At 38.7% G+C, this 288358-nt stretch overlaps 3 protein-coding genes, 1 long non-coding RNA gene and 1 pseudogene across 15 annotated transcripts; 1 reads left to right on the plus strand and 4 right to left on the minus strand.

The window, feature by feature from the left end:
* Positions 1-10261: 10261 nt before the first annotated feature.
* On the minus strand, positions 10262-132140 carry TTC39B (tetratricopeptide repeat domain 39B). 5 transcript variants are annotated; one of them, XM_019739166.3, is made up of 20 exons: positions 131742-132140; positions 103176-103210; positions 74150-74245; positions 61590-61700; positions 59202-59333; positions 58142-58218; positions 52800-52867; positions 49810-49874; positions 41047-41152; positions 39630-39695; positions 36973-37081; positions 36333-36400; positions 36183-36242; positions 34598-34759; positions 33874-33965; positions 31309-31435; positions 28270-28378; positions 16491-16608; positions 14098-14214; positions 10262-10689 (listed from the first exon to the last, which is right to left on the minus strand). In XM_019739166.3, the coding sequence occupies exons 1-20, from the start codon at positions 132123-132125 to the stop codon at positions 10599-10601; spliced, it is 2193 nt and encodes a 730-aa protein (XP_019594725.3). In that variant the 5' UTR covers positions 132126-132140; the 3' UTR covers positions 10262-10598. The 5 variants fall into 5 exon arrangements, with proteins under 5 accessions (XP_019594725.3, XP_019594729.3, XP_019594727.3 ...); XM_019739170.3 differs by lacking the exon at positions 103176-103210 and having other exon boundaries at positions 131742-131880; XM_019739168.3 differs by lacking the exons at positions 103176-103210; positions 131742-132140 and adding an exon at positions 86422-86535.
* Positions 132141-189576: 57436 nt separating this feature from the next.
* On the minus strand, positions 189577-190822 carry LOC109451170 (actin, cytoplasmic 1 pseudogene; annotated as a pseudogene).
* A 357-nt stretch (positions 190823-191179) lies between these two features.
* Positions 191180-209468, minus strand: LOC141571114 (uncharacterized). The gene is made up of 3 exons (XR_012495708.2): positions 209352-209468; positions 192790-192834; positions 191180-191303 (listed from the first exon to the last, which is right to left on the minus strand). It is a non-coding gene; the product is annotated as an uncharacterized LOC141571114 (long non-coding RNA).
* A 368-nt stretch (positions 209469-209836) lies between these two features.
* SNAPC3 (small nuclear RNA activating complex polypeptide 3) lies at positions 209837-232285 on the plus strand. 3 transcript variants are annotated; one of them, XR_016019347.1, is made up of 10 exons: positions 209840-210195; positions 210927-211004; positions 216432-216516; positions 220988-221092; positions 223822-223971; positions 225482-225564; positions 226849-227013; positions 229051-229158; positions 230322-230940; positions 231752-232285. XR_016019347.1 is itself a non-coding variant. In XM_088793195.1 (9 exons), exons 1-9 carry the CDS (start codon positions 209879-209881, stop codon positions 230467-230469), a joined length of 1239 nt encoding a protein of 412 aa, XP_088649321.1. In that variant the 5' UTR covers positions 209840-209878; the 3' UTR covers positions 230470-231001. The 3 variants fall into 3 exon arrangements, 2 of the variants coding, with proteins under 2 accessions (XP_074186463.1, XP_088649321.1); XM_088793195.1 differs by lacking the exon at positions 231752-232285 and having other exon boundaries at positions 230322-231001; XM_074330362.2 differs by lacking the exons at positions 223822-223971; positions 231752-232285 and having other exon boundaries at positions 209837-210195; positions 230322-231001.
* PSIP1 (PC4 and SRSF1 interacting protein 1) lies at positions 230821-268658 on the minus strand. 6 transcript variants are annotated; one of them, XM_074330357.2, is made up of 17 exons: positions 268456-268614; positions 267707-267916; positions 264488-264564; positions 254307-254445; positions 252027-252131; positions 251038-251100; positions 248253-248306; positions 246512-246608; positions 245162-245237; positions 242428-242653; positions 241447-241565; positions 238687-238742; positions 238029-238099; positions 237721-237822; positions 237390-237603; positions 236108-236213; positions 230821-230959 (listed from the first exon to the last, which is right to left on the minus strand). In XM_074330357.2, exons 2-17 carry the CDS (start codon positions 267776-267778, stop codon positions 230836-230838), a joined length of 1701 nt encoding a protein of 566 aa, XP_074186458.1. In that variant the 5' UTR covers positions 267779-267916; positions 268456-268614; the 3' UTR covers positions 230821-230835. The 6 variants fall into 6 exon arrangements, with proteins under 6 accessions (XP_074186458.1, XP_019594698.1, XP_074186460.1 ...); XM_074330359.2 differs by lacking the exon at positions 230821-230959 and adding an exon at positions 235146-235353; XM_019739139.3 differs by lacking the exons at positions 230821-230959; positions 248253-248306 and adding an exon at positions 232286-235353 and having other exon boundaries at positions 268456-268658.
* Positions 268659-288358: the final 19700 nt, after the last annotated feature.

Consider the following 288358-nt stretch of genomic DNA (forward strand, 5'->3'; position numbering starts at 1 on the left):
CCTCCCCAAGGAACAGCTACTGCCAGAGATAAAAGCAGCTGGAGAGTCAGGGATTGCTCACCACACTCATGGGAAGACCAACAAAAGGCAAGAAGGATAGCTGGTAGCTGGTTGGCTGCTCAAGTCTGTCTGGAGACAGAAATTGCTGGTCTTGGTATAAGAGACTTTTTCCTTTGGATTAAGCTTTATAGACCCTTCCTTCAGAGGGCAGAAGACAGCTCCAATAAATCAAGACACCAACTTTATACTGAAACAGGTGAGAAAGGAAAAGATGAAGTCAAACCTACATGCTTCCTAAAATTTTGGAAGACTTCCAATAATCACTTTTAGGGGAAATGAAAATTGAGCATCAAATAGCAATCAAAAAATAATTATGGAGGATATGAGGAAAGAAATTTCATCCAGAAGACAAAACAGTTGTTGAGTTTATGTTTCCATGTGGCTTAGACGTTGAATAAGTAGGAGAGAACAAAATGGACTCTACGTCTGGGAGATTCTATTGATCTGGCATTCACTTACTGCTTGATAACAAATGGCAGACACAGGGTTTTAACATCAATTATTGGGGATGTGTGCTCCCTTGCTCCCCATATTCTACACAACAACATCACCCAACAATGAGCATCCAGTGATGGATTTTGCTAATCAAAATCTTAGACACTATTTTTTGATGTGTTTGAGTAAACTACATTTAGGGACATAGAACTCATCTAGAAAGATGAGGAGGGCATCCTGGAAACACAGAGAGGTATACCAATCTGAAAAACCATCCCTCCACATGGCCCTTACCATCTCATTTTCTGCTTAAACAACAATAATATAGCCTTATATAGTAATATAGTAATAAGATAGCCTTGGTGCCTCCTCACCACTGCACTCTACCCCACAAAAAAAAAAAAAAAAGAGAAAGAAAGAAAAGATTTGTAGAATTTAATATGTGGAAGGCGAGAACCACTACACTAAACCATACTCTGGCCAGTACTCCATATACGGATTGCTAAATGTCTGAGGGATAGATTCTGGTCCTGAAAATGAATGAAACTAGATGCCAAAAAGAGCATCACATCAGTAACCATCTTTATTTTATAGGTGAGCTGAAACTTCCCAGAAGTTTCCAAATGTAAGGCTCCTTTCCAAGAGCCAGTTTCATTGACAGAGAACATCATGCAGCGATTTTTAAAAGAAGCATTTATCTTTCTGCCAGCTTGTCGGTAAGTCACATTTTGGTGTCAAACTTTGCCTGATTTGGCTGTAGGAGAATTACCTGGTTGAGAAAGGGTGGAGAAGGAATGAGGTTTAGTAATAGGTTCTTACTAAAGTTTTGCATAAATTTCTGACAAAGATTAGCATAAAAGAATGCCCCAAGGCACTGGAATGTCAGAATATACATATTTTCTACTAGATTAACAAGCACCATAAATACTTACATGGCCTGCTGATAGATGTAACTTGTAAGAGGATTATAAGAAAAGTGGAAGATGGCGCTGGACAAATACTAAATAAAGGGAGATTTCCTAAATAATTATGTTGTCATTTTTTTTAAATCTACTTCCCTTGAATAAAGGAATCCATGTCTTTTCAGAGAAGCCATTTTATGGACAAAAGGAAGTGTTTAGCGCTGTCCCTACATTGGTTCCATTATCATCCTTCTTATCTCCTTGTTCACACAGAGTTTGCCAAATAGATATTTTGCCAAAATAAGATATCTTTATCTGATAATGGACAGGAACTCAGGAAATAGTTGGTGTCTCAGGACGTTACAAGATCATAGACTTCTAATCTGGGTTTTAGAAGCTTTAGTGTAATAAACAACTCAGACACAGGGCAAAAAAAATAAAAAGGGAAAACATTTCCTCTTTTAATAAAGAAAAACATAGTCTCCAAAATATTATTAAAATGATTTTGCTCTGTTCAAAACTATTAGTGGTTACTAACATAAACCATTAAGTGAAGAAAAAAGAAAAAGAAAATGGGAACTTTCATGGCTAGAATGAGCTCTTTTTATTTTCTATTTCATATTCGGGTAGGAACAATTCTTGGAAATGATCACAAATGCAATAATTAGTGGCTTAATTATAAATAGATTTGCAGTAGTCCTTTTCATGTTATTTTGGGCACGCTGGCTGTAGCAGTGGCATGCAGTAATGTTGATATAACTGGTTTCTCAGAAAAAAAAAGATTTGTGACAATTTGCTGTATTCTGCTCCAGAGAAAATCTGAGCCTTTCAAAGTGGGGCTAAAAATGCACACAGATCTTCCCCCTCACAGCTGCTTCTTGTTTAACATCGTCAAATTTTCTTAATTAAAATTTCAGATTTTATGTTTGGCTTTTTCTTTCCCCTATAAAGCTCAAATGACACTTTGCTTCTTTTAGATATATGAAAGTCTACAAAAAGCCAGATAAAGGCCCTAATTATTTTACCGGAAGAGCTCCTTTTTAAGTTTAATATTATTCACCTATATCCCACATTCCTGCCCATGGTTCTACAAGACACACTCTCTCCTTTATCTGTTTAATATAGTTCTCCTCAGGTTTTTATTTTTACACTTGCTCAAGTTGATTTCTTTACTTTGAACCCAAAGAGTTGTAAGTAATGTGTTCACAAATCCACCAAGCTGCTCGTGCCAAAAACCAAGACAAACATGAAAGCATAGGATTCACTGGGGAAACCATGGTGGCTCCAGCCCTGATAGGGATGTGGTAGAGACAAGCTATTGACCACACCCATTTTCTCTTCTTCCTGAGCCTACAGCTAGACTACCGTGTTTCCCCGAAAATAAGAACCCAGCCAGACAATCAGCTCTAATGCGTCTTTTGGAGCAAAAATTAATATAAGACCGGGCCTTATTTTACCATAAGATCGGGTCTTAATATAACATAATATAACATAACATTACATAATACAATATAATATAATGTAATGTAATGTAATGTAATGTAATATAAAATATAATACCGGGTGTTATATTAATTTTTGCTCCAAAAGACACATTAGAGCTGATTGCCCAGCTACGTCTTATTTTCGGGGAAACACATACATTTCTCTGCCTCTTTTGTCATTAGGCTGAACAAGTTGACTTGAGTGCTAGCCAACAGAATGTGAACAAATTATAGGCCCCAGCTCCCTCACACAACCCTCGTTTTTTTCCCCTTCAGCAACTCAATGCAGAAGAGCAGAGTGACTTTAGTAGCCATGCATTGAAGATGGCATACTGCGAGAACCTGGGTTACTGAAACACAACATGAAAAGCCATCCACAGGCAGGAACCTGGTTTGTGACAGATGTTAGTGTGCCCTAACTCATATTAGGGAGGAGTAGGAAAAAGTCTTTTACGCTTTGTGGGTTTTGCATACCTCCTCCTTAAAGCTGAATAAGGTCACGGAATTGTCCCCAATTTACTGAGGCAAAGTTCAGAGAAATTGCTGGAGGGGGTGGATTGCATGCCACTACCCAGCCCAGCTCAGCCTAAAATAGACCTTTTGATTTCCAGCGACCAATTTTTTTTCCCACTGTGTTACACTGAATGCTAAAGATTCCTCCTTAAACTAAACCTAGTAGCAGCTAATCCAAATCTATTTGGATTATAAAAAGCTATTAGATCATAAAAAAAACGAACAAGGCGGCACTCCTGCCTCAAGAAAACTGTACCATCCCATTTATCTCTTCATGCCCGGTGCTCAGCCAAGAACGTGGCACAAAGAAGGGCCTTCACGCGTGCCTGTAAAGGTTTGTAAAAAAGAAAAAGCCTTACCAGACAAAAATTCAGGTGTACATTACACTGCAATTAAAGATTAACAAAATAGATGCTGTGTACATCTTTCACATGTAGACCAAACAGAATAAGACTGTAATTCCATCAAGTGTAATTTATTTAAATTACAATTCAAGTGCACATTGTAGGTAAACCAGTCGTAGCAATATGAAAATATAGAATTCTGAGAACATCTGGCAACTTAAACATGCATCTAATAATGCAGAGTATTCTATAAAACTAAAGAATAAAAAATAAAACATTGACTTTCAAGTTGGGATGATTTGTTTGCACTTGAAAATACAATTTCTAAGATGACATCTGTTTTCAAAATGGCTTAACGTTAAAAATAGGCTACAGGAACTGTTCTCTTCAGATGAAAATTTAGATCTCATATCAGCATTAGCTTACAAATCATAGATGATAAGAATCTTAACACAAAATCAGCAAGCAAATACTCATTGGGAACACAGTTTTTATATTAAAAATATGAGTTCACAGTTTTCTTCTTCCTTCCTGACTTATACTGATAAAATGCTTTTATAGCAACAATCTATTTCACTTTCTGGTACCAGATCCAATGCCATCAGCAGATGGATGCTACTGACACATTTATCTTACATAGAACTCACACATCTTCAATTTCTAAAAATGTTTTGCTCTGTAAAACTGTGACCACTGGGAATGGGAAATATAGAAGACTAAGTTCAAATGTAATGAGTGAGACAAAATGCTGACAATTTTTACTAATAAAACACTGAATTACAAAGTATATACAGGTAGCTTTGATAATTCAACAGGAAACCATACACTGATTTACGAAACACTATGGCCTTTAACTATTTTTAATTCAAAGAAAAATGAAAAATACACATTATCAAAGAATTTCAAAATTCCCCTACATGACAAGGTAACATAAGGATTTTTAGGTGATCGGATCACAAGACAGGTTTATTTTGTTTGTGTATTTTAAGGCAAAGCAAAACGTCCCAAGTGAAGTACCTACAAAATAAATTTGATTTGGAAATAAATTTCAGTAATAAAATAACACTCTCACTTATTAAATATATATATTTGCCTTTACATATGATTTAGCAACTTGCATCAAAAAATTCAAGAGTTCGGTGAACATTTGCAAATAAAACATTTTAAAACACTAGTATACAAATGAGTCATCTGGTATTCATTCAGGTGTTTGGATGTCAATAGTCAGCAAAGGGGGAAAAATAAATAATTAACTACTCAGAAAATTTTCCTCTTAACATTTCATTAAAATGCAAAATATTGTTGAGAATCAAGTAATTTTTCTGGACGGCATGTAGCAGTGAAACACATGTGTCCTCCTTCTGGACATATTATTAAACAGAACCCAACAGTACTGCTTCCCCTTAAGCCATTAATTCGATAACCTAAGATTTATAATGTTTACTATAATCTCTCTTTTAATGTAAATTATTTTCTTAAAAAACAAATCATTGTACAGAAAGCCAATTGTCTACTATGAAGAATAAAATCACTTCAGGAAAAAGTGAATTAATGAAAAGTGTTTAAACTCATTTACTATGCCCCAAATTGCCACCTGAACCCTTGGCTCCAATGAAGATAAAAATAAATTAAAATGTCTGCATGATTTCCAAAGTAGGGAGGGTCATCACTTCTAATTGAGGAAGACCTTCCAGCATTTCAAAATAATAGAATTCCTTTAAAACTGAAATGATATACCAGTTCTGTTACACTGAGACCAACTTTTTTTCCTAAGTCGTACCAAACAGACTACCAATAATTAAAACCAATTTACCAGAAAATACTAAGTAGCTATAAAACAAAAGCTCCCACGGGGTATGCCAGCATCCCGTATATTCATCATTTAAGTTATAGGTTTCTAAGAACTACTGGATTAACATACAGGGTATATTGTATATTAATATGCAAGTTTTACCTAATGAAGCTTGCTATTAAAGTATCTTGCGTTTTCCTATTAAATATCCAATCTGTAGGCAGACTGAATTATAAGTAAGGTGGCTGCTTTGATTGTTCCATGCAAACTCACATCACAGTATTACTGTGCTGCCACATTTGTAAACTGGACAGAATGGGGGTTGGACTTCCTCCAAAGCTAGATCCACATGTCCCTTTGGGTGGATTAGGCCAAGAACTGCTCGGTCTTTTCAATCCACTAAATCGTCCTTGCACCATTTCTTTCTGTAGTTATGACGTTATAAACAGACTGGAATGGACTTTAGCACCATCCAGGTCAGACAGCAACTGCTCAACACCGAACATAATCTCCTTCATGGTAACTTCTGATGTGTCCTTTTCATTACATTTCAAGTTCAACATTCTGAAGTAACTAAATCTAAGAAGATGTATAAAAGACAAAAAGTACCACAATGAGAAGCAATCTGATATATAAAGAAAAAAAATATGTAAATAATTGGTCTGGGGAAGGAGAAACAATCTGGAAAAAATCCTGTACTCCTGAAAGAACAGTATAAAGCATTGTCTATTTAATGTTTTGGAAGCTGTTTCCTAGCTATGTATCTGATCAACAAATGTCTAAAGAGATTAAAATGTCAGTTATATGTATGCATTTCACTTATTAAATATGTATGCATTTCACACATTAAAAATATTAATAATAGGTAGCAAAGGCATAAAATACGTAAGCTTAAACTATCTGCCAAATTATCCTGTAAGTGGGTAACTAGTGTCTAAAAATCTTTAAATAGTAATACTGGCCTAGCTGGGTCAATGTTGAAACATTAACAATATAAAGGGATTGAAAGGTCAGGGGATTGGTTGTTTCAGAATAATGTTAATCTTAGAAAATATTATTTTAATCGTAAAATTACTAACATCTCAAAGGTGAGAGTTACTTCCTCTACAACTCTAACAGTTTGTACTGTTGCATCTGGAAAAAAAGCAAGCAAGCAATATCTTTAAAGTCTGATTAAAATAGTAATCTTAAAAATGAAATTCTCTTAGTTTAGTATAGAAGGAGCTCTGGGGAGTGGATAAGGAATAGTGTTCAAATGTGCCAATGACCTTGCTCATCTGCAAAACAAACCTGAAGAAATGCAAGTTTATGGACACTTAAATGGAAAAAGCAAACCCCACCAATATATACTTGAACCACAACTGACAATGCAACCGCGGTGATTGGGTGATCACAGTAGTCAGTAGGTAAAAGCCAGAACTCCAGCACAATATTAGTCCTTTAAGTAGAATGGCGGCATGTGTAAATGGGTGCTTCCTGACACTTAGCATTATTCCAACACGTGCCCCTAGCTATGTTCAAGTGCACAATAGACATAGGTGGCCAGTGGCTACCATCCTAGACAGAGAAGGACTGAAGGAGACACAATACTGGTTAGAGATTAGGAAGGATGAGGTAATTTCACAAGATCCGTTCCAGGCGCTATGAGACCCAAAATCTTAGGGCACCAACACAATCACTGGAGTCTTCATTAATTCATTTTAGCCAAACATATTTGAATTTACAATTTACAAATATGGAGAGAATAACTAGGAACAAATAAAAATATGGAAAAAAGCCAATGAAGAATTAATGAGTTAATTCCAGAAATTTTTTCCAGTTGGTCAGAGACCGTTTCTTAATTATTATTTTTAATGTCCAAAGAAAGAAAAACATCTATTTGAAAACATCAACAGATTCTCTTTAAGTGAATGAGAACCGAAATCAGAGTATTAATGGCAGGGCTATCAGTGCCTACCACAAAGTAACTACCTCTAAAAGTAGCTTCAAAAGAGAAAGGGGCATTTTTCACCTGTACATACATCTCACTGAGTTGAAGCCCTGATCAGACTCAAAGTTAAACCATTAGCTTCCAGGCCAGGTAAGAATGACAATCACATAGCTCTGTTAAACTACAACTTTGCAAAAGAGATGGTTACGCTGTCAAGATTGTTTCAATGATTTAAAATCTTTGACGTTGATTATCTGAAATTCACCTCCGATAGCTTGGACCCACTTGCAGAAGAAAGAGAGAATCAATAGACTCCCTTTCCCCATGTAACTTGGGACCTTCTTGTATCCAGGAGAAGCATGGAAACATTAAAATACATGTCCATATAAGAACTGATGTAGTTAATCTTCCATTAATTGTCAAACAGAAATCATGCCTTCCCTGTCACCCGTCCTACAAAAGCATAACCTCTACTTGAGTCTTAAATTTACACAGCACCAGTCAGAACTCTGGTTCTCTCTTTTCCTTTCTTTTTTTTTTGTAAAGCAATTATACCAAAAACTACACAAATTGCACAAACTGTCAGACACATTGGCAGCCCAACCCTCCACATATGCCCCTCAAAACATTAGATACAACATTGTCACTTCAGTATCATTCTTCACAGAACACCCTGAATCACAAAATAACTCCCAAAACGCAATATGAACTGATGTCACAAGAAACTGGTGCCACCAACAGTGTCTTGAACATGGCAGGAAACAGATTAATATGTAGCATGAGTGATATGACAGCACTTAAAAGTCCACTGGATAGATTACCCACATTACCAGGTAACTACAAAAAGAATAGAAAGTAATAATAAAAACAAAACAAGAAAAAAGGAAATTCTAACTAAACAGGAATAACTTTTATATTTGTTTGCAATATAGTTAAAATAAAATAAAAAATAACCACTATTAGTTTAATTGTTTTCATTTTATACCAGATAGAAATTTTTTTTACCAACTTTTGCTCTGACTTACAGCTTCTCACAAAAACATTGTAGGTGCTTATACTTTTAAAAAAATAATGTCCTCAAAGCTCCTCTAAGGAATTTATAAATGTGTTTCCAAATTATACAAAAAATAATTATTAAACGTATTTTCCACTACTACCTTGTAATGACCGTTTATTTTCTCCTTTGTCTGGACGTACAGTCAAGTTATATAACTCGTATTAATAGCACAGATTAAGGTGGTGTTCTGACTCGAATTGTATTAATCACCTTTCATTGGAAATACATCCTCAGTATTAATCAAGAATTAATACCTTAAAGGAAATAAGATCCGAGACCTGCTGGGTACAGGCTCATGGAGCAGGGAAGAACTAGCAAGGAGCAAATTCATAATCTAAGCGACTATCAGTGCCAAACACATGAATAAATTTAAAGGTGTTTGAACTTCCAAGCTTTTCTCATCTTACATCAGAGACCACAGATTCAGCCAATCTTTTTGTGTTGATACTGTAATCCGTGTATAAAAACCATGAATGTTACAACTGATATTCACATAGCCTTCCAGCTTACAAAAAGCTACGCATGTGATTATGCCCTAATTGAGCCCTCACCGGCACCAAGGTCTATGGTACTATCCCTATTGGGGAAACTGAGTCCCAGAAAGGGTGAATGACTTGCTCCATATCGAGGAACTAACAGAGATGGGCTCCTGACCCCCAGTCTGGGGCTCTTTCTGTTAAATGGCAGAGGCTTCCATGACAAGCTTTTCTTCAAAATAGAAACAGATATAGGACGAAACCCTGATTCATTGATTCACAAATTGTTTTTCCTCTCTCTGGTCCTCAGCTACAAAACATACATTTTGGGGGGAAAGGGGGAGGGGAGACAGTGATGATTGCAAAATGGAAACACACTCTAAGTGGGAATCATTCGGATTATACATTTTAACAGTTGTTTGGTGAAAATAAATACGCAAAACACAGACTAACAGTTATAAAACAGAAAGAGACCTTGACAGTCATCTGTTGTTTTTCCATTTCACAGATAAGAAAAATACGAGGATACAGCAAGCACGGGGTCTCCCTTGAGGTCACTCGGTAACTGCTCACCAGTAGCAGGGCCAGGACCAACCACACAGAGTCGGGCTCTCTTCCCCTCAGTGCCCTGATTGTGTTTCCAGATTAAAGGACTAAACACAGTCCAGATATTTACAAGGAACCATCACAGTGCTACAGAGGTTATAAAATTAGACCTTACCAACATCAAGAGTGTAAAAATTATTGATATTTTACATATCATTTAAAGCAGCAGGATATGTTGCTTCCTATAAGAAAAATAATCAACATAAGATATTTTAAGCTTTCATCGCTAAGGTTGCGGATAATTTCTAAAATATAACTTTTTATTCCCGTTAGATATAGAGTTGTGTGTTTTTTAAATTTTGTTATTTAAATAGACTTAAGTACATTCAAAAACAGGGTAGTCTCTCAAAAATGTCACAACCTTTAACATACATGAAGAATTAAAAAAAACAAACGAACAGTATTTCACCATCTTTGATAGACGCAGGTCTTTACAACCTATTAACTACATTACCCCATCCCCGTTTGTACCCACTGCCTGTCTTCAGGAGTCTTCAGAGGGTTAGAAAGCTATTTTGAAAGTAGGCCATTTTATTTTCCCCTCTGAAATGTAAATACGAGGCGACAAAATATCTGAGGTTTAACTGACCAACAAATCTAAGAATGGCTCAACTTGTAAACCATTTGCTACTTAAACAATATTAACTTCCATATTAAAAAAATAAATAATCTAATTAGACTTTATTGTACCTGTGAGTCCTCTAAAAGGCTTCTTCACTCTCCAATTCAAATCTAGTATGAAATTTTTTTTGGAGAGGCAAAATAGAAGAATTTTCTAGATAGTATTGAACATTATTCCATAGCAGTGGGGTTGGGCGGAGAGAGAGAAATTTACATAGAACAACACAGAACAAAACCACACAGATGATAGAAAATATTGACAACAAAATTGACTTCTTGTCGCTCATTCACAAGATCACTTTTCCACTTTAATACAAGGTCTAATCTATAGCAGATGCCGGTGTTAATGGAGAGGAAATTCCACTCCTCATGTTCTGATCAATCTGAGGAAGGTTTTTTCCAGAGGTGAAGAGCTGCCTGAATTCTGAAGTGCAGTCTAGACTCCATGGAGTAGTCTTTGTAGTTGTTTCTAAAGACAATAACGAGACAATTGTAACGTCAAAATTCCTTTGTACACCAGAGCACCACCACCATCCCCCTTCCTCTCATCCTCATTCCTCATTTGCTTTCAAACCTGAACATGCATAACAGTGGGTCTTGTTAAAATGTAGATTCTGGTCCTGTGAGGAGAGGATGGCAATATTCTTTATTTCTAGGAGCTTCCTGGTGGTGACCTAAAAGTCATACTTTGAGGAGCAAGGTTCTACTTAATTACCCAGCCGCTCACAAACACTGAAAAGTTATGAGGAGGGCTTAACAAATTTTGTGTATTACTCTTAAATAGTTGGTCTCCTTCTTCTAATCTGGATGTTTTAAGGCAGCCTTGTATAAACAGGGCGGACATAATCAATCACACCCCCCACCACCACCAAAATTGTCTTGAAATTCCCATGAAACAACCGCAACAAAAGAGCAGGATTACTTGGTGACACCAAAATTACCAACTCCAATTCTCATAGGAAAATATCAATGGTTTGGCCAATAATTATTGTGTGACAATGTCAGTGGGGGGTCATAGAAATCCACAGATTATTTAAAAACTTTACTTAGATCATTCATGTTGACTTCTCTTTGCTAGAATTGTTAAGAATCAGTAAAATGGAATGGCTTCGACTTTGGGCTCCAGCTTTCATACATTGCCTTGGCCCATGGGTGAGCTGTAACGTCTTTCTTTGCAGTGGAACTCATTTCTTTCTATAGCCCTTCATTTTATATAGGTCTAAGTGCTATTTACCGGTAACCTTGAAAAAAGGTTATAATTCATAATAAGGGCTCTTATTCATAAGCTAAATCAACATCTAGAGTTTACCAAAGGATGTCCTAGAGTATTTTCCTAAATGTCTGGTCACTAATTCTGGCAACTTTACAAAGCTCCTAATAGATAAGGAAAACTGCAGACAATTGTCAGTCTTGAAATTATCAGGAAGTCTGTTGATGTTGTCATCATCGGTACTGGCTTGAGTTAGTGGTGACTTTTGATCACTGCTGGTCTTGTTTTTTACTAGTAAATTATCAGTCTCTTATTTTCATCATTACAAAGTTGTGTTATTATGCTTAGGTAACACTAAATATGTCCAAATAATAAATACTTGGAACAATAGTATTTATAGTCCCTAATTTTCCATTAGCTGCATTTGATGATACATCCATGTCAGTTGAAATATGAGTCATTACCACTCTCAACAAGTTAACTTTAAAAGTGTCTTGCTCTTATATCTCCCATGAGGAGGAGGAAGAGGCAGAGAGGGAGAAGGAAAAGGAGGAGGAAGAGAAGGAGAAAAAGGCTCTCTTGGCTCCACGTCTCTGAAGCTTCTGCCCCATTACTATGTTTTATTCACAGCAAAACATCCAGAAAGAGTTGCTTAAAGTAGCTGACTCTACTTTCTCACCTCACCTGTCAAAGTCCCCAATGATCTTCACGCTGCCAAGTTCATTTCCTAGCCTCACCTTGCTCGACCTGTCAGCAGCTGTCTTTACACCTGACGACTCTCTTCTTTTTTTTTTTTTTTTTTAAAGATTTTATTGGGGAAGGGGAACAGGGCTTTATTGGGCAACAATGGTCAAATTGTTGTCCTTTCAATCTTAGTTGTGGAGGGTTCTGTTCAGCTTCAAGTTGTTGTTCTTTCAGTCTTAGTTGTGGAGAGCGCAGCTCAGCTCCAAGTCCAGTTGCTGTTGCTAGTTGCAGGGGGCACAGCCCACCATCCCTTGCGGGAGTCAAACCGGCAACCTTGTGGTTGAGAAGACACGCTCCAACCAACTGAGCCATCCGGGAGCTCAGCGGCAGCTCAGCTCAAGGTGCCGTGTTCAATCTTAGTTGCAGGGGGCAGAGCCCACCATCCCTTGCGGGACTCGAGGAATTGAACTGGCAACCTTGTGGTTGAGAGCCCACTGGCCCATGTGGGAATCGAACCGGCAGCCTTCGGAGTTAGGAGCACGGAGCTCTAACCGCCTGAGCCACCGGGCCGGCCCCGACTCTCTTCTTTTTGAAACACTCTGTTCACTTGGCTTTCCTGGATATCTTCCTCACTCACTGGCCACTTCTTCTTAATCTTATTGCTTCATCTCTACAAGGATGGGCTCTAGGCTGGATCTCTTTCTTTAGCTATGTAAGTCTCCCAAAACTACCTCCTCAAGTGTCATGGCTTTAAATATCCCTGTCTCTGTGCTGGTGACTTTGCAATCTCTACGTTTGGCCCTTACTTTTCCACTGAACTCCATGCTTCTACAGTAGACTGCCACCTCACTGTCTCCATGTGGAAACCTAAGAGGCATCTCAAGATATCATAGTGTAAACAGAAGTATGTTCTTTTCTCTCCCCATCATTAGCAACCTAGTAACCCAACCCCCTAAATACAGAGGTTATGTAGCTGTGGGTTCAGCCAGGAGTGTTCTGCTGACTGATCTCAGGACTGGCTTTAATTATACAAATCTCAACTACAACATCACCTCCTCAAGGAAGCCTTCCAGAATTAGCCCAATCGAAAGTATCAGCCTGGTACTCTGTATCATACTATAAATCTCAACAAAGCACATGCCACTGCTGTTCCTCCTACTTGTTTGTTTATTTAACATCCCCCTCCAAGTAAGAGAGCAGAAACACTGCCTGTTTACGTACAGCTGTCTGTCTGGAGCATTTACCAGTGCCGGGCACATAAGGGTGCTCAGTGAACACTTGCTAAATTTGAGTAAATGAACAAACCAATGGACCACTAAGCTACGTATGGCCTAGAGCTAAAATGGCATTCTTTGTCCACTGCAAAAAGTCTTCAAGGCAAACAGACCACAGGGCTTTTGCCTCCACTGAGTGAGCCATGATCACAAGTCTGAGAGTCACTGTCTGGCAGAAATGACAAAGTGCTTTGAATTTGCCACAGCAGACAGAAAGTAGAGTCAGGGGAGGATTCAAAGGGCTTCTTCAAACAGTGGGTCTTCGAGGAAATGAGAAATTTGGCTGACTACACCAAGAGTCAGCAAATTATGATCACTATCTGGACACATCCATTTATTTACCTGTTGTCTTCTATGGCTGCTTTTGACACAACTGAGTAGTTGCAATGGAGACCTTATAAAACCAAAAATACTTACCATCTGGCCCTGCACAGAAAAAGTTTGGTGACTTGATAGAGAACAGGTTAGGTTAGATATCTGTCACACAAAAGCCCACAATCACAACATCCGTAAATAGTCACAGGGCCAGGCGTTCAGAAGCAAAAGCCATGAGCACAAACTAAGCCTAAGTTAGCAAGGGTAACATGATTACTAACTTGAATGACTGTTTTAACTTGTAGGTGTATGTACAGTATTACTGCTGTTGTTATCACGGTATTGACATTCCGCACTCCATAGCAACCAGGGAAAAGCTGTCATTGTCACTTACCTGGCAGTTTCAAGGGTCTTTAGGGCCTTGTCAATCTCCCCTTGGCTTTTGTACAAAAATGCCAACTCAAACAGAGTAAATGGCACTAGGTAGTGGTCAAACTTCAGTAGCTTTTCACTAAAAGAGGGAATGAAAAGCAATTAAGTTTCTTCACAGAACAAGAAATGTATCATTCTGTTTCAACATACATATTCTGCCCATTCCTCAGAAAACAGGCACAGCACTAAAGCCCATTATCAGAGAAAAGCTGTCCTTATCCAGTCAAAGCACCGAACTACGGCAATAAATAGCATGCTTTTAATATGTTTATCTCCTATCTTACTCCTTAACCTCAGTCCAGCACTGAGGATTGTTTATAGCCCCATAGGTAGACGAGTACATGCAGATCTTCAAAGATTAACTCTGGAAAGGACAAGATCATCCTTCCGAGCATGAATGTGTTCAGGAAAGGACTCCATTTAGGAATAAGGATGCTGTGTTATTTTTGCTAAGCTTCACTTTGCTTGGTATTGTTAAGTCTTATAACACTAAAAAATGTCAATAAAGAAGTCAATACTTTTGTTTTCAGCAATATTATGAAAACTCTCTGATGACAAAACATCTCAAAGCACTGAAAAATTAGGAATAACACACTTTCAAAGGCATAGCTCAACTCACAGGAACATAAGAAAAATTCTCCAACTGAAAACAAAACAAAACCAGAGCTCTGAGTGTGTGGATGCCAAAACACTCCTGGGGTCTGCTTCGGTCTGAACCGACCAGGGCTTGTGTCTCAATGTCCATGCAGGAGATGAGGCTTTGGGCCCGTACGGGACAGGGAGCCAGGCCTGGGACCGCTATGTAAGCTGGACCCTTGAACAGCTCCTCCCTCAGAGAAAGGGCAGATTATAAAAAACTCAATCACTGGTAGCCTGTGCTCTAGGTGGGAAGTAAAAGCACCTTTCTTGGGACATTAATAACTAATAGTCTGCCCTCACATTCATCTGCAATTCAAATTTCATTGCCCCAAGGATCCAAGAACCTCCAAGCAATGCAATGAACAAAACTGTGGGCCTGGACTGCAAAAGTTTTTGGAGCATGTGGGAGAAAGAAAAGCTAAGTGACTTGAGAGAGACTCTTCCTCAATCCTAGCCTCACAGGAGTCTCAAGATAAAGTGCCAATGGAGAAAAACTCGCAATCCAAAATTATAAAACACATGTGCAAACAATTCACTATTGTTAAACCACAACAAACAGCACAAATGGGTAATACTTTTAATCATCCTTTTCATCCTTATAAAAACAACAGTAAAATAGAACTCCATGGCTACTTCTTTAACATGCTTACTAAGAACAGTATACTACTTATTTGAGAGATAGACATGGTCTCCTTCTGATAAAAACACCAGTCCTCCTAAATACTCATAAAATATTGTCACAAAGAAGAGGATGAATGGCCATGGATGGGAAGACACGTGATATGGAACAGAGGACATCAACTGGCAGTCTGTGGCTGTGATCTATTCGGCTCACAGTGTTTTCAAAAAATGTCAGCCAATATTTAAAAATCAGGTTTTACATAAAATCCATATTCCAGGCTTGTCATGAAAAATTGCAGGGATGATTGTTACTGGGCCTACACTGTACAGAACAATCGTCAGTTAGCACTTAGGAGTGGCTGCACTGTCTAGAGAGAACACATATGCTCCTAGGTTTGCAGGGCCCACCAATCCCTATTCCGGCCATCACTCAGGAAGGCTGCTTGTCTGGCAGCTGTAGGTATCTGCATTTATGACTCCAGATATAGAGAACAAAACCAGGCATCAGAACCTTGACTCAACTCTCTGTTTAGTAAAGGAGCAGAACATCACCATCATCGGTGCTATTAATATTAGAGGAAAAAAACCCACAAAACTCATGTATATACAGAAGAAATGCCCTTTCCAAAGGAGAAGCAGTTATAGCATTCATCACATGTCTTTCTTCCCCGCCAAATTACTATCTCAGTGATGGCAAGTCTCCTTACTCAACTCTGAATCCCTAGGCTCCAGGACAGTCTCTGGCACACAGGGTGTGCTCAAATATCTATGGAATAAATAAATGGGAAAGCAAAGGCAGGAATCAAAAAAGTATCAGAGGTTCCATACATCGCTGCCAGAGTTTAGACAGACACCTGTTAGCTTGGCTGTAAGTTTAGTTTTTGTGGGTCACCTTTAAACACCAAGTGGAAATGCACAAAGTCACATTCCACTTACATTATAATTTTCTTCTCGAAGAACGGAGAAAACACTACTGGATTCTCTCTCTGGTAACACCAAGGAAAAGGTTAGCAGCAAGAGATAAAAGCACTACTTTTTCAGTTATTCCCCAGAAGCCACAATTTCACTCAGGTTGGTTTCCTTGTTTGTTTTTACCTTTGGATAACATGACTGAAACACAATTCCGCTTGCAAGGGCCGCTGTAAGTTTTTCAGGCAGCATCCTTTGAGCAGCTTCACTAAGCACTCGTCATCTACTGAGTAGTCACTGAAGTCTTAAAGCAAAACAAACAAAAATCACGCACAAAAAGAAAAACACTTTTAAAGCTAAGAAAAATATTTTTAGCACTTGCTATGCCCCACTGAACAAAACACAATGAAAAAATATTTTTAATTAAAAGAATACTGAATGTACTACATTAGGTTAGTACACCATTTTATTAAGGAGTTCACTCCGCCCACTTAACATTTTTTTTTCAGGTGCTCATATACTGAATTATGTGTCCTTAGATATAACAGCAGAAAATCTGAACTCTAAATAAAGAGCTTTATTAATGCTGTACAAGGTAAAGCCATGAGGAGCAAGAAGGCTGCCTCCTCCTGTGGTTCTGGCTTCTAATTGTGTTGGCTTCGTGCAGATGAGGATAACACTTCCATATGGAGAAGCAGATGGCTTCTACCCATTAAAAATTCAGGATGCAGAATACCCTCTCCAGATCATTATGTTCATAACTTATCAATCCTCCAAGGCTACGTTTTTTTGAGGGGATATTATGTCATATAATTAGACAAAATTGTTCTGAAGTACATACCAGTTACCTAAAATCCTCACCCACTACTAACTACTCGAGGCTAATGTAAAGGTTTTTCTTTCACCACTTTGCCTTCTACAGCCCAAGGCTGTAGAATATTAAACAGAAGGAACCATATTATGTGTGACATCGACCTGACAAAGGTAGCCATTTCACATCTACCACTTTTGAAATCGGGGGTTTTTGCAAGTTAGGTGCAACTAAGTAGTCATTCCAAGGCAGACTGATAATTTATACATTTCAGGCTGTGACAACACGGTGGTGGGGCCGGGGGAGGCAGTAAACCAAACTAATGAGGCCCTGGGAGCCCCTCATATTGGAATCCTCCTGCTTTCAGAACAAACCTGAGAAATTACCATTAACACATGCTGGTTTTCAGTTAATGTCTATGGGAGGTTAACGATGCCTCTTAACCAACTAGAAGGAAGTCACTTTACTTCGAGGTGCTGAAAACAGCTGATACTCACCTTTCGCTTCCAAGATCTCATAGGTCATTCACCAAGAAAATCACAGATATCAATGCCACATTACCTTTCCTATTACTTAAGGTAACACACACACACACACATTCATGCTTCTAATCATGGATGCTGACTGAAATATACATTTAAGAAGCATTATCTTTCCAGGCCTAAAACCAAACCCTTAGGGTCCATGCTAGATGCTAATTTTAGTATCATTTTTGTGCATTTTATTGAGTTCTGTGTAGCTTTTCTAACAGTTCGTATTACCACAAAATTCTGGCGCTCACTGAACGACGATTTTGCTTAGGAAAAGACATAACAGGATAGGAAGCTAAAGTACCAGTAACGCCACAACACACTTAGCTTTCATTTAGATCAGGGGTGTCCAAACTGCGGCCCACGGGCCAACTGCGGCCCACAATCCATTTTTAATTGGCCCGCAGCAAATTCCAAAAATATATTTAGTTTACATAAATAAACCAGGTGAGGCAATACGTACTTCACCTCGAATGAGTGGCCCGGCAGTTTGTGTATTTTACTGCATGTGGCCCTTGGTAAAAAACGTTGAAAAAAGTTTGGACACCCCTGATTTAGATCATGGGTTAGGGATATAGAAAATGGTTCGAAAACACAAAAGTCCTCCAAAAACCTAAGAAAGCAAACCATCATTTTCTCAGACCATGGAGCACTATTTGTCAGATGACTATTTTCTCTTAAAATATGAATGTTTATGATTCTTCAGCTTATGGGTGAGTTCATGGATGAACATTTCAACAGTTTCCATTGTACATTCCAAGAAAATTACATGATAATGCTGCCAAAGCACATTTCCATCACAAAAGATCTGCACTTAATAATAAAACAAAGTGTAGGCTGAGGGGGAAAAAAAGTTTGAGGCCCAAACTTCAAAAATATCTATATTAAACTTTTTAGAAGCGAGTTGAAATGTACCAAAGGAAAAAATTGAAAATAGATTTAGGAAGTGAAAAGCCATAAAGCAAATGACTTTCTCTTTTAAGGAACTCTGTGTTTTCTATACAATTTCACCAAGCAAATTAAAATCACAATGAATAGTCAAAGAAAAGCTATTGTACTAACTTCTGGCTATATGTTGAATATGATTAGATTTCAAATGAAACACTAATGGAATAAATAGCAAATGCTGACTCCAGGCATGTTATTCTAAATATTTTTCTCTCTTTAAACAGTATTCCTCCCTTTGTACCCATGACCAGCCTTTCAGAATTCTGGCATTGTCAGAGTAGAAAGCCAATTGTACCCTCTACCATCTTTGACTTTTGAGATACTTGCCAAAGGTAGAAGCAAAAACACATTCAATTCCTAATAATGAAGTGGAGGAGGGATAGGGTGGAGATGAAGTCACCTCGGGTTTACAATTTTACTCTATTTTCCAAATTTGGAATTTTTCCTCTGACTCTGAAGAAGAATAGGAACTCAATTACTCAAAGATCATAACAGTAGTGGGGGGAGGGGGGGTGTTGGGGGGAGCTCATGTCAGGAAATCTTCCTGCATAAAACAATGGACCTGGAAGAGATCATCATAAATTTCATGCGTAACACCTGGCAAAATCGATCTTCAGAAAAGAAACCATATATATATATTTTAACCTGGGGGAAGACATATAAAACAGAAATTTATGAAATATGATGTGTCTGCCTGAGCTTCCCCCAGGCCTGCTTAAATATCTCTTAAGCCTATCATCTCAATATGTCTTTAAAAGAGGAAGGAATGGATAGACACGTTGTCTTGGTTTTCTAAATCCCTACTGCATTTTACATGCGGAGTTTGATACATATATTATTCCTTTAATTTTTTTCCCCCACCAATGGAGGGGCAATATAAACTTAAGGGTAGGGATGAAGAGCCTCCTTAAGTAGAGAAAACCCAGTGGTCCCTTAGGACTTCTTAATATGCAAATGCCCTGCTCTCTAGTGGTACATATTAGTCTATACTAAAAAGATGGACATTCAAACATCAGAATTTACTCTACTGAACCCAAACTCATCTTTGTAGCAAAACAGATGAAGCAAACTGGCCTATTTTCTGGGAGAAAAAAGTACCCTACAAATGCTTTCATTTAATAAAAGGTTTTCCTTTACCTCCCAGTTTTCAAAAATCCACTTATTTAAAAATATTCATTTTCCATTTAGTTTGTGGATGGTGGGATTTAATCATACGTAAGTCCCTTAATAGCAGGAACAAATACTTTCTCTGACTACCATAATTCTATATCTAGCAAGGAAAGAATGTTCAAATGAACAAACTGATGAAAAGTGGCCAAATTAGTCGAACAAAAATGAATACTAATAAAATTGTTCAAACACATTTTACAGAAGTACATTTTGTGATATCTCGTTTTTAAGGTGAATTTTCATACAGTTTCACTTCATCTAAATTTGAAATGATGTGACTTATGTTGATTTTTCACTCAAAAACAAATTGAAATATTTTTCCTTTTTGAAATTATTTCACATTAAAAATAGTAAAGATCACCTCACCCATTAGGATCACTACTACCAAAACAAAAACAAAACAAAACAAAAAATAATAATAAGTGTTGACAAGAATGTAGAGAAATTGGAACTCTTGTACACTGTTGGTGGGAATGTAAAATGGCACAGGGTCTATAGAAAACAGTATGGTCATTCCTCAACAAATTAAAAATAGAAATGGCATATGACCCAGTAATTACACTTCTGGGCATATATCTAAAAGAAACGAAAGCAGGGTCTCAAAAAATTATTTGCATACCCATGTTCATAGAAGTATTATTCACAATAGCCAAAAGGTGGAAGCAATCCAAATGTGCATCGATGGATAAATACATAAACAAAATGTATCATATAATGTAATGGAAAATTATGCAGCTTTAAAAAGGAAAAGAGATTCCGATATGCTACAATATGGATGTAGGGGATTATGCTAAGTGAAATAATCCAGTCACAAAGAGACAAATATTATATAGTTCCACTTACATGAAGTTTCTATAGTCAAATTCATAGAAACGAAGTAGAATGGTGGTTGCCATAGCCGGGGGTAGGGGAAAATGGGGAGCTATTGTTTAATGGATATGAAAAAGTTCTGGAGACGGGTTGCACAACCATGTGAATATACTTAACATTACTGAACTGTATAGTTAAAAATAATTAACATGGTAAATTTCATGTACATTTTACTACCAAAAAAGTGAAAACTTAAAAAGATACAATTATAAAAAAATAGTAAGGAAGCTTATCACAACTCTATGCTAATAGAAACTATATAGAAAATATGTTGGAACGTCTAGAACAACACACAAAGTCTGAAATGTCCATAAAGTGAGTCTGTCGTCTGTACTTATATATACGCTCCTTTGGTTGTGTGTAAAATAGAAAAAACTCTGAACTCCTCTTTTTGATCCCAATTTCATGAGGCTTCTCATCCACTTGTTTCCCAGGGGCCCAGAAATCAAAGGGAATTATCAGTCTGTGAAGATGAATACCTCAATATTTGGCTTCTCTACCTAAGCTCCAGCTCATTAGGGGTTGAAGTGTTGTTAACTTTTCTCTAAAGGGGAAGAGAAAAAGAAGACAAAGGGAACCAGGGTCCTTTTATAAAAATGCTGCCTTTAATATGAGAAGGTGACAGTACAGTAGTCCCCTCTTATCTGTGGAGCATATGCTCCAAGAGACTTCAGTGGATGCCTGAAACAGCAGATAGTACCAAGCCCTATACACACTATGTTTTTTCCTATACATATATACCTGTGGTAAAATTTAATTTATAAATTAGGTACAGTAAGAGATTAACAATAACTAATAGACTTGAACAATTAGAAAACTATATTGTAATAAAAGTTATGTGAATGTGTGTGTGTGTCTCTCTCTCTAAGTATCTGATTGTACTGTACTCACCCTTCTTCTTGTGATGATGTGAGATGATACAATGCCTGCATGATGAGATAAAATGAGGTGGATACACTGGACAAAGGAATAATTCATGTCCTGGGCCAGACAGAGCAGGACAGTGCGAGATTTCATCACACTACTCAGAACAGCACACAACTTAAAACTTACGAATTCTTTATTTCTGGAATTTTCCATTTAATATTTTCGGACTGTGGCTAACCACGGGTCACTGAACCCGCAGAAAGCAAAACCATAGATGAGGGGGAATGAAGTTACTCAATAGATGAGCTTTGTGGGTGACTGTTTTGCAATAGTAGAGCAGAATATTCCACTTACCTGGTCTCCCTGTGTCCACTGGTTTGTATTTGAAAGATGGCTAATGGGGGGGGGAGGCTTTGTGGCCTCAGAACAGCATTGCTCCTTGTTCTATTGGATTCTTTAACTATCTACCCATTGACCTTGTTAGCAGATAAGCCCACTGTATCAGCTTTCATTCTTTAATATTTCTTTTCCTGGCTGACAGGAATCTAAAGCTAGAATTATTTTAAATATGGAGAGCAGCCTAAATGCACAACAATATTGAAAGAGTGGATTAAATCATGATATATTAGATCCATGGAGTGCTATGAAGATTTTGAAATTAATGTAAGGGTTATTTAGCAACAATTTTAGAAGTTTATGGTAAAAATAGAACCACCATACAATTGCATCAAAAAAACTTAGGAATAAATTTAACCAAGGAAGTAAAAGACCTATGCTCAGAAAATTATAAGACATTGAAGAGCGATATTAAAGAAGATACTAATAAATGGAAACCTATACCATACTCATGGATAGAAAGAATATAGTTAAAATGTCCATACTACCCAAAGCAATATATAGATTCAACACAATCCCTATCAAAGTACCAATGACATTTTTCACAGAACAAGAACAAATAATCCTAAAATGTATATGGAACCAAAAAAGACCCCGAATAGCCACGGCAATCTTGAAAAATAAGAACAAAGTGAGAGGTATCACGATACCTGATATCAAATTACACTACAAGACCATAGTAACCAAAACAGCATGGTACTGGCATAAAAACAGACACATAGATCAATGGAACAGAATAGGGAGCCTGAAAAAAATCCATGTCTGTATGGTCCTTTAATCTACGATAATGGAAGCAAGAATTTACATTGGAGTAAAGACAGTCTATTCAATAAATAGTGCTGGGAAAACTGGACGGATACATGCAAAAAAAAAAAAAAAAAAAAAAAGAAATTGGACTACCTTCTAAAACACCATCTACAAAAATAGTTTCAAAATGGATTAAAGACTTAAATGTAAGACCCAAAACCATAAAACTCCTAGAAGAAAATATAGGAAGTAAACTCGCAGACATTACCCTTAGTAATATTTTTCCTGATATGCCTCCTAGAACAACGGGGAAAAAAAGAAAAAATAAATGGGACTATATCAAACTAAAAAGTTTTTCACAATAAAGGAAACCATCAACAAAATGAAAAGACAGCCTACTGAATGGGAGAAGATACTTGCCAATGATACATCTGATAAGGGGTTAATATCCAAAATTTATTTAAAAAAAAAAAACTCATATAACTCAACACCAAAAAACCAAACAGCCCAATTAAAAAATGGGCAGAGGACATGAAGAGACATTTTTCTAAAGAGGTCATACAGATGGCAAACAGACATATGTAAAGATTCTCAATGTCACTAATCATCAGAGAAATCCAAATAAAAACCACGAGATACCACCTCACTCCTGTCAGAATGGCTATCATCAATAAATCAACAAATAACAAGTGTTAGTGAGGATGCAGAGAAAAGGGAACCCTTGCGCACTGCTGGTGGGATTGCAAGTTGGTGTAGTCACTATGGAAAACAGTATAGAGGTTCCTCAAAAAATTAAAAATAGAACTACCTTATGACTCAGCAATTCCAGTCCTGGGTAATTAGACAAAGAAATCCAAACACTAATTCGAAAAAATTTATGCACCCCTATGTTTATTGCAACACTATACACAATAGCCAAGGCATGGAAACAACCGAAATGCCCATCGGTAGACGACTGGATTAAGAAACTGTGGTTCATTTACATAATGGAGTATTACTCGGCCATGAAGAAGAATGAAATCTTACCATTTGCAATGATATGGATGGACCTAGAGAACATTATGCTACGTGAAGTAAGTCAGACGGAGAAAGACAAATACCATATGATCTCACTTATATGTGGAATCTAAAGAATAGAACAAATGAACAAACTAATCAGAAACAGTCTCAGAGATATAGAGGAAAAACTGAGGGTTGCTAGATGGGAGGGGGGTGGGGATAAGGGTGGGCATGAGGGAGAAGGGGAGGGAATTAGAAAGCACAATGGGTAACCACAAGAATGCCATGGGGATGCGAAAGACAGTTTGGGAAATATAATCAATAATGTTGTAAAGATTTTATAGGGTATCCGATGGACACTTGTCTTATTAGGGAGACCACTTCAGGGATGCTGTAGGTGTCTGACCACTGCAGTGTACACCTGAAGCTGAAGCTGAATAATAATGAATGTCAACTATAATTTTATATACATATACACGTAGTCACAGGATGTGGAGTACAGCATAAGGAATAGAGTCAGTGGAACTGTAACACCTATATACGATGTCAGAGGGGTAGTAGATTGGGGGTGGGGGGTTATCACCTTGTGAGGGGTATAAATGTCTAACTATTATATTGTTTTGTACACCTGAAACTAATAATAAAAAGAAAGCAATTGTGATACATTTATACAACGGAGTATTACTCTGCCACAAAAAAGAATGCAATCTTACCATTTGCAACAACATGGATGGACCTAGAGGATATCATGCTAAGTGAAATAAGTCAGCCTGAGAAAGACAAATACCATATATGTCACTTATATGTGGAATCTAAAGAATGGAATAAATGAGCAAACAAAAGAGAAATAGTCTCAGAGATACAAAGAAAAAACCGATGGTTGCTAGAAGGGAGGGGCATTGGGACATGGGGGAGAACTCAAAGGGATTAGAAAACACAAATTGGTAATCACAAAACAGTCATGGGGATGTGAAATGCAGTATGGGGAATATACTCAATAATGTTATAAAGATTATGCAGGGTGTCAGATGGGTACTGGACTTATCGGGGGGATCACTTCATAGGTTATATACTAATAAATGCATAACCACTGCGTTGCACACCTGAAACTAATATAAAATAACACTGAATGGCAACTATAATTAAGTATATATTTATATAGTCACGAGATGTAAAGTACAGCATAGGTAATATAGTCAACGGTATTGTAATAGCTACATATGATGTCAGAAGGGTAGTAGATTTGGGAGGGGTTATCGCTTTGGGAGGGGTGTAAATGTCTAATCATTATGTTGTTTTGTACACCTGAAACTAATAAAAAAAAATAGAAATACCATATGATCTAGCAATTCCATTCAGGTATCTATCCAAAGAAAAGGAAAACACTAAATCCAAAAGATATATGCATCTCATGTTTATCACAGCATTATTTACAATAGCCAAGATATGGAAATAACCTAAGTGTCTATCAATGGATAAATAAAGATAATCAGGGCTGGCCTGGTGGCTCAGGCAGTTAGAGCTCCATGCTCCTAACTCCAAAGCCTGCTGGTTCGATTCCCACATGGGTCAGTGGGCTCTCAACCACAAGTTTGCCAGTTCGATTCCTCGACTCCCACAAGGGATGGTGGGCAGTGCCCCCTGCAACTAGCAAAGGCAACTAGACCTGGAGCTGAGCTGCGCCCTCCACAACTAAGACTGAAAGGACAACTTGAAGCTGAACGGCACCGTCCACAACTAAGATTGAAAGGACAACAACTTGACTTGGGAAAAAAGTCCTGGAAGTACACACTGTTCCCCAATAAAGTCCTGTTCCCCTTCCCCAATAAAATCTTCAAAAAGAAATAGATAATCACACACGCACGTGCGCTCACACACACGAATATTATTCAGCCATAAAAAAGAATTAAATCTTGCCATTTACAAAAGCATGGATGGACCTTGATGGTATTATGCCAAGTGAAATAAATCAGATAAAGACAAACATGGTATGATCTCACTTACATGGAGAATCTTAAAAGAAAAAAAAACAACCCACGCTCATTACATACAGAGAACAGATTGGTGGTTGCCGGCGACAGGGGGTCATGGGTGGGCAAATGGTGAAGGGGGTCAAAAAGTACAAACTTCCAGTTATAAAATAAATAAGTCACAGAGACGTAATATATAGCATAGTGACTATAGTTAATAATACTGTATTGTGTATTTGAAAGCTGCTACCATGTTTCCACGAAAATAAGACCTAGACGGACAATGAGCTCTAATGCGTCTTTTGGAGCAAAAATTAATAGAAGACCCGGTCTTATAGTATATGATATTATATAAGACCCAGTCTTATATTACAGCAAAACAAGACTGGATCTTCCATTAATTTTTGCTCCAAAAGATGCATTAGACCTGATTGCCTGGCTAGGTCTTATTTTCAGGGAAACACGGTAAGCGAGTACCATATTTTGCCATGTATAATGTGCTCTTGTGTATAATGCGCACCAACATTTTTGGCCCAAACTTTCAGGGAAAAATTCTTTTGTTTTAATTTTGTAATTCAAATTTGTATTTATTTACATTTAGGTACTTGTTTTTTATATTATAAAGGAATTTTAGCATTTATTTTTTAACCTATTATGATAGAAGAAATTTTACGTAACAAATAATTACAAAACACAAGAACAGATACAAGGTACAAGAAATGTTATGTACCGGTAACAAATTTACGATATATATGCATCACGAAAGGCTAAGAACTCTTCATTATTGAAAGTTCGTTATAAGTTCAGCAAAATCTGTTATCGTATTCCAGGGTATTATTTTGCATACAGATATCGTCATTGATGTCTAGAGTTACACTTTTAACTCATAAGCATAAATAAAAGAATTATAAACATTTATATAGATATGGAATTAGTACTACCCATGTATAATGCTCATTCTTATTTTTCCCTTACAAATTTGGGCAATAAAGTGAGCATTATATACAGCAAAATGCGGCAGATCTTAAAAGTACTCATCAGAAGAAAAAAATTGTGTAACTATGTATGGTGACAGATGTTAACTAGATTTATTGTGGTAATCATTTTGCAATGTATACAAATATTGCACCATTATGTTGTACACCTGAAACTAATATAATGTTTTTTTATGTCAATTACACCTCGATTTTTAAGAAAAGTGTATGATATATTCAGCAAAGAAAAACTAGGCTAGTGTATGCCCAGGTACACTGATAATAACTATAAAAATTAGTTGGAATAGGATGAAATACACAAAAATTATAAGTTAATTGTGTTGCAGGAAAAATATGGGTGACTTTTTTCACCTATCTATCAACTGTAATTATGTGTTTAATTTTTTTAAATTGTAAAGAGTAATGTCATTAAGCATTTCAGCTCCATACTGTAGCTCCAAATACAAACCTGATCCAAATGAGGTCCTCGTCCCCGAAGCCATATTCACTAATGTAATCCCCATGGGGGGTGGAGGGGGGAGTAGGCAAGTATATTGAGTATGGAGGCAGTGCTCCATCACTGCCCATCTTTTTCCAGCTAAGAAAAATGAGTTAACTGTTATATTTTCCCTGACTCTGAATTTCTATACCCTTTACCCTGTTTGTCACCATAGAAGTTTTCATTTAACTTCTGTGGTTAGAACATTCCAGAGAATAAGACCATTACCTTGGGATGTTACCCAAATGATTTGGGTGTTGATAAGAAACGGCAAAGGTTACCATTCATGGCATGGCTTATCAAAGGAGAAAGCCTCTATTAAACATAGAGAATTAGAAAATGTCAGAACAAGGAAACGTTGGATATCACCTGGCGCAACACCACTCTTGTTTTAAAAGAAACCAAGGCTCGGAGTGATGAGGTCTGTTTCCCAGAGTCTCGCAGCTGGGGAGTTGGGACTATAAGCCTTGTACTAACAGGCCAGCTGCTTCCAGGGAATGGAGCGTCCAGTAAGCTGGAGAGGGGCCTCTAGTACAACCAAAAATAATGAGTGAAAAATTAAATTGTGATAAGATTAAACTAGAAAACAATTCTGTGTGTCTACAAAAACATATTCATTAGAGAGCAAAAGGAGGCATGGAAAGCGTCACAAACTAAAACCAGAAGTGCATGCTTTCCTTGTGCTGATCTAACTCGACTGCCTTCTTCCTTTCATCCTTTTGGTAACAGATTTATTAAGGTCTCATTCACACAGCATACCATTCACTTATCTAAAGTGGACAATTCGCTGGCTTGAGTATATTACAGAGTTGTACAACCATCGCCACAATCGATCTTAGAACATTTTCATCACCCCAAAAAAGAAATGCCATACCCTTGAGCTATCACCCTCACCTCCGTTTTCCCATCCCTCGGCAACCACTAATCTACTTTCTGTCTCTACAGATCATAACATGTAGTCTTTTGCAACTGGCTTCTTTCACTTAGGCTAATGTCCCCAAGGTTCATCCATGTTTGACACATGCATCATCCCTCCCTTCAGCTTGACTGCATCACCCAGACACCTGCAGCCCAAGCTCTTTTGTCCTTGTGACGCACACAGATTAACATGGGCAGATGTGCATGGGGTAGGGCAAGAGAGTGGTAATGGTAAAGATTTCAAGGCTTTTACTTTTCATACTTACTTTCATTTTGTAAAGTTGCCTCAGCCTTTTCAACAGTTAACAACAGATTTTCAGAAAGGTCCTTTCTTTTGCACAGTACTGGAAAACCATTCCAGATGTACATCATTTCCTAACAAGGAAGAATGAAAAACCATTTACAATTATGTGTGGTTACTCGATATCCTTTATGAAAACAAGGCAACAAAACTACGTATGTATGTTTTGCTTTGGTTGCTGGGGATCGCAGGACAACATTTAGGGATCATTTCCTTAGCTTTCCTCACTTGAAGTTTCTTGATTTTATTATATGCTTTTTGCCTTTTATACTGTGAAGTAATTTAATACATACAGTATAGCATATTTTTACTGAAAAATTAATTTACTCATTCATTTAACAAATATTTATTAAGTACCTACTGGTATTTAATCCTTTTAGAAGATAATAAATTACAGACACAGAAATAAATATAATATTTTAAACTGATAGTATAAACAATTCTATCTAATACAAATTTTTGTTGTTACTTTTAAGTAAAGGGAAATATTTTAAAATATCTGTCAATCATTTACATAGATTGCTTCCAAGAACATCACTGGAAATGAATACAGGAAATATTTTACCGGGCTCAGATTCTTTTATAGCATTAAAACATGTGACAGTCCAGTAATGCAATCCAATATGCAGAAAATGCATTCATTTAAAGGTCTTATGGTTGAATGAAAGCACCTGAAAAGGGAAACTAATGCTTTCTCATTGCAAATTACATTTAATAGGCTAAGGGATGAGTGGGATTTTTTGGACCAAAAGCAAATGTGCTTTTGCTAAAAAATATTTTTCTCATCTTCCTGGTAGCGCAGTTCATATTTTGAATGGAATGAAATAAGCGGGGTGATTAGTACCTTCTTGGAAATATATTTGAAAATATGATAAAGATATTGTTTGAACAGCTTCTTACAGGGAAGCAGGGGAAATGAAGAAAATGCATTTGAGTAGAGTGGCAACAAAGTCATCTTTACTTTATGGCACTGAAAAAACTAAGGTCAACACATGCTAACTTTTATTTTACATCTAACAGTTTCTTGTTGCAGATAGGTCAATTCATTACTAACAGCTCGATTCATTACATTAATGGAATATTTATGTTAATTGACGATGATCGCTTTTAAAATTTTGCATTTATTGATGAAATATTTCATCAGAAAAAGCCAAGCTCCTATCTGAGATTTTCTGAAACACAGGATTTTGGTTAAATTCCTAGTTACCACAAATTCAAGCCAATTCTACACCCTAAGATATGGAGAAATAAGTACAGTAAGTTAACGTTCTGTAAGACCCTTAATAATCAAAGCAGGATATTAGCTAGCATCTAAGTTCAATAGCAGAAAAAGAACTATGGTGCTCTGGAAGATTTTCAGGAAAGTTCTGCAGCACAGAAAGAAAACATCTCCAAGCACAAATCACTGACAGAAATGAATCAGGAATGGAGCTAAAACCTGTAACTGGTAAAACAGCAGCAGGCTCCCACGTTACCTGGGAAAGAGGGATATTTGGTCATTTTTGTGATTTGCACGCTGCTCTTGTTTTTATCGGTGCTCATATTACAGCATGGTAATATTTTGTCTCTCACAGGCACAAAATAACCTGTTCTGAGGGTAGTGTTCCCTGACACTGTTTATCTGAAGTGGGGAACATCTGGATCTCAGTACTAGCTGCAGGCCCGGCTCCTATCTGTCACCTGTGTTCTGTGGGCTGCAGTTTTCTTTCTCACAGCATATATAAAGAGTTCCTATCATTCGATGATCAAACAATAAACATCCTAATGAAAAATTAGAGAAGTCTATGAAGAATTCATACAAAAAAGAAATAAAAAGGAATAAGCACATAAAAAGATGCTCAACTGCACCAACAGGAAAATGCAAATTAAAACAGTAAAACACTGTTGGTAGAAATTTAAATTGGTACAGCCTTTTTGGAGGGCAGCTTGGCAATGTCAAAATATTAAATGTATATACCCTACAACCAGGACTTACAGTGCTTTCCCAGAGAATTATATGCCCATATACAAAAAGAGAAATATAAAAGAATATGTATGCAGTGTAGCATGTTTGAAATAGGAAAATTAGAAACAACTGAGTGACTTTCAAAGGGGAATAACTGAATATGAATAAACTCTCTGAATAAACTGAATAACTGAATAAATGTTTTGTTAAAATTTTTTCATGAAACCCTAGAGGAAAACTGAAGATGTTAGCTTGCACTAAACGGCTTTTCGTGCTACGTGACTACTTACGCAGAGCTAACGCCTCAAAGGGCCACAGTAATTTGATATATTCAGTACTTTTAAGAAGAGTCTTCGTTAAGAAAATTTAAGTTGAAATTACACTTTTTAGGAAGTCTAGCCTACATGGCCTAACGATTAATAATGTGACACCAACATTGCGCTGTCAATGTGGCAGCCAGCAGCCACTTAGGGCTTTTGAGCACAGGAAATGTGGCTAGTCCAAACGGAGATGTACTCTAAGCAAAATACACACCAGACTTCAAAGAATTAGTACCATATAAAAGCATGTAATATACCTCATGTAATTTTTATTGATTAAAAGTTCAAACAACAACATTCTGCATAAAATCTGTTAAACAAAATATATTCTTAAAATTATTTGCAGGTTTCCTCTCCCTTTTTAATTTTTACCTTTTCATTTTTAATGTGGCTGCTAGAATAGATAAACTTACATATGAGGTTTACATTATAATTCAACTCAATTTCAACCAAGTCAACTCACCTCTCTTTGCCTAAATTTCCTTTTCTGTAAAACGGGACTACAAAGAGAAACTACCCTCATAGAGTTACCATAGGAATTAAATGACATATATTTTTAAAACAGCCTTTATCATAGTGCCTAGTAACAATTTATTTACGAATGTTCACCTTACACAAACACTTACAATGGTTTTCAATTGAGCTAAACTTCACAACAAAAGTTAGGCATGCTCCCTGCTGCTATGAATAGACAATTTATTTCTAGAACGCAAACAGTAAGAAAAATAAAGGCAGGTACCAGAGCAGGCAAGACGAGCTTCACAGGGGCAGGCAATGAGGGGGAGTAACGTCGAGACTTCCTCACAGCAAACTTCTCAGTAGGAATAGATTTCCCGGCAATTCTCTGCTTCAAACCCTCCACCTGTCTGTGAAGAGCCCCACCCCAGCGAAAGGTCATTAGAACACAGGCAGTATTTGTACCTGTGGGTTTCCCATGCCAGCAGCATCAGTCCCACCAGGAAACCTGTTCGAATACAAATGTTCAGGCTCCACTCCAAACCTAAGGAATCAGCAATTCTAGGGCTGGACCCAGCACTCTGGATTTTAATGAGTGCCATGAGGTGATTCTGAAGCATGCTCAAGTTTCAGAACTTCTTTGGTTGACACATATGTCCTTCTAGTTAACTTAGCACATATCTTGATCTAACACAGGAAATCTAGATATAAAACTGGCAATTTTGGTAAGTAAAAAGGAAAGAGTCCAAAGTATTTACTTACCTTGTAGATACTCAGAGGTAAGAGAATATACTGGTATATTCCCTATCCCTATTGCCAAGTGTGACACAGATCTATAAAATAATGTGGCTCAAAAGATAGCTGTCAATTAATATGAAACTTGAGAAAATGTTTCCATAAGCATACTACGAGATTTTGAAAATAATCAGCTAAGGACAGGCGCCATGTTTACACGCTTTCTCTCAAAATTCTAAGAAATTCCAATTATGAAATTCACAAGCACATAAAATGAGAGTAGGATGGGGAGACTACATGTTCCTAGAGCACTTTCTTGTACGTAAATTTGTAAATGCATCAAATGCGTTGCAGAGAAAGAATTCAGGAAAAGATCCAATTTCATCATGGAAAGAAAGATGAAATGAGAAAAAATGTTGCAATATGAGGACAAGATTGTATTAGGTTATTTCTGGGCACAATTTGGGGATACGGGTTTTAAACCAGAATGCCCAGGCCTCGATGTTCATTAACATCAGTGGAAGCAGCAGTGGAAACGTGAGGTGGAGGCTGGGGGAAGGGTCAGAACACGCACACTGGACATGAAGTCTCATAGTTTAATGGTCACAGAATACGTATGAAGAAAACATTCATTTTAGGGACTCGCCTGTCATCCCTACAAATTAGATGCTATCGATCATACAGCAGACCTCAAGCTTTCTCCTGAAAATCAGATTGGTCACATTTCGAAGAAATTGTTTTGATATGGAAATAAGTTATTCTCAAGTGGAGGAAATAGGAAGGAGATTTAAAAGATTTCAATGTATCTTAATATTCCATGATATTCCATAAGTTGTTGTTTATGTGAGATGGAAAAATGCATTTTACCAGTAAGAAGTAGCATTTATGATACCATGGCTTCTACTAATGTTGACTCTGCAGTTAGTAACCATGCTCCTGTTTTAAAAGACCTTTTTAAAAAGAGATGAAAAGATCGTCCTGGTCATGCCTTCAAATTTGTTCTGATAAGTATGAGGGTTCAGCTAAGATACTATCTCTCATAATGTGGCCATATGATTTAATATTCCATTTAAGTGGTTCTGTCATCAATTATGTTTGAAGAATGCCGGTTGCTTCTCCATGCCTTAACTCTCTCATCTCCAGTAGTCGTCTCTTCCTTTCTACCACAACCACCTGCCCCTTTATCACCTGTAATTGTTCTACCTCAAAGCACAAATTCAAGCACACCACCCTTTGAACAAGTGAACCAAGTGAAGGTGGATATAGGGGTCTGGAGCTCAGTCACGAGGTCTGAACTAGAGATTTAAATTTGGTTTGGATGAGATTCCCTAAGGTGGAGGCTCTAAGACTGACCTTTGAAATAAAAAAGCATGGATATTTAATAACTGGCTAAAGTACGGTGAACCTACAAAGACACTAAGACAGAGTGATGAGAGAAGTATGAGGAAAAAAAATCAGTCATGTATTGTAATTTTGCATTTATTTTTGTGATTATTTCATTGATAGCTAGTTCCATTATAAACTGCACAAGGACAGGAGCCATGCCTATTTATGCAGCACCTAACACAGTACCCTTCACACAGTAGGTGCTCAACAAAAAAGTTACAGATGGATGGATGGACGGACAGAAGGACGGATGGATGGATAGATGGATGGATAGTGGTCTAAGCAAGGTTAAACAGATTACTTCACAGCAGAGCTTCTCAGAATCTTTGACACAATAATGAAAACGATGGCTATATTATCTATGTTTTTTAAGTTTACCTGATTACAAAATACCTTTGATTCACAGCAACAGTTAACATCTTTTGCTAACAATACCGTTTTAGGAAACGTGTTTCAAATGCAGTAGCAAAGCGCCAATAACAAAACAAAAATAATGTGTTGTCAACATTCCCAGGCACACCAGTATATCTGCAAAATCCTGCTAAGAGGATGACATTTTGGCTCTTAGCTAACTGTATTTTTCTAAGAGTTTCTGTATCAAATGAGTAACTAAATTAAAGAAATATGAAAGTGAAGCATGGAAGAGCACTAAGGGAAAAAGAAAGATATATTTGTGCACTCCTCTATACATTCAGGGTCTTGGTTATCGAAACAGTGTATTGCTTACCTGAATAAAGCTACCACATTCTCTTTAGTTGCCGCTACATCCTCCTCTGGAAGCATACTCAAAATTGCAGCTTTTAGGAACACGTATGTTGCCTGAGGAAATGAAGAAAAGCATGTTCTAGTTACAGAACATCCCTAGGTGCATGACATTTCTACCTTGCAATCAGAAATGACCTACAAACCTTCCAAATATGGTATTTAAGAAGTGTCAAAGAAATAAATGGAAATGAAATTTTATATTGCCTGTTGCAAATGAGATGAACACTTTTCACCTAATTTTGACCATTTTCCTATTGTACATCTATAGCATTCATGGGTGAGAACATGGACAAAATGGACAAGAGATCATCGTCTCATTCCTCCCAACTTCTCACAAACAACCAGAATTAATGTGGATTATCATAAAAAAACTGTCATAAGGGCATTGGAAGGTCTACAAAAAATTATCAAAACTATTGCTATTTAATAACTTTTAATACATAAGTGCAGTTCCTCTTCAGAGGTAAAGCCTCTATTGAAAAGGACTCTGGATGGTTTTTAAAGCATGTCGTGCTCAGGACAGTGGTTATAAACAACAGGTACTAAATGCACATTTCCTCTTTGATGGATCTCTAAGTTGAGAAAACGGTGTCCATACTATACTATTAAATGAACAGTCCTTAATGCAAGTCATCCTGTACACTTATTAGCAAACAGATGACATTAATAAAAGCACCGTACTTTACCTTGGACCATTTACTCTCTTTGCAAAGCAGATCTGAGTAGTAATATGCCTTCATCCAGTTTTGTTGGAATACATGAATCCACATCAGCTCCCAATAACAGAGATGGTGAAACTGTTTCCATTCTTCTTGAACTGAAATGCATTTTCGAAATATCTCTTGTGCCTATAAGTCAATTGCATAAAGCTGATCATCCAGATATTACACAAGGAGATAATAACCTAATGGAAAAATACATAAAACACTTTGTACAAAAAGAACAAATCACTGTTAAACCATTCAGTACGACAATATGTTCCTTTCCTTATATGCAATGATGCAGTTAAGTTCTGCCTCTTGACTGTGAGGGGGTCATGAAACTTTATAAAGTGGGAATAGGGAAGTTCCTTCCTAAATAACATATAAAACGTAGAAGTCCTTTATGAAAACACCAAAAATAAAAGTCAGAACTTCCACAGGGAAAAATGCACCTTAAACAAAATCAAAGGCAATGGATAGACTGGGAGAAGGTATCACCATATACGTAACTACCAACGGGTTAACCCTCATCATACAATAATTTTATAAAATCCTTAAGAATAAGACAAACAACTCAATAGGAAAACTATCAAAGATATGAATAGGCAAATCAGAGGAAAAGATACACAACTAACAAATACACATATGAAGAAATTTGTAAACTGAAAAATATAAATTTTAAAATTAGGTTATCATATTTTGGCCATGAAATTCGCAAAAACAAAACAGATGGGTAATGTCCAAAGTTGGCAAAGAACACTGGAAACAAGTATTCTCTATCTTTACAGAGTTTAAATGGAAAAGTCTTAAGTTAGGTCAGTTTGGCTGAATGTATCAAAATACAAACATCTTTGACCTAGAAATCCTAATGATCAGAATCTGTCTTATATAACTACCTCTATTCACAGAAATATACATGTAATGATGTTTACAATAGCACTGTGTACAGTAGTCAAATATCTATCAATAGTGGACTGCGTTAATAAGTATAATACAGCCATCCCATGGAATGAAATCTAGCCATCAAAAAAAAATGAGGGAGATTTAAATACACTGACCTGGAAAGAAATCCAAGATGTATTGTACGTAGAAAAAAAGAAAATTAAAGAAAAATACATTTATCTTTGACCTCACTTATATAGAAGAAAATTGTGAGTATATTTACATAAAAGGTTCTTCATCTTGTTCTTTAAGGGAATTAGTGAATAATTTCCTTTGATGAGGAGCACACATGTAGTACAATGGAGTTGTATCTTATACAAGGGCTAGATTCCAAAGTCAATATGTAATACTGAAATTGGTAATAGTTGAGTTTTTTGGAAAATCCCTTAAATTGTCCACCTGTACTTTGTATATTCCACCCTGAACTGCCTCTTCATGTATCTATAATCAGTAATCTACTACATATAATAAAATGCACACACAAAATTAAATTTTGACTTTTTAATTATATAGCTTTTCCTTTGTTTATGTCTAGTGCACATAGCCACATTCATGCATGTTGAATGAGTATGTGATGCAACTCCACCACACAGACAACTCCCCAAATGACTCCCTCCAAATAAGTTACCTTTTCCACATTTCCTTTCAGGAGTTCTATTCGAGCATGGTAAAAGAGCATGAGTGAGCCCTGTGGAGAAAAGGAGAAGACAGACTGTTCAGTGCTCAACCCTGGTTGACGGATTATGGTTGAACCATATACTTGAAATTTTTGGCGTACATTTGGAAATTGCTGGAGGAAGGGTGCAAGGAGACCCTCTGCTTCCACAACATTCACCTCTCCTGTACCTAGAAATTGAACAGGAAAAGCCTCAGTCTTCATAAAACATGGTAGATACTGATAATTAATTCTCTAAACTTCATTAAAATATAGCAAAGCTCTCTTCACGGGAAAGAAGAAAACTGTTATTTTGTCATTTTTACAGCTGAAAAATAAAAATAGGACAAGTCTCATCTATGACTTTAGTTTAAGAAAGCTCTAGGACAGACTAATTCTTAAGAATGGAGGTAGTTGTCTTAGATTCTTAATTGGAATTTCTGGTTTTAATAGCAATATTAACTTATTTTAGCCCAAAATTTAATTTAAAAAGAAACCTAATATGAAGATGCTAAAATAGATCACTATCAACCAGTTTTATAGAATTCCTTTAGCTGAGAACAGATTTAAAAATTCAATGAAAGAAACCCTCCACCCCCTCTGCCAAATGTCACTATGACAAATGTCACTATTTTCCATCTTTACTCAAAAACAAACAAATAAATAAATAAATATAGACTATTTTTACTGGTTTTTCTAAATTTGTACTTACTCAAATAAGACAATCAACTGTCAATGACATAAAATGTAATACAGTCCTTACCAAGTATTAGGGAGATATAAGTATGAAAAGCTAGTATAGTTAAGCAGCATAGTGGAGACCTCATACTTCTTCCAGATGCACCTTCCCGTAACTGAAGGAGGCCCAATTCCTATGGCAAATAAGTGCATTTTAGAATGAGAAGAGCATGATTAAAAAATTATATTTAACTTTATAATTAAAATGGCAAAGGTTAAAGACAGAGAGAAACCTAAAAGCAGCAAGAGAAAGGCAACTAAAACTGCTAAGGGAGCTCCCATAAGACTGTTAGCTGATTTCTCAACAGAAGCTTTGCAGGCCAGAAGGTATTGGCATGAAATATTCAACATGTTGAAAAGTAAGGGCCTACTACCAAGGGTACTCTACCCAGCAAAGCTATTACTTAAAATTGAGGCACAGATAGAGTTTCCCAGGCAAGAAAAAGCTAACAGAGTTCATCACCACCAAACCACTATTACACAGAATGTTGGAGAGACATCTTTAAGATGGAAAAAAAAAAGTTCAAAAATATGAATAATAAAATGGCAGTAGCTACATATCTATCAACAACTACTTTTAATATAAATGAATTAAACGCTCCAATCAAAAGACATACAAAGGCTGAATGGCTAAGAAAACAAAACACTTACATATGTTGCCTACATGAGACTCACTTCAGATTGAAAGACACACACAGATGGAAAGTAAAGGGTTAGAAAAAGATATTTCATGAAAATGGAAATGGAAGAAAACAAAAAAAGCTGAGGTAGCAATACTTAGAGCAGACAAAATAGACTTTAAAACAAAGGCTATGACAAGAGACAAAGAAGGACCCAGTAATCCCACTTCTGGGTATTTATCCGAAGCGACCCAAAATGGTACTTCGAGGGGACATGTGCATCCATATGTTCATTACAGCATTGTTTACAATGGCCAAGATGTGGAGGCAATCTGGGTGTCCATCGATGAGAGAATGAATAAAGAATACGTGGTACATATATACCGTGGACTATTGCTCAGCCATGAAAGGGAATGGGTTCTTGCCATCTGCGGTGGCATGGATGGACTAAAGGGTATTGTGTTGAGTGGCGTATACCAGACAGAGAAAGACAGATGCAACGTGATTTCGCTTACATGGGGAATCTGAAGAACAAAATAAACAAAACAGAAACAAACTCATAGATACAGAGAACATATTGATGGTTGCCAGATGGGATGGGAGTTGGTGGTGAGTTAAAAAGGAGAAGGGATTAAGAAGTACAAATTGGTTGTTACAAAGTAGCCATAGGAATGTAGGGTATAGCACGAGGAAAATAGTCAATAATACTGTAATAACTATGGATGATGTCAGATGGGTACTAGATTTGTTGGGGTGATAGATGGGAGGGGGGTGCGGAATAGGGTGAAAAGGTGAAGGGATTAAGAAGTACAAATTGGTAGTTACAAAACAGTCATGGGGGTGTAAAGTAAAGAATAGGGAATATAGTCAATAATATGGTAATAACTATGTATAGTGCCAGATGAGTACTAGACTAGTCAGGGGAATCACTTCTTAAATTATATAAATGTCTAACCACTAGGCTACACACTTGAAGTGAATGTCAAATAATACTGAATGTCAACTGTAATTGAAAAATCAAAAAGGGGGGAAGGGAAGGGGAATAAGAGGTCCAAATTTACAGGTATAAAACAAATAAGGCATGGGGACGTAATGTACAGCATAGGGAATCCAGTCAATAATATTGTGATAGCGTGGTACGGTATCATATGGTTGCCGGACTTATCATGGTGATCACTTCTTTAGGTATATAAATGTTGAACAACTATGGTGTATACCAGAAACTAACATAATATTATATGTTAGCTACATTTTTAATAAAAATCTTTAAAATATAAGTCATATTCAGACACTTTAAAATGCTAGTTCAGGGGCAGCAAGATGGCTCAGTTGGTTAGAGCTCGAGGTCTGAACAACAGGGTTGCCGGTTCGATTCCCACATGGGCCAGTGAGCTGCTCCCTCCACAACTAGATTGAAGACAACAAGCTGCCACTGAGCTTCCGGAGGGGCAGCCGGATGGCTTAGTTGGTTAGAGCACGAGCTCTCAACAACAAGGTTGCGAATTCAATTCCCACATGGGATGGTGGGCTGCGCCCCCTGCAACTAGAGACTGAAACAGCGACTGGACTTGTTGCTGAGCTGCGCCCTCCACAACTAAATCGAAGGACAACAACTTGGAGATGATGGGCCCTGGAGAAACACACTGTTCCCCAATAAAAAAATAAAAAATAAAAATACTGCAATGATGCTTGATCCAAGCGAATCATAAAATGAGACTTGGAAATCTAGCCTAATTTCCTGGTTTTACAGAAGACTCTGGGATTGCAAAAATGTAAAGGAAGCAAATTTGAACCACGCAGGAGTACAAAAGGTCCAGCAAGCAGCAATATTTGTAAAATACAAATTTTAATCCCAGATTAGGTAACAGAGACAAAAAATTAAAACGTTCAAAAAAAAACACTATCTCAACTCCTGAAAAATATGATCATGGACCTATGGCTCATTATTGTGCTGCAAACAAATTGCCAATAACTGTCATGAGAACATGTTGCATTACTCTTATATTAAAAAAAATAATGTTTTATTTTCACTGTCAAAATTAAGATAAAATAAAATGTGTACCCTATTTCCAGAGAATCCTATAAATTCTAGCAGTCTGATAATCCGTGCTGGTAAAAGGGACAGCATCTGTAAGAAAAGAAGTATAAGTGTACTTATGTGTTAGTGTATCTAACTGTAGATAAATATTTAAACTCCAAACAACTTAAAGTTTTAATGATTCAGTAACATGAAAAATTAGAACCAAGTTTTAGTCACTAGACATGTCTCTCAATCATCACATACTATAATCATTATTTGTAAATTAATTTAATTAACTAAGACAGTGAACCTTAAAAAAGTAAAAAACAAACAAAAAAAACCCACAACAAAACAAAAAAACTAGCCTTTTCAGGATACTCTAAAGGATACTTGCTCCTTTCATGTGGAGTGATGAAGTGATGCGAAGGCAATCCCTCAGTGCCCACCTTTCCAAACAAGGTTTCTTTTAGCATCCTTTTCCAGAAAGCAGAAGTCTGTTGTATTCTGTAGGGTATGCAGCCATCACCGAGAAGTGGACAGGTGCAGCACTACAGCCCTTTTCTGGGACAACCCTGAAGAGTTGTGGTGAAGGGAAATCCTCCCAGTGCAGAACTTCAAGCAGTGAACAAGGTTGTTCACTTGGCTTGGAAGGAGAAATGGCCATATGTGTGATTATACACTGATCTGTGGGCTGCAGCCAATGGTTAGGTCGGATGGTCAGGGACATAGAAAAGAACATGATGGAAAATTGATGACAAAAAGGTCTGTGGAAGAGGTATGTGGATAGACCTCTCAGAATGGGCAAAAACCATGAAGATATGTGTCCCATGTGAATGTTCACTAAATGGTGACCTCAGCAGAGGAGAATTTTCTTAATCAAGTGGATAGGGTGTCCCATCCTGCGGTCTCTTTCCTCTGTCACCTCTGTCATCGACCAATGGGCTCATGAATAAAATGGCCATGGTGGCATATACACTCATAAACAGCATTCCCTTTACCATTTTATTTTCTCACCAATTCCAGTCAAACCTTAATAAAATTCCAAAATCTCTAATATATCACAATTTGACAGATATCTACTCAAACTCTACATCTCCCCCAAAACATCAATATTATTCTTCCAAGTTATAGTGCTCCCTCACCTCTTTTCAATTCCAAAGCCACCAATGCTGTAGCAACAATATTTCTGAGGTGGAAATGGAACAGGACTCCAAGCTCCTTATCACTGAAAAACGTTACTAGACTGCTACATGCTTTCCTCAGTGCACAATCCAACACTACTCTAAACATGTGCAGGACTTTACAACACATACTGACCAAAGCCCCACACAAGAAAACTGATCCCACTATGTTACTTATCAACTAAACCCAGGGTGAGGTTCAAATGCAGTTCAGAAGGCACCAAAAACCTATGGTTCTTTTACAAAAGATTCTGGCTGCTTTATAATTATGTACTTACCAAATTAAAGGCCCCTATTCCAAGTTTGACACCCCCTTCAAACTCATAGAAGAACTGTTGCTCGATTTTGTTCTTCTGAATTACATGCAGGATAGAAAGACATTCTCTAGATTGAAGAAAAAAGTTATAGCGTAAGTTTACTAGGACTCTGAAAGTCATCAAGTCAAATTTCACACTCACACATTATAAAATAATTATGTCATTATTCCCAAAATACTAGGGAATATTTAAGTGGATGATGCTGTGCCAAGTTTTACTTTTAAGGCTCTTGGGTAATAAACATTGAAAAGAATGACACACCCATTTCTACACTGTTTATCAGGACCAATCTTCCTGGGTTCAAAGAAAGAGAGGATGTAAACCCCAGCAACCACAACTTAGGAGCCATAGAACCACAGGACTGTGGTCTCAGCTTCCCTGCAACATGTTAGAGGGGACCTCCAAGCAGTGTTCTCTTCCTCAGCTGCTACACACACGCCAGTCACCCTACTTTCCACCAAGCAACTAAAATACTACTGACAAAAATATTTAAATTTCAGTGTGATCACCATGGTCTCAAATAGAGCAAATAAATTAAAGCTTGTCATTAGGAAAGATTGCAAGATGAAAGCAGATTTCATCACAGTGGCCCCCTTTGTCCTCTTATGTTTTCCTGTTCCACACAAGCAAAACTTTCTGATTTCTCACTTTCATTTCTTTTCTATGAATGTCTCCCTTTCCCGTCACATCTTCAATGCAAATTAAATCAGAGAAATGCAAACTAACAAAATGACAGATATAAAAATTGGTAATAACCAGGAATTGCTTATTAAATTGACAAATATATTTTAAAGGTATTAAGAAATAACCAGATGTTATGTATCACTTGCTGTGATTTAATTATAAGCCATATATCTTCATTTATGACATATTCTAGCCAAATGCATTTAACCTGAATCTAGTAATTCTGCAGATCTAACTTACAGTTTACAGGAAATATAAGGGGCTAGAGAAATACTATGGACTGCATTATGTCCCCCCCAAATTCATATGTTGATGCTCTAACCACCCAGGGTGACTGTATTTGGAGATTGGGATTGTAGGAGGTAATTCAGAGTAAATGAGGTCACAGGGTGGCGTCTTAACACGTTGCGTATGGCGGGGTTTAAATCCCTCGTGAAGATTCTCGTGATCCGTACGCAACGTGTTAATCAGTAAAATTCAGTGGCCTTACAAGAAGAGGAAGAAAACGAGATAACTCTCTCTCTGTCATGTGAGGACAAGTGAGAAGGTGGCTGTCAGCAAGCCAAGAAGAGAGTCCTCACCCAGAAACTGATTGTGCTGGAACCCTGAACTTGGACTTCCAACCACTAGAACTAGGAGACAATACATTTCTGTTGTTTAGGCTACGCGTCTATAGAATTTTGTAATTGCAGCCTGAGCTGACTAAGAAAAGAAACAAGCTAAATGAAAACTCGAGAAAGGCACCAAACAAATCTGTAGATATTCTGTAGGACAACTGGACTGGGCTTTTCAACAACTGTCATGAGTATAGAGATTCTTCTAAAATAAAATATATTTAATGGACATAAACATCAAATGCATTAGATAGTCTTGGGTTGGATCCTGGTGCAGACATACCAGGAATAAAGAAATTTGGGACAAGTGGGAAAATTTGAAGATGGATTGGGTATTACATGAAATAAAGATTTACTGGCATGGAAATATAAAGATCATTAACTGGAAAAAGCAAGTTGCAAAAGAATATGTACAGTGTTATCTCATTTTGGTTAGAAAGTACATAAATCTTTAGATTTGTATAGAAAATATTCTAGAAGAACATATACTGAGGTATTAACAGCTGTAATCACTGACTGGTAAGAGTATATGGTGTGTGTGTGTGTGTGTGTGTGTTTGTTTTAATATTTGTTATTGACATTTTCCTATTTTGTAAAATATATATGCATTGGTGATAATAAAGCATTATTTTAAGTTTTAAATGGAAAATCAGGGCTGGCAGTGGTAAGAACAAATGGATACATTCACCTACTTCTGGTGGTACAGTGCAGGGGTTGGCACACTATTGGAACAATCACACCCATTCATTTAGTTATTGTCTATGGCTGCTTACACACTACAGTTATAGGGTTCAGTAGTTGAGACAGAGTACTTATGACCCACAAGTCTAAAATCCTTACTGCCCGGTCCTTTATGAAAAGTTTGCCAACCCAGTTACTCTTCAAAATAATTCTGCATTATATATCAAAAATCTTAAATATATATATACCTTTGAACCAACAAATCCAATTTTATTCTAAGGAAATAGTATTGATACACACAAAACTTTATCTATAAGGAGAGATATTATATTACTTATGTACAATGAAAATTTATAAACAAAATAGGCAACAGGAAATTAGTTAAGAAGACAGCTGCATGAATGCATACATTTATACATATACATGTGGTTCATATACTAATGGAATACTAAGCAGCCATTAAAAACCATGATGAATTAAAAATATTTAATGACCCCAAATTTTCTGATATGAAGTGAAAAAGGAAATTTCAAAATGGCACAAAACATAATTTCATGATATAAAAAGATAATTATTTATGGGTATACACATGAATAAAAAACTCAACTGTCAAAATATCAACAGGATGGGGCCGGCCCCGTGGTTCAGGTGGTTAGAGCTCCATGCTCCTAACTCCAAAGGCTGCCGGTTCGATTCCCACATGGGTCAGTGGGCTTTCAACCACAAGGTTGCCAGTTCAATTCCTCGACTCCCGCAAGGGTTGGTGGGCTCCGCCCCCTGCAACTAAGATTGAACGCAGCACCTTGAGCTGAGCTGCCTCCTGGATGGCTGAGTTGGTTGGAGCTCAGGCTCTCAACCACAAGGTTGCCAGTTCGATTCCTCGACTCCCGCAAGGGATGGCGGGCAGCGTCCCCTGCAACTAAAATTGAACATGGCACCTTGCACTGAGCTGCCGCTGAGCTCCCGGATGGCTCAGTTGGTTGGAGCGTGTCCTCTCAACCACAAGGTTGCTGGTTTCGACTCCTGCAAGGGACCACAAGGTTGCTGGTTTCTACTCCCGCAAGGGATGGTGGGCTGCGCCCCCTGCAACTAGGAATGGCAACTGGACCTGGAGCTGAGCTGCGCCCTCCACAACTAAGATTGAAAGGACAACAACTTGACTTGGAAAAAGGCCTGGAAGTACACACTGTTCCCCAATAAAGTCCTGTTCCCCTTCCCCAATAAAATCTTAAAAAAAAAAAAAAAGTATATCAACAGGATGGCAGGAGGTGGATATGACATTCAGAGTTCTTATTTTAATCAAAATGTAAATTCCTATTTGCTGATAATAGATAATTGTTACAATATTTTCAAATAATATGGAAAGAGCATAAGTATCCCTACAAAACCACACCGCAGAGAGATAGTCACTGTTAACAGTCTGGTAAATAATCTTCTAGGTGTTTTAATGCTTTATTAAGAATGCAATCTTTAAAAAACACAAATAGGATCATAGAGTATATAATGTTCTATAGGTAATATTGATAATTTCCCAAGAAAATGTATGAAAGCTACCTATTCTTTAACAAGTGCATATTATTGCATTCTATGGAATAATTTATTTAACCAAATTTCTATTGTTAAATATTTGTTTCCAAATTTTCCATATTATAAACCATGCTGCTTAGAGTATTCTTGTACATTCATCAATTACTTTTCCTACATTAAGTTATACTATAGTTATACTATCCTAACCAACCTTAGGATAAATTCTTAGAAAAGGGACTTCTGAGATCAAAGGTGACATACAGTCTTAATTTTGATATATACTGCCAGAACATCTTCCAGAATAACTCCCACCAAGCTATGAGCATCACACACTGTCATTTGCCCTTAGTCATTCACATCACTTTTCCATTTGTATTTTTTATTATGGTGTATTTTTATATGATGAAAATGTAAACGTTTATTTGCCCAAGTCAATCTTTTATGATTTCTTCTATGTTATACTTAACAAGGCTTCTGAAATTGAAATCATGTATCTACTGATATAATACACTGAGGGACACAACATCACTTCTATGATATCCCACCGTAAATAAAAAATCTAAATTTAATCATAAAAGAAACATTAGATAAGTCCACATTGAGAGATGTTCTACAAAATAACTGCCCAGCATTCTTCAAAAACATCGAGGTCATGAAAGTCAAAGAAAGACTGAGGAACCCTTCTAGATTAAAAGAGACTAAGGAGACATAACAACTAAATGCAACATCTAGGATCCTGGATTGAATCCTGGCCCAGAAAAAGGACATTAGTTTGACAATTAGAGATATTTGAGTAAAGTCAATAGAGTAGTTAGTAATATTGTATCAATGTTAGTTTCTTGATTTTAATAATTGTACTGTGTTTCCATAAGATGTTAACATTTGGAATCTCAGTGAAGAATATATAAAAATTATTTGTAAAAATTCTGAAATTATTTAAAAGGGAAAAATTTTAAAATAAAACAGTTTAAAGGCCTTTGTACTTTAGAAATATAAAAAATACTTTATGTTTCATTAGTACTCTTTTAACAATATTTTAATGTTAAACCTATATGGAATTTATTTTTATAGTCTTTGTCTTATGGTCTTTTGACTTTTTACTAGTTTTAAAAAATTTATTTTTCAATTACCATTGACATAGAATATTATATTAATTTCAGGTGTACAAAACATGATTAGACATTTACATACCAAAGTAATCACCCCAGTAGTGTCTATTAGCCATTTGACTCTGTACATAGTTATTACAATATTGTTGACTATATTCCCTATGCTGTACTGTATAATATTTCTTTCCCAAAAAAAAAAAGGCAATTTTCCACAAACCATTTATTAAAGTACACATCTTTCCCCATTGTTCTGAGACCTATGTATGTGTGTATGTGTGTATATGTACACATATACACATATACATATTTATTATATAGGAATTATGGGTATATATATTATATAGGAATTATATATATATAAATAAGAATTCTATATATATATATATATATATATATATATATATATATATATGTATATACACACACACATACATATATATGAATTCAGTACATTTCGCATTTCCAGGTAAATGTCTGTGTGTGTGTGTGTGTGTGCACACATGTACTCGCATGCACTTGAGGGCGAGCGTACACACACACAGTCTGTTTCAAAACCCTCTGTTCCATTCCACTGATATACATGTCTGTGCCATTACAAGACTTTGTTTTAATTCCTTCAGTGTCTTAAGTTTTGATGACTGGAAAAACAATCTACTTTAATATTCTTTTATATCTTCTAAAAAACATTTTGAGAGGAAAACTAAACACATGTCAAGTTCCAAAACTCCATCCCTCCACCCACCAGTATTTTGACTGGAATATAATTTTATGAAATCATTTTGGGTATAAGTATCTCTTAAAATACTAAATCTTGGCTCTGCTTTCACTAATGGTGATCTTCCCACAGATCACAATTATAAATTCTTGAAAAAATGGAAAATACATATTTAAAATATATCTGCAGGCACTGGAAAGTGTGTGTGTGGGGGGGTAGCCAGAAACTGGAGAAAAGTTGAATTTTGAAAGAGGAGAACAACTTTTTTTTTTTTTAATTTTAAAAACTAGTGTTTATTTGTCCACTTATAAAACATTAAATATACTCTATAGAAAACAAATAAACAAACAAAAAACATAAAAGCACCTGTAATCATATCACTCAAAGATAAACACTATTAACCTCTGATGGATATCTCTATTGCCTCTTTGGTGGACTCCTCGCAAAAATGCTTTCATGAGAACTGGAGGTTAAAAAATTCAAGTCTCTATTTAAGTACACTTTACATTTTACAGACTGGGATTATGTTTCACTCTTCATGGTATCTACCCCACGGATTGATATACATTGTGTGCTAATAAAAATGTTACAGGGCAGTTCCTGAGTCTCATTAAAAAAACAAAACAAGGGGCAGCCGGATGGCTAGTTGGTTAGAGCACGAGCTCTTAACAACAGGGTTGCCTTTTCGATTCCCACATGGGCCAGTGAGCTGCACCGTCCACAACTAGATTGAAGATAGCGAGCTGCCGCTGAGCTTCCAGAAGGGTGACAGGATGGCTCGGTTGGTTAAAGTGTGAGCTCTCAACAACAAGGTTGTCAATTCAATTCCTACATGGGATGGTGGGTTGTGCCCCCTGCAACTAAGATTGAAAACGGTGACTGGACTTAGAGATGAGCTGCACCCTCCACAACTAGACTGAAGGACAACTACTTGGAGCTGATGGGCCCTGGAGAAACACACTGTTCCCCAATAAAAAATTTTAAAAAAAACTATTTAAAAAAAATACATACATATATATATATATATATATATATATATATATATATATATATATAATATACATATTAATAATCTCAATTCCCCACGATGCCTGCTATTAAATGAGACATTTAGAATGCCTAGTCACACTAATTCTTTCTGATCATAAAAGGATATTCACCAAGCTTGAATAGAGTTTCTCTATGTTCATCACAAGAGGATAAGCTTTGTACAAGAGGATAAGCTTTGTTCTTTAATTAGGAATGGAATTTGGTGGCACAGGTAAGAAAAGTCTATACTTATGTGTTTCCTGTAAAACAGGAATGTGGTATCATTTGGAGTACATATGGTGATAGTGTCAAATCTCAACACTCAGAAGGGAACAACTCTTGAATGGACTTTACATTTGTATAACTAGTCACCTGAAAGTACTCCCCGGTGCCTAGAACTTATACAGAAAACCAGTCTTATTGCTTAAAAAGTCAGAGTACAGAGTTCAAGACTGTCAGAGTGACTGTAGATAATGGGCAAATTTTCAGATAGAGGAGAACCGCATAGGAGAGAAACACCAAAATCAGTATTAAAACTCCACTCAAATTCGTAGCTGAGCCATGAACTATGTCAGCACTGGGGAGACTCCAAAGAAAAGCAGAAGCAAGACAGGAGAAATAATGCAACCACGATTTCAGATGCTGCCTATTACTAGAGAGTAAGAGTTTGAAGCCTAAGTCTAGTCAAGTTAAATGCTTTCCAGAATAAAAATAGGCACTCTTCTGAGAAAGGTAACAAAGCCTAGAGTCCCTACAATGTATCAATATCTAGTGCACAATTTAAAAATCATTGACATAAGAATAGAAAAATATGACATAGAGTCAAGAGAAAAAACAGACAATAGAAACTGACCCCACAATGGTCCAGATGTTGAGATAATACCCAATGTGGAAAAAATATTTTTTTTAAATGAACAGCACCTAAGTGACCTATTGAACAAAATGAGGCTGACTAACATGTAATTAGTCTCAGAAGGAGAAGAGTGAGTAAGAATAGAGCAGAAGATAATATTTGAAGAAATAATGGCCACAAATTTCTCAAAGCCACATCACAGTCAAACTGCTGAGAACCAAGGATACAAAAGAGTCTTCAAAGCAGCCGGAAGAAATGACACATTACATATAGGAACAATGATACAAATAAATCTGACTTCTGATCAGAAATAATAGAGGACAAAATAAAAGGGGTAAAAGAAGGAAAAAAAAGAAACCCTTGTAACTCATTATGCTATATTGAGCAAAAATAGCCTTCAAATATGAAGGAAAAAATAAAGACATTTTCAGATAAATGAAATGAAGAGAATTGTTGAAAGCACACATGCACTACAAGAAATATTAAAAAGAATTCTTCAGTCTGAAAGTATATAGGAACAAATGAAGAACACCAAAAATGGCAGCTATCTGGGTAAATAGAGAAAACTATAATGACTGTTTAAAGCAAAAGCTTCACACTGCATGTGGGGTTTATAATACATAAGTGCACTATCACAAGAATAGTATAAAAGACAACAGATGGTAAATGAAACTATACTTTTGCAAGGTTCTTATATTTTATATGCAATGGTACAATATTAACTCTAAGTTGGCAGTGATAAGAAGTATATTGTAATCACATAGAGTAGCCATTTAAAAAACTAAGAATAGCAAGAATAGCTATATCAGACAACAGGTTTCAAGACAACACTATACGGAGTTAAGTAGGGACATTTCATAATGATAATAAGATTAATTTATTATAAAGATTAGATAATTAAAATATATATGAGCCTAACAACAGAGGTTCTAAATATTCAAAGCAAACACTGACAGAACTAAAGGGAGAAATAGCTGACTCCAGAATCAAAGTTGGAGATTTATAGCATTGTGAGTAAATGATAGAGCAACTAGAGAAAAATCAGAAAGGATACGAAAGATATGAACAACACTATGGTCCACCTTAATTGAATATGTGAATCACTGCAGAAAATTCTACTGGGCAATGCAACTCTAGAGTCTGAATCAAAGACATACCTGTCATTTTAAATTTCTAAATTGTTTTTAGAAGAGAGATACTAAGATTATCTAATCAGAAATTATGTCAGTGCCCCCCTTATTTTCAGCTATTTTTCCCTTAAAATTGTATTTGAACTTAAATTCTGTTGCCTTATCGCATTGAATACATACGCAGTAGGCCAAAATCATGTGCATTTTTACCAATACCAAATAAAAGAAACCTAGTCATACTTAATGAGAATTTTGAAGTACAAAGTGGTAGTGCATAGTACATGAATCATTTAAAAACCACATGAAGGTGGTCAAAACGGTACAAACTTCCAGTTATAAGATTTTTAAAAAAACACCACACACATCTTAATTTTTAACTTACTTATATATTTGGTAACTTGTTCTAATTTTCATTCCACCTTTGATGAAGTTGATCATATTTTCATCCTGAAAACAATTCAATTAAATAATTAAATCATTTAGCAAAAGATTCTTACACTCTCCCCAAAGCTATGTAGTTGTGTGCTTATAACAAAATACTGTCTCTTGAGGACATAATTTTTAATTAAAACATTCTTCTTGCTTTACATTTGAAATACTTGTTTGTTATTTTTCTTCCAAGTTAGAGGACAACAAAAAGGAAACATTTTTAAAATCCTTGAATTACTTTAAGGAAGCAATTAAAGAAGTATCAGACCAATTAGGGGTTTATAGGTTAGTCCAAACCTACTTTAATAAACGTCATCTTTACTGAGCAATTTTCTTCTGGGGGGGTTCAATAGAATCCAAAATGGTTGAGTTGGGGGATATGCTCTAAGGCCTAACTTTCCCATCCCTGTCTGTCATACTCCAGTAAATGGGATTATGGTTCTTCTTTCGCCCGATACGTTAGCAGACAGAGTCTATTTAACATTGTGAATTTCATTCATATACATTTCTGGACTAAAAACAACTATTCTGCATTTTAAATTTGTTGTCACTAACATGAAATTTTGTTTTTTGGGGAAAAAAAGTCATTTCTCTTTGCCTACTGGTCATCAACCATAAAATTGAGGCAGTTAGCCTAAATGAATGCCATTTTTAGGGTCAGCATTCTAGACTAGGATTCCAAAAGAGTCTCTTAATAAAGTATATCAAGTAACTGCTTAAAGGAAGTTACTATATAATAGATGGTGCAAATGTTTCACATTTCCCATGTTTCACATTTCCAAGAATGTTTTTCTACTCTATTAATATCAGAAAGATACTCTGGTATTTATTTCCTGTACACTTGAGCATCCTTCTGCAGCAAAAGAAAAACTGATTTTAGTTTGCAAATTTTGTTAATTACTTAAATATTTAACACAAATTATTATATGAATCAATAAACACAAATTTCACTATGTAATTTAAGTATTTATCTGTATTGTTTTATGGAATCTTAGGATTATACAAGTTGCAATAATGGCCAGGAAAGAATTTCTTAAATTAGATTAAAATCTGCCCCAAATAAGAATATTTCATTTCATGATTCACCAAACATTTACTGAATGGCTATTTCACACTAGGCATCCGAATGCAAAAATCAGATAAAAGCAATACAATGTGCTCAGGGATGGAGGAATGCATGCGGATGGAGACATGCACAGAATGTCATGAGAGCACAAAGGTGGGCAAGGTGGGGGCATGAAGAAATCCGCAAAAGCCTCCTGGAAATATCAGTGGTTAAAGCACAAAAAAATGACTGAAAAGTGGCCTGGTGAAGGAAGGCAAAGCAGATGTGAACTCTGCAAGCAAAGGAAAATGGGTGGGAAGGCAAGGAAGCATTACAGACCATGGTGTGCTTGGTCATCTGTGTTAGGTAACTCAGCGCTGCTGCAGAAATCTACAGCAAAGAAGGAAAGAACTAAGGAGCAAGAAAGCCACCTCTACCCACTCCACGCAAGTATGCAACATACCTGCCAGTAGCATCTGAGGACATCGGTAAGAGGAGAGTAGGAAATGTGGGGAGAGATACCAGTTTAGTGTGAAAAAGCCTCCCCCATCTCTGATATTCTGATACAGAACCACTGCCATAGTCCATGAGAGCTACTAAGTGCTGAAGCAGAGAAATGACAAGGTGCGATTCTCATCTTTGAGAGGATGCTCAATTGCACAATGGAGAATGAGCTGGAGGTAAGAGAAATCACAGAGGGTCACTAGGTTACCGTGCAGTCTAGGGAAGAGCTGATGAGCACCTGCACTAGAATAATTATAGTCAGAACAAAAGGGAAGAGAAGGAGCTGCTAAATCTTCTCAAAGAAGCATGACCATGAAATTGATTGGCTATGAGGGCATGAGGAAGAGAGAAGCCAGATATTTAATGGCAAGTCCCCATGTAAAACATAAGCTTTCAAATCTCAGATTTGATTGTAAAATCCCCATCTGGGAAACACACTAGAAAAAAACAAAGGCCTCCGTGACTAGCATTATGTTTATTGAGGCAATAAGACTGTTGTTTTCAACCAGCCTTCATAATATATTGGGTTTTAGGAAATAGGGTCATAGACCAGATTGATGCAATTTTACTAACGCAGAATCCAGTCTAAGAACGTCAACCTCCAGAAAAAGAGAAAAGCAACTCTCACTCAACACAATGTAAACATTGATATTGAGGAAGATTTTCCGTTTTACAGTTGATTATCTGCCCCCTTACAATTTCCACCTCATCGTTGACCTACTGTATCCACCACTGCCTTCCATGAGGCCATGAGGTTAAAAATCCATGTTTTTTAGAAGCATTGTAAGATACAATGATAGGCAAGGTATTGGCTGTAACAGTTCCTAGAGGTGAAATTAAAATGCCCCACAAGAAGAGGATTCATTATTTTCAGTGAGTTTTTAAAGCTCCTCTTCCAAAGGAAGAACTAAATGCAAGAAAGGGGAATGAGAATAGAAGAGAAGGGAAAATAAAATCTGAAGTGTACATGAAAAGTTCAGCTCTCCATGCATGCATAACAGAAGGCAATGGCCAAGGATTAAGGAAGCCTCTTCTGCCAGGGCCACTGCTGCGTGCAGCCCTCTACCATGAGCAAAAACAGAGAGGGAGGGATAAGCTCAGTTTTCATACAGCAAAGCCTCCTGAAATTAGGTGTGGTGGTTGCGAGGCAGTTTCTTTAAAAGGCAGTGGTTCTCGGTAGACTGAAGTTCAAAACAGACTCTAAGTGCATTTGATTAGGACCAAAGCTCCCAGGAGTCCTTTCTTCAGCCAAAGTTTGTCAGAATAACAAGTATCTTTCATGACAACTATAAAAAGTCGAAAGAACTGAAGCACTGACAGAATGAGCCACATTTTTGCTGTGGCGTACTGGCAGGCTTCCCCAGCAATACAACTCTCAGCCAAAGGTTCATTACCTGCACAAACGTGAGTGCTGCTTTCTGCAGGAGACACTCGGCATAACAGATTTCGGCATGCATTTCCTCTATTAAAAACAAATAAAAACATATTAAGGAAAATCCCACATCCACAGTAATTGCTCTGAGATGTTCAGAAAAGACTGGTAGATACATGAGCCCAAGAGAGACACAAACAGCTAGATTGCTCTGGTGTTTCCGTAAAAGTGGAATGATGACCTCAGTTCTGTCCCTTAGCAAGATTTTTTCCCAGAACGCGCAAAATTTTTTCCCAGAACGCTTTGAGGAAGTCATCTTATGGTTCCAGTCAAAAACAACTGTGAGGAGTCAGGTAGTTGGTGTCAGAGACCCAAACTCAGCTCACAAGAGGAAATCAAACTGTAAAAGCACTTTAAAAAAAAACAAAAAAAAAAACGGAAACCACTTATTTTTTAACAGTAACAAGCAAGTTTCACACGCTTATAAAGACTAAAAAAACTAAGTTCAATTTATGAATTCTAGCTGCTAAAATATGAAGGTATGCTAAGCATGGCAATGATGAGATACGTTATTAACCTGAGGAGACAATAGCAATTCTCTACTGTTCTGGGAACAAAGCACTGTCCTGCACACCCAGGTCCTGGTACGTCACACAGAAGCCTTGATGTGAAGAGTTCTCACCAGCAGTTTTAGGCTATTTAGATCACTGAGACATCTACGCAGCACAGCAACAGAGCACTGACCAAAGAAGTCCTGTAAAGCCATGTATGACCCAGGGACATGTGGAATGCCTCAAAAATATGTCCTACCTTCCTACACAATCCATTACACTGGCAGAGATTGGGGAGAAGGGGGGAATCTTTGCATGTTTGCACTAAAAAAAAAAAAAAAAAAAAAAATCAGCAGATTCCTGTTTTACCCATGAGAGACAAATTGGTATTTTTTTTAAATTAATGAGCTTGGGGAGTTTAACAGCCTGGGTTGGGGGAAGGCTCTCCCAAGGACGTAGCTGTGGAGCCTCAAGAAAGCTACCCAACTTCTCTCTGCTGGTTTCCTCTTACACACCAGACTCCCCATCACACACACACATACACACACACACACACACACACACACACACACACACACACAGCACATTGGTTCTCACAAATTGGTTCACCTTCCTGCCATGCTCATATTACACAGATTGGATTTACAAAGCAACTCTGTGCAGCTCAGGTCCCCCAAAAGCAAGCATACAGATGGGGCCGAACTTGAATCATGACCTGTGCACCTTCTGGCAGCATCAACAGGGTCTCACGCCTTTGAAACACCTCACTTCAAAGTGTGCCTTTGGATTTTACTCGGTGTGTTCAGTGGGATAAAAACTGGTAACTTCAGTTTTTCCAGTCGCCAGAAAAGCCTTTTCCTAGGTACATGTGTAAGAAAGGGGGATTGTTAGGAATTATTCCCCTTGAAAGTCTGCGCAGTAACACAGATTGTTAGGGCAGGTACCCAGAGGTGAAGCTGCTGTTTGCAGGGAACCAGCACAGGCAGACGCCCAGAGCAGCTGCGGGTGTGCCTCTGGCTGAAGCACAAGGTGGAAAGGGAGGAGTGGCCAATGGGTCTGGTAGTGTAAGTCGGGGCTAAATTATGGACAACCTTGAATGTCAACGTCGGGGCTTGATTCAGTAGGCTTTGCAGAGATCTGAGCAGAAGAGTGATTGCATTGGGGTTAATGTAAAGATGACAAATCTAAGAACAGCTAAAAGATGTAACCAGAAGGCAGAGATAAAAGGCAAGAAAGTCTGAACTCTATAAACCATATGTAAGTATTCTTCATATTAAATCTCTCTCAGGACTTAGGTTTAAGCACCGCATGTAAGTATCTGTTCTTAAAGGAAATGGGAAAGCCATTCAGGGCAATATGCCAGCCACGAGAGAAGAATGGGAGCCATCCATGTGAAACCCAGGAAAAGTGTAATTAAATATACTCACTCCTGCAGACAACCAGCCACTCTAGTATGTAAATGAAAATTACCAAGAGGAAAAACAAATCATATACTAAGGCTACAATGTTTTGACACGCTCCCTTGAAGACACAAAGTCTGTTTGGGCTGCAGTGGCAGCCAAACTCATTAGGAATAAAATACAACTTAAAAGTCTTATTTCTTCACTCTGTTTGATTTATTTTGGGGCAGTTCCTTGGCTCTCATAAGTAGGCACTTGTCATTTATGAGTAGGTACCCACCAGAGCACCTTTTAATGATAAATCCGTTACTTCACTGAAGGACATATATCCATTATGCACTGGACTGTTAACTAAACATGCCTTTAGATATAAAAGTCTAAATAAACCTGTATTTCAGAATAGGTTATAGTCACAAGTTAATTTATTTTTATTATTTTTTAATTAAGACTTTATTTTTTACAGTGCTTTCAACTTCATAGCAAAATTGAGACTTCCTATACACCCCGTGCCCCTACATATGCACAACCTCTCCCACTGTCTTCCCCTGCCACCCTGCGCAGAGATGTTTGTTACAACTCATGAAACTCCACTGACACATCATAACCACCCAAAGTCCATAGTGTACATTAGGTTTCACTCTTGGTGTTGCACATTCTCTGTGTTTGGACAAATGTGTAATGACATGTATCCATCATGGAATCATCCAGAGTATTTTCACTGCTCTAAAAATCCCCATGTTCCACATATTCAGCTCTCCACCCCCAGACCCTGGAAACCACTGAACTTTTTACTGTCTCCATAGTTTTGCCTTTTTTAGAATGTCACATACTTGGAATCATACGGTGTGTGTCACCTTTTCAGATTGGTGTCTTTCACTTAATAATATGCATTAAAGATTCCTCCATGTCTTTACATGGGTTGACAGATCATTTCTTTTTAGTGTTAAATAATACTCCATTGTCTGGATGCCCCACAGTTTATTTATCCAATCACTTACTGAAGGACATCTTGGTTGCTTACAAGTTTGGGTAATTATAAAGAAAGCGGCTATAAACATTCATTTGCAGGGTTTTCTATGGATGTAAGTTTCAGCTCCTCTGGGTAGATATTAAGGAGAGCGACTGTTGGATTTTATAGCAACAGCATGTTTAGTTTTGTAAGAAACTGCCATGCTGCCTTCCAAAGTGGCTGCACCGCTTTGCATTCCCACCAGCATGAATGAGCTTCCTGCGGCTCCACACGCTCGCCAGCACTGGGTATTGTCAGATTCTGGACATTCTAATAGGTGTGCAGTGGTATCTCAGTGTTGTTTATTTTTTAGTATTTAGTAAAAAGTAATTTTCTATCTATTCTAGATTTTCTAAAGTGTTATGTCCAAAGGCATCATAAAAAGATAAGAACACAGTATCTTTTATTTTCAAGATGTCTAACATAGGAACATTCCAACATTTCCCTCCTCCACGTACGACACATTCTGTGCCCTTTTCTACATGCCTACAGGAGAATGTTTGGGGTGCAGTGGAAAGAGCAGGTCTGAACCCTGCTCTGCTGGTCGGATAATCTTAATTTCTCTTAACTTTAGTTCCTAGTCTATAAACAGGTTCCACAGATTAGATTGAGTACTGTTAAGGAAAGCACCAGGACAGTGCCTGACACAGAGAGTGCTTTTTAAAATAGGGCATCATCAGTATTATTTTTTGAATTATTATTGTTATTAATATTATTATTACTACTACTATGATTTATACTTACCCCCAAAATACCATGTTATTCTACCCAAAACTAAGGTAAAAAAAAAATCTCAAATGTCAACCTTCTTATTGCAAAGAAAAAGGAACATGGGGGGCAATGGGCCATCACAGAGAAACCATATAAAGGAAAACAGAAGGGAGAATATAATTGAAAGAGTCAGATTTCTTTGGGGCCCATTTAATTTCCCATTGACCTACTTCTGTGGACTTTAGGACTACTGGGGCCAATTTACATAAATGGCCCAAAGATGGAAAATATGAAGACACTGTACACAAAAATCAAGGGGATAAATAAATTCTGATGGGTTCTTACAGGTCAGTTTCCGGAGAAAAACAAGATGGGCTTCCGCTGCCTAGAGTGACCAATGTATTGCCATTCTGTCACACAGGGTCTCAGGGTGGACCCCATGCCCTTTTGGAGCAAGTCCCATAGTTCTCTCCTGGAAGCAGTACCCTAGCCTCATATCAAGCAAAGGTTCCCAAATTCTCCAATGTCTACAACAAGTTGATGATAATCTCCTTCTACCAAAATAAATAAAACTTCACACTAAAACACATTCAAAAGTGGTCTGAAGACTAGGAACGACTCTGACAGTGCATCCAGAATTGCTCTTGCCACAGCTGCTGCTACTACTTCATGTGACCTCTTTAAGAGAGTAAGTTTGACAATGACAATACAGGCACACATTCTCCTTGGATGGCAGAAGCTTTATTCTGCCATCGCCACATCTGAAGGACATTATTTTCTCCTCTGCAGGATATCTGGGTGCTCTTCTCTTATAAACAATTCTGACTAGAGTGTAACACTTATAAAACAGAGCCAATTATGGACCCTCTGCCCTAATCTCAGTGGGAACATGAAATAGTTGAGAACAAAGGAGTCATTTCCTCCTATCCCTCTAATCAGATGCTATAGGTCGCTATTCCTGGATTCTTGAATATTCTCAACTGTCTACAAACCAAACATTTTCTCTACTGTGAAACAACATCAGTGTTTTTTAAGGGATCAAAATTACTTTTACTTTGAAAAAATTGTAATAGCTTACAGAAAAACACAAACTCTTATATGTGGATGGTAAAATATAAACTGACCTAACTCTTTGAAGAAACAATAGGAAGTACCTACAAATATTATCAATTTGCAAATCCTCATTCCGTTATTCCACTTTTATGAATGTACAAGAATTTTAGGCCAACATTATTTGTAACAGTGAAAAAATAAAAACAATGCAACTGTCCTTCAATAGAGAAAAAGCAAGTAATTTATGGAACCCCCCTCTATGGAATACTACTACATAGCTATTCAATAGAATGAAGTACAAGTTACATGTATTGACATGGGAAAACATTAACATGAAAAATCTTGTTGTAGAACAGTATGTATCAGGTAATTCTGTGCTTGCAAAGACTGAACAATACATGAACAACTACAAAAACCCTATGTGTACCTTATGTATATGTTTATACATGTACACAGAATAATCTGCAAGGCTTCAAAACCAACTATTAAAAATGGTTACTTCTGGAGGGTATGATGGGGAAGAGAAAAAATACATTCCATTTACTTTGTGTGATACATTTAAGTACTGAATTTTATGAGCATGGTCACATTTTAATTTTTCAAAGAAAGGAAAAAAATTAATCTTGTAAATACTTCTTACCTTCAGTCATCTGTTCCAACGATCCTCTAGAAAGAAAACTTGAGACGGATTCTACAACTGTGCACTTTTTCCTATATCTGCAAAGAATAAGAAAAAAAATAACAATAAATTAGGCCGAGCTCCTTTTCATTTGACATTCAATTGACATTCATTCACGGTCACACCAAAGAGTCACCGAGGCAGAACTCTCCACCCTAAAGTCTACAGGGTAAAGACCATCCTTTCCCACACTGCACTCACATCTCCAAGCACTGGACCGGCATTCAACTGGCTTACTGAACATGTGAGCGGACAAACCCTCACAAACAGGCGCTAACCCTACCAAGCACCTTCCCTGATCTCTGTGGTTGAAATCTGTATTTCTGTGGTAAGCGTCGCCACGGGTAAAGAATGGACTTCGACTGCAATATTTGGCAACTCTCTCTTCATTTGTAGGGTTTGCAACATAATTATAGGAGGATATTATTTCACCAACGTTAAAATTCACCAATGCTAGGTCAAAGCTTTTGCTAGGGTCTTCCTATACACCCAGAGCAAAGATTAAAATAAAACGGATAATCCACCTCATTTCACCAACAAGAGTGATCAACTACGTCATTTTTTTAAACAAATAAAACATTCCTTTCTGAAGTTGCAGCATCTCCCACATAAAAAAAAAAAAGAAGAAATGTGCCTTGCGTGGCCTGGCCTCGTATGTAGTACATACACTCAGCCACCACAGGGAAGACCCTTGAGAGAAATTTTTGCTGCTAATCTCACTGAAATCTCCCTCCGCCCTTCTCTGTTAGCTCAAGTTACCAAAAAGAAAAGTAGAAAGTACAGATGCCTGTGTGTTTAGCCAAACAAGAATCATACTGTAATTCCTAACAGGAATTTTGTGTGTGTGTGTGTCTCTATTATATAAAACTACATGAAGCCAAGAAAAGCTTTGAAGCTCAAGTCCTTTTCTACAGCAGAGGCCAACTTCAAACAGAGCTCTCAGGTGATCAAACTGATGATCAAACACACAGACATAAAGGTTTGTAATCATGTCACAAGCATTTAATTACTCGGTTCATACTTTTGGCAGGTTTGTAAGGCGTCCTTCATGGCAGAAATGCCATTTTGGATGTCCTGTTGCTCGAAGGTCATGATGGCCTGCAACACCACGATGGTACTGTAGCCCAAGGCATGGTACATGCTGTCCTTAGCCCTGGGGCAACACAGAAAAGAAGTACAGTTCAATTCAACTGAAAAGCATCCGTGTCTTGCCTGATAGTAATCCTGAGAAAGCCTAATAAATGCATGTCTTGACTTTCACAGGGATAATCTTTACTCCTTTCCCATAATCACTGAAATAACATGCATCGTGAAAGACAGGCCCTAAAAAATTCAAGCGGCAAGGACTTCCCAGTGTAAGCCCACACAGGCAGCACAGATTGTTTGTTCCAAGGTGAAGCAGAAACGAGACAAGATGCTTTTCTCTGTTTCAGCACAAGGGGGCAGCGTGCGGATTCATTTCCTAGGAAATGTTTCAAAGCAAAGCAATTTTTCCCAGTCCTTAGTTCTGAAGTAAGTGCTAAAGTAAAAACCACTGGGAATATATTTTGTAACGGACAAATTCTGATATGTTTTTTGAAAGGTAGTCTCCTTTAAAATAGACCCCCCTCTTCTCCCAGCCAAAGACCGAGATAAAGGAAGACTTTTGCAATATAACTTAGCCACAAATGGCCTTGACAAAAGTACATTTTAGACTCCATATCTAATCTGAAACCATTATCTGATATTCCTGATTAAAGTTCTTGATAATTCAAACAATCAAATCATCAGTGAGAATTCCTTAGATTCTTAAGGTCAATTAGTCCTAATGTATGGCAGACATCTGAGTCTCAAGCTGTGAAAAACTCACCATCATTTTTCTCAGAACTTCTTAAATTATGTGAATTACTTGTAAGATTTAAAATAGCGATGCACAGTTTTGTTTTTAATTCAAATATAATACACAACATCTTGCTGCTGCCTAAAACAAATGAAAGCCACTTTATTCTTTTCCCCCATGGAAATAATCTAAACATTCTTTAACACTTTGCAGTTTGTCCTGGACAGTGAGGGCACTGGTTGTTTAAAAGAACTGCAAGGAATCAGAGCAGCCTAAAGTTAATCAGTACTTGCAGTGTTAAACCTCATATTTAAACCAAAATTTCCTCCAAGAGGAAAAAAGTATCCAAGTAGGAAAAACATACATTTCAGTGTGAAACAAGCATCATGATCAGAGAATATAAAACTCCACTAAATACAAAACAAAATCATTTATTTTCATTCCATTATTGTCAGCTGGGTGTCACTGCTAGAGAAAAAAAAGGACTTATTTGAATAAAAAACGTAGAAGACAGAACACAGACTGAAAAAGGAGACAAAGGAAGAAAGGTAAACAGAGGTAAATGCATGTCTTGACTTTCTTCCCTCTGTTTACCTTTCTTCCTTCGTCTCACTGCAGAGATAGAGATGGAGAGATGGAGAAGTCACTGGAAAAAAAGGCAGGAGACAAGCAAGGTAGAGGTTGGGAGACACGTGAAGGAGATGACACTACAATTTCCTTCGGCTGCGAGCTTCACCGTCTATTTTACCATCTGTTCCTAACCTCTGCAATGCTAACTGATCAAGTTCTTCTAAATCTTAACAGAATTAACACAGCAGCTTCTCAGCAGGTAAATTAGTTTCCAAGATTCAAAGTCAAGGACCAGAGTCATATCACAGTATTGACTGCTCAAGGGAATGAGATTCCCACTTTCGTGCCCAGCTCACCTTCTAGGAAATTATTATATGATTATTATATGATGAGGTCTAATGCACGGCTGAGGGTTGAAAGCACAATGTAAGAATAAATTCCTGTCAAGCTACAGTCACACTGCGGGCTGGGGACTGTGATCAAAAGGAGGCGTCATAAGAAGGCTGAGCACAGGTTTTGCTGCTACATTTTATGCATTAACAGGTACTATCCGTTGAAATTAAGTTGTTCAACTTGCTAATCACATAAATAGGGAATCCCAACAAGCATATTTGTATTTTCTTCCATTCTTTAGCTTTGCAGATTACCTTACCCTAGTTCTTCCCATCCCCATTTCAAAGGAAACGGTTCTTAATTACATGTAAGGAAAGAGGAACATCCATAAAAATATTTCACTGAAGAAAATAAAAAATGAAGCTCCACAAAACTACAATAAATGACATTATTTGAACAAGTATAGAAATTAAAATATGAGAAAGAATCAGAAATTTTCTACTGATTCAATTTGAAAAGGCAGATTTCTTCACTGGATATTAAAACTAACCAACAGTAAGGGGTCTCAACCAAATATTCAGGTGAAAATACAGATAAATGAACTGAGAAGCATGACATCAAAGGCTGAATCATCAAAAACATCTTAAAACATACATTTTTTTACCTAAAAGAAATGAAGTTAATTACCATGGTTGAAGCAATTCTAAGGCATCTGTAAATTTGTTACTTAGAAATAAGTTCAATGCTACCGCACATTCTTCCAGGCCACTCTTGAGATCCATCTTGGTTGATGCTGACCTGAAAATCAAGAAAAAACAGAGAATTTTTACAGCTTTTACTATCAGCAAGTTATCACAGTGTGTGTGTGTGTGTGTGTTGTGTGTACACACATACTTTGGAGATAGGAAGACAGCCTGGAATTCTAACTCTGCCACTTGCTAGCAGTGTCTTAAACCTCCAGGAGCTGACTTTCGTATCTATGAAATGGGGAACACCACCTCCTACTTCACGGAGCTACTGTGAGGATGGAATAAATGACAAATAATGCTCATAGCAGCCACTGAATAAATGAGTCATCCCCCATTTCACTCCAAAGACCACAAGTATCAGGAACTACTTTTATTCATGGGGGGAGCAGAGGCTATTTTGTTTTAGTTTGATTAGATGGAGGGAAAAAAATGTGCTTTAGTGGAAAACTGCAGTCTAGAGGAAACCCTTCCAGGTTATTTGCTTTTGATTAGATGGAAACTATCTTACAACTCTGTGAATTGTAAATAACTGATAGCAATGCGAAATAATTGTTGTCAATAGACATGTCAATTCTGTCCAGGCCAACAGAGGTTCACCGGACTTCCCTCCAGTGTGGAAGGAGCTAGAGTCTGAATTTGCATATTCATTTCAATATTCGTTGACTCCATATAAATTTGTGCTGTTTTCATTTCTCCTTTGAATCTGTTATAACAACTGTCTAGTTCCCTCATTGATTAATGAGTTAAGTAAAGTCTTTAACATGTGTTCATTTCTACATCTCTCTGAGAGTCACAATTTTACCTTCTTTAGAAAATTACCTGTTATTTATATTTGATAGAAATTTTGCTCTTTAAAACTAGAGCTATCTGTGAAATGTTTTGTATAACAATTTCCAATAGGAAAATATTTCAGGAAGTAAACGAGCAGTACAATTATTTATTTAAAAGCACTTAAAAGTTTAATTTCCATGCCTCCAATGTCTCTAAATTCATTCTTTCAGGCAAACAAAATCTCACCAGTCACTTGTCTACAAGAAATTGGTTCTGAAAGTTCTACAGGGAAAGACCCTCTACCTATCTTCTCATGGCTGGTTCCTTCCAGTTATTCAGATCTCAGCTCAAGAAGCACCAACTCAGAGCTGCCTCACTGATTGCACCCCCTTCTGTCTCACTGTTTTGTTTGCTCCATACCACCTATTACCATCCAAAGCATCCTGTGCAGTATTTGTAGACACGTTTGTCTTTGTCTATCTTCCCTCCTTAGGACATAAATGCAAGGAGATTGTTTTAGTCACTGCTGTGCCACCAGTGCCTTTGGTGGGATCTAGAACATAGTATATACTCAATAAATATTGTTGAGCAGGTGGGTAGGTGGGTGGGTAGAGCTGATCTGGGTAGAAGCAGAGCATTCCTCATGCCTAGAGCTTGACGGCACCTCTCCTCCAGAGAGGTGCAGAAATGAGACAAGTTCTTGGTGGACGGGTAGCTGAAGAGCTAAGGATTTATGATGGCTACTTCTGTGTCAACTTGACTGTGCTAAGAGATGTCCAGACAGCTGGTAACACATTATTTCTAGGTGTGTCTGTGAGGGTAAAGAGATGAGCCTTTGAAGTGGTAAAAAGAGTAAAGCAGACGGCCCTCCCCAATGTGGGTGGGCATCATGAAACCCATGGAGGGCCAGGATGGAACAAAAAGCAGAGGAAGGATGAGTTCATGTGGTCTCTCTGTCTGAGCGAGGACATCCATCTTCTGCTCTCTTTTGCTCCTGGTTTTCGAGCCTTCAGACTCAGACTGAATTGTACCACTCGCTTTCCTGATTCTGTAGCTTGCAGGTTGTGGGACTTCTCAGCCTCCATAATTACATGAGACAATGTCCATGATAAATCTCATCATCTATATATCCCGTTGGTCCTGTTCCTCTGGAGAACCCTGACTAATACAAAACTGCTCTGCCCTTAAGTTTCCAGTAAATGAAGAGGTCAAATAAAAATGCTAGGAGTTTACAAACATCCCTCGGAAAGATTTTTCACTAGAAAGTTCCTTGATACCTCACATCAGTCCATCATCAAATCCAGTCAGTGTTACTTCCTAAACATCTCTGGGATTTATCCTGTTTCACCTCTACTACCCCGCCCACCTTAGCCAACATGTGCCTCCTGGTGTCTACAGACACATTTTATCCCATTTCCTAACCCTCCCCCCTAACCCCAATCAAATCTCTACGTAGATCTCATTCAACTAATATTTATGGAGCTCTACCTACACACCAGGCCCACTTCTAGGGGCTGGGAATACAACAATAAATAAGACACACCGGATCTCGGGCCCTCAAGGAGCTTTCTTTCTCCTGGGTAGGGAGTGCAGACTTAAACAAGAAGACCAGACCAAAATCACCTCAGACTGGGAAAAATAGTCTGGGAGACAATCTGTTTTGGGAAGGTGAGTGGGGTGGGGCCCAACATTAATGAGGGTGGTCATGGAAACTTATCCAAAAGGGTGACCTCTGAGTGCCGTAATAGGGAGCCAGCCATGGGAATATCTAGGTTGAGGAAAGAGGGGGAGATTCGCAGCTGGGAAGGTGATGAGCAAAGCAGCGAGTGGGAGAAAATGACAGAAAGCCGGCAGAAACCAGAAACAGAAGATAGGCAGAGAGGATAGGTTTTATTCTAAGAACACAAGGAAATTTTAGCTCAGAAATCTCTACTCCCTTTCCAATCACCCTTTCCCTTCGGCTATTACATTTTCCAGTTTTAGCTCTCATCTGTTCTCTTAATCTTCACTCCCACCAGCTTTCCCAAGTCACAGCTCATCTTCTACTATGAGGAAATGGGTTGTGAACATATACTGGTCCCCCTGTCAAACAAACAACCACTTCTGCATCTCAGCCGGTCACACTGTCACATAGGAGGATGCACTTAAATGCCCCAGCTTACAGGGGTAAACAAAAGTGGGAGCTCAGTACCTCCAAACACAGTCAACTCAACCCTTCTAGGCAGTTTACTAATATGTTTACATGAAATTAAGACCACTCCTCCTCCAGAATACTAGTACTACCACGTGTTCTACATAGAATGACCAAGAGAGCAAGTGAAATCTCGACTAGAACTTCTCAAACATCTCTTTCTACTGCCATCACATTGAGACTCTTATCCCCTTAAGTCTGAATTCTGAAAACAGTCTCCAAGAATGCCTTCTTGACTGCTACGGCTTTGATTCAGGGGTTCTCACACTTCAGCGTGCATTAGACTGACCTGGAGGGCTTGCTAAAACATACTGCTGGGCCCCACCACCAGAGTTCCTGACTCGTAGGCCTGGGATGGGGCCCAACAAGTTCCCAAATAACACCAATTCTGCCTTAATTCATCCTGGATACCGTTCTCACACTACTCTCCCTAAAAAGATTTTCAATCACACTGCTTCCTTAGGTTAAGAACCTAGAATGATCACCCACATCAACCACATGCTGTTCAAACTCTTCTGCTCAGCCCCACCACATCTGTCTAACCAGATCAGAGTGATGAGCATGGCCGTTGGAAAACAGTCAAGTATCTTGCAAGAGGCTCATCAATATGGCAGCCTCCTCGAGCGTGACATGATGTAATGAAAATTGCTGGACTGGAAATCAGAAGTCAGCACTTCTGTTCTCAAGTCACGTGACCTTCAAAAAATCATTTAACCTCCCTGAGTCCCTGTCTCATCTTTGAAATGCCCTCCCCTTTGACAATGTGTGCAGGACAAATGAAGGCATAAAGGTTATATTCCCTGTAAGACAGTCAACATGTCAGAATTTTACTATTTATGACAATTGGAGGATATGTGTATGGTGAGGGGAGAGGAGGGCTATTATGGATTGAGGGATGGAAAATAGTAACTGTGTGTTCTTTGCTAAGTGCATCCAGAGAAGTTTCTACTTTATTCAAGAGCCCAGGATCCCTTTTGCCCCAAGAGCCGCAATCGAAGATTTCCCAAATGTACTGATTCCACTGAAACTGTGGTCCTACATAACCAAATCTCAACTCCCAATGCCATTTCAATTATTTACCTGGAGATCTGGTTTTTACCCTCTGAGAACTCACAGCATACACTGACTTGCGTTGGGTAGAGATCACTGATGACATTTTTCTTCTCTTCCCAAATTATTTAAACTTCGTTCGTACTATTTTTATGATGAAAACTACTTTATAATAATATTACAACATAAAAGTAATGTTTTAAAGAAAACAAAGAGAAAAGTCTTGTCTCTACCACTTTCCAGCTCTGTAAACTTGAACAATCACATTACCTAAGCTTCAGTTTCCTTAACTGTAAGATGGGGATAGTCACGCCTGCTCATATTACCTTACAAGGTAGGTCTAAAAACCAGGTAAAAAGTATAAGCAGTACATATGTTGAGGCATTAGTATAATTCTCCAAGAGTGCCCAGCCTCACCTGATAAGAACCACATACACACTCATAGTTTCTGACCTGGCTAAGTTTCTCTGCATTTTGCTTAAAATCTGATGACCTACTATTACTACCATATCTGATTCATGTGACCTATTGATTAAAAGGTAAAAAGGGGATTTTGACGAATTGTGTTAAAATGAACAGAAGTCTACAAAACCAATATATGATAATACTGCACTTCTGAATTTCACTAAATTACTTCTTACATTCTCCAGTGGCTTCCTTTACTTGATAAAATCAATTATTTAAAATAAGTGCACACCCAATGAATAGCTACCGTGTTTCCCCAAAAATAAGACGTAGCTGGACCATCAGCTCTAAAGCATCTTTTTGAGCAAAATTTTAATTTTAATATAAGACTGGGTATAATATGATATAATATAATATAATATTAATATAATATAATATAATAATCAGACCGGGTTGTATATTAATTTTTGCTCCAAAAGACACATTAGGGCTTATTTTCAGGGGATGTCTTATTTTTTCATGTACAACAACCTACATTTATTCATGTACAACAATCTACATTTATTCATTTATTCATGTACAAAAATCTACATTTATTCAAATACAGTCAAGTCATCTTCTTCTGGGACGTCATAACTCTCCAAACCCGGAATTCTGGCTTGAATTTCTTGTGACTTCACCTCCTGTAGAACCATTGGCCCCAATCTCTCATGTCCAGCAATAGAGCTCTCCCTAAATGAGCACTTCTTGTCCATGTAGCCTGCTCGCAGTGCATTGGCAACACAGCTGTCAGTGATTTTATCCCATGAATTCTTCACCCAAGTCACGACGTCTTGCAGGCTAGGCTTCACAAAGTTTCCACACTGATTTCTCTCCATTCTGTTTTCAATGTAGTCATTGATTTCCATGCGCAAATGGCCCTTGAATGGCTTGTTTATTGCAATATCAAGAATCTGGAGCTAGGCAGTCATTCCTGCGGGAATCATTATTTGATCTACTCCTCTTTCTGCAAGGCAGTTCTTCATGTCTTTAGCGCGGTGAGTGCTGCCGTGTATCCCAGACTAGCAGACCTCTTTGGCCACTTCACAAAACAAGTAGCAGCATTAAATCAACCCACTTCCTTATAACTGCTTGTGTGCACCAGCCTTTTTCAGTTTCAAGAACATAAATGCCTGAAACACGTTCAACCTTATCTTTCTTGCTCTTAGTGATGATTAGAAGTGGGGCTTTCTTTCCATCCAGACAAATTGCCAAAATACAGGTAACAACATGTGCACTTTTGTAACCAGTGGAGGGAATGTAGATTCACGAGGCACTCCTTTGATCAATTTTTGTTTGAGATCCTTGGCCCATAAACACTGCAGTTTCATCCATAGCAATCATGTTGGAGAGTTGGTATTTAGAAAAGTCGATGCCATCAACAAAGGATTTGAATGCAAGTGCGCATTTAATAACTTCAGTATCTTCCAGCTGGAACAGTGTTGTCTATCTTAGAGACAGTTCATATTGCTGAAGAAAGCCATCCAGCCAGTGTTGTGATGCTTTGAATTCTTCTGGGGATATTTCTAACTGTGGTGCCATTGCAAGGGCAAATGCTTGACTATCAGCCCTGCGCACAACCAAAGCTTTTGCTCTCCTGTCAGCAATCCATTCACAGATGATGACTTCCAGCTCAGGAAATAATGGTTGCTGACCTGATCCACACTTGCACTTCTTAGCATTCCCTTGTCCACCTTTTGACTGAGGTTATCGTACTCTGCTCGCCATTTTCGGACCATTCAGAGATCCAACTTCTTCTCTTTGCAGAAAGACGTAAGATTCTTGCCCCGGGAGTACTCCACGATTCCTTTCTTGTACTCGACGGAATAGCTCTTTCTTTCTGCATTCTTCTTGTCTGGTGTCAAAATATTATTCCCTATAAATCTACCATTAAATCAAGTGTTAATTGAAAACTTACGAGACAGGAGTGACAACAAAAATGACAGTTAAGAATGATGGTCCACACAAAAGCGACGAAAAATTTCAGGTACCAAAACTCAGAAAGTGTTTCTTTATTTCACACGAGTGCATTAAGTACGTCCATTACAACACATGACGTATTAAATTATGAAGATTCATATTAGACACAACCACATCCGTTCGTTATCAAGTGCACACGTTATTCATGCATTGTGTCTTTACTCCGATTGGTCATTCAGCAATAAGTCTCAAGTTCATCTGTTTACATAGGCATTTACCTCTCATCCAAAAGCGCCCGCGTGGGTATTTACAAATACTTAATTATAATTTATATTATCATTTATTTTAAGTATTAATGTCAAAAATATTATTTATTTATATTTAATTACTTATTAATATTTTTATTTTATAATTCAGTATGTCCATCGAGTGTTGCAACAAATGTACTAAATGCATCTGTCTGGCTGACGATCTTAACTGGGGCTTATTTTTGGAGTAGGGCTTATATTACGAGCATCCTGAAAAATGTTAAGGCTTATTTTCCGGTTAGGTCTTATTTTCGGGAAAATACGGTACTTGTCTGAAGCTTTGTTCCACTTTATAGATGTCCTTTTAGGCTGCTTCACAATACATTTATAAGGGCTTAGTTTTATAAATGTATTAAGAGGCACAGTAGTAATTTTTGCTTAATTTTTTAAGAGAAAAAGGCTATCATATCTGTAAATACTTATATACTTGACTATATCTCTCAATAATTTCTAATGTCGTCCCTCTTTTCTTCCTTTATGTATCTTTTCGGGGGGTGCAGGATTGTTGGGGTTTTTTTGTTTCTTTTGTTTTTTGTTTTTCAATTACATTTGACATTCAATATTATATTAGTTCCAGGTATACAGCATAGTGGTTTGACATTTATATAACTTACAAAGTGATCACTCCAATAAGTCTAGTACCCAACTCACACCATACTTAGTTATTACAGTATTTTTTACTATATTCCCTATGTTGTACTTTACATCCATGTGACTATTTTTATAACTAGAAATTTGTACTTCTGAATCCCTTCACCTTTTTCACCCATCTCCCAGCCCCCCTCCCACCTGACAACCATCAGTTTGTTCTCTGTATTTTTGAACTGTGTGTTTAGATTCCACATATAAGCAAAACCACATTGCATCTGTCTGACATACTCCACTTGGAACAATTCTCTCCAGGTCCATCCATGCCATCACAGATGGCAAGGACCCATTCCCTTCCATGGCCAAGCAATATTCCATTGTACATATGTACCACCTACTCTTTATCTATTCTTCTAACAACCAACACCCAGGCTGCCTCCACATCTTGGCCATTTGTAAACAATGCTGCAATGAATACATGGGTGCACACATCCCCTCAAAGTAGTGTTTTGGGTTTCTTCAGATAAATACCCCTGAAGTAGGATTACTGGGTCCTTCTTTGTCTCTTGTTATAGCCTTTGTTTTAAAGTCTATTTTGTCTGGTATAAGTACTGTTACACCAGCTTTTTTTTTTCATTTCCATTTTCATAAAATATCTTTTTCCCATCCCTTTACTTTCAGTCTGTGTGTGTCTTTCGATCTGAAGTGAGTCTCTCATAGGCAGCATATATAAGGGTCTAGTTTTCTTATCTATTCAGCTATGCTTTCTTTTTATGAGAGCATGTAATCCATTTGTACTGAAAGTAAATGTTGATGGATAGGTAGTTATTGCCATTTTATTATTCATATTATTGACTTTTTTTTTTCATCTTAAAGGAGTCCCTCTAAGATTCCTTGTAATATTGGTTTGGTGATAATGAATTCCTTTAGTTTTTTTCTTATATGGGAAGCTCTTTATCTGTCCTTCTATTCTAAATGATAGCTTGATGGGTAGAGTAATCTTGATTGAAGGTCCTCGTTTTTCATCAGTTTGAATAATTCCTGACAATCCCTTCTGGCCTGCAAAGTTTCTCTTGGAAATCAGCTGACAGTCTTATGGGAGCCCCCTTATAGGTAACCAACTGCTTTTCTTTTGCTGCTTTTAAGATTCTCTTTGTCTTTAACTTTTGGCGTTAGAATTATGATATGTCTTAATATTGGCCTCTTTGGGTTCATCTTGTTTGGGACTCTGCAATTCTTTGACTTCTATATCTATTTTCTTCACCACGTTAGGGAAGTTTTCAGTTATTATTTTTTTCAAATAGTTTTTCAATCCCTTGCTCTCTCTCTTCTCCTTCTGGTACTCTTATGACATGAATGTTGTTATGCTTCATGTTGTCCAGTGCCCCTTTAAACACTCCTATTTTTTTTTTTTCCTGTTCTGATTGGGTGTTTTCTGCTACCTTGTCTTCCAAATCACTGATTTGATCCTCTGCTCCACTTAATCTGCTGTTGATTCCATCTAATATATTCTTCATTTCAGTTACTGCATTCTTCATTTCTGAGTGATTCTTTTTGATGGCTTCTGTCTCTGTATAAGTTCTCACTGAATTCATCTACTCTTCTCCTAAGTTCATTGAGCATCCTTATAACCAGTGTTTTGAAGTGCGTATCTGATAGCTTGCTTGCCTCCACTTCATTTAGTTCCTTTTCTGGAGTTTTGTCCTGTTCCTGCATTTGGGACATGTTTGTCTCCTCATTCTGGCTGCCTCTCTGTGTTTGTTTCTATGTATTACGTACATCTGTTATATCTCCCAGTCTTGCCTATGGCCTTGTGTAGTAGGTGTCTTGTGGAGTCCAGTGGCATGGTCTCCCTAGTCACCTGAGCCAGGTGCTCCAAGGAGTGTCACTTGTGTGTGCCCTCTAGTTGTAGTTGAGCCTTCACTGTTGTTGGCACATCAGTAGGAGGGACTAACCCTCAGGCTGAGTGGCTATGAGGATTGCTTGTGACTATAGCAGATGAGCTGTTGTCCGGGGGCTGACCCCACAGTGGGATTCACTGTAGCGGAGTCTGGTGCCTGCTGAGTCTGCCATTTGGGTGTGTCATTTGTGGAGCTAATTGGCTGATGCTCCAGTGTAGTCTGAAGCCAGCAACCAGGTATGTTGGTCCTCGGGCCTCTGTGAAGGAGCTCTGGTGCAAGCCAAGGTCAGCTGCTGCCTATGTTTGGCCTGGGGGCCACCTGGTAGGGGCTACAAAGTGATCTGCAGTCGGTAGCTGTCTGTGCTGGGCTTGGAGGTGCCTGTAGAGGGTATGCTGTAAACTGAAGCTGACTGCCACTAGTGCTGGGCTAGGAGCAGCCTAGCAAGAGGTATGGGGCACGCCGAGGCTAGCTGCTGCTCTTTTGGGGTTTATAGACTTTTTGAGAGATTTTAAGGAAGTTGCAGGACAGGATGAGGCATGCCGCTTCTGAAGAACAGCCACTGGAAGAGGTTCTATCCTTCACGTGAGTTGAGTGGGGTAGGTTCTCAGGGAATCACCAGGGTAGGGCGAGCAGTGTAAACCAGTTTGATGGAGACTCAGATTTAGCGTCTTCCTGCATCTGCTGGCTGTGTTGGGGGAGGGCTCAGCAAAGGAACAGTGGCACCTGCCAGCACGTCTGTCCCAGACAGAGCTATCCCATCCATATTTGCCCTGAAGTCAGACAATTCAATTCCTTCCTGTATATCCCTGGAGCTTTTTGAGATGCTGCCCCAGAACTGGAGCTCAGAGTGAATGTATCCATCAGCAAACCAAGTCCATGCACAGACCCTTTAAGACAAACACCTGGGACTCCAGTAGCCATCTATCTCACCTGGACAGAATCCTAACTAATTTTCACAGCCAGATATGGGACTTCTCTTCCCGGCACGGGAACCCCATACTGGGGAGCCTGATGTGGGGTTGGGACTTCTCACTCCCCATGGGGGACTTCCACAACTGAGATATCCATTGCAATTCTTAACCACTACATGTGGGTGTGGGACCAGCCCGTTCTGCATTTCCACCTCTCTTACTAGTCTCAGTGTGGCTCCTTTATATCCTTAGTTATAGGAGTTCCATTCAGCTAGTCTTCTGATGTTTCTCAAGGGTGGTTGTTCTATAATTTAGCTGTAATTATTTTGATGTGGTCATGGGAGAAGGCAATCACAGCATTTACCTACTCTGCCATCTTGACCAGAACGTCTTTTATATATCTTTAACCTCTTCTTCTCTGACCCCTTTCCAACTCAGAAACATCCATAAATCTTACTCATTTCTATTTCAAGTTAAACCAGCAAAAAAAAAGATAACTTCTCTCAATCTTGTTATCTTGTTTTCTCTCTTAACTCATAACTTCTTCCACTCCTTTTCTTCACAGGCCAAAGCTTCAAAAAGGAGTTGACACTGACTTTCCTTACTTCCCCCACCTCCCATTCATCTTCAGCTACTGCAGCCTGGCTCCTCCCCCAACTTGCTAGAAACCCTCCAAAGAAAAGGTCTGTGACACCTAACTACAAAAGTAAAGGATACTTTTCAACCTACATGCATGTAGATCTCTGCAACACCTGGTTCTGTTTACCAGATTCCAGAACTCAAATTCCCCTTCACACATCTTGCCCATCCGGCAGCCACCATCTCATGGAGTCTTGTTCTCTCACACACATCTCCGTAGGTCCTGCTGCAACTCTCATTCCCTCAGCCATCCCTTCAGTGTCTGTGTTCCCAAAATTTCCTTCCTCCATTTTCTTCTTATTTGTTTTGCACTCTTGGAAATAGCATTTAAGGTTTATGACTTCAACAACCACATATAGGCTGAAGATTCCCAGTCTACAGATTCAGCCCAGAGCTATATCTGAATATCACACCCTTTATTTATTACCGCTTTCAGTAATATACTTTTTAGCTATTTTATTACAGCTTTCAAACTCAGCATTATAAGTACTGATGAACTAATTACCTAGAAAACTATCAGATGGATTAGAGGATAACTCTGAGGGAGGGACACATATTTCTGAAGAAAGCTCAGATTTCCATGAGCAGAGACATATGGAATAAAATAGAAATGTGGAAAATAAATGCCTTAAGATCCTTAGAGTATTTTCAACTTCATCTCCATTCCTCAATCTTCCTATTATTGGTCCCCTTCCTTACAGTGTGAGGAATGAGTCCTAAAACAAACTGTCACATTCGTGAGTGTCATGAACACACTCACAAATAGCTAAAATTTCAAATGCAAAATCCAAAATGCTAAAGATTTGCTGTATAATTTAATGTTTAATAAACATTAAAAATAGAATAAACATTAAAGACAGATGGAAAGTACTTTCTCATGGTACTAAAAAAAATAGTTTTAACAGAGTTGCCTTAATAACTGATAAAAGAACAACCTATATGTTTAAAAAGAAACAACTGTTTAAATTAATTCTCGAATGGGCAAGAAAGCAACAGCACTTAGCAATTAAATGTGATATTATAAAAAAATATTTAATGGAAAGGAAATATGTCATGATATGTTAAGTTTTAAATAGTCTATTTAATATGATCCCAACTAAGCAAAATAAAATAACATCTTTATATATATGAAGAGAAAATGTTCTGGTGGTTATACAGTTTTATTCTCTCCTTTGTGCTGTTCTATATTTCCTGAATTTTCTACACAAATGTTTCTTAAAATGCAATGAATGTTTCTTAACCTTTTAAGCCAAAGTTATGAGAACAATATAAGTAGAAAAATAATCATAACATAATATTCATTGAAAACCCTACAGTTACATCCATATCAAAAAAACACAAGCCTAGGAAAAAGACTAGAATGAAATATACCATAATTCTAGCAATCTGTGTTAAAGTGGTCATAATTATGGTTTATATTTCTCCTTTCCTCTATTTTCTCCAATGCTTGATAATGTGGTTATATTATTTTATAATAAAATAGATGCTTAAAAATTTTTAAGCTAAAAAGGATTCAAAAGGGAGCTGTGTCCATAAGTCGAATTTAATTCTTTCTGCCTTTATCTAACGGTGCCACCTATTCACTGAGCTCTTTGGCAGCTCCACGTCTCCTTCCCTAATTTGTATAATTGGCACTACCTGTCCAGGTCTCTCCCAGCTTCACAGGTTAACAAAATACAGAGCCCTGTTCTAACATCAGTATTAGAATTAACCTAACCGAAGGGTTGGCCTGCTCTCCCCTGGTCCCCCAGGAACACCCACACCCCTTTACTGACCTGCTCACATTGGATGATCTGTGCTGTCCAGAGGCCTGTTTGGTATGACATGATGACAGCTGATGGCTGCCTGTTGCCATATCTGCGCGAGGAGGCCTGTTAATAAAAAAGGCAGAGTGAGGTTTTTATTCCTTTGTCTTATAGGAAAAATCTACATAAATTCAAGTACACAAGACAAGCCCTTCAATTATTTGGTACATCGCACCTCCATTTCTTAGCAATTTTGAAAACCAGGTAACAAAATCTACTCAGTTACACGGTGAACATTCCTGAAATACAGCCCCAATAAAATAAACTTATTTTTCTTTTTATTATAGTACACAAAAAGGAATTAACTGAAATCACTTCCAAAGCTCTACACCCAAAGATAGCATTGTATTTTGTGTATATCCTTCCACATCCTTTACCGAGTAAATCTATACATATATTTTTATATTTTATTAAAATGGAATATTATTGTAGAGGAGGAAAATGTTTTCCTTGATCTCTCTTAGGATCCCTGGCTAGTTCTAAAAAGTAAAGTGACAAAGACAGATTAACAGGAGAAAAACATATAAATTTCACTGAATTTTTACATGTCCATGGGAACCTTCACAAGAGAATAAAGATCCAAAGAAGTGAACCAAGCAGGAAGCTTTTATACCCTTTAGAACAAGAAACAAGAAATTTGTGAAGAATTGGCAAGGAGTTGGGCTACATGAAGAAGTAACTAGGAAGATAAGGGTTACTTTAATAAGGTTTGTTTGCAGATTTTGTGGGCTGATAAGTATCTGTCTCCAGTAAAATAATTTATTTCCTGCCTATAGGCACAAAAAAGGGAGAGGTTTTCTGCCTTTTACTGTTTCTTAATTGCCTTCAGCTCAAAATAATTTTTATGTCCAAGAGGTGTATTCTGGGGCGGCATATTCTGTTTTCCTTCATTATAAAATTAATTTATCCTAATCCTTTCTTCTCAATAAACACAGTTACTGTCTGCACAGCATTCTACTGAATGGAAATGACATGATTTATTGCCCGATCCTCATTTTGGGGCATGGAAGTTGCTCCCAATGTTTTGCAATTGTAAATAATACTATAATAAGCCCCTTTCGCACTTGCCTGATTATTTCCTGAGGATAAATTCTTGAATTAAAGGGCATGTATTTTGTAAGGGTCTTATTTTGAATAAACTGCTTCATTGTATATATACCACAGAATGCTGAAGTGACATAGAAAAGGTGGACATCAATCTGGTTTACAGAATCATAGGCCATTTCATTGACCCACAGCCACCTCCACAGACACACATGGTGGTAGGTCCACTCAAGAGAAACAAACTTCCACAGAGTTTAAGAATAAGCCTGCCCTGTGTTGTAACAGAATCACGAATCTCCTTCTTCTTCCACTCACCTTAAGAGTACACATCCCATAAAGAAGAGAGGAAAGGGTTATTGACTATCCCTGTAGGTAAGTTAGTGTTTGTTAGTTTTCTAATTCTACAATGCCCTCAGTTAAGTGGAGTTTGATTAAAATCCACTTTTCAGACTTCCCAATACCCTCTAGTATTTTATATTCAACATTCATCTTATCTCGAACACATCAAGGTCCCCAAAGTTCACCCATCAGGTTAGGGGAAAATCAAAGTTCTTGTGGTTGGGTGTGGGTGGCAGAATGGAAGACAACTCCACAGATAAGGAGGAATGTGGCTTGAAGGCAGATTATGTTCTGTCATAAGATCTTTTACCAGAAGGGAGAAAGCACTAAGCACTTAGTTCAACAAGATTCTGGGGCTGTGATTGGCATCTCTGTTTACAAATAGGGAAAGAGGAAAAGACAGACTCAAAAGGCTGTCTACCCTTTCGGACCATTTGTAAGAGCTACAAAATCATGGTCTCTGAAATGTACCATAAAAATGTCCCCATATCTTATTTGCCTTTAGCTTCAATTATAAAATTATCTCTAGCATTGAAAATTTTAATTTTTATTTAATCAAAACTAATCACTCTTTCCTTTAACATTTCTGATTTTGAAGACGTACTTAGAAAATGTTCCCTCCACAAAGACTATATAACTTATCATTTTACCAGTGCTGTTACTTTTTAATATTTAATTTGTTCATCCATTTATAATTTGAGTACATGATACAAGATAGTGCAGTGCATTTTTTTCTTAATCTTTGCCCATTTTTTCCCAAGATAATTTTTAAAGGACCATATCTACTGCCCTATGATCTGACATCCATATAATCATTAAATCTTATTAAGTTTTGCTAAAGCAAGTATTTTGTGCCAGGTAAATGTTGCATATTTCAAAGCTATGATTATAATGTCTTTACCTGGCACAATAGACTTGACTTTAACAGAGCTTAGTGATTATTAATAAAATAACATTAGATCTTATTCATCTTCTCTGAGGCACGGAAGTTTAGATTAGATCCCTCTAATCCTTTATGCTTTCATATATGTACATGAGGTCCCAGAAGGACATTAATATGTTTTCCAACTTTGGTGGTACATGTATCCTTGCAAAAACATACTAAACATTCCTTATATTGCTTCAGTTTTAGAATCTGTACCACCAAAGTAAGCACAATTATTAAAAATTTAACTGGACAGAATAACTTGCCTATTCCACGTCTGAGCATAATCTAGGTGTTACACCCAGATGTTAGAAGAAATGTATTTTTTAGCTAGTGAAATTTATTGTTATTTGGTTGATAAAGGCTAAAGAAAACATGTCATATTTTAATCACAGGTATTAGTATGTTGGAAAACATACTAATGTCCTTCTTTTGCCCTGTTTTTACTGCTCTAATTATTTTTAAGTTTTTAAAAAAGATTGAAATATAATTCACAGACCACAAAATTCACCCATTTAAAGTATACAATCAATGGTTTTTTGTATATTCATAACGTGTTTCCCCAAAAATAAGACCTAGCCGGACCATCAGCTCTAATGAGTCTTTTGGAGCAAAAATTAATATAAGACTGGGTCTTATTTTAATATAATATAAGACCCGGTCTTATATAATAATATAATATAATATAATATAATATAATATAATATAATATAATATATATTATATATTTATATATATTAATATATTATATATTAATAATATAATATAATATAATATAATATAATATAATATAGGGTCTTATATTAATTTTTGTTCCAACAGACGCATTAGAGCTGATGGTCTGGCTAGGTCTATGATGTTAACCTGATTTTTAATTTATCCACCTTTGCTTAAAACAAACTATGATTTATTTTATTGGAAGGAACTGGCCCTCACAGGAAGGTTGCTGGTGGCGCACTATGAATTCTCTCTGCCACCCCCATCTCCCTCCTTGGCAGATCAGAAATAACACAGAACAGAGAGAGCATGTCAGCCACTAAGTGTCCACCTAGGCCCATATGCAACATGGAGAGGGACGGACGGGTCCGTTAAGACAGATGGATTCATAACTATTTTAACAGCTTCACGCCAAAGGTACTTCCCTCTACCCTGTCCCATTTCATATTTTTAGCAGAAACAGGGATTAAGATAGAAAAACAAGATAATCAACTCTGCAGAAAAAAAAAATTAAGCTGGGAAAAATACTAGGGAAATGGACCATAATCTAAAAAAATAATGTACTAAATGGATGGATTAAATTTAGTAAACTAAAGTTTAATTTCCACGCATAAACATCTTGGAGCACCATATTGCAGGCATTATATCACGTGTTAGATACATAAAATCATATAGTTCATATTCTCAAACATGATATCTGAGTGAAAATGAATTACAAATTTTAAATAATTCATAACTTTTTACTACCATGTTGCTACATCACATATTTTTGATCCTGCTTATAAGTTCCTGAAATTGGGTCAAAAGCTCAACTAAAGGTAGGATAAAAAAAGATGTGACTTAGCAACATGGCAGTAAAAAATTGTGAATTATTTAAAAGGAACTTAGGAACACGATAGGATATTAACCCTGATGCAATTTAACCTGTATTGATAGAAGTATAATGTCTATAGAGAAGAAAGTGATACTCTGTCCTAAGTTTCTTTTAATTGCCTCTTTTTTTCAAATATTTAATCAACTCCCCATCAAAGTGTAAATTCCTTGAAGACAGGATTGAATCCCAGCTCCCAGCAGTTGGGTGATGTCAGCAAGCTACCTGCCAAGCGTCCCCCAGGCAGATCTGTCTTGCAAGTGGAAGCCTTCCACAGTGAGATGGTGCCGATGGACTGACCAAACAAATGGACAGAGGAACAAATGGGGGATAAAACCACACCTGGCCTATCTGATGTTCTAGACATACTGTTCTAAGACAACCAATGGCTGGAAATGCAACTGGAAGCCAACAGCCAAGAAGAGAAAGGACTCAAAACCAGCTCAATAGAAGAAAGAGTTCAAGGAAGTCGAGAAGCTTAACTTAGAAGAAGGAAGAGTTGGAGGAAGCAGAGGAAAGGAAAGCACATGAAAGCTATTTCTCTCCATTGTTCATTTGGAAGGTTCCATTCATCCTTCTAGACCACCTTCTCTGGAGCTGCTACACCCAACAGACTCAAAAAAAAAAAAAAAGAACCACAATAATGCGTATACAGAGAGAGAATGAAACAAATATGGCAAAATGTTAAAAATGGATTAAGGGTAGACATGACTTCTCTGTATTATTCTCATACTTTTTCACTAAGTTTGGAATTATTGCAAAGGAAGAAAATGTTTTTAGATGACCCTGTCACAAAGGGGATCAAATGAGAGTGGTCACTGGAGCTCAGACACTGGGCCAGCCCATGCCACTGGAGAATGCTAAGCCATCACGGGTGCTCGGGTGGCAGAGGCAGCGAGGACAGAGGTCAATGCAAAAACCACTTGGTGAAGCCGTCAACCAGGCAGCAATACCCAGAGCAGTGCTTCATGGCTATACCACTTCCTCCTGAGCCAGATGCCATCTGGGAAGGAGGAGAGGGAAGGAAATCCTTTGAGAAGGCAGATGTAGGCCTGACACGGAGTTTCAAGTTTTACTTGACTAGGCATTTACCTCTCCCACACCCCCAAGAAAACCATAGTCACTCCAAAAGAGACTGTTTGAAATTTGAACAGAGAGTGCCATCTTTAATTGACAATGCTTCCATCCTCATGGGGATGAGAGTCCCAGACCAAACTGAGACCAGTCGAAAAGAACAGAAGTCCATTTTCATATAAGATATAAATGTGTCTCAGACCCGGCTCACTAAGAAAATGGAGGGTAGGACTTACTGTCTCTTCAGAAAAGGCAACTATCCCAACAGACGCTGTTTCTCTTGCCCACAAGCCCAGCAAATCACTGACAGTAGAAAGCAGAACCAAAGGCTGTGTCCCTTCAGATTCTTTCCTTAGGCAAAGCAAACTGTATTCCTTCACATTACTGAAAACAAACAGCAATGGAATGTTAGATTACCAAGAGATGTGTACAGCTCCAATTTCAAACTGCTGCTTTTATTTGCTGACTTTTTTAATTAAAAATAAAAAATCTCTTCCCTATTAGGGGGCTGTCTTATTTCTAACAAAAATCTTCTGCCTGATTTATTTTTTTCACCAGCCTACAGTACTGTGGTTTAGGAAAAACCGTGCTGGGAAACAAGGCAGAATGCTGGTTTTCTATCCTAGGTGAGCCCATCACTGGAAAGCAGTGTGACTTTGGACCCTTTATATACTTTTTTGGGCCTCAGTGTCCTCATCTGCAAAAACAGAGAAGGGATACAAATCATAAAAACAAAATACAACGGTAGTTTCCAGGGGTTGGGGGACAGAGGAGAGTGGGGAGTTACTATTTAATGGGTAAAGAGTTTCAGTTTTACAAAGTGAACAGAGTTCTGGAGAAGGATGGTGATGATGGCTGCACAACATTATGGATGTACTTAATACCACTGAATGGTACACTTAAAAATTGTTAAAATGGTTAAGTTTATGTTACATGTATTTTGCCACCCACACACAAAAAGACCCAAAGGAGGTATAACAATACCTGTCCTATCTACCTTACAGGGATATTATGAGGAGGAAATACGTTCTGTTTTATAAAATCAATTTTTAAACTGAAACATCATATGGACCTGGTGCTGATGTTGTTAAAGATTTAAGCGACGGGCCTAGAACTTCCATTAGTCAGACTGTTATATTCCTGCCACTCAGCAGCTCGGCGTTTCTTGCAGTCATGGGGCAGAGGCCACGGAAGCAGCACTTTGCCATTTTATTACATCCCTCAGAGGAGAGACGCAGAGCAAACGCAGGTTTGCTCTAAATGGGGGAAAGCTGGTTTATCGTTTCTTTTAAAACATCAGAACCTAAAACAAAGATCAGCAAAAAAGGAGAATTTTTAAAAGCAATGCTGAAAATAAGTCTTCCTTTCATTTGGCTCTCGAATAAAGGCTTCCCGAGTCATTTTTTTTTTCAGGCTGGAGACTGTGTCTCCCCTCTGGGTTTCTTGATCACATTTTAAAACTCATCATAGTATAATTATTGGATTAAGTTGTAAGTTGTGGTGCATCGAGTCTGAGTCTTAAGGACAGGAACTCGCTGGCTTAGCCGAGGGATGCTCAACGATTTTCTGATGAATGAATGATATTTTTATTGATTCTGTATTAGCATTCTTGTGCCAAATACAGTCATAATACTTGGTGTTTCGTGTCACATATGTAGATCATGGAAAGCACCCATGAATATAATTATCACAGAGTCCCTCATTCACAAATAAGCAGCTTTGAGTAAATTCAAGGGCTTCGCCCACAAACATCGATTAGGTACAACAAACAAAAAGGAAGGAAAAGCATATGAATATTCAAGTAATAAAGTGCCAAAGTTTAATTTTCTTTAGATATACAGTGCGTGGCTGTTTTCATAATTAGTGTGCTATATATTCAGCCTATAATATCAAGCAGACGCACAAAATGATTTTGCTATACATGGATGCTATTGCTTAGAAAATAAAAAACAGAAACACCTAAGCTAATATTAAAGGGGTAACAGCACATAAATGCTACACAATAGGGCCTGGTTGGCTGGATCCTGGGAAGGCTCAAATTCCGCCTCACCCACTTACTAAAAAGATAATGACTATAGCCCCAAACCACAAGAGAAATTCAAGTTTTGGTCCCCTACTTCCCTGTTTTCTAAAACACAATCACTTGTCATGACATGAAATAAGATATTCCGTAACTCACTAATCTAAAACGATCACCAACGAAATCCATTCATACCACTTGCATGGTCACTAAAGACTTTCCACACTGACAGACTGATGAAATATCAAAAGAAAAATAACCCATGCATCAAATTCATATCAAACTCATGTTCACGTGCTCTGCCCATATATGCAGTCCTGCCCTTTCTAAAATGAGCCAAAGACATAAGTGTAAATGTGATGTTAAAAAGTGGAAAGCAAGTGCAAAGCAAAATGTTAGGAAGATCTCCTGGCACGAGGCCAACACAAAGCCAAGCATTTTTCATGACACATGTATCCAGTGCTCTGTGGATTAAAAAAAAAAAAAAAAAAGTAGGGGAGGGGGCTGCCTACATTCCCCCAATCAACCTATAGCTAACAGATACAATACGGCCGTCTCAAGGAGGACAGATCTGCCAACTTTTAGCACAATGGAGTCACGGTCAGCACTGTGAACGACCTTGGACCACTAATTTAACCTTGCGCACCTCATCTTCCTCAGCTGTAAAAGGAGAGTGACGAGACCAAGGAACACAGTAGTTGAAGACACAAAAAGACAGACTTACCATAGGAACTAGGCCTGGCACAGAAGACATTTTTAAAAGATTCTAGTCCATTTCTTCTCAACTAAGCTAGGAAAAGGATGACACAGCAAAAAGATGCTAAACCTTCCTCGCTGCTGTCTTTAGGAAACCACAGGGAGCCCCAACATGCCCTGTCTCACGACAGGCCTCAGAGCCTTCTGCTAATCAACTGAGATTTGATGCAAAAAGTGAGAAATTAAAAACTACACAAGTTGTTAAGGGGGTTATTTCCTATAAGTTTGTTTATAAGTTACTGGGTTGGAAATCAAAACATATTTTCTATAAAGACAGTAACTGAAATATATCTATATCTATATATCTATATCCATATGTGTTGTGTATGTATATATACAGAGGGTGCCAAAAAAAGTATACACATTTTAAGAAAAAAAAAAACTGTATTAATATTGTAACAGTCAATACATACAGATAACGAAAGATGACTACAAGTCACATGTGTACATTTTTTGGCACACCTGGTATACACATGCATATAGATATGCACACACGTGTTAAATTCTTAACCTAAGCCATAATAGCCTATTTAAGTCCTAAATTATTAATAACTCTGGGCAGAGTGAGAGCAGCAAGGTGTCATGTATTGTATTGAGGCACCGTCCCCTCTCCCAATCCCCACACTTTAGCCAGGGAGTCCTGTCTAAATACAAGCCCATGCAATCTTCATTATGAAAACACTTCAGTGGCTTGTCACTGCCCTTGACACAGTTCCTTGGCAAGGCCCCCTTGGCATCTATCTTCCTCTGACCAGCCCACCCTCACTAAAACTGCAGGCCTCCCAAGCTTCCTGGCAAACCCTGAAGAGATCATGGTGAAGGGTTTGTCACCCCAAAATATGCCATTGTGACAGAAAGGTGTTTTGACCTGAAGATAATTAGCTCTCTGCCCTCTCCCTTTCTTTCTAAAAGCAGGGGATAAATTTCCCTTTGTAATGGTGTACCTGTCTCCCATACTAGGAAGAAAATTATTCCAGAGAGTAATTTTCACCTGAAAAGGATTCATACTTGCATGACAAACCTTACTAATCAATCCTTATTTAACATACATTTCTCCAAGTCACCCTCTCATAACTTATCCCCATCCAGAAGCCCAAACCCCTTTTCTTTCGTCTAGCCTCTTCTTCAGGCTTTATCATCCTTTGTTAAGGCGGTATATTAGCCCCAAATTCTAACCACCTCCTTGAGGCACATTTCTTTGTGACGTCTGTGAACTTTGCATATATATGTAATGAAACTTGTTTTTCTTTTCTCTTGCTAACCTGTCTGGCCTATTTAACTTGCAGGGCTCCAAGAAATGAACCGAAGAGGGTAGAGGAGAAATTTTTTTCTCTCTACAATGGCTTCTCATACCTCAGGGCCTTTGCACTTATTAATAAACCCGCCTGCTAGACCCGACTGCCCTGGTAACTAGCAAAACCTGCCTCAATTCAGACATCGCCTTCTCCAAACAGCCCTATGAGGTCAGTATGTCCCCAGACTCCTGCCCATCACCCAAGGTTAGGTTGGTCACCCACCATCTTTGCTTCCACACACCCGGACCTGTCCCATATCACAGCATTTATCCCACTGCACTTACTCCAAAGACAGAGTTTCTTGTCTGTGTCTCCCAATAAACTGTAAGTGCCTGAATGAATATTAATTAATAAGCCAAGATATTTGCTTGGTAAAACAACAACAACAACAAAAAAAAACACCCTAACTAGTTGACTCTCAAGTATTAACTATCAGGCAGCACAAGGAGACCTCTGAATCCCCAGGGTTGTCAGGGCAGGTGGGTGACGTCTGCCAGGGTTTCTTCTTCAGCGCCAAGGCCAGCCGAACACCTTTACAGACTCCGTGTGCTCATGCTATTATTTTGATTCAGTTTGGTTTGGTTTGGTTGATTTGTTTTGTTGATTTTGGTCTTTTGATTGCTATTATTCTGTTTTTGTTGTCTTAGTATCTTCTAAGATACTGGAATGGATTGAATGGTGGCTACAAAATCAGGAAACCTAGTTACTGGCTCCATTTTAACTACTGTATCATATCACCTCTGTCCTTACTCTCCTCCCATCTACAAATTGAGGGAACAGTGTAAGAATGATTCCCACACCCAGCTGCCCACAGGCACCAGGGAGGCCTATGATAGCACAATCACCCCTCTAGAGCTCAGGTACTCTGAGGAGCCCCTGGCCTGGGGACCACTGGAAGGGGCAGAGATTTGGAATCAAGTCACACCTGGAGTCGGGTTCTAATTCCTCTACTCACTTCCCGTGTGATCTTAAGCAAATTACCTCTCTGTACCTCGGTTTACTTGCTTGTTAGAGCAGAAATAGTAACTAGCTTATAGGGTTGAAGGGAGAATTAATGTACAGAGTACCAACTGGTGGCTGACCCACAGTAGATGCTCAGTAAATGATAGTGAAACCCCTTTCCCCTTTCTGTGTATCTTCGCAGCACGCTGTCTGGTCTCTGCCACAGCCCTTAAGAGCTTCCAGAGGGCAGGGCACCTCTGCCTAATTCCCCACCCCATCCCGGATGCCAGTCCAGGGCCCACAATAGTACTCAGCATTAGAGCAGAACCTCAATAGTAATTATTGAATTAATAAATCAATGACTTACTAGAATATACTAACATAACCAATTTCCTTCCTTCTGCCGCTAAAGTGTGAACTCCTCCAAAGCAGGGACCATTTCTTATTCACTGATTGAAAACCTGCACTTTATATAGGGCTTATCACATGCTCATTGAACTAATTAAATTATTCCCAGACTCTCTTTCCAAACAAGGATTCTAAGGATCTGTGGCTTCAGAAGATCTGGGGCAGAATTATTTGCAAATATTTGTATGTCCTGTATCTGGCCACAAAGTACCTATATTTCTACAGTTGAAAATTTATAACAATTGTAATGAAATAATTAGGTAGGTTTTGAATGCCCCCCTCACCTGCTAAAAATATCTGCTCCATGAGGGAAGATAAAAATATCTTGTTCAGCATCATATCCCAGAGCCTGGCAAGAGCTTTGCAACAGATGTAAACATTTGCAGAATGAATTAATTACATGGATGAATTAATGAATGAATATTCTTTTTGCAAGTCTAGGTAAAGCAGAATTTCCAATTTTTAGGACTCCTTCCCAATTAAATTCAAAGTTGCTGCATTTAGGTATGATAAAATGTTTAAAAATAAAATCAGCAGATGTTTGATCTCTGGGTGGTGGAGACTTTCTTTTCTAAAATCCTTGATTTATTTTATGCTGCAGGAAATCCACCAAAATACTGGCACCCACAAAGCTCATATAATATGTCACCCTAACTCAAACATACTCTGCATCTACAAAGATGATTGTTACCAGTTGATGTTTAAAAGTATTTAGACTAGTCATTTCTGAACATCTCAACATTTAGAAATCACTGTAACTAATGTGATTTTAAGATAAAGGAATGAGATCAGTAACCAAGTGATACAAATCAGTTCACCAAAATAATAAGACTTTCATCTAACAAAGACAAATCAAGAGCATGTGGAGATTATGGTGGGAGACAAAATTTAACCTCTATCTTTACAAAATTTTCAAAATTGATTCAATACTAATTCAGCAAGGTTACAGTTCTAGCCTCCAGTGAATTCCAACCAGGGAAAGTGGGACACAATGACTAAGGACAGATGTTTAGACTAAAGGGGCTGCGTCACCAAAAAAAAATGGCACCGATTCAAATGCACAATTAGAAGTGGGTGACCACGCAACGGTCCCTCTGGTAATTCCCATGGACTGGAATGATACAAAGAGACAGGATGAAGCCCACACAATAAGGCAAGGGGTGAAGTCGATCACCCCACGCTATTGAAAGCATGCCATCGCACTTCATCTTTCTTAAAGGTTGTAATCACCTTAACAAAACAAAACGAAACAAAACCCTATAATGAAGCCAGCCGATGACATAAGACAAACACAGTGCACACAAAGTGAGCCATTATCATCCTTCCATTGTTCTGCAGCCCATGCACACCTGGCAGCACCACTAAACCAGCCATTGCATCCAGGAGACCGCAGCCTCTGCAGCAGCAGATTTGCTATTTCCTCTGATTCAGCACTCACCCTGAGGGGGCTGAAAGGCGAGGGGCGGGGAGGGGAAGCCCTGGCAAGCCTGACACGAAGCCTTTAATGAAGGAAATGTCAACTAACAAAAACTGCAGGTCTCCAATGAAATTTAACTCCAATTTTTTTTTTTTAAATTGGCATCGCTTTCCTTGAATTAAATCCTCACAGATCTAGAGAGAACACTGCAATCCTACCCCCAGGAGCAGCTAAATAAATACAACATACTCACAGATTTTGACCAGCTGTAACTTTGGAGGAATGAAGCTAGCCCCACTGTGAAGAAGCCTTTCCCTCTCTTCTACCAGATATTTTTAAAAGCCAACAAAAAAAAGACAGTCCTCAATTTAAAAGCCAACAAAAATCCTCAATTTCTGCTTTATTTCTTAGTCTCCAGTAAGAGTCTCAATTACCAGGCATGAGAAAAGAGGTTGCCGAGGCATCTGACAGCATCCCAGAGCTTCCCAGGGCAGAATTTAAGACATGTCAGTTAAAGTGGCAGCTACGCTCACTGCCGTAGCTGATGCTTCTGCAGGAAGGAATGCCGGGAGATTTTTTCCCCCCAATCTCTCCTGCAACCGAATGTTAATCCATCACTGTTTAATTATCCCAGAGACACAGGCAAGAAAAATACAAGTGGCCTGGATTTATAAAATCTACAGGGCCTTTTGATGATTTTTCACATAATCCAGGGATTTACCTACATCAAAAAAGGGCCAATTGCAGAATATAATAAATCACCTCTTTTGTTTGAAGGAAATTGTAAGAGCAGGCTAATATTCCCGGGTTAGACTTGGATGTTATATCCCAGGGACTTTTTAAAAACACTAAATAAGGGCAAATCGTGTTCTCTGAAGTTTTGGTCTAGCAGCTTACATGCACAAGTTAAATTATGGAAGTGAATTAAAAAACAATGTCATTGGAAATAGCACTTTGAAATTAATACTAGATAAACAATAACTGAACTAGTTTTGATGAAAATTTTTTTAAAGCAGGCTTAGAGGTGGTCAGTGACTTGGCTAACTCTGTAGTCTTGCCTTAAGAACTCTTGTGCATACCAGAACTGAACCATTTTTTTTTTATGATGGGGGTCACCCTTTTATCTGATTATAAGTTTTAGGTAATGTGTTCTGATATTTCCTAATTATAAAATAATAAACTCCTTGGAGAGAACTGGAAAACAAAGAAGAAAATTAAAACCAGCCATAATCTCATAACCCAGAGATAAACACTGCTAATACTTTGCAACATTTACTTAGTCTTCTTCCTCCATACACACACACACACACACACACACACACACACATATTTTTCTTTAATTCTATTGTATACTACCTTTTCCACACAGTATTGCGCAATGATAAATGTGACCCATTGTTAACCACCTATATATTTCTAAAAAGTGCTCAAAAGAGCATATGCAATGACAGTTACTATGTATTCGTGTGCCTATGTGCTGGGCCTGGGGGATACACATGGTCCCTGCTCCCATGGAGCTCTAGGTCCAGCAGGGAAGCCAGCTATTCACCGAACCATAGCAGATGTGACACGTACTGCACTTCAGAGGAGAACGATGGGACGCGTTAGAAATACGTAAGAGAGCTGGTCTTGCAAAGGTCAGGGTTTCTCAAGGAAGGAAAAGAGAATGGCAGGTCAACTGCAAAATTATTAGTACAGTATATTTCACACCTACATTTTCCCATCAACATAAATATCTTTTAGCTAGTATTCTTTTTCTTATATCAAAAAAAACTTGAAGTCCAGCTATAATTTTTTGTGAATAATGTGCAATATGTAAGAGAATAATTGATCTAACTTGTATTTGAACAAAACCTTTGAGAAATTACAATAGGTAGACGACCCAGGTAATTTCTGACATCCCTAAAATGGTGAATTACCACATATTTCTAAGAGAGCGCCAAACTAAAATGAGCTTAGCCATGCTGAGAATTTCATAAAGGCTAAAAGACTCCTTTGAGAATGTTGGAAGAAATATGACAATTTGACATGGATTTTTGACATGACCATCTTGATGCAATCTAAGAGGAAAAAACACACAACAAATATTCAAATAATTTATGTAGATTCTCAGCCCTCATGTAGGAGGAACATTACTACCCCAACTCCCCCCCAAAAAAGTAACTTTACTGTGGAGAAACCTGACATACACAGTCCCTGCCCGGTGATAAAGGCCAAAATCAACAGTGATAAATAACATTGATAATATGTACCGTTGATATGATGTAATTAAAATGACACTTTTCCTCTGTGCTCTTTCTCTCGGAAACCTGTAACCCTAGTGTTACCATGAGAAAAACACCCAACAAATTCCACTAAGGGAGCAACCTACAAAATATCTGACCAGTATTCCTCAGAACTTTCAAAAAGAAGGAAAAGCCTGAGAAACTGTCACAGCCAATTAGGTAAAAACTAAGTAAATCTTAATAAAATATAAACTTTAGTTAGTAATAATGTATTAATATGGGTTCATTAATTGTAATAAATTATGATTCTAATGTAAGATATTAATAATAGGGAACTCTCTACTAGCCTCTCAACTTTTCAGTAAATCTAAAGCTGTTCTAAAAATATAAACTCGGCCGGCCCGGTGGCTCAGGCGGTTAGAGCTCCATGCTCCTAACTCTGAAGGCTGCCGGTTCGATTCCCACATGGGCCAGTGGGCTCTCAACCACAAGGTTGCCAGTTCAATTCTTAGAGTCCCGCAAGGGATGGTGGGCTCTGCCCCCTGCAACTAAGATTGAACATGGCACCTTGAGCTGAGCTGCCTACCAGATGGCTCAGTTGGTTGGAGTGCATCCTCTCAACCACGAGGTTGCCAGTTCGACTCCCGCAAGGGATGGTGGGCTGCGCCCCCTGTAACTAAGATTGAACACAGTACCTGGAGCTGAGCTGTGCCCTCCACAACTAAAACTAAAAGAACAACAACTTGAAGCTGAACGGCACCCTCCACAACTAAGATTGGAAGGACAACAATTTGACTTGGAAAAAAGTCCTGGAGGTACACACTGTTCCCCAATCAAGTCCTGTTCCCCTTCCCCAATAAAAATCTTTAAAATAAATAAATAAATAAACAAACAAACAAACAAACAAACAAAATAAAATAAAAATACAAACTCTATTTTTTAATCATTTTTCCCAAATTGAAAGTAATTTTATTTTTTCCGGTCATTAGTAAAATATAGCCCATAAAAATTTTGACAATGCAAAAAGATGTAAAAGGGACTTTCTGAAATTATAAATAAATACCCTGTAACCGCACATGCTAAGATAACCAATGCCAAACAAAATAATTGTGTGTGTGTGTTGCTCTACCATAAATGCTATTTTTAGCTGTGTTAGGCTGAATAATAGCACCCCAAAATACTCAGGTCCTAATCCCTGGAACCTATCAACGTTACCTTATACGAGTATGTATTAATATCTGAACAATACAGTTGTACTGAGACAATGAAAATGTTCTATCAAAATACAAATGGTTTTAATAGTTGATCATAAAATTAATTATCTTGTAGCAACTACACAGAATTATTTGAGTCAAAGCAAATAATATATTTTTGGTACAGTTTCTTTTAAATTAGAGCCAATTTTTTTAAATGGCAAAGATCTCTTAAATTAATAGAGGATTTGACACACAGAACTTTACACACACACACACACACACAATTTTTTAACTGCATAAAAGTAAAGTCAAGCTACTCTTACACACCAAAATAAACAGAAACCACAGCTTAAAGCTGTACTGCCTGCAGGGGAGACCAAAACTATGCCTATACCTCTAAAACTGCTAATTCATCAGAGCTTTAGGGAGCTTTAACATTTTGGCTTCTAGTTGTAACATTCCGCTTACAGGCAATAAAAAAATTACTTCTTGCTGGCTTGAATATTTTCGTTTTGGACAATAAAAATAAATAACACAGAAATTACTTTACACAATAATAAAAGTCATGCATAAATCCCCAAAATACCTCTTCAGTTTTTAAGCAATTTCAGAGTTCTGTAGATTTCTCGGTGGCTATTAAGTCTTCGGCTTATTTATTAAACGTGAATGACACATGATACTGAACTACACATTATTCATAAATGTCTCCAACCCCAGATAATCACTCCACCTCTGAGGAGTTCTGCCCGGATGTTCTACAATATGCTAACACCCATGGAGGAGAGTGGTAAGCAGGGGAGCGAGGAAGAACCAGAGAGATGGATTTACTTACAAAACATGAGCAATGGAGACATTGGACACATTTCAAAAGGGAAAGATCCCAAGTGGTATCTGCTTTTGGGGAGTTTTATTCTTCATTTTAGGTGGCAATTTTTATCAAGGGGTGGATGAAGGTATCACAAAACAAAAGACCCTTTAACCCTCTTTCCCTTTGAACAATCCCAAAAACTACCGTTGTGCTCACACTTGCTAAGTTCTCCATAAAGGATGGCTGGATTTGTTTAATGCACTGCAAGTCTTTGCCGTCTACTTTGAGTACCCACCTGTTTTCTGGTGAATACATTACTTCAACAAATTCATTAATTCAACAAATATTTACTAAGGACCTACGACATGCCGCGCACGACGCCTGGGTCCAGCGTACACTGTGATAAGCAGCACAAAACAGTCCCAGCCTCATGGAACTTAGAGCCCAATGGTCAAAACACAAGTAACAATTAACTACAAAATGAAAAATGGAGTGAGAAACAAACAGGAAGGCAAGATAGAAAAATGGGGGAGGAGTAACCTGTGTAGCTGGAGACATTAAGAAAGGGGGGAGGACATCCCAGCTGAGAGCTGAGGATGACAGGAAAAAGCCCTGCAAGGAGCGGGAGGAAGTCACATGCTCGTGCACCAATCTTGGGCAGCAAAGGGCTTGCTCAGTCGAAAAACTGCACGAGGCTTGTAGCTGGAGGGCAGCGAGTAAGGGTGAGAGTTGCCCTCACAGGTGGAAGCAGTGTGGGAGAGCACGACCAGCGCCAGCCTGTGCACTGAGGTAGACTGGGGTCTTCATCCTAGAGACAGGCGAACTCATGGGCAGATTTCAAGCAAGGGAGTGCCATCATCCAATTTAATTTCAAAACGGATCGTTCTGTCCTGATTCAAACATGCTGTTAATAAATTACGAGACAACTGAGGAAATTTGAACACTGACAGGATAGTGAACGAATATGGTTCGTTTTTCAGGTGTGGTTACAGTCTTGTGATGTTTGTATAAAGAGACCTACCTTCTCTATTTGCACACTAAAATATAGATAAAACGGTACCATGTGAGGGATATAAATTAGATCATCATTCTATGTCAATGTTATTTTCCTGATGTTGATGGCTAAGTGGTAATTATGTAAGAGAAGGTCTTTGTTTTTAGGAAGTACATACTGAAATATTTAGAGGTAGAAATAAAGTATAATGTCTAGGATATGGTTCCAAATAGCCTAGGGGTGGATTATAGATGAAATGAGATTGGCCTTGAGTTGACAACTACGGAAGGTGAGAGATGAGTACACAGGACTCCAGTTTACTACCCTCACTACTTTTTATATATATTTAAAATGGTTCATACTACAATTCTTCTAAAAATAAGAAAACTGAAAAAGAAGATAACTGGCTGCTATATGGAGAATGAGTGGGTGCAACTGGGAAGGTGGAAGGAGAGTGAACAAAGGAAGCAAGAAAGCACATTAGGAGTTGATGTAATAGAGAGGGGAGAGAGAAAAGTGAACAGATGGGAAATAAATTTCTGAGGTAGAAATCATCAAACTTGGTAGTCTGGACGTTAAAGAAAAGGGATGAAATCAAACATGCCTCCCAAGCATCCAGTTTGACCAAGTAGGTGGAGACACTTACAGAGATGGAAGACTGGGAGAGGAAAATGTTTCAGATTGAAGAGAAAGTTAGATATCAAGAGTTCAGTTTGGAACATATTAATTCAGGTGTTTGTGAAACATCCAAGTGGGTGATCAAATGAGTACTGACTGGACCCATTTCTCATTACAGCTATCAAAAGAGTTCCAGACAGAGGAGCACAGAGCCATTGCCAAGTCCAGAAGGTCACTGATGGTGGTGGTGAGAAATTCAGCTCTGGAAGGTGGTTCTCTCTGGCTTTCAGATACAACTGGGCATTGCTACCCAGGGCTGAGTGACGGAGAGGCTCCTGAGCCCACAGTAAGGGTAACCACAATGGCAAAGGTCCTGCCTATAGGGCCTCCTGCGTCATTCATTGTGCCACCAACAACACCAAATCCACCTCTGCTGGGCCTCCTTGGTAAGCCAGATTGGACCAAAAGGTCACTAAGGAGCCTTCCTTCAAGATATGACATCCTGTCACCCCTCCTCATAGTGAAAGGGAGCATATGTAGAATATATATACTTTAACAAAATGTGCATGCACACTCTCTCAATAGCCTTATTTAAAGAATTGCTCATTTTGGAAGTTCCAATACAACAGCAGACCATCAAAGGAGACCTAATAGCACACACACAAAAAAAATACACAGAAAGGCAATTCGATACAGGGAAAAGACACAGGATACTGCTCACTCTGGGCTTTTTAGAGAACTTTTATTTCCATTTACTATATTTCATTGACTCTATGATACATGATTTTTCATTCTGTAATATCCCTAAAACCAGCATGCATCTTAAAATTGCCAGCAAGTTTGACTGGCCAAGATCAAAGTGAAGTTATTGGGGAAAGAATCTGCATTTGCTTTTGCCAATCACCTGAGGGCACCACGAACCCAATTCATTTAAAATTAAACTACCTGCTTGATGTTGTTTGGGCCACACTGGTAACTAACATTCAGACCAAAAACCAGCTTCTGCTTCAAATTGTTAGAGTATTAAGAACTTAAACACAGGCTTCCCACAGGACCCATCAATTCCACTCCAGGTGTGTATGCCAGAGAAGTGTAAATACACGTCCACACAAAGACTTGTACACGATTATTTGTAGCAGCATTATTCACAGTAGCCAAAAACTGGAAACAACTTGAATGTCCATGAACTTATTAATGGATAAACAAAATGTGGTATGTCCGTACATCTGATTATTATTCAGCTATAAAAAGGAACGAAGTACTGATATATCGTATAACACGGATGAACCTCGAAAGCCAGACACAGAAGAACACATATGATTGCATTTTTATGAAATGTCTATAGGGATAGAAATTAGATTAGTGGTTGCCTAGGGGTAGGGGTGGGAAAGGAAAGGGACTGTAAAGGGGCACAAGGTTTTCTTTTTCGGGTGATAAAATGTTTCAAAATTAGATTGTAGTGATGCCTGTATAATTCTGTAAACATATTAGGTTGGTGCAAAAGTAATTGCGGTTTAAAAGGTTAAAAATAATTGCAAAAGCCACAATTACTTTTGCACCAACCTTCAGCAAATTGTAAATTTAAAACAGAGATGTTATGGGATAAAATTAATAATGCAATAGAGCTATTTAAAAAACTTCTCAGGGCCGAAACTCAGAGGTTCCCCCCTCTCCACCTAGTACTATCAAGATTAAAATATCCAAGTTTCTTTATTGTGTCTTCCTGTGTCATAGTTCTGTTTCCTTTCCCTTATGAAAAGTCTCCTATGAAATTCTCCATTGTGTTTTACTTCCTTAGTGGTTTATAAAATACCAATGTCAATGGCATCTTAGATCCAATTAAAAAATTAAGTGCCAACCTGATTAAGAAAAATCAGATGGGGGGGGTCGGGGGGAGATGGGGGTCCCTCTCCAGACCTGAACACCATCTATACCTACCTAGACAGGGAAGTTGGGCCAAAAAAAAGATCAGAGAAAAATGAAAATAAATCCAACTCTGCCTGTAGTTACTATTTATAATTTAACCACAAGGAAGAAAAATATTAACTAGATGCTTTTTAACTATCATTCAGCCATTTTTTTTTACCCTAAATAACCTCAAAACAGACCAAACTCTTGCATCATAATTAATTGGTCTAACCTAATGGCGGGGTGGGGGGGAGGCCTTAAATGATTTATATTATTTTAATCTACAACTTATGGTTCACAAGAGAAGGTGTGAAGCAGGAAAAAGTCCATGAGAAATACTATGCTACAAAATATTTTCATTGTAAGCTTCTTATCTAGCTAGAAATGCCACCTTCTCACCTTTTCCGACTTCTAAAGGTAAGGACAAATTCGCCGTAGTTCTTGCACAAAAGCACATTCATTCCCCCACTGCATTCACAGTGCCTTGTGGCTTGATTAAAGACATACGAATTTCTATGTAAGGATAAATTCAAAATTTTAATAAGATGCTATGGAATATAAGAGACCACTGCTGAGAACATATTAAACCTGCATCTGTTCTAACAGCCTTTGAACATACATTTATTCTGTCTCCTCTGATTCTCTAAACTACCATAAAGAAAAAATCGTGATTAACTAGTACCCAAACAGGCTTCCCAGTTCATTAAATATTTGTGCCATAATTGCCCATTGTGGCTTTTACGAGAAAGAGGTTAATTGAAAATACTACCAAGTCACAATAATTCCAAATGGTTAGTCCACTCTCCTCTCTACAGAAGCCAGGAATCTTCAGTGACCCAACTTCAATTTGTCCATGTGTCCCAGATAACTCTGGTGTCCCTCAAAACCCAAAACCAATGTCAGCTGCTCCTATCTCCCAACCACAAACATTCTATTTATTCTTCACATGTCCCATCACATTTTGGAAGCCCCAAATATTTTATTTATTCTTCACATGTCCTATCACACTTAATTTATGAACACACTTTATTTACACTCACCACTACATTATCACACATGGTAGTTGTGCACAAACTCTGGGAAAGGATACCCAGTCAGCAGAACACCAAGAAGCACGTGCCAGCATGGAATTGTTAAATCAGGAAGCAAGAGACTATGGCACAGCCCATCATCGGGCAAATTTCTATAGATGATACGATGGGTCTAATTTGCAGTCCCTCCCTAAGAGGTCACTTCCTCCACCAGGCAACTCAGTAAGTTCATCAACAACTTTAATTTTTAAAAAGAACATCTCAATGGTGGAGATGTTTGTATGATCTACCAGTTTACCAACCTAGCAACTTTCCAAACTACTTGGTTAAAATAAAACAGTTGTTACCACAAAGATCCAGAAGTAGGAAAATCAATGTCTGCAGTGATAAATCCATTAAGCAGAAAGGGAAGGAGGAAATTGTTTTCTTCAGTGGAAACCATTTAAGACCTCCCTCATTTGTTAGCTCGCATCATTTCATTAGAAATTCAGGAGAAAAATTTCCCAGGAAGAAATTAATCATCAGATTGGCAAGAAGACTGGATCTTGCTCCGGAGAGGTTGAAGCATTTCTCTGTGTGCTGGAAACATGAAACTAAAATGTGCGGTTTGGACGGTGGAAAGAAAAAGAGCTCCACTGACTTGAGCAGCTAATGGATCACAAAGGCATGGTTGTGGCATCACAAATTTAGGACAAAATGAGAGAAAAATACTGACAGACCCTGAAATTAGGACAAACTGAAAGTTCACACAAAAAACAATTGAAGATTTTTTACAATTAACGTGTTTCTAATCGGAGAAAGCATACATAATTTTTTTTTAATAAAAATGTGGAATAACAGATTACTGCTGCAAGACTTTTAATTTCAAAAAGGGTCAGTAATGCAGGAGACATACATACATCACACTCTGTGTTGGGGAAATAAAACATCCAAGTGAGCTTTCCCTGTGAATGAAGGGTATCCTACTGACTTTCAAAAGGTTATTTTAAAACATTCTTCGTCATTCTGAAATTTCCTTAAATGGAATATACTAGATACAATTTAACCTTTTCCCAATGTCTCAGAGACAGCTTGATGAACACGATTTTCTCAGTGGAGACTGATACCAACTGGGGTGGGGGGAGCAATAAAGTAGCAATATTTACTGAGCACCTACTATGTGCTTTACTCCCATTATCACATTTAAATTTCATTTTATCTCCCCAATAAATCCATGAGAGGATGAAGACAATGAGACTCAGAGAAACTGGTCCCAGGCCTCTCAGCCAGTAAATGGTGGCAGCGACTGTAGTTCAAGTCCACCTGTCAAGTCCAAAGACTTGTCCCTCTGGGAACGTACATCTAGTTGTGTGCAACTAAGCAATGTAAAACGACACTGCTGTGCTTTTGAGTTCCATGACTCTATGTCATATTCTCTTTCTTTTTCCACTTCCATTTTTCGCCACTATCAGCAAACTGGCTTCTAAAACCAATCCTTCACCATACCTGCCAGAACTCTGGCAAAATTATGCCACAAAGCAAATTTTTTTAGAATCAGGTGAGAATTAATTATAAACAGACTCTGGATAGAGGCTACTAAAAGTAAAAGGCAAGATTTTTAAGGCATGGATTCTCATATGTACTTTGGCTACCCTTCTCACTTTGGGCTCTATTTGTAAAAGATGAGGTTCTCTATTAGGTAAAGTGGTACTATTAATGGACCCAACGTAGGGGGAGCATGTACCAGGGATTTTGGCAACACTGAAACACACAAAACTGTTGTGTTGATGAGACCGTCTTAAGGAACACAAGAAATAAGGCACATCAGAAACCCAAAAGAGCAAAATAAATTCTAAAATGGGTAAACCTTTGGATTTGCTAAACTGAGCAGGACAGGAAGTGAGAATTTGATGACAAAAGAAAATGCTGGTCCCAGCAGATAAATACAGCCCAAGAGGCTGAAAGAGGCAATGAATGGAAAAGAAAATGATAGATAATTAGAAAGTGAGGTAGCGTTAAAATGATTGTTTTCAGGATGAGAAAAACTGTAACTTGGTTGACGGTAGAATAAAAGAAGCCAAGACACAAAGGCCTCCAGAATTCTGGATTTTAAAAGTTCATGAAGGGTTTCTGACAGTCACAAGTCAAAATCACCTACATCACCTCCAGGGGTTATTCTGAATGCTGTTCTTCTGAGAACCAGACATACTAATATTAAAGCATCTAAACTACAAGTGGTTGAGCAAAGAGCAGTTTGCAAGTAACAGACCCATAGATGAAAGCAAAAAAAACAGAAAGCCCCAAAACAGAGCATTGTTACTTTAATGAAATTATTTGATAAACACAATCATACATAAATTTTCTTTCCTTCGCAGACTTAGCAAATGCTGTTGGAATAGTGGGCTAGCAATTTTAGGGTTTCCATGAGAGAAGGATCTAAATTAACTCCAGTTGGGTTAAATTGAAAGCTTTTTTCAGTTCAACTATGCCCTTGTTGATTTTCTACTTGCTGAATCTGTCCATTTCTGAGAAGTGTGCTGAAGTCACCAGCTATCATGACAGATTCATCCATTTCTCCTTGCAGGTCTCTCATTTTTTGCCTCACATACTTTAACACTCTGCTCTTAGATGCATACGCATCAAAACCTGTTATGTCTTCTAAGAGAATTGATCCTGCTATCATTATGTAAGGCCCTTCTTTATCCCTGATAACTATCCTTACTTCAAATATTTCTTCTGTTCCTTTCTCTCTTTCGTCTTCTTATGGTGTTCCCATTACGCGTGTATTACACCTTTCGCTATCAGAAATTAATATAGTTACTCCTGATTTCTTTTGATTAGTATTAGCATGGTATATTTTTCTCCACCCATTTACTTTTAAACTGTATGTATATTTATATTTAAAGTGGGTTCCTTGGTGACAACATACAGTTGGGTCATGTTTTGCTCCACTCTGACACTCTCTGTCTTTTAATTGGTGCATTTGGACCTTGACATTCAAAGTGATTATTGATATAGTTGGATAAATATCTACCATACTTATTACTGTTTCCTATTTGTTGCCCTTGTTCTTTGTTTCTATTTTTGTTTTGCACTCTTTTACTGCCTTTTGTGATTTTAACAGAGCATTTTATATGATTCCATTTTCTCTTTCTTAGTGTATCAGTTATACTTGTTTCTTTACTTTTGTTAGTGATTGCCCTAGTGTTTGCAATACACATTTACAATTAATCCAAGGCCCCTTTCAAATACACTATACCACATCACAGGTAATGTGATTACATTATAAAAAATCTAATTCCTCCCTCCCGTACCTTGTATCATTACTGTCATTCATTTCACTTATATATAAGTATATATAAACATGTATGTATACGAGATGCATACATAATGAAATACATTGTTGGTATTATTATTTTGAACAAACTATTATTTGTCAAATCAATTAATAACAAAAGTTTTACTTTCACATATTCCTTCTTTGATGCTCTTCCTTTCATGTAGATTTGAGTTTCTGACCTATATTATTTTTCCTTCTCTCCAAAGAATTTCTTTTAATATTTCTTGCAAGGCAGGTCTACTGGCAACAAAGTCCCTCAATTTTTGTCTATCTGAGAAAGTTTTTCCTTCTTCACCTTTAAGGACAATTCCACAGAGTACAGAATTATAGGTTGGTGGGGTTCTTTTCTCTCAACACTTTAAATATTTCACTCTACCCCTTTTTGCTGCCACGGTTTCTGAATTGGATGTAATTTTTATCTTTCCTCCTCTATAGGCAAAGTGTTTTTTTCCTCCAGCTTCTTTCAGGATTTTTAATCTTTGTTCTGTAGTTTAAAGATGATATGTCTAGGTGTCATTATTTTAGCATTTATGCTTCTTGATGTTCTCTGAACTTCCTGGACCTGTGATTTGTTATCTGACATTAATTGGGAAAATTCTCAGTCACTATTGTTTCAAATATTTCTTCTGTTCCTTTCTCTCTTTCGTCTCCTTATGGTGTTCCCATTACACGTGTATTACACCTTTCGCAGTCGTCCCACTGTCCTTGATTAGTTGCTTCTGGTTTTTTTGTTTGGTTGTTGTTGTTGTTTTTCAGTGATTGTTCTCTTTGCTTTTTGGTTTTTGAGGATTCCATCGATATAGCCTCTAACTTAGAGATTCTTTCCTCAGCCACATCCAGTCTATTAATAAGACCATCAAGGCATCCTTCGTGTCTGTTACAGTATTTTTTATGTCTAGCATTTCTTTTTGTTTCTTTCTTATGATTTCCACCTCTCTGTTCCCACTATCCATCTGTTCTTACATATGGTCTATTTTATCAATTAGAGCCCTGGCCATATTACTCATAGTTGTTTTAAATTCCTCCATCGACAATTCTATCATCCCTGCTATAGCCGGTTCTGCTGCTTGCTGTCTGTCTCTTCAAATTGTGTTTTCTGCCTTCTGGCATACCTTATAATTTTTACTTGATAGCTGGACATGGTGTACAGAATAAAAGGAAGTGCTGTAAACAGGCCTGTAGTAATGTGTCGGTGAGGGGTGTGGGGAGAGGAAGTGTTCTCTAGTCCTACGGTTAGGTCTTTTAGTGAGCCTATGCCTCTGGACAGTGAACTTCACAAATACTTCTCACTTTTCGGTTTCTCCCCCCATAGGTGGGACACAATAACTACAGTGGGCTGGAATTGGGTATTTCCCTTACCCACGTCAATTAGGCTCTGATAATACCCCAGCAGGTTAGGTTCTGGTTAGTAAGAACAACATAATGCAGTACTCTGACAGATTTCAAAATGGTTCCTTTTCCCTTCCCCCCGCCCCACCCGCCGGAAGCCTATGGAGACTTTCTTCCTCTATTTAATACGAGAATCTGATCAAGCTTCTAGAGGTACATTTCACCATATTTTTGGTGCCTTCCCCCCCATGACAAGGTTCCCCTGGAGTTTTTAACTCTCGGAGTTGTCCATACTGAGCCTTCAGCAACTCATCAGTCACAGGTTAGGCTTCCTACCTTGGAACTGGTTCTCACAGTGGTTTCTGTCTGAGTCTCTGATCTGACAAGCAGTGACTCCCTGTAGTCACTAGTCTGTCTCTCCAATCCTGGGGCCAGCAATTTGCCCTTTGTCTTCTCTCTTCCTATGGATTCAAAATGAACTGTGGATTTTTCAGTCTGCTCAACTTTTTACTTGTTGTTAGGATAGAGTGGCAACTTCCAAGCTCCTTAACTTACACGTGAAAACCGGAAACTGAATGTCAAGTTCGGAGTTTTGTTTATTTCCCTAGGATATAATGTTTTTTTAGAAACTAACAGATGTTAAAAAAAAAAATAGCCGACAGTGCCTTATGGACCCAAAGGTAATGTCACTGCCAGTCTAATGCAGAGAAACACAAGTGATAATGTGTGCTGTTCACTGGTCACATCCATTACATCAGGCTGACCTGTTTTCTTCCCTTCGACCTGAACTCCTTTCTGGTGTGCACCTGGTATCTATCCTAGCTTCCTGCTGGAAACAGCAGTGCCTCCACTGCTTAACTCCAATTACCAGCCCTACAGCCTGATTGCCTGCCACCTCCTAGACTGCAGGCTCCCATTACAGCCCAAGCTCAGGTCCTGCCACTCAACGTGGAGCAGCAGCAGCAGAGCTGAAAAATGGTAAGATTTCTGGATGGCAGATAACACACACACCTTAAAAGTGATTTAAATATATATATATATATAAGTGATTTAAGTATATATACTGATTTAAGTAAATATATATAAGTGATTTAAATATATATATATATATATATATATATATATATATATATATATATATATATATATATATCACATAAACAGATTATCTCCAAAGAGTACAGGACGAGCATGGAAGGGGGAAAAAAGAGTAACTTTACAATGGAGAACCCTAACAAACACCATCTCAAGCCATGTGATCAAGTTTCACATCATAGTAAACCATGTTGATAACATGTACCTTTGATGAAAACAGCACTTCCTATCTGTGGTCTTCCTCCCCAAAACACATGACCCGAGTCTATAATCATGAGAAAAACACCAGACAAATCCCATCTGAGAGACATTCCACAAAATAACTGACTGGTATTTCTCGTAACTGTCAAAGTCATAAAAAACAAGGGAAGTCTAACAAATGGTCACAACCAAGAGAAGCCTAAAGAAACATAATGAGTAAACGCAATGTGGTATCCTGAAGGAGGTCCTGGGACAGAAAAAGGACACTAGGTAAAAACAAAAGAAATCTGAATAAAGTATGTAGTTAAGTTAATAATAATAATGCATCCACATTGGATTACTGTGACAAATGTACCATGCTAACGTAAGAAGTTAACAACAAGGAAAACCAGTGTGGGGTATACAGATTCTCTCTGTATATTTTCACACCAAATCTAAAACTGTTCCAAAATAAAAAGGATTTCTTAATATTAATCACAATTAAGTTTGTTTAATCACAGAAATAAACATTCAACAACATAAACATTAAAACCTTCGGACAATATAAAAATTTGTTAACTCTAACATATAGAAAAATAACAATTAGGAGAAAATATCTTTAGCAAATATAAAAAAGTGTATATATATTTTAAAGTTCATAAGTATATAAGAAAAACATTGAGACAAAAGTTAAACAGAGAAGACTAGAATTCATACAAAAGGAAATGCAATGTACGAAACAAACAATGATAATGAAGAAAATTTTTTAAAACTAGAGCAATTAGGCATTGTTTAAGCAGCAAAACTGTTTCCAATAATACCCAGTGATGATGCTACATTTTAAACCATTTTACTTACACTGTATGTAACTGTTCATGTACACTGTTCATTTACACTGTTCATGTAAACTGATTTAAAAAACTCTTTTGAAAGTGCTATGGACTGAATTGTGTTCCCCCATTTTTCACATGTTGAAGCTCTAACTCCCAACCCCCCACTGTGATGGTATTTGGAGATGAGGCCTTGGGGAATAACAGGTTTAGATTCGGTCCTGAGAATGGGCCCCTTGATGGGATTAGTGCCTTTAGAAGATGCCAGAGAGCGAGGGTGTTCTCTCTCTCTCTCATTCTCTCCCTCTCATTTCCTCTCTCTCTCTCTCTCTGTCTCTCTCTCTTTCCTCTTCTCTCTCCCTCTCTCTCAAAGGCAGCCATCTGCAAGCCAGGAAGAGTGGTCTCACCAGAACCTCACCAAGCTGGCACCCTGATCTCACACTTACAGCATCCAGATCTGTGAGAAAATAAATTTCTGTTGTTTAAGCCACACAGTCTGTCAGTCTGTGATATTTTTTTATGGTAACCCAAGGTGATTAATACAGAAAGGTCATTTGCAAAAACAAAATATTCATCCCTTTTAATCAAGTAGTCCTACACCTGTGAAGTTAATCTTTGGAGATAATTCAAAAATATGACAAAGCTATACACATGAAAATATCCATCACTTAAGTTAAAAGTTTTTAAACCAGTTAAACATATAAAGATCTAACAATGGAGAAATGAGTAAATAATTGTGGTGCTCCATCTGATCTTATGTGATGTCACTTAAAATCATTACAAAAACTATGTAGGCTTCTATAAAATGCTTATAATAAAACTAAGTGCAAACCAAAAGCAGAACTCTACAATATGAGGTTAACCGTGTAAATAAACAAGATGGACAGGTATCCCCACTTTTCGAAAGTTCACCTTACGCCACTCCACTTTTATAAAAGCCCTATATCAATACTTGTTGTCACCAATGGAAAGAAATCAGAAGCTGTTTTTCACTTTTTAAAAAAAGCGAAAATAGTGTTCAGCATTTGTTTTGCCGCAATCCCTTACAGAAACAGCGGGTGCTCTGAGCAGCGAGAGGGGCCCCACTGAGCTCCTTCCCTGGAACCACACTCAGCATCTCAGCATCAAGCCGCCATATTGTGAACTGTATGTGTGAGCACTGGTGCTTTATCTCAATTCAGTTTGTGCATTCCTGCTTTTACTATATGTTAGTGTTATTTGGTATGATTTGGTAGGTTATTCTTGGGGGCTGGGAATGCTCAAAAATTTTTCCATGGAAATTAATGGTAACTGCTTCTTCGCTTTATGCCACTTTGGCTCATGAAAGGTTTAGTAGGAACGCTCTATTTTCAAACAACAGGGGGAACCTGTAAAAGAGTTAGCTATAAACAAAATTTAATCTGTTGGAAAACATGTTTTGTTTTACTTTAGTTTAGTTAATGTTATAAGAAATAATACTCAAAAATACATCTGAAAGTAACTTTAATATTTTCTGAAACATACCATACACCATCCTAACTCCTGAATTACAGAAAAGTGACTTCGTTCTGACAGTAGTCACCACTCTCAAAAAAACAAAAATGAAATACGTACATTTTATGTAAGAGAATTATCCATTTTTCTTTATACATGCTTTTTATTATGTTACTACTTACATAGAGATGGTTTCCAAGGCATCTTCAAAGATGTCCTGGAGGGGACAAAAAGTACAATGAGTTTCTCAAGAATCAAGAACTCTAACGAGAAAATGAGTATGAGGGCGTGTGCAGGGGCAGGGGACAGTTCTGGTGGGATGTAGTGGAATCAACCAACTCTCACTAATGAAATGCCTTTCAGAGAAATCAAGTATATGAATTTAAGTGAGGTTCAATTTTTTTAAATAATTAAGACTGGTAAAATACTTGGCTAGCAATCAAACGGGGGTAATTTGAAAGAGTGTGATTTTTTAATGGAGTTATCTTTCAGTCCTCAGTCTCATTCATCTCAGACATAGAATAAAACAAATAACAGGATTTACCCAATTTAGTCTCCTCTTTCTCCATGGCTAGCCAAATTAGCATCCTCCGGGCCTTTCTTTCATATCTAACTTCACTACCCTCCTAGCTAGTCTTCCTGCCACCAGACTTTCCCCCTGGTTTCATCTGTAAATCTGCACCACATAGGATAGCCCTTCCCTTCATGCCAATGGCCTGCTCAAAAACTACAACAGGAGAAAAAACACACACACACACACACGCAATCATATCCACTCACAAATCCACACGTGTGCACACATTCATACACCCTGACACAATCTCACACATAAACTCACAGTCAAACACACACATACTCACTCACAAACTCATACACACACAAAGCTCCCTCATAGATGCAAAAATCAAATCCAAGCAACATCCAGGTATTTGGGACCCACCACCACCCAGTCAAATCGCCAAAGCCTCCTTCTCTCACATCCCGACCCTCATCAGTGTGGCCCAAACACAAGGACCACACTGGTCTCCCTACTCCCATGCCCCACACAACAGCCACAGTTATTCTTTTCTCTCTCTTCTTTCAATAAGCTCATACCATTCCACCGCTCTAGACCTCTCTAAGAGCTTTCCATTGCACTGAGAATAAACCCAAACTCCTTCTCAGGATCTACGAAGCTTTAAATGGCCCTGCCCACCTCTTCACCCTCCTGCCCTCCCCCCACACACACACTCGTCCCACAGCTCTCTGCATTGTTCTCTTCGGTAGAATGCAGCTGACTCATTCTCAGCTTTCTGTTTTCAGCTCAGAAAGCCACCTCCTCAAGGAGACGGTGTCTGATAACCCTAATTAAAATCACTAAGAATAGCAGTTTACTTACAGTTTTTTATCATCTGATTTATTTAATTCATAATCTTATCATAATCTCTAATCATCTTGTTTGTTTGCTTGGCTAAAATCTGTCTCCATCGGGGCTGGTTCTTATTCATCATGTTTACAGAAGAGTCACCAGGGCTTGGCACAGAGTTGTTGCTCAATAAATACATGTTGAAGAATGAATGAATGAATGAATGAATGGAGCATGGACTGTCAAGACACTAATCATATTACCTTACTGAAAGCTGTGATACAGAAAGGAAGAAATAGGGGTACAGAACGTTTCCCTTGGGTGACTGTTAATATTGAACAATGTTTAAACTATACTGGACTCTGCATTTAGGCACGAAAGGAAAAAATATATATTAATACTAAAAAGAAGAAACAACATTATGAGTCGTGGCACAACTGAGTTTAGAATCGGGGTTTCCTGACCAATAGGAATTAATCTACATTAATACCATACTCTGCAAGGGAGGGAGGTAGAGGCGAGGGCCATTCATTCTCATCCTCACTCTCCCAGAGCAACATCAGAAGTTTATCAACTAGCCCCTGGACGAGAAATGAGCTGGTCCTGGAGCACAAGACCCCAAGGCAAAAGTAAAAAGATGCATCTCCAGCCTCTATACAAATTTCTATCTAGAAAAAGACTCCTTTCTCCAAATCAAAAGTCTGAAGAGGCTTCTGGTATCACAGCTTTTGTCATGTTGAATCACAGCTCAATGCCCCACATGGCAGCACATAGGTTATTGTGCAAGGGGTTGTGGAGAAGAGGAGAGAATCTGCGCTCCCGGAACCCATGTCCGGCAGTGATGACCCGTTGCCTGTACCAGACACCAGCTCACAGTCCCTCTGGCATCACTGTTAACACTGCCTGGGCTGCCCTTTACAGAGCAAGGGGAAAGGTGGACAGCAGAGTCCTGGAAGGCTTGTGTGTCCGTCCTCCCTCTCGCACACCTCAACCCAGAGCAGGACACACAGCAGACCCTGAAATACATACTGAGTGCACTTCAAACAGGACAACTTGGGAAGACAGCTGTCCATTTAAAAGGAGACCAGGGGCAGCCGGTTGGCACAGTGGTTAGAATGAAGTGCTCATAATACCACGGTCAACGGTTCGATTCCCACATGGGCCAGTGAGCTGTGCCCTCCACAACTAGATTGAAAACGACTTGACTTGGAGCTGAACTGTGCCTCCCCCACAACTAGATTAAAAAATAAAATAAAATAAAAAGAGACTAGGCTAATATTTACACTAAAACAAGAAACACCTCCCCAAAAAGGACAACTTGGGAAGACAGCTCTCCATTTAAAAGGAGACCAGGCTAATATTTACACTTAAACAAGAAATACTGCCCCCTCATCACCACCCTCAGAAAAAGAAAAACAAAGGCTATCAAGTAAGATATCATCTTCACTTAAATAACAGCTCTCCATTTTTTCATACGCAAAAGGCTCTCTAAATAAAGCCCACTACACAACAGTGACCAGTTAACAATACTGCACTGTATATTTGAAAGTTGTTAAGAGGACAGATCTTAGAAGTTCTCACCACACGAGAAAAAGAAAAAAAAAAAACTAAATACATGAGGTTGTAGATGTGCTAACTGATCCTATCATGGTCATCACTTTGCAATAACACATATCCCAAATCACTATGTTGTACACCTTAAACTTACACAATGTTGTATGTTAATTAAATAGAATACCTCCATTACTAATTCAGAAAACCCATCAGAGCTCTAGGGTATTATTCTAATAAACTAGAGATGAGGAAGGAAGAAAGGGAGGAACAGAGGGAGAAAGGAAAAGACGGAGGGAGGAGGAAGGGAACTGTTTAAGAAGGCCAGACAAAAGGGGAATTTTTTTTTTCATTTTAAAAAGAGGAAAGGTAAACAGCAGAACTAATGTGCCACGTACTTTACAAAAGCTCTCTCATTTGCTCCTCCCATTTATAGCAAGTACATCCAGTTGCAGGTAATTACCTGCCCAATATTACACAACTGGTAAGCGAAGAAACTAGGATTCAATCTCAGATTTCCTGAACTCCCAAGCATTTCTTAAGTGTTAATGAAACTATCCAAAACTTGGAACCAAGGCACTTGGGCAGCAGCGGAAAGGGGATGGGCAGAGGTGGCAGCACACCCTCTCACGCCATACTTCAGCATGGTTGAACACGCCCTCTCGAGGATTATTTCTTCTCAAGAATGTACCTGTGTTTGAACTTTGCTATCTGGTTAGAACCCAGACATTGTGAAGTTACATGTTAAAAAGATTTCTGAGTGGTGGAGAAACCCCAAATGTCATCGATATCTCGCCCTACAGGACATCACCCAATGATGTACAGCCTAGCAATCCTACTCTAACATTCTTTTTTGTTTTTAAGCCTATAAATATCCAAGTTCCGTAAATACCCTTTGAATCAGTTTACCATCTCATTGGTTTCTGCCTTGATGGGCTAAATAAAATTTTGACGTGTGTATTTTATGTCTTTATGACAGTCGTATTGCTAATTTTTGAAAATTATACTTTGACATTAATCGTGACAACACACTCTCTCCCTGGGCACCTGCAAATAGTTTCCCGGCTCCCTGGGAAAACTAATAAGGGTACACCTGGGGGATTAAACGCCAGAAGTCAAAGAGACTGTCTGTTCATACCCCCCTTCCATATACCCAGGGACCAATGGCTTCCTTTTCCTCTGTCCCTCAAATTCCATCCTTTCCTACTGCTGCCTCAAGAAGCTCTTTTCCTCTCTGGGTTTGGCACTAGATCTGCGGCAGACTGCTAGTCTACAGCACCCCACCAAGCCCCAAGTATGCCCACGTATATTCATCACATAGCGTAACTAGAATTGTCTGACCCTGGTCTCCTTGCTTTTCCATACTCACCATCAACTTCCCAGTGCTTCTCCAGTGTTGGTTTTCATGTCCCCAGTGACTACCAGAAACTGGTTCCCCCTAAATCTCCCAGTACCGGGTACGGCATACCATGGGGACTCGTATACAGTTGAAACATACAATCAGAGAAGCAGCCAGAGTCCTTCCGTTTGAGGAAAACATGACAGGAAAGCTCCTGCTGCTGACAAATAGGATGTGCTCATAGGAAAATCTCAGTGTTCAGTTCCTTCCTTGAAGGCAGCTGCCTGTGCCGCCCCCGTTGCCATGCTGGGGCCAAGCAGCGGTGAGGAGCTGCTCCCCTTGGGCACAGTACAACAGGTGTTTATATTATATTAGTATAACCTAGTTTAACTGGGCCACACCTGCCTCATAACCACAGTGCCTCACAGTGACACCCAACTTCTTCAAGAGCCTATCTTGACTCCCTGGCTCGAGTCAAGGGCTATCGTCCTCCTTTTGAATCCACTTTATAACCCAGGTACTTTGCACTTCGTAGTCTCTCAGCAAATCACTGGTGGCTGCCCGGCTGGCTGAGTACCCTTGTCTTGAGATGGAGGCTCCTTACCTTGAGCAACTTCACTTTGCAATTTAGCAAATGGGTCTAACCCTGTCAGGTGGAAGATTCCCTGGAGGAGCTTCCTGAAGCAAGGCTAACACTCCAGGCCCTGCTCCCTGCTGGGTGGGGAGCCTGCCCCACCCCCGATGGAGGGAGGACCCTGGTCACAGAAATGGACACAGAACTGAGGAAAGGGGGTGCTGTTTCAACTATTAAGACTTTTCTACACAATTGTCATGTTAATTTGTTACCTTGGTCGTATTCTGAGTATAAAAATGCATGTAAGTGCATTTAAATAACAGCAGGTTCCTAATAAACGTTTAAGTAATTTAAGAATCTTAAATAATGAAGACACTAAGGATAAAAAGTTTACACTATTTCTATCCCTAAAGGGGAGATGACAAATATGCTAGTAACAGTAATAATTTAGATAGTTTGCTTTAATTTCCAAGAAGACCAAATAGATTTATTTATAAACTTTTCAGGTCTCCCATACAAATTTTAATTCACTTTGTCGTATGAAGAGGAATATGTGGTAAATATTACTCCAAGAGGAAGAGAAAGTAGGAAGGAACGTAAAAATTACGTTAAAAATTAAAACTAGGTCCCACAAATCCAAAAGTCGAATGACTTCTCTGTGGCCTCTTCCTCTCTCCCCTTACCTCCTCCTCCTCCTCCTCCTCTGCGTCTTCGTCTATTTCTCCCTCTCTCATCTGGAAGACTTCATGGCTCTGTGAGCTGATGCGACCATGTTCTCATTTCACTGTTACCCTTTAGGAAGGGATGACAAAGTCCGATGGGGCTGTGGACACCTTCCTTCCTCCTCAGTGAGAGCCACGCCTCACCCCATAGCACCAGACCATCCTCACTGGAGTTTTCACCCAACATTCCGCTCTATTGACCAACGAAGCTGTGTGTTTGGTTCCGTGGGTTCAAAGAATTCTAGAGCTTCTGAGAACTCATGACAGGTCACAGGTTCTACACCTGGCTCTGGGGCACATCTGGAGCATTCCCAGGGAAGAGAATGCCCCAGCCCCCCACAGGGCTCGGGCAGGGATGAAGAGCCACGGATATTGAGGTCTGAGGGACTGCAAACACTCCTCTGCATGGCCTTCACCCCTGGTGAATCAAAATGGGAAAAGGGGAAAACAAACTGACATCAGCTGTTACACATCATTACCATAGTGACACACTAGGAGCGTTCTTCAAATATTGGATGTAAATCTTTTCATACATAGAAGAGAGGGCACACTGCTAGTTAAAGGAATCATGAAAAACGTGAACTTAAGTAACAGCATTCCCCACTATAACTTCAATAAAGTGTTGATTTTTCTAAATCAGGATTAATTTAAAATACATCTTTATTATGTGTCCACGAAGTGACTTTTTGAAGAAAGATTGGGCAAAGAACTGTTTTGTGTTGTTGTTTTTTTTTGGGGGGGGATTTGCTTTTCTTTTTAATTAAAGTTTATTGGGGTGACAACTGTTAGTACAAAGAACTGTTTTTTAATAAAAAAATACATTCACCCTGAGCTCATCTGTCCAGAAAAACGTTTCATTCTGCTCACATCTGCCATACATTTCTCTGCAATGAATTTGTCAAGCTCAAACACTAGCCCACAGCCTCCCAGAGCATTTAAACTCCCCAACTGGGGACTCCACCCGTTACTAATGCTACATTTCTTTTTAATTTCATATTGTATGAGGGAGTGTAAATGCCTTCAGTCTCCCTGAAGCCAAATGTGAAACTCAGCTTCAACATCACCATTACTGGGTCTGCAGGGTGCAAACACCCCTCAGATCTCCCCTCCATGGACTAACATTGTTCTCTGTGAAACTTTAACTGACTCATGGAGCTCTTAATCAAAGGGAAGGGAAGCAATTGAGATCATACACTGGAGACGACTCCCACTCCACGTCCCCACGTGGCCCTTGCAGGGAACAAAATGTGACCTTCCCGAGGTTTAAAAAAATCAGGCTATGAACATAATTCTCAAATATATCAGAGAGAAAAACAAGAACATGACAGAGTTCATCTTCTGAACCTGCCCAGGTTGTAAAATCTGATTTTTTTTTTTTTTTGGGATATACTTATTTAAAAAAAAAAAACCGGAGGTTTTCAAACAGTATTCAAAAATAGAGTTTTTAAATTTTAATAATACAAACCATAAAATCAGATGTCAGAAGAAAAAAATTGTGCCTTATAAATTTTTATTTTAAACATTCATCACTTGAGATTGAAAATAATTTGACATATTCTCCAAGTGTAGTTTTAATATAGTTCTCTGGTTGCTCTTATCCAGAGTAGTGCTCTCAGATTACCCCATAAATTCTGTATTTTTTTCAAAGCTTCATATTTACCAAAAATCACAGATCTGATACCATGCTTCCCCAAAAATAAGACCTACCTGAAAATAAGCCCCAATTAAGATCGTCAGACAAACGCATTTAGTACATTATGACGAAGTTCCAGAAGAAGATGATATGATTTTATTTGAATAAACGTAGATTGTTGTACATGAAAAAATAAGACATCACCTGAAAATACGCCCTAATGCGTCTTTTGGAGCAAAAATTAATATAAGACCCAGTCTTATTTTCGGGGAAATACTGTATAAGACCCGGTCTTACTTATGGGGAAACAGGGTAGTGAAACCTGGGGATACAGAGGAACAGTCATTTCACTGGGAAAGATTTCTTTGAGCACATAAATAAATTGAGCACATGTTTACTAAGCAACTAATACATGTCGGTGAGCTGCGTTTTATTCACTCAAACATTACAGTAGTAATGCAGTACATTTCCAACAGAGTACAATGGGAAACACACATTTAGGCCAGAAGTTATATTTAGACCTGTCAGGTCTACCTCTGACCCTGGGCAGGTGTCACCGTTTCAATCCTCCACTTCCTGATGTGTAGGGTGGAGATTCCAAACTAGTATCCCTCCCCAGATTATTGTAAAAATACTAGTGAGATAATGCAAACAACAATTCCGACTCAAAACAGACTCAATAAATACAATTCCAGAGGACACTGAATTCTCAGATGTGGGATAAATCAGTGTCTCATGAAGTTGGGATCCCTCACTGTATCTCCTTGACAACTTTTTCACACCAAAAATTCTGCACCTCCTTTTGCAAGAGAGAAGAGAGGCCAAATTTGGGGATATTATAGCAAATAGGGACTTGAAAATGTTAACTACCTTTACTTCTGCTATCTTAAGATGCCTTTGCCTCCTATTGTTTAATGCCCGACCCTTCTTATTCAGGGGATCACCCAGTATGAACACGTAATTTAGGGGAACAGAGCCCAGGACCTCAGTTCAATGGAGGGGCAGTGACCCTGGCCAACACAGTGTGACAGCCAATACACTCACTGGCTCCAGGCTCCTGCCTCCTCATGAGTAAAGCAGAGAAGCAGGCATAGAGACCATCCCTTACTCAAAATCCTAAATTCTCTGAATTAAACAGAAATCTTCCTCAATGAGGCAGCTATCTGTCCATCACACACGCTAAAATAAAATCCCTCAGAAAGACTGGCATTCAGAGGGGCTGCAGGTAAACGCAGTGCCGAGCTTGTTGGAGTTTGAGCCATATTGGTGGTCCTCCCTTGATCCCGGATAGTTTAACTAACGTGTTGAACAAAGCAGTTCACACAATGATTCTTTGGAATTTCCAACAACTTCGAGCCAAGCACATGAAAATTAAAAAAGAACCACCAGATGTCACTCTCAGGAAAAACAGCAACTACATTAGACAGCTTTGCTTTAGTTTCTACTAACACAGTAGTATATTAGCATGTTAAGAAAAATGTAATGGTTAACTTTATGAAGGGGAACAAAATTTCCCTCCCGCATTCCATTATAAATTTGCAGGTGAGTTGCTGCTTAAAGCAGGTGTTAAGTTCTAAGGTCAGAACTTAAAAGGAAAATCACATATAGTCAAAATTACTATTGAACAACTACTTTAAATTGTCATTATAACAGAGTACACATGGCATAGAATATAACCTGATAGAGGAATGGGTATGTACAGATATAAAATGTGTACAAGTGATGGATGGTGTGCAATAAAGAGTACACAGGCAAAACCTAAGATTTTTACAATTGTGTATTGTTGAATTTAACATAAATGAGCAAATTATTTTACTCCCCTGTATATAGTCCTCAGATACTTTTATGCATGTAAAATGAACCTTGGCAGTCACTTAATATGTCAAGAACTTCTGTCCTTTAGTGCAAACCCTAAAGAGGGAAACAGAGGAGTATTGAGGGCATACCGTTTTTGCAGGAAAATAATTTTATACAAAATAAGCAGAACCAGGAGACTGTTTTAAACTGTAATTTTGAAACCATCACTAGTAGAAGTACCTTAAAATGAACAGAGTTTTAGTAAGTTCCATTTGTCAACACCAAGGCATTATGTTAGACACTTGGATGCTTATTTCTAATTAACAATCATAAAAAGGGAGCATTTCACCTCTACTATTTCTACTACTATCGTGGTCTGATAATAATAACAATAATAATCATAGGTAATACCACTGAGTGCCAAAAACTGCTCTAAATCCTTACATTCATTAACTCATTTAATCTTCATAATGATTCTATGAGATGAGACTATGGTTACGTCCAAATAAGGAAACTAAGACTCAATAGAGATTTAATTAACTTATCCAACAGCCCATAAATGAACCTGTGTTTCCATCTGTGCAATGGGAATAATACCACTTAATTACAGCATTGTTGTGAGGTTTAAATGAGATAATGTATTTAATGTCCCAGCATAGTGCTGACACAACTAGTAAGTAATCTCTTTTGTTATCATTAAAGAGGATCCACAGCTGAAAGTCTCCAGTGCAGCCTAAGGATGAGCAAAAAGAAACTGCTTGCATCATCCTGTTCGACCCTCAAGCTTTCCAGCTATAACAGAAAATTGACAGAGGTAGCATTCCCTTACTTACTTGTAGCTCTGCTCCAAAGTACATGTCTTAAAAAGAGAATAGAGAATCTTGTCTCTTAATATGAGTGCTCAGAAGAGGCAGTTCCCAGAGAGTAACGCTACAAAGGCGACCTCACACTGAGAACGCCCACAAAGCAGGAGAGATAAGGTAAGAGGACGTGAGCTCACGCTCAGAATCAGTCTGCCTGGGTTCCAATCCCAGTTTCACCATTCACTAGCTCCGTGAACTTGGGCATGCTATTTTCCTTCTCTGTGCTTCAATTTCCCATCTCACTGGGATGTCCACGGATTACATGACACACGTGAAAAGCACACAGAACTACACGTCAGTACAGAACATTACTAATGATGGGTACTGATGGGACTTGAACTTCCTAAAAGCACAGGTGAGCACTAGGTGCTGCCGCCCGGAGAAGGCTGGGTAGGAGACGGCGCAGCACTGGGCACTGGGAATCCTGGTTCTGCCTCCTGCGGCGGACACGTCCTGGTGTCCCCCCATAGATCACATGACAGACATCAGCAAACTGCAACCATGGGCCAAATCCACACTGCTGCCTGTTTTTGTAAATAAAGTTTTCCTGGAACATTGTCCCACTCAACATTGACAGATTGTCTATGGCTGCTTTCCTGTCACAGCTGCAGAGCTGAGGAGTTACACCTGAGCCCATATGGTCTACAAAGCCAAAAACGTTTACTTTCTGGCTCTTTACAGAAAACGTTTGCCTGCCTTTGCACAGATAGGCAGGTAAAACACTGAATTTCCTTCCCTAACCCAATTGGATATTTTGCAGATGGAGTGAGAAACAGATGTAAATAATCTATAAAATAATAGGAATTAATTATTTTTAAAAAATGGTCTTTAAGCTTTACATTCCAGGGGGAAATAACAAGGGCGTAGAGTCCGGCCATCCGCTGCATCACTAACTGCGGGTGGCCTTGGGCTTCTCTAAGATTCATATTCATCATTGTAAAATGGAGATAATAGTAATATCACACTTGTGGGGCTGAAAGAATTAAATGAGATTTATGTAGTAGGGCTTATCATGGTTTCTGGTCCATAGTAAATACTTGATAATGTCAGCTCTCATTAAATTATTACTTTCATTGTTATTACTGCAGGGTGAAGCTGTATATCCAAATGTTGGACCACTCAGACAGTGTTTCCCCTCCCATGGTATCTCTCTTCATGAGAATTATAGATACTAGCAAAGCAGAGATGCTGAGAGCTGTTATCTGTTCTTTTGGGGCAGTCTTAGAGAGAAAAGGCTGCAACTTTTGATATATTCATTTCTGTCAAGATTAAATTCTCCTCCACTCCCACCAACATTTCCCCCTCAACAGCAAGAAATTTTCGGTAAGAAGCTAAATGCCTACCTACACATTCATATTATGTAGAGGAATAAACTTTATACTGTAAAACAAAGTAACTGAATCAGTCCCAGCATAAGTGAAATGCTGGTATTCTGTTTCCAACAAGAAGCAAATTAAATATGGAAACTTAGTTAAAACTAGCAGAAAAATGAGGGTGCCAGAAGGGATTAGTAGAATAGATCATATAATGAGTATGTCAAACTTAACAGACATTATACATTTAAAAAAAAATTTTAAAAATGAATTAAAAACTCTAAGCATGCTAAAAGATGAATACTAAAATTATGGTAAAACAAATGCATTAAAAAGGATCTGAAATGACAGCAGAGGGGTATCAGGGAACTTTGAGGGCTGATAGAAATGTTCAGTATTTTGATTATAGTGGTAGGTAAATGGGGGTATACATTTATGAAACAATCTGTACACCTAACATGGATGCGTTTTATTGCATGTAAATTAAACCTCAATAAAGTTGGTTTTTAAAAGAATTTGGGGAAAAATAACTATAAAAAATTCCACATGAAATATTAAAAATTTGAATGCTGCTGATATCATAATAATGGCTAACACATCTATAGTACTCTTCTGTGCCAGGTACTGTTTTACATACTTTTACATATATTAACCCATTTGCTCTTGGTAACAACCCTCTGGAGTGGTTAGTATTATTCCAGTTTACAAAAGATAAAACTGGGACACAGACAGGTTAAGTAACTTGCCCAAGGTCACAAAACATCTAAGTGCAGAATGAGTATTTGAACCAACAGAATCCAACTTCAGAATCTGTGATTTATATTCATTCTCATTAAACCCCGTAAAACTGATATGGAGAAACAAATTGTATAAATCCAACACACTGAGCTATCTGACAAAATGAACTTCATGAAACTGAGCCTGAGCTATAGAGCTACTCTTAAGTTCTCTTCACACCGTAAATCTCATTGTAATTATAGAATTAGGTGTGTAGTCATGTATTTGTGTCTGTCTTCCCTCCAGGCCACAGGTTCCATGAAGCATGTCCAGGAACACAAAGCACAGTGCCGACACATGGCAGCTGCACCAAAAAGACTGCTTGAAAGAATGACTAAACAAATGAGTTGATCCAGGAATGCACTAATGCACCTTTAACCAGCCAAAAATTATTATCGTAATATATAAAGAACTCTTAACAACTCAATAAGAAAGAGACAAACAACCAAAAAGAACAACAGATAAAGGGTATAAAGAGACAGTGCACTGAAGAACAAATCCAACAGCCAATACACTTGGAAATATGCACTTTAAAAGTGGCATTATTTTGTCCATGACAATGGCAAAAATTTACAGGACTGATAATATCCATAGTTGGCAGAGATGCTGGAAAATGAACGCATATTGTTGCTACAGTCTTTTTAAAAGTCAGTCTGGCAGTATCTATTTTTTTAAATTATGTGCATATATATATATTGACACAGCAATACTACTTCTAGGACCCTATACTATTAAAATATTCACACACATGCACAAGGGTCTATCTATTATAGTACTTGGTGCATTGGGGGGGAAATTAGATACTACACAAACGATCTTCAATAGAGAAGTGGTTAAATAAATTATTGTACAACTGCATTACCCAATTATCTTCAGTCATTATATAAAGAATAAAGCAACAGTGAAAATATCTCTAAGATACGTTAAATGAAAAACCTAGTCTTGGGAAAGTTGTATGGTATAAAATCCCATTTATATTAATAAAAACTCGTAATGCTGACTTCTTCTGAGGAAGAAAAGGGAAAACATGGTAAAGGGAAAGATCATGTTTTGGCTTCTGAGTGATTTAGATCTTTTACCACAGTAATGCTTTTTATGCATTATTTGTTTAATGTCAAAAAGTCAACAATTTGAACAATATAAAGAAGCTTCAGCTATGACTTCGAGATAAGCAGATCCATCACACCCAGAAAAAACCTCAAGCTCAGTGAGGAAGGTGACATTTCCACTAAATTTGTTTTATGACACAGATCCTTTCATGCCCAGTGTTAAGTGAATAGCATTTTCAGTCTGTACTAGTAAAGTAAAAAAATAGTAATAATAATTTCAAACTTACAGAGAAGTTGCCAGAATAAGAATAGTACAAAGAACACCTATGTGCCATTTATGCAGATTCACCTATTACTAACATTTTGGTCCATTTGCTTTATAACCTGCTCTTTCCTCTACCTCCCCCCTCCCTTTCCCTTCTCTATCTATCTAGCTAGATATATCATATTTTCATTCCGAGCAACTGGAGAGTAAATTACATGTATTGTGGCCCTTTATCTCTAAATACTTCAATGTGTATTTCCTAAAAATAAGGATGTCATCTTACATAACCACAGCACAGTTACCCACTTCAGTAAATTTAACTACTTGAAACTACTGTCCTTATTCAAATTTTGTCAATTAACCCAACAATTTTCCCTCCAGTCTTTTTTCCCCTACCGTACAGAAGCTACGTACGTCTCAGGTCAACTACTGCATTTAGCTGTCACGTCTTCTTTGCCTCCCTTCATCTGGAGCATTCTCCCAGTCTTTCTTTGTCTTTTATGACACTGACCTGTTTGGGGAATACAGCCCTCTTCTTCTCTTTTTAAAAATAGAATTTTCCTTATTTAAAGTTTCTCCGATGTTTCCTCGTGATTAGATTCCAGTGAGACTAGCAGACAAAGGACACTGTGTCCCTTGCAGGTCACGTATGTCTGGAGGCACAGGTGTTCCTCTGCTCCCACTGCTGACAGGAACTTTGATCACCTGGCCAAGATGTTGTACGACTTCTCCACTGAATAGTTAACTAGTTTCGTCTGGCGAGTGATAAGGAATCTGTGGTAAGATAGGATAAGACCAGGTACATATCATGCCCCTCACCCAAATTTGCCCCTGGTTTCAGCACCTCTGACAATGGCTGCCTGAGTGAATCTCTACTACGATGGCTGAAAACTGATTTGCCAGCTCCAGCACTCGCTCCACTTTTACCAGTCAGCCTTTGCATTCTACTGAAAGTAAACGCCTCCTGTCTCCCTCATGTATCTAACTAGTTATTTATCAGCGATAAGGATTTCAAGGATTCCTATTATTTGAAATGGTCTATAATACATTACTGTCCTTAATTCTTTTTATACTCAAGTTGTCACGAATTTGGCCTAGGCAATTTTGCAGTTTCTCACTGTTTACCCTTCTGAGCAAATTCTAATGCCTAGAACTTGCTTATTATGCGAATTCTGTTTGCTAAGGAATCTTATAAGGTTAAGGCATACCTAGACTTTAGCAATGACTCAATTATTTTTCTGATTTCCCTAATGAAAATGTGGTATGTAGCCACGGACTTACATACATGACACACCAATGTACATTACAATACGGACTTTATTAAAATGAGAATAAAGAAGCGCCAAAATTAGGAACAGAAACTGCTAGAGGCAATAAAACAAATCAACTCTAATAGAGTTTTAGTCATAGTCATAATGGAAATTTGAGGAACTTCAGCACAGTTCACAAAGACAGAAGCTCCTTTGAGCCTAACAGATTTGTGGCTGTACAGGAAGTGAGTTGACTCTGGGTGAGAATTAGGTTACACCCATTAAGATAGACCTGTGCAAGATCCAAAAGACTGAGGACATTTTTTTGCCCTTTTTGACTTTTTCTGCTGTCAAGCAGGCTGAGGAAACTGGGGTCATTTCAACAGTAGTACTCCAGCATCCATCTTCCAGCTTCCTGCATATATAAGAGAGTGGCAGCAGAAGCTTCTGGATTCCAGCTTCCGGATCCTTGGATCACAACTATTGCAAAGTACTGTGAACCCTTAGCTCTGGAATCATCAGCCACAGAATTCGAGCACCTCCCCTAGAGGGTCAGTTCTGGATGGGCGTGAAGGTCATGCCTGGTGGCCCAGCCTGGAACGGCTCCTTCAGCCCCTCCGTGCATTTTGTAAACACCTAATTCCCTTCTTAAACATTTCTGACTTAAACTGTCTCCAGCTCTTTCAGCTTCCTGCTCTAAAACCTGATAGGGTGAGGCAGATGACAGAGAAGAAAACAAACAAACAAGATAATATAGATTGTGATCACACCTAACAGGAAATAAACAGGATGTGTAATAGAGAAAAAAGAGAGGCTGCTTTGAAGATGGAACCCGAGGAAAGCCGCACCTGGAACCTGATCTTTAAAGTGAGGATGGAAAGTTGAGAAGGAGCTGGTCACGTGAAGGGCGGGTGAAGGCAGCCAGCCTGGGGAAATACTATGATGGGAAAGAACTGAGCATGTTCAAGCTGCCCGGCAGCTAGGTAGCTACAGCAGAGGGAACCAGGGGGAGAAGGGAAAGAGGTGGGCTGGAAGAGGAAGAAAAAGCCAGACCACATAGACCACAGGAAAGAGTGTGGGTTTTCCTTTAAATGTTACCAAAAGCCACTCAACAGTTTCAAGCAGGGGAGTAACATGTACGAATGTCTGTACACGAGCCCACGGGGCTATGGAGTGGGGAGTGGACTGCAAAAGGCAGAGAGGTGCTGGAAGACCAGTTAGGACGCTCTCCCAGAGGTGCAGGAGTGAAAAGGCAATGGTGTAGACTGGGGAGCTGGTGGTGGAGACGGTCAGGAAGGGCCGGTGCAGAAAGGAGCCAGACAGAACTAGCTGATGACAGAAATGGGGAGCAAAAGAAGGGTATATTGAGGGAAACAGAAGGGAAAATCAAAGATGAGGCACAAGGAGAGCTTTTTTGGTTGAGCAATGCGGTTTTAAATTGTCCTCCAAAACCTTGTGTTTGCTCCTAAAATAATTACGGAAAGGACAATTGTTTCCAAATTGCCACAATTGAAATGGAATGCACCACGGTCTTGAACAAAGAGATGAGTTCATTTAAACAGGTTACATGTCCTTCAGGTGAGCCTAATCTACTGCCAAAGGAAACCTGCTTCCACAGGCACATGGACCCCAAGTTCTGATGTGGACAGGGCTTGTGTACATCAAAAGGGAGGACTTTTATTTATTCAAGTATAACCTCCTCCTCCATAAACTACAAAGGCAGGTAAGTATTGAAGAAGAAAAGTTGATTCTTTCTAAGCCAGTAGCTTTACTTTTTAAACTTCAAATATAATTAACGACACGATTAGACTTGTAGAGCCTCACGCCTTAGGAAAGTCATTTCTATTGTTCATGAAATCAGAGTAGGTTTGCTTCATGTCTGATGAAAAAGAATTCCATGAATCTCAATGTTTCTATTTTGAAAAGGGGGGAGGAATACCGCATAGGTACTGTCATTATTAATAAATAAGCCAATTGTCAGAAATGTAAACACTTCAGGTTTCTAAAGGCATTAAGTGTATAAATAAATTATAATCCTCCTCATTTCGTGAATGCCCCCCGCCTATCCCAGCTGGCCTGCATGCGTTATTTCACTTAGCCCCGTGGCAGGACTGAGGAACCTATGGCTCCAAGCATGCTGCCCGTGGTGACTGGCTCCAGCCAGTTCTTCAAAAGGACATCTACCACTGCTTGTGTTTTAAAATAAAAAATAAAAAAAACTTTCCCTTCCAAAACTAGTTCTTAAAATTAATACCAGCAAATGCATATTTAACATCAAGATGTTCAATATCACTACCATGTTTCCCTGAAAATAAGACCTAGCTGGACCATCAGCTCTAATGAGCCTTTTGGAGCAAAAATTTATACAAGACCCAGCTTATTTTACTATAAGACCAGGTCTTTATAATATAATATAATATAATATAATATAATATAATATAATATAATATAATATAATATAATATAATACTGGGTCTTATATTAATTTTTGCTCCAAAAGACGCATTAGAGCTGATGGTCCAGCTAGGTCTTATTTTGGGGGAAACAGGGTAGTTGCAGTATTTGATACAATCTATGATTCTTTCCTGCTCTGTACAATTCTAACCATCCGATTGTACTGATAAAAAGCGAAACCTGTATATAGCTGCTATTCAAATGAATGGCTGTAACTAAGCACTTATAGCCTGACAGGCACAGGGTGAGGGGCAGGGGTTGCACACAGTGACTCTCGGAAGTGGCCACTAGAATCCCCATTTGACTGACGTGAGACTGAAGCGCAGATTCTTGCCCAAGGTCACACTGCCAATATGTGGCAGAACCCAACCCACGTGTGCTCACCTGCACGCCTACCTGTGTTCTTTCCTCTCTCCCACATGCCTTCCTAGGAACAGACACAACACATCTGAAATTCAAGGGTGCCTAAAAAGCAGCTGATTTCATCGGACTCTTTGTCCTATCTGAGACTTTAGCTATGTGACAGTTCCTGTTATTCAACTGTTAATGGCTTAGAAATGCAATTGCTTGTTCATCTTTCTAGCAGGAAGCTAAACATGTCAGATAAATAGCATCTGCCTTGGGGAATAAACTAGAAAACCAGAGAAAAGCATCATCTACACACACTACACATCTTCTGCTGTATTGCAAATGAGACAAATGATGCATTTGGACAGACATAATTCACAGAGCCCTCGAGCCTCTCTTCTAATGATGTCACAGGGGAAGAGCCACGTCGAGCAATGACCCAAATGTGCCCTGCTCTCCAGTCTTGCGTTTTGATATCTAACACTTTTGCTTTATCCCCATCATGTACAGTGGCAGCTCATTTTTATTTCTGCCTGGGAAATTCTATTTTATCCTGGTGATTTATTGTTAATTTTTCAATTAATTTAAGTGTGAAAAATGTATTGAGCTGAGAACAAACAGGCACAAGGAATCTTTATGGGGTGATGGAAATGTTCTTAAAATGATTGTGGTGATGGCTGCACCACTCTGTAAATTCACTAAAAGGAGTGAAGTTATAGCGTGTACATTATACCTCAATACAGCCTTAAGTATGCTGAGATAATGCTGATAGATAATGGAGGTCAATTCTCCATTATCAATTCTGGTTGAGAGGATGAAAATACCACACTGTTAGAAAGCACTAAAGGGTATTCCTTTGCTGCTCTCTATGGGGAAAAGGGCCACCCTTTCCTTCTGGAACACATGGATGCCTACATGCCATGCCTGCTGGGAGTCATAGCACATATGCTAAAAGTGGAATACTTCTCATTCCAGGCAGCCAGGAATGTTAAATAGTTACTGAGCACCTGGAAGGGAGGGAAGGGAGGAAGGAATACCTGGAAGGGCTGGAGGAGTGGCACCTGAGGGAGGTCTTCAATGCTGAAGAGATTTGGCCCAACTGAGGTATAAAAAAGATGGGATGTGAGAAAGGACTGACCTTTTGGGAGATGAGGTAAGGAAGAGGAAGTGCAAGCACTTCAGCAAGGTTGAAATTAAAGGTCATGTTAGGAATGCAAACTCCCGGGAGCCACCCCAGACCTGCTGAATAGGAATAGTTAGTGGTGAGACCTAGGAAGATGCATCTTAATAAGCCACCCACCCCCTTCACCAGGTGGTCTCTGCACACTGGTGTCCCGAGCTTGAACCTAAGCAAGGCCTTATATGCAATGAGAAAGTGTCTGCATACTTCAAAGGCAATGAGAAGCTGTGAACAGATTTTAAGCATAAGGTGAGAATGGATTTGAACTTTAGAAAAAGCAGTCTGGCATGGCACATTGCTTTGGGGCAGAGCAAGAAACCTAGAGCCCCCTCCAGGGGCCAGGAAGGCACACTGGCACCTCCTGTACCTTTTAACCTCTTATACTAACTGAACACAAACATACCTTTTACAGGTCAAAGTCTCCAACTAACATCTAGGTGTTAGGTGAAAAACCTGTAAGAACCAATATGATATCCACTAATGTTAACATGGGGGACGCACCCCCCTCCTTAACCCACACAGCAAAACATTTGATGAAACCAGAGGTTACCATACATACTATTTATGTGTTGGTGGGTAAAAGCCATTTTCAAAATATTACTGACATTGCCGCTTCCCTTGCTGACAAACACTAACACTGTTCTGCTTAAACAGATGGCCCTTTGAGCCCATATTCACCGCTCTCTTTTGTGCTAAGTGGTTTCCCCATTCCCCTCAGGGAGGCAAATGTGTAAGAACCATAAACTTTTTTTCAGAATTGACTCAGCTGGAGGTCTGGGATTAGCCTGAGAGGTATCTCCATCTATCCTACACAAATCCAGTTTTTCAGGACCCTAGATAAGCCGACCTCTATGCAATGCCAGTTCCTTCCTTATAGGGCTGGGAAAACAGTGTCAACCATCCACATCCTGCAGCCTTAATACTATTAGTGCTGAGACCCACACACTAAACACCTTACAGGGCTTTAATCCTCACAATAACCCTCTGAAGTAGGTTCTATTATCTCCAATTTACAGATGAAGAAACAGAAGCTTAGAGAGATTATAACTCAGCCAAGGTTGCACGGGGAAGAGCAGGGATTCAAATCCACGTCCATCTGACTCCAGAACTTATACGATACCACTTCATGGGATGTCCCAAATAGATTTATATTTCTTCCTAAGTTTTGATGCCTACATGCATATTAAAGAAATAAGCAAATGTAATGCATAAAGCTTACAACACATTATAAACAACTTACATGCAGTCCTAGAAATCACCTAGTTCAGGGGTCAGCAAACTTTTTCCATAAAGGACCTATAAATATTTAAGCCCTGTGGGCCATATGTTCTGTGTCCCAATACTCAACTCTGCATTGTAGTGCAGAAGCAGCCACAGGAACACCTAAATGATTGGGCATTGCTGTGTTCCAATAAAACTTTATTTACGAAAACAGGCAGGAGGTGAGCAGGCTACATTTGGCCTTCTGGTGAAGTTTGCTGTCCCCTGACCTAATGGAAAGGGCACTGAATGTAGCGTTACAGCACTTGGCTTCTAAACCTGATTCCGTGAGTGACCTTGGGCCAGTCACTTTCTGTTTCTAGGATGCGTTCTTCTGCAGAATGTTCTTCTCAATTGACTGCAAAACAAAGTAAAACTATATCTGAACACACTAAAACATCTGTAGCAGATTCTTTAGCAAACCCATAAATAATGAACTATGGTAGCAATACCTTAAGATTAAGCATAAGGAGAAAGAAAACTGGTGTTTAAAGAGTACTTTTATGTGCCAGGTGTTTTGTAAAATAGAATTTTCTCTCATCCTCATCACCAAACATGTGAGGTAGGTATATTCCCGTTATAAATGAAGAGCATCAGACAAGTTAAATAACAAGACAAAAGTCACACAGCAAACAAGAAGCCAGGATCTGAACCCAAGTTGTGCTGGGGGTAGTTGTTCTTGGCCAATAAATATTCGGTCGATGATTTTGCATAGATGATGATCCATGAGTGCTTCTGGGAGAGGGTTCTAGAGTCAGGCCTCATTCCCTCATTCTCTCTTCAGGACTCTCCCACTCTGTCATCTGCCTGGCCCGCCTCCTCTCAAAAAGATCAAACCCCATTTGGCCTGAAAAACAAGGTGAGAATCTGAGGTTTGTTTCCTTCAGTTCTGAGTGCAAGGATTGTGACTCAAGAGTAGAAAAAAGACCAGGAACCCCAGAACTATAGGACAAAGTGGTCTCAGGAAACAGCCAGAGGGAAAAGAAGGACTGAGGAGCCCCTCAGAGAAACCCTGCCTGGCCCTGCTGACCACACCAGGACCGTGAGTCAGGATGGTTCTGTCTCAGAACTTAGATGAGGGTAAGAAGCCATGTGATAAAACATCAGCCTGTGGAATTACGCAAACATGTCTGACTTGTCTGTCTCCTTAATCACTGCTTTGGAGTTTACAGCTATCAGTTTAAAACTGTCTTGGAAATGGGGTTGGGAAAGAAGAAAATGAAACCAAGAACTAGCATCATCATTGCTTCCTTTATTAAAGGAGAGAGAGAGAGAGAGAGAGAGAGAGAGAGAGAGAGAGAGAGAGAGAGAGAGAGAGAGAAACATTCCACAAACATGGGAGGATACAAAAAGAAAACAAAACAAAAAAACTTTTTTAAAAACCAAATTCCTTAGGTGAGGGTTCAAGGCCTATAGAAACCTATGGGAACACACGCGCACCCCACCCCACAGGACGCTCTCACCCGCTCTGCTTCAGCACAGCGGCCTCCATTAGGCTTTCTCCAAGCCTGAGCTTGTTTCCTCGGCTGCTCCCTCCGCTGAAGGAATGAGGCTGTGATCTGTTCCATCACCGCCTGCTACAACTGCACCCCTCAAGTCCAGATCAAATGTCTCCTTCTCGATCACAGATGTCAAAGGTGAGAAGACCTTACAGAAGCAGGTCATTAATGCCAATTCCTTCAGTGACCTCTGAGAAAACCAAGGCCAACCGGGGTTCAGTCACACAGCTGGGCAGTCAAGACTCTGGAAACCAAGTCCACTGACCTGGGCAGGGGCATGCCCTCACCAGGACGTCTCGGTGACTGCCCTGTGAAAGCGCCCTGCTTCTTCTAGAAGCACCAGACCGAGGAGCACCCTTTATACGCGCCCCTACACTCCAGCTTAGAGCTGTTTGTTGGTGTCCACATTCCCACTGTCTGCTCCAGAGGGGTTAAAGCCGTCCCTTACCCGAGTGGTATCCCAGCACTTAGCCACCCTTACATATAGGCCTTCAGTGCGCTGTTGACAGACCCCGGACAAACAGAACAAAACAAAACACCAGAAAACCCCCTGCCTCCCCACTTCTGATCTCGTCTCCCTCCAATCGGCCTCCTTGCACTGCCAGAGTGAGCCACCTACTTACAGTGCTGGTCTCTGCACACTTCTCCTCAACCTCAACCTTAAACACACACCAGGATAGCCACGATTCGGCGTGAAATACTTGGAGTGGCCCTTCCTGCCCTTCTAGTACTGTTCCCTACCACCCAAAGCACCGCAGCTCCGTGCCTTAGGCCTGCTAGCCCCTCACCCTGAGACACACAGAGCTCCCTGGTGACCAACTCTCTCATACACGGCTAAGCCCTGCTCATCCTGCAAGACCCTGAATTTCTAAGAAACAACCTCTTATAGGAAACCACGCCTGACTACCCATCCCCCAGGTAAGGTGCCCTCCTCTGTGCTCCAAAGCACCCTGGCATCCTTCCTCCATGGTTTGAGCACAGAGCAGTACATCTATTTGTCTACCCACCTGTCGACTACACCAAAATTTAGGATGGGAACTGTGTTTGTCTCTCTAGCACCGAGCACAAAATCCAACACATTAAATTAGATTCAACAATTCTTCTCACGTACTAGTTACAATCAGTCCCAACAAAGATATATAGATATATAGATATATAGATATATAGATATATAGATATATAGATATGTATATATATATATATATAGAGAGAGAGAGAGAGAGAGAGAAAGAGAGAGACCTATATATATATCTATATATCTATGTAGGCCCTATATATATGTCAGCATAATATCAGCAATACCAAAGGGACATATGCATAGATCTCAGCACAAAAGCATCTACTACATACCCACAGCCTTTAAATAAAGAGCTTAAGATGCATAATGGCATGATGAACTGCCAGGCATTCAAATACTTGAGGAGCCCTTCTGAAGAGGTGTAGTGACCTAACCCATTTGGCCAACTAGCTAAAGTGACTCTTCCACTAGTGCAGGGGTGGAAGCGGAGAGCTGAGAGACGGGGAGCAACAAGAGCCTCAACAAAGGAAACTCTTCCCAGGAAATCTCACAAGCACCCGGGAGAGCCCCCAGGTACTCAGTCTCTGCGAAGTGAGCACACAGTGACTTCAGGAGACCCACCCAAGATGGCCATGGCGGTACGGGGGCTGAAGGCTGTCAACAGAGGGCTAGATGGAAACCATAAGCTTCACAGAATTCACAGTATCAGAGTCACACTGTGGATAATTAGTGACAGCACCCGAGGGCAGGGAACTAAGATAAGAAGGCAAACCAGCTAACTCAAGGGAAGAATTGATACCTGCCTAGAGAAGCATACCTGCGCTACTGGACCTAAAAGGAAGGAAGGAGGTACCCAGGTATAGGGAGAAGGAAGGAGAAAAAGAGGGCAAGTTTCACTGAGAAAGTAGCATTCCAAGAATAGTTGGGATTTCAAGATTTTCAACATTGAACATCTCAGGAAAATTGTCTGTTAACCTGCGCAGAGTTGAGGCTGATGGTAAGGTGATACTATTTTTTCCTCCTACTCACCTGCACAACCAATTACAAACACCCTTTGCAATCTCATCCCCTCATGAACAAATCGCCAAGCTCCCGCATGAGCCACAATGAGCCACTCATGCAGGGATGAGTTTATTCTGCATGAGGTCCTTCCTCATCCTCTACACCCACCAAAAGGGGGTGGGGTTGAACCCTAGGCCTCTTCTGAGGAAACAGCACCACCACCCAGCCACACAAGAGACCCAGATTATCACTGAACAGCTCCTCTCTTCTACCCCCTCTCCATACCACTCATCCTCAAACAGGCTCCCAGGCCAATTTCTCCTCCATGTTCTCACGGAAAAGTCCCTCCACTCTGGCCTCCTCTCCAATCCCACAGTCTCTGGTCCACTTCCGTCCTCATCTCCTCCCACATGAACTGTTGCAACAGTCTCTTGCCCTTCCTGCTGCCTCCTCCACAATCTGGCTGCATCAACTTCACCAGATTTATCTTCCTAAAATAAATAACCTATGATACTTGCCTAGTTAAACAAAAACATTCTAGACTCCTATTTTTTAGGAGATGTAGTCAAAACTCCTTAGCATGACACTCCAGACACTCCAGCATGGGATGCAAGCAGGCTGTGCAGCCTCGGCCCTCACCAGCCCTCCTTCCCAGCGCTGAATACCCAGCTGAGCCCAGGTTATGCTCGTTCCCGCCCGTCTCCACTTCCGCCCAGGCCTGAGCCTTAGCCCACTTGCTCCCCCCAGCATAATCCTGATCACCCCTCTAGACCCAGTTCAAATACCATCTCTTCTTTCAAGTCTTTGCCAACCCCTAACCATCACTGTTTGCACCTGCTGTCCTGCGTAATTACTGAAAGCATTTACTCTCATAGTGCCCTACTATGGACAATAAAGCATATAGCCCCCTCACCTAAGACCTACCCTGACCCAAAGACAGAACAGGGCCCTCCTATCTAAAACCTAAGAAGGTGCTCAATGAACACTGATGGAGGGAAAGAATAAATCTGATTCTAAGAAAATAGTAGCAATCAATTTATCTAAACTTCATCTAAAATTCCAATGGAAAAAGTTTCTAAATCAGAATTAGATCTAAAAATTCTTGGGCCAAAAAAACAAGCAATGGAAACATCTGTCACATAAGCCATTTCTATCCCTAACCCAGTGTTTCTCAACTTTTTTCCATTATTGTCCTCCTAAGAAACCTTTTTAGATATTTTTCCTAACCACACCCCCCATGAGATTTTAATAGCACAGAGGTATATATATCTGTGCTTTACATATAAAATGAGCAAGTATAAATTTACTTTTTATTCAATAATGGGTTCAGAATGACTAAATAAAAAAATTTAAGTTAGATTAAAATTTTTAAATCTCTTAACATTCAATTTCTAACTGTATTTGATGAGTAACTTTTCATAGAACTTTAATATAAAAATGTAATGTATCAAATTACATATGCAAATTACCAATTTCTACAAAATAGAATGTAACCAAATATTTAAAAGACGTTCAAAATTCATTTTTCCAGTTAAGGTAAAACAATTGAAAAATTATCTTCTTAAATTGTTTTTAGTGAAATTAAGTCATTTCATCTGAGAACACAATTTTTAGCTTAACTAGCTGCTAGATATTCACTCAGACATTGTTGATATTTTCTCTTAACATAATTATTGGTGGATTGGATGATTTTAATAGGATTAAACAATAAAATATAAACTATTTTTATTAAATTCCCCAACCCAAATCACACAAAAACAGAGGGCCAAATATAAGCAACATCCAAGACAGTCGACAGCAGCCCATATGTATGAGGAGGTCACCAAGAGAGAAATGACCTCAAGATCAAGCAACGGATGGTCCTCCAGTCATAGCCATCAATCCGCCATAGGCTGGTGGTATAGACTGCATAATTTCTGTATACCTTGCATGAACTTGATGTCAATGTTGCTTATGTAATATCCAATAAAACCCAATGAGGCAAATTTAAGAAATATTGAGAAATAAGAGTTATCAACCAAACTCTGAAGGTCCACACACCATGGTAATATCTGTGATGTTTTGGTAACCCTCCAGAACAAACGTTTGCCGCCCTTGAGGTTGCAAGCTCTAACTTCTGTGTTTAAGTATTTATCCTCCTAGCACCTGAACAGAAGAGAGAGAGAGAGAGAGAGAGAGAGAGAGAGAGAGAGAGAGAGAGAGAGAGAGAGGAGGAGGAGGAGGAGGAGGAGGAGGAGGAGGAGGAGGAGGAGGAGGAGGAGGAGGAAAGGGACGGAGGGAAGGAGGGAGGCAGGGAGGAAGGAAGGAAATACCCCATCCCACAGCTTCCATGAGAGCTCTTGTACTACCATCATCTCCTTGGTTATTTTGAAAGAAAAGTGATTCCCATAGTATTAGCCCTTCTCCCAAAAAGGAGCCTACCTCCATCCAAAAGCACGGACTTCTAGAGCTGAAAGAACACTGAGGGTTCATCCAGCCCTCCTTTTTCATATGAGGAAACTCAAAAGAGCCCTAAGGGGGTTGAGAAACCTGCTCAGTCAAGGTCATTATTTTGGACAAAGTCCTTGTCTGTCTAGTTCACTGTTCTCTCCAGGCCAGCGCCAGTCTCTGCACATAAGATAGTCAAATGTTTGCACACACAATGAATGAACGGCCATGGGGCAAATTAGTGACAGAGCTGAGAGCTCAGTTCACTCTTCCAACTACATCACTTTGTACTACTTTCCAACTACACACTTTTACTTCCCTAGAATATTAAATAGTGGCCACAAAGACTATGAAATGTATATTAAGTGTCTGAAAAACTTCCCAGCTGAAATGAGCTATTTTAGTTCACACATGCAGTAAAGTTGAAGAGCAGGGTGCTATTCACTTGTGTGTAGGGCGCTTCAGCCCAATGAAAGTTAGGGGCTTTGTACAAATTAGTGAAGGGTACCCAGATTTCAATGCACTGCTTCTCACTGGCTTACCCTGCCTTGAGTTCTTTTCTAGAGTTCTTGTACACATGATCTATCTCGCTCCCCAGGCTGAGAATTCTACAGAGCCAAAACTATGTCCTCTTTTTCTAAGGCATCTACAAAGCTTGAGCAAAGAGCAAATGTTCAATAAAGCTTTGCAAAGTTTATACCAATGGAAATGGTACACCATGCGGGACAAGTGGATTTGGCACGAATGAAAAATTTTGTTTGTACTGTTCATCTCCTAGGACCAGTACAGTACCTAATATGTAATGAGGGTCTAATAGTTATTGAATTTAAAAAATAAATGAAAAGATATGGCAAAAACTGAGAAACTAAGCAAAATCTTTTTGTAGTCATTCATTCATTCAAAAAAAATACGTATTTACCAAGTATGTAGGTGCATGCCAGGCTCTCCACTGCTCTGAAACCTAACGCCCCCGACCCAGCTAGAGCCCTTCTCCCTAGCTAATGCATCTCAATACGTCAGTTCATCTGGTAGGCAGTGGGCACAGCAACGGTGGCCATGTGTCTCAATATGCCCAGGGCAATCCCAGTTTATACCTATTGTTCAAGTGTTAATTATTAATAGCATCCCCTTTCTCTCTCAACAATACCCTTGGTCTAGACCAGGAGTGTCCAAACTGCGGCCCGCGGGCCAACTCCATTTTTTATTGGCCCGCAGCAAATTCCAAAAATATATTTAGTTTACTTCAATAAACCAGGTGAGGCAATACGTACTTCACCTCGAGTGAGTGGCCCAGCTGTTTGTGTATTTTACCGCATATGGCCCTTGGTGAAAAACGTTGAAAAAAGTTTGGACACCCCTGGTCTAGACAATTATATAGCCCTAAGCGTTGCGAAACTTTTTCAACAAGCAGACTAGGGATTCAAAATTTTCACTTTCCATTTACTAGCTACTCCCAGACTTGTTTCCTTGTTTACAATACAGGCATAACACTGATTAAGCTAAATGGTTATACAAAGAGAAGTAGCTGGGGACAAGGCTGGGACATCAGATTGAGAGACCACACTGTAGAGGCCCGCACGCCAGGTACATGGATAGTTAACTTAATATACAGCAGGAGCCATAAAAACTTTTGAGTAATGGAGTGAATGTATAGTCAAATCACCATAAAAGTGTTACTACCTTGATTACAGAAAAGGATTAACTAAGACAGGAGGAATGAAAAACAGCTGGCTCTCTGAAATACTAAAAAGACAGCCCAAAGCTATAAAGAAGGTTGTCACAGATGAAAATAGCAACAAATGTGCTATTTCATCATTTGCCTTTATGGGTAGTTTCAAAGTTTCAACAATGAATAGATGCAACTGAGCAAGCTCTCCTTCATTGGTCTGTGGTCCTGGTGCCCTCACTGCCAGGAACAGGCTCTAAGGAAGGTTCTGGACAGCCCCACTTGCCCTCTTGTTTGCCAGTCCTGTAAAGGAGCTGCAGTTCTGTTTTGGTGTGTTTTTATTTTAAGGGCTACATTTAGAACATAGTGTTCGTTGTCGGGAGTTTCCCGACACTGGGAAGATGGACAGAAACCATCTCCAGATCTTCCACTATTGCATCATTTGAAACTAAGCTTCCTCAGGCAGCGACTTGCAAAATTCAAAACAGGTAAAATGGCAGCGGCAGCCGCTGCTGCTGCTGCTGCTGCTGCCGGTGCTCCTGCGCTGCCGCCGGCCTCAACTTGAAGCTCAAAATACGGCGTCTCTCTGGAGCTCTAAGTGCTGAAAGGAAGTCAATAAATCAACAGGTCCGGTGCGCCTGCCCGAGGGTGCTCAAACCCGGGCGCGCCGGCCCCAGGAGGAAGTGGCCAATTATTTAAATACAGTTGAGACAGCAGCTTGCCGGAGTCGGTTCTCGTAGAGCCTTCTATCCGTCTATACCCGGGACCTGCTCGGGAGAGGCCCGGGCCCCGTGGACCAAGGGGAAAGCACCGATTCCTGGGCTGCTGCTCTGGTCCCCTCGCCCTCCGGCCTGGGGCAGCCTCTGCCCTGCCTGCCTGTGCTGACACCCTGGGGCTCCTTCTTCCACCCGCTGTCCCCCCTCCTCTCATCTCTTCTAAGCCTTTCAGTTCAGTCCCCAGGAAACTTCCATAGAAGGTGAGACTCCCGGCTCCAGAGAGAGTTTCACAAACCCCCGAGGGCTAGTGTCCGGACTTCGGGATCAGACCTCACGAAGCCCAGACGTCCCTGCAGAGGCTCAGATCAGCTCAGAGCTGAGGGTCCTGAGCTCCGGCGCGCTCGCACCCATCCACCCGCGGACCGGACACGGTGTCCTGCATCCCCCGACCCCACGATGCCGAGGCTCCGAACCTCAGCACCACCTCCGCTCCGAGCGCCACAGAGACCCTCCTCACTCCCGCAGGGATAGACCTCCCAAGGTCAGGTGCCCCCACCCGGAGCCCCAGCCCTTTCCTCCAGGCGGGAGGCTGCTTGTCCCAAATTGGGGCCAAGGGGGCGGGACCTTGGCCGTCCCGGCCGAGCTCGCTCACCCATCCCTGGCTCCAGAGGCAGTGCCCTCACTCCCCACCCGCCAGTACCTCGTCTGCTTCCAGCTCTGCTCCGTTGCCTACGAGCGCCATGTTCCTCCTTCGCCTGCCGCCGCCCAAAAACCAAGCCGGGATCTTACAGCCGACTCCGTTTCTCCGCTCCGGGCTCAGCCCAGCGCCAGCGAGGGAGGACCGAGGCGGCCCCGCCTTCCTGCCGGGTCCTGGGCGGGGCCAGAGCGCAGCTAAACGAGCGCTTTCCCCGCCCCTTGGCGCCCGCAGAACTGCGGAGCATCCATTTCCCGAGAGGGCGCGGGGCTGCACTCCTCGCCACAAGCTCCGCCCCTCGCAGGCCTCGCCCCGCCCTTCCACGCGGCTCAGACCCGAGAAGCCAACCAGGGGGCTGGCATCCTCCTTGGACCCAGTGGGCGGGGCCATCCAGTGGCGGAGTCACCTCGTGGGCGGAGTCACTTCGCAGACGCAGACTTCGCGAGTCTGGTCCACAGTCAGGGAAGGTGCTTGAGGGTCTTCGCTTCCGGAGCTCTGCGGAGTGCTGGGTTGAGACCAAGGCTAAAGCCGCGCTGCCCCTCAGGCCCATGGAGCGTCCACCTGGTCTTTGTGTCGGTGCCAGTCCACTTCCCTCGCAGGTGAACACCGTGTCTCACAGGTTGTGTGGCCCGAGTGCCTGGGTCACTGTCACCGGTCACCCAGAGGTCTTAGGTCAGGGGCATCGTCTTCAGTGTATGTTTGAAAGCTAAAAGAAAAACTGAGGGACAGGTATTTGTACTCAGGGCCCCTCTACCCCTCCTCCCACTATCTTGTCACCTTTATTTCCCCATAGCATCCCGTGCTGATCCTTTATGTCGCCCCAAACATATGTGTACAATTCGAACTTGCACTGTAAGCCCCATGAGTGTAGGGATACTGCGTGTCTTCTTAAAGGCTGTATCCCCAATATCTAGAACGATGCCTTGCATGTAGTAGGTGATCAACAAATATTTGTTGGCCAAGTGTAGAAATTGATTTTTGCTTCTAATATGTCAAATAATCAAACTATCCAACTGGTAAATTAAAAACTATCGTTAGGGTTTTTTGTCATATATTTTACATACGATAAAATTCACCAAGTTTAAGTTTCCATAACAAATGTTTACAAAACACCATCCCAACCATAATATAGAACACCCCCAAAAGTTCCCTGTGAGCCTTTGCCATCAATTTCCTACACCCAGTCAGTGGCCTCTGGAAATCACTGACCTGCTTTCTATAACTATCGTTTTGCCTTTTCTAGAATTTCATATAAATTGACTCATAGAGCATGTGGTCTTTTGCGTCTGACTCATGAAAGACTATTTAATGATCATCCAGTGATAAGTGCCAGGAGGATACTAAGCCCCTTGCATATACTATCTCATTTATCTTTCATAACCCCATGAAGTAGATACTGTTAACTTACAGATGAGTAAGTTGAGGCTCAGTGAGTTTCAGTAACTTACTTGAGTTCAGACAGCTATTAAGAAAGTAGGGGTGCCAGAATCTGAACTCCAGCAGTCTGACTCAAGGGTGTGGCTGGTAACCACAGCTCTGCACTTCCTCCAGCCACCCTCTTTTCTCCCTACTTGTTTCAGTAGGGCAGCTGCCTACAAACGCTTATCACACACATTTTCAGTGAGTCACTTTGCATCCTTGAAATTTCCTGATTTTAATGAGTCACATGTGTCTTTATACTAGAAAAATAAAATGGTTTCTACCCCATATACAACATGAAAAATAGTTAGATTGTGATGATTGCACAACTCTATGAAGTCACCATAAATCATGAAGTATATACTTATAATGGGTGAATTTTATGGTTATGTACATTACATTTCAATAAGCTTTTAAAAAGCTGATTAACACACCCTTTGCGTGCTCTTAGAATCAGATATATGGGGCTAGAAGGAACCTAGAGGTCATTTAATTCTAATACCCCTGTAAGTTTCCATTCCTCCCCCAACCTCCTGTTTATACTTCACTTTCTGAGGCTAGATTTCCTGTCTGAGTACAGAATCTACTCTGCATTACTCATGCATGATTCTGTTTTATAAAGTTCATTGGTTCCTAAATTAATATCACATCTTTTTGATGTGAAACCATCTCATTGGTGGCTTTTTCCTTCCCCATATACTTTATTATCGTCATACTTATGAATTTCAACTTCTCAAATTTTGAAGAGACACAAAAGAACTTGGCTCAAATTAGTGATGTTATTGTATTATAACGAGAATCAAGTCTAACTTTTCAAAAATCTGTCCTTCTTGATGAAGTTTGATGTGTTATTTTGTTAATACCAGGGATCAAATCTGAAGCCCAGTATGTTTTAAATTCCTATCACTAGAAGAGCAACACTCATATTTCTGAGGAAGACAATTGTAAACACTGAATGAATAAATGTATTCCAGCCTCTGGAACATCTAATCAAATTTGCTTTGCTCTTGGAAGATGCCAGATTTCTTTTCCCATACGTGGGTGATTTTACAAGATCATGAATCACAAATATAAAACAGCTTTTTTCAAAAAACATTTAGAATGGATTCATTTTTGTAACAGAATTTCCCTTGCCAGTTTGCTGATAACAAATGTGTTACTCTTAACAGTCAAGTGAGATTCCTCAGATTTTCCATTTCCCAAAAGTAACTACCGTGTTTCCCCGAAAAGAAGACCTAGCTGGATAATCAGCTCTAATGCGTCTTTTGGAGCAAAAATTAATATAAGACCCGGTCTTATTTTCCTATAAGATCGGGTCTTAATATAATATAATATAATATGTAATAATATAATAATATAATATAATATAATATAATATAATATAATATAATATAATATAATATAATACCGGGTCTTGTTTTCCTATAAGACTGGGTATAATATAATATAATATGAGGCCTTACATTAATTTTTTGTTCCAAAAGACACATTAGAGCTGATTGTCCGGCCAGGTCTTATTTTCGGGGAAACATGGTAGCGTAGGGATTAAGCATGAATGGTGTCTGAATTTTTTTACTTTAAAGATACACACTGGGCCAGCCCGGTGGCTCAGGCAGTTAGAGCTCCATGCTCCTAACTCCAAAGGCTACCGGTTCGATTCCCACATGGGCCAGTGGGCTCTCAACTACAAGGTTGCCAGTTCAATTCCTCGATTCCTGCAAGGGATGGTGGGAAGCGCCCCCTGCAACTAAAATTGAACACGGCACCTTGAGCTGAGCTGCCGCTGAGCTCCCAGATGGCTCAGTTGGTTGGAGCGCGTCCTCTCAACCACAAGGTTGCCGGTTCGACTCCCGCAAGGGATGGTGGGCTGTGCCCCCTGCAACTAGCAACGGCACCTGGACCTGGACCCTCCACAACTAAGACTGAAAGAACAACAACTTGAAGGTGAACAGCATCCTCCACAACTGAGATTGAAAGGACAACAACTTGACTTGGAAAAAAGGCCTGGAAGTACACACTGTTCCCCAATAAAGTCCTGTTCCCCTTCCCCAATAAAATCTTAAAAAAAAAAAAAAAAAAAGGTACACACACCTACTGGGAGCTGTTTGAGTTTCAAAATAAATCTAACATTGCAGAAATGTAATCTTTAGTATTCCTCAACCTACTACTCTTAGTGGATGTAAGGTTTTTTTTGTTGAAACTTTATTTAAATAAAAATTGTATTTTCATCATTTGTGTAGTGGGAGAGAGAATGGTTTTGCATTTAAAAAAATTTTTCAGACCTCATGTCCATGACATAGGTGCTCATTGTCAATCATGCATTTGTCAGTGGCTTTGCCTCACATTCATCTCTTAGCTCCTCGAAGAGAACTTGCCCTTCTAAAATCGCCCCTCCCTCTCAATCCCATGTTACTGTGTCTTCCCACTGCCTTCATGGCTCTCATTACTCTCTGAAACTATCTTGTACATTTAGTTGTTTACTGGTTTATAGTCTAGCTCCCTCAACAACAATACCCTCACACACACTATAAGCTCCATGAGGGAAGGAACCTTGTGTTTGCAACAAAACCACTGTGCCAAACACGAAATGGATACTTCATAAATAAATGGCTATTGAGTGAATGAATGAAAGTATTAAAAATTCATAGTATACAGAGCATTTTGTTTAGACCTTGGCATGCCAATGCTTTAGCATGATTTAAAACGGAGAAAACCAGTGATGATAAAGGAGATTAAAGAACACAAATTACATGAAGTCTAAAAAGTAAATACTGTTTTTCTTAGGGGGATATGGAAGACATGATGACAATCTTCAATGCCTCCTCATTTTTTCAAAATTATACAAGAGCTAAGCACTTAGAGGTCCCTCAGTGATCTAAAAGGGATTAATTCATGTCTCTGGGAGAGGTTTCAACACGAGGCAAAGGAAAAAAACCTCATCATTTAGTGGAGGCTGAAATCCTCCCTTAAGAATATTCCTGTTCTGGGCATTTGGAGCTGGGTAAACATTTATTTTGCTATGTTTATCAGCTCTTTGTTCAAATTTTTTCATATATATATCTATCTAGATAGATAGATAGATAGATAGATAGATATACACATATATATACATAAAATCTTTCCAATCACTTTCCTATTTATTTTTACTATATCACTTTAAATTAATCTCATGTTTTCAGATGAGGAAGGTGAGACCAGAGAAGAGAAAAGCAAAACAAAGACTTTGGCAATATGAGACCTCAGAGTGGAGTGCTGTGGATTTTTCAGCAAGAATAAATAAGGAACCTGTGTCAGAGGCTGCTGGTTGCCACCTGCTGTTCATCCTCCCTTTGCTCCATTAGTAAGAGAACCTGATTTTATATAGGGCAGCATGGTACCCACCTAAAGGATTATAATTTCAAGGATTCCTTTACAACTAGGATTGACCAATGTAACTGAGTGCTGGCAAATCAAATATGTTTCACTTCCAAGAAGTTCTTTTTAAAGGGAAATAACAGAGGTATGTGCTTTTTGGCCCTTCTGCCTCTCCTCCTTTCCACAGCCTGGAACAGACGTGACGGTTGGAGCTCCAGCCACCTCATTGGACCATAAAGAAACACCTTGAGAATGGAAGCCACAAACGACAGAAGGAGTCTGGATTCGTGATAACTGTGGAGTTACCACACAAGTACTTGACTACTAACCTCCAGATTTCTATTGCATGGATGATAAATCAATTACTATCTTTGTTTAAGCCACTGTTATATTGAGTTTTCAGTTATATGTAAACAAACCTAAATCTAAATGTGTAAGTATGTAATTCAAAGTGTTTTTAGGTCCTCTGGGTTCCAGTATACCTTCCCACGCATTCCAGCCAAAGCGTTTAGAACTTCTGGTCAGTGCTGGACTGGAGTAGCTGACGGGACAGTTTTGTAGCCCACGCACACCCTGTCTCCTAAGGACACTTCCCACAGTCCTGTGTCTCTGGGTTCTGTTGTGCCTTCTTTTCTGGCATGCTTCCCCTCGCATTGCTAGAGTCTTTACTGTCCTACAAATCCAAATATTCTCCACATTCTGAAGAATACTAGCATCTTCTGTTAATGACATTTCTCATTGTACTTCATGCATAGTTTTAGTAAACCAATCATTATCTTTGGCCCGCCTTCAGCAATTCTGTTCTCATAGCCTCTTTTAGGCCTACGATTTACACTTCTGATTGGGCACTTTAGGTTTATATCAGGCAGTTCCTACCCTCACCTAGAGAAGGAGTCACAGACAAACCTGCTTCCTTAGACTTACTTCTATTTTCTAAAGCTGGCTTTGACTCAGCACTACAATGATCCGCTCTAAGTGTCTCTAAAGCAGTGGTTTTCAAACTTGAGCATGCATCCGAATGAATCATCAAGAGGGTTTGTCAAACCACAGATTGCTGGCCCCAACCCCCAGAGTTTCTGATTACGTAGGTCTGGGGTGGGGCCTGCTTCTTCCTGCTGCTGCGGCTAATTCAACAGCAATGCCTTGAGAACCACTGCTCTAAATCATGGCATGCAACCTGAGTCTTTCGGACACAAGCAGCCTAACCTGCTAAGTGAACTAAGAGTTCAGGATGAAAAACCAGAAAAGTGTTTCTGGGTTGCTACTTAACACACAAAGTCTAACGTTAACATTCCATCTGAATGAAAAGCTATAACGGTTTTCTCCCTGATATTCTTCCAACAAGGAAAAGAATCTGAGTGGTAGAAATGTATATCTTTATGTTTCATGTGACTCAATAAAGTAACTTCCATTTCATTTTCAATAATTTTGTGGAAAAAAAGGTAGGTCCTCACTATTCCAGATGCGCCTGACTCCAGCACAGATACTGAACCACCAGTAATAAAGGTTCATCTCCTAGCTCCTTGTCACCTGGATTTGTGACCTTGAACAATCCATTGCAATTCTTTCAGCTTTTTTTTCCCCATGCATTTCAAATATAGAATGGGGATTTAAAGTACATAATTTTCCATATCTACCGTGTTTCCCTGAAAATAAGACCTGGTCTTATTTTACTGTAAGACCGAGTCTTATACTAATTTTTGTTCCAAAAGATTAATTTTTGCTCCAAAAGATGCACTAGAGCTGATTGTCCGGCAAAGTCTTGTTTTCGGGGAAACACAGTATAAGACTACAATCCTGGGATTCTAAAAGTTGAACTGAAGGAAGCTCTCCTTTACTTATGATGGAGTTATGATGGAGAGTGGGCTGTGGTGACTGGAAGTAGCCAAGTAGATGACTTTATATGTTCCCAAATTACCAGGTGTCTCAAGTGATTTCCCCAAAAAATGTCATGTGTTGGGAGGGGGGGGAAGACTTTTAAAGTGATATAATTCATGCTGTCTACCTAATTTTACTATCTATGTACGGTCACGTCTTTCTGATGTCTCCAGCTGACTCGGAATACCCCCCTAATTTCCCAGCAGAAAGCTTTATCTGGACACGTATTTAAATATTACAAACTCGACTCTAGTGTGACGGCCTCAGGTGCGGTGTGGGAACCTCTGATCTGGCTCAGCAGTATGGCTTGGGTCAGAGGCAGCACGGCATGATTTCTATATGTCTGAAGTTGTACTGTCTCCTAAGCACGTTGACAACCCTGTGAGGTAGGCAGGGCTTATATTTTACAGGTGAGAAAACAGGCTTCAAGATGTCAAGTCACTTGCCCTAAGTTATTACTAAGTGGAGATGAAGCACATGTTACAGCCCTTTTCTGAAAGGTATTTTATAAAGGGTACAACCGTGGCTTGGAGGCTGTTTTCTGGAAAGATTAAGAAAGGCTTAAGTACCCCACATCTGCCTCAGTACAACAAACATACCCCAGAAATTTGTGAGCTCCCTTACCCCTCACCCACCATGCCCCTGGCTGTTTAGTTTGTCATTATCAGGCCATTCGAGGCCTGTGGAGATATAGACCCTTGGGGGACTCAAAATGTATTTTTCTGGCACTGTTCATGCACAAGGGATCTATACAAATCACAGATGTCAAGCTAGAAGAATGTGAAGGAAGTCCCAAGAAGTCCCTCCTGCAGGTCACAGCAATCAACTATTAAAAAAAAAACAAAAAAACAAGAAAACACCTACCTGAAGGCATTGAGGAGAGCCCCAAGGAAGGTAAATTCTGAAGGCAGTTGGGGTGTCACACTCAAGAGAGAACTTACCCTGTGATTTTCTTATTTTTGGTGGCACCAGCCTGAGGACAGCTTGTGCAGTTTAATTGGTTGAAAGAACCTGAGGAAAATTTCAGGGCGACCACAGCAGCTAGTAATTGAGAAGAGATATTTAGGAAAGGGAAGGGGCGAGGGGGCCTCCAACTTCTATGGTTATACACTCTTGCCCAAATCTCTGGCTGATCCTGAACCATGCACATGTGAGGACAACTCCAAGCAGTCCAGCTAACACTGAAAGAACACAATTGAAATTTCAAAAAGAAAAAGAAAAAATTTCAGCAGCCACTCACCACAGGGAAAAGAGTTTGCTGTTTGTGTTCAGCGAAGTTAACTGATTGAAAAATAATAGTAATCAGTACTCTTCAGAGGACCTAAAAGAATTCAACTCAAACTGATATATTTGATTTCAAGAATTATCTTCCTAGCTGCTGCATTTTACCTTTTTACACTGTTTTTAAGAAACCTCTTTTCCAGCACCGTAGGTGGGAATGGGATAATTTGCACATCTTTCTTGAAGAGTTTGACAAGGATCAAGACTTTAAAATTTTGCATAACTTTTGATCCAATAATTCATCTTTTGGATCTTATCTTTAAAGATAAACAGACAAGTGTACAAAACTATATGCAAAAATTAATTGTAGCACTGTTTTTAATTTTTTTTCATTGCACATTAACCATCCAATAGGTAAAGATCAAAACGTTTGATAAAACGATATGTTGGAAAGGTTTATTATTGACAATGGGGCTTTCACTGTTACAACTCTAGTGAGGACGATTTGGCAATAATCTACCAAAGTTACAAATTCCCAGCAGGCTTACATCTGAGAATTTATCCCATAGATATAGTCACATATATGTAAAATTACCAATGTACAATGTTACTCCCTGTGTCAATATTTGTAATAATGTAAGTTTGACATCTACTTAACTATCTATCAACAGGGGATTGCTAAATACCTTGTGATGCTTTCAAATAATGAAATATTAGTCAGCCTAAAAAAATAAAATAGATAAAAATGAGGAACCTCTTTAAGTATCGATATTGGATCATCTCCAAGATATAATATTAAGGGAAATACGCAAGGCACAGAACAGTGTTAATTGTTCTCCAACATTTTTTTACTTATTCCAAATTTTTAGCCCGATACTTAGTCATCAGGAACTGACTGCCTTTTGCAGTGTCCCTTGCAGCTGGACATGGCCCTGTGATTGAGGTCCACTCGATGAGGTGTGAGCAGAACGGCTATGTGGCAGTTTCCAGGACCCTTCCTTAGACACAGGTGTTCTGGGACCTTTGCCCTTTGTCTTCATTGAACACACCCTTCGATGGATACACTCCATCCTGCCGCCTGGACATGGATTCCCTCATCCTGGTTCATGATTGAGCTGGGAGGAACTTGAATACTTCTTGGAACTCAGGCAAGTACAAGCTCTACTAGACCACATACTCTTGGAAGTTTACACGAGTGAGAAATAAACATCCATGTGGTTTAAACCACAGTTATTTGGGAACTCGGGGTTATTTGAAATGGAACCTACTCCTAATTCTTGCACAAGTACAAACATTGCAAGGCTTTTGCTAGGTCTGGCTGAATTGCGGATCAGAAAGTCTGTGTCAGTCTGACCACGAGGAATACACTATAAACGGGTTAGGGTTCTTTCTGCTGCATTGTGCTACCTCCCGGATGCCGGATGCCAGCTGCCTGCGGGATCCAGAGACAGGCGGAAAGGATCCACACATGTGACCTGCACGCCAGGACAGGCAGAGGTACCACTGCCAGCAAGAAGGAACTTCAGGAATCAAGGCTTTTCTAGCCGACACTGGTTTCACTTAACGAGTCTCCCTTTCTCCTCTTACTTTCTACATGTGCCAGAGCTCTTTGTTCTCTTTGATCCCGAGTCCCCTGAGATACCAGACCCAGACCTAATTCTTAGTAGGAAACCAAGAATTTGGATGCCTCCCCGTCATATGGGGAAGAAAAAAGCAGTGGTCTTTACCTGGTGTGTGCTTCCTGCCTGGTGAGTATAGCACTGGCCAGCAGGGTGGGGCTCACTGATCCACAGTCAGGACTTAAAGTACATCAAACAAGCAGGAAACGATAAGATACAGCAGGAAGCAATTTAATCCTCTCTCCCACTGCCCCTTCTGGTCCTCTTAGTTTTTGCTCCTGGGCGGAATCTCAGGCAGGTGCCATAGCTTTTCATTCACATCACTCAGGGATATTCTAGAGCAGGGGTGTCCAAACTGCAGCCTGCGGGCCAACTGCGGCCCGCAATACATTTTTAATTGGCCCGCAGCAAATTCCAAAAATATATTTAGTTTACTTAAATAAACCAGGTGAGGCAATATGTACTTCACCTCGAGTGAGTGGCCCGCTGTTTGTGTATTTTACCGCATATGGCCCTTGGTGAAAACCGTTGAAAAAAGTTTGGACACCCCTGTTCTAGAGTCCAGTCCAGCCTAATAATCATTAAACTCCAAATGCCATTCAATGTAAAGCCTTCTCCCCATTCCAAGCTTCTGCAGTGGGGAAAGAGAAGACAGCCTCTTTCTCACTCTTCCTCCCCACCTCCATCACCAGCTACAATTTTGAGACCCTCATAACAGAACAGATGTTGTTTAAGGGGACAAACTTGCAATGAGTAGTAAATAAGTTCTAGATATCTAATACACAGTGTAGTGAGTATAAGCAACAATATTATAATCATCAAACTGGCTAAGAGGCTAGAACTTAATTATTACAACCACTAAAAAGAACTGATAATTATGTAACATGATAGAAGTGCTAATTATCACTACAATAACAATCATATTACAATATATAAATGTATCAAATTAACAAATTGTACGCCTTAAATTTGCACAATGTTACATGTCAAATACATTTCCTTTTTTTTTTTTTTAACTTTTATCTATTTTAAGTGTGTTTTTCCAGGACCCATCAGCTCCAAGTGAAGTAGTTGTTTCAATCTAGTTGTGGAGGATGCAGTTCACAGTGGCCCAAGTGGGGATCGAACTGGCAACCTTGTTGTTAAGAGTACAGTGCTCTAACCAACTGAGCTATCCAGCCACCCCATCAAATACATAACAATAAAAATAAATATAAATACAAATTTTTAATTGGGGACCCTACAGGGTTGGAAGAACAGAGATAAAGGGTGCACAGCTCTTACTCAACTTGTGCAGGTTCACTCTTAGTGTGGCAGATGATACATGTTGCTCCTTCCTGTCACAGGGGGCCTTTGCAGAATCTTTGGAAACTCCTGCAGGTATGGGTTTTTAACCCCCCTCATCTCGAATGCTCCTACAGACGATGCTTCTTTTGGGGGGACCCTTCACTTCTTCATCTATTTCTGCAGCATATCTGAGGATCCCATTGAAGAAAACCTAGAGCTGTCAGCGCTATATGTGACAGCCTCCTCTCATGGTGCTTGAAAAACACACACCGGAGGTCAGGGGACATGCAGTTTGCCCTCGATGAAGCCCTCTCTTCTTGCTAAATCCCCAGCCAGCCTTCACCTACACCTCCCCCAGCATAAGCAAATCACAGATACTCAGGCCCCAGCTCCTGAAGACACATATCAAGCTTTCTGAGTGGTTTTATGGAAAAATATTTCCATTTGAATAGAAAAGGAGGAGCACACATCTCCTCTTCTCCCCCTCCCTCCACCCCTCAGAGTAGGGAAGACTAGGGAGAACTGCACAGGACACAACAGTTCTCTCCCCTCCAGTAAGCTTTACTCTCACTACTCCAATGACCTCTAATGAATTCTTAGCGTTCTCCTGCATCACCTTGAAGTGGATAATAATCTAAGGTCACAAAGCAGAACTGGGAACAAAAGCTACAGAGCTGGTCTAGTGCCTGCCTTGCCTGTAAGTGTGAGGGTGAGCGAGGGTCCCTGGCACACACTGTTTTATTTTTAAGTCTTTCGGGCTTCCAAAACCAAAGGCAACAAGCAGTATCCACACTCAGCATCTTTTAGGTTCATATTTTTTATATGTGCGAAAAATAGTCTGGAACAATACAGAAAAACAGACAACTTATCTCCCTGTTTGCCTCCTGGGAGAGAAATTGTCTGTCGGAGAACACTGGAAGAGACAGAAGAATTTTCAGAATACACTAATGGGATACTCTGCAAAAATGTCTTCATTGTTTTTCTGGCAGACTGCCTCTTAGTTTTAAATACTTAGACTTCTTAAAATGTACATATTTTTCAATACTGTTTTCACCCAACATTTACATAGGAAAACAATTATATTGACATATCCCCAAATACTTTTCAAGAAAAGTCTTGAGTTATAGTCCAAAGACAATGGGTGGAATATCAGAATCTCACTTAGATAGTTTTGAAAAGTACACTGAGTGGCAGCCACAGGGTCCTGCCTCAAAGATGCTGCTGGTGGAGACATATGACCTCCTGCAAGACAACAATTGTTTACAACCATACTAATTGCTTGCGGACGAGGAGCATTTTCCATCCCAACAAAATTGTTTCACTGTGTTTTGATTATATTTTTGGAAATTTAGGGAGCTTAGAGTTGGTATGTAATGTGTTATAATTTTTCTTACTTAATACATTTAGTAGTGCAGTTTTATAAGCCTGCCTAAGGAGCATGTGGATCTCTGTAATTTTTACTCTACTTACAATTAACTAATGATTGGTCCCCAGACCCTGTGAAGTTAGGGATTAGCTTGTAAAAGACTGGTAAGTTACAATTTCTGTCTAGTAGAAAAGATTTCGCCCAAGGTTAAATGTTATCTCCTTGTATTACATTAACTAGTTTTGCACCCCAGTTCTAATTGATCTTCTTTTATACTATCTCTTTCAATGGTTATAGATACATATATTTCTCCTACGCTCTTTCAAACCAGTTTTATTCTCCTACTGGCTCCCTTATTCATGAATTAAATACATTCTTTAGCATGTACTCTGAGTAGAGCCATGTTTCTAACTTTCTGAAAATTCTACAATTATAATGTACATGTTGAATGAAGAAATTTTAGAATTACAATCATATCAGTCCATTAATATAAAATGATGTGTGTATATGTATATGTAAAAAGAAATATTTGAAATGAATTTTACCAAAATAGTAACATTAGTGGTTTTCTGAGTGGTGGTATTTCAACTGTTTTTTACTTTCTTTTTCATGCATTCCTCTAATGTTTACTTTCTTCTACAATGAACTTGTATCACTTTTAAAATTAGAAAAAAATAATAATACAGTTCATTCTCCTTATCCATGGTAGTTATGTTCTATAAAGGTGCCACAAACACTGAATTAGCAAGTAGGGAAAATAGAGTAAGTTTCCCGTAAGTTTCTGGTCACATTTTTGTCATCTGATCAATGCATAACCTTATCTTATGTGTGCTTCTATTTAAAGACATACTTTATCTCATACATATTGTTGACTCATGAGCATTGAATTTGTAGCCAACAGCACTATAACTTATGTCTGAACAAAGCTTATCTATACTCTTACTTTCTCTGCGTGGCACCTCACAGCTTTCTTGTACTTAGGAACTGGACAGCATTCCTGCACTGGACTTGGGGGCTATATTAGGCAGTAAATTTACACACACACACAAAGCACAAACATGTGAAAAACATGGCACTGAATAGACGACAGAAAGGACACTGGTTTGCAGCATGAGAGTGAAATGAGAAAGCAGAGCATCCCCTGGTTTGACCTCAGCTGGGCACGTGAGCATCGGATGACTCCAGTTTTCCACTGCTTTGCACATTATGATTTAGAACATACAGCCTTACAATTCTAAAATTGTAATTTTACAATGTCAAAAAATTAAAACTATGACTCTAATACAAACATATATTGAACACATGTTAAAAATCTATTAATTCACTAATAAGGGAACCAGCAGAATAGTCATTCTGGCACAGAGGAGCCTAGGAGAGCCCTCAAAAGTACCACAAGTATTGATTTGGGGTTACAAACAAATTTTAGCAAGGTGAATTCAAAGTACCGAATCCACAAATAATGAAGATCGACTGTAGAGCTATTTTCACCATCTGAAATTTTAATACATTTTTTAAAAAATCCCCCAGGTAAGTTTTGTCTCAGGTATTGGACTCTGAGCTTTAGAAGACAGGGATCATTTCTCATTGACCACTAGACATCCAACAGCTTCCTGACTGCCTATATTAAGTGCTTAGTAAATATCCTTATCTCACCATCCCCCACTTCTCTAAAGGACTAGCTTGAGGGCATATAAACATTTATCCTCAATCCTGTAATGAAGTTTTGCTGTTTAGAGATCACCAGGTGGAAGCATGAGCCACTAGTCGTTGTTTTTAGCCACCCAGCATCTACAACTCTGTGTTCAGAGATCTCTCGCTTATAAGGCAAAGTTTACCTACCACTTGAAAAGCTGAAAATGCCAGGTTTGGTTCCCCAGCCTCCTTTACAGCTAGATGCAAGCTAGGTCCTCGGTGCCACCTACCACAAGTGCCCCACTCAGGTGTTGAATTCAAAGCTTGTACATGGCCAAGCAGGCATCCTGCAGAGTCCATCCTGGAGACGAGCAGTTGCAGTGGAAGCTGCTACAAGCCACTCCAGAAGCAGCCATAGCAACAGTCCTACCAAAGATGCTCAGTGTCCATCCAGCATCACTAGCACTGGCAGTACCCGCTGCGGTGTCTGTGTACAGTAGGACAGCACTGGGGCATGATAATGGACAGTGTTTCTGGTTGTGAAGTCTCTGAGTCGGTTCTCTGAGCCCTCCGGAAAACAAGCAAGATGCACTTTTAATAGCCTTGTAATGAGTTCCTTTTCTACCTTAGCTAGCAATAGATGGTTTCTGTTGCTTACAGCTAAGAATCCTGACTGATACTTACATACACATATATAAGGATTATCCTCCTAGACAATAGTTTGGGTCTCAGTTCGACAACTTTAACAGAGAGCGAAATTACAGCAGATTAAATAGTATAGAAGGTTTGGTAATTTTCTGACTAAAGGTCAAGGTTGGAAGGAGATCCAGCAAGTGTGAATGGCACAGATCCTCAAGGTCACTTTTGGGTTCAGATTTCTTCTATTTTGTTTCTTCCTCATTCAGTAGGGGGTTGTCCTAGCCCTCATGGCCAGAGCTGGATTGTCACAATCAAATGCACATTTCAGCCTGCTGGATGGGAGCAGAGAAAGGGGAGAACAACACTACCCTTCTATGTATATGACCTAGAAGTTGTACACATCAATCAGTTCTCACATCTCATTACCCATAAGTTAGTCACATACAAGGGAAAATTAAAAATGTAGTCTCTAGTTGGACAGCTGTTTATACAGCAAAACTCAGAGGATTGTATAACTAAAAGGAAGCAGTTGGGAACGAATATGGGGGGGCAATTTGCAGTTTGGTTATGTATTTATATTCTACAAATAACTGCTCACATTTGTTGAGCACGCACAATGTTCCAAGCACTGCACCTACATTATCTGATTTATCCAAAGTGGTAGGCAGTGTTTTGATTCCTACTTTACAGAAAAAGAAACTGAGGCTTGAAGAGGGGTGGCAGAGAATGTGGTCACCACCCCTATATCCATTCTCTTCTTCCTCCTCAGCAATAGAAAATCCAGTTTGAGCTGGGCACAGGTACCCAAAATGGAGATTTATACTTCTCAGAGTCATTTTCTCCAACTGTGAAAATCTTGAAAACAAGATTTGGCCAATGATACATAAACATAAGCATTGTATGTCTCCTTCTGGAAAATCCCTTAAAAGGTAGTTGGCCTTTATTTACTCTTTGTCCCTTCTCCTTTGCCCCTTTCTTCTTTCAATTGACTGGAATGGAGATGTAATAGCTGGAACTCCAGTAACTCTCTTAGACTGTGAGGTTGCACACCAAGGATACTGGACCAGCCAAATAGAGATAATAATCTAGGTCCCTGATGAGCATGCAGCCACCATATCAGCTCTCTGCTGCCTGTGTCTGGATTTCCTTTATGCTAAAGGGAAACAAATCTTTATCTTATTTAAACCACTGTTAGTGTGGGTTTTTCTATTGCTTAGAAATGAACGTTAACAAATTTAAGACGTATCTTGCCCAAAACACTCAGCGAGTGATTAGATTGGAGATGAAACATAGTGCCAGAGTCCGTGGCCACTGCACTCTCTCTACTGGGCTATGCTGCACCAGAGCCATCCTATGTTAAATCCAGAAAGATCTGGGTGAAGACCACTCCCCACTCAGAACTCTGTAGGAGCAGCGTGTTTTCTATTTTAGGCTCTAGGGATCTTCTTATTTTTCTCAGAGCAAAGAAAAGGAGAAGATTCGTCTTTCCTCCTCCCCACTGTCCCAAACTTCCATACTCAGTAATTTTTTTCACTCTTTTTTGTCATTTAAAATAAAAGTGACATGATGATGCCCTTTCTGAGCAATGAAAACTCTAAATTAACAGACTAGTTTTCACTCCAAAGCCAACAAGGATTCACTGAGAGACCTTTTATTTAGTAATTAATTGACCACGAACAGTGAAAAGTTGATCAAACAATAAAGACTATAAATTAGGTTAATTTTTTCTCTACTCTTGCTTTTACTGTTTTCTTTGACAAGGTTTTTGTCTCCAACACAGGCATACCTACACCTGAAATGAGTTTAACTACAATCAACTCAAATGTACATCTGTCAGTGGTTCTCACTTTATCTTCCTAGTCATTCTTCAAATCGACATAAAAACAAAGCTAAATTAGAAGACAAAAGTCATGATGCTCAATTACAGAAACTGAAACTGGAGGATTTTTTTTTTTAAGTAGAAAACACATTTCAGTGACATTTTATCTGCTTCCATACCCCATAAAGTGGATACACACCGTCTGTCAGATTCCTGTAGTATAAAATAGAACTAAAAACACCTAATCTTTGTCCTCCTTCCTTAAATAGAAAACTTGAGCTAGGCTTTCATCACACACAATTCTTAAAGCAAGTATCTCTGACCTAGGCTCTCTTATAATGTCCTTTCTATTCATGTTTAGTATAGCTTTTTGCAGCCAGTACAGGGAAGGTGCCTATGAACTATTGTTGAAGCTTCTTCTCTATCACTATTTAAAAAAAAAGAGAGAGAGAGAGAGAGAGAGAGAGAGAGAGAGAACTGCCATATTTACTAGGCCTGACCTCCCCAGACAAAATTGAAAACCCTGGGAATTTTTCTTCTTCTTATCTCCTCTTCCCCAAAACAGAATTGTTCATGTGCTTCAGCCCCTTGTCATACTTCCTAGGACTCACGACCACACTGCCTCTCCCAAACTCTGGATATTTCTTTCTTTCTTTTTTTTTTGAATTTCTTTTCTTTTTTTTTTTTTTTTAAGGCGGGCGTAACTCACAGTGGCCCATGTGGGGGATTCAACGGGCAGCCCTGGTGTTATTAGCACCACCCTCTAACCAACTGAGCTAACCAGCCACCCCGTGGGTATTTCTTAACTCATGATTTATCTCCACATTTACTCATTCAACAAATATCTACTGCAGCTTACTATCAGCAAGGCCCCATGCTGGACCTGTAAGTGTAAAGATGGCTAAGATAAGGGGCTTGGATCAGGACAATTTGCTCACAGAATGGTACATGCAGGGCAGATCTATGTTTTGTGGACCTGAATTGGGAGCCGTCTTTAAGCAAAAGAGGAACTGGGGGTACAAAATTAAGAATGCAAAATTAGGTATGAAAATGAGTATTTAGAATGAGAAAGTAAATCATTTTACACACCAGAGGCTTAGAGATTCAGACCCCTTTCTTCTGACATGTTTTTAAGCAATTTATCAAAAATGGTTTCATAGAAATGCTTCCTGGCTGCAACCTGGCTTCCCCTCTCCACTTAGAAACACCCTACAACTCCCAGCAACTCTCAGTACCCACCGCAGCCTGAGCAAATGAGGGACCCAGAAATGTAAATCTTATGAGCTTCATGGTGCAGTAGTCCCCCTTATGCTGGGGAGGATACATTCCAGGGCCCCTGGGGGATGCCTGAAACAGCAGATAGTACCAAACCCTATATGTACTATGCTTTTGCCTATACCTACATTCCTATGATAAATTTTAATTTATAAATTAGGCACAGTAAGAGATTAATAATTACTACTAATAAAAAAGAACAGTTATGACAATCTACTTTAATACAAGTTATGTGGAAGTGTCTCTCTCTTTTTGGTAACCAAGATGTCTCCTAAGTGACTAATGGGTGGACAGCACATACAGCGTAGAGACGCGGGACACAGGGATGAGTCACGTCCTGGGGGTGTGGAGCGGAACTCATACTCAGAATGGCACGTAATTTAAAACTTACAGACTATTTTCTTTGGAATTTTCCATTTAATATTTTCAAACAATACTTTCCCCAACCTGCCCCCAAAAGTTGTCTTGACCCTTTTCTCATTCCATGCTGTTTTCTCCAAGGATGATCTTATTCGCTACCCATACAACCCGTCATCTCACTGCGAGATTCTCAAGTCAGGATCTCCAGCTGGACCTCCATCCCAGCTCCAATTTCACCTTTGTAATGTCTCTTTGCTCTATTCACCCAGGATCTGGGGAGTAGCACCTGGTCATTCTCACATACATTTTCAGCTGATCTCAATGGGTCCAATTCCCTTCTCATCAGGGAGGCAGTATGGCAGAGAGCAAGTGGCCAGGTTGCAACATGGGATCAAACACAAGTTCAACTCCCCTGCCTTGTGACTCCTAGCGAGACATTTAATCCAACTAAACCTCAATTTCTTCATATAAAAAAATGGAGGTAATTATAAATCATAAAGATGCTATAAGAAGTATACAAAATAATATATAAAATGTGTAGTACATAAAAATGCTTAATATATTTCACCTGTATAATGCTTATCAGAATTGTAATCTAAAATTACAAGCTTGGTCATGTGCTAGACATTACTAGAGCACACTGGATTCAGGTATTTTCTCTGTTGGCGTGGAAGACTGCTTTCTAGCCACCTTTCAGTTAGTAGGACCATGTGACTAGTTCTAGCAAATGGGCCAAAATATGGAAGATTAGGTATGAGATTTTGATGTATTTTCTTCTCTCATTTGATGACAAAGGAAGCCAGATATTCCACGTGGTGCTTCTACCAGGTGGTGGAGGCTCCATCGCCTGTGTCCATCTAAGTGACCATGGAGCAGAGCCCCACATCACGGCAATGGACACACAATGTGAGCAACTCACATTTGGGGGATTTGAAGGTTATTATTATCACAGTAGTACCTACCCTGCTCTTTCCTGGTTAGTACAGGACATCTCATTTCCCACTTCTCAGATCTGGTAATTGGCCCTAAAACACATAAGATTCCCTAAAATAGATGGACCAGCAGACACCAAAAGGTCTACTATTATGGGGACAAAGGAATTTCTGTAGTTTTAATTTATTTTTCAAAGTTATTACCTTTGTATATATTCACTTGAAAGTGATTTTAAAAAAACAAAACAAAACAAAAAAACCCTAGATGAGGTTGGCTTAAGCAAAATAGGAAATTTATTAACCTACATAAATTAAAAATCCAAGGGTGAAGCAAGCACTGGGCATGCTAGATAGAGGCTTAAGCTAAGTATCAAGAACTCAGCCCTTCGGCCTCTCCCAGCCACCTCCATGCCCAGCACAAGTGGCTGCCATCTGTGGATTGCTTTGTGGCTCATACTAGGTGGCTCTGGGTAGGGCACAGTCTGCAGCTGAACCTGGCCTGTGGCAGGACCCCTCCCAGGAGACCCTAGGATCGGCATGCCCAGTGGTCAGCTTCAGATCAAGCCAGAGTACCACCTGACTGCCTCCTCAGAAGACACACCGAAAGGGCTGACTGGGCAGGCACTGGAACCCTGCTGATACAAATTCTGCTCTTTAGGGTCAGTCCCTGCACAACAGCTCCTCCAGTGTAGTCACAGCCAGTCCTCACAACCAATCAGCTTCAGGGTCAACTCCTACTGACATGCAAACAGCATCCAAGGCTCAACTACAACAGGAGGGCACACACAACCCACACAACGGACACACCTGCAGCATCCAGCTCAGGTGACCAGGGAGACTGTGCCACTGGGCCCCACAGCACACTTATTACATAAGGCCACTCTACTAAGACCGGAAGATGTAGCAGCCCTACATAATACATAGAAACAAACACAGGGAGGCAGCCAAAATGGGGAGACAAAGAAACATGTCCCAGATGAAAGAATAGAATAAAGCTCCAGAAAAAGAATTAAACAAAATAGAGACAATCAATCTACCAGATGCAGAGTTCAAAACACTGTTTATAAGGATGCTCAATGATCTCAGGGAGAACTTCAACAAAGAGATAGGAAGCATAAAAATGGAGATAGAAAACATAAAAAAGAACCAGTCAGAAATGAAGAATACATTAGAGGGAATCAATAGTAGATTAGATGAAGCAGAGGAGCAAATCAGTGATTTGGAAGTTAAGGTAACAGAAAATACCCAGTCAGAACAGCAAAAAGTAAAAATAATTCAAAATAATGAGGACAGTTTAAGGGGCCTGTGGGACAACATCAAGGATACCAACATTCAAATCATTGGGGGACAAGAAGGAGAAGAGAGAGAGAGCTAGGAATTGAAAACCTGTTTGAAGAAATAATGACAGAAAACTTGCCTGGGAAAGTAAATAAATATACAAGCCCAGGAAGTGCAGAGAGTCCCAAACAAGATGAACCCAAAAAGGCCCACACCTTGACACATTGTAATTAAAATGCCAAAGGTTAAAGACAAAGAGAGAATCTTAAAAGCCGCAAGAGAGAAGCAGTTGGTTACCTACGAAGGAACTCCCTAAGACTGTCAACTGATTTCTCCACAGAAACTTTACAGACAAGAAGGGATTGGCATGAAATATTCAAAGTGATGAAAAGCAAGGACCTACAACTAAGAGTGCTCTACTCAACAAAGCTATCATTTAGGATCAAAGGACAGGTAAGGAGTTTTCCAGACAAGAGAAAGCTGAAAGAGTTCATCAACACCAAACCAGTATTACAAGAAATGTTAGAGGGACTTCTTTAAGAATAAGAAAAGATTAAAAATATGAATAATAAAATGGTAATAACAACATCTCTATCAACAATTACTTTAAATGTAAGTGGATTAAGTGTTCCAATCAAAGGTAGGGTGGCTGAATGGATAAGAAAATAAGACCCTTACATATGCTACCTACAAGAGACTCATTTCAGATCGAAAGATACACACAGACTGAAAGTAAAGGGATGGAAAAGGATATTTCATGAAAATGGAAATGAAGAGAAAAAAAAAAAAAAAAGCTGGGATAGCAATATTTATACCAGACAAAATAGTCTTTAAAACAAAGGTTATGACAAGAGAAAAAGAAGGACCCAGTAATCCCACTTCTGGGTGTTTATCTGAAGAAACCCAAAACACCACTGCAAAGGGATGTGCACATCCATATGTTCATTGCAGTATTATTTACAATGGCCAAGATGTGGAGGCAGCCTGGGTATCCATCTATGGATGAATGGATAAAGAAAAGGTGGTACATATATAGAGTAGAATATTACTCAGCCATAAAATGAATGAAATCTTGCTAGCTGCAACAATATGGATGGACCTAGAGGGTTGTGCTGAGTGGAGTAAGACAGACAAAGACAAATGCCATGTGATTTCAATTATATGTGGAATCTAAAGAACAAAACAAACAAACAAAACAGAAACAAATTAATGGATACAGAGAATATTTTGAAAGTTGCGAGCTGGGGTTCAGGGGGGTAGAAAAAAAGGGAGGGGATTAAGAAGTACAAATTAGTAGTTACAAAATAGTCATGGGGATATAAAGTGTAGCATAAGGAATACAGTCAATAATATTGTGATAATTATGTATGGTGTCAGATGGGTACTAGATACATTGGGGTGATCACTTTGTAAGTTATATAAATTTCTAACTACTATATGTACACGTAAAACTAATATAATATTGTAATTGAAAAATAATCTCTTTTTTTGAAAAAATGGCTGCCAGTGATTCCAGGATTACACTGTTTTGCTTAACAACTTCAGCATAATGAGTGATTCTCTCTACCAATGGTTCTGGCAAATGTCCTGGCATTTACTCTGATTGGACCAAATGGAGTCACATACCCACCATATAACCAGTCATGGTGACCAGAGGAATACAATATTCTGATTGGCTGCTCTAAGTCATGTGCTGAGTCTTGATTCTTGGGGGGCTCATGGACTGAGACAGGGAAGTGGAGTTTCCTGGGAAAGTCAGGTATTGCTACCAAATTAAGACTGAAAGGACATAGGATAGGTAAAAATAACACATACTATAGACATTCATATAATCCATATGGCAATTTTGGCTAAATATGTAACCTATTAAGAGATTTTATGATGTAGTCCCAAAGATAAGATGAAAGACCACCATGCTCCTCTTACCATGAAAGGACCATTTTCCTTCTGAGCACATGTTAAGGTTCCGAAGAATACACTTTCAGCTATGTACTACTGCCATGATCCACCACACTCATGTGTAGCAGGCTTCTAAAATTTGCCAAAGCTTGGATTGTTTTTACATTATTAGCCAAATGTTACCAAATGTGAAATCTGAAAGGAAAAAAGTTCCACAATACATGTGGTTTTCTTTCCTTTCCTATCATTGGGTTTTGTGTGCGCGCGCACACACACGAATGTGCATGTTTACATTTTATTTTCTTTTGTTTTTTGCCTCATGTTCCAAAGCCTTGGAGACTTGCTATTTTCCAAAATGGGATGAAACTCCCATATCAGCCATTTTCCCCTCCATATCTTTTCTCCTAAGTGGGCCATTCCTCTGAAGAGTTTCTGGCTTCAGCAACTTGAGTGAAGCAGTAATAGGCACAAAATAATGTGTGGAGAGGACCAACGCTTGCAGATTTAATCTGCCTGTTACCGTGACTGGGGCCTCTGGAGAAATTGTAATGTGACACTGATTTTTGGCTCATTTACATTTTGTGAAAGATGAAGGGATTTATAGAAAAACCACTTCTCCTACCAGGTTGTGAGTGATTCAAGGATTTAGAATGCATATTATTGGTGTCTGTCTCCACCCAACACCCAGCAGTGTGAGAGACTAAATGATAATGGACTCTAAACCCAGTTGTTCAAATCTATTGGAAACATAAAACTGGTGTATGAATAACCAAAGTATAATACAGAGTGTATAAACTATTGACAAAGGGCTTTGAGATTTCAAAAAAGGAAGCAATTCCACCTACTAAATGGACAAGAAATCGTTACTAAGGAAATAACTTTAAGACAGGGAGAAGAGGGTGGGGTAAAGCTGGGGCAGGTAACGCCAGGCAGAGGAACTGTGAATAAAAGAAAAAACTGGTGATCTTTTTTTTTTTTTTAAATCCTAATCACTGACATCAGAATAGGAGAGAACATTCTTTGTTTGGAAAAATACTAGGTAAGCTATTCGAATTAAGACTGACAACTTCAAGTTCATGGTTGACAACATGGCCCAAGCAAATACCATCATCCCTACGCTGTATACTGGGTGAGACAAGGGCGGAACTTTGACACAAAGCCAGGGTGGGGGACCGAAGCCCTGAGCCATACACCCTCCCATATTACGCTGGAATGCACAAAGCATTTTAGGAAATGACAAGGCGTTCAAACGGGCTGCAGTGCTGGGATTGCTTAGGTATGTCATGGCAGACAGTCAAAAAATATCCTTTGGTGCCATATGGTAAAGTTCAAAATGCTATAATATGGAATTTGGAGTTTATGCTTATACCAATAGCCTCAAACCTTGGCTCTTTTCCATAACGGTCCCACTATCCACTTTAAAAAAAAAAGAAAGAGAGAGAGAGAGATCCTATATACACTTTACAGTTTCCCTCAACGGTAACATTTTACAAAACTGTTCACATCTAAGATGTTGGCATTGGTACAATTCAGTGATCTTATTCAGATTTTCCTAGTTTTATTTGTACTTGTGTTATCACGTGTAGGTCTGTGAGTCCATCACCACAGTCAAGATACTGAATAGTTCTAACACCTCAAGGACACCCCGTGTTGCCCTTTTATAACTATACCCACCTCGTTGCCATGCGACATTGTCCCAACCCTCATCCCTAACCCGACACCCAATAATCGTCCTCCATTTCTAAAATCTTGTCATTTCAAAAATGTTATATAAGTGAGGTTATACAGTATGCAATTTTGGAGGAATGATTTTTTTTCACTCAGCATAATTTCCTCACGATTCATCCAAGTTCCTGCAGATATGAATCCATTGCTCTACTGCTGCTAAATAGTATTCCAGGGAATATGTGCTCCCGATTTTGTTTAACCATTCATCTGTTGAAGGATATTTCAACAGATGAATGAGTTGTTTCCAATTCTGGCCATTACAGATAAAGTTGCCGTAACCATTTGTATACAGGTTTTTTGTGAACATAAATTATCATTTCTCTGGGTAAATGCCCAGGAGTACAATTTCTGAGTCATATGGTAATTGTATGTTTAGTTTTTTATTAAAAAAATGATAGCTGTGTCACTTTACATTCTCACTAGCAATGTGTGAGGGATCCAGTTTCTCCACACCCTAACCAGCATTTAAGTGAAAATTTTCATTTTAGCTGTTCTGACAGATACATAGTCATAAATCATTGTAATTTTTATCTGCATTCCTCTGATGGCTAATGATTTCCAGCACCTTTTCATGGGCCCACTCACCCCCTATAGATCCTATTTGATTAAATGTCTGTTCATGCCTTTACCCATTTTCTAAGTGGGTTGTTTGTATCTTTACTTTGGGGTTCTAATAGTATTCTAGATACTTGTCCTTTGTTGCATATATGGTTGCATGTAAATTTTTCCATTCCGTGGCTTGTCTCTTCATTCTCTTCACAAGCGCTTTCACAGAACAAAATTTTTAATTTTGATGAATTCAGACTGATGAATTTTTCCTGTCATGGATCATGTGAGAAAACTGTGCCTAGCCCTAGACCTTTTTTTGTTTTTCAAGGAGTTTTACATTTAAATTCATGACCCATTTTGAGTTAATTTTTGTATTAGATTGAATTTTGTTTAGGTCAAGTTTCATTTTTTTGACTATAGATGTCCCATAACTCTAGTCCCGTTTGTTGAAAAGGCTATCCTTGCTCCATTGTATTGCATTTGCAACTGTGTCAAAGATCAGTTGAGGGGGCCGGCCTGGTCGCTCAGGTGGTTTGAGCTCCATGCTCCTAACGTCGAAGGCTGCCGGTTCGATTCCCACATGGGCCAGTGGGCCTTCAACCACAAGGTTGCTGGTTCGACTCCTCGACTCCCACAAGGGATGGTGCGCTGTGCCCCCTGCAACTAAGATTGAACACAGCACCTCGAGCTGAGCTGCTGCTGAGCTCCCGGATGGCTCAGTTGCTTGGAGCGCATCCTCTCAACCACAAGGTTGCTGGTTCGACTCTTGCAAGGGATGGTGCGTTGCGACCCCTGCAACTAACAACTGCAACTGGAACTGGAGCTAAGCTGCACCCTCCACAACTAAGACTGAAAGGACAACTTGACTTGGAAAAAGTCCTGGAAGTACACACTGTTCCCCAATAAAGTCCTGTTCCCCTTCCCCAATAAAATCTTAAAAAAAAAAAAAAAAAAGATCAGTTGAGCATATTTAGGTGGGTCTATTTCTGGGTTCTCTGCTTTGTTCCATTGATCTATGACTATCCCTCCACCAATACCACATTGTCTCGTTACTGTATATGTGTATATATATATATAAGACTTAATAACATCAGATAGAGTGATTCTTCCTACTTTATTCTTTTTCGTCAAGAATGTTTTAGCTATTTGGGGGCCTATGCCTAGCCATATAAATTGTGGAATAACTTCATCTCTATTTCCAAAAACCTTGCTAGGATTTTGATAGGAATTGCATTAGACCTATAGGTCAATTTGGGGGAAATTGACAGCTTATTTAGGTCTTCGATTCTTTTAATCAGTATTTTATAGTTTTCAGCATAAAAATTTTATTTTGTTAAGTGTATTTGTTTTGTTAAGTGTATATCTGAGCATTTCATTTTCCTTGGTGCAATTGTAAATGATTTTGCGTTTTTAATTTCGGTTTCTACATGTTTATTGCTAGGATATGGAAATGCAACTGATTTTCGTGTGTTGATCTTATTTTCTGTGACCTTGCTAAATTCACTTATTAGGTCTAGGTGGGTTTTGTTTCTTATCTTTTATTTCTTTTCTGTAGAATCCTTGGAATTTTCTACATAGATGATCATGTCATCTGCAGATAGAGACAGGTTTATTTCTTCTTTCCTAAACTGTATGCCTTTTATTTCTCTTGCTTGCTTATTGCAGTGGCTAGAGCTTCCAGGACTGAGTTGAATAAGAGTAATGAGAGCTGACATCTTGCTCTGTTCCCAATCTTAGAGGGAAAGCATGTAATCTTTCACCATGAAATATGATCTTAGCTGTGGGCTTTGCACAGATGCTCTTTATCAGGTAGAGGTAATTCCCCTTTGTGTCCAACTTGCTGAGACTTTTCATCATGAATAGGGTTTCAATTTCATCAAATGCTTTTCCTGCAACAATTGATATGATCATATGAATTTTCCTCTTTAGCTTATTGATACAGTAGATTACATCGATTGATTTCAAATGTTGAACCAGCTTTGCATGCCTGGAATAAATCCCACTTGGTCATGGTACATAATTGTTTTTATGCATTGTTGGTGCACACTCTTTTGAAATCCAGAAACCTAGATGTCATTCGTAATACTTCCCTTTCCCTCTCCCACTCATTTTTCCATTACCATGATTTTTACAAATATTCCTACCATTACCTTTCCAGTCAAAGTTCTTTCTCACTTGTTCTATTTCAACCGCCTCCTCACTGATTCCCCTGCATTATTTTTTCTCTCTTCTAACCATTTTCTACACAGTAGTCAAGGGTATTTTCATACCATCAATCTAATTCTGACACTCCTCTTAAAATCCTTTAATGGCTTCACACCACTCGTAGGTTAAAGCCCACATCCTTAATGAGGCCTAAGAGGCCTAGTGTGACGTGGTCTCCCTCCCACCCTTAAACCTACCACAAACCGCTCTCTGTGCACACAAGCCCCTCTATTCCCCCACAGTCATCTGCTACCAGGTGGAGGCTTTGCATATCTGATGCCCATGCAGTCCCTCCCCATCCTTTGTCAGGATGACTCTTTCAACTGAAAAATCACTTTTCCAGGAACACCTCCCCAACCCCTCTATCTTGGTCAAGTCCCAGTAATATTCCTTCATAGCTTCCTTTTTCTTCATAGCAATTTATCGCAGTTCATGGGTATATATTTACTTGTATAATTATTTGATTATAATAAAATAATTTTAAAGTCCTGAGACTTTAAAAGCTTCAGGAGGGCAGGGACGGTAACGGTTTTGCTCCACAAATGTTTCGAATTAGTAAATGAAATCAACTGTACTACTTAATTTGTTTATCAATATATGTTTACTAAATATCACATTTACCTTATCAGGAGAACAGTAATTAATTTAAGAGAATGGGGCGGGAGGAGAGAGAGAGAGGGGAAACAAATGCTTATTATGTATATATTACATAACAACCAAACTGTGTCACAATTTTATCAGAGGTGAGGATGTCTTCTGTTAATTTAATTGATAAAGGATTTATTAAATAGCCAGAGGTCAAGTCATCTCTGGGTGGTAGGATTCAAAATAATTTTTATTTTCCTCTTTGTATTTCTGTGTTCTTTTTCAAAATTTGTAAAATAAGCACATATTACTATTTTCATATATTAATGAAAAGACTTTAATTCATTAATATATTAATGAATAGAGCACACTTGGAAAATGCTCTAGCTTTATTCACCTTTCCTCAAAATATGTAATCAAAACAAATTTTAAAAGATATAAGTAAGACTTGTATTTTAAAATATTAGTTCTTAAAGAAATGACAGACTATTAAGAATTTAAGTTACATCTCTAAAGATCATTTGAGTCAAAAATACTATCCTATGCTTGAATTATATTTCATGAAAAAATAACACTACATTCCCATTCAGAAACACCTTTGTAAGAATACACTAAAAAAAAAATGTTAGCTGCGACTCATTCTAAGGAGTAAGATGGGATTGGATGATAGAGCTGTGAGTCAGTCATGAGACTTAATTTTCATTTTATATTATCTGTGCTATGATTATATTATTTTCTTAAGCAAGTATTGTTTTCATATCTTTTTGAAAAGATACTTTTCAAAAATGCATTTAAAGATTACTTTTTAAAGGAAACAAATGACCTTCATCCCTGTGACCATGCCCATCCACCCCTTGTCACACACATTCAACAAATACAAAGACACACATATATTGCAGCTCAAATGGAGCAGTTCTATTATATATGCCAACTTGAAAATAGTAAGAAAGTGACTTCTGCTTCTCAATGGGATAGAGTAGCAAAGCTCAGATTTATCCATCTGCCTGAAATGACTAAAAACTAGTGTGTGTAACAATTGTGTGGTGAAAACAATGGTTATCAGAACATTGTATATCAGGTAGTACCAGACAGTGGTCTTGGAAAGATAGGAAACAAACCAAGTTTCCAGGTTGCAGCTTAGGGAGAGGGAAACTAGATGAAGCCCAATAGTCTCCCTGAATTGAGGAGAGAGGTGAAAGCACAGCAAGGCCAAGACTTACAGGGCAGGATACTAGAGAGGACAGAGTTACAGAAAGAGGAATCTGGAAATCTGCAGAACAGCCTCCTTGGGTCCTTAGTTAATCATCAGCACATTGGTGATTAGAAAGAACATTCTGGGAGATCATGAAGTGCTAGAAATGGCTCACGTTACACCAGACAGAATAGAAAAATCTCATAATTAATAGGACATCGAGTATAGTATTCAGGAGGGAATTGCCTCAATAGGGGGGCAAAATTAGCCCTTGACCCAGTGCTGCCCTGGTACTGCTTAATAAAGCTTAAAAGTAAAACTCAGAAGTGTGCCAATGTTCCCAAATAACATAACTGTGTCACAGAACAAAGTTCAGCAATATTTATAGGAACACTGAAATATACAGCACTCAATAATATTAGATACACAATACCTGGCATTCAATCAAAAATTATCAGGCGTGCAAAAAAGAAAGAAAAAATGATCCTTCATGAGAAGAACAAAAAATCCATCAACAGAAACAGATCCAGACATGACATATATGATAGAATTAATAGGCAAGGGCATTCAAACAGTTATGTGAAGAACTCGAGTATAGGCAGCTGCTATGGTCTGAACAAAGTTAGTGTCTCAACATTCATGTGATGAAATCCTATTGCCCAATGTGATGGTATATGGAGGTGGGCCCTTTGGGAGGTGCATAGGTCGTAAACGTGGTGCCCTGACAATGGGACTAGTGTTTATTAAAGATATCTCATAGAGCTCCCTTGCCCTTTCTACCATGTGAGATCTCTGCAACCCAGAAGAGGGCTCTCACCCAACCATGCTGGCAACCTGATCTCCGACTTCCGCCAGAACTGTGAGGAATAAATTTCTGTTCTTTATAAACCACCTGTCCATGGTATTTTGTTACAGCAGCCAGAACAGACTAATAGGACAGCAGTCTTTGAGTGTCTTTGACGTTAACATACTCATACTGCTAAAGCATCTGCCTGGAGTTAGTCTTCCCACTTCAGCTGGCAATGATGATTTCAAGCTATCACGTGATGACATCACCTGTAAGTTACTGTCACTATGGAGTGTCAGTCTTAGGCAAGATGTCAGGGAAAGTTTCTCGCCTTCACTTATGGTGTCACCGTTCCAGTCGGCATAGAAACCTCTCCTCCAGGTCTTATGAACACATTGCTGTCCCTACCTTTTGCCTGAAGGGACCATCGACCTCACAGTGCATGATATCTGCAGCCCTGAGCACCCTCTCTCTGCCCCTCTCCACAACCCCGCCACGCTCTGGGAATCCTTCCAGCATCACTTGGCTGAGCCCAGTGTTTCCCTTTTACCTTCCTGCTTTCCCTGCCCTCACAGTTGACCCTGAAGCTTCTCTCATGCCCAGTTGCCTTTTCCAAAGAAATGAGCCCTGCTGAACTTGGTATTTTTTAGATCTCTGAGAATGGAACACTCTTTATAAAACATGAGTGTGTTACTTGACTTTCAAGTACTCAGCTTAGAAATATATTCCCAAGATCATGATATTTACAAAAGTAGAGACTGTACCAGAAATGACAAAAACTGACCAAGTGTGACATAATAAGGACACATTGTGTTTGTTCATCAAGAGGAATCATCCCTGAATATATCAGAAATAAACCAATCTGGCTTTAGAAGAGAAAACAATCCCTGAATATTATTAATAATGTTTACCGCCACTCCAACTTATATTTCTAGGTCAGGTTTGGAATGAACACAATATGACGAGAACAGTTGTTTCAGTTCAGTGCTTTGATCATTCCTCCAACCAACACACTCACAAAATACCAGCATATTTGCAAAATCTTAGATAGGAAACATAAAATGCCATACACATGCACATACGACCCACACACATTTACACACTCATTGATTCATTTTGCTGTTCTGATTTCTGCACAGCTTTGTGAGTGGAATTGAGAGTGGCTGTCTTAAAAGCATTGTGCTAAGCAATCTCTTGAAAAAACAAAAACATACAATCATCATCACCTTGTGGGAATAGGAGTTGGCTGCTCATTCAGATGTAGTCACCCTCCCTGAACAAAGAGCTCGGTACTCATTATAAATGACGTGGTAGCACATTTTGTCTGTGCGGAGGAAAGCAGAGGCCCCTGTTAGAATCCCAGTGGAAGCAGCTATCAGTTTGACACACACGGTCTGGCCCAGGTGCAGTAGAGGTTGTAGTGGCGGGACAAAGGAGAGAGAAACTCAGTCTTTGACTTAAAGGCTCTTGTAAAATCTAAGAGGCAGGCACAAGAGGAAGAGGGAAACCCAGCTGACCCTCCCCTAAAGGTGCGCTTGGAGTATGAATACAGATGACTAATCATTGGAAAATCATTGGAGTTGGAACTGTACACATGGTAACATACAGGATTTCATTTTAAAGATAAGGGCCACCGGACCAATGTGGAAGTTTGTCACAAGTCCCAGTGGGTTCCCTGGTGGAGTTGTGACATTCTTCCCAATAGCTAACTTAAAATAACCAACAATTGCTCAGGTCTTTTCTGCCCCATGCAGCACCTGGATCATTAGAGAGAATCACGGGCTTCTGTGATTCTGGGGGAACTTGGGTGTGGGGTCCAGGGCTTGTCAACAACATCAATTCAGAGAAGGAACATGTGACTGATAAGTGGCATCATACCCTTTAGAGTAGGGGTGTCCAAATTTTTTTCAACGTTTTTCAACAAGGGCCATATGCGGTAAAATACACAAACAGCCGGGCCACTCACTCGAGGTGAAGTACGTATTGCCTCACCTGGTTTATTTAAGTAAACTACATATATTTTTGGAATTTGCTGTGGGCCAATTAACAATGGATTGCGGGCTGCAGTTGGCCCGTGGGCCGCAGTTTGGACACCCCTGCTCTAGAGGTACACACTGCGTCAGAGGGGAACATTGCCCTGAAACCTTTTTTATTTTCTTTCCCCTAGAAGAAAACAAAGATGGGGCCACTTCCTGGTGTCTTCTTTATCCCAGCTCCTGTGCATATGTCCCTAAAATTGCTTTGGAAGTCCAAGATGTTCCTATAAGGAGCTCTCTGTGAATTTATGAGAGGCGGCCATAGCCATAAAGGGAGCACATGCAGCTTCAACTCCTCCCTTTCGAACACCACATTTACACTCTCTACTCAGCCTTGAAGGCGTCTGTAACCTTGCCTTACTTTCCAGAATCTACCACCTCACAGGTTAGTCGCCTCCATCACCCAGACACACCAAGTCAGAACCTGGGAAGTTCTACCCCGTGTTCCCTTCTCCTGAAAAGTCCTTTCCACCCACTACTCTACACCTCCTTCAGTTGCCCTTAATCAGTAATACAGAACACCTGTGTTCTAGAGCACACATCATTCAGTCACCCAAGGTTTCTCCAAACCCATTTCAAAAAGTAATGTTTAGGGGGGCGGCCGGTTAGCCCAGCTGGTTAGAGGGCGGGGCTCTTAAGAACAAGGTTCCTGGTTCAATCCCCACATGGGCCACTGTGAGCTGCACCCTCCACTAGATTGAAACAACTACTTATCTTGAAGCTGATGGGTCCTGGGAAAACACACTTAAAACATAAATGAAAATTTAAAAAAACACTTTTTTTTAAAGTAATGTTTGGGGAGAGATAGAGTTGGTCCATTTCACAATAGCTGCCATCTATTGGCCAGGCACTGTGTGAAGTCCCTACCTGTATTATCACATTTCATCCTCACAATAACCCTTCAAGGTTCCCTGATCCTCATATGTTTTCCGTTTTAGAAATATCACAAAATATTATAAATGGACTCAAATCATTTGTAGAAAAAGGTGAAAAAACAAATAACTTAAAATTAAACACAAGTCATATTTTCTTCATGAGGTGAAAAACAACCAATCATTAGACTATGAAGGAATCTCCTAATCTGTGGCTTTCACGTTCTGATTTATCAGTTTGTTTGTTTGTTTTTAAAGCTCCACAGATGATTCTGATACTCACCCAGGATTATGAACCGATAGCCCAACTCAATTATTTTATTTTATAAGGAATTAGAAGGACAAAGATGGTGCTAACTAACATTCACTGAATGTCTACCCTGCAGCTACCTGCTTACCTGCCTTATGTAACAAAAGAGCACTGAAAGTAAGGATGTCAGGGGATTTGCCCAGTGTAACATAGCTAGGTCATAGCAGAACCAACGTTAGAACCCATGTTTCTTAAGTCCTAACCCCAAATTCTTTCCTCTGTTTAAAAATGAATTTCTAAATTAGCATAAGCCTTTCATATAGATGATCACATTTAATTTTTGCAAAACCAAAAGGAAACCACAAAATAGGTACTATTATTATTACTATTTTGAGCAAATGAAGAAATCAGGCCACTTACAGACATAATTAGTCTAAAGTCAGTTTGCTAGTACACGGTGAATGCAGGATTTCAATCCAGATTTTTTTTTTCATTTTAGAGCTAAATTTTAATAGAATGTTAAAGTGAGAACTCTTACATTTAAAATAAACAAAACTTTAAAGTTACTGATTGGTTCAGAATGGTTTTATGGACAAACTAATCTGTGAAAGTGCATAGGTTTTATGGACAAACTAATCTGTGAAAGACATTGAGTGCACAGGCGGTACCACTTTGGAGCAAAATGTACAAAGGTTCCAAGGGGCACAGGGCAAGGAAGGAGGGGCTCAGACATTTACAATGGCAGGCATTTTCTCTTCCTCTTCTTGACAGGAAGGTGGGAGAGAAATGCTGGGATAGCTTCATCAAACACCATCTAGAGGCCTTGCTATGTGAGAGCAAAACATTCCAGGTATTTTACAACACAGATCTCCTGAGCCACGGCTAAATCTTGACAATAGGTTATGTCAGGCAGTCTTTTCTCTTTCAGTTTCCCAGTCATGTCTTTTTCATCCCTAAGATCAAGTTCAGGTTCCACTAGGAGGATGGGAGTGATGGGACAATGGTGTCACACTTCAGGATACAACTTTGCATGGACATATTCAAAAGACACAGGACTTACAAGAGAAAGGCAAATTAAGAATACATTTGTGGGGTGGCAGCTTAGCTCAGGTGGTTAGAGCATGAGCTCTTAACAACAGGGTTGCCGGTTCAGTTCCCACATGGTCCAGTAAACTGCACCCTCGCCAACTAGATTGAAGACAATGAGCTGCCGGTGGGCAGCCGGATGGCTCAGTTGGTTAGAGCACGAGCTCTCAACAAGGTTGCCGCTTCAATTCCTGCTATGGGATGGTGGGCTGCGCCCCCTGCAACTAAAGATTGAAAATGGTGCCTGGACTTGGAGCTGAGCTGTGCCCTCCACAACTAGATTGAAGGACAACAACTTGGAGCTGATGGGTCCTGGGAAAAACACACTGTTACCCAATTTAAAAAAAAATTTAAAATTAAAAAAAAAAAGAATACGTTTGTTTGTGGATAGGATAGGGAGTACAATTTGTCATCACCTTTGAAGGGGTTCAGAACAGGCCTCCCCAAGATGTGCCACTTTGGCATGTGAACTATTTTGAGCCGACGGCAATAGACCCTTCGGGCTCATGAGAAACTTTTACCTCTCCCTTAAAGAATTTAAATTTGGAGCCTTGCCCACAACAAGAGTGACTACCAGAGGTAACTTTTTATGACCTCTACATAGGGCAGGGAAAACATCTAATTACTGAATATCTGCTCTTCTTATGTCCTGCAGTGACTTTCCTCTCCTCGAAGCCTCAGGTGCCTTACGTCATATTTAGGTCAGAATGCAATATGTACCTCGTTTTAACTTTCTGTCTCTAACCTCTCACATAGGTAGGGTCTCTGGCTCTCTCACAAGTGGATGAGAAAAGGGGCTCTGCAATAAATCTGACAGAAGGTAACTTCACAGGATAATCTAATCATAAATTACTAACTGGGAATATCATGGTGGGTAGTCATGCCCCAGGTCTATAAAAAGGCTTTTCTTTGCCTTAGGCAAGACTTGTCCATTCCTCTTGGGCATCTAGGTTAACACACCTTTGAAATGCCAGAATAATTCTCTTTGTTAGGCCCCCAGAGGCATAACCACCCTCAAGGGAGCACATAATCTTCTTAACTATCCTACACCTTGCTTTCTCCCACCTTCATGTAGTCTTCCTTAGTTCCTTCCTTAATCCCAAATGTAAAAAAGAAATTGCAAAAGTGTCATTCACTGGAGCATTTGAGATCTTGCGTCCTAGCATTTTGTCAGGCAACTCAGATAAGCTCAAATAAACTCTTATAAAAATTCTCTACCGGTGTGGAATTCTTAACACAGACACATATATGTGGGGTTCCCATACATACATATGTAATTAAATTTGGTTATTTTCTCCATTAATGTGCCTCACTCTATTTATTAGATTAGCCAAAAGAATCTAAAAGGGTAGAAGAAAGTTTCTTCCTCCCCCACATCTTCTTGTACAGCTGTATTCATAAGCCAAAATTCACCCGTTTTCTTTCTACACAGCATTGGCAGAATAGTTGTCAAAGATAGTGGGGATATATTCTCCAGAAAATCCATTGGTTGTGTCACTGAGAAGTAGGCAAGTTTTACCTACAGCTTCATCTCCCACCCCCATTTCCCTGATGACCTGCACCTGGGCCTTTCCAGTGCAAGCCACCTCACCCTCCATGGACTGGAAGGCAAAGCCCAGCAGCCGCCACCACCCAAGCCTCCAGATTTTTAATTTCTACATCCTGTGCCCCACACTCAATGGCTTCCTTGGCTGAGTATAAATTTGCCAATCTCATGCTCTTTCCTCTACCTCCCTTTGACACTTCATTATGTGTTGCATCTATTGCAATGTCATATTGCAGTTTTATGGGGTTATTCTTAAGTCCTCGCCTGGGCTGCAAGGCAGAAAGGAAAGTACATAGGTTCTGGAATGAGATGCCTTTGGGTTTTAATCCAATCTCTCTTGCCACTTGCTAGAGACCTCAGTTAATAACAATAATTGCTAACATTTATTGAGTGCTTAGTTTGTTCCAGTGATGTTAAGAGCTTGATGTGTATTAACTCATTTAATCTTCAAGAAAGAAGGTGAAAACAATTAAGGTTCCCATTTTGTGGAAGAGGAATTAAAAGAATCAGTTTTCTTACATGTAAAGTGATGATAGTCACATCTAATTTGCCAAATTGTCATGAGGCTTAAATGAGGTAAGTGCCTAGAAATAGGAATACCTTTGTCCCATTCATCTCCTTCCCATCACCTTTCCCCCTTGAGTACAAAGACCACATCTCTACCGCGTCTGCTTTCCCTCAGAACTGGAGGCAGTGGTGAGCACACAGCAGGGACATGAAAGGATTTTCAATGATCAATTTGATAGATTGGAATTCTCCTCAAATTTGAGCTTAACTCCTCTTTCACCAGAGAAACCAAACATACAGACGCTGACCTTTTTCATTTTCTCTGCTACTAGTTGTTCAACAAACATAGCCGGTGAAGCAGCTAAACTTTGCTTGTAACAGACACTTCATATGTTCCACCGTCATGTTCTAGATGCAACTCACTAAGAAAAACTCACATCTGAGCTGGATAATGACAAGATTCAAACAGGATGTGTAACTCAGCACTTTACCATTCTGGCCACAAAAAGAAACATCCGGGAAACCCTTTAAAAATATTGATGCCTGGCTCTACTCCAGAGATTCTGGTCTGACGTGGGGCCCAGATGTTAAAAATGCTTAAGTTCTACAGATGACCGTAATGTGTAGGCAGGATTTACCTCTATACGTGAATGGGAAATTCATATTAGCCAGTCAAATTATTTAGGGTGGAAAATCTGTCTCCCTGCATGGGATATCACTTAGACTAGAACCAAATATTTTTGCATTGTGCAGTAACCATAGAGGAAAACTGAAAAAAAATATGATATAGACAAGGGTCAGCAAATATATGGCTGCCCCTCCCTGTGCCCACAATCACACACTCTTCCTCACTTGGTCATGGTCTTGTATCCCTTCCCACGAAAGCATCCTGGTTGTCACAGTAGATGGCACTCAGTCCTGAATAAGACATACACTCTTAGAAAGCTATTATAAAGACAGGATTTATCCAATTAACCTTCATCAAGAACAATGTGCCCGGAGCTGGGCTGACTACCAGCACTACGAAGGTGGGTAACATGTGGTCCCGGCCCTCATAAACTCAGTCGACTAGAAGAGAAAATGTGGAAAGTGCTTTTGTAGGGTATGTACACAGTGCTGCTGGAAGGGAGAGAACAAAGCAACTATCTATGCCTGGGAGAATCGGGAAAGACAAGGAGAGTCGTCAACTGTGTTAGATCATGAAGGACTGAGTAGGGGGAATGCACCAGGCCTCCTTCAACAGAAAGGCACTCCACTGCAGGAATAGTATGTACCAACACAATGACACGAGGCAGCTGTTATGTTTCAGGCCACACGTGGCACTCTGGGTATGATTTCAGCCTAGAGGGAACATGACGGACTGACAGCAGGCCAGGCTGGAAAGAGAAGCATTAGGGCCTTTGCATGGCTTTTAGGTGTTTGGATGACAGCCAGCACTGCCCAACAGAGCTTTGTGTTGGTGGAAATGTCGGGGTAGTTCAAGCAAGAAAGTGAGTGGATGGGTAAAAAAAAAAAAAGTAGATGGGACTTCCGAGGGCAGACTTAAATTCAAAGGGACGATCTTGGGTCTATATCAAAGGTTTAAGAAATCAATGTATGTTCACATGTTTTCATTTAAATACAATGTTTAAATTCAGCTTGTGTGTGGGGTGGTGACTAATGATTCTCAACTCTAACATTGTGTGTTCATAGACCAATCACCAATCCAGAGACAGTCTTTTAAATACCCCAGCTAAGGACGTGGAGATAAGTTTATGCCACTGCACCTACCCAGTAATCCAGTTTACCACTACTTAAAAGGAAAGCTGAGATTCCCACACACAGCATTAAATATCTCTCTCTCATCCACTCTTCTCAGCCTGGTGTTCATTCACTCTTTAGACTCTTGATTTCAAACTTCCCAGATAACTAACCTTGATCTTTGTTTCCGGTTTCTGTCATTGCCTTAAGCTTTGGCCTCAGGGCTTAATCCTGTTTTTCTAGTTGTAACCGTGACTTCACTTGACAGTCTGTTTCTCTACCTACCTGTGCTGTCATGGGAAAACACCCCTCCAGCTTTGAATGGACTTGAGGTCCACCTATCCCAGCACTGCCCTCATGTGCGGTGATCTCAACAAACTGGCTCCAGCTTCTGAACAAGGTCAGGGAGAAGGGAGAAAGGGAACCTTGGCTGGTGCCCAGGTTTGTCCCAGATGATTAGGTTGATGGAAGCAATAATAGATGATGGCTCCCCAGAGAGGAAGCGGAGGAAGACAGATTTGGGGAGGAAGATAACGAGTTCAGTTTTCGGAGTAGGTGTGTTAGTTTGAAGTCTTTTGTATCGTCCCCCTAAAATCTGTGTAAGAATCAGTTACAAAAACCCCACATACAGCAACCCAGTTTCTCTAGGAAGTTTTCCCTGACATCCCTTCTTCCACATTGACTATCCCTCCTCTTTATTTCCCATTTACCTTTGTCACTGCACTAATCACCTTTGTATGAGCTGTTTGAGGGCTGGCACTTTGTCTTTTGTCTTTGAAGCTCACTACCGGTCGTGGTATGCAATATATAGCACTTATTAAATATAATCTGATGGGTATAAATGAAAACTGATTGAGCTGGTTACCATAAAGAGACCAAAAGTGTAGGGGTGAGGTTTGGATAATGAGGAAAAAAGGATGCCTTTTCCATACAAGGAAGAAAGGAAAGCTAAATTACAGGGAAGTTCCACTAAGACTCCACCAAAAAACTATTAGAACTGATCAATGAATTTAGTAAAGTAGCAGGATACAAAATTAATATTCAGAAATCAGTTGCATTTGTATATACCAACAATAAAGTATCAGAAGGAGAAATTAAGAATACAGAGAAGTTGTCCCCAAAAGGACAACATTACTTTACACCCCGTACCAAACGAAGGGTTCATGAGTCACTGTTATTAGGCAAAGTCCCAAACTGGCTAAGCATACATTTGTGAACCCGAGTCAAACTCCTTCTGACCTGCTTGGAAATTATAAGTAGGATGAGCACAGTGCTTACTTCGTTATCAGCAGTCAACAGATACTTATTGCACTTAGGAAGCTCCCAGTTGATAATTGTTGAATGAAGGCAGGAAAAAACTTTTAGATTGCCCTGGGCATATGGGCAGTAATGGCAGGAAATTAAAAACAAACATTTCCAAGTTAAATAGATTTTCTTTAACCAATTCCACATGTTTACTTCTCTCATTACCACCCCTAAAAGTTGATTCTGCACCAGTGTTTTATTAACTTACTAAAAGCTTGAGGAGTCATTTAAATGTTAACAGGTTAAGAGTCTTTAGATGTTAGTAGATCATTTCTTATTTATATAAACGAATAAAGAACAAGATGCAATGGGATCACCTATTCTGGGAACGTGAGAAATAACCATGATAACACTTTGTTACTCTTTTCAATTAGACAAATTCGAGAGTATAATATATAATTAATTGCAGAGGGATTTTTAAAACAAACTTTTGTATAGTTTTTTTTTTTTAATTATATTGTTCTTTGTGTACTCTCTACCTTGGTCCGAATTCACCGTGTCTTTGGTATCATACAGCCAAATAGAGCAAGAACTTAGTTTACAAAACAGTAAGAGTACATATTCAACACAAAAGTCAAAACGCACCTGTTCTCACTTGCCCCAGGTTGCTACTATGGAAACAAGTAAACCCAGGGGTACAAACAAACCACTGTGCTCTACTCAATAACAAGAACTCCCTTCCTAACTCCTTTCACTGGGCACTTCGCTGTTTTAATGTCTTAAAATGTCATTGTCAAGTGGATTAAATATTGCTTTTCTCTCATTAGATTTCTAAACATTAAAATGACTTTTCTTCTTAGTACAAAGGCAATATTTTGCATTACAGAAAAATCTGAAAAGTCAGATAAGCAAACAGAAGAAAAGAAAAATTACCCCTGAGGTAATTGGACTTCCTGCTAATAGGTCAGTTGGGACTTGAGTGATTAAATTTAAAATAGAGAGAAACATCTAGCAATAACTACTTTTAATCTCACAGTATATATCAGTGATTAGCAAATTTTTCATATTTGCAAAATCTTTTTTTCAAATGAATCTCATGTAAGATATTAGTACGTAAAACAGAGTTTTTAAAAAAAAGGGTGGCTGGTTAGCTCAGTTGGTTAGAGCACAGTGCTCTTAACAACAAGGTTGCGGGTTCGATCCCCACATGGGCCACAGTGAGCTGCGCCCTCCACAACTAGATTGAAACAACTACTTGACTTGGAGCTGACGGGTCTTGGAAAAACACACTTAAATAAAAAAGAAGTTTAAAAAATAAAAGGTAGTGGAGGCCTGAAAGCCCAAGGGTTTCGCCCTCAAATAACCCCAAAATTGAGTCCTGAAGCATCTCTTGGCACCTTAGAGTTCAAAATCCATCCGAATTTACCATTCCAGACATTTTCCCTATGAAAATAATGAAATAATAAACATTAATATTTCTATGTATCAATTTATAAAAAGAGGATCATCAAAAGAATACATTTTTATAATCTATTTTCATTTCACAATATTATAAATCATGAACAGCTTTCCCATATCAAGATACCGCCTTCTATAGTATCATTTTAAACAGCTATACAGTATTCCATTGGTTTGATTTATTATATTTATTTAACCAATGCCCAGGTATTAGACATGCCATTTCTTCCCAGTTTTTCCCTATTTTTAAATGACACACTGACTGACATTCTTGTAAATAGTTAAAGATGTATGTGCATTGTTAATTATTTCTTGGAGATTCACATTTTAACATGCTTTTTACAGTATGGCAGCCTTTTTAGGGCATGGACATCTATAAGCATTGCTCTGATGGACCTGTAAGTGGGATGTGGGGCGGCGTCCCTGCTCCTGGTGGGCACGGACTGACGGCACAGGGATAGAGAAGTGTTGCTGACCATCACAGACAAGAAATGTTTGCCAAGAAACACTGAGGATAAAGGTCCACCAGTGAGTGTGTGCCTGAAACGTGCTAGAAATCTAGTCTAGAGATACAGAGAAAGAAACTGATGGCTGCAAGATGAGAAGGGGTTGGAAGATGGGGGAGAAGGTGAAGGGATTAGAAAGTACACATTGGTAGTCACAAAATAGTCACAGGGATACAGTCACAGGAAATACAGTATGGGGAATATAATCAATAATGTAAATATTATGCAGGGTGTCAGATGGGTAGTAGATTTATCGGAGGGATCACTTCATAGATTATATAAATGCCTAACCACTGTGCTGTACACCTGAAACTAATATAAAATAATATTGAATGTCAACTATAATTAAATACATATTTACCATTGTTTTTACTTTTCTCCCTCGTTAGACATGTCAGCTTTTAATGAAGAATGAGGGGGTTATGTAAATCAGCTATGACTCATCAGGGACAAGAGAAAGGAACAACTTCTTCCTGCTCTTCTACAGGTGAGTGCTTAGCCCAGTGCTCAGCCAGTCATCTCATCACCATGGTAACACAGTCCCTCACATGTTACCATGGTCCCTCACATGTTACTAGCTCACATGTCAGGGCAGCGAGGTGTCCCAAGACCAGTTTTGCCATAAGAGACATCCAGATGAGCGTTCGTCTTTCTAGAAATTTGCAATTTGTGGCATACAGTGGACACCTAATATATGTTCAATGAGTATTAGTCAAAGTGTTTGTATTAGGAGATAATATACCATTTCTTATAATATTATCACTGCTCCACATATACTTCCTTTTAGAGCCTGATTTGTTTCTTTCTTCTTTTTTTTTATTAATTACAGGCATACAATATAGTGATTAGACATTTATATACCTCACAAAATGATAACCCCAATAAGTGTATTACCCATCTGACATATATATTACAAGGCTATAGTAATCAAAACAGCATGACACTGGCATAAACACAGACCCATAGATCAATGGAACAGAATAGAGAGCCCAGAAATAAATCCATGCCTATATGGCCATTTAATCTATGACAAAGGAAGCAAGAATTTACACTGGGGGAAAGACAGTCTATTTAGTAAATGGTGCTGGGGAAACTGGACAGATACACACACACACAAAAATGAAACTGGACCACCTTCTTATGCCACATACAAGAATAAACTCAAAATGGATTCAAGACTTTTAAATGTAAGACCCAAAACCATAAAACTCCTAGAAGAAAATATAGGAACTAAACTTGCAGACATTACCCTTAGTAATATTTTACTGATATATCTCCCCGGGCAAGGAAAACCAAAGAAAAAAAATAAACAAATGGGACTACACCAAGCTAAAAGTTTTTTTCACAAGAAAGGAAACCATTAATGAAATGAAAAGACATCCTACTGAATGGGAGAAGATATTTGCCAATGATACATCTGATAAGGGGTTAATATCCATACTTTATTTAAAAAAAAAAAAACCCATACAACTCAACACCAAAAAAAACATACAATCCAGTTAAAAAATGGGCAGAGGACCTGAATAGACGTTTCTCCAAAGAGGCCAATAGACATATGAAAAGATGCTCAATGTCACTAATCATCAGAGAAATCCAAATAAAAACCACCCCACTCCTGTCAGAATGACTATCAACAATAAATCAACAAACAAGTGTTGGAGAGGCTGTGGAGAAAAGGGAACACTGTGCAATGTTAGTGGGGTTGCAGACTGGTGCAGCCGTTATGGAAAACAGTATTGAGGTTCCTCAAAAAATTAAAACTAGAACTACCTTATTATGACCCAGCAATTCAACTCTTAGGTATCTATCCAGAGAAATCCAAAACATAATTCGAAAAAATATATGCACCCCTATGTTTATTGTAGTGTTATTCACAATAGCTAAGACATGGAAACAATGGAAATGCCATCCATAAATGACTAGATAAAGAAATTGTGCTACATTTATACAATGGACTATTATTCTGCCATAAAAAAACAAAACCTTGCCATTTGCAACAACATGGCCCTAGAGGATATTATGTTAAGTGAAATAAGTCAGACAGTGAAAGACAAATACCATATGATTTCAATTATATATGGGATCTAAAGAACAGAATAAACAAACAAAACAGAAATAGACTCAGAGATACAGAGAAAAAAACTGATGGCTGCAAGATGAGAAGGGGGTTGGAAGATGAGGGAGAAGGTGAAGGGATTAGAAAGTACACATTGGTAGTCACAAAATAGTCACAGGGATACAGTCACAGGAAATACAGTATGGGGAATATAATCAATAATGTTGTAAATACTATGCAGGGTGTCAGATGGGTAGTAGATTTATCGGAGGGATCACTTCATAGATTATATAAATGCCTAACCATTGTGCTGTACACCTGAAACTAATGTAAAATAATATTGAATGTCAGCTATAATTAAATACATATTTACTATTGTTTTTACTTTTCTCCCTCATTAGACATGTCAGCTTTTAATGAAGAATGAGGGGGTTATGTAAATCAGCTATGACTCATCAGGGACAAGAGAAAGGAACAACTTCTTCCTGCTTTTCTACAGGTGAGTGCTTAGCCCAGTGCTCAGCCATTCTTTTCATCACCATGGTAACACGGTCCCTCCTTCCCAGTCTAAGGCACTCTCTCTGCCTCAGCTGATAGAAGGGCACCACCATATTTGCATCAGAAACCAAATAATACTTTCCATTTATAACCTCAATGACTAATTCATGCACAATAACTGGGGGCACAGGGATCACTGGCAGTGGCTTTGATGGAAAGGAGCAGAATTAGGCCAATGTTTATAACATTCATCAGGAGCATCATTTCACCCGTTAGTAGCATGGGAAATCGATGACTCAGAACTCAGGAAGCTCATATATGAGCAGGGGTTAGTACCAAGTCAGAGAATTCCCTTTTCTCTGAAGAGCTGGAGCTTTTCGCAGCAAGCCTTCCGGGATTTGAGGACTGCTCCCTGCTGAGGCTCTTCAGAACCTGGCCCTACACTGCCTCAGTGCTTGTTCAGTCTCTCTCTCTCTCTCTCTCTCTCTCTCATTCTCTCTCTCTCTCTCTCTTTCTCTCTCTCTCAGTCTCTTCTCTCACATTCATTCTCATTTGTTTGCTACAGTTTCCTTTCAGGTTGATTTGGAGTGACTGCTTGCTGGAATGATTCATCTGTCCTGCTGGAGAGCTTGGTGCCAGGATATCCACGCCCCCCCCACACACATTGTCCCTCCCTCCCAACTTATCACTGGTGGGCACCTCAGAACCTGGAAAAGGGACCTGCTTATTCCTCAATCCCAGCACTTGTTTTCACAGGCTATCCTTGCCCCTCGTCCTTGTCCTATTCTCTACTCCCACACTTCCTTTCTCATTTCTCTCTCTTGCTTTTCCTTTGCGGCTCTTCTCCCCAGCCTATGCCTTACTTAGTGCCCTCACAAGGCAGCCACACATGTTTCACCCCACTGGAGACGCTCAGGGCTATGGCAGCCAGCCAGCCACCAAACTCCATGCCATATAACACAGGCCATAGAATCAACTCTGGCAGCTAGATATCCATAGTCAAATGATGTACATTCTTCCCAGACAGAAGCCATAGGTTACAGAGCCATACTAGTCTGTAGCTACAAATGAAGTCACATTAACTTCAATACCTCGTTTGACTAGATCATTCATATACCCATTTTCCCCTTCTTCTTTACCAAGCAAAACCTAAGTTTACTAAGTGTAGCATGTGTCCGGCTATAAAAAAAAAAAAACAACACTATTTCCCACGTCTTCACAAAGGATGACTTGTGAGATGTGCATGGTCGTGGGTTGGGCCTTCACGGAAAGCCCACTAACGAGTTCTGATCGTACTCTTGCCTTTTCCTCTTTGCTATGAGCTGAATTGTGTCCCCCTCCAAAATTCGTATGGTGAAGCCCTAATGCCTAGAGTGTGACGGCATTTGGACATAAGGCCTCTAAAGCAATAAGTAAGTACAAATTAGGTTGGGGCCCTAATCCACTATGACTGGTGTCTTTATAAGAAGAAGAAAATAGGACGCAGAAAAGAAGGGACAAAATGAAAGACCATGTGAGAACACAGGGAGAAGGCGGCTGTCTACAGGCCAAGGGGTGAGGCCTCGGAAGAAACTAACCCTGCCACTATCCTGATCTCCAACTTCTAGACTCCAGAACCGTGAGAAAATAAATTTCTTTTGTTTAAGCCAACCAGTCTGCGGTACTTTGTAAACTAGTATACCCTTCTTCCATCTTCCCGCAAAGTGGATGTGATAGAAGGAGCTGCAATAGCCATCGTGAAACCATGAAAATCACTGTGCTCCCGTGAAGGATGTGGAGCAGAACACCCAGGCCATGGATGACACTAGGAACATGCTGGCCTATGTTTTTTCAGTCTTTGTCATTTCAGGTCTCTGTATTAACAGCCAAATGCAATTCCTAAGAAATATGCCTGGTTCTGATTTTGCATTGCTTACTCAGACAGGATCTCTAACCTTCCTTGCAAACTCCTCCCTCCACCTCCTCTCTGATTTTCTGGGACTCCTCAAAGGGAACACTCACAGGCAGCATGCTGCTGGCTCCGGGTTCTTCGTCTCCTCTGTCCTCCACTTGTGACACCCTGCCTGGTGTGTCACTTGAAGGATCTCCCCCATTGCCACTGCTAATGCCATCTTTGGGAGATCTCCAAAGCCAACCCCAAATACGCTATCTCCCAAATCTAACTCCGGTGCCCGAGCAGGCTGGCCTCTGCCCCCACCTGGTGCCATCATCTGCCACCAGGCCCTGAAGCACCAGGGCCTCCCAACCCTGACATCGCTCAATAGAGCAGCTCTTCCAGCTTCTACCTTAACCCAGTGCAGAGAGCTGGGCAAGAGCACACACTACACTACCCCATCCTCTCTGGTCTTGTGTTCTGCTCTTCAATAACTTCAACTACAAAGTCGAGTCATATTTATTCACTTTATACTTTCCTTAAAAGTTTGCACCAGCAAAAACATTCATGGAAATCAATTGCACTTAAGTCAAAATTATCCCCCAAGCCCTCTTAAATTCCCAATTCCGAGAGTTCTACTTTAATATTCAGGAGAGCGCCCCATTGTGAAAAGATCAGACGAAGTTGACATTGAGCTAGTACTGCTAATGAATGTAGTAACTCTAGTGGAAAGGCTATACCTATGAGAGCCTGTAAAGGTTTTGGAGCAATCTCACAGCTTACACTGTCCTCTGATTTTCAGAAGTGATTATATCAGAGCAAGGGTAGAAAGCATTAAGAGATTTCCCAGCCAGTTCACCTTCCTCTCTTTGATTTTGCATAATCACCTCAGTGATCTAATTATTTTGCAGTGGGATTCTTTTCATCTGGGAAAAAAAAAACCTCTTTTCCAGGCTGGAGGGAAACATACAGTGTAAGGTTTGTGGTGGCTCTTCCGTGGAGGAGGGAGTTTGAATTGTCGTTTCTTCTTTATACTTTCCTGTAATTTCCAAAGTTTCTATAATGAGACTGTATAGGTGTTGTAAATAGAAAAAGATGCTGTTTTCAAAAGAAGAGGAAAATCTGTTTTCCTTTCAGATTTTTCTTTATAAAAACCCAATTCAAACTAGGAGACATTTCTATTATTTCCTTCCTGGATGGAAAAATGGATGTGCCAGCAGCTTGCGTCTTTTCACACCACTGAATGATGATAAGATTCTAAACTTCTTAGTGCAAAAAAGGTTTTTGCCCCATTTTGTGCCCCTGTTAATTGGATTTTCAGAGAATGTGAACATAATCTAAATAATCTAAATCATATAATTAAAAATAAAAATTCTAAGACCAGAAGAAACAGTTGGCAACTATAGTAAGAAAGTAAATCGGAACAGTAGCTCTCACACTGTATCCTGAGAAGCTGAGCATAGAACATGAAACAGACTGTGCTTTTGTAAGACGGCTGAGGCAGTCATGTTTTATTACAAGAGAATTTCTGAAATCAAAAGAAGAAATGTGCTGAAAGCCAGCTGTCTACACACTGCACACCATTCTTAACAACTGATGGGAAATAGCATTTGCCTTTACTTGGGATCATTTTAGAAACATTGTCTAATCTTCCTTCAGATTCTTCTTCTATAAAGTGGGGGTGGTAATAACCAATAGAGGTGTTATGAGAATTAAATGAGATGCTCATCCATTCATTCAAGTAGTAGTAATTTAATTTTGATATGAATAATTGAAGAGTTGATTAAATAGTTTAAATATTTCCTTGCCCTTTTGCTTCTCATTTTTACCTCTTACTGTCTGATTTTGTTAACTTTAATCCCTTCAGCTCCTCCATCTATGTTTGCAGATAAGGGGATAATAGCAGGAAAACCAGTCAGTTTTGCTTCTACTGCACCACGTTCATATTAGGGAGGGCTGTTGAACAAATAAGGACCTTTATGGACCAGCTCTTGGTTTAATTTATCTACACTCGCCTACTCTTTTCACCCTGAAATTCTTTTTATTCAATGCCTTGACCCAGGATATCTGTTGGGGAAAACCACAAGGTCTTGCTAAAGAGGCAGCTCCACTAACTGGACCCCAGAGATGGAGCGGATCTCCATCTCACTGCCACTTGCCTGCTCCAGGGGCTGAATTAAAAGTTACTGGTCTGCCTTTGGCTCCTCCAGGCCAGGGTCCACCTCGGCCTCCAGCCCAGGGCTAAGTCTGATAATAAAGATGACAGCCAGCAGCTACTGATCACCTATAATGTATCTACATCCTATTCGCTTCTCTCTTAAGACCTAATCTACTTGGCTAAATCACATGAAATTGCCATTTCTGTAAACCAAAAATGGTTGAATATTAGCTCTTTCATATGGTTCAACCTAATATTTTTCATTATTACTGTGGTCATTTTATAGATGAGGAAACGTTTCCTGAAACAGCCCTGGATGCTTCCACTCTGGCCTCCTAAGCCCTTTGAAGGGAAGAGCCCTGCCTGGTAGACACTGTCGGATAAGGAGAGAGCCTCTCCAGCCAGCTCTTTTTCTCATCACTCTAACCCTAACCACTGGCCGTTAGTCCTGCTCCCTCCTGCATGCTGCTGGCTTCACAACTTCATCGAAACCTGGAGATGATACTCTTGAATCAACCATGTCAGTCTGTACAAAGGACAACTTCAAAGCATTCTCGTTTGCCTCTCAAAATATTTTTGGTTGGGCCATAGCATACTGGTAAAATAAAGAAATAATTTTTAACAAGTTTATTACAGTCATATTGCCCTTATCTAGAAAAAAAAAAGAATTGGATGGATATAGTGCATGTGTTCATGTATCGGGATTTGCCTAATTCACAAACACATGTATCTATCTGTGTATCTTTTGAGGGGTTCTCATGGCTACCTGATTCATGAACAAAGTATGACTGTTCTATTACTTGTTAAGACAAGCGTAAGTTTGGAAATCTATGTCAAAGCCCATTGTTCTCCTCTCTGAAGTTTTGCAGTAATTATTAGACATCTATTCATTTGTTTATACAACAAACATTTATTGAGCACTGTGACTTTATGTGTCAACTTGGTGAGACTATGGTGCCCAATTGTTTGGTCAGAGACTAGTGTAGATGTTACTGTGAAGGTGGTTGTGGATACAATTTACATTTATAATCAGTTGCCTTTAAGTAAAGCAGATTACCTTGATAAAGTCTCATCCAAATAGCTGAGGGCCTTAAGAGCAAAGACTGAGATTTGCCAAAGTAGCAATTCTGCTTCAAGATTGCAACATGAAAAATCCCTGAGTTTCCAGACTGGTGGCCTGCCCTGTGGATATTGAACACAACAACACATTAGAAACTACTACCTGAATTTCCAGCCTACCAATTTCAGACTTGCCAGCCCCAACAATCATGTGAGCCAATTCTCTCAAATCTATCTATCTATCTATCCATCCATCCTATTGATTCTGTTTCTAGGGAAAGCCCTAATTATATAAGTACCTACTGTGTGCTAGGCACTGTGGTAATCGATGAGGACCCAGATAAACCCACTGCTCCCTTCATTGCAGAGGAAACATTTTAAGAGAGAAATAAAACAACTCAAGATAAAGGCTATTAGAGTGAGAACAATGTGCTGCGTGAATCAAGAAGGAGGTGACTAACTCTGCGTGGGGGAATCGAAGGAGTTATTCTTGCAGTGGTGATATTTGATCTGGTCTCAGAGTATGACTAGGCATTCCCAGGGCTGTTAGGAGAAGACGACGTGTTATCCAGGGGAAGGCATTATAGAAACCACTCACTAAGCCCAGGTCGTATCCTGAAGCCCAAATACTGAGGTGCACAGTATGAAGTGCTGTGAGACCAGGATGGAGAAAGAAGATCGAGACCAAGTGGTGGAGGTGGTATTGAAGCTGAGATGTCGATGTTGAACAATTCTCAGCCAACTTTGGTAGTGAAGTTCATAATTTAGTGCTAGCTGGGGCTTTAAGACAAAAGGCAAAATCAACATTTCAACATAAGAGAAAACTTCACTTTGTAGATAGAAATGAATTAGTCAAGTGAATGTAGTCCTTCATTCAACAAGCATTGAGTGAGTACTTATCCTCAGCCAGAAAACGTTGTAGGAGCTAGAATACAACCAGGTATAAGATAACGTCCTTAGGCTATATAATCTAGGGGGTAGGCAGAGAGGAATTCCGTGTTCCCAGCACACCCCAACCTAGAATTGAATCAAGTGGCTGTCACATTTACAATGCGACCATCTCCTTGCAAAGTCTCCCAGTTATTTCCAGGACCCCTGTGGCATCTATCATTACCCTCATGTTCTACTCTGCTCCCTTCAAATATGTTTGCTGTTGAAGTCTCTGCTGTCAGGGAATCTGCTGCAGGTCACTTGCATTGCACCACCCCACCTCTTCGAGGTTCGTATCTCCAACCTCTATGTTCCAGATGGTGGTTTCACAGATGTATACTGGAAAAAAAAATCATTAAGCTGTTTGTATTTGTTTTCTATGGCAGCCATATAAAATAAAATCACCACGAACAGAAGGAAACTAGACTTAGGGTGGGGAGCACACAATAGAACACACAGATGTTGAATTATAATGTTGTATATCTGAAAATTATATAATGTTATTTACCAATGTCACCCCAATACATTTAGGAAAACAACAACAAACAAAAAATATCACATACAGCAGGTTATTAAGAATTAGAATAATGGACAATAAGTATTGGCAAGGATATGAGAAATGGGAATGGGAACGGTGTTGGTTATGATGGGGTGATTCAGCACATGTTACTCCCAAAATATGGCACCTTGGCATATCGAGTATCTTAAGCTGAAGGAATCTGAGAAACTGGAAAAAACAGGAAGATCACTCTGACCTCCTGCCTTCACCTTTCTTCCCTGAAACAAGTCACAAAACTCCTATGTGAACGGTCCCCCTCCCTGTACCAGCAGGAAGAAAGACATTCTTATCACCAGAGACATGGAATTTGGAGCTGGGAAACCTGCACCATTTACTACTCCTAGACCTACCCTGTTTAGCTTTCCATTCTTCACAAATTTCTTCTTTCTTTGTCTAAAAGGTATAGAGCTTCCTACTCTGGTCACTTCTTCTGGTCTTCATTCTCTTGTGAAGGCTCCCATGTATGTGTAAAAATTCAATAAAATTTGTGTATTTTTTCCTATTAATCTGTCTTTGCCACTTTATTTTTCAGACTCAGCCAGGGACCCTAAGAAGGTCATGGAAAATTTTTTCCTCCCCTACAGCAGGTGACTCCTCTGACTATTCTTGTGGGGGGAGGGGGCAATATGGCAGCAATTAATTAAATTTTAAAAATATATTCCCTAAGTCTCAGCAATCACCCTCCTTGTATTGTATACTATACCAAAGACACTCTCACACAGGTAAATATGAGGCCACATATACAAACATATTCATTGCAATGTTTACGTGGTAAGAGGGGAATTTAAAACCCTACACCTAAAGTGAAAACAACTCTATGCAGCAGTTAAATACAACATGCTAGATATACAGTAACACAGATGTTTTAAAACTTAGTGCTAAGTTTTTAAAAGTTGGGGAAAAAAAATGTCCCTGGCAAAACACCATTTATGTGAATTAAAAAACATGCACACAAAAACACCACATAAGAACATATTCAAATTCAAAGATACATGTTGATACATTAGAATGACTGCTGATTGGAGGAAGAAGGAAATGGGAGTGGAGAATTCATCAATCAAAGGTGGTCTTTCAATAATGAAGTCCGAGTTCTCAGTTGCAAAGAGCAAAAACCAACTCTGGTTGATTAAAACATAAGAGAGAAAAAAATTTAAGACTGTTTCACCTGGAAGGCCCAGAGGTTATGCGATTATAATCACAACCACGAATCACATCACAGAAGTGGCGGGGTGGGGCCACCACAGTTGCTGGTGGACCACACGTACTGCCTGAATGAGAAGAAGCTCAGTGCTGTGGCCACGCTCTCTGCTATCAGACAGAAAGAAGTCTGTTGTCCCTGATCCTCTGCATCACGAGCTATGGATTCAAAGTCTGGAGTACAGTGGTACCTCAGTTTTCGAACATAATCCATTCCAGAAGACCGTTCGAGTCCTGAAACGTTAGAAAACCGAGGCACGGTTTCCCCATAGAAAGTAATGCAAAATGGATTAATCCATTCCAGACCTTTAAAATCAACCCCAAAACTGCAAATTTAGCATGAATTTTACTATCTAATGATACCATAGGTCCATAAAATTTACAGCGTTCGTAAACCGAAATGTTCGTCAACGGAGACATTCGAAAACCGAGGTACCACTGTAGATGTATCAGAAAGACCAAGCCTAAGTCACGGGCACTGCCCTAGCTGCAAAGGAGGCTGGCAATGACTCTACATTTACTTTCCATCAGGAGATGTAGTGTCTGCCTCCTCCAAGATTCACACAGGAGAGAAATCATTCTGCAGAAGAAGACGGTTCTATTTTAGATAACCAAAATGATGACAAAATCCTACTAGTAATGCAAGTGTAGTCAACTGCGATAACTCCTGTACTGAGATCAAATAAGAGTCCATTGAATTTTCCAAGAAGGACGCTGATAGCATTTTCCAGAATAGTTTCAATGGTACACTCAGGGCAGGAGACAGATGGTAGTTAGTAAGTTGGAGAACAAATAGAAGATGACAGAGAGGAGTGTGCACTGCTAAGGAGGCCTACCCAGGAGTGGAAGGATAGAGGGGCTCAGATGTAGAGGAAAATGTGGAATGAATGAAGCGCTTTGGTTTTATGTTTGAGCACAGTTTTAGGCTGAGAAGGAGGAGCTAACAGAGAAAGGTTGCCATGGTTATAAAGAAAAGGACTGATTTGTAAAAACCACAACCTAATCAGAGCCCAGGTGGAAGGATTCTCCTTAAAATGCTGTAGGGAGAGCCGGCTGCTCCCGAGAGAGGAGGAAAGAAGTAAGGATGTATTTGGCTGTGCATAAATGCTTATGTTAGGAAACGCTGGTGGTACCTCAGTGTCTATCAGATAGCGTTTATTGCATCTGTGAAATAGATAAACAAGAACAGCTGAGGGAGGCAGAACAGGGTTGACTTAGAGGCCTGGAGGAAAATAGTGACATTTCCTAACTGCTAGATAAGAGGGGAGCCAACGGTCAGCAGGCAAAGGAACTACTGAAAGATGAGAGCAGTTAAAATTGCAAATTATAAATTTGAAGTCATTCCAACCTGCTTAAGGATTGTTTTTCCTGCAGCAAATCTCTGCTGCCTATCTGGGGAAGCTAATCCATTGGGCTATGGATTAGATAAGGAAGGAAATGTGGCCAGCAGGGGGTAGAGAGAGGGATTCAAGGATTTCAACATTCCCCTCAGGTTGAGGGTTAGGGATTGCAGAAGTGAAAGAGTGAGAGCTGGAAGGAGGGGAGTTTTAGAGTTTTAGATTTTAGAGGTGGAGTTAGTCAGGTCCAACTTGTCACCATTAAAAAGCAATAACCTTTGATATGAGGTCCAGAGGATAGAAACAATTTAGAGAAACACCTGTAGAGAGATAAGCATCTGTCCCTCTGCTTGGAAGCCTGAAATTAAGAGAGAGCGTGACACTCAGGAAGAACTAGTCTAGACAACATGGATGGCCCTAAAGGGTATGATGCTAAGTGAAGTAGGTCAGACAGAGAAAGACAAATTCCACATGATGTCACTTATACATCAAATCTCAAAAACAAAATAAAGGAAGAAACAAAAGGGAAACACACTCATAGATACAGAGAACAAATGGATGGTTGCCAGGGAGGGGGGTTGGGAAGCTGGGTCAAAAAGGTGAAGGGATTAAGAAATTCAAATTGGTAGTTACAAAATAGTCATGGGGATGTAATACAGCACAGGAAATATAGTCAATAATATTGTAAAACTATGTATGGTGTCAGGTGAGTACTAGACTTGTTGGGGGGATCACTTCATAAGTTATATAAATGTCTAACCACTATGCTGTACACCTGAAACTAATATAATATTGACTGTCAACTGTAATTGAAAATTATTTAAAGATATATTTTAAATGCTATACCAAAAAAAAAAAAAAAATAGTCCCTGAGATCATGCATTCCCATCTGGCAGCCATAGGTGGCAGACATGGCCCAAAATGAGGATTCCCTACGAAGTTGGAGAGAAAGGAAAAAAACTGCCATCTGGGAGCCGGATTATAATATAAACAAAGAAAAAAATTCTATCAAAGGTGGGCAAAGTTAAGGTAAAGAGACAGATGACAAGATTCCTGGGCCAGTAAAAGGTGACTGTAACTAGAAGTATTTTTGTTAACACACCTAAAGAGAGAGTATGTCTGTCAGGCTGTGTTTGGGTTGGTAAGTGAAGCACGAATGAGAGTCACAGACACTGACTTGGTGCCTCTAGCACGTGGCCAGGGCAGTGAGCATCCTGGCCCAGGGGCCAAGCTAGCCTGATGGACCCATATTCCTGCTCTCCCTCATACCTAAATGACATTAGCCATCAAAGTCTAAACACTTCTGGATGCCTTAACAATTGAATTTCAGAGCCTGAAAAGCTAAGTATCACCCCTGGAAACTGGCACAAAATATTACCCCTACATGGAATTGGCTGGAGTGACCACTGGTTTTTTCCAGGTAGTGCTTCTCTGACCCCCTGGCCTCCTACAAATACACCGCTGATTTCTGCCTGCAAACGCAGCAGGAACAACACTCATCTTCTCTTTCTATCTAACCAGAGAGTACAGACGGATAGTTAAACTAATAAAGCTGTGGTGATTTGTTATGTGGTGCCATATAGGGATAAAAATATTATACCTCGGCAAGCGAGCGTGGCATTTGTAAAAGATTATGCCAGGACGAAATAGGAGGGAAACATCCTCTGGTTGTAAAATGATCAGGAAATGAACAGGTTCATTGCCATCCCAGTATGACAAGGTTGACGAGTTGGTAACAAGGCTAGAGCTATGGTCCCCGCCTCCATGACCCATGCTGTACAAGTAAGTCTTCCTAGAACTGTAGCTATTACACCACTGAAACTACGTGCACAGTAGGTCCCTGGTATATAAGAACACTCTCCTTTTACATATACTTGCTGAGGCTTGTTCTTCCTCTTCCGCTGGATAAAAACTGAAACAGTCCCTATGGCTTTTCTCAGGTCAATTTTTAATATATTCGTTTTATGTAATAGCTCAAACTTTGAGCTTCATGTTAAGCTGGGCTCTCCTTCCATTGTCCCAGCTCTGGCTTATTGCCAGGTGTTATCAGCTTCTCTCTGTCGCCCACTTTGGGCTTTTACTATTCCACCTCTGTTCCCAGGAAAATTATTACTTGCATGGCTATGATGAACTAGTTAGCACTCTTTGGAACTGACAGATTAATTAAAGTTTTATCTTTCTCTGGTGGGTACACTTGTGAGGTCCTTGGAGACCCGTCACTAGTCGAGGTCCTAGCAGAAAATAGCATTTGCCCCAGGTGGTTCAAACAGAGAGACTCTAACGAAGGGTCGGCTTATAGATGTGTGCACAGGGTTAATGGAATACAGACAGGATGATGTCACATACAGATCTGTAACAGTGGAAAGCCATTACCACCCAAGCGTGAGAGGGTAAGGAAAGGGAGCAGTAGACCAGAGCCCAGGAAGGGCTGAGATTGTGAAAGAGGAGCTGTCTGGCCATACTGTAATCCTGGAAGGATGAAAATGCTGCCAAAGACACAATACCAAGGCAGGGAGGGAGCAGGAAGAAATCATTCAGTGATTTTCTGCCAGTGCCTCATATTGGCCAAATCCAACTGGTAGCTAGCCAGCAAGGGAGCTCAAGTAATAGCGTTCTCAGGCGATGGCCTCCTGGGAGGAGTAATGCATCTAGGCGGACAAACAGAATAACCAGTACACCCTCCATCACTGGGGATCTCTCACTTCCACGTCCCCTGATGAAGGCAAGTGCATCTCTGTTATGACAAGTTAATTACTCTTTCCTAACCCTCTGCGAATTAATCCTGCCATGTTGTCTCTTTCCTATGTAAAGGGTCACAGAAAACACTCAAACATGCTTTTCTTATATTTACTATTTTATGTTCAACATATAATATTTAGCATCCTATGACATAGAATATTTACTACATTCATTGAGCGGCTTGGAGCCAGGTGTTGTGCTAAGGTGCCCTGAATGTGTTCTCTTTAAACTTTGAAACAGCTCAGTGAACAAGATATTATATTTAACTAAAGAGAATGACTGGGAGAGAGAGAGGCCAGTCCAGAGTGATCAGGTAACGTAAGCCACTGAACTTACTGTATCAAGTTGCCTCTCGGAAGAGCAAAAACAATGCTTCTTGATTTATCATCATTTGTTTTGCTTCTGCCTCATTCTTGACATTGGTATCCGTACATTTAGCTTGGACATTGCAAACAACTGAGCGAGGCTCTGAGATCTGAGATTTCCACTGGGAATTGCTTTGTGTGCGTCAAGCTGGTTAAAGAAACCAGATCCCATGTGCCCTCCTTAATTGCCGGCTCACACTTTTAGCTCATTGGATGTTTTATTTGGAGTCTTTGAAGGAACAACTACCCTTCCCATTCTCCCCTGAGCGAGAGGGCTTTCATGTGTTAAGACACAATTTAAAGTGCATCTCCCAAGGGGTGTGGACAACATTTGGTGTGGTCATTTTGTTCTGGTAAATTCTGAAATGGTAATGTTCAGCTATTGCCAAGAGATTGGTTTTCTTCACAAGCTGTCTTCTTTTCTGATCAGATCTTTAGAGAAGCTAAACCTGGGCCTGTGTTCAGCCTTAGGGGAGCCCCCTTGGGCCAGCCCAGGACTGAACACAGCCTGTGTTTCCACTTACAAGTATGCTCTCTTAGGATTATTCCAAGTGTGAAGTAAAGATACCTGGCAACCCTCTTCTAACGTATTAATTTAACAAAGACACACTCTGTAGGAGCAAGACAAGCTTGCCTTGACTGAATAAGTAACAGGTCTATGTTTCTTTCAGTGCTAACATAACTTTTTTTTTAAAGTTTATTTTTCAATTATAGATGACATATATTAGTTTCAGGTGTACAACATAGTGATCAGACATTTATATATCTTACAAAGTGATCACCACAATAATTTTAGTACCCATCTGGCACCATACATAGTTAATTACAAAATAACTGACTATATTCCCTGTGGTGTACCTCACATCCCCGTGATGTAAGGGACAGAGAACCACAAAAATAACCAAAAAACAGTTAATAAAATGGCAATAACTATATACCTATCAATAATTACTTTACATGTAAATGTACTAAATGCTCCAATCAAAAGACTTAGGGTGGCTGAATGGATTTAAAAAAAAAAAAACAACAAGTCCCCTAACAGGCCTATTCTGATATGTGGTTAAACTTAGTTGATCAGTTCCCAGTTGCCTTTATTTAAGGAGCATCTTTGTAAGTCTCTTTTCTTTCTAGTAAGTCTTAGTTTCACTCTGAGTATTATTAAACACAAATTGAAGGCTTTTTTTTTCTTTTTGAGAACAGCTATTGGTGCTTCATTTGATTTAATAAGTAAATAAAATTGCTTCTCTCTGTAAAGGCAGTATTTCTTCTTAAAAATTAGTTTTACTGAGACATAATTTAGATAAAATAAAATTGCAAGCATATTTTAAAATATATAGTTTAAGTTTTCATAAATGTAGACAGTCCTATAATCAAGACCCCAATCAAAATATAGAATATCCCATCGCTCTCAAAATTGTCCTCATGCTAGTTTGCAGTCATTCTCTTTCCCTGGTCCCCAGGCCCAGGCAACCACTGAGCTGTTTTCTATCATGATGGTTTTAGAAAAAGAAATTCTTCTTTCATTAACACGATGCTTTTAAGATTCATTAATATCTTTGTGTGTATCAGCAGTATGTTCATCTTATTGATGAGTAGTGTTCCATTTTATGGAATGGAATTGTTTTTTATAATTTTTCAGTATCACAATTTGTTTATCCATTCATCAGTTGGTGGTCATTTGGATTATTTCCAGTTTTTGGTTATTGTGAATAAAGCTGGAATAAAACTCTTTCCTTTTATCTGAAAGAGTTTATGTAAGATTGGTATTATTTCCTCTTTAAATTTTTGATAGAATTTACAAGTAAAATCATCAGCATCTGAGTTTTCGTCTTGAGAAGACTTTTAAAATTATGAATTCAATTTTGTTAGCATGTATAGGGCTATACAAACTTTCTATTTCTTTTTGTATCAGTTTTGGTAAGTTAGGTTTTTTCCCCAAGAATTTGTATGTTTTATCTGCACAGGTGTCAAATTTATTGGCATAAAGCTCATCATATTTCCTTATTATACTTCTTTTAGTAGGATTTGTAGTGTTATTCCCTTTTTGTTCTTGTATTTGCAATTTGCCTCTTCTCTGTTTTTGTTTGTTTGTTTTTTGTTTTCTTTATTAGTCCTCCTTATAATGACATGTTGCTGGGGTCTACTGTTGTCTATGACAGCAGAAAAATCAAGATGTGTTGTCATCTCTTAAAGAATAAGAATTGTGTACAAAAACTTTACATAAATTAAAAGGATGAATAAATTTACAGGGATAAATGCAAACCATTTTCCAATTCAAGGCAAATAACAACACAGCTAAGAAAAGAAAATGGGTCCTAAAACTCAGACCTTCCCAACACTGTCAGACTGGCAGGACAGAAATAACAACTGGTTCAGGGCTCTTGTCAGCCTCTAGAGAAATCCTGCAATAAGCAGCTCTTAGCAAATTAATGCTTTGCACAGATCAAGAAATGCATGGCCTTGCAGATTCTCATCAAGCCATTAGATTTCTCTTGCATAAACATGTTGTCACATCAGCCACCGAGTGACTAAGCTACATGTCCTAGGGGTTTAAATCAAAGATAAGTACAGGGTATTAAATATGTATCAAGGGAACAGTGAACTTGAATACAAGGTCAAAATCAGCAACCAAGTCTACAATCTGGTGCTGATATCAGATACAAGCTTCAAGGACAAATTTCTTTTCAAAGGCTTATTCTAGTTTCCATGCGGCTAGCATGAGGTATATACAGTCACCAGGGCAAATTTATACTTCTGATGAACTCATGCAGCAAACACTGCGCATCTGCTCACAGTTGGTTTAGAAGCATTTGCGGTGGACCGTGGAGGGGCAGACTCGTCATACTGCTGCTTGAGGATTGCATCTGCCGGAGGGTGGAGAGTGAGGCCAGGACGGAGCCCCATCGACACCGAGTACCTGGACTCTGGCGGGGCAATGATCTGGACCTTCATTGTCCTGAGGGCCAGGGCCATCTCCTTCTGCATCCTATTGGCCATGCCTGGGTACATGGTAGTCCCACCAGACAGAACCGTGTTGGCGCACAGGTCCTTCTGGAAGTCAACATGACACTCCATAATTGAGTTGAATGTGGTCTCGTGGATGCAGCAGGCTTACCCAGGAAGGAGGGCTGGAAAAGCGCCTTTGGACACCGGAAGCACTTGTTGCCAGTGATGATCACCTGTCCATCCTGCAGCTCGTAGCTCTTCTCCAAGGAGGAGGAGGACGCATCGGTGTCCATTTCCTGCTTGCAGTCCAGACAGAGTGACATAGCAGAGCTTCTCCTTGATGTCACACAAGATTTCCCACTCGGCCACGGTGGTGAAGCTGTAGCCACGCTCTGTGAGGATCTTCATAAGATAGTCAGTCAGGCCCTGGCCAGCCAGGTCCAGACCTAGGATGGCGTGGCGGAGGGCGTACCCCTCGTACATGGGCACGGTGTGGGTGACCCCGTTCCCAGAGTCCGTAACAATACCAGGGGTGCTGCCAGAGGCACACAGGGACAGCACGGCCTGGACGGCCACATACATACATAGCTGCAATGTTGAAGGTCTGGAACGTGACCTGAGTCATCTTCTGTCAGCTGGCCTTGGGGTTCAGGGGGCCTCAGTCAGCAGCACAGGGCGCTCCTCAGGGGCCACATGCAGCTCGTTGTAGAATGTGTGGTGCCAGATCTTCTCCATGGCGTCCCAGTCGGTGACGACACCGTGCTCGATGCAGTACTTCAGGTCAGGATGCAGCTATTGCTCTGGGACTCATCACACACGTAGCGGTCCTGCCCCGAGAACACCATGACGCCCCGGTGTCAGGGGCACCTGACGATGGATGGGAACATGGCCCCGGGGCATCATCCCCAGCAAAGCCAGCTGTACACGTGCCAGAGCCATTGTCGATGACGAGCATAGCGATTTTTTTTCTTCCTCTGTGATGCGGAGAGGCTGCGATGGGTCGCTGAGGGCGAAGGAGCGGTGGGAGGAGCTGACAGCAGAGCAGCGAGCGATAGGGGTGGGAGGCAGCTGCAGCGAGTGAGCCCCCCTCCGATTTTTTTTTAAAGAAAGCGTTCCTTTACTCTTTCCTTCTTAATCCATAAATATGAAATATAAATCCTATTGTAAAAAATATTAAAATGTTGAGCTTAAGCTAAGCTTAATAAGAAATAAATTCTCTGATCATTCATTTAAAGCAAGGGGAGATCTCCTTCGCAAAGAAATAACACTCATCTTGATCCAGGAAATGGGTAAGATTTTGTATTAAGAGAACAGTTCTCCTCCTCCACACCCCACATGGAATGTATGGAGGGTGGGAGAGAGAGCCAGTTCCAGACTCCACAGTGACTGAGCCTACAAACCCTCTCGACTCAACCACCCTGAAGGTCCAGTGCATCTATCTAAGCTGGGAAGAGGAAGCCTATTGCCAAATTCCAAAAGAGGTGAGAAACTTCTCAGGTGGCGTTAAACAGATAGTACACAGTGTGGGTGAGGAGGGTGACAACAGTTAAAGGACGTCCAGCCTCTGGGAACATTGGTTATCTGTAAAGATTCAGTTATTAGGGAAAATTAGAACCACATCCCCAAACGTAGTCAACCCAAATCTTTTGTGACTTAATTCCTCGTGTGTCCATGCTGATCACTGGGGATACGTGTCTGGGCATCTTTCTGTGGGATCGCACTCGGATCCCAGCTGTCTGGATCTAGATGCCCACAGGGGAAGGTGTGTGTGATTTCTTCTGTTTTACAGCACTTGATAAAGTTATATTGTCCCACTCCAAATTACCTCCATGGGAGAATACACGCTCAATTCGATAATAATATTATTGCTGAAGTAGTTTGAAATTTCTACAATAGAGCTAACTGCCTTCAAAAGTTTGTCATTTTATCTGTAATGATCCTTTTTATTTTTTGAAGATTTTTATGTATTTGGAATAAGCTAAAAATTATTAAGAGCCAAGTCTGGAGGGAAAAAAAAAAATCAATGACCAAGCTGGGTGATTCAGTTTAGGTCAAAAATGAAAATGCAACTATAATAAACTCTATCTTATGGGAGACAAGGAAGGCACAGATAGTTTAATTAGTCAGGTTTTATACAGTCAGGAAGTGTCCAAGCTAAGGATCTCAGACCTGCACTCTTAACCACTATGTTCTATTGCTTTCTACGATGTGACTGCCTATCTAACTTATAAAGCATGATGCCAAGCAGATTGTCACAAAAATGTTATGTATTATTACTAACAGAAGTTGATTCAATGTTTACATTTAGGAAATTCCTTTTGCTTAGGAAATACAAAATCTTTGCATAGCAAAAGCAACACAAACTCAGGCAGAAGAAGGGAAAGGACTTTAGAAAGCATAGCTTGCTATTGGTTCCAAGTTTTTGCAGTCTCAATGACTAGACCCCTGTCCAACATGAGCAGCCATATAGGCTAGTGACTGGGTAAGAAATGGGTTTTGGAATCGGGCACATCTGAATTCAAGTCCTGCCCTCACCACTTACTCCTGGGGTAACTCTGTACAGGTTATGAATTTTCTCTAGAATTTAGTTTCATCATCTCTGAAACAGAGATTAATAATAGCACTTAGTTCCTAGGATTGTTCAGAAGATTTAATATACCAGCATATTGTCTAAGACCTAGAAACACTTGATAAGTGATAGTTTCTGCTTTCAGTGAATTAATGTACTTTTTGTGGAACCCAGTCCTTTTCCTTAGGTTTTACCCCCACCCATCTATGCCACACAAACAAAAATCCCCACTTACATAATGGTGTCTATGTGTGTCGCAAAGTTGTAGAGAGTAATAGGATTTTGTTCTGTGTTAGTGATTGCAATGCTGTTATAGTGATGCTATCAGCTAGGAATGCCTCGCCACTCGCCTGGGCCCGTACGACTTGTGGCAGCCCCACAGATACTTCCCCACCAGAGCCAATGTTATGGCTGGACTTCCCCTTGTGCTTCTTTTTGCAAGGTGCACTTAAGTAAAAATTCATCAGGGAACTTTGAAGAACAAGATTTATTACTCACAGGCCTTGGAAGGTACACAGCACACCACAGGGCCACACAGCAAGGCTGTGGAGAAGAGAGAAGGAGTGAGTCCAGATCTAGGGTCAAGGGTGTGGTACCTAGAGTTTCATGTGTTCACTCTTTATTGAAGAATTTAAAACATAAAAGCAGGGGGTGGCCGGTTGGCTCAGTTGGTTAGAGCGCAGTGCTCATAATACCAAGGTCGCCGGTTCGATCCCCACATGGGCCAGTGAACTGCGCCCTCCACAACTAGATTGAAAACAAAGACTTGACTTGGAGCTGCTGGGTCCTGGAAAAACATACTCTTCCCAATATTGCCCAATAAAAATTTAAAAACAACAACAAAAATATATATAAAAGTGGGAATTAGAGTACAAGAAGAAAAAAGTAGGGTCACTCAAGTGGTCAGTAATCTAGGTTATCCCAGGCTTTCTAAAAGGAGACCTTCATGGGTTTGGGTGGCCTGATTTCTTATACTTGTTTCACTAGTCAAACAGCTGGCAATATGTTTATTTGAGATGAATGTCTTTGCGATAGATGCCTCGGCAATCAAAAGCTTAATGGTAGGCACTTAACACTACAAATTTCCAACACAGAAACTTAACACTTTAAGAAGGAATATTATATACGCCCCATTCTTAAAAAGATCCTTCTACAATTTCAGGGACCTTGAGCTCCAGTCTATCACTAGATTGCAGAGCCCTTTTTCTGCTCTCTTTTATGCCATCTTTCCACCTCCAAATGTCTGTCTGTTTCTAGTGCGCAAAAGTTTAAGCCTCACTTTCTATCCATAAATGTCTTTTCCAATACAAAAACCACTTTTCTCCCAACAGGATTTTTTTTTCTGTTGATATAATAACTTTTTTTCACACCCAGTTAGTTACATTTGGTTTATATTTTGCAGTTCTAAATAAGAATTGCATTTGAAAAAATTATTTTCACTACTGAAAATGGGGGAGAAAGTTTCAAAATAACTTTGATGGACCAATCCTAAAAGATGGTAAGGTACATTATGCCTGGGACACTGTATAGGCAAGTTCAAAGTTTCCTTGAGAATGCCAGACCATCCTGATGTGTTACTCAATTCTGTTTTGTTGAATCATATATCACATGAACAAATTAGCAAAGGAATCAAAAAGAACACCAAGAATCCGGCTTATCTTTGCAGAGCCTAACAAAATGTGGTACCAGTTTACAGACCAAAATAAAGTTCTCTATAGCAGAAGTGACCTCTCATTGCCTCAAAGGCTGTGAAACCAGAGGCATGACATTTTTAGAGCGATAAAACAGCTTTGCTGTCAGCTAATTCAACCCTCTCACTTCACAGATGAGAAAACTAGGCCACCAACTAATTAATAACAGCTGAGCCCAGAGTTGAGGTTTCCTGACTCCAGTGCTTTCCACTTCCCATGACATCATGGTTGTCATAGAGTCAGTATCAAGACAGGTGCCAGGGAGCATGGAACGAGACCCAAAAACATCTAGAGAGTGCTATGAAGGGGAAATATGAGCACGGTGGCCAGAGAGAACTTTGTTCAAGCACCTATGCCTTCTGCTATGGTCTGAATGTTTGTGTCCCCCTAAAATTCATTATGTTGGAACCTAACCCCCAAGGTGATGGTATTAGGAGGTGGGACCTATGGGAAATGATTAGGTCATGAGAGCAGAGCCCTTATAAATGCGATTAGTGTCCCTATAAAAGAAGCCTCAGAGAGAAAGTTCCTTTGCCCCTTTTGCCATGTGAAGTTACAGCAAAACAATGGCTGTCTAGAAAGTGGGCCCTTACCCAGTTTCTGCCAGTACCACGATCTGCCAGCACCACGTTCTTGGACTTCCCAGCCTCTAGAACTGTGTTTTAGAAATAAATGTTTATGGTTTATAAGCCACCCACTCTGTGCTATTTTGTTACAGCAGCCCAAATGGACTAAGGTACCTTCCTTGGCTTCCTTGAGATAAATTAACTCATCTATAAAAAGGGGTCTAATCCTTCTCTCAAAGGGCTATTTTGAAGATATTTTTTTAAATGTAAAAATACACATGAGAGTTCTTATCACCTGAGAAGTTAGTAGGCACAAAATGAAAGCTAGCGTCCTCCCTTTTCTCAGTCACACCAGCATACAAGTTGGAGTTCAGGTCAAATAACATCAAGTAGGAAAAAGAACAAGTACCAATATGAGAAACAATGAGACATGTGAGCATTTCTGTGGGTACACTTTGTTGGGATTAAGGCAGACGGGGCCTGCCCTTCATAGTGTCAGCTGGCCAGTGAGCACAGAGAAATGCGTATGAGTAAAGAAGAATCTGTTCCAAGTTCTTCACGGAGGAATGGTACATGCCAGGCCCAGCCTGGTTTCCAGCCTGCACCACCCTTTCTACTGGCTCCACACTCATTTCCCAAGGGCAGGATTAGTCCTCTTTCAGTTCCCAGAGCCAGTCTTGACCTGGGGCCAGATGTACTCACATGACGCCAACTCCACACTTGCCTGTCAGACTAATCCGGACCTATTGCCCAAGTCTGGATGGCTGGGCTTCTGCTGGCTGTCCTGATTGCCTGCCCCACTGGCCTGCTTTCTACTTTTCCTTGGCTTTGTTGTCATTCTGCTGCACACACCTGACAGAAAGCCCCCTACTGTGTCACCTTGGCCCTTCTTATAGTCAAACATTACAATGGCTTCCTAGTACATAATGTTTTCTCAAAAAGCCAGACTTATGTTTCGCATCCTGTCATTTAACTGTGCCTGAATGGTGCAAGGCAAGAAACTGCAGTCCTATCAGGTTCCTTCCTGGGATCTTTGAAAACTTGATGAGAGACAGAAAGTGGTAAGAGCTGAGTCACCTCTGCAATGTTCAGAAGAGAAGCCCACAAGCTCTTCCTGTTCTGAAGGTCTGACCCTGTGACCACCCTCCCTGAGACTTGGCTGTCTCTCTGCATTCTGTAGTGAGCTTCCACAATACATCTCATTTTTGCTTAGGTGATAGCTCTGCATTCAGCTCTGCATTCTGTAGTGAGCTTCCACAATACATCTCATTTTTGCTTAGGTGATAGCTCTGCTTCTGGTGCTTGCGCCCATATATGAACCTTATTCAGTACAGATCTCAACTGCTGACTACTTACCTGAACTCAGTGTGCCTGGCTCTCAGCCCAGGACCTCTCTTTCAGCCTACTCACCCCGCTAGGCCAAATCTTAAATCGTAACAATGCACACTAGTACTTAACATTGATATTTGTCTCAGGTTCTCCATAGGATCGCAATTTTGGAACTTACTCCAGTAGGAGCAATTTGTTTGGTCATATTTGTTTATTCATCCATACATCCTTCCATATTTAGCATCTATGGCACACTAGACATGGCCCATGGTCCTAGGGTTACAAAAACTTACCAGATAGCATCTCTGCTTTTCAACCTTATAGACCAATGAAGGTAATTGCTTTATCAATAAATAGTCAGTACAAAGGGGCTAAGCGCTATAAGGGAGGCACAAATATGGGTCATTGAGAGCACAGCGGTGGGAACAAATGACTATCTTCAGAAAGGGAACCAGGAGGTCTTCACTAGGTAGCTAATGTTTAAAATGAGTATTGGAGAATGAGAATGAGCTCACTGGGAGAATAAGGGTAGTACCGCTTTAAGAAAACACTGCAAGCATGGCAAATTTCTTGAGTATTCAACCTTGCAACCCCATCTCTGGGATTTCTCCTACACACCTAACAAATGACTTATGCATAAGATTAACCACTGCAGCACTGGCAAGAGTAAGGGATGGAAAACAACCCACATGTAAATTAGCACCGGTTAGATAAAAATGATGTATCATCTTAATGGAAGACCATGAAACTATAACAAAGAATGAGGAAGCTTATTTATCAGTATGAAAGATCTTTAAGATACATTGCTAAGTTTAAAAAAAGCAACTTTAGAATAATACTGCCTTTTGTTTTAAATGGGATAAAATGAGAATACATATTCATATTTGTTCACATTTATATTAAAAAGCTAGTTATATACATCTTACCATGGTGAGAACTGAAAAGACAGTGAAAGTAGTGAAGAGTGGACCTTCCGCTGAACACTTATATCTTGTGTTTTTTAATTAAAATATTATCTATTCAAAAATATAAATAGGATTTCAAAGAATACATTGCAAGGAAACAGCAATTTAGGGGACTCAGAAGACAACACATTGTTTTTTTTTTAACTGCTCTGAGTCAGAAATTTTCTGTCAAAAGAAAATAAGGAGAGAATGTTTCGGTTCACCTCCCTCTTATGTAATAGCTAACTGCTCACAGCAATTTCAAAATATGAGAATAGGCACCTTTAAAAACACAGACGTGGTGAACACATATGTAATATATAGCTGATGTATTACAGAATTGTACACTTGAAACCTATGTAACTTTACCAACCATTGTCACCCCAATATATTTTAATTTAAAAAAAAAGCACAGACATGAGTGGTGATTCATGGCTAGTACAAAAGCAAAATAGTGTTGGCAGGGAAATCTAACATACAGATTTGGAAGCAGAATATTTTATTCCTTCTCATATGGGTCTCTTCATTCAATTTAAACATTCCTTCAGCCTTATTTTTGAAAGGATGCAGAGGCTTTTCATTTAAAACACTAGAAAAATAAAACAAATAAAACTGAATGTCATCTTAAATAAAACCCTTATGTCATCTTAAAAATAAAAAAATATTACTGTAATTTAGAACTTGTGAAGAATATAAGATACAAGACTGAAAAGTCTGGACTTTCCCCAGGTAATGGGCCAGTGAATGTCATTAGACAGGAATTTTACGTTTTTGGGGTTTTTTCCCCCATCCTTCCATGCTTCAGTGTACTGTTCTTTAAAAAAACAATAGTCTCCTTTCAGACATTCCATGCCATCTGATTATTATAAAATCCATTCACTCAAATGAAAGGAGATATAACTAAATAAAATCAGTCTCATTATTCAAATGAGTGTTCTTGGACATTTACCATTACCCGAGAGTTCAGTCCTCAGTGGAATAGTTTAAAAACTTTGTTTTCAATTCACCAAAGGATGACCAGATTTTGGGAGGGGGTTGGGGGGACTGGGTCATTCTACCAAAACTCAGAAGAATCTTGTTTTCTGTAGACAGCTGTTATTTCTGTCTGCCCATTACCACCTTCCTTCCTTTGGGGAACTGTTCTTCTCTCATCCACTCGCAGGCTCTGCTGCTGATTCTGATGGAGCTGGCTGTCAATCACTGTAACTAATCATGTGGCCACAGGGTGATCTAGATCTAGCCAAACACAGTACCTATTCTTCTCGTCCCATTCATTGGTTCAAAGGAATAGGACACTAATGGGCATGTGTTCCCAGCTGGGTTAATCATCCTTTTGGTTGTTGCTACTTGGAGCCAGATGAAAAGGAGTTGTGCCTCTCAGATCACAAAAGCTGAAAAGACATGAATATGAGACAGCTAGCAGCCCTAGAAATTACATGTGCATATTAAAAAGTTTGGAAGGCTACTCAAAATGTTTTTAAAATCATTTTATGCTGTTGGCATTATGAGTGATTATAAAAAAATCACTGTAATTTAGTGCTATCGTTTTGATTTTCAACTTCAAACAAACAAACAAACAAATGTAGACCGACTAAACTTTAGAGGTAGTCAAGTCTACAGGACAACTTTGGCCAGAAGCGTACAGAGTGGAGTGGGAAACACTTCATAAAACTGAGGGATGTTAGTTGAACCTTGAATGATCTGGATGAACAGAGAAATACAGTGACCACATTTTGTACAGAAAAGCAAGCAGGCAAGGTCAACTTGTCCCGAGCAAGGGAGAAGTGTCAGCCAACAGTTACCAGGGCCAAAAACATTCTTATCTGAGAGTCTTGAGACAGACGGAGGAGAGGGACCAGCACTAAGCTGAGGTAAAGTGTACTAGAAAAGGAGCCCCCCTGAGATAGAGAAGGGGACAGGAGGAGGACGAGTGAGGGAGCCTTGCAGCACAGGTAGGTGCACTAGACATATACATGCCTCACTGCCTTCTGTCTACGTAAACAAACTCTGTGTGAGCCCCTACACCCTGCAGCAGCTCATCTCCACAGCCACAACTGGTTAGACCAACAGTGGAGATAGGACAGGGCCATTTGAACGTTAACGAATGGCCTAGCATGGCCCGGTATACAGGACTTTTCCCAAACAGGGAAAACTGGGTCAATCCTCTCCACTCTTTTTCTGCCTCTGGCTTTTGCTCTTTCTCAGTAGCTCCAAAGGGAAGTTTCTTGTAGCTCCACGAACTGATCTGAAAGGTTATAAAGTAGATTGTAGTTCAGGGTTGCAAAATAAAATACAGGACAGTTAAATTTGAATTTCAGATAAATGACAACAACATTATTTAGTATAAGTATGTCCTAGGTAGTGCATGAGATAGACTTCTAAGAAAAAGTTATTTGTTCATTATTTATTTCTGAAATTCAGTTTTGACTGGATGGTCCTGTGCTTTTCATTTGCTACATCTGGCAACCCTATCAGGAGCCCTTCTGCTGCAGCATGAGCATATGAAGTCTGTGAGGCCAAGCAGTGCAGGCCTCTCCTTTTCTGCCCCTGGTTCTGCAGGTGTGTCTCCTGTCCTTTCTTTGCTGGAGCCCCATTAAGCAACTGGAAAGCACTGTTCCTCCCCGCGTATCTCTGCTACTTCATCTTCCCTGAGCAGAACATACTGTACTGTGAATGAGGTCCAGACGTTTATTGCCACAGGGTCAGGCTGAAACTATGTTGGACTTTATTCTACTACACACCAGAGAAAGCCTTCCAGACTGTCTCCAAAGGAAGGAGTATAATTATGTCAACCTCCTTCTTCAACCCTTCTCCAGCCAACGTAGCCTCTCTTTGAAGCCTCGGGTCAGCTGGCCCCATGCCACCCACTTCCTTAGGAACTCCCTGCCCTCCCTGTAGGAAGAAGACATGCTCCCCCTGTGTCATTTGCAGGGACTTGCAAATATGAGCACTGGAAAGGCTGTACTTTGCTTAGTTACAGCTGACTTTGGGAGAGTGGGTAATCCCTAGTATTAGATGCACTTGACATTTTCACATATGTACCTAAAAAGCAAGGCATACCCTCCAAGGTGAGTAGGTTATTCTCAGCTACAATGTCTAATTACATACAAGGAAAGAATATTCTTCTTGAAAATGGCATTAATTTGAACAGTTGCAAAAGAGTAATTGTATTAAGAAGGAATTACTTTTCTTTTTCTGGGCCTAGTTTACATGACCAGAGGCACACTTGGCTCTCTTCAGCATCCTAGAGAATGATGCCAGCTCTGATTAGATTCATTGGAAATCTCCTCCCTTCTCAACCTAGCTAGAAGGGGAGATTCCACACACACACACACACACACACACACAATATTTAGCAGTGTACATAAGGAGGCAATGACAACCACCTGACAGAAAGGAAAGGAATAAAATCCAAAAAGTCATGAAAGAAAATATAGTGTTCTTAGTATCAGATCCTATGAACCCTTTGGTTCAAGTTTTGGATGTCCATGAGACTTCTCTGTATCCGTATAGAAGAAAGCATAACAAGCACTTTCATCATTGTCTGGTACTCGGGCCTGGCTAATTAGGACAGGGGACTAGCAGCCCTGAGTGTGACAACCTGATAGAGGAGGTGGTGGGGATGCAGGCTCTGGATTGGTCGGTTTACATTTAAAAGGCGCCTTCAAAGGAGAGTCCCTTACTAGCTCTAGGAATTGGCTAGTCCTGGGAGGGGCAGTCTCTCCAGAGTCAGAAAGGTCCCAGATGTCAAAGTATCAGAAACGCATGGCTAATTCAGTAGTATTGGATGATGACCCAAAGCATAAAATGATACCCATGAGTCCATACTGATATAAATAAAAGATTGAATATTTAAATAGAGAAGAGACAAATCTCCCTATAGAATTCCAAATAATTTTTGTAAGTACTCCTCACTCTAGGAGATGGAGTCTCCTCTCTAGAGTATCAGCTGTGCTTACTTCCAAAGAGGAGAGGGGGGCTTTCCAAGGGGTGATAAGGTAATTGTACCGTGGGAAGGTGATTTTCTTCCAAGATGAGGGTAGAATCTTCTGTCAGAGAGTATTTCATTATCTGATCCCACAGCTTCTAGCCGTCACTCCTTTGATACCACTTCCAGGATGTAGTCCACTTACATTAGTGAACGTGTCTCATAGAGGTACCAGGATAACAAGCACATAAAAGAATGGTTCGCTGCAGAATCTTAGGATGTTGCCAGCCTCAATGCATGGGAGTCAGACAATGTCCTGGTCCAGGCCCCCCGCCCCAAACATGACAGCTTCTCCCACATCTCTCTATGTCCACAGTCCCTGTAACCCAAAGGGGCCAGAACGTTTTCTGATATTTTTCCTCTGTATATGCCAGTAGACTTTCTCACTCTCTTTGCTAATCCAGGATTTAAAACACCTTACAATAAATTTGGCAAGTCCTTGGAGAAAGCTAATTACCTAATTTTTACATATTGGTGGAACTGGGCTGGTGGTGATGGAAGAACAAGGAACAGAAGAGGTTTCCTAAAGCAATTAGTTGGGGGCAGTTTAGAGAATAAAAAGAAAGTCATTATGCAAATATAGATCTATTAACAGTTATTCAACTTTGAAAACGATCATTACTTAGAATGGAAAAGGACACTAGATTCAGGTTTTCCACCTCAGTTGTTAAAATTACTTATAATTAATGTCAGCCCTCTGAATGGTTATAAATATTACTGCTCACTAAATGGTTATTATTATTCTGCCAACTGCCTTTATGACTCAGAGCACTCGAGCTGTCTTTCCTGTTCACACCATTCCCTTTCTGTCCTTCTCTAGTCCTTTCTTTGGCAGAGAGAAACCCCCATGTGGTCCCCTGGCTTCAGGAAGGCAATTCTTCACCTGAACAAGCAATCCTTTGAAGCAGAGAATCTAGGAACAATACCAAGCAAAAGACTTTCTCCTTCTTGTATCTTCAAGGAGTCCCAAACCTTTTTGCTGAGAAGAGCTGTCTAGTTCTTACTATCCTAAAACCTCGCAATGTCTAAGGGGTGGGTGAGGATTGGGCATTTGCCTTACTATCTTCTCACTAGACATGCCAAAGAGAGTTGGCTGTGCCAGCAGCTGTTTCACTGTTGTTCCTGCAGAGCCTTTCTTTGAACCTGGTAGGAATGCCTGCCCCAAAGAGAAGGAAGGAAAGAAAAATCAAGCACATGTGATTGCCACTTAAATTTAGAGTTGCGGTATGCTCCCCCCGTAATTGTGTGTTAAGGGTAAACAACTGAAATATCAATTGACTTCGAATATGGTCACAAGAAGTGTAGCTTTGGCAACTCATTAATAGAAAGTTATGCTCAGTTGAGGTGATGGTTGGATCACAAGAGTATTTATTTTTTAATTTAGAGACTTTTTTTCAGATAAAGTTCACGAGTGCTTTGAAACACAAACAACTCTCAACCAAAAGAATCCTTCGACGGATGATAGATCATTTATATATATATACATACAGAGGGTGCCAAAAAAATGTATACACATTTTAAGAAAGGAAAAAACTATTAAAATTGTAATAATATATACCAATAACAAAAGATGAATACAAGTCACATTTGACTTCCGTAATTACAAGAGGCGCTCAAAGTGGTTACCATCAGCATCCATCCAGACACTTCTGTATGGCGTACTGCTTGAGCATAGATAACATCTCTTAAAATGTGTGTGTGTGTGTGTGTGTGTGTGTGTGTGTGTGTGTCACAAAGGTGAAAGCAAAGGAATGAGTGGACAAAAAAGGAGATAAGTCTGCCTGCTCCTGAGACAGGTTAACATGTTGTTAGGTGACGGGAAGGTCCCTGGTAGAATAAACAAAAGACAGCCATATCCTAAAACTCTAGGTTCTAAAGTAGCTCATTCACTCCAGGACAAAATGTAATGGTGCTTTGAGTTTAATAAGTTATCTCATAAATCCTTTTTGGCCTGGACAAACCAAACAGAACAGATCTGATAGCTAAGAGTGGGTTATTTTCCTGATCCCTTCAGGATGGGCAAACAGAACAAACCTGATAGACGAATTCCATTAAAAGGCACCAGCTCCCTTCTCCAAGCAGGCAAGGAAAGATTTAAAAAAAGAGCCTTTTTGCCCTATGTTGGGCACCCCAATCAGGGACCCCCATCTCGTTCCGAGAGCTGCGACTCTTTGCTTTTAATAAACTATCCTCTCTTACAACTCCTTGCCTCTCCTTGGTCTGTGCTTCCATTCTTCGGTTTTACGAGACACGATCCTGGCACTCACAGAAATTTCCTTCATCACTCCCCCATGTCTCTCTTTGATTATCCATATTTTTCCCAAACAAGGTGGCAACACCTCAAGGCAACAGTGTCCTCAAGTGATGTCTTGGAACTGCTACTCAATGAGACGGGACCAAGAGAGAGTCAAAAACAGATGATCAGAAGAATGAAGATGCTTCTCAATATGAAGAGCCCGTCCTGACCAAGCTCATAGTTCAAAGGAGATTCTTAATGGGTACACTAGCATTTAATGCTGTCAACCAGTCATTTTTGGAAACACTGCTCTTCACGTGTATGAATCTTCGTGCCTCTTTGTTATGATCACACATAAGTCTCGCTGCTACCCCAGCAGACTCTTCTTTCTAAGATGTATCACTGCGCGCTGTGCTGGCTTAAGCTCCAGGTCTTTGCTCCACAGAATTTCCCTGGGTATTGCATCTTCCATGCTCTCTTTTAGGCAACTTTTATGTACTCTGTCCTCGAATTCTGAGAAAGGAGGCCTTGGGGCAGTGATAGAATTACTTTAGAAAACAAAACAAAGTGAAAGAGGTTCACATGTGGGATTACATAAATTGGCTGCTGGATGGATTGCAGAGATACAATAGATCAGAGATCACAAACCGTGGGCTACATGCCACGTGCTTGTGTGTAATGAATACTGTTTTTACATTTTATATGAATTGTTAAAAGATAAACTGAGGCGTATTTAAATGTTTATTTGAGCAAAAACTGATTCCAATCGCACTGTGACAAAACAGAAGTGTCGGGATGCTCCACCACAGGAGCTGGGGAGAAATGTTAACAGAGAAAAGGTGGAAGCAAAGCAAGGACATTATTGATTTGCTATAGCGTAAAGCCTAGTTGGCTGTTTGTGATGGGTTGTCCTTAACACTTTCAGTTCGTAACTTTGAGGCATTTTTACAGGCTTAGATTTGGGTTTGCTTAAGTAGGCTGCCTTGGCATTAGAACCAACTCAGTTTAATGGCCTCCTTGTGTAAGTAATTTAACAAAATTAATTGCCCACATTTAAGATCAAGAGATTTCATGTTAAAAAACAAACAAACAAACAAACAACTAACTGTCTGACTTCTCTGGCAGACAAAGCCTGCATTCCCGCATGGTAGCCAGTATAGCTCTGCAGGCAGACGCTGGTACTCCTGTTTGCCACAGTTCCCACCTGCAGGCCAAGTTTTATCACCTGCTTAGCCTACGTAAGCATCTCAGGTGAGAAAAGAGCTTGTCTCTTTCTTCCTACTCCCCAATTCATAGTCTTTTCTTTGATAAGCAGAGTTGGGAAACCAACAGCCAGATAACACTTCGTAATCTTGGTTTGTGTCACTACTCAGATTCTCTACTGTAAACCTGTCTTGCCACCTCAAATCAGTGGTTGGTTCCAGTATCCACAATTGGGAAATCTTAGGGGGGTTTTCTCCTTCAAGAATCATACAGATTTTCCAGTCAAGATGGCGGAGTAGCTAAGTGCTGTGCTCACCTCCTCTCAGGACCACATCAATTAAAACTAAACCACAGAACAGCCATTACTGAGAATCGCCTGTAACTGAACTGAATCCCTGCAATGATGGACATACTGAAGAAGCCACCTCAAGACTGGTAGGAGGGGCAGAGACGCAGGACAGGCTCGTCCCACACCGAGGTGTGACCATTACAATTGGAAGGGATCTCTCCATTACAGAGGTGCCCCTCTGAGGAGCAAAGGATCCCAACCCCTCCCCCACTCAGGATTTCAGTGCTGGGGAGAGAAGTCCCCATAACTTCTGGCTGTGAAAACTAGCAGAGATTGTAGCTGGGTGAAACAGACAGAGGCTACACTCTCACGCACTCCTCTTAAAGGGCCCGCACATGGACTTACTTGCTGACAGACTCACTTGCCCTGAGCTCCAGCACTGGGGCAGAAGCTCCAAAGGCGCCAGGGACGTACAGGGAGGAATTGAATTGTCTGGCTCATAGTGAGGGTTGGTGGGGCAGCTTTCTCTTTAAAAGGAGGGATGGAGGAGCTGGTGGAAATCATTGTTTCTTTGTTGGGCCCTCCCCACTCCCTGCATGCAGACCCCAGGCAGATGCCGAATCTGAGTCTCCATCAAACTGGCTATCACCTTTTGTCTGCCCTGCCCTAGTGATTCCCTGAGACCATGCCCCACTCAACTTTCGGGCACATCCAAGTCGCTTCCAGTGGCTTTTCCATATAAATGGCCTGCCTTGGCTAATGCTGCAGACTTTCGTAAAGTCTCTCAAAGGTTCACAAAACCCAAACAAGCAGCATCTGGCTTTGTCGTGTCCTGTACCTGTGGCTGAGCAGCCCTAATCCCAACAAAAAGGACCCAGTAATCCTACTTCTTGGTAAGTATCTGAAGAAACCCAAAACGCTACTTTGAGGGTACATGCTGAGTGAAGTATGTCAGAGACCAAAAGACAGATGCAGTGTGATTTCGCTTACAACTGGAATCTAGAGAACTAAATAAACAAACAAAACAGAAACAAACTCATAGATACAGAGAACGTTTTGATGGTTGCCACACAGGAGGGGGGTTGAGAATGGGTGAAAAAGAGGAAGGGATTAAGAAGTACAAATTGGGGACAGCAGGATGGCTCAGTTGGTTAGAGCATGAGCTCTCAACAAGGTTGTTGGTTCAATTCCCACATGGGATGGAGGGCTGAGCCCCCAGCAACTAAAGATTGGAAACAGCGACTGGACTTGGAGCTGAGCTGCACCCTCCACAATTAGATTGAAGGACAACAACTTGGAGCTGATGAGCCCTGGAGAAACACACTGTTCCTCAACATTCCCCAATAAAATAAAATAAAATACAGTACAAATTGGCTGTTACAAAGCAGTTATGGGGATGTAGGGTATAGGGCACGACGCTCTTAACAAGGTTGTTCGTTATCAGTTCGATCCCCACAGGGGCCACTGTGAGCTGCACCCTCCACAACTAGATTGAAACAACTATGTGACTTGGAGCTGATGGGTCCTGGAAAAACACTTAAAATAAATAAAAGTTAAAAAAAAAGAATATAGTCAATAATATTGCAATAACTATGTATGGTGTCAGATGAGTACTATATTTATTGGAGTGATAGATGGGAGGGGGCTGGGGAATAGGGTGAAAAAGGTGAAGGCATTAAGAATTACAAATTTGTAGGTACAAAATAGTCATGGGGATGTAAAGTGAAGCATAGGGAATCTAGCCAATAATATAGTAACAACTATGTACAGTGCCAGGTGGGTACTAGACTCATCAGGGGGATCACTTCTTAAATTATATAAATGTCTAACCACTATGCTGTACACCTGAAATTAACATAAAATAATACTGAATGTCAACTACAATTGAAAAATTAAAAGGTGGGGAGAAAAAGGCGAAGGGGAATAAGAAATTGAAATTTCCAGGTATAAAACAAATACATCATGGGGATATAATATACAGCATGGGGAATATAGTCAATAATATTGTGATAGCATAGTACAGTGTCAGATGGTTGCTAGACTTATGGTGACCACTTCTTTAGGTATATAAATCTTGAATAATTATTGTGTACACCTGAAACTAATGTAATATCGTATGCTAACTATATTTTTTAAATCTTTTAAAAAAAAGAATCATACATAGTACATAGCTCATTCAGAATCATAGGGCCTATACCAATACTGGAACTTTAGAATCTTTCTACCTCCTTTCTCGTGTTGTTTGGCCCTAGTGACAGGTCTAGCAATATTCTCATCTTCTGCCAAGTCTGCCACAGTGCCAGAAGCTGCCTTTGCCATGGCCTTGTTGGAGAGGAAAAACTGCCTCTACCATCTTAGGTTCAGTCAACGGAGGTGTGTGAATTAAACTGACAAAAGATAGATTAGCAAGAGAAAAGACAGATTTTTTTTTTATTCACATATGTATAACATATGGTAGAATTCACAGAAAAATGTGACTAGAGGAGGCAGTTAGAATTTGGGCTTATATACCATCTTAATGGGAAATAGGGACGGGTCAAAGGGAGTTACAGGAAAACAAATGACTTCTTAATAGGGGAGGGGAAGAAAGGCACTTACGGGAAAACAAATAACTTTTGAGAAAGATAAATGGGCCCTTAGGAGACTAGGTGGGAGTTTGGTGACAATGTCTGTTTGGGTGTGTGGCCTACTTGTAGTCAATCTTACCTGGTTTTAGGGAAGAGATTTATGACTACTGACTCTTTTAGGAGGCTCAGCACTTAGGTAGATAAAGGAGTGTAGCGTGGGGGGAAGAAAAGCCTATTCTCAAATGCCTTCAGCTCAAAATAACTTGTATGCTATAGTGGCTATTCTGGCCCCCTTCAGCCTCATTCCAAGGAGTGGCTGCTGAGGATAAGACTCCACTAAGTACTGTGTTGTGATTACTGATGGTACTTACCATGAATCCTTCTTTTTCTACTAATACCTACAATCCTCACCTCTTGAGCTGCTGCTGCTACCCAATGCCACACATCACAGTGAAAACGAACCATCTTCCCCTGCTGTGCTCATTCTGGTCCTGCCCCTAACCACTGCTGCTCAGGAACCATTGTGGTCTCCACTCCTGAAGCCAGAGTTACTAAATCTCCAGATATATGTTAAGAGTTCTTCCCACCAGAAGTGTGGCTTCATTCTCTTGAGTGAGAGCTCCCTCTGTTGAGAGATTTGGACCAAGACTTAAGACCCGGGGAAGATAGTCTTTAGGTTGTGAGATGCCAACTCAAACTAGCTTAAGATAAGAGATAAAAAATTATTGGTTTACAAATGGCAAGTCTAGAGAAGATGAATTCATCCACAATAATTCAAAGTCATGTGACTTCTTTCATTCTCCATCTTTTGCCTTTACTTATTTAAACTCTTGACTTTCTTCTTTCTAACTCGTCCACTGGCTGACACAGGCTAGGTCTAGGGCATATCTTTGGGTCCTCAGAAGGGAGGAAGATTTTCTTGATTTATAAAAGAAAATCCCAGAGGAGGATTCTGATTGGTTCTAGTCTAGTCACTTGCTCATCCTTGAGTAAATTACTGTGGCCAGAGTAGAAAAGGTTCTATGATTGGCAGCCCCAGGAGGATCAAAAGGAGTAAGGAAGGTAAGTTGTAAGAAACAGAATGTTAAGCAAACAAAAACAACAGATATCTCCTACAACAGTGTACTGATAAATACCGAGGCTCCTATAAAAAGACATATAACATTATTTTAAAATGGGCAATGGACTTGAATAGACATTTCTCCAAAGGTATACAAATGGTCAATAAGCACATCAAAAGATGCTCCCTATCATTAATCATCATGGAAATGAAAATCAAAACCACAAGACACCACTTCACACCCACTAGGATAGCTAATGAAAAAGTCAGATAATAACAAGTGTTGGCAAGGATGTGGAGAAATCAGAATCCTCATACAATGCTGGCAGGAGTGTAAAACAGGGCAGCTACTGCAGAAAATAGTCTGGCAGTTCTTCAAATTATTTAACAGAGATATCATGCGACCCAGGAATTTCACTCCTAGATAGATATATAGAAAGATGTCTAGATTAATATAGGTATGTCCAAGGGAAATGAAAATATGTCTGCACAAAAATTATACGAAAATGTTCACAGCAGAATTATTCATAATAGTCAAAAGGTGGAAACTTCTGATGAATGGAAAAACAAAATATGATATATACATATAATGCAATATTATTCGACCATAAAAAGGAATGAAGTACTGATACATACTACAATATGAATAAACACTGAAAATATTATAAGTGAAAGAAGCTAGTCACAAAAAGACCACACATGATTCCATTTACATTAAATGTTCAAAATATCAAATTCTATAGACAGAAAGATTAGTGGTTGGCTAGGGCTGGAGGAGTTGAGAGGGTTGGGAGCGACAACTAAAACGTAAAGGGTTTCCATGGATAGTGGCGAAAATGTTCTCAAATTGATTGTGGTGATGGTTGCACAACTCTAACTATACTAAAAACCACGGAATGAACACTTTAGATGGGAGAAGTATAAATAACCAGGGTGCATTCTGAACATCCTACTTCCCTTGGGGCCTCTGAGCGATGGTATGGAGAAAGCTCAATCTGAAGCTAGACAGCTTCGAGTTCCAATCCTTTTACATCCTAGCACTTAACTCCCTCTTCAACAGCAACAGGGACCCTGGAAAGGTTGTTGTGATTTTTAAATATATATATTACGGTTAATAATGTATAGTGTTTGATACACAGTAGACGCTCAATAAACTCTATTGTGTGCGTACATCAATGCATACGTACATATGCACGCGAACATGGTGGAAAGGTTTTGAAGGAACCGGATCTGGAGGACCGGTTGTGACCCGGTCGGCCGTCGCCCCCCAACGTCTCTCAGACTCCGGAGTAGTGAGGCAGCAGCACAGCCCACGAATTCTGGAGTGAAGGAAAAGCCCCGCACCCCAGGGCTGAGGAAAAGCAAAGGCTCGGACTGAAGGGCGTGGCAAGGCCGCCCCACACAACAGAGAGTGATGCTACGTAACTGGTGGAGCCAAGAACCAAACCCCACCAGCTGCGGTGGAGGGAGATCCGCAAACTATGTTGTCACCAGCGCTGGGAGAAGAGAACAATGCGCTCAGCCTGTACGCGGAGGCTCGAGGTGCCACGCCCGGGGCCGGGCCTGACCCGGGGCCTGCTGGGAAATGTAGTTTCTGAATCTCCGCCTGTGCAGCCCGCTGCTCGGTAGCCGACGCCACGTGCAACTACAAGTCACATCACGCTCCGCGAGGCCTTGATCGTACGGCTTTTGCAGGGAAGGGAGTGGGGCGAACATGGCTGAACGCAGCCGGGGCGACCCAACGTGCAGTGGGGTGGGCAGCCGGCAGGACACGATCCCCAGCAGTGGTGGCTGCAACTTTCCAGAGTACGAGCTTCCCGAGCTAAACACACGCGCTTTCCACGTGGGCGCCTTCGGGGAGCTATGGCGTGGCCGGCTGCGCGGACAAGGGGACTTGTCGCTGAAGGAGCCGCCGGCGTCGGTGCTTCCCGGGTGCGGAGGGGTCGCCGACTCCAGCCGGGAGGATGCCGCGGTGGCCCGGGATGTGGGCTGCAGCCTGGAGGCGGCGGCCGAGCTGAGGGCTGTTTGCGGGTGAGTGTGGGGCTGAGGGACTCTTGCCAGCTTGGGGCCCACCGGGTGCAGCCTTGCTCCTGCGCTCTCCTGAGAGCCATCCTTGGGAGGGCCTGTCGTTTACTCCTGGAGGTAGAAGGGCCGCCCTTTCAAAGCTTTCAACCTGCTGGAGATTTCCTGGAACACCGGGAGAAGACCCGTGATCAAACTGCACAATTTCTACGAGTTGGCGTGAAGGGACGAGAGATTGCATAAACTGCATAAACGATCAGATCAGATTTTCTATTCGCTAATTTTCGAAGTGCTTGTTCATGTAGAAAGGCAATCAGTAACAGCGACGTGTACCTGCCATTGACAGACGCTTTGACAATAGAGGAACCTTAGTAACCGTGAGGCCGGGAGGAGATTTTAACCAGAAAAGTGTTAAAACCTGGATTAACTGTTGTCTCTTTGGGGGACCTACCGAGAATGCTATCACTGAAATTTTCTCCAAAAGTGAAATACAAAAAATAACTTAAAAAAAAATATTTTTCTTTCTCCATTTAACACAGTATTGGCCTCCTTCAGTTAGTCCACCGTATATTCTTTCCTTTATAGAATATCCGCATAGAAGTCATTGCCTTGAATTCTGGCCTCCTCTGAGCCCCTGCTGGATTTTATGACTTCTTAATTATTCGATGATGTATTTAGGATGCAACCCTGACTCCACGGACAAGATGCATGATTGCTTTTCCTTTATGTTTGTGTTTTAGCCTTGATAAACTGAAGTGCCTTGAGGAAGCTGAGGATCCAGAAGTCATTCCAGAGGACACTGACCTAGTGACGTTGGGGTATGGAGGATTTTGCTTTCACTATTTGCTATTAATTTAATTATTTTTTTCAACATTGTATTGCTCAAAAGTTGTATGGTATTGTCATCCCACCCCCTAAATTCAACCATTGTTAACATTTAGCCATGTCTGCTTCAGCTGTATGTTTTTGAGATACCTGCTGTGTGTCTTTTTCTATTGGTGAACCATTCAGAGAGTTGCAGAGAGTATAATACATATTTCTAAATACAGAAGCATATAGATCCTAAAAGTATCACTCTCCTATATAATCAGAGTGGTATTATCACACCTAAGAAAATTAACAGTAAATACATAACTTCTAATAACCATTTCATATTAAAATTTGTGTTTATTTTTTAATGTGTTTACAAAGGTACAGTTAATCTACTTCGATTTCACTTGCAAGCTAAATACTCTGATAGTGCTTCTCAAACTATGTAAATGACCAGTTTTTTGTTTTGTTTTGTCTATAATTTTTGACATATTCATACTTCTGTAAAATAGGATGAAAATGAAGTACTAGAAAAATGGAATTAAAAGACAACAATAAGTGTCTAAAAACTTCAAGTAGGCATTCAGGTCTGCCTTGGTTTGTGGTAACTGCCAAATCCATTTCCTTTCCCTACTGCTAATATTTACATTAGCAACACTTGGAGCACTATGAAAGGGTCCTGTCTTTTGTAGGTCCGCTGTTCTCCTGATTTATCCATCACGCTGTCACCTGAGCTTGCTCATTTGCTAAGAAATGGTCAATGGCTCTATCTCTTTTATCGACAAATTTCAGACTCCTTAGACATTTGAAACCTTCTATGGCAAATGGCCCAAATTTGCCTTTCTAGATTTATTTTCAACCACTTTCTCTTTCAAATGGCTCAGGATGTACATGGACCCTTCCTGTCTGAAACCTACCCCATCTCTGAGACCCTAAGATTCCATTACACATTACTACAACCCATCTCTTTCCCTTAGGGGAGAGATGCACTTGTAATGTCTAGAACTCTTCTAACATTTCTAAAGTCTTTGAAGGCTCATTAAGAATCCAAACTCTTTCAGCTATGTATTGCTCTTAAGCTTATTGTATTGCTTTGCTACAATTGGTGCTCTTTAACTACTGTTGATTGATTGGTTGAGTTTTTCTAAACTGCATATCTGATTGTCTCACTCTTGCTTAAAACCTTTCAGTGGCTCTTAGGCAAAAGTCCTGAGTTCTTAAGTAGCTGACAAGGGCCCCTATAGAATGGACCTTGCTGATCTTTGCAGCTCTGTTTCTGCGGTGCTCCAACCACGCTACACTGTTTTTCAGTTTCTGTAATGTGTTCTCTCATTCCAGGCCTTTGCCTAGAACACTTACTCTTCCTCATCCGTCTGGTCTTGCAGGCTTCTCATCCTTTGTCATAGCAGAAGGATTAAAGACTATTTAGATCCCCGTTTATGCTTATGTAGCCCCCCCCCCCATACTTCTCTGTTGAAATACTCATCACACTTATAATATACCTGTTTAATTTTCTATCTTCTTAGGTAGACTTAAAAGTTCCACAAGTTATACCTGTCACACACACTGCTATACCCCTAGTTCCTAGAACTCTGGCACATAATCAGAGTCAGTAGATATTTGTAGAATGAGTTGAATGAATGAAATTTTCATAAACCTGAGGAAGTGATTTTTAGAGATTGGCTGATGATAATTTTAAACAAAGCAGACTTTTTTATTATAGTTAATAACATACTAATTGGCTTATAATGATTATATTAAGTCATGTTAAATAATAATTTTTGGACTACTTTTCACTTGCTTCCCTAGCTGTTTTCTCTTATTAGATCAACTGGATCTCCTTGGTTGTCTTCTTATCCTTTCTATAGGAAATGTAGGTAGAATTATATGTATAATCTAATGTAAAAGGAGTTGGTACAGCATTCCTCAGTTGGGATTATTTTGATGTACTTTGAAACTATTATATTAAAAATATGACTCATATTAATTTTAACAATGCTGCAAATAAGTTAGACTTGTGCCGAAAGCTAAAATCTGTATCTCTTCACTCTTTTTCTCTAAACCTTCCTTCTCCCCACAAATAACCTTCCTTCTCCCCACAAATAAAAATAGGAATAAAACCTAAGTACATGACCCATTTAATATGGTATAACATAAATAAATTTCTAGAATATACTCTTTTCCTTGTCTAACAAAGGAGCTACTGAACTTATTTTATGCATGTTAGGGGGAAAAGACAGTTGGTAGAGATTTGATTCTCTCTTGATACATGCTGCGCTTCTTAATCCATAGCAACCTAAATAACTTATCTTCAGCACTTTTGAAATTTTTTGACTACTTAAGAGAAGATTTTAATTCCCAGGAGTAGGAAAGATAATTGTTACTACATGGGTGCTACTGAAATGCATCTGTCATCCCAAATGCTTTAGCAACATTACTTTTAATAAAACAGCACTTTCAGTTAGATTAGTCTGCCTATCCCTTTGATTTCTCTGGCCAAGAAAGCACCATTCACTGCACCATTTAAAGGATGGAAAGGGGAAATTTCAGAGTCCTATAAGAAAAAGAGAACCACAAAATTGGAGGACTGTTACCTACCACCAAAACAAACAATAAAAAAATAAACCCCTCTAATATACCAGGGTTTTGTTAGCATGACAGAATAGATAAAATAGCCAACTTTATAAAACAAAACTATAGGAGATGCAAGGAAACAGCTAGAAATGCACTAATAATAAGACACTTTAGGGGCGGCCGGGTAGCTCAGTTGGTTAGAGTGTGAGCTCTGAACAACAGGGTTGCCGGTTCGATTCCCACATGGGCCAATGAGCTGCGCCCTCCACAACTAGATTGAAGGACAATGACTTGGAGCTGATGGGCCCTGGAGAAACACACTGTTCCCCAATATTCCCCCATAATTAAAAAAAAAATTTTAAAAATTTAAAAAGACACTTTAATATACCAATCTCAGCACAAGACAGATCAAATGGTTTAAAAAAAAAGAGAGAGGTAAAAGTTCTAATGAACATAACCAACACGATAGGTCTTGAGGAGATAAATATATATATATGTGTGTATATATATATATATATATATATATATATATATATATATATATATGTATATGTAAGTTTACATTTATGTACGGAGCACATTCACAACAATTGATTATATATTGGGTCACAAGTAAAACATCAGTTGCTTCCATAAAGTACGAATACTACAAACAGCACTGATCACAATGTAATAAAATTAGAATTCACTAACAAAAACTAATGAGCCTATTCCATCTGGAAGTTTTAAAATTTATTAAATAAATGGACGAAAAGGGAATTACTCTGAAATTAGAGAATTTTTAAGAAATAATGACATTGAAAACACCACATATCAGAATATAAGGAATACATTTAAAGCAGTGGTTAGAGGAAAATTTATTGCTGTGACAATGTATTAAAGGAGAAAAAATAAAAATAAATGAATTAAATTTCTAGCTCAGAAATCTAAAAAAAACAAAGTAAACCAAAAGAAACTGTAAGGAAGGAAATAATAGTGATATAAGCAGGAATTAATGAGGAAAAGAACAGAAAAGGGATGGCTCTAATTAATCAAAATCTTGGTTTGTTTTTTGTTTTGTATTTTAAATAATTAACAAAATAGGTAAACTTTAGCTGACTTAAGAAACAAAAATGGAAGAAAGCACAAACATACAAAATGAGGAAGAAATAACCACTGGAACAAATTTTTTTAATTACAGGAGATTGCTCTGCAGGCCTTGGCAAACTATAGCCCACTGACTGGCCACCTGTTTTCTTCACATAAAGGTTTATTGGGACAGCTATGCCCAGTTCTTTTATATACTGTCTGTGGCTGCTTTTGTACTACAGTGACAAGTTGAGTAGTTGTGGAAGAAACCACCCACCATAGGGCTCACAACCTAAAGTATTCACTATGTGGCCCTTTAAGGAAAGGTGTGCTGATCCCTGCTCTACAGAAATAAATTATATGAAGTATCTAGAATAGGCATATTCATAGACACAAAAAGTAGAACAGAGGTTACCAGGGGTTGGTGGAAGGGAGAGTGGGGAGTTATTGTTTAATGGGTATAGAATTTCTTTTTGGGTCCTGCAATGCACACAACTTCCAGTGCTCAGCTTACGTGGTATTCATCAGTCATTAGCACCCATTACCCAGCAGCTTTCCCTACTACTCCACTCCTCTGGACAACTCCCTTCAGCAGCTTTTTCTGGTGCCCTTAAGGGTGGATTTCCAACAGGATTCACTGATGGGGCACCATAGCAACTTCTCTCCCATTTAATGAGTCACAGCTGTGCCCTCTCCGACAAGGTCTGGATCCCAGTCCCAGGGGGAGAAAAGGGAGTCTTCTTGGGCACTCTTTGTCAGAGCAAGGAGGAGGATACTCCTTTATCTACTATTTCTATATTCTGTAGAGTTCTCCTTACTTGCCAATCCCTCTTTACTCCAATCCTCTGTTAAAGTTAACAATTCTTTAGATTAAGCTTTCTCTGTTCAAATAACTGTTTAATTCTTTTCTTCTAATTGAACTCAGATTGATACAGAAAGGACTATAAAAAAAATACACGGGTATCTGCTTCTTTGAACAAAAGAAATGGAAAGGATAAACCAGAGATGTAGAATGTAGGATGAGGGCAGTAGGCCAGTAATAAATGTTGCAGACAAAACTCTGATGAATGCTAAAATTCCTGGGTGAAAGTTTAAGGAGAAACAAGATTTGCATCATTTCAAAGTATCTCCCCCACATATTAATACTTATCAGATACAAAGGAAAAGTATCTTTCCTACTGTAGGAACCTGGCAGACAGGAACTTAACCAAGATAAACATCACCAGTAATAAGACATATTATTAATATCATGGACTTCATCATAACACAATGAGAAGGACAAACTCATTCTTGTGGTATTCTTGCTAAAAATGTTGAGGCTGACTCCAGTTGTGAGGAAATAGCACTCAAACCCAAATTGAAGGACATTCTACAAAACAACTGATTAGAGCTCTTGGGACAGCTATCCCAAGATCATGAAAGACACGGAGAAACTACAGAACTATAAAAGACTGGAGGAAAAAGGAGAAATAAGAAATGCAATGTGGTGTCCTGCATAGGATCCTGGGACAGAAAAAAAAGGCATTCAGTTTAAAAATTTGTGAATATCAAAAAATGTCTATAGTTAAGAAGACTGTATTAATGTTAATTTCCTGGTCTTGATAATTTTACTATGATCATGTAAGATGTTAACAGAGGAGAAACCAGGTGAGAAATACAAGGAAACTCTGTATTATTTTTGCAGCTTTTCTTTAAGTCTGAAATTAATTCAAAATAAAAAATTAAATAGTAAAGATGTTTTTGAAGCCCCAGTAAAGAATGTTGAAGTTTAATTTTTCTTGTATCTATAACAGAGTTAGAAAGAGGCTTTTGGAACATCGGGAAGAAACCATAACGATAGATCGGGTCTGCAGGCAAGAAACATTTGCTTATGAGATGGTAAGAGACTCATCTTTTTTACCTTTGCCCATGAAACAATAAATGGTCACTGGGTGAGTTAGTGATGGCTGTAAGGTGACTTTCTATTGGATATGCTTAGTTGAAAGCAAACGAGAGAAACTTCATTGGGACTGGGAACGAGTAGGAGAAAAAGCCCCTCCGAATTCAAGTGATGGCATATTTTACTCTCAGATCTCTGCCTTTATGTTTGCTATTAGTTCGCTCTCGCTCTGTTAGGCTAATTCATGCCTTTTCACCACCCTATTCCTGGTATTTTTTTTGTTCTGCTCCTGATTTTGGTTTAACCTCATCTTTTTCTTGATCCATTATCTCTTCTGTAAAACCTTCAGAAAAATTTAAGATGATGAGTAATGAAGAGATAAGTGTTAGTACATGTGATGGGTTTATTAGTACATATTCTTGAGAACCTGCTATGTTCCAGACAGTGTTGGGCACTTAATAGTGCATATTGTTTCTCCCACTTTTACGTGTGTTTGGTAAAATTGATGTAACATTTACTCTTTTAACCACTTTTAAATATTCACTTAAGTGGCATATACAATCATAATGCCTTGTAACAATCACCACTATTTCCAGAACTTTTCATCATCCTAAACAGAAATTCCATACCCATTAAACGATAACTCCCCATTTTCCCTTCCCCCAGCCCCTCTGTTCTACTTTTTGTCTCTATGAATTTGCCTATTGTAGATATTTCATGTAAGTGAAACCATGCAATATTTGTCCTTCTGTGTCTGGCCTTTTTAGTTAATATCATGCTTTAAAGGTTCATCTGTGCTGTAGCATATATCAGAACTTCATTCCTTTTTATACCTGAATAATATTCCATTGTGTGGTTATACCAAATTTTGTTTATCTATTCATCTGTTGATGAATATTTGGGATTTTTCTACCTTTTGGATATTGTAAATAATGCTGTTGTATGCATTAATGTACAAGTATCTGTTTGAATCTGTTTTCATGCTTTTCAGTTTATACGTAGGAGTAGAATTGGTTGGTCATATGGTAATTCTATTTTAACTTTTGAGGAACCACCAAACTTTTCCACAGCGGCTGCATCATTTCACATTCCCACCAGCAATGCAGAAAGATTCCAGTTTCTCCACATCCTCTCAACACTTGTTGTTTTCTGGTTTTTGATAATAGTCATCTTAGTAGATGTGAAGTGGTATCTTGTTATGGTTTTGATTGTTATTTCCCTAATGCTTAGCGATGTTGGGCATCTTTTCATGTGCTTACTGGTTGTTTGTATATTTTCTTTGGTGAAATATCTATTCAAATTCTTTGCCAGTTTTTAAATTGGGGTAGTTGTCTCTTTGTTGTTGAGTTGTAAGAGTTCTGTGTATATTCTGGATACTAGACCTTTACCATATGTATAATTTAAAAATATTTTCTCCCATTCTAAGGGTTGTCTTTTGACTTTCTTAATAGTGTTCTTTCAGGTACAAATGTTTGAAAATAATCTGTTTTTTTTCTTTTATGATCTGTGCAATTGGTGTCATACTTAAGAAACCATTGCCATATACAAAGTCATGAAGATTTTCCCCTATATTTTCTTTTAAGAGTTTTATGGTTGTTGCTGTTAGTTAAAGCCTTTGATCCATTTTGAGTTAATTTTTATATATGGTGTAAGGTGAAAGTTCAGCTTAATTCTGTTGCATTTGGATATCCAGTTTTCCCCAAACTGAAGAGGGTCCTTTCCTTATTGAATGGTTTTGGCACCTTTGTTGAAAGTCAGTTGTACACAAGTTTTATTTCTGAGTTCTCTATTCCACTGGTCTACGTGTCTGTCCTTACCAGATACCACATTGTTTTGATTATTGTAGCTTTGTGGTCATTTTTGAAATTTGGAAATATTAGTCTTCCAATATTGTTCTTTTACAAGATTGTTTTCACTATTCATTGTCTTTTGAAATTCCATCCGAATTTTAGGATGGGTTTTTCTATTTCTGCAAAAAAAAAAAAAAAAAAAGCCATTGAGGTTTGGATAGGGATTGCATCAGATCTGTATATTGTTTCGGTAGTATTGTCATTTCAATAATGTTAAGTCTTCCAATTCATGAACAAGAGATGTCTTTCAATTTATTGAGGTTGTCTTTAATCTCATTCAGCAGTTTTGTAGTTGTTTTGTATATAAGTTTTTTATCTCCATTAAATTTATTATTAAGTATTTTATTTCATCAGACGCTATTTTAAATGGAATTGTTTCTTAATATCATTTTAGAAGATTGTTCATGGCTACTGTGTAGAAGTACAACTGAATTTTGTGTGTTGGTTTTATGTCCTGCAACTTTACTAAATTTGTTTATTAGCTCTAATGGTTTTTTTTGTGTTTGTGGATTCTTTAGGATTTTGTACATAGAAGATCATGCACAGAGCTAACTTTTTCTCTTCCTTTCTAATTTGGTTGCCCAATAGCTCTGTCTTCTTTCCTTCTTTTTTTTCTTCCTTTTTTTTTCCTTGCCTAATTGCTCTGGTTAGAATTTCTAGTACTGTGTTGAACAGAAGTGGCAAAAATGCACATCCTCATCAGTCTTTCATCATTGAGTATGATTTTCATATATGGCCTGTATCGTGTTGAGGATGTCCCCTTCTATTCCTAGTTTATTTCCTGTTCTTATCATCAAAAAGTGTTGAATTTTGTAAAATGCTTTTTTTTATCAGTTGAGATGATGATGTGGTTTTTTTCCCATCATTCTATTAGTGCAGTGTATTACATTGATTAATTTGCATGTTTTGAACTTATCTTTGCATCCTGAGGATAAGTTCCACTTGGTTGTGGTATATAATCTTTTTAATAAGCTGTTGAACTCAGTTTGCTAGTATTTTTTTGAGGAGTTTGACATTTATATTTATAAAGTATATAGGCCTGTAGTTTTCTTGTAGTATCTTTGTTTGGCTTTGGTATCAGAATATGCTGATCTCATAGAATTAGTGAGGAAGTATTCCTTCAACTCTTGAGATTTTTTGGAAGACTTTGAGAAGATTGGAGTTACTAACTTCCTTTGCTCTTTGGTAGAATTCGCCAGTGAAGCCATTGAGTCCAGGGCTTTACTTCTTAGGAGGTTTTTTGTTTTGGGGGGTTTTTTAAATAATTTGTTTTATTTTTCAATTACAGTTGACAAACAATATTATATTAGTTTCAGGTGTACAACGTAATGATTAGACATTTATGTAACTTACGAAGTAATCACCCCGGTAACTCTAGTACCCATCTGATACCACACAGTTATTACAATATTATTGACTATATTCCCTATGCTGTACTTTACATCCCCATGACTGTTTTTAGAACTGGCAGTTTACGCATCTTATCCCTGTCCCTTTTTCACCCATCCCCCAACCCCTCTCCTACCTGGCAACCATCAAAATGTCCTTTTATCTATGAGTTTGTTTCTGTTTTGTTTGTTCATTTATTTTGTGTTTTATATTCCACATATAAGTGAAATCATATGGTATTTGTCTTTCTTTGACTTATTTTACTTGGCTTAATATCCCGTAGGTCCAACTACATTGTCATAAATGGCAAGATTTCATTCTTTCTTATGGCCAAGAAATATTCCATTGTATATATGGTTTCTGGTGAGAAACTGGCTGTTAATCTTATTGAGGAACCTGATATCCTTTAGTCTCTGTCTGTTATTCTCTTTAGGTCATTGAATACATTTAAGACCATTGATTTAACATGATTTCAACACCTGGGCTTCCTCAACGGTTGTTTCCATCAAATTTCTTTTGTGTCTTGTGAATGAGCCATATTTTCCTGTTTGTGTGTTTTATGTTTTAGTTGCGAACTGGACATTCTGAGTTTGAGTTTTACTTATTGGGAGTTTGTGACTTTTCCAAACTATCTTTCAAGTGTGTGTATTCCTTGTTGTGTGTGGTCACTGATGTTTCTGTTTCATTATCTCTGGTCAGCCAGTGATCTGACCAAGATTTCCTTAAATGTCTGCCATCACAAATGAGTAAAATGGGTCCTGTCTACTGGGGCTGCTGCTGGGGGAAACTACTGCTATCAAGTGGGCCAAAACCAAGGCAAGTGTCTGCACCAGGCCCTTAGGACATTGCCAGACCAACTAAAACACACAACCCCCAATTTTTGGAGAGCAAGGTTTCCACTGTATATCCTGGCGTCAGCCATCTTTTCCGGGAACACAGGCTGCTTTCTCCACATCTGCGTGCAGGGCTAAGGAATGGGGGAATGGTAGTTGGTTTACACCCTCTGCTTACGTATGAAAAATCAGCACCTTGTCCCTCCATCAAGCACTCCCCTGGTTGCTATAAGTTCCAGAGTTCCAAAATAGTTGATTCCAATCTCTCTTCCCATCTTATTGGTTGCTTCGGTAGAGGGACTCAAGTTATTGCTTATGGGTGTTGTTCCACACTGCCCCTTATCTGATTCACAGTGTCTGATTTTAAGGTCTCTGATTAATTTGCTTTCCTCCTTCAGGAGTCACACGCCATAGGGAAAAAGCCTGAAAATCCAGCAGACATGATTGAAGAAGGGGAGCTTATCCTATCTGTGAATATCTTGTACCCTGTTATATTTCATAAGGTCAGTAGTAAAATCTTTTGGGTTTTACAGATAATATGAGTGACTTTTGTCAAAAGGTTTAATTATTTAAAGAGTCACATTTCCTAGGGTTTAAAGTAAATGCAAGCATATACTATTTTATCTGGTATCCTGTCTATATTCTTGGATTCTTTGTTTTTTGTTTTGTTTTTTTAATTTAAATTTATTGGGGTGACAGTTGTTAGTAAAATTACTAATAGATTTCAGGCGTACAATTCTGTATTACATCATCTATAAATCCCATTGTGTGTTCACCACCCAGAGTCAGTTCTCCTTCCATCACCATATATTTGATCTTTTTTTGTTTGTTTTTAAACTTTTATTTAAGTGTGTTTTTCCAGGACCCGTCAGCCCCAAGTCAAATAGTTGTTTCAATCGAGTTGTGAGGGCGCAGCTCACAGTGGCCCATGTGGGGATTGAACTGGCAACTTTGTTAAGAGCACCACACTCTAACCTGGGGTTCTTTGTTTTAATGAGGAATATTGCAAATAAGGTCAAATTACAAATACCGTATTTTGCCGTGTATAGTGCATACCTTTTTGCCCAAATTTGTGAGGGCAAAGTAAGGATGCGCATTGTACATGGGTAGTACTAATTCCGTATTTATATAAATGTTTTTAATTCTTTTATTTATGCTTATGAGTTAAAAGTATAACTCTAGAAATCAATAACAATATCCATATGCAAAATAATACCCTGGTATACAATAATTTATTTTGCTGAACTTAAGACAAACTTGTAACGACGAAGAGTTCTTGGCCTTTTATGATGCGTAAATATTGGAAATTTGTTACTGGTACATAAAATTTCTTGTAGTTTGTATTTGTACTTGTGTTTGTAATTATTTGTTACATAAAATTTCTCATACCATAATATGTTAAAAAGTAAATGCTAACTGAAATTCCTTTATAATACAAAAAACAAGTACCTAAATGTAAACAAATAGAAATTTGAATTAAAAAATTAAAACCAAAGATTTTTTTTCCCTTGAAAGTTCAGGGCCAAAAACGTGGATGTGCATTATACACGGAAGCACATTTTATATGGCAAAATATGGTACTTTCTTGATTAATAGGATTACAGTTTCAGTGTTGGAATGCATACCCTGGTCTCTGTACTGGAAGCAACTGAAAGTATAAAGAAAGCCACAATGATTCTAATTATATGAATTCTTGAAGGTTTTTTTACCCAGAATAGGTGGCTGGTGAAGGAGTGGGGTGACCTTTGTTCACCAGTTCACCAGTTTAGAATACTTGGAAAGTTATGGAACTAACAACTAAAGACAGCTCTTCTTTAATAAAAATGCAGAAAGGGGGTATCTAGGAATTCCTTAGGAGTCTAATAAAAAGAACTATCCCAACCCACAGGGTACGTATTCTCGATTCCCTAAACAGATATGTCATAAACTTTTGATAAGGTTTAATTGAAATATTACTATACATAAATTGCACTTGTGAATAAATAGGCTTTTATAAAGCATCTGGGTTGTAGTCAGTACTAATTACATTGTTTGATGAAGATTTCAAATTACCAATCAAGCAAAGCAAAGTCAGTAATAACTGAACCTCTGGGTTTATAACATTAAGGTGGTGAATAGATTGCTTGACTTCAGTGAGACAACTTCCAGGAAATTTTAAAAGACAGTGGTACTAGATGAAGTTATAGTCCAAAGGCTCTTCATGCTAATGTCAATTTAGAAGCATCTTGATTATAAACTTGAACTTAAAATTAAAAGTTCTATTGCCAAGTGTCTTGGTCCATTCCAGCTACTGTAACAAAATACCACAGGCTGGGTGGCTTATAAACAACAGAAACTTGTTTCTCACAGTTCTGGAGGCTGGAAGGCCAGGATCAGGTGCCCGTGTGGTCAGGTGGGGGCCCGTCTGGGTTGCAAACATGGCAGAAGGGGCTAGGGAGCTCTGTGGGAGGTCTGTCACAAGGGCACTAATCCCATTCATGAGAGTGCAACTCCCATGGCCTAAGCACCTCCTAAAGGCCCCACTCCTAACACTGTCATTTTGGGGGTTAGGATTCCAACATGTGAATTTTGGGTGGACACAAACATTCATTCAGGCCATAGCACCGAGTATCTCAATCGTATCCATGGTTTTTAATTTATGGAGGTGACTGAGTGACAACGCTAGAGGCCAGTGCCATTGAGAGAAGATTTTTGTTACTTACATTTCCTGAGAGAAGTGGGGTACATGCTATGCCGGGCCACAGGGGGATGCACCACTGTCAGTCAGGAGGCAGAAAGGAGGGGAGGACCCCCCTGGAGGGGAGGCATAGGCCACAGCCTTTGTTAGGGTTTCCACAGGAAAGGCACAGCAGGGCAGGGTAAACAGTGTAGGGTTGGCTAGTTTGAATAATTCTGGTGGGCTCTGGGGCATGGGGGTTGTCCCTAGTTGTCTGGTACCTGGCTCTTGATTTAGGATAGTGGAAATGTTGGCTTGGTGTGTGTGAGTTAGATAAAGGAGGCGGTTTCAGAGTATAGGCTCTGGATCACGGGGGAGATAGAAACAACGTTGGCCATTGGCTTGGACCTGTAATTTATGGATGCCAATTGGACAAATACAGGATTTAAGAAAACAACACCAAGTTATGGGAATCACTTAAAACAACCAGTAACTTAATTTAGATCTGGTCACGACAGGATTTATAGTTTAATGGCTTGTCTCTGAGTGGACACTTACTTACTGTTTGCCTTTTAGCACAAAGAACACAAACCATACCAGACGATGCTAGTACTGGGCAGTCAAAAGCTCACGGAACTAAGGGATTCGATTTGCTGTGTCAGTGACCTCCAGATCGGTGGGGAATTCAGCAGCACCCCCGACCAAGCCCCTGAGCACGTCAGCAGAGTAAGGTGATTTAGTTTTTACCCCATAAGGCCAGAATAAATACTACTACTAATAATAATGATAATAATAATAAGCTAAGGAAGTAATGATTAGCAAGATTATAAATATTGCAGTAAGTGCTTTCTTTTTCTAAGCCATTTTCTCAAGCCTGTCTCTTCCCTGTTCTTTATCATCAACACCTTTTCAAAGATTAGGCCAGGGGTGTCCAAACTTTTTTCAACGTTTTTCACCAAGGGCCATATATGATAAAAGACACAAACAGCCGGGCCACTCACTCGAGGTGAAGTACATATTGCCTCACCTGGTTTATCTAAGTAAACTAAATATATTTTTGGAATTTGCTGCGGGCCAATTAAAAATGGATTGCGGACCACAGTTGGCCGGTGGGCCGCAGTTTGGACACCCCTGGATTAGGCTATACTCAGTTTTGATTTCCTCATCTCACATTTATTGCTCAACCATTCTTTGCACACTCTTCCTTCTAAGGTCTTAGTGACCACCTAATTGTTGAACCAGTTGATCTCTTTTTCATGTTCATACAACTTGAGCTTACGATAGCATTTGGGTTGACTATTCACTCTCTCCTCTTTCAAACTCTGGGTGAGTTAGTTTGTCGTAACTGCCCCTAGCAAAGGGTTGGAGTTTAGTCAGAAGTCTCACTGCTGGTCAGAGGACATGGTCAGCCCAGTGAGCAGTACCCGTCGGGACAGCATCTGGTGTTGGCTGTCGCTGCTGTTTCCCAGGGCGGTACTCTCAAAAGGACAGAAACCCCGGCATACCCACTGCATAAGGCGAGAAAGGAGCAAAATGGTAGACTGGCCACCCCCAAAGTTTTCAGAAGGGATTGCTTGCCCAGTAAAGTAGTAGGGCCTTGATCCTGAATTTAATCCTAGGGCAAGCTTGAACTATTGTTATCTGCCTCAACTCAGCAGAGGAACTCAGATTTACTGGCCCTCGTAAGAGAGGCACTATCTCTTGTAGACCAGTAAAAAGATACTTGGATCGACTAGAATAGAGTTTGGACAAGAACCATCACAATCTATTTTTGCTGCTTCCTGTGCCACCAACCACATGTTATAATTTAGGTTTCATCTTAGTTCTTATTTTAAATTCTTTTCCTAATCCTTCCCCCAGTTTTCATGGTTTTAAGTGTACTCCAGCCTTTGTTAATCTCTCTGTAACTACATTCTCTCTCCTGGTTTCCAAACCATTATTTTGAGTGCCTACTGAACATTGCCACTTAGCCTCAGTAAGAAGTCAACTTCTGTGATTAATCTCATGTAACCGTAAGAGTCCACTGTTACTATTTCCATTTTATAAACAAAGTTAACATAATACTTGTCACATAGGGGGTTCCCATTAAGTATTAAACAAATTAATGAGCTGAGCATATTCTATGAAGTTGTTAAACAGATTAGTATGATTTTATGACATACAAATTTTGAATTAATACTTGAGCAATTTCATAATTGTTAATAACGGGCTTTGAATACCATCTGTTTTCTTGCAGGACTTGTACAAATCAGCCTTCTTTTATTTTGAAGGAACATTTTACAATGATAAAAGATACCCTGAGTGCAGAGATTTGAGCAGGTATAGTTTCCAAAAATCTTTTAAGTCTTTCCTATTTCTAGTTCTCAAAATGGTATTATCTCCACAAATCCTATTATTGGTCAGTTAAAGCTCTTTGCCTAGCAATTGTTTATCTGGGGGTTAAAAATTATCTCTCTTTTTAAAAATATTTTCAAAATTTATTTCATCTCGTGAGTCTAGGTACAATAAGTTAATCAAAATTTTTAGTCCAAGAAGAAAATTTTCCTACCAAAAACATATGTAGACCTTTTCAAGATCTTTGCCAGCTGTCTAGAATTTTTTTTAAAATGTATTACCTACTATTTTAGAAGTTATAGTAAATCTTGTATTGAGCCTTAGATACATGTAAAAAAACCCCTAAATCTCAAACACTTTATTAAGTATGTTGTTCATATTAGGTGATAGCAGGAAATTCTATCAATATTTTTTGCTTGTCCAGTATATACTATTGTTTGCCTTATGTAATATGTACGGTTGCTATATATATACATATATATATATATATATATATATATATATATATATATATATATATATATATATATAACATGAAAAATCTGTACCTGATATCATGTTAATGAAACCATACTTTTATTATCAGTGTCCTAGCAACTAGAGTATATATGTATATTTTTTGTTTATATAAAGTCTTTTATGATAGCCATTTGTATCTATATTCTAATATAGTTTTCAAATTGGTTGGGCTTAGCACTCCTTTATACTGTAAATAATTGAAGACTCCAAAGAGTTTTTGTTTATGTGGGTTTTAGCTGTCAGTATTTGTCGTATTAGCAATTGAAACTAAGAAATATTTCAAATATTAACTAATTTAAATAATCCCATTACATGTTAACATTAATAACATTTTTGTAAAAAAATAACTGTTTTCCAAAAGAAAAGAAAATAGAAGAGTGGCATTGTTATACATTTCCCACTCAATCTAAAGTGATAATACATCATGTAGCCTCCTAAAAATTGACCGTTTATGAGAAAATAAGAGTTGAAAGGGCAAATCACATTTTATGATTAAAGATAAATTTGACCTCATGAATCCCTGTGGGGTCTCAAGAACCATACTTGGAGAACTGCTGCTCCGATGGATGAAGAAAAATTTAGAATTTCTAATTCCAACAGGTATGGGCCACTATGATTTTCATCAGGATGGCAACTGTCCAGTTAAGTGGGTGAGCCGGGTTTTGTGAAATACTGCCATCACAAACTGTTTTCCTTCATTTTTAAGTTTTTGTGGAGCAATGATATATTCTTTCCTTTTTCCCCCCTCAGAACAATTATTGAGTGGTCAGAGTCCCATGATAGAGGCTACGGAAAGTTTCACACTGCTAAAATGGAAGACTTCACTTTCAATGACTTGTATATTAAACTGGGTTTTCCCTACTTATACTGTCACCAGGGAGACTGTGAACATGTTGTTGTCATTACTGATATAAGGTGAGTGGCAGCCGTCGTAACATTTGATTTGTTGTTTTCCTTTTTTTATTTCATAGTATAAGAGCATAGGTAAGTTTTGTTTTTTTTAATAGAAATAAAAGTAATTTCCCTGTTTCCCCGAAAATAAGACCTACCCAGACAATCAGTTCTAATGCGTCTTTTGGAGCAAAAATTAGTATAAGGCCCAGTCTTACAGTAAAATAAGTATAGTAAAATAAGACCGGGTCTTAATATTAATTTTTGCTCCAAAAGACACATTAGAGCTGACTATCCGGCTAGGTCTTATTTTCGGGGAAACATGGTATCACTGCAGCTTGGCTTGGAAAGAGCAGAAATAAGTGTTTGCTTTCCGTGCAGTGACCAACTTTGCATCCTCTATTGTTCATGTTTTGGAAAATCTATAACAAGTACGTACTTTACTGTTTATTAGAGGGTTAAAAATCTGTAAATACTTTTAAAAATAAGTATCTCCATTTGTATTTTATAATAATTCAGGTAGTAGTCATCCACTTTGTGTATCATATAGGCCCTTTGCAAATTTGCAGCTGTATTTCTAGGTTTCTTATCTTTTATCGAAATTTGAAGGAGACAGAGGAACTGGGGGAAGGAGAAGAGTAATTCTAGTATTTGACAAATGTGAAGTCTTTTAGTGTCTTTTAGTGTTACACAGTAACAGAAACCTATTATGTAGTTTAGGTGCTCGTAACGTTAAATCATAATTTAAACATTAAATATCTGTGTAACAGTTACAGTAGTTCTTTACAGTAGTCTCTTATAGGGAGGCTGAGGAGCTAAATTTAAAAAAAGAAACAGTTGAGAATGTAAAACAGTTGCCCCTATGGAAGAATTTCTGAAGAGCTGGGATAGCTCATAAACCTCAGAGATTTATGAGTTTCAAAATTATATCCGTTTATTTCTTTGGTTATATGTTCTTTAAATTTTACATATAAGCTATTCTGCTTGCTCTTCCTCTCAAATGATGGGGAATGTGCCTCAGAATCAGCATAAGATGGAAGATAATACACTTTCCTCTGGTGATCTTACTGTCTTTACATTTCTTACATTGTGGTTATATTGCTGCAGTGTCATTCCTTAACCTCAAGGCAACTTGAAATATACTTTATTAAGACTTCAAGTCATTTTTGTTTCACAGGTGGATTTTATCATTCAGTGCCATTCCAGTTTAATAGTTGGTAAACTGTAAAAGTTTACTAATCATTTTCTAATGTGAAGTTGATATATTGCTACCCTTACTAAATATACATATATATATATATACATACACACACACACACACACATATATATATATATATATGTATGTATGTATATATGTATATATATGTATATATGTATACGTATGTATATATATTTTAGAATTTAGAATTATCAGGGACAAGGGACCTTAAGAGTACTCTACGAAGTCCCTTCAGTTTCCAGGTGAAGAATCTGCGGTCCAGCATGGTTAAGGGATTTACCCAGACTCCCTCAGCTGATTGGTGGCATAGCGGAGATTGGCTTCCACTTACGATTTCTTAAGTCTGATACCTAAAACTAAAAGTCCTACCAATTCACATTATACCAGGAACCTGATTTGGATTTTAAATAAAGGGGACAGTAAACAAGAGCCATGTATTAACACAGAACTGGTTAATCTAGATAGGATAGCCAGATAAAATACTTAGTTGCTCAAACTATGTTCCATAAAAGGTATTACGTGTTAAGCAAGGATTCTTTGATGGAATACATTCAAGAAATGTTGCATACAGTATCTCCTTCATACAGTGCACATTACCATGAACAGACTTGGGAAGTTTCATAGGAAAAGAAAACATTGTTAGATCCAAATGCTCTTCTGGAGTGTTCTGTGGAACACAATTTGGTCAAACCTGGTGTCAGATTATGCCTAAATCTTTTGTAAGCAAAAAACTGAAAAATATATCTACTATGTTGTTAATGGTGAGGTACAGATGTATTTCATTCTTTACCTGTAACAAAAATTTGCACTTTAATTATCTTCATTTCCTCATGTACAAAGGCTTGTGCATCGTGATGACTGCTTGGATAGGACACTTTATCCCCTTCTTATCAAGAAGCATTGGCTATGGACCAGAAAATGTTTTGTTTGTAAAATGTACACAGCCAGGTAAGTGATATGTGTATTTTTTTGAGAAGTACTGGTTTTTTCAAGTCAAGCACTTTTGATTTTTGGTATTTTAGTTCTTTTCTATTTTTGAATCTGAGGACTTCTACATTGGGGTATACATAGTATAAGATAAAGTTTTATCTAGTAGGGAAGTGAGACAGATCAGTTTAGTAGGTTACAACTGCATTTTTAAAGAATAAGGAAATGAAGCATCATGTATAGTGGGAAGTCCAAGGGTAGGTCAGACTAATTTGATTGACACAATGCTTGATGTCATCAGGGACCCACGTTCTTTCTGCTTCTTGTCTGCAGTTTACATAATCAGCTTCATTTCCAGCTTCTCCTCAGTGAAAAAAATAATACAGCATCTCGTATATGAGGTCAAAATATGATTTTATATATTTTTCCTTTATGTGATTATGCATGTTTAGATTGTTTCACTGTGGATCAGTTAAAAAACTATTCTTATCAGTTTGTTTTGGGTTCCCCACCACAATATGCTTTTCTAAATGAATAGGAAAACATAAATCGAGTTATCAGATCAAAATGGAAATCAGGGAATGTTACAACATACCGTGAGATGCAGAATTCAGATAAACTGAACAACAGCGTTTTCATCTGTATCTAGTAACATCTCTGGTCAGAAAACCAAATCTCAGTTGATTAATGTTGCCCATGTTTCCCATTTGTATATACTCTGTAACATTTTTATCCTGAACTCTAAGTAAAATAGCTGGAGTTTTCAAATTAATCAGTACACATTAAAATTAGAAAGACAACCAAAAATTTATCAGGTCTGGAAGAGCATATAATTTATTACGGTTTTTCAAGATGGCCTATTAGAAGAAAATGATTATGTTCATATTGAGTTACTTGGAGGGTGGGTATATCATGGCAAGTGTGTGATGCTTTCAAGTATGGATTTGTATTCTTTTCTCCTTAGTCTTTTAGAGAAATGGCATTGTGCAATGTTTCTGTTAGCTGCTCTTTTGCACTGTATTGACAGTGATGTGTATCTATGTATACAGAATCATATGAAGGATTATAACGTATGAATAAGATTGAATGAGAAGGCAGTAGTGAAAATGTTGTTTACAACTTACAACATGTTAAAGCGTAAGAAAATAATTAATGGTAATGATGTTTTTTATTTTTAACAACAGATGGGTGACGAACAATGACAGTTTTGCACCAGAGGACCCATGTTTCTTTTGTGACGTTTGCTTCCGAATGCTCCACTATGATTCAGAAGGCAACAAACTGGGGGAATTTCTCGCTTATCCTTATGTTGATCCTGGAACCTTTAATTAATAACCAACAACAGAAGTGTACCCTTGTGAAATAAAAGGTTCTCTTGGATGGTTCCTTTATTTCCAAGAAATGCCAGAGGAACAGGATCAACCTGAAATAATCATGTAAAGTTACCCCCATCTGCCCCCAAAGAAATTTCAAATCACAGATTTTCTTATAATTTGTATTTACATGCTTAGAAATATATTGGTATTTATTTTGAAGGATAGTTATTTAGTGCTTTTTGCCCATTTTTAAATGTCGTTTATCTTACTGAGTTGTAGGAGTGCTTGTATGTATTCTGAATACAAATCCTGTCAGGCACATGTATTCTGGTTTTCTACCAGTCTGTGACTTGCCTAATCATTGTGTCCAGAATGCTTTGTGCTAATCATTAGCACAATTCAGTAAATGATACATCAAGTGGTGGAAGTATTTTGGAAATTCTTTGAAGAATGTGAGAGCTACACCGTGTACCATGAGGCTTCCAAGGTAAAGATCTTTCAAATATCTGTAATAAAAATGAGGGAGAATAAAAGATTATTTAACACAATATTAAAAGTTATTGTGTAATTTAATCTCACAGTGAGCACTTTTGTAATGCTGTTTTGGTAAAAACGAGGTATACTGAACATTTTAATGAGACTCACTGCGTGAATAATGAGTAAGACCTTGATTATATAGTTATAGCTTCACAGAAGTTAACAAACTGAAGCTTCATTTGACAACTTTTTGTGAATCAAATGCTGAGCTTAAAATGTCAGTTTTTATTTAAATAGATTTTTGTGTAATATGACCACTGGGACATGGGAAATCAAGATTTTACAGATTGCTAGCTCTGGCTCACTTATTCTTGGGGCAATGATACCCAGTATTCTGTATGCAAAAAAAAAAAAACACGTTTTTCTGGCCCAACTCTTCATTCTTTTGGCCCCCTTACTATGATAATCCTATTTCTCTTCTCTCGTTCTGGGCCAAAGCACAACTATGAAAATCCGTAGGTCTAGATCATCAGAGAAAATTGTAGCTTATCTACACAGGGTGCCAAAAAAATTATATACATTTTAAGGAAAAAAAAACCAAAAAACCTGTATTAAAATTGTTATATAGCAGTAACAAAAGATAAATACAAGTCATGTGTATACCTTTTTTTGGCACACACACACACCCCCCCCCCCCCGCCCGCCCCAGGTATATTGAAATGATTTCTGGAAACTTTTTGGTGGAAAATTTAATTAAGACTTTTAGAAATGCTGTAAGATGGTTCATTTTAAAATGTCATTTAAATTTCACTTTCTTCCAGGTTATATTTAAATTCAACTGAATTCCACATGCCCTGGATGGTTAAGAACATTTACCATATAAATCAAGCCTATAATGGACTTAAATGCAGGACTCAGTTAAGTCAACTGGCATGTGTGTGGGTGACAAGCAAGTGTTTAGTACGTCTGGTGGTGGCCTCACTGATGGAGGCAATACATCGGAGGAGCAATGTAAAGAACTAAGAGATCCCTCCATGGCTGCTTTATTTATTCCTAAATTTTTACTTTCGTGTTTCCAATGATGCTAAATAGAACTGATTTAAAGTTCTGCTGGAAAACCATAGATTTATTCCAATTCTTCACAGTTCCACAGGTAAAAATAAATTTTTGCTGTATTTTTAAACTGCATTCCTTACAGATCTTACATTAGTACAGAAAGGTCTTTTTACTTTTATTCATTTTCATCATTTCATATTCTCAAAACAGAAAATTCTAGAATTATCATAACAGAAGCAGTAATCCATGTGTGGTGCCAATCAGTTCATTTTAGTGGATAAAGAATACTGCAACAGAAATTCTTGTTTTATCATTTATTGAGAATATTATCCTGATGAATAATATTAACTTTTTCACCAGCTATTTTACAAAGGCTCGGATATCTATTATTTCCTGGTGTAACCTAGAGTGGAAACGCGAACCAGGTTACTCCCAGAATTTGCCAATGTGTTGTGTCGGTTATACAGGTCTCCCACTGAAAGAAACTCCTTTCAAATAGGCATAAAAGATGGATTTTTACAGCTGCAAAATTCAATGGTAAACATCACATGACTTAAATTATGTATTCTACCTAATGAAAAGCAGGTATCAAAATGATGTCGTGAACTTACCCATCACCATCCTGTGTATTTAAAACAAATTAGATTTTGATATAACAGTGGATGGAAATGCATAAAATCACTACCTAGAAAAGCAATACCTATTTCCTTGAACATCTTTTCTCGAGTTCAGTACCCTTTAAGGACAACTGACCTCTCCCCCAATCACATCACGATGTCTTTATCATCTCCAAGGCTGGAGAATTACATAGCACAAATAATGAACACATTTCTGCCTATATGGCAGCTTCATTTCTTAAGGTGTAATTATGGGTTTGCTATTTCCAATAGATGATCCTTTCTCTGGCCAATGGGACTAAGTTGTTAGTGAAGCCCACACAGAGCCCTGTAAAAGCCTTGCTCTTGTATAGGCCACCTCATCTTAACCTGACACATTCAACCAGGTAAGTGTGTGTGGGTACACTACAATCAATGTATCATCCTACTATTTGAAACCACAGGCTATAATAGCAATTACAGGCTTTTAAAGTACTCCAGTCAAGCTGTTTACACATTATAAAGTCTAATTTAGGTTTCCTGATTCAGATGGTACTTCTGAACTGTCTCCAAAGCAGCTGAGAAAACCTTCAACAATTGATTCTGCTTCATCATGCATAACTCACTCTTTTTAAATGTTATCCATATGTGTTGTTTATACATCCCCAAAAAATGTGGGGCTTGGGGTTTTTTTATGGGGGGGTGGGGTAACGCCAGCTATTTCATTTAAATTATTTCTTCTTAGTGACTTGTTCAGCTGTGGCGTTTTGACCAAATAACACAATTTAAATTGAGCCAGTGCTCCTAGAAATTCTTGATAATTGACTTTTTTAAGAGTTGTGAGACTGGTAGTTATCTGTAAATCACTGACAAAGAGAAAAATTTATTGAAATGAGGGTTAAGATAGAGAAGGCAACTGTTTTAATACCACATAAATCAACTGGTTAGAGCAAGGTCAGCCCATACAAGCAGACAGATAATCAGAATGCTGCTATATGTATCTCCAGAAGTTGAATATTCTGTGGTTCTTGGTAAAACTATACAAATCTGTTGGGTCATGGGGAAAAAGGGAAGGTCAACAACAAAAAAATAACACATCCTACATTTTTTGTCATTTTGAGCTTACTAGTTTCCCAGTCTCCCCAAACAATACAATCTCTATGACAAAGTTAACTAAGAAATTACTCCTTTGGAAGCGAATCCAGAATTCCAACACACTTGTAAAATAGCAAAGAAGTAATTTACTAGTAGTTTGATAGAAAAATTCTTTAATCAAAACAAGTTTACATGTTGACACTTATGGCTTAACTAGAATAAATCTGTCCAAATTTTAATTGTACTAAGACTTCCCTCAGAACAATGGGTCCTAGGTTCACTGTTAAGACCTCTCAAAAGCAAAGCTCGCATTATTGAAATAATTCAAACTTTTCATCTAGATGAAAATAATTATCTGAGGTCACAACATACATGTCACATGCAAACACTGACATATTAAAAGCCTTTTTCCCATATTTAGTTTCAAAACACAAAGTGACTTTTAGCTACTAAAAACCAACTGACCTAATCAAAAATCTTAGAAATGCTGTTGTTACCCTTAAATTTTGTGTTAACCTTGGTTCACCTTTATTTAGCCCATAAACATGAATATACAGACCATCAAAAAATATTCCTTTACTTTTTCTACTGCCTCAGAGCACTGTTTCCACTTTCTGCAATCTTGTCACATGTATCATACAGAAATAAAAACTTCCTTCTGATATAGCCATGTTTTCAAATAGGTTAGTTTCCTTATATTGTATTTATTTTATTTACTGCATAAGCATCAGATTGTTTTCCAATTAAAAAAATACCCCTTAGTGACTTCCTTAATGAGTGTGACTTATTAAAAAATTCAGAAATGTCTCAAAAATAAACTTTTATCATTTAGTTTTCAGTTTCAGCTACTAGTGCCTGTAATGGATCTTAGATGGCTGAACCCTAAAGACAGATCATTCCTATATTACACCCATTCTGTTCTCTGCAAGAAAGCCATGTGACCACTGAATTCCCAACCACAAAATTAAATTACCTTCAAAAGTTAACATGAGTTTTGTACCTTGTAGAATTGTCAGTTGGATATCTAATTGTCATACAAAAAGGCGTACAGACCACACATTGTACAAAGCAGCAGGATAATGTAGCACAATGTAGACAGTGAGGTTAACTTGAGATAGAAGCAGGGAGTGGTATAGAAGTAACATTTTATCTACCATAAAAATGCATAACTTCTACAAAACCCACAAACAGTGAAAAGACGGTCGGTAAATCCAAGATTTGTAAAAACGATGCACAAAACCCACAGTTTTTGGGAAAATAGGAAAGGTTTATACAAGTAGTTTTAAAAATGTAACTTTTCCTACTATCAATTACACATTAACACACACATACTAACTGAAAATATGCTACAACCAATGTCTGGAAAAGCAGTTCAACATTTCCTAAATGGGTTTTCCCTCACTTTCACTGATAATGTAGCTGTTAATACTGCACAAGTACAATTAAGCAATGTTTAATTACTTTCAAACAAAGATAAAGGGATTTTCTCCCTCAAAACAAGTTTTAAACACCAAACCTATGTTTATAAAAATTTAAAACTTTCGGCAGTCTAAATATTTCAAATGAAAACCATTACAAACTTCTCAAATGTTCTTTATATTCCAGGTATGTCAACCTAGTTATCTAGCGTAGAATCCTTCAGAGATATTTCAGTCTCTCTCTCTTCACTGGATGGCCTAAAGAAAGTGGGGGGAAAAAGGTGTGACAACTAGGATTAGGGGACATTTTTCCTCAGGAGAAAAAAAGACATTAAATCTGTGCATTATGTTTTTTAAATCACCAAGATTTTAAAAAATTTTTCAACTTATTTTTGGTCGAAAATTTTATTTTACTATGTTGTGCCTTCTTCCCAAAGTAATATGCATATCGAGCAAAATAACTCAGGGAAGAAGCATCCTGGCCCAGGCTCTTTCCATCATATCCTGCTTTAAAATGAATTCTCTACAAACCTTAATGAAAAGGGGGTATGATAATATACAGAGACAGTAAGATTTCTCTGAATTCCAGAATTAGAAGGGATGCTTGATTCCAAGTCCTAATATACAATGTAACAAACCAAGACCTGGATAACTACAGTTCCATATCTAGTTAGTGGGAACTATAACACAAAATCGCCTGTTATTCTAGATCTAATTTTTTATTCTGTCACAATTCAAGTAAGTATGAACATAAATCATTATTAAGGGTGTATCAGTAAAAGAAGTCCAATAGTTTTGTTTTTTTCCTAAGCTGGATTCCTGCTAGCTCTATTCCCTTGATTGGTTAGACATAGTAGAGTAAATAAAGGTTTTGTTTTCTCCTTTATTTGCCTCTTGCTAACCTAATTCAAGAACTGAGATCAAAATATAATCCCTTACACAAGTAACCTTCAAAAGGCAATGTGATTTAACAATTAAAAACACATTACAACCCATTAAAACATGTCCTCACTTTTTCTTACTGCTGGCCTCGTCTTTGCTTTCTTCACTGCTGTCTCCGTTATGCTGTGGTTGATTACTATCTTGAGCATCAGATCCTCCATTTAGAGTCTTTGAACCTTTAGAAAGATTCCAATGGAAAACTGTTAGAGCATCTCATGCTTTAAGATGTCTGCTAAAGATCCAAAATCAAAACCAAAACATGGCTGAAATTTCTAATACTTAACATGTTTTATTTGAAATTACCCTGTAATCCTTAGGGTAGCTGAGACATTGTAAGAACTTGTAGAAAAAAACAATGTGAATCAGTAGAATCTCGTATTTATCATTGGTATTGTAGAACAAAAAATGTCAAGTAGTATTTCCTAATTAACATGATTTTGTGCCTTACTACTAAGTAAACAATGAGGGCTTTCATATAAACCTTATTTCATTAACAAATCTCTAAGGAAAACTGTATCATTCCCTAATATAATAAATTATGAGTACAATATCCAGCTCCTTTTAAATGTTGGTTCCTGCAATTCAGCAGCTGCTGCTAAGACATTAATAACATGGAATTGGGGGAACTAATAATACTGATTCTGTTTTAAGAGTACATCACAGATACATCCTGAAATTTTTATGGCATATCTAGAATTTGCTTCAAAATAATCTTCAGGGGTGTCACGGAAAAATCTTGATGGGGGTATTAAAGAGCAATGATCACGCACTGATAACTGCTGAAGCTGGGCAGTGGGGGACGTGGAAAGTTCATTTCTCTCTACTTTGTGTAGGTTAGAAATTTTTCCTAATTTAAATGAAAACAGAGTAACTGCTAGTAATACAGTTGACCCTTGAACAACATGGATTTGAACTGCACGGGTACAGTTATACATGTATATTTTTAAATAAAAAATGTCCTTATGATTTTAGTAACGTTTTCTTTTTTCTAGCTTACTTTATTATAATATAGTATATAATACATATACAAAACAGGTACTATGTTAAGGTGTCCAGTCAACAGTAGGCTACTAGTAGTTATGTTTTGGGGGAGTCAGTTGTATGTGAATTTGACTGAAAAGGGTGTTGGCACCCCTAACCCTCATATTGTTCAAGAGTCAACTATAGCAGTAAATACTAGTAGTATTTAATTACAACTAATTTAGACTTAAATGGAAGCTAAGGTTGGCTACGTTACATTCTGTTAAGTGCTTTATGAGACCTTTTCGTAATTTAATGTAGAGAGGTATTAATGATATATATCAAAATCATTTTTTATAAATAGTCCTAGAAAACAGTTTATTACCACATACCTGTTTGTTCTTTTTCTAGCTTTTTGCTTGGCCCTTTTTTCCCTTGATCTTTGGCTTTATTTGCTTCTTCATGCTGTCTTTGTTCAGCAAGAGATTTATTCAGCACTTGTGTGATTACAGAATCTCCTTCACCAACCAGAAACATGTTCTTAAACTTGTTATACAACATTGTAGACTTTTCCATGATAATCTGACTCACTTTGAATCGCCGTATCTGAGAAAACAAAATATACATTCATGATTATTTTCCTAATTCATTTTTTAAATGTTACTTTTTAATGAAGTGGTTTTAAGGAAATTTTAAAAATCGGTATGACTCAAGATCACTTACTTTTTTCAGTGTTGTAATCATCTCTGTGTGTTTCTGAGCTTGTTGCATTGTGACCTGAAGTGAAGCAAGTTCATCCAAGGCCTCAATACATCTGTTCACATCCTTCATGACAAAACAGTAATTTCATGACTGTTAATTACCAAGCCCATATAATCTATTTCTAAAGATTACTTTTAAAATCTCAAATTAACAAGGTAGTACAAAATAACCAGTAATAGTCCCTTTTATCTTAAATCCACATACTTTTAAAATTATGAGAACATAAGCTATAAAAGCAACACTTTTTAAATGAGGTATTAAACACTTACAAGATTATCAATTTTGAGTGAGTTTTTTATTTCAGCATGTATCCTTTGAAGTCGAGAATCCATTGATGTTTCTATAAATTAAAATGTGAAACAGTAAATAGTTTTTCTAAAACCCATGTTTCCGTATAAGCAAAGTACAATGGAAAGCTTGGTAAATTTTAAAAATGTTCTTAGTAGTCTCTCTACATCACTAAGAAGTTTTCTGCCATTTTTAGTATTTTCTTTAGGAAAGCAGCATTCATTATATAAGAAAAAAAAAAAATCACCATCTTAGCTGCATTATTCTAAAATAAGCAGTCAGCATCCAATAATATACTTATCGATTCTAGCCTTTAAACACCTGCTTCACCTTACACATTTAACAAATACAAAATCTGTCTCAAACCAGATTTGTCAAAAATGGGAAAACATCTGGCTTTTGGCAATGTTAGAAAATTTTGACTTAATCAGGTGAGCATTAAAATAATGAACTCCTTAGCCAGTTTACCTGATTATAATACAATGCAATGTATATACAATCCATTAGGATTTGGAAAAAAGTATTTGCAGAATTTAAGAACACAAAGAACAAATTTCAAAACCTATACATAAAAAAATTAAGTGTCTGTATAACTTCCTATGTATAATTTTATTCTTCTTAAAAAGTAAAATAACTAACCTCTCTTCTTCTCCACTTTCTTAACTTCTGGCTTCTTTCCTTCATCTTTATTCTGCCTATCAAATGTTAACACAGATATTTCAAAACATTGGAACTTGGTGACTGATTACCAAATGCTCATAATCCCTTATGTAAAAGTTAAAATCTTTCTTTTTTAAATAGTAAGTCAGTAGCCTAGATCACAAGGAGTTGACTAATTCTTAGAAGTCTGCAATGCCACATTAGTATTAATTACTATAAATATAAGCAAAGCTCAAAACTTGTAGAACCATGCTAAAATAAGTAGTCTAACAGTCTCATTTTTTCAGTGGCATCACAAATAAAATAATTTTAAATTTCATGGTGTAATTTTTTCCCAACAATAGTGTGTTGTCACAAGACATATCAGTCAGTGGACAAACAAGCCATAGTGAGAAGAGAATGCCTATAAATGTTTAATAAATTCTACAGTATACGTATTTTAAAAAATAACACCTCAAAATAGGCTGATTTAATTGTTCCCATATCTCCAAAGGGTAGATAATTTGAAGGGTTTGAACTTCGTTTCAACATTAAATAGGCTGTTTAAAGATAATACTATTACATAAAAATGTTTTTGCCAGTATGTCAAACTTAAATAATATTCACTAACATTTACATACCATTTCACAAATAAAAAGGTACCATGGTACTGTAGATCACAAAAATAAATTCTTACTAATTTCTAATACCTTGGCTTGGAGTTTCAGCCTTATTATAAACCAATTCAAATAGACAAGAACAAAAAAAAATACCTAAAAATCAGGTTTTTTTTAAAAAAACTTTATTTTAAAATTTTGGTTACAGTTTCATTTTTGTTTTCTTAACAAGGCTATGTTTAATCTCTCAGGATAAAAAAAACAATTAAGATTCTAAAGAATTAAACAACAAAGGAATGTCAAGGGAAGGGCACAACTGCCCCATTCTCTGGGGTATAATAGCTATTCCAGTTTAACACCTAACTTCAAAACAAAATTAACTTTTATATTTTCTAAATGAAATAATGTACAACCACCATCTTCATCTGAGCTTATTCTAATTTTCAAACACAAGGCTTCATTTTAAGCTTGGAAAAAAACTTAACAAGAATGATGGCCGACCTTAGTATGTAGTGTGTACCTTACAGGAAATTTTTTTTAACAATCATAACACAGTAATAATGCCATTAATGAAGTCCTCAATTTAGAATCTGGAACATTCTTCCATCAAAGGGGGGGAGGGGGGTATTCAGTCCAATGAGTCTGTCTCAAGATCTTCATCTCTTGTTTGCTCCACTTGTATTTTCTTTTCAGTAACTGGATTAATGCTTTGAGCCCAAAATGAGATATATTTTTTATTACTGTAGATTACATGTTGTTTGGCTGGGAATACAATACAATAAACTTTATTTTGCATAATGCATTTCACACAAGTGCATCTGAAATGCTTTACAGAGCAAAACTGTCCAAGTACAAAGTTTTGTAATAACAGGAGAAGGAAAGAAAACACAAATATTAGAATTTGAGAAAGTTACATTCGGAGGACATTCAAAAAGAAATTGAAACACATAAAGATAACTTTGGATTACTAAAGAAAGGTTGGGCTAGATTTACTAAGCAGTGGCTACTTTTATGTCAATTTGGAGAGCACAATAAAGTTAAAAACAACAAACAGTCCAACAGCTTTTCAGTGAAAGGATCGAAAAGGACAGTAAGAAAAAATTAATATTTACAGAAATGGTCAGTCTACCGCATTAGAGGGAGTTAACATTTCTGAGCTTCAGACCAGTTTTTAAATTACTCCCTCAAGCAGCTGAAACTGCTTTTATATATATATATATATAATCCTCCAAACTAAGAAAGCAGATAGTCAAATGCTACACTTGTAAAGAAAGACTTTTTTGGCTTACAAATGTGTTATATAATAAAGTACAAAATTAAGAATTGTGCTGCTTATCATTGAGTCTATTTTAGTGACCTAGAGCATGTTTTTAAAATGACCTCCTCACTAAAACAAAAAAAGCTTAGTCAGAACAATTCAAGATGCTTCACAAAGAAACGTTTTACAAGGAACGAACTCAGAAGTGAGTCTAAGTTAACTAGGAAAACAAATGCAAAACACATGAAGTCTAATCATCATTGCCATTGCTGTTTTCCTTCCAATAAAATTCTTTTATTGAATAAAAGGGGAAAGACATTCCCCACGGTTAAGTATATACTGTTTGCAAGTATCAAAACTTAAGAGAAATCAGTTTTGAACTTTATTTATATTGCACACATCTAATGCAAACCCAGTCAGCCTTTAAGATTTACTGGCTTCTTGGGTTTCCAACTGTGCTTTTGTTCTTTTTGCTGGTCTTTTGGGGAAGGCCTGCTGGTAGTATAACAAATAAGGATATTTCTTTTACTCTTTCTCCATCAATATTTTATCACCACTCTTTCTGTATTTAATACTACACAAATAAATAATAGAGGATGAGGACATTTTCTACAAAGCCACTAACAGTTAAACCTTATCTGTACTTTCAGTTTAAATTAAAAATAGTTCACAGGGTGATTACCCTCAGTGAATTTCATCCTCTTACTCAGAAAAGAATGGAGCCTGAAACATGATTATCATCATATACTGAAGATTTTTTTTTCCTAACACATGGGAAAAATCACATCTTTAAAGTCTTTGTAAGGTCTGGAAAATGAGATTCCATTGTTTATAAAAATTTCATGCTAGCTTAAAAATGAATATTTAGAATAAGTAAATACTTACTGCTCAGTTTCCATTTGTTCCTCCTGCTTGCGTTTTCTATCTGCTGCTTCTTTCTCATGTTGGCCTTTCAGCATATTCCTTCTGTGAGCTGACTGAAAGTTTCTCCCACCTTTTCTCTTCTGTTTTGAGAATTAGGATGGATTTAGTTAACTATCAAGTCAGTGACTAGTGTTCTATGATTACAATATTGGGAGGAGGAAAAAACAACTAGTACTTAAATTACTAAATTTTTTAAATCTCACAATTAACACGTCGCTATCTAAATTTAACTTTTCCTTGATGATACTGAGAATTGAAATCTATTTTCTGCTCTGCTGTAAGAGTGATGTCCTTTGCTTAAAATGATGTATGCCAAGCTATTAACCTCTACACTATGATTTTGACTTCAGTATCTCTTCACTGACAAGTACACTGCTCAACCCATCCAGTTTAAAAATTTTGCTTTCTAAAGTATTAAGTAATCACATAAAAGAAAGATCTACACGACCTGGATTAGAGATTTCTAAGGCTATACACAGAAAAGGATGCAAAGCTTTAATGAAATTCCTAAACAACTGTGGCACCCAAATAAAATACCACTGATAAAATGTATACTACATAGGCCTGAAGAGTAGTGAGAATTTATTGAGGCAAATAATAAAAACCTATACACAAATGCACTTCTCTTTTACATGTCCACACTGGTTACAGCCTATTTGGCTTAATCTCTATTTTCCTACCTTTTCTACATAGGTAGGGTTATTGGAAGTTTATTACATAATATTTAAAAATCCGTATCATAATTGTGAAAAGAAATTTAGAATATACAATAAAGTTTAAAGTATGCCTTTTAACAGCTAATTCAAGTTTATTCAGAAAGGTACATTCATTTTAACTTTTCATCACGTTTATGGATTTTCAGAGATAGTGGATGTTTAGTAAGATTAAGAACGACACATTAACTAAAAGTAGAATATCTGATTTGATATGTAAACATTCTACCTTTTCGCCTTCTTGATCATCTTCATCTTCAGAATCAGAGGTTGATGTAACCCCTGTTTTAGCTAAATTTTTCCTTTTTGATTCAACTTCTTTCTTCCCCTCTTTTTTGTCTGGCTCTTTTCTTGGCTTTTCTTCTTCCTTCTGGCCTTCTTCATCCTTTTTAAGCTGCTTTTTAGGTTGTTTTTCCTCTTGCCCCTTTTTCTTACTTTTGTCTTCCTCAGTTACCCTATTTTAGAGTGCAACAATGGAAAAGGAACTTTTATGTCTCAATACTTGTCATTCAACCATACTCCCAGTCACCCAAATAAGAATTTTAGGAACAATAAGCTATAATATATATCTTTTATTTAAGATATCTTTAAAATACTAACGGAGTATCTTTACCATCCAATCATAAACGGAAAAGAACATCCTTTTCAGAGAAAAAACATGTTAACTATTATCTTACTTGCCAAGGTACTATTTTCTTGACTCTAGGGATATAGGAATTGTAGATGGGTGAGATCCCTGGACCTCATGGAGTTTATAGTCTACATATTTGTAAGAATAAATATTTGTTTAAAAAATAGACTGGGACAAATACAATTGCAAAAATGAGTTGCATATGATCAAATATTGTCATTTTAGAACTCAAATATTCTCTGCAAGGTAAAGGGCTCCCAAGTTACACATATAAAATACATGGCCAATTAAGCTGAGTACGAAGCAGCACTTAACTCCCTAGCATGTCCGCAATCCCATCAGGCTGGATTGCAGGGACATCACTAAAACAAGTCAAACTGCTGAAACTGCTCAGTAATCCTAACACTACCAGTGGATGGTATTTATGCTAATTACTACAGCAAAAATAAATGAGTTATTTATGCTAACAGGCTTTAGAAAAATCAAATGGTGTCAATGCTAACCACATAATTACTTTTAGGGTACACATATATATATTTATACACACACACACACACACACACACACAGGGTATATATATGTATATATATATTCAACTAAACACAAAGAAATACAACTTGAAACTTGGACGAGCTGTTTAAAAATTAACCTTTTTGAGGTTATAGTCTTTTCTAGCCTGACCTCCTGCAGCTCAAACACGCCAAATAAATTCTAATAGACCCAAAAAAAAAAAAAAAATTAACCTTTTTACTCAAGGTATTTCACAGAAATTTCACAAATTTTACAATTACTTGAAAAGATTTGAGAGCTGAAAGGTACTTCACATCATATAGTCCAACCCATTCCATTTGACAAATCAGAAAATGGTGCAAAAGGTCAGTAATTAACCCAATATTTCAACTCCAAATCTACTGACCTCCTACCAGACAACTGCTTCCTTGAACCCTTAAGAGATTTTTAAATTAGAATAAAAATTCATTTTTTCTCTCTATAGAACTTTTTTGTCATATAACTATCATTGGTTATTCTTATTTTCAAATGTCATATGGGTTTCATCCTTTTAACTGATGGAAGAAAAAGCATGAAAAATCATTTAACTTCAGTATTTCCACAAATATACTTATTTTGATAATCAATTTCACTGAGATGGGACTAGAGTCAAACATAAAAAGTATTTCCATGGCTCGCAACAGATAATGACCAATTGCTTCCCCCAAAATGTTACGCCCCTATGGAAGGAAGCAGATATTAAAAATACAAATACACTTTGAGCCAGCAAATCTACTTCTAACAATGTACTCTAATATATTTACACATGTACAAAATAGGGAAATGTTTTTTAAAAGGATGTATCTGTAAGTGGGATAGATCTTAATTATGATATTAATACCAGTGGAATACTATACTGCTGTTTAAAAGAAAAAAGATTAAAAGGTATATCATAAAGTCATTCGGGGAGGCTGGACGGCTCGGCTCGGTTGGTTAGAGCGTGAGCTCTCAACAACAAGGTTGCCGGTTCAATTCCCACATGGGATGGTGGGCTGCGCCCCCTGCAACTCAAGATTGAAAACGGCAACTGAAGAGTTGCGCTACGCCCTCCACAACTAGATTGAAGGACAACGACTTGGAGCTGATGGGCCCTGTTGAGAAATACACTACTCCCCAATAAAAAAAATTTTAAAAAACAAAACAAAACACTGTTAATCCATCCCTAAATGACATATTCACACTTGAGCGCTCTCTAAAAAAAGTTTTAAACACAATAGCTACAAAAAGTTTTGCCTTCTTTGTCTAAATATATATTCCTTCTGGTGAAGTTTCTACCCAGAAAAGCCAACAGAGGGAAAAGACCTGATTGTTTTGTTGATAAGTAAGTAGTTATCATTCCAAAATACTTTAAAATTGACACTACAAAAACAATTTTAGCATTATTTTAAAATATAACAAAAGTTATTCGGGAGTAGCTAAAAAAGGTTTGTGGAAATTGCTTCAAAAATACTTTGTAGAAAACTTCTTCAAATGTACTATCTTGCCTAATTTCCCTATTACAGATTTTACCCTGCATTATCTAAATATCTTTATATTCTGGTACACCAAGAAAACATCTTGGATCAATGGCATGATAATCATGTAAGATTTTTGTGATTCTCTACCAATTTTTACTTTTCTACCTAATAAAAAATTAGAGTAAATTTTCCCATCATTTTTTAGAAATACAGATGAGTAATAAATATTCTGTAAAATAAAACTGGTAAAAATGCAGAGATTTATACTTATTGCAAGTCAAGTCTCATTTATTGCATAACTAATTATACATTAAAAATGAACTCACATGTCACTCTCTGAAGGACAGGTCTGTTTTACCATTTTGGGTCTGCCTCTTGGTTTTGGAATCTTGACTTCCGAAGCTAAGATTCACAGGGGGAAAAAAAAAATCTGTAATTACCAGCTTTCCTTTCAAGATGCCAATCTCAAATATAAAGATTACAAATGATATACCGTGTTTCTCAGAAAATAAGACCTAGCCGGACAATCAGCTCTAATATTTCTTTTGGAGCAAAAATTAATGTTATGTTATGATGTGATGTATTACATTATAAGACCCGTCTTATAATAAAATAAGATGGGGTCTTATATAATTTTTTGCTACAAAAGACCCATTAGAGCTGATTGTCTGACTAGGTCTTATTTTGGGGGAAACACAGTATAATATTAGTTAGTGGCTTATTAGAGGTATCATTATTTTAAGTTTTAAAGATAATATACCTCTCTTCCCCCTCCCCAACCCCGGGGCCATCAATGGTTCAAACGAACAGCAGAAAATTTGAAAAGGTAGATCAACAGTAAGTTTCAATTTGTCCTTAGAATGGCTACAAGGGCTTAAAAGAACATCCATCTTTCATTGTTGTTTTGATAGAAATATCACAAAATTATGATAGCACTTATATTCAATATTCATATACATATTAGAATATTATTATATGTAGATGTACATTCACATCCTTGAAAATTTGTATCAGAATTCACTGAGTTTTCTAACACCGTTAAATTTCAAAAAAAAACTTACGTAAAATTCTCCCCTGCCACTTTCTGAATAGTACTCATTTTACCCCCTTCTCAGTAAGAATCCCATTATGAAACAGAAAAAAATACGCTCAATTTTGGTTAATTTTGTTTTACTTTATATTAGAAGCAGATTCTTGCAAACTAAGTCCAATTTGCCAAATTAAGAAAATACTTTAAATGGGCAATGCTGATGATAGCTGCATATTGTAAAGGTCCTAAATAAAGAATGCAATAACTTAAAATATTAACAGCTTTAATTACTCAAATGCTGTTTCCTCTTGCTTTCATTATAACTCCATTTGGAAAGCTTATGCTTTGTAAATTGAGAAATAAAATAAACCCATCATTCATGTAATTCATGTAATTTAAACCTCACACAGCCTCATTTGCTGCTATTAAGGGAAAATCCAATAGGGATAAAACAGAAAATGAAAAGTCCCAAGCAATTATTTCAAATTTAAATACTTCATCACATAGCAGACCAAGTTGTCTACTTTGAAATTTGTATATTATACATAACCCATTGCCTACCCAACTATTCTGAAGTATCTGAAACACACTTAAATGGATTAGAATACTGATCATAAGCCAGAGATTTAAACATCAATAATCCTACCTGCAGGTCGTCCTCTTTTAGGACTCACTTTTACATTAACAGATGCTGCTGCTGTTGTCACCACTCCTGCCTCCTCGGTTTCAACTTGCTTTTCTGCCTGAATCACAAAAATTTGATTCATTTATTTAGTAAGTGGTTAAAAAAAAAGTTAATGGTAAAATTATGCCTCTAAGATAAATTCAAGTATCAGCATGATCTTTATTATTTTTCAACAGTCAATGCATCAAAGTAACATCCTCAAACTTAGCTTATAATCCTAGTTAACAACTCTAAGAAACAAATAAAAACTTCAATTTTTAGATAATTCTCAACCTAAGTCATTTAAAAAAGAGGTAATATTCTCAATGCAAATGGTAACCAAAGTACGAAGTATAATGTAATTAACACTGTAACCCACACATTGCTTATAAATGTACAGTAATTATCTAAAAATGCTAACACTTTACATTGTGTGCTTACAAAAACTAAGTTAATATTCTTGTATCAGAAAAGGTAAAAAATTAAGTTACTGTATTTATTTTTTTTAACTTTGTTAATATGTACACGTTTTATTTTTGAACTGACTGAGATCTGATGTTCTTCCCTAGGAGTTATTCTTATTTTTCATGAAGAGATTTACTACCGTATAGAGAATAAGACATCCCAATGACCCTTTGCAAACTGTAATACCCCCTGAAGGGATAACAGCCCCAAATGAGAATCAGTTGAATTGATTCAAGTATTAGAGCAGAACAAAGGTTAAGAACCACTTATTAGAAAGGAAATACAATGCTGATCATAATGGAAAAGGAGGAAAGAAACAGTGAATAGGACCACTATGAGATATTTCCCCAACCCCAATTATTTAGAATTCAGCACTAATTAGGACCAACAAAAAAAGGGCAATAAAGCATGCAAAAACATGCATAATCCAATCTTATTGATTAAAAAAAAACTGAAAATCTTTTAATCAACAATCTCATTTGCAAACATTTAAGAGATAAACCTAGTATTAGTAAGGATGGGGGGAATCATTCATATATTGATTACTTATGACCAATAAGTAATAATCAATAAACTGGTAACACCTTTCTGAAAGAGTATCTTTATGAATGAATAGTGGCAATAAACATACAAATCTGACTCAGCAATCCCACTTCTAAGAACTTATCCCTTTTTTTGGTTAGTTTTTTCAACATTATTTTTGCTTTTGTAATTGGAATATAATAATGCATGTTCAAAGCATTATTAAAAGCAAACTCATCTATGGTAACCCCTGAATTGTTCTCAAGGAAATTGCTCCCTAAACATTAGCTCAGGTTGTATATCCAGAATTTTAAGAGTTTACGGACCACCTACCCCCTACCCAAATCCTGATTCTACTTCTACCCCAATCTTGATTCAATACCTCTGGGGTAAGGGAGCCAGACAGCTGTGTTTTTATTACCAAGCTCTCCAGGTACCAAAGATTGAGAACCCAAGACTGTATGAGAGCTCTTTCCCTATTGGGCCGTTAAGAGGGCAAAAGTTTTCTAAAATTCAAACTCTCAAGTTCAAACTGATGAACTCTTCAGTGCAAAATAAAACCTCTTAACTTACACTTTCTACTTTTGCAAATAAATCAGAACATCACATAAGAATTACAGGTAGAATGGATCTTCTGAGGAGATACCAGTAAGAGGCAACAAGTTCATCAATAACAAATACTGTAACAAAAATATATATTAACACTAATACTAAGCAAAAAACCAGTCCTACCTACCATGTATACGTTTTCTTGACTTATGGCAAAATCATTCAAGTCAAAGCCATTCCTCTTAAAATAAAATCAAAGAATAAGAAATATTTCATCCAGAGAAAAGACTATCATTTCAAATACTATACATGTATTTAGATACCTTAAATGCAAATATTCTCACTGTAAATTAATTTCTTCCATATTTTACTTGATCTAACTGAAACTCTAAGCCTGTGACACATTTTCTCCCTATTTATTACCCCACTTTCTAGTTCTACTCCCCTTCATGATCTTACCTAAAGCCCTACATACACACACACAAACCCCTCACAAGACGTATTTCTATGTGTTCTCAAGCCCTGTGCGTTGTTTTGCTCCACCTGTCCCACAAATCTCCAACAAAGGATTACTATAAAATTCTACCTTCCCTGCTCTATTAGACCCTGCTGCTGAGTCCTGCTGAAAAAATTATACCAACATGCATTCATTTTATGTAATCTCAGGTGGGATCTCAAAGCCACCCATTAATCCTTTACCGTGTCTTTGGTCATACCCTCTTCTTCCCTCACTAACATGAACTTTGAACCCTTTCTTCCTGCCTTCTACCATACATGCAGTATTGCTTTGAACTGAGTACAAAAGGGAAAGAATGAAACCAGCAGGAAAAAATTCCCTTAACTACCAAGTCTCCCTAGAAAATTTTAATAGCCTCCTCCCACTTTTCCCTCAAATGTTAAAAAGAATGAAATGTCCACCTCCTTCTTCCTGGTAAGTCAATTCCTTCAAATGTGCCCTCCCTTCTCCCTCATCCACATGTCCTTACATACAATAATTTATAGTATTTCCACATCTTCCACCTTTCCTAGATTTGCAAAGAAAAAATGTTAACTACTGTAGTTTTTCCACTTTAAATACTCTCCTTTAACCATGCAAATCCCTGTTTCTGCATCCTTTCTCCTTCCCTTCAAAGATTTCAAAAATACAGTGTAACTTCAACATTAAACGTTATATTCTCCAACACACTTCATCAGTCCTTACCATCTGAACTTAAAGTACCCTGGGGAAGCCTACCTGTCCCGTATCCGACTGGAACCCCTCTATATCAGGGCACTCCTGACCACTCCCTCATTCTTAAAAGTTCTCTCCTCCTTTTCTATATTCTCTCTTAGATTTTCTCCTTACAGTTCATCCTCAGCAGTAATTTTACAAAGCAAGCTTTCATCTCCATTACATTCCCTCAGGATTCTCCTTTCTGCATTCTTCCCTGTAAACTTCCTCCCATGACTAACTCGTCTATTATTCTACCTTTATATCAGGTACAGCATCTTTAACATTTCCCTTTGCCCCCCTTGGTGTCAGAACAACCTATTATCCCTGGATCTCCAGTCTACTTTCCACAGTTGTTTCACTTCCTCCTCCCAGGCTTCTGCTCCCAAGCCAACATCTCTGGCATCCTCAGTATCTAATCCATCACCCAGGCCAACACCATACTCATCCTGTCCTCTTCCCCAATCCCTTCAAACCCGCTTCCAATCAACTGGGGGCTTTAGCTCCTAAGGAGCTCTTAAATCCCAACTCTCATTTACACTAAAAAAATAAAAATAAAAAACCTGCCATAAAGTTCCTCTTGCTCTTTCAATCTCACGCTAACACCTTAGAAAGGCCTTTCATAACGCAGTTACCAAGTCACTATTGTAACTCCTCACTTACACTCTCTTATGTATTTACTGTCTGTCTCCACAGAAATATAAGTTCAATGAGAACCGAGAGCTTATCTTCCTTATTCACTGATCAGTTCTCTGCCTGGGCCAGTGTAGTAAAAAATTCTGAATGAATTAATCAATGAACTGGTCTCACCACCCCAGTCCAATCCCCATCATTCACACTGCTTTAAAAGAGGAGGCCCCTAAAATTTAAAGTGATTCCATGGCTTCGCATCAGTTCTCTAAGTTTAAGCTGTTCAGGATAACGCTGACGTTTTTTTGTACCCCTTTTCCCTGTTAACTTTATGGTCTGGTAATACTGAAACGCAACACCTGAAATGAAATTTCTTCTACGCCCCTGTATATACTATTCAAATTGCCTCACATGTCCTTCCTCTCCATCTGCCCGACAAAATTCTGCCTATCTTTTAAAACCTTGTTCAAATTATCATAGCCCCTTCCACACATACCCCACAGGGGGGAAAACGCCACTGTAATTATTTGTTTTCCTAGTTTACTCCCTCATGAGGTACTGAACTCTTAGTTTTCTTTGTATCTTTGGCATATAACAACAGTCTGAGACATAAATAGGCCAGAAAAAGATGTGATGAATAAAATTTCATATAGGGAAGAAGAAACTCACATTAATTAAAAGCATACAGTTTTCCTAGTCCTAAACTATCACTTATTCTCATTTCATGCAACAATGTTGTAGATAATATCAACATAATAATGGACAACACTTACATACCACTTACTACGTATGTACCAGAATTTATTATGAATGTTACATGTGTTAATTCATTTAATCCTCTCAACAACCTTATCAGTGTGTGTATAACATTATCCATTTCATAGAGATAAAATTGAGGCATCATTAAAAGAAATGAAAATTGGTGCATTTTACTTCCTTTACCATCCAACTTAAGGGTGCTATATAAGAAACACATAGTTTTATTAAGTAAATATAACCTACCCTTTAAAACACTGACGAGTTTAGAACAAAAGGCCAAGTTTAAATTAAAAGGTAAGGTTTTATTATCTCTACTTTTCCTTAATCCACCTAAAAATTATTTTAAGATACCTTTGGTTAAAAGTAAAATTACCTTTCTCTTTCTCCCTCTTCTGGCAGCTTTTGGAGTGTTTATGTCAATTGCTTTAGTCACATCCTAGGAAAAAAATACAGATGAAATTTAATAAATTATGCCGAGACGGAAAGAAAATTTCTTAAACTAGAAGTCACAAGCATGTTTCTCTACAACTAGTGAAATGTGTTTTGCTTCTCTGACCTTTTAAATTACAAACATTAAAAGCCTTAACATGGGGCAGCCGGATGGCTCAGTTGGTTAGAGCGCCAGCTCTCAACAACAAGGTTGCCAGTTCAATTTCCACATGGGATGGTGGGCTGCACCCCCAGCAACTAAAGATTGAAAACGGCGACTGGACTTGGAGCTGAGTTGTGCCCTCCACAACCAGATTGAAGGACGATGACTTGGGGCTGATGGGCCCTGGAGAACACACACTGTTCCCCGATATTCCCCAATGTAAAAATAAAGTATTAACATTATCGTTATAAGGTGAAATAGCCCCAGTATCTTCATAAAAAGAAAAGGTTTTCCTCTGTCAGATCAAATATAAAAGTCACACTTGCTACTATACCACGAAGTTTATATATTTAAATTTGTGAAACCACTTTTTTATTGTCGAGTCCTGAATTGTAAGAGGTGGCTGGCTGGGGCTTGGGAGATCACCTCACAACCATTCCAGGAGGCCTAGAAGAGCTAAAGTGAGTCTCCCCACTCACAGATCAGCAAATACAGAGTTGGAAATAAATCTAGGTTTTTAAAAATTCAGTTCCATACCCTTTCCAGTACATCCACTCCAAAATACCTTGCTTTAAAATTATTCCTAGCAGTAACCCATTCTCCTACAGTTGGACCAATTTTGCAAAGCAAAATAACTTCAAATAAAAACATCCATGCATCTTAAATAAGCAAAAATAATTTTCTCATTCATTACTCAACTACTTTATTACTTTCTACTTTGCAATCCTTGCAACAAAATGAGTTTAGAATGCAAGAGAAATTAAACACACCTCATTGCTGGCTTTTTCTTCATGGTCAGTATCTTCCTTTGAAACACTAGTTTCTTTTTCTTCAACTTCAACATCAGATGATGCATTTGATTGTTTAGCTGATGCCTATGAATAATTGAGTCTATTAATTTCACAAAGTAAGATTTCACCAACTTAAAATTTTTTTAACCAATGAAAAATCAAGAGCCTGTTTGCAAGAAAATTAGAAAAGTACCCTCATCTCTATCCACAGGACACTTGTCATAAATACAATTTTAAAATAGTTTTACATGCTACTATTTGCTTTAGAAAAGTCCTCCTATAAGGGATTGTATTCCTACAGCTGAATGTAGAGGATAAAATAGTGAGGCTGAAATGGAAGTAGTTACAAAGAATACTATCTTAATGTTTCTAACCAACAAATGTGCAACAAGATATAATGTTTAAGTTGATTCAAAATAGCATAGACCTACACTATATTCAAATACTGAAAAGATTCTGGCGAGAAGCTTATCTATGTACCCAAGACAAACAGCCTTAGCACAGGATAGAATATATATCACAGCTTTAAAGACTTTACCCAAACTTAAGTGATTCTAATTTAACAGGTACTGAATGGGAGCCCATTAATCATTATTAAACTTTAAAAGTACTTAAGCATGTAGTCTAGATCTAGAGGCTCTAGACTTTCGTAACACCAACCAAAAAAAGTGAGTAACAGAAGCAACGCAGTACACATTGGTAGGTGAGGGTCTGCACAGATCTACAAGATAGCATTACATTCCAAACTGGGCCCCTTTCTAGCTGTTTACTCTGGCAAGTTTTTTAAATGGTAAACCCATTTCCTCTTTTGAAAAAAAAAAAAGAACGCAATGCTGACAAACCACAAAATTATAAAATTATAACCAAAAGAATACAAAAATGCCCCCCAAATTACTTACAGCACTATAGAAATTTTTACAAATTATGATGGCCAATTTTTTGCTTGTTTTGTAAAAGTTTGGGCATGACTGCTTTCCCCAAATTCTAGGAATGTGCCACTGGGAATGTGTCTGGGCCGGGAACAGAGTACATCACATTAGTACAATCATTCATCCTTTTGTTAAAGACAAAAATATTGTTGGGTTTTGTGCACACAACCTACCAAAATTTCATTGTGAAATGGGAAATTCCAAGTATATGGTGAAAACTACTTGGAGATAACGTAGGTACATAAGAACAGAGGATAGGGTGACCATGCTTGGCAACTGGTGTATGAAAAAGACTCTGAAGGCACAATCACAGGATTCAACTGAAGCTATAAGATGTTAGTTTCAGGAAATAATCAATTCAATCTCTTTAGACTCCCTTTACACAGTCGAGGCAATAATGATGGGAAACCATCCATTCTTACATTCATGCAACAAATATTTAGTGACTACCTATTCTGCCCACACATGTTAACAATGCCAGGCACATAGGATATACAACTCCTTTGTTCATGGAGCTAATAGACTGTGGCAGTTAAGACAAGTACAGCAGCATTTACAATGTGGTATGATGAGTACTGTAACAAGTAAGTTTTGAACGGCAATGAAGGCACTTAGGACCATTTAATGCAGAGCTGGAGGGCGCATCAATGAAAGATTTAAATGTTCCAGATAGAACAGCATCTGAAAAGTTCTCATATATGGGAAAAACCATGGCACATAAAGAACTAAAAAAATAGATTTAGAATTAGAAAGTTGCAAAATTTTCCGTTTGTTGCTATCTTTCTTTAGGCTTACTCATATTCTTCCTAGTGCTTACTATCTCAAGTCTAATAAAAATGAACAAAAGCTCGGGACACACAAAAACAGAATAAAAAGGGGGTTTTCAAGGCTAATCTTCTAGACATCAAAAACATTAAGTATAATTTTCATAGTGCGTTAAGTACTTCTGTCACATATTTAATTTAACCCATGTGAGGATCACATTCTAATTTTATCAATATAGAAATTAAAACGAGTCAGAAAACAAACCCTTCAAGTTATAAACTTGAATTTAAGAACAGTACACATGGCTTTAAATTCAATGATGTATAAAATAAACTCTCAATTAGAAGGAATTCAATTAAGTGAATATATCACAGTTCTGAGATGTTTAACCATGCAGATATTTTTATCAGTTCATCTAGATATGAAAGGTCAACGATCAACCTCACAAATAAGAACAATTTAGTCTGAAACTCACGAGGCTCTTAAATCAATATTTTCCTACAGTTAGAAGTGATTATTCCCCAAATACATAATACTAAACTAAATATTATGTAACATGACGCACCTGTTGACTTGAAAATTTCACTTTCGGATTGTTATCTATCTCCCATAAACCTTCATTAAAGCCTTTTCGTTTATTTGGTTTTCCGTACTTTTCCTTATTTTCTGAGTAAGGAAATATATCCTTTGGGCCTAAAAAAGCACTAAAAAAGGAGAGGGGGGGAAAAATGTGAGTGCAAAGCAATCCCGAATATAAGAAGTTATTCAATAGTTCTATGCTATCTATGATGCAGTTATCAAGAATTCTTAATGTAAAATGCATTAAAAATCTTACACAAAAAGGGTAGACACAAATAATTGTATTTAATTCGAAATACTTTTAAGTTCACAGGCTCCTAGATCCATAATCCTATTTAAAAAAAACACACAAGTTGCCTAATGCGAATGCACTTAATGCCACTGAACTGTACTCTCAGAAATGGTTAAAATGGTCAATTTAATGTATATTTTACAATATAAAAATGCACAAAAATGAAAATAAAAACTGACACGATTACATTAACCAATACATTTAAATGCACTGCAAATACAATTTATTTCAAAGTATTGGTATGTTACACAATTCATAAAACACTGTCAAAAACGTATATTACTATATGTATATGTTGTTGTATGTTTGTATATATACAAGTCAATTTTTAAAATAAAATGTGTCAAGAATTTTACTTTATTCAATGAGGTAATCAGATGTTATAACTGGTTTGTTCATTCATATAGGCACACACACATACACACTCAATAATCAATTCTTGTGTTTGTGGTGATTACGTCTATAAAGCCATCACAAATACTGAATTAGTGAATACCACACAAATGCCGCAGGCAAAATACAACATAGGTTCCTGTGAGCCTCTGGTCACATTTTTGTCAACCAATCAATACATAATCTATTTTACGTGTTTCTGTTTAAAGACACCTAATTTACTATATATTGGTAATTCACTAACATTGCACTCACCTCCAACAGTTTATATAACACATACTTTCTCCGTGAGAAGACAGCGTGGCACACTTTCACTTAGGAACACTAAACATCACTTCAGCACTACATTTGAAGGTCATTATAAACAGCAAAATGACCAACAAAATGCAAAAACCATGACACTACATAAACTGCACATTAGGCCCTGTGTGTATAGTGTAAGAGCTGAAATAAGACGGCAGAGCACTGCCCAGTGCAGCCGCAGCTGGGAACGCGCGCATCAAGTTACTCACACGTTCTGACACTTTGCACAGACGTGACCATCAAGACACCACAAGTGTGGATTTGGGATTACATATACATTTTAGTGAGCAGGCGAATTCACACGTGTGGAATCCACCAGAGATTCAACTCTGTGTGTGTGTGTGTGTGTGTGTGTGTGTGTGTATACATACATATGTATTTAGACTATTTTCTCCAAAACAGACCCCTTGTATCTCCCTTTGTCAGTCAGTTCTGCAGAAGTCTTTCAATTCTACAAAAGTAGATGCACGGTATGTACAAGATTTTGCTATGGTGGTTGTTATACTTGTATACATATTCTCCAAAGAAGAAAACCAATTTACTACTCATTTCCTCTAAAATGTGCTATGGTTTAAGATCATTAATTACTAATTCAGTATTTATCACAAATTCCTTTTCTGCTGAAATTCTTTAAGAATTGGAGACCTAATGACTATAATTAACATTCCAGTTAGAACATTTTAAAAGGTTTTAAGATAAAGTTTCAATTGAAGAGACTTAGAGCTCTATTTAAATATAATCGTGCATATACAAGTCAGCTTTATTATTTAAATTCTGTAATTGAGGAATACTCATTGGACCCATGTATTTTAACTGCACATCAGTTAAGGCACACTTAAATCATCTCTTTTAATCCAGAAATTCAGACTTTCACCAGGCAACATTCATTCCTACCCCGTCTCAAAATAGAAAAATTAACACATTTAGTTGAAACAGTAAAAGAATTCCTCCTACATAATCAGTTCCAATTCTAAGTAAATGACTTGAGTTATACCTCCATCAAAAATAAAATACACTTTTAGTTAGAACAAAGGATTTAACACAAATTCTCTCCCCAAAACCCTACAAAAACAACAACTAAGGCCAAAGACTACAGAGACAATGTCAACAGAGATTTGAAGCTGGAAAGAAGCCTGAAACAGTTGAATTAAGCAGCAACTTAGAAAATCAGACACCACCCTCATTAATAGTTCAAAATTCCCAAAGGGCTCAAAATTGTTGGCATCAGGAAATTCAAGAAGTGGAAGGTACTTTAAATACTTAATAAAATTACAGAAAAATGTTTTAAATCCTCATACATGGGGCATTTTTAGATTATGATTCTAAACCTAAAAGCTATTCAAAAGATTGTACCACGATGTTATTTAGTGCATATAGGTTTGACACCTTAAATTTACATGGATTTTTCTTTTCTCAAAACAGGCAGTCCTCACTTTGCATGACAGTATGAGACCATAAAAATGACCATGCAAGGCAATCTTAATAAACAATGGGAAAAATTATGATTGTTCCATAATCTTTAAATATTGTCAAACTTTAAACACTCTATTACTGACAGTGTACAAGGAAACAGTAAAACTAAAACTCACTTAGTAGACTGTAATTTAAAGTATTAGACATACTGAGATTTAAAGTGTTTCAGTTGAACAGTGCTTGCCGCCTTCTGATCACATAACCTAAGATACAGAGTGAGTGTATTTTCTGTGCCGAAGTCAACTGTCATACTCCCTTCCAAGTCTGATCAGCTTCCAACATTTTATCCTTTGCACTACCTTCAGTGTTGTGAAATACCTTCCATGTTTTTTGTTGGCATCACTTCATCTAAGGCATCTTCACGTTATGTATAGAAGGTTAAAAAAATATTCACACATGAAAAGATGCTCAATACCATTAGCTGTCAGTAAAATGTAAATCAAAACCACAATAAGACACTACCTTCACACCCACTCGGATTAGCTATAATAAAAAAGGACAGACAACAACAAGCCTTGGCAAAGACATGGAGAAACTGGAATCCTCACACATTGTTGATAGGAATGTAAAATGGTGTCAGCTCATTTGAAAACAGTCTGGCAATTCCTCAAAAGATTAAACATGGAGTTACCAAATGACCCAGGAATCCCACTCCTACAAAAATGCAAACATATCCACATAAAAACGTACACAAATGTTCACAGCAGCATTATCTGTAATAGCCAAAAGTAAAACAATCCAAAAGTCTATCAACTAATGAATGGATAAATATGGTAGATCAATTCAAGGCAATATTTGGCAATAAAAAGAAATGAAGTACTATCACATGCTACAATATAGATGAACCTTGGAAACATGCTAAGTGAAAAAAGCCTGTCCTTAAAGACCACATGTTGCATAGTTCCATTCACCTGAAATGCCCAAAAAAGGCAAATAGATTAGCGGTTGTCTAGGGCAAGACAGGAGGGAGAATTGCGAAGGAATGAGGAGTATCTGTTAATGGGTACAGGGATATTGTTTGGGGTGATGAAAATGTCCTAATTGTGCAAATGGCTATCCTACTATCTGGATATACCAAGGTCTATTGAATTGTACACTTTAAATGAATTGTTTGGCATACGAATTACATCTCAATAAAGCTGTTAAAATATTTTTTCAGTGAATACCACATTCTAGCAAGGAAAAAATGATCCATAATTTTACCAACTATAGATAGCCACTATTTTTCACCACTTTTTAGTTGTGTACTTGTATATACACATAAATATAATGTTAATGTATGATACATACTCATCCAGAAATAATTTTTCAAATGAAAATGAACATCTTTTCATGTCTACAATTACTTAACAGCTACATTCTATTTCACTGCATGGCTATCCCAAAATTAATTTGTCTATTGTTGGACCATTTTCTACATCAATTATAAAGTATGTATTAGGTTGGTGCAAAAGTAATTGCGGTTTGAAAGGTTAAAAACTGCAAAAACCACAATTACTTTTGCACCAACCTAATACTATAAAATAATGCAACTGTATGAAACATTGCACAATTTTCATAAATTCTAAGTAGAACAGGTGGGTCAAAGGATCTAAGTAGAATAGGTGGGTCTAAGTAGAACAGGTGGGTCAAAGAGCCCCTTCATGAGACAAAAAATCATGATGGATAAAAAAAGACTCCTCCTCTGTGCTCACCACAAAATAGAAACAACAATTATGGGACATGATGGAGGCGTAACACTATGGTGGTGATTACACTGCAACATGTAAATGTATCCAATTGTGATGGTAATAATATTGGAATATATTAATACTTATACAATAGTGTATGTCTACTACATCTTAATAAAATAAGTAAGTAACCACACACGGAATACTCCTTGGAGATACAATCCCACAGGATTGGCGAGCAGGGCCCAGATTAGTTTTCAGACAACCATCACTAGTCTCAAGGGCACAACCTTATGTGGCTGTGGCTGATTCACTTGTCCAAGCACTCCATTTTAAAATCTCAAAGAAAATATAACAAAAAAATTAACATGTCTCTAAAAAAAAAGGAGTAAAAATGAGAACACTCCTTTATGTTGTTTTAAAAGTTAACAACAAATAGATACACATTAATTCCAAGTAGGCTACCCACCAAATTCCAGAGCTGAAAGGAACTTTAAGGTTTACCAAAATCCTCTTTTCAAAGATTAGAAAACTGACGGCCAGAAAGATGAACTGACTCACGCAAGGTTATCCAGCTATTAAGCAGCAGAGCCTCAACTCTGTACATTCCTTAGAAAGGTTGCAGGATTTCCTTCATCCACTATAACAGTCTTTGAAACATCGACTAATAAAATATTGATGCCATCTCCATAGGTAGGTATATATGAAACTCAGACTTCAAATACCAATGTCAAAGCCCTAAGAATCAAGGCTAATGTAAAATACCCTAACAAAATAGCAAATCATGAACAATGGTACAATTACATTTCTCTTACATGGCATAGTCCTATAGGCTCTGTGTTCCTGTATATCCCAATTTTTACAGAATATAAGTACACAGAAAAGCACCTATTTCTCTAAATTAACTTTTTTGAAAACTGTGTATACCCACAAGTATACATATATCCCTCACAAAAGCTCAGTTATCCACACACCTAAAATTCTTCCTTTAAAGCAAATCAGAAGTCACATATAAAAAATGGGAAAGCTTATCAGAGCTGAAGATACAAAACTCAAAACTCATTTAACTTGCTAAATAATATTACCAAACAGAAAGTCCTATTCTTTAAAAACACTGATTCTACCTTGCTGGTTATGTTCTCCATTATTAAATCACAAAATATGAAATATACTTTTATAAACAGATTTTATATTTTACAACAGCGTGCATTCCTTTATAATGGAAAGTGATTCAACAGACAATTGAATATAGATCTACTATGTGCCACGAACCTGCTGGAATAGAGATGAACAAACAGTTCCTCTCATTATGAGGTATTAGGTTTATGAAAAACGATACAAATCTCACACCAACACATGCAGCTTTGGCTAGAGTACAGAAGTCATACAGAAGAACCAATGCAGAATAAAATAAAATCCTACCCTGTGATTCATTCCTTTATTCCGTTCTGATAGACAGGTCATACAAAAACAACAACAACAACAACCGCCCCCCCAGTACTTCCCTTCACCTTCACTCCTGAAACTGTACATTAAGCAGGTTTTAAAACAGCCTGTGATGCATGGTTTTAAAGTTCGTAGAACTGAGTATCCAAAGTGAGAGCAGTAAGGAGATAAAAGCAGCAAAACCATCTTCATTTAAATTTTCTCAACTTTAGAGAAATAGATAGGCCTAAGTGAAAAAATTCCCTCCATTAGCAATGGTGGTAATTAGCAAAACTAACTGCATGTATAAAGCAATTTAATAACTCTATTAGTCTTGGAAAAAATAATATGCAACATTATCTTTAATTAATAATAGCTGACATTTATTTAGTGTTTAATACATGCCAATCACTGTTATAAGCATTTGTCATGTAATATCCTATTTGCACACCAAAATTCTGAGATGGAATATTATTCCCGTTTTACATATAAGGAAGAAAAGGACACAATGCTAAGTAACTTGCAGAAGGTTATACAGCAGGTAAATGGCAGTCATGATTTAAAAACAGCCTTCTGGGGGAGCAGCTGGTTAGCTCAATGTGCTCTTAGCAACAAGGTTGCCGGTTGGCTCCCCACATGGACCACTGTGAGCCACGCCCTCCACAACTAGATTGAAACAACTGTGTGACTTGGAGCTGATGGGTCCTGGAAAAACACACTTAAATAAAAACTAAAAAAAACTGGGGAAAAAAAAAAAGCCTTCTGATCTAGTTGGCTTAAACACTATATAAATGTTAGTTAATAGAAAGCAAATTCACAATCAACAAATAATTTTATCTAGGTTATAGAACCTTCAATCTATCACCAAATATTTATTTAACAGCTACTATGTGCCAGGCACTTAAGTAAATGACAACAAACAAGAAAAACAAGGTCCCTGCTCTCCAAGCTCTTCACTTGTGGGTGAAGGGGAAAAAAAAAAATTCAATCATCATTACAATAGAGAAAATACGCAATAAAAGGAGGTTGTGAATTAAAATTTAGACCTTAAAAGTCTAAAGGCATTTCCCAAGGGAAACAAGCAAGGAGGACCTGAGACAAAATAAAGTATATTTATGTAACAGGGCAAAACTATGAGGTGGAAAAGCAATAAGCATAGGCTAGTTCAAATAGGGTCTTATAAACAGCATTTGAGGACAAAATTTGAGGGTTTTGGTTGTAGGTAATATTAATAAGGGAGCCACTGGATAGGGAAATGACAAGATCTGACTGGAATATCTGTATCACTTTAACTATGTATGAAGAATGGAAATGGAGACCAAGATAGGGTTAAAACACTACTTGCAAGAGTAGTTGTGGTATGGACTTGAGTTGTACGTAGCAGAGGAGATGGAGAAGCGTGGACAGATCAGAATGCACTTTAAAGGAAAAGAACAACACTTGCTGGCTGACTGGATGTGGAAGGAAGGGTAAAGACTAACATGTAAACAAAGAGAATGCCAAGACTTGGGCTCCAGAAAAACACTAGGTCCATGTCAGTCTCATTTACTAAGAATCTGCTTTGAAGATGTTCGTTTTAACATACCTACTAGTATATGCTCACAGTTGTTTACCTTTATTGTCTAATATTCAAAACTTGATTGCTGGGTGAATTTACTGTGAATGTCAAAATACGCTAAGAAAATCCAGATGTTTTCATAAAAAAGTTGGGCTGGCCCGGTGGCAGTTGGGGCACCATGCTCCTCATGCCGAGGTTGCCAATTCGATTCCCACATGAGCCAGTGAGCTGCGCCCTCTACAGCTAAGATTGTGAACAACAGCTCTCTCTGGAGCTGGGCGGCCATGAGCAGCCGGAGGTTGGCGTAAGCTGCACGAGTGCTGCCATGTGCGGCTGGTGGCCAAAGCGAGCGGTGAGCGGCCAGCAGCAGGCGAGAACTGCCGACAACTGCCGACAACTGCCGACAACTGCCGTGAGCTGCTGAGCGGCCTACCAAAGAGTGGTGACTGACTGCCTGGGGGGGTGGGGGGGGAGCGCAAGGCTCATCATACCAGCATGGGTCAGGGAGCTGTGTCCTACACAACCAGAGTGAGAAACAACGGCTTGAACCGGAGTGGTGGTGGTGGGCGGGGAGGAAGTGGAAGAGGGGGGAAAAAAATTACACAAGAATTCTGCTCTAAATACACAATAAATATATCTTTGTAAATCAGTTATGAATAAGCAGTTTTCTAAGTTGCCATTTTATGTTTTAAACTACATATGTTAATTACATCTCCTTAACTACAGGCTCTTTAAGAATAAACTCCCATTTATGCAAAATCCAAACTGAAAGGTTCAAATAACCACCCTCCCAACTTTTGAGGAAGAAAAAGCAAATCAGCAAACATCTATTTCTAAAAACTAACCTTAAGTACAAAAAAAAGTTAAGTCACCAGACTAATAGACACAGCAGCACTGCCCTTCCAAAGGTAAATGGTACACTGATGAGAACACTAAGGCACAAAACATTACAAGTGCATTTTGCAATAAAAGTGTAATATTAGCTTAATATTAAAGTTACATTCTAATTCCTTGAATATATTCTAATTTCTTGATATTAGTAATTGTCTTCATTAACCCCTTAATACCACTGCTTTGTTACTAACCCAACAAAGATTATGAAGGTTTAGATATCTGGTGGATGATTTAAAATTTACAGACACAATGTAAAAATCCTCATTTTTAAATGTTGGGGAAGGTATGATCATTCATCTAAATTTAACATAAGAATGAACTATGTGTTCTATAAAATAAGGAGATACATATATATTCTGTCACATTGCAGAAAAATCAAGTTTAAAAAATTCTGAACTTGTAAAACAGAAAAATTCTAAGATATATCTACTCGAATTATTCTAATACAGTAAATTTCACATGCATCAGAATCATCTAGAAGGCTTGTTAGATTGCTGGGCCCCCACACCTCAGTTTCTGATCAGTAGATCAAAGGTAGGACCTAAGAATTTCCATGTCTAACTGAAGTTTCCAGGGGATGCTGGTGCAGTCTGACCTGGTACCAGACTCTGACAACTTATTCCAATACACAGCACACAAATACTCTATTAGGATACCTTCCCCTAATAAATTTATGGAAGTTTTTGAAATGGTAGTTATCCCATGAAATGAGAAATTCATCATTCCTTACAAAATTAATTCTTATATATAGGATATACCTAAACCCAACTCAGAGTAATTATGGTGAAGGTCAGTCCCATTTTTCTCCCCTTTTTCCGCCTCCCCACCCCCCAACTCCGGTTCAAGCTGTTGTTTCTCAGTCTGGTTGTGTAGGACACAGCTCCCTGGCCCATGCTGGTATTATGAGCCTTGCACTCCCCCTGGCTGAAGCAGTCGGTTGCTGGTCAGCCCACAGCTGCTCACAGCAGCCCAGCTCCAAGGAGAGCCGTTATTCACAATCAGAGCGGTAGAGGGCGCAGCTCACTGGCCCATGTGGGAATCAAACCAGCCACCTCGGCATTAGGAGTATGGCGCTCCAACCACCCGGTGGGCCGGCCCCACAAAACTATATTTTAAAAATAATTATGTGGCATTTCATGATACCATTAATATGAAATGTCCAGAATTGGCAAATCCAGCAGACAGTAAACTAGTGGTTGTCTAGGGCTGGGGAGGAGGAAATGGACAATGACCGCTAAACAGTATGGAAGTAAATATACTAAGATCCACTGAATTACACACTTTTAACAAGTGAACTTCGTGACATAAATTACATCTCAATAAAACTGTAAAAAGAAATTATAGGCAAGTTCATATAGTAGCTATGCAACATTAAAACAATGTTGCCATTGTAGACTCTTAGGAATACATAATTATAATTAGAATACTAACAGCTTTGTTTCTCTCAGTCCCAGGTAAACAAGCTGACCTTACCAAAATTACTGTAAACTCTAAACTTCAAGTCCAAAAATCGGAGACAGTAAGGCTATTAAAGTATGTAGGATATTATTTTCCAAAATGAATGAGATAGCCCGTAGAGTAATCCTATGCACTTAGAAGTAATAATTCAATACTCAGCTGCAATTCTTGAAAAATTAATTTGTTTCATCAAATCAGGTTCTCTGCCCACATATCCACCAGGGGCAGCAGAGCAGTCACAGTGGCTCTCAAAACTATATAAATACAGAGGGAACTAGGCAGATTTCTTTTCATCTTTCCCACAATATATCACTTACTATAACAAAGCCTAAAATAAGATGCCAGAGGTTGTCCTTATGAAAAAGCACTTATACTAAAGATGAATACTACATGACTTAAAATTTTCCTTAACATACTTTTATCCATCAGTCATTCTAGTTGCTGAGAGGATCCTTACGTATCTTTCTTTTATGACTAAGGAAATATCTCTTCCAATAAAAGTTAAACCTACAGTGTCTAATTTTTCTACCCTAAAACATTTAAAAAGGTAGACAGACTTTTTCCAAAATTCAAAGATGATTTTAAAGTTTCCTATTACTTTACTATTTTCCCTTTGAATTGATCTCTACTTGATTTTCATTTTATGCTCAATGACCCTGTTAAATTAACTCTGATTTGCCTTTAGCGCTAAAAGGACTTACGTCTCGTGAGTTCCAAAAAAGAAAATGGGTAGTTTGTTTGTGGGTGGCTTTACAGCTCCATCAGGAACTTCATCTACCTAAAAGAAAGATCAGAAAAATTAAAATCTTTTAAATCATACATACCTCATTACAACAGAATAAACTGGGAACAAGACATCCAAAAGGGATCTGATATAAAGCGGACCAGTATTACAGTCCATAATCCTTTATCTCTAGCTCTGAAACCCAAGAAATTCTAAAAAACAAGACATTTCTGAAAACTCATTTGGTGGCAAAACCTGGTCCGACAGTGAAGTTATTCCATCATTTCTTTTATCTACTAGTTTTTCTAGTATAAAAATGCTTGTCTGCAAAAATACTGTGTTAGTTTATCACGTACCAACTCAGGCCCGATCAGGAACAAAACATATGCCCTACGTACCATCATTACCTTTCTAAAATCCCCTAACTCTGAATTTTTAAACACATGACCTTAAGTATTTCAGATAAGGAAGTCTAAACCTGTTCAAAAATCCAAAATTATATTTCTGCAGGGAGGCTATACAAATATTGGAGTAATGTAAAAATAGACATTAGCAAAAGCTTAAAGCAGTATTCCCGTCTGAAATACATATTCTGAAAAGATCGTGTAACTACATGGCTGAATCACATGAGGTTACCTGTTGTTCCTTTTTATTTCTCTTTCAATCCTTCTAATTAAGTAAGGAAAAAAACATCAGGTGCTATTATGTGTAACACATCTGTAATATTTGTTACTTTCGCTTATCAATAAAGGGAAAGCAGACCTCAGAGTTAAAGTCATCAGGAAGTAGTGTCTTGCCAGGATTTGATAACATTTTTATTTCATTACTGTTTAAACTTCATAATAACATTTATTTTCATTACTTCAAAGACACTTTAATTGAAAAATCAGTTGAGTTTGTTAAGAACGGAGCAGACCATCAGAGGACCCACTTAAATGGGTCCTCTGCATTTATTACCATATTGAAGAAAAGACCACGGGGGTGATCTGACTGGTTGGCAGTGTGAAGATTTCAGGCATCAGTTGAATCATTACCACCCAACACCCTCAGGGACTTTAATTTCCTCACCTCTCCAATGACTACTTCACCTGTCATTTCAACTTTGTGAGAAGGTGCCAAGAATTGTGAAAATCCTTAGAGGCTTTAAGATAAGGGATATATTCTGTCAACCCAGTTCATATGCTTCTTTATGTTAGCAAACAGCTATAAAAGTTTGTGCAAATGTCTAGCACCTACAATTTAATAAATGTTAGGAAATTTTTTAAAGTTGACATTAAAAATGATTAATACTGGTACAGAATTATATGATATGTGCAAGACTTAAAAATTACTCAAGTTTGGGATATTTAGACATAAAATGTTAAAATCAAAACAGGAACAATGGTTGTAACCTTCACAACTGCGATCTTAAATACATACGCTAAACTCTCTAGAACAAAGACTTAAAATTTGTGAGATTGGAGACAGAAGAAAGCAATTCTTGAACATAGATAATATATCAAAATCAAATTAAATCAATTATAAGAAATGAGGAAAGGAAAGAGACAAAATATCCCATTCCAATACAAATGAACTTATTAAATATAGAACTTGTTAAAAAAGGAAAATACTCTGGCTCTTCTAAGACTCCTTTATTTTGCTTTTATCAGCACGAACTCTTAGTCACCTAACATACTGAAGTATGTGGGGAGGATGATTTGGAAAAAAAGTAGGTAATTTTTAAAACATTTTCATTTGGCTTTTAACTGCATTGTGGCACAGAAATCTGAATATATAGATGTATCTCATTACTTCAGATTTTATAACACTTCAAAATAAATAAGGGTGCTAAAACCATGAGAAAAGTATCTTGGAGGGGCCCTAAACCTGCCAAGTTTTCCTATCTCTAAACACGAACTAGTGTTTTGTAAGTGTATGACTCCGTACTAAGGACTGTGGGGGGAATATAAAGAAATTCAGTTTGTTTACTGCCCTCAAGATCCTTACAATCTATTCGAAGTCAAGGCATGAACATGAGTTAAAATAAAAGGTTATCATAAAGGAAATATATTAGAGGATCAAATATATAGACAAGAATTATGATTAAGGATTGTTCCAGTTAAGACTCTACTAAAAAGGTATCCTTGACAGACTGTGGGGAAAATTTTTTCCACATTGGGGAAGGAAACCTATAAACCTGAGTCTGTAAAGAGCTGAATGGGAAGTCAAGAAACACTGAACATTTTATATTTGGATAGCACTCAGCAACTTACTCTAGGATTCTCTGTACCCAATAGGTATATTTCCTCCAGCTAACATAATTTTAATTATCTTTAAGAAATACACTCCTCAAAGAAGAATAAATTAGTGGGAATTACAACTTTAGAATACCACATGTTTATATTTAAGGATTTTGAGCTAGTATACTAATCTAATGGATCTCAACTTTTTTTTTTAAGTTCCATCACTATCTTAGACTCTAAGTCCTACCATAAACTAATGAAAAGATCTTTTCCTGAAAATGGCGCTAGATATTTAGAGACACAATTCCTAAATGTTACAAAAAATCCCGAGTTCTTAATCACCTCTCTGTAGCACTAGACAGGCAACCAGGAATCTGCGTCTACTCCTTTTGCCCACTGGAAACAAAAAAAGAGGTAAAACAACTTCTTCAAGGTCATAAGGCAAACTTCACGGATAAAATCGTGAAAATAAATTTTCTAGACTTTCCTTGATGCTAACTTAATGTACAACTTTCATGACTATCTAGTCCTAAATCTATTAATCAAGCAAATCCAGGCCTCTCAACTGCAAATTATGAAAAAATATTATACCTACAAATCCAATTTAATCACCTATCTCCACCTCTTTAACATCCAAGAGTTTGCACAGATTTCATTGATACTATCTATTTTACTCAACATTAAAATGTCAATGTTACATTAATTTTTAAACAAAATCCATACTGATTTTTTTCCCCTACAATGAAACATTAACTGGCATCTCATTAAAATATTTTGTTAAGAAAACCTACCGGAGACTGTCAAAAACAAACTGTAGGGACATACCTAAGTATGCAGAAACACCTGGATTTTTCCAATTACATGGGAAAACGAGGGGGAGAAAGGACACGAGAAAAAAAAATTAAGAAAAGGAGTAGGATGGAGGCCTTTAAGGAAGGTAGCACCGCTACATGCGATGGCTAAAAATCACTTACTCGAGCTGGCCAATGGGGATAACCTTTCATCTTGGCGAAGATGAGGTCTCCAGGTTTGAAATCGCGAGTCATGTTTCGCTAGGGGCGATGCCGGGGGTACGAAGCCCAGGGAGGAGGTGCGGCGGTAGGAATGAAGGCGGACAAACAGGAGCTGAGGCTCTGGGGGCGGGCAGCAGCAACCGGAGGATGCCTCGGGGTGTCCCGAAGCGCCTGCGAGGGAGAGCACGGAGGACTGTTAAAGCTAAGAAACCCGAAGGGAGGGGCCTACGGGGAGGAACGGGGGAGGGGGAGGACCGCGGAGGGGAGGACGAGAGGGGTGGGGGTGGGAGAGTGAGGGGAGAGCAGCCTCCCGCTCCTCCCCCGCGAGTGCGCGGCCTCCGCAGCCCCAGAGCTACACCTCCAGGCTTCAGCAGGTCCACGGCTCTACCACCGAAAAGACGCCACCACCTGAGGCAGAGATGCTTCTCAGCCCCGAATTCCCTTTCTCCCGCCCCATCTTTCCTCTGGCTTTTTCCCCCGGGCTTAAGCCCCCAGAGGGAGGAGGTCTGGAGGAGAGAAAAAAGGATGGCAAAAGAAAGGGGAACGTTCCCCCTCCATCCACCCACGACCTCTCTCCCCCCAACCTGCTTCTCGATGGTTGCAGCCCCAGGCTGCCACTCGGCTCCCGGGCGGGCCGCAGCCACTTCCCCGCTACAGCCAGGAGCGAGGCCACCGAGGGGGGGCGGGGCGAGTCAACGCCGCCCGCTCACCTGCCGGGGCAGCGGGCGCTGAGGCTGCAGTGGCGGGCCGGCCGCCTCTGCCCGCGTCCACGCAAGCCACCTGCGCCACCAGCTGCCGCAGAGGCGTCTCAACGGCTCCAAATCGCAACCGCCGCCGCCGCTGCCGCCGCCGCCGCTGCTGCGCTGCTCCCGCGCGGCTCCCGCTCGGCGCCCGCTAGCCCTAGGGCGAGACCAACTGCTCGCCGAGGAAGGGGGCACAACGCAGCACCCGCGTAAGGTGTGTGGCACCAAAGCAGAACTACAGAAGACCCCAGAGCCTCCAGTTCGCTTTTGCCTAATAGTTACTGCCAGATGGAGGGAGAGACGGATAGGAAGGAAAAAGGGGGTTGCGAAAATAGATACTATTGCTGCAGCTCCCCCCTGCGGCTTGCGGAGTGGTGGAGCCCGGCCCGCCCCGCTGGCAGCTCTTCGTGTGTGTATTTTGTATGTGTACTGTATGTAAAAGGCGGGGAGGGAGGAAACGATTGTTGTGCACGGGGTTTGGGGGCGGGTATCCTGGCCTCCAGCCCTTGGTTGTATGTTAGGGAGAACCTGGCAGCCTAAGCTGCATGTTCTTGCATCGTTTCCCAGGGTGGGGAGGCTTTAATGCTGCACTTGCGCTGTTTGCACCATCCAAAAAAGAACTGTACAAAAACCCATAGATGAAATCGGAGCATGAGGCGGTTGCAGGGTGTGCAGCTTGTAGGCCTGTTACACTTCGCTGAATGGGCCTTGCAGGCAACTTTTCCTTGAAATTGTAATATGAGAGAGCCCGTTTCTTTTCTTTTGAATTTAAAGCACAAGAACTGTTAAGAAAATGCAATCCTAACGAATGCAAAATGTGATGGGTAGAAAACAATGACAGGAAAGCATAGCCCTTTAGATAGGATGTGGGTTTGGGCCCTAAGTAAATTTTAGCTGCCATCTAAATTTTATTTCCCTACTATTTCCCTACTAGAATGGCAGCTGGTAAGTGGTAGTGTAGAAATGTTACTGAACCAAAAATGTCTTATTTATTTAAATACCCTTCAAGGGATTTCTAAAGTCATTTTATTTTTTGGTCCTTTAGCTGATACGTTTTTTTATTATGTTGACAGTAATAGGCCAAGCCTTCTGGTGTGAATTGATATTTTAATATTTTTATTGCACCAGAACTACATCACCAGAATTGTCTAATTTTAACCATTAACATTCACCCAAGTTGCCAATAAATGTAGTAAATAAGGTATTTTGAAAATTGATAAAAATTAATCTTAAGTTTTGTTTCATCCTTCATTGAACTCTCCCAAAAAAGTAGCTACTCTGAGTCAGGCACTCAGGTGCTGGGCATACAACCATGAATAGCAAGCATTTAAAAGAGAATGAAAATACGAAAAAAGCATAAGAATATAAAAATATAAATAGTATGTAGCTCATACTCCTTTATATGAAGGACTCATAACTAGGAATAAATGAGGAAAAGCTTTAAGTAGGTAAACATTGAGAATAATTTTTTGAAGGAGATACACATGCCTTTAAAAGGAAAGACATTCCCAATGCATATTGTCCTGCAAGGAGTTCCAAAGAGTAAATCATACCTCAGCAACATGCAGAGGATTCCAAGTGGTGCAAAAAGAGAAACTGACTGGCAAGGGAGAGGGAAAGGTTGGAGAAATGTTTTGAAACTTCTCATCCTGACTTTGAGTTTGATAAAAGGTATATTTGGGAGCTACTATAGTTGCTGAGCAAGTAAGCGGTAAACATGATTCTTTTAAAAGTTACTGTTTGCTACAAAGTAGATGACAGTAGAAAGAGCCTGTAGGTTATGATTGTACGCCCTGCATGACCCACTTCTGGATGAGACTGGTGACTGAAAAGGCAAGGAAGAGCACAGCTAAGTACACAAAGAAATAACTGTCAGGTGTTTGTCATAAATCGTGCCCAGGAAAAAGTGGAGAAAGATGTATTGACGAAAATTCCCAGACACTGAGTAGGAGAGACGAAGGCATCAATCATCCAGCAACCATTTCTTGTGCACCTCCTTTGTTCTAAGCCATGTAAGGCTTTGTAACCTCAAGCGTGGTCCAGGGCCCAGCAACACCAGCTTCACCTGGGAGCTTGTTAGAAGAAACTCAGCCCTCCCCAGACCTGCTAAGTCAGAATCTACATTTTAACAAGATCCCCAGGTGATTCTTATGCATATTTAATTTTGAGAAACTACAGATACCGAGGCTACTACAGAACTACTATAGGAACTTAAAATCAAGTAGGGAAGACAGACAAAATAGGTAAATTATAAATTACAATTAATATTAAAAGGTAACTATTAGTGTTAAATAATAGTACCAGTAAGGACAGATGGAGTGATGATTGTGATGGGGGCGGTCCTCAGAAAAGAAATGAGAAGTGGAGGTAAGATGGAAAAGTATTGATGTTTTAGTATTTTTTTAAAAAGGTACAAACTTAGCTCTTGCTATCTTTAAGTTTTGGCAATTTCAATTTGATAGTCTGTAGACAATGGTTGATACCCTGTAAACAATAAGTTAGGGCAAAACAGGTGGTAGTTTAATCCTCCAGAGAACAAAAGCCCAGGATCCCTGGGAGCAGCAGTTGCAAATGGAAGGGGAGGAGGAGGAGAGGAAGGAGGATTGGGCTCATCAAAGCCACTTGGATTGCTTTTCTGAACTAGTGAAAGGCTGTGCTCCTCTCTAGCTGTGTTTGATTCACCCCTCCCCCATAGTCAGCCTTCCTAGTGGGGACGCCAGCAGAAGTATGACAAGATAGGGATTAAAGGAGCAATGAGAAAGTTGTAAGAAGAATACAATTTTCAAAACAACTGAAGCAAGAGGGAAGGGGCAAGGAGATCTAAATGAATTGAGGCAGGAGCTTGATTTACATTCTTTCATTTAATCTGGGTGTTACTATCCCCATTTTACAGATGAGAAAGGCTTAAAGTTCAGCAGCTTGCCTAGAATCACAGATCCAGTCAAGCAGTCAAGGCAGCATTCCAGCTAGTCTGTTCTCCAGTCCCCTTTTGTGTGATGCCACACCACCTCTAGGTGGAGCAGGGGGCCAAAAGCGCAGCAGGCAGAACAGCTTATAATTAGAAAAAGATGCTGGAAGTAAAAGCAGCCCAGCACTCTTCTACCTTCTGTCTTTGGACTTGAAAGTATTCCCAGCTTCAAATTTCCTAACAACCTCCCTTTACCCCACCCCATTCCCCAGCTTGTCCCCACCACCAGCCCATTCTGTTTAACTCCTTCTAGTCCTAAAAGACTCAACCCAAAAATCTCCTCTTGGAAAAGCTTCTGTCCTCATCTTACTGTGGCATAATTTCTTATCTACAATCTTACTGACAGTCTTTAAACTACTTAGAAGCAGGCACTGTTTCTGTGATCAGTTCCTAGCGTTTAGCAGGATGCAGTGAAATTTTTCTCAATAAATATTTGTTGAATGAATGAGAGCACTGGGAGGTTGAAGCAGATAAGACACTTGAGGGTATTTATATTTGTTTTGACTTTGTGGATTTTTCATGTATGTAACCCTTTAAAAAACACTGACATTTTTCATTAACTACAAATACATTCGTTGTAACCATTTTAATGGAAATCATTCTCAATGAGATCTGATATTTATCCCCCAACTTCAGCAATGCTAATCCATTCCTTCACATCTTTTACATATAATATACATCAATCCGCACTGGAACACACCTTCAAATTATTGGTGTTAACAGCAATTATTGAACGTTTTCTCATGAGTGATATTTTAAGCCTCATGATGGGAATGTTAACAAGAATATGGGGAAGAAAAAAAAACGCATTAATCAAAGAGCTAATTCAGTCACCTGTGTCATAAATCTGGTCTAGGCCTAGCTCCCCCAGAAATTAATAATCATTTGGAACTTTGGCCCTTAGGAGGGGAAAAATTGAGATGTACTAGTTTGGGAGGCAGCAATTTGAGACACTGCTGAGCTGGTTTACCATTGAGGAGAGCTGTTCTCAGACATGACGGATAAGAGAAGCATTGATGAGGCTTGCCTGGTCATCAGAACAGCTGGAAAGAAGCTGGGCCAGGACGTGATTTGACAGTTGCCTTCCCTGTGGGCTGTTCCAGTGGGATTTTTTTTAACATCACAGCACTACTTCCCTGTAATTACTTCTCGTCTCAGACACTTGATTGGCTTCTTTCTTACATCTCCACGTTCGGTCTCAGTTAAAGCTTCTCTTACCCCACGTTTGTGAGCCACGCTGCTCTTTACTCTTCTGACTGGCTTTTGGGGGGGGGTGGGGGTGCGCGCGCGCCTTTTTTCTTTCCTCATCATCTTCATATTCTGCCTTGTACGTTCTGTCTCATTATCCTGCGTGTTCTCACTTCCTGAGTTAGGTGCCTGAAAGGTGTGGCTTGGAAAATGCAATGAATGATCCCTTGTTCTGGTGAATAAGCCTGCTAATAACGATAATTTCTTTAATTATTTTTGTGCCTTTGGTTCTTCCAGGGGTGGAGAAATGACTAATGATTGCCAAGGGTTAGAAATTGTAAAATGGAGGGGGATGGGATGAGGATAAAGTGGTAGCACTAGGGAGATATTCATGGTGATGGGGTAGTTCTGTATCTTGATTGTGATAGAGATTGCAGGAATCTGCACATGTGATAAAAATAGCAGGGAACTATACATATACAAGTACAATGTCAATTTCCTAGTTTCATCATTGTATTATAGTTAGTTAAGATGTAACCACTGGGGAAAATGGGTGAAGGGTACACAGGAATGTTAGGTATTATTTTTTCAGCTTTCTGTGAATCTGCACTTATTTCAAAATAAAAAGTGAAAAAAATATTTATATATTGAAGAATCAAGGGACGGGAATTGCTTAAGGCAAGGAAAATCTGCTGTGTTTATAGTTATTAGCAAGTTATTAGGAAACAGTCTACCAGAGACAGAGAAATACAATATTATGTAGTGTTTTCTCGTGTGTGTGTGTGTGTGTGTGTGTATTTTAACACGTGGCCTCTACAATGTTTTCATTTCTTCATCTTCATCACCATGACTATCTATCTCTCTAGTGCTACCAACTTTATAGTCAGTTCATCCCCCTCCACCTTACAATTCCTGACGCTTGGTAATCACTAATCATTCTCCATCCCTAAAATTTTGTCGTTTCATTCCATTATATATGGAATCATATAGTATGTGACCTTTTCAGATAGGCTTTTTCCACTCACCTTAATAATGCTTTTGAAATCCATCCAAGTTGTTCCCTATATCAATAGTGCATTTCTTTTTATATCTGACTAGATTCCATGGTATAGATTGACACCATTTGTTTAACCATTAACCTGTTGAAGGATATTTTGGGTGTTTTCAGATTTTTGCTATTACAAATAATACTTCCATGAACATTCATGTACAATTTTTGTGTAGCTGTAAGTTTTCATGCCTCTGAGATACATACCCAGGAATGCAATTAGCAATTACTGGGTCATGTGGTAGTTGCATACTTAGTTTTTCAAGAAACTGCAAACTGTGTTCCGAGTGGCTGTACCATTTTATATTCCCATCAACAATGAATGTATTAGAGATCTAGTTATTTTCACACCTTCACCACCATTTGTAATTACCACTATGTTTTCTGTTCACTGTTCTAGTAGATGTGATATTAAACATCCTTTCATGTGCTTATTTACTATCTGTATGTCATCTTTTGGTGAAATGTCTCTTCGTGTCCTTTGCTCATCTTCTAAATGGATCACGGTTTTTTTTACCATTCAGTTTTTAGCATTCTCTGCATATTTTAGATAAGAATCTTTTGTCGGGTATGATTTGTGAATATTTTCTCCCAATCTATAGCTTGTCTTGTCATCTTCTTGACATGATCTTTCACAGACTAAAAGTTGATAATTGTGATGAAGTCCAATTTATTTTTCTTTTCTAGATTATGTGTTTGTTGTCATGTCTAAGAATCTTTCACTGAGCCCTAGGTTCCAAAGCGTTTTTTCTCCTATGTTTTCTTCTAAAAGTCATGTATAGTTTAACATCTTATATTTAAATCTATGATCCATTTTGAGGTTTGTTTGTTTGTTTGTTTGTTTGTCTTAAATAAGGTATGGAGTTTAGATGGAGGTTCATTTTTTTTGCCTATAGCACCTTTGCTGAAAAAACTATCCTTATTTCATTGAATTGCTTTTTTATCTTTGTCAAAAATCACTTTGCTGTACTTGTGTGGACTTATTTATCTATGTTGTTCAATTGACCATTGTGTCTTTCTTTCTGGGCCACAGTCTTGATTACTGAAGTACTACCACACTGTCTTGATTAATGAAGCTCTGTAGTAAATTATAAAACTAAGTAGAGTGATTCCTTCCACTTCATTCTTGTTTTTCAATAAATTTCTGGCTGTTCTAGTTTCTTGCTTTTCCATAACATTTTAGAATAAGCTTGTCTATATATGTTTTTAAAATCTTCCTGAGATTTATATAGGAATTATGTCAAACTTACATATTAATTTGGGGAGAATTGATATCTTTACTAGGTTGCATCTTCTAATCTATGAACACAGTATGTCTCTCCACTAATTCAGAGCATCTTTAATTTCTTTCATTACCATTTTGTAGTTTTCAGCATACAAGCCCATATATGGTTTGTTAGATATATAACTAAGTATCTAATTTTTTGGAACTATTGTAATTTTAATGTCAATGTCCAGGTGTTCGTTGCTAATATATGAATTGATTTTTGTATGTTTATCTTGTATTTTGAGACCTCGCTGAACTCACTTACTAGTTTTATGGAGGTTTCTTGTTTTTTGTTTTTTAATAGGTTTCTTTAGGATTTTCTACATAAACAATCACGTTATCTGCAAATAGGGTCAAAGCACACACTTTATATGATTTCAGTTATTTTATAGTTTTTTGAGGATTATTTTCTGGCCCTGGATGTGGTCCATCTTGTATATGTTCTATGGGTGCTTGAAAAGACTTTATGTTCTGCTTTTGTTGGGTGGAATATTTAATAAATGTCAATAATATCTTGCTGGTTGATGGTACTATTGAGTTCTTCTATATCCTTCATTATTTTTCTGCCTAGTTGTCCTATCAATTGTTGAGAGAGATATTGCAATCTCCAACTATAGTTGTTGTTTTATCTATTTTTTTCTTTCAGTTCTATCAATTTTTGCTTCATATATTTTGTACCTCTTTGTTTGGTGTCTATACATTTAGGATTGCTATGGTTTCCTAATGAATGGACCCTTTTATCATTATTTAATGTTTGTCTCTGGTAATCTGTCTTGCTTGGAAATCTAGTTTACCGATGCGGCCAATTAACTCAGTTGGTTAGAGCATTATGTTAATAATACCAATGGTTGCAGGTTCGATCCCCACATGGGCCACAGTGAGCTGCGCCCTCCTTAAAAAGAAAAAAAAATCTAGTTCACCTGTTTAATATAGCTATTCATTTTTCTTTTAATATATGTTTTCATGATATTACTTTTTGCCTCTTTTTACTAATGTGTTTTTATATTTGAAGTATGTTTCTTGTAGACAGCAGATAGTTGGGTCATATTTTTAATTCATGCTGCCAATCTCTGTCTTTTAATTGGTGTATTTAAACCATTTACATTAATGTAATTATTGATATGTTAGGGCTTAATTCTGGCATTTGATTTTTTTGGGTTTTTTTCCTTTGTTTCCTTTTCTCTACATTCATGTATATTATTTGAACTTCTGTTAGAATTCCCTTTTGATTTATCCATAGTGTTTTTGAGTGTATTACTTTGTATAAAATTTTTCAGTTGTTGCTTTAGTTATTACATCATACATACATAACTTATCATAGCCTACTTCTGTTGACATATTACCAGTTTGAGTGAAGTGTAGAAACCTTACCTCCCTTTAAGTCCCTTAACCTCCACCATTTATAATATGATTGTCTTAAATATTTCCCTTACAGTGAGAACCACATTAGACAGGGTTATCATTTTTGCTTCAGCCATCAAACATAATTTAGAATACTAAAGGGAAGAAGTAAAGTCTATTATTCACCCATATTTTTACTCTTTTGACTGTTCTTTCTTCCCTCCTGAAGTTCCAAGTTTCCTTCTTTTGTCATGGAGTTAGGACCACAATTTTTTCCATGGTGTTTGGTTAAAGTAGGGTAGTAATTGTCTAAAACTTTTCTGTCTTGCTAGGCTGCCCCTCTCCTTCTTCACTGGCTAGAGAGAGCAGACTTGTGTTTTCTTGTGTTTGTGTCTGTTGTTATTTCCAGTTGTTGGCTTCTCCAGCACCCAACACAACATGTGTGAGGCCAGAAGAAAACCCAGCAGGAAACTCACCACTGTATCATTCCTTATAGGCTAACCAGATCCATCTCTTTTTGATTAGAAAACAATGCTGTTCCCAAAGTCACACCCAGCAGGCTTCCTATTTTTGTCTCACTGGACCAGACTTCTGTTACCTATGAGTATCCACTCCTACCTGGAAAGTACAAATGAGAAAGGGGTTGTGAATAGCAATTCAGTTAGCCAAATAATGATGTCTGCCACACATATGCATAATAGCCATGTAATCCATTTGGGTAAATCTTACGTCTCCCTAATTAGTTTGGAAGATCTTTGACAGCAGGTATCTAATGAGAGTCATTTCATACTTCACACCAGATGATTGTTAGAGTCCTCTTAATTTTATGTATTTCTGCTAAAAGCAACAAATTCTTAAATGGGGACTTTAAGCCAAAAATAATTATTTCAGAATTTTTCAGTCAGCTCAGTCTCTTCTGAAATTGATAACTTTTTCAGTCAGGGAAGCAGAACCACTACAAGTTACGGGAGAAGAATTCCTTCTTTTTCTTTTTTATAGGAAGTAGACCGTACACAATTGTAGTAGGAGCTAGAGAAGTGAAGATCTAAAAGGTGTATTAGAAGATTAGAAAGGTAGTAAGTAACTAATGAGTCAATCTGAGAAACCAAGCATGTCCAGCTGCCAAAATAGGTCTGTACAGGGAAGACTCCTGGGGAGATCGAGGGGAAGTTGTGCCTCCATTCAGCTGCCACCTCTGTGGTTCACCTGCCAAACATCTGGGACTCTTGTTGGTCAACAGGTTCAGGAGTTGGGACGGAAAACCAGCTGTGGATTGGAGAAGAATGAGGACAAAGCTGGACCCTTCTGATCCTCTATCTCTGTCTCTTCCTGCATCTAACCACAGTGAACTTTAGGATAATGGTTGCTGCTTTACAGCCACCTTCCAATCTGTCACAAGTTCTTCTTTTGGCCAACTCTAATTTGGAATCCTCCAGGGAAGTGGATTTGGGGAAATGTAATCCAGCTTAATCAAGTTGACACAGAGTAAACCACCACACTAAGTAAACTATACAGACGGAAGTTGAACCACAGCGTAGTAAAATGATTGTATTCTCTGGAGGGCTGAGACTATGTCTTAGTCCAAATGTATCCCTTTTGTCCTAGCAAATAATGTCATTCTTAGATCACCTGTTGTACTCATTGATCTTACTGTGAAAGTTAGTTTTCCTCTCTCCCTGGTACCTGTCTCCTAGAGGGGAAGAAGAAGTCCCTTTTTTGGATTTAGGCAATAACACCCTGCCTAGGCAGTCTTGTCTTTTGACTTTTACCAGTTTTTGTTTGTTTGTTTGTTTGTTTGTTTGTTTGTTTGTTTTTCCTCTTGGTGCTTATATTTCTGTTGGCATTCTTCTCCTGTTTCTCCATTCTGGGTACAATTGTACATACTCTAGTACATCCAGCTTCTCTCCTAGCCAAACATGTTTATGAACCATTACTTCTAGCTAGTAGCTTATCATTGAGTGATGTAGTTCCCCCATTTTTGCTTTAACTAACCAATAGTCAACTGTAGATGTTTATTGAACATCCAAGATACCGTCCTACCCACCACAGGAGCTCAAAGTACGAAAATATTTATAAAACAAGAGAAGTAAAAAATACCAACATAGCAACAAATAAACAACTTTCAGAATTCAAAGAAGGGTATTGAATTCAGTTTCCCTATGGGACCTTTATTTACCTTTTCCAATCAAGGAATATTGTATAACAGTTCCAGATCTTTATAATATTGCCCAAGTGTTCATGTTATAAGTTAGCTATGAACAGCAAAATTAGTTGTTCTAGTACATAGAATTTAAGCAATATTAAATAACCAATATTGGAAAAAACTATATATATATATATTCGTAAAGGAAAATATAAATCATTTTAAACAATATAAAAATAGAAGAGACACTGATTGTGAAAATATAAACACAGAACTAAGATAACTAAGCTATAATTTTATTTCCACTGACTATTCAGAAATTATTTTCCTTTTTGCAGGGTTTTAGTGACATGGACTTCTGGGGCTTAGAGTTACATTATTTAGTGTTGCATGCGTTCACTCAAGCTTGCTTTTCTCATCATAAAATTTGTAATGCAATGGCATGAGTAAGCAATACTTAATGGTTTTAGATCATTCTATCCATATTCAATAGCACCACTGATGAATGTCAGAACAATTTTTTGAGGACTATGCAGACATAGAATTTTATCTTTTTAATGCAGATATACATTTCCTCTTTGTATAAAAATTAAATACCGTAAACTTCTTAGATTGTAGCTTTAATTTCACACTAGTGTATAGGAATAGAGAAGGGAAATATGACCATGTTCATTATGAAGTTCAAGTGTAGATTTATACATTGTAAAGGTACGATTGTCCAGCCAGTTACATGGGTGAGGAAATGGTCATAAATGTTATGCAGGAGCAATGCTGAGAAGCTGCCATGTGTTTTCTTCGCTGACATTTTAGGTAAAGGGAAAATTAAGATGTAGAATTATTTCTGAAGGATGCAAAACTCAGCTGCTCATTCAGTCTAGTCTCTTCAACTTACTCAAGCCTCTCAAATCCAATTCAGTATCTTTTTATCCATTCCTACTTTTTGCCTCCTGGTTAGGGTAGAACAAAAAGGAGGACAGAAATATACTGAATTTTTATTTTGTATTTTTTCTAATATAAAATTTACCATTTTAGCCATTTTTAAGCATACAGTTCAGTGGCATTAAGTATACTTACATTGTTGTGCAACCATCACCACCATCGATCTCTAGAACTTTTTCCTCATCCTAAAATGAACACTTCTTGTCCTAACTTAATAGTAGGAGAGTAGGGTCATTGGGATAGACCGGAAATTAGAGGAAAAAATAGAAAATTCTGTATGTCAGTCATGTCCCTGATGGAGAGAGAGTGAGTAGGAGAATCTTGACCGTGGTTAATAGTCTGCCTCCAAACCTCACAAAGAAACATGCATAGAGAAGCTAAGATAATGCACAGTGTTCTTTGCTACAGTATATCTTTGATCCCCTAGGTATACGCTTGGATCTGTTGCGCTGAGTTGAATCTCAGGTGATCTCGTAGTAATTTTTCTGATCCCTGTTGTCTCAAACCTCACAACAAACAGGCCAAACTTGACCTTTCCTAGGCACCATGAAAACTTTCCTCTAGAGTGGAGAAGACACTCAGGAAGATAAAGCCAAGGAAAAAGGGGAACAGGGAAAGGAAGCATTTCTCTTGAAAGCATAGAGTCACTGGTCTAAGATATCTCCACGTTTCCTATCTTCTGAATCTTGGGCCCCACTCTGAATTCTCCTTGGTCTTCTAGTTAGGGTAGAGGGTAGGACGATCAGACTCCAGGCCTTCTTACTACACCAGCTACATTGAATGGGATAGAATGAAACAACCCAAAGTAAGAGGATGTTCCAAGAGAAGGAAATTGCCAAACCAAAATAAAACTGAAAAGTCCAAAGGGAATAAAGCAATCAAAAAAGTCTTCCCAAAAGATTCTAAAAGAATTACAACAGTGTAATAAATTATTGAGTACTTACTATGTGTTCACAAAAATTATATGACGAAGGTGAATTTTATTCCCATTTGCTAATAAGGAAACTGTGATACAGAGAAGATTTATTCAACCCATTCATTCCACTAATACTTATCTGCTTGATGAGAAGTGCTAGGGATATTAAACATAATTGATATTGGCCATTCTGCCCTCATGGAATTTACAATCAAGTGGAGAAGACAACACAAACAAAAAGGCAAACAGGTGAATGAATAAAATAACTTCAGATTGGTAGTTATTCAATCAAGTGGTATGAAGGAAACATTACACAGAGAAGAGTGAGTCTGTGATTAATTTAGGCAGGACAGTCAGGGATGACCTTTCTGTGGAGATGAGGTTTGTTTATACAGTCCCTTAAAGGAAGAGAAAGAGCTAGTTATTCAGGGGGTGAGGAAGAATTCCTCGCAAGATGAATAGCATCTTCAAAGAGCTTGGAATGTTTCTGAAACTGAAATAAAACTTTTTTCACTGGAATGTGGAGAGAGGTGTGGGAACAATGCATTAGATAACATTGAAAGACTCTAGATCATGCAGGGTCTGCAGACCACAATAAAGGATTTAGATCTCTCTCTCTCTCTCTGTCTCTCTTCTGTCTCTCTCTCTCTCTTTATCTCTCCTTCTCTCTCTCTCTCTCTCTCTCTCTCTCTCTCTCTGTTTTTCTTTTCTTTTTTTTGTATACAAATATATTGCTTGTCATTAACTCTTGGTAATGGGGTTATAATTGATTTTTTAAATTTTTTCTTCCTTTCTTAAACATGTATTTCTAAATTTTCAAGAGCTAACATGTATTACTTATGTAAAAACAAATAATGAATCTTCTTCTCTTTTAAAAATGAATGTGATATTATGATTCCATTTATATGAAATGTCAATAAATGGCAAATCTACATATGCACAAAGCATACCAGTGATTTCCTAGAGTTGGGTAGGAGGGACTGCAAACAGGCATGAGGGAACCTTCTGGTGATGAAATGTTGTAAAACTAGATTATGGTGATGGTTTTATAAATGTACAGCTCTATAAATTTACAATAAATAAATAAATAAACAAACAACTTAATTGTACACCTACCATGGGTAAATTCTATGGCCTATAAAATTATACCTCAATAAATGTGCTTAAAAAATGGAAGTTAGGACAACTATGGGATGATTTCTAAAATCGGAGACAGAATAAGCCACCTCTAAAAGGCAAAAGAAAAGTTAAGCTGTTCTAGAGCCTGTAAAGGACCTTAAAGCTTTACCCAAATTTGCACACTTCTGCAGAACTGTTGTGCCTGCTGCTTTCAGGTACTTTTGCAGCTTTCTTCTGACATCGGCCCTTAATCTGTAGGAATTGAAATGAGTGGTGCGGTGGGGGTATGGGAGGGATATAAGAATAATACACTTTTAAGAATAAGACAAAAATAATAAAATAAATCATAACAGAAGTAAAAATAAAGCCTTTGGGTGTGACTATCAAACTCTTTTGACTTTGTAGGACAGTTCTTAAGGTTAAAAAACTTTCAGGTACTTATTAGACTCTTGTATGGCTTCTTCAAATGTTGGTGACTCTCCACTGCAGGAGTCTCCTTTGTCAAATTAGAATCTCCAAGCTTATGTTTCCCAGCCTCTTGTTCCTAGACCTGTGACCGAAGTTCCACCAAGCAGAAGCATTTGCACAACCGTGGAGTCAGAAGTTGAGGACACAGGTGGGAAGCAGCCAACTGGCTGGCAGAGCGCTCGCAGAAGCAACGTGTTTACAAGATTGGTGATGTTGGTAACTGTCTTACCATGTCAATTTGTGGTATGGTTTCAGAAGTTTCTTTCCTTCAGGGTTTGGGAGTGTTCTTTGTTTGTTTCTGTTTTTTACTGCTGTATAACAAACTACCTCAAAAATTAGTGGCTTCAAAAAACGACTGTGTTGTTATGTCTTATAATTCTGTGGGTCAGGAAATCTGAAAAGGGCACAGAGAGGATACTTCTAGCTGCTCCATGTGGAGCCTACTGGAGCTGGGCCATCCAAGACAGCTTTTTCACTTCCATGTCTGGTACCTCCATTAGGGTAAATCAAATGGCTGGAGTTCCTCAGGTCTTCATTAGCTAGTCTTGGGCCTCCACCTCTCTGTGTAGTTTCTGCATCAGGTTTATCCCCCAGAGGAGCTGCTGCAGACTACAAGAGCAGCTTGCTCTTACTACTTTTCAGGTCTCTTGGAAAGTATAAAATGAAGAGCCTTGGGTACAGAAGAAGGTGGTTCAAAAAAATCCCCTTCAGTGTTTAAAGTTTTTGAACTCAAAGCACAATTTTCCTCCTTGTTGAATTAAATTATTTAAAAACGTTTTTTCTGGGTAGGGATATTTGTGGATTAATATGAAGCCTAGGTGATATCAGGGCCTGTCTTGAAAGCAGACATCAATTAACCAGGATAACAGATCTCTGTTAAATTGGCTGGTAGCAGTCAGTTTTTGTGCCACAAATTTAATACCAGTTTCAAGGGCCAAGTAATAGTATGTTTTTGGTGTTTACCATAGAGTTGTCAAATGGTATGGTAATGTTTTCATCATTACATATGTTTCCTTGATATCAAGAAATGATATTTGTAATAAAGAGATTACTGGTAGGTAGCTCTAAAGTAAGAGAGCTCAGGGTTAAGTCCACTAGTGTGGCTTCCTTGCAAGATCTATAAAAGTGAAATCGTCTTTGAATATACTCCATCTGTGTTTAAATCCTTTCCAAGCTCTGTTTCCATTGGTTGCAAAGGCTAGCTCCTATAAAAGTTTCCTATAATGAGTTTGTCAAACTGCAGATTCTGAGAGCACAGTCCTCACAAGACTGCCCTCACTTCAGATACCAGCCACATGTTTGGGAGTCTCCAGGGCGACTCTCACATCTAATCAGTTGATTACGAATTCAGGGGTTCCCATGACCACCCTCAGGTTTGATAATTTTCTAAAAAGAACCACAGAACTCAGTAAAAGTGCTATATTTATGGTTACAGTTTTTTTTTTTTTTTGGTTTGTTTGTTTGTTTGTTTTTAAAGATAGGGCTTTTTTTTTTTTTAGATTTTATTGGGGAAGGGGAACAGGACGTACTTCCAGGCCTTTTTTCCAAGTCAAGTTGTTGTCCCTTCAATCTCAGTTGTGGAGGGTGCTGTTCAGCTTCAAGTTGTTGTTCTTTCAGTCTTAGTTGTGGAGGGCGCAGCTCAGCTCCAGGTCCAGTTGCCATTGCTAGTTGCAGGGGGCACAGCCCACCATCCCTTGCGGGCGTCAAACCGGCAACCTTGTGGTTGAGAGGATGTGCTCCAACCAACTGAGCCATCTGGGAGGCAGCTCAGCTCAAGGTGCCATGTTCAACCTTAGTTGCAGGAGCCCACCATCCCTTGCAGGACTCGAGGAGTTGAACTGGCAACCTTGTGGTTGAGAGCCCACTGGCCCATGTGGGAATCGAACCGGCAGCCTTCGGAGTTAGGAGCATGGAGCTCTAACCCCCTGAGCCACCAGGCCGGCCCCTGGTTACAGTTTTATAGCAGCAAAAGGCTACCACTTGAACCAGCCAAAAGAAGAGATGCATAGATAGAGTGACGTCTGAGAGAGTTTGAAACATGAAGCTCCCATCATCCTCAGGGACGTGTTACCCTCCCTGCATCAATGTGTGAAAATGCTCTGAGTACTGCCCACCAGGGAAGCTCATCTGAGATTCACAGTCTAGAGTTTTTATTGAAGTTTGGGTATGGAGGCATGATTGATTGAAGCATTGCCCATGTGATAGAACTCGATCTCCAGGCTTTTTCTTCCCCAGAGGTCAAGCTGATATCACGTGGCTCAAAGCCCCAGTCCTCTAATCACATGGTTGGTTTTCTGGCCTGGGCAGCCCCCACCCAAGTTTCCTCATTAACATAAACTGTCAGATGTGATTTGAGGAGTCCATTATGAATAGCAAAGGTACTCCTATCATTGGGGAAATTATAACAGTTTAGAGATTATCTTCTAGGAACTGAGGACAAAGACCAGCCAAATTATTTCTTACACAGTCCTCAAGTATTGTTTCTTTGGAGGGGAACATGATAGGGGATTTCTGACCATTGTTACTCTCAGAAAAGTCACTTAGTGGTTGAAGCCAATTACCCAGGAAATCAACTGATTTTTTTTTTACAAGAAACCAATATAAAAGGAAAATGAATGATACCCAAAGGAAAGAGAATATAAACCCAAGAGTTGGTTTGATTTTGTATTTTAGCCAAATCACAAGAAAATTCTAACTAAGCGTTGGCCTTTTACCAAGGAGTGACCAGAGATGCAAAAAGCACTATTAAGGATAAGGATCTTATAGTATCATAGTTAACAATCTAAAACCTTAAAGCAACCAAGAGGAAAGAAAATAGCTTTGAAAATAAAGAACAAAAGCATGCTGATTAAAGCATGGTAGCCTGACTCCAATCATTTAGATCTTATTTCATGTGCCCTGGATGGAAAGTATCTACCTCGTGTGGTCATTTGGATCTCAAAGCCTTAGGTGGAAGCTGCCTCCTCCTGATTTTGCAGTTTCTGGTCATTACAGTTTTCCAGTAATTTAAGGGTGACTTAAATATCTTTACTTTTGAGAAGTGGTTCTGAGGATAAACACCCTAAAGTTTTGCTGTAGCGTTTATTGTTTATGGTCACTGATAAGGTCCTTTTCATCGAAGCTCAAGGGTTATTTTTCACTGAGGTCCCTTCTTCAAGATGAGGTCTCTCAGATCATTATCAGAACAAAAGAGAGTAGAATTCTTTCTTGAGGTGTAACATAAAATTAATATATAAGGATGTAGTCATTGATTATCCTAGGAATAGGAACATATTATGAACAGGAAGGCGACGCCAGCACTTTTTGATTTGTATTATACCACAAAGTGTATTATGATGGTCCCTGATTGACAAAGGCATTGGAACTTTATAGCATGGAAATAAAATCTTTTTGGAGACAGTTATTGTACCAGTCTTTGGACATGAACAAAAGTATATTTCTAAGATATTTATGATTTTTTGTGTTTTTTTTTTTTTTAAGGAGGGTGCAGCTCACAGTGGGCCCATGTGGGAATTGAACTGGCAACCTGGTGTTATCAGCACCACGCTCCAACCAACAGCGCTAACCGGCCATCCCTGATTTTTTTTTAAATTAAAAAAAAAAAGCAAGATATTTCTGTCAGGGACCAGTCAGAAACCACATGGGTTTTTTGAACAGGGAATATTTAATATAAAGAATTATTCACTAGTAGGAGGTAGAGATAAAAGGGGACTCTAAGGGATCCAGAATAGCAGTTGTGGAAAAGCAGCTACTACCTCTAAGCTGAGGAAGAACAAGCAATAAAGGAACTAAGGACTAGGAGAAGAGACCTCTCATACCTACCACTCCCCCAAGGTTGAGATTCAGACCTCTTCAGAAAGGACATGCCTGCCACATACACAGCCACACAGCCTGCCAGGGATGAAGAAACTTGCTAGAGGGGTTTTCAGAATGGTCTGCTATTGTAGGCTGGGTCAGTCTGTAAAAGTGGCCAGCTATCTCTACGGGATGTACATGAGCTGGTCAGTTTTGGATTTTTCAAACACCACAGAAATGAGAGGGGCGGCCTGTTAGCTCAGTTGGTTAGAACCTGGTGCTCTTAGCAACAAGGTTGCTGGTTCAGTCCCCACATGGGCCACTGTGAGCTGCACCCTCCACAACTAGATTGAAATAACTACTTGACCTGGAGCTGATGGGTCCTGGAAAAACACACTTAAATAAATAAAAGTTAAAAAAAAAAAAAAAAAGAAAGAAAAATTAGAAAGTGGGAAACCAAAAACTATCTTGTTAATTTTTTCATTGTGCATATATATTATACTATTTTAATACATATATAGTACATATATAATATATTTTTTATATTTCCACACCTTGCTAATCTATAGCTATTCCATATACAAAAAAAGGAGCAAGAGTAATTTGAAACTGTGCTTCGTGATCAATGTTTGTATTTTTTTACATACAAATTGTTTGGGTAACTACCATATTTGTTAATTAATACATTTTAATATAAATGTAAGATCTTAAAATTGACTAAAAATCTGTAAATTACAATTTGAGTTAACCCATTGAGTCCTAATCATATTTGATATTATACGAATCCATAAGATTAAATCCTTTAAAAATGTAATTTCATTTAGCTAAACACCATTTTATGTTTGTAATCTTAAACCATCTTCGGAAATAATAACGTACTGAGCACATAGACTTAATGTAAACATTTAAAGATTTTAGATCATGAGAAACTAAACCCAAGTCTTAGTTTAAAAAATATTGAGCTTATGTTTTTATTTTGTTATAAAGTCAGGGAGAAGACATAAAGGTTTTTTTTTTTTTTTAAAGATTTTATTGGGGAAGGGGAACAGGACTTTATTGGGGAACAGTGTGTACTTCCAGGACTTTTTTTCCAAGTGAAGTTGTTGTCCTTTCAATCGTAGTTGTAGACGGTGCCGTTCAGCTTCAAGTTGTTGTCCTTTCAGTCTTAGTTGTGGAGGGTGCAGCTCAGCTCCCTGTCCAGTTACCGGTGCTAGTTGCAGGGGGCACTGCCCACCGTCCCTTGCGGGACTCGAGGAATTGAACTGGCAACCTTGTGGTTGAGAGCCCACTGGCCCATGTGGGAATTGAACCTGAAGCCTTCGGAGTTAGGCGCATGGAGCTCTAACTGCCTGAGCTACCGGGCTGGCCCCATAAAGTTGTTTTTAAGCTACAGTTGTGTCACCATAATATGTCCAAAGAATCACCTATCTATCAGTAATATTACATGGACTTTTAAAAATTATAAACAAACCTGTGTATTTATAATATGAAATATTTTTATAAAAACTTTTGAAATCATGTCAAAAGCTCTGCGTGTCTAGGGTGGCCAGTTAGCTTAGTTGGTTAGAGTGTAGTGTGAATAACACCAAGGTCACGGGGTTTGATTCCTGCATGGGCCACGGTGAGGTGCGCCCTCAAAAAACAAAAAAGAAAAAAAAGCTCTGCCTGTCTCGCTTTTCTTTTATCTATGGATAAAGGCTATTACCTAAACTCACCTAAGTAGTGCCTCACAGTGAGAAAATCAGGAAAGAGTCTTTTTTATAGGGAGATTTTTTTAAGGTGAGCTTTGCTCACAAGAAACTTGTTGGGATGGTTGGATTGTTGAGCGCAGTGTGGAGGAAGGTCTTGAAGCAAGTCTTAAGGAGAAAGCTGTGAGTCTTGGTAAATAAGCTGTTCACTCCGCAGTGTTACCTTCCAGGAATAGGTGGTTTCTGGAGCAAGTAGGTAAATTATTTTTGCTTGGTGTGAGAATTATTAACATAGGGACATGCTTGGTGCCATGATGGTGTAACACACGGATAGGGATTATGTTGGTTTCAGTTCTCACTTGTGTCCCTTCACTAAGATGTAAGCTCCAAGAGAGCAGAGATTTTTGTATGTGTAGTTCACCTTTATATCCCCAGCACCTACAAGATCCAGCAAATAGTAAGTGCCCAGTAAATATTTATTAATGAATCTTAATTAATAAATGCAGACTAATCAAGAAAATTTCAAAATATGAAGAAAGATGACCTAGCAGTTAAAAAATGTACTACCAAGGTACCATAATGAAAATATTGTAATACTGGAACATAAACAGCTAGATAGATCCATTGAACAGGATAGAAAATCCAGATATACATGCACATATATCCCAAATTTTCACTCCCATTTAAGGGTCATCCTTCTTCAGTATATTTTTTTAAAAGGGGGCGCATTTGTCTCACTGTTGCTTCTGAGTTGACCATCAATTCTCTACTGGTGAGCCCCTCGACATTTCTGTAACCCTTTGGGCTGCTCACTAACTGGAACTCATTTACTGCATGTTCATCCTTCATCAATGTTGGTATCTCCACAAGGATTTCCACAGAGGGCTAAAGAGGGTCATAAAGGGCAGCCCTGGCTTCCCTTCGTGAAGTGGACCTTACTTCCATCTACATCTAGATAAAGTTGTTAATCTCTCCAAGAGTTATAACATT

Source organism: Rhinolophus sinicus, chromosome 16 (genome assembly GCF_057876585.1).
Source record: "Rhinolophus sinicus isolate RSI-liver-muscle chromosome 16, RSI-T2T, whole genome shotgun sequence".
Classification (NCBI taxonomy): domain Eukaryota; kingdom Metazoa; phylum Chordata; class Mammalia; order Chiroptera; family Rhinolophidae; genus Rhinolophus; species Rhinolophus sinicus.

Bases quoted from the DNA above. Each gene is read 5' to 3' on its own strand.
- TTC39B (XM_019739166.3), bottom strand. From the start codon at position 132,125: ATGGCCCCGCCCACTGGGTCCAAGGAGGATGCCAGCCCCCTGGTTGGC. The intron at 37,082-39,629 runs GTACACATTTTA...TATTTGCCATAG, and splicing joins TAGGATTCTCTGGAAATAGG to GAATTGGGCCTCCTTCAGTT. The intron at 10,690-14,097 runs GTAAGTGACAAT...TATTGTCTTTAG, and splicing joins AAGACCCTTGAAACTGCCAG to AAACAACTACAAAGACTACT.
- SNAPC3 (XM_088793195.1), top strand. From the start codon at position 209,879: ATGGCTGAACGCAGCCGGGGCGACCCAACGTGCAGTGGGGTGGGCAGC. The intron at 216,517-220,987 runs GTAAGAGACTCA...TTCCTCCTTCAG, and splicing joins AAACATTTGCTTATGAGATG to GAGTCACACGCCATAGGGAA. The intron at 227,014-229,050 runs GTGAGTGGCAGC...TCATGTACAAAG, and splicing joins GTTGTCATTACTGATATAAG to GCTTGTGCATCGTGATGACT.
- PSIP1 (XM_074330357.2), bottom strand. From the start codon at position 267,778: ATGACTCGCGATTTCAAACCTGGAGACCTCATCTTCGCCAAGATGAAA. The intron at 237,823-238,028 runs GTAAGTGTTTAA...TTTGTCATGAAG, and splicing joins CACTCAAAATTGATAATCTT to GATGTGAACAGATGTATTGA. The intron at 230,960-236,107 runs GTGAGGACATGT...TTTTTATTACAG, and splicing joins GAGGCCAGCAGTAAGAAAAA to ATATTTGAAAGATCTTTACC.